Genomic DNA, 283321 nt, shown 5'->3' on the forward strand with positions numbered 1-283321 from the left:
GGTCTGGAGAAGCCCTCAGAATTTAGTGGATGGCGGGTATGCACCCTGGAAACAGTGCTCTGAGCTGGGGTTGCTAAGGGATCTCACTGTAAACGGCTGTAGGGTTAATGATGGCCTCGTAGCTGGGGGGAGGGAGTGCGCACCTCTGACCTCCCCACAGGTAAGCTCATGCGCATGGGCTGTTACCTGCCGCTTCTGCTCACCTGGGCAGAGCTCCGCTCGGCTGTTGATGGCAGTGAGAGGGTCGGGCACAGTGCACCTCTGGCTTGGCAGAACCTCAGCTCTGCAAAGATAGCATCCACGAATAATGACTCAGGTTGATTCATGAATGCTGGTAAGACTTTAAAAAAAATTTTTTTTAAGTTTATTTCTTTTTGAGAGAGAGAGACAGAGCATGAGCGGGAGAAGAACAAAGAGAGAGGGAGACACAGAATCAGAAGCAGGCTCCAGGCTCTGAGCTGTCAGCACAGAGCCCGACGCAGGGCTTGAACTCACCAACTGTGAGATCCTGATCATGATCTGAGCTGAAGTCGGATGCTTAACTGATTCAGCCACCCAGGCGCCTCTATTGGTGAGACTTTTAAGATGCTGGGAGCTCTTTTTTTTTTTTTTTTAATGTTTTAAAATTTATTTTTGAAGGAGAGAGAGAGACAGAGCATGAGTGGGGGAGGAGCAGAGACAGAGTGACACAGAATTTGAAGCAGGCTCCAGGTTCTATGATGTCAACACAGAGCCCGACGTGGGGCTCGAACTCACGAACCACGAGACCATGACCTGAGCTGAAGTTGGACGCTCATCCGACTGACCCACCCAGGTACCCCAAGATGCCGGAAGCTCTTTAAGAAAACTTGGCAAGGATCTGTAGGTGGAGCTTTGAGCTAGGGAAATTGATATTTAACTGCAATGTGGTAACATTTGTCCCCATGAACTGATGAAACTAAGGGACAGCCAGATGACACTCCCACAGTGAAAAAGAACCGTCCCCCACTTCAACTCCCGCAACCCAAACCTAGGGGTTATCATAGACTCTCTCTCCCTCATCTTTCCAAACTAATAGGTCACCAAACCGTGTTCAAGCTTTTGATACTTTGCTCGTCTGGAACTTCCTCTGCATCACTCTGGCCACTCTTCTTGTTCAAGCCACTGTCATTTCTCCCTTGTGTGATGGTTGATCTTATGTGTCAACTTGACTGAGCCACAGTGATGCCCAGATAGTTGGTCAAGCATTATCCTGAGCTGTCTGTAAGGATGTTTCAGGATGAGATTAACATTTGAATTATAGGGACGCCTGGGTGGTTCAGTCCGTTAACCATCCACGTCTTGATTTCGGTTCAGGTCATGATCCCACGGTTTGTGGGTTTGAGCCCCACATGGGTCTCTGCGCTGACAGCATGGAGCCTGTTTGGGATTCTCTCTCTCCCTCGCTCTCTCTGCCACTTCCTCTCTCTCTCTCTCTCTTTCTTTCTCTCAAAAATATATAAATAAACTTAAAAAAAATATTTGAATTGTAGACTGAGTAAAGCAGATTGCCTCCTGCATGTGGGTGGGCCTCATTCAATCAGTTGAAGGCTTGAAGAGACCAAAATGCTGACTCTTTTGCTAGTAAGGGGGTTCTCCTCCTGCCTGATTATTTCAGCTGGGACATAGTTTTTTTCTGGCCTTTGGATTCAAATGGAAACATCAGCTCTTGCTGGGTCTTGAGTCTGCTGGCTTTCTAACTAGAACTACACCTTGATTTTCTGGGGTCTCTAGCTGGGCAACTGCAGATCTTGGGAATTCTCAGCCTCCAGAATCCCACAAGCCAATTCTTTATAGTAAATCTCTTTATAGAAAGAGAGTTTACATAGCGAGAGTGTTCTCTGGAGAATCCGGATTAATGCACGTGATTACCGCAGTAACCTCCTGAATGTTCTCACTGTGTTACTAAGCCACCTTGACCTTCCACACTGGTTTCAGGGTGGTTTCCCCAAAACATCATCTGCATATTCCTTTTACCTATTTAACTTTCTCCAATGACCTCCCATTGCTTTCAGGATAAAATTAAAACTCTCTAGCGCTTGTACAAAATTCTTCACGAGTGGCCCCTTCCCTACCTCTCCGTACCCTTATCTCTGCCCACATGCATCTCCTCTAGCCTCCCCGAGGCACCAGCTGTCCTTCAAGAGGGCCTCACCACCTCGTCTCTTCCCCGGGTCTTTGCACCAGCTGTCCCTCCTGCAGCCACACACAGGGTATGCCCACGCCGGACAGGACCCGCAGCTGGTCTAAGGGCTTGACAGCCTGACTCAGCACCTGCCGGCTGTCTGACTCTCATTCCATTTCTACACACCGAGTTCAGGAATGCGCATGACCAGGCTGTGCTGCGGAGTCCGAATCAGGTTTTGATTCTGCCTTAATGTGCTACGGACACACTGTAGCAAGTGTGCTCTGAGACGGCCATGCACTTGGCCCAGGTGAGGGGGTCTCTGGCCAGAAGGCTGTAAAATTACATGCAGGATGCCCTAGCCTCGTGTCTGGATGTGAGTATGTGTTTGTGTGTATAAACCGAAGCGGACTTGCCAAAGACTAGGCTTCAGGACCCCTTATCTGGACAAGGTGCTAGAAAGATGAATGTTTGCTGCATTTATTAGCTTTTTGAAATGTGATTCACTCCCATTTCTTTTTTCACTTTAAATATTCACTTTGTACCTGTATGTTCCTAATTTTATTATTTTTCTTAGGGAGTGTCTTTTCAATTTGTTTAAGCTTCATGCTGACAACACGTTGGAATATGTTCTTGCCCAGAAGGAAACAGCTTCCAAAAAACCTAATGTGACCCTCATTTACTCAGAAGTCCTGGGGGAGATGGCCAACAGGCACATGAAAAGATGCTCAACGTCGCTCCTCATCAGGGAAATACAAATCAAAACCACACTCAGATATCACCTCACGCCAGTCAGAGTGGCCAAAATGAACAAATCAGGAGACTATAGATGCTGGAGAGGATGTGGAGAAATGGAAACCCTCTTGCACTGTTGGTGGGAATGCAAACTGGCGCAGCCGCTCTGGAAAACAGTGTGGAGGTTCCTCAAAAATTAAAAATAGACCTACCCTATGACCCAGCAATAGCACTGCTAGGAATTTACCCAAGGGATACAGGAGTACTGATGCATAGGGGCACTTGTACCCCAATGTTTATAGCAGCACTCTCAACAATAGCCAAATTGTGGAAAGAGCCTAAATGTCCATCAACTGATGAATGGATAAAGAAATTGTGGTTTATATACACAATGGAATACTACGTGGCAATGAGAAAGAACGAAATATGGCCCTTTGTAGCAACGTGGATGGAACTGGAGAGTGTGATGCTAAGTGAAATAAGCCATACAGAGAAAGACAGATACCATATGGTTTCACTCTTATATGGATCCTGAGAAACTAACAGAAACCCATGGGGGAGGGGAAGGGAAAAAAAAGAAAGAGGTTAGAGTGGAAGAGAGCCAAAGCGTAAGAGACCCTTAAAAACTGAGAACAAACTGAGGGTTGATGGGGGGTGGGAGGGAGGGGAGGGTGGGTGATGGGTATCGAGGAGGGCACCTTTTGGGATGAGCACTGGGTGTTGTATGGAAACCAATTTGACAATAAACTTCATATGTTGAAAAAAAAAATAAAAAATAAATAAAAAATAAAAAACCAAAAAAAAAAAAATATATATATATATAAAAAGAAGTCCTGGGGGAGGCTGGGGGTCCCATGTGTCCTGACGTGCCTCCCAGTCGGCAGGTAAGGAAACACAGTCTGATGCACACTGGTGTTTCCCTCAGTCCGGACCTGACACGGTCACACCACTGTCACCTGCTTCTTTCACTGGGCTGACGCCTTCTTATCCTTGAGAATTCAGTTCAGGGGCTGGTCTCCGGGAAGCCTTCCTTCCTTCCTGCCCCAGCCCAAGCTGGGCGCCCACATAGAGCAGACTTTCTGTAAAACTGTTGGCTGAATGAATGAAGCTGATCCATCAAACGAGTCCCCTCTGCTCCTGGAAAAATGCATCCTTTCTGGTTGGTTCCAGTGGACTCCTGAGTTCCATCTGAAGCAACACCCTTTCTCCCCTGCCTCCTAGGCTGTCCCTTCCACAGGATCCTGTATCTCCCACTTCTGATACCTTCAGACAAAAGTAGTTCCCTTTAAAATTTTCTTTCTTGGGGCGCCTGGGTGGCTCAGTGGGTTGGGCGTCTGACTTTGGCTCAGGTCATGATCTTGTGGTTGGTGGGTTCGAGCCCCGCCTCGGGCCCTATACTGACAGCTCAGAGCCTGGAGCCTGCTCCAGATTCTTTGTCTCTCTCTCTCTGTCTCTGGTCCTCCCCTGCTTGCACTCCCTCTCAAAAATAAGTAAATAAACATTAAAAAAAAGAATTAAAATGTCCTTCCCTGACCTTTGTGTGCCACCCACTGTGGGAAGAGCCTGCACCTACAGTCTATCACTCAGTCCCCCAGAATTTCTGTAGGGGACAGCATCCTAGGGCCGCCACAGCAAAGCATCACAGGCTTGGGGGCCCAGACAACCCAGATTTACTTCCTCATAGTCCCAGAGGCTAGAAACCCAAGACAAAGGTGTCAGGGGGCGGGGGGGGGGGGTGCATTTCTTCTGAGGCCTGTGTCCTTGGTTTGTGGATGGCTGTCTCGTCCGTGTCCTCACGTGTCTTCCCTCTGTGTTTGTCTGTGTCCTCGCCTCCTCGTCTCATAAGGACGCCAGCCATGTTGGACTAGGCCCCACTCAAATGACCTCATTTTGCTGTAATTACCTCTTTGAAGGCCCTGTCTCCAAACACGGTCACATTCAGAAGTACTGGGGTTAGAGCTTCAACATATGAATTTGGGGGGATGCAATTCAGCTCATAGCTTTATGTATGTATATATGTATACATATACGTATATGTATATGTGTGTATATATGCACGTATGTGTGCCGTCGTTTTATATATAAGGAAACTGATACCCAAAGGGGTTAAGCAGCTTGCTGTCTTCGTCTGTTGGGGCTGCTCTAACAATACTACCACAGATTGGAGGTCTTAAACAACAAACATTTATTTTTCACAGTTCTGGAGACTGCAAAGCCCAAGGTCAAGGTGCCAGGGGAGCTGGTGTCTGGTGAGAACCCACTTCCTGGCTTGTAGACAGCTGCTTCCTTGGTGGGATCCCCCATGGTGTCGAGAGAGACCGTGTCTCTCATGTCTCTGTCTATAGGGGCACTAATCCCATTCACGGGGGCTCTACCCTCATGACTTAATCAGCTCCTAGAGGCCCCACCTCTAGGTACCATCACGTGGGGAATTAGGTTTCAACATAGGAATCGGGGGAACAGTGGTGGAGGGACACAAGTCGGTCTAAAGCACTTGCCCACTTCACTCAGGTAGCCGGTTGGAGAGCCAGGCCTTCCGACTCCAAATCCTTGGGCTTTCGCTACATCCCACAGTGTCCAGGCCACCGCCCTGCTCCCTGCTCCCCGCCCCCCCAATAGCTCTCTGACCTTGCTGTCATCTTCCTGCCGTTTCATTCCCTGCAAAATAACATCTCTGCCTGCCATGTGAACGCTGGTGATCACAATCACGTAATTGGAAGGTATGGGGTTGGGAGTTTCTAGAACAGTCCAGGCAGCTGCAGTGGTAGGCAGGGGCTGGGGGTGGGCTGCAGTATAAAGGAGAGGTCAAGCGTGCATATTTTGAAACCAAAGCACCCAGGTTCAAACCCTAGCTCGCTCGTTTTCTAAGTTATTTCACCCCTCAGTGCCTCCATTTTCCCATCTGTAAAATGGAATTGATAACAGTACCCAAGTCGTGGTTTATAGAGACGATTAAACGGATCAGTATGTGCACAGTGGCCAGCGTTTAGTACGCCCTGAACGAGTGCCAATAGTAATTACTATAGTAATAGTGATACTATCAGATTCTAGGGATGGGACTCGTTCATTCCCGCATTCTCACTGTTCCTGTGAGTTAAAATTCTTTGAAGCAGGAGTAGTCTTGGATTCCTGGGTGGGGGGGCAGGGAGGGGGGGAGCAGGGGGCGGCGCTCATACGAGGGAAAGAACAGGCAACTGTGGGTGGATGGGCCTCTAAACAATCTCAAGGTCAATGATGATTGCCTCCACCTTTGGACCGGGAAGTTCAAGAAGATACAGCATCCTTGGGATTTCGGGCTAGCAGTGTCCTGGAGAGATCTCTGCGGATGTTCGTCTCCGGCCCTTCTGTATATCCTCTGCTAGTACGAGGCCCTGAAGAGTTGGGTGGCAGCATGCAGCTGACAAGAAGCTTTATGGTGCTTCCTGCTAGCTCTGACTTCTATTTCGGGACCCACAAAGGTCAAAGTCAGTCCCTGCCTGCAGGAACGGTGAGGTACGTGCCAGGAGCAGCTGGGTTCCCCAAGCCTCCCGGGTCCCACTAACCCGGAGGCGTGAACCTCGAACCCATCAAGCACAGGAGCTGACATAAACTCCAGCACTGAGCCCCGAGGGGCTGCTCTGTACACAATCCCCAGTGAGCCCAAAAGCGCAGAGAAATACACCTTCTCACGGCTCATTCTGGAGCCCGCCTCCTTTCCCTTCTCTCGTTCCCTCCACCAATGGAGTAGCTTGCTTCACGATTAAATACAGTAGCCGTTGAAAACTGGCCTGCGGTCTAGTCCCCACCAGCTGAATCTCTCCCTGCCTGCCCAGACTGCTGTTTATGTTGGCAAAGCTGAGGTCCTCACCCCGCCTGGGCGCTGGCACTGAAAACTTGCCCATAAAACACCCTGTAAAAGGAACTCTAGGGGCCAGTGAGCGAGCTTCGTGCCTGGGGCCTCCCATCCTCAGACCTTTTCTTCTTGCACTGACCAGGGTACACGGTGTCTTTTGCTTCACCCGCTTTCCCAGAGGCCTTGTATATTCACGGGTGACCGTAGCCCATCTTACGACTTCCAGGTGGAGGGATTTTGGGGCATTCATGCAGATCCCACCCAGGCACTCTGCTCGGGAAAAGGACAGACACTAGGATTTAGGGTGGAAGCCGTGGGTGCCAGTGCTAGCCGTGACCCCGGAAGGACCCCTAGGGTCCTCTGAGTCTGACCACCCTCCCCCCTCAGCAATGGCATCCACCTCATTCAGGAGCTCGCTGGGACGCCTCACCCCCCACCCACCGAATCAGGAAGCAAGCTGGAGCCCAGAAACCTGCATCCTAACAAGCCCTCCAGGTGATTCTGATACCTGCTAAGGCTCCAAACAACTCTTACATCACTTCCCTTGTGTCTGAGACTCACTTTCCTCTTCAGGAAAACGGAGAGGAAGAACTTGTTTCATGGGGTGTCTGCATGAAGAGACTCCATATAGGAAAGTGCCCGTCCCCACTGCTGTCCCACAAAAGCTGCCCCCCGCCCCCCGCATCGTTGCACCGGAGAGCTGAGGGGGCCCGACACTCTGGGCCCTGCCCCTGAGGGACTCTGAAGCCAGATCTCCTCTGACAGTCAGAGAGGCCGAGCGGGCAGGGGCCGCCAGCCCTCTGACTACGCTACAGGCTGGAGAACAAAAGGCAGAAGAGGAAACACAGGCAGCGGGTGAGCAACAGACACGGTCGTGGTGAGTGTGAAATGCCACCATCACTTGGTTGGCTCTGACGCCGATGGTCTCCTGCTCGGGAAAACACTTGTGGTCGTGGGGTTGTCCCGGGGAGAGAGGCCTCTCATCCGTGGTCCGTGTGGCTGGTTCCAGACACACAGTCCCCAATGCAACCAGCTGCAGATTCCCATCTTGCCTGCCCTTGGGGGAAACACCCTTGTCTTCACCCTCCTCAGCAGCAGCAAGGGTTCAGGGTGCCAGCTATATATGTGTGTGTATACCTTTTAATTGTTTTAACTGTTTTATTTATTTTTGAGAGAGAGAGCGGGAGCAGGAGAGGGACAAAGACAGAGGGGAGCAGAAGATCTGAAGCGGGCTCTGCGCTGTCAGCAGGGAGCCCGATGCGGGACTCGAACTCACAAACTTTAAGGTCGTGACCTGAGCTGATGTTGAGCGCTCATCCGACTGAGCCACACAGGCACCCCCATATACCTTATTAATTAATTAATTAATTAATTTTTTAATATATGAAATGTATTGTCAAATTGGTTTCCATACAACACCCAGTGCTCATCCCAACAGGTGCCCTCCTCAATACCCATCACCCACCCCTCCCACCCTCCCACCCCCCATCAACCCTCAGTTTATTCTCAGTTTTTAAGAGTCTCTTATGCTTTGGCTCTCTCCCACTCTAACCTCTTTTTTTTTTTTCCTTCCCCTCCCCCATGGGTTTCTGTTAAGTTTCTCAGGATCCACATAAGAGTGAAAACATATGGTATCTGTCTTTCTCTCCCCATATACCTTTTTTAAAGGGAGGGGACACATGCTTTGGCTGCTAAGTTATTACTGTCTGGGTACTTGGGAAGAAAAGTGTGTTTGGGCACCTGAGTCAGCCCATATCTCTTACTAGAAACCACGCTGGCTGCTGAGTGTCTGTTGATACGGGTGTGGTCCTGTGCGGTTCTCTTCACATGCTCGTGAGAGAGACAGTGAGAGAGAGGAAGAGAGAAGCAGGTGCAGACCCCACATCTAGAATTCTCTGCCAAGTGTGCTCATCTGACACTTGAGCACCCGGCTTCCGTAGGCATCAGGAAACAACCACACCTCACAGACAAAGGGGTCCAGAATCCTCGATCCCCAGGCTGGCTTGTGCCTTAAGTCTTCACCTTTCCCGCCTCCTGCCTCTGGGTAGGACTGTCCTCAAATAATCCTCCAAGTTAAACTGTCCATCTCCTTTGCTAATGTTCTCCACAACCTTCTGAGTCTGAGCAGTTCAAATTACTAAAAGCAATTGTAAAAGTGGCCACTATTTATCGTCTACTTCACACCAGGCACTGTGCTAGCCAGTGTCGAGCACTCATTGCTTTCCACCACAGCACTGGAGTAGAGCTGTTCATCTTTGTTTCTATTAGTGAGAAAACCCAAGGCTGAATGAGGTCCGGTGACTCGGTCATGGGCTCACGGAAGGAGCAGATCAAGAGTGTGAACCCAGTCCTAACTCTGGTGGTCCTTCCACAATATTACCCAGCTATTAAAGTTTCCTCTGGGGGCACCTGGGTAGCTCAGTAGATTGAACATCTGACTGTTGATTTCAGCTCAGGTCATGAAATGGAGTCTGCACTGGGCTCAGTGCTGAGCGTGGAGCCTGCTTAGGATTTTCTCTCTCCCTCTCTCTGTTTCTCTCCCCGACTCATGCACACACACACACACACACACACACACACACACTCTCTCTCTCTCTCTCTCTCTCTAAAATAAGAAAAAAAAATGAAGTTTTCTCCTGTATCTACTACTCACTCCTTCAGCTAACATTTTTTTTTGAGCACCTACTAAGTGCCAAGCACTGTGCTGGGCACAATAGCTAAATGGAGTTCCTTCTGTTTCCATATAAGTCAGCTCTTTCTCATCCTTATTATTAGGGGAAAAGAGGCAAGTTGATCAGTGTTTGATTATTTGGGGGGGGTTGAGTCAAACACAGGAACGTAAAATTTCTGAAAAAAGTTGCTTCCGTTCTTTAATTCTCTTTGGTTTGTTAATCCCTTGCATCTCTCTCCACCAGGTTGGGAAAGATCAGAGATGTTTGGGATCCAAGGGAAGGCCTTCAAGGGCTGGGGTGAGAGGGTATCATATAGGGCACACTCCTCGTGTTGGAAGATGTGTGAGATGAAAAAAAATTTTAATTTTTTTTCTTTTTTATTTTTGAGGGAGAGGGAGAGACAGCATGAATGGGGTAAGGGCAGAGAGAGGGACACAGAATCTGAATCAGGCTCTGAGTTGTCAGCACAGAGCCTGATGCGGGGCTTGAACTCACGGACTGTGAGATCATGACCTGAGCTGAAGTCAGATGCTCAACTGACTGAGCCCCCCAGGAGACCCATGTGAGATGAAATTTTACCTAAGTTTGTCTAAATATTCCTCAACTAGTGGGTGTTGCCTATCCCTTCCCTCCCTCTCTTCTGCACCAGAAAGAAAGAAAAGGAAAAGAAGAGAGAGAGAGAAAGGAATAAAGAAAGAATGTTCTGAGATGGCCTGGGGTTCCAACAAGGGCCATCAATATTGGCCTGGAAGTCCTAGTCCTTTGGTGCTGGGGACATGTGACAGTTTCATCCTGTTAGCTGCCATTAATCCAAGTTTTACAATCCTCTTCCTCTGGCACCGCCCCCTAAGGGCTGCCATTGGCCTTTAAGATCCTCTAAGGTCTTCCAGATCACTTGGGGTAAAAATACGGAAGTCAACAAGGAACAAAATGGCAGATCTGTCCCCCTCGATAAAACAAAGAACTATAAAAACAGGCCTTGTTAAAGAAGACTCCAAATGGGTCATTGTTATGGAAGCAGGCTGGCTTGCCATGGGGCTGTTCTACAGGCTATTGGAGTTGGCCTGAGAAGCGGGTACTATGAGCCCCAGTGCTTGCTGCCGGGGCTGGCTTCCCTCCATGCTACATGAGCCCAGGAGGGGAGAAGTTAATGACCCTTCTGGTGACCGGCAGTCCACCAACCCTAAGCTGCCTGCCTCCCAAGTTAAAGGGACAAATTTGCTCAGGACCCCAGTTATGGGTAAAAAGCCCTCTTTCCTTCCTGAAGATCAATAACAAACCTCCCCTAAACTTCTAGATTGTAAATTCAAAGGGGGCTGGGTCGAGATACTGCCTGCCGTGACTATGCCGGAAAGGGAAGCATTGAAGGAAAAACAGCATTACCAGAGGCATTAATAGAGGTCCCTCTCTCCGGAGGACGAAGGTCAGAACCTCACATTGGAAGAAGCCCTTGGTATTAGGCCCCTTTAAAATGTCTGTCGGTGTAAGTGGCAGATTCTGGACACCTTGGAAGCTGAGAAAAGATCAAAGACTGTGGTTGGTTGTATGCGGACACTGGTTGCAAGGACTTTGGTCTGTGCCCTGGGCACCGGAATCCATTCATTTATTAAATAATAGCCTCTTAGGAGGCACCTAATTCATGTCCCTAAAATAGTCCTTGCCTCAGGCTCTGACAGACACATGTAAACTTTCTCCAGGAAGAGGGACTTGGGCACCTCTGTCTAACCCCATTCTCCCTCTGGGTCTGCATGTTTATGCTGATCCCTCTCCAGATACCTAGGGAACTGGCGAGATTAGAATAAAATGTTGTTTGGTTAATAGCACCGTTCCAGGATGAACGTCCCAGTGTTGATAACTGTCATGGTTATGTAAACTGATAACTGTAGGGTGAGCAGTACGTGGGCATTCTCTGTCCTATTTTTTTCCCAGCTTTTCTGTAAGTCTAAAATTAGCTCAAAATAAGAAGTTACAAGAAAGGAAGTCTCACTAGGAGTTTCATTGACTCTCTGGCTGCTTTTCTGTCTCTTAGTCCCTATCATTCTGTGTCTTTCTATAATCCTTTTAACAGGGGCACCTGGGCGGCTCAGTCGGTTAAGTGAGCGTCCAACCTCGGCTCAGGTCACGATCTCACAGTTTGTGAGTTCAAGCCCCACATCGAGCGGTCTGCTATGAGCACAGAGCCTACTTCAGATCCTCTATCCCCCCCCACCCCGTCTCTCTCTGCCCCTCCCCTGCTTGTGCTCTCTCTCAAAAGTAAATAAAAAATTAAAAAACTCTTTAAACAGCTCCTTGTCCTCTCCATTCCCTGCCTATCCCCCTTTCTCAGTCTCCGTCCTTCATTTCTCCTTCCCATAGGCACCTGCTCTCCTCAGGGATGTTTCCTCCCCACCCCTCCCCCCCCCCCCCATCAGCCACCACATTCTGTTGATTGAACTTCCTGAATATCCATCAGCAATTCCCTCCTCTCCAGTGCCACTTTCAGAGCTCCTGGCTCGTCACCCAGGCTGTCCAATCAGCCCAGGACTCCAGAGACCCCCCTCGCTGGGCTCCGAGGCTGCAGCTCTGCCCAGGTCCGGCCCCCGGTTCACACCATCCCCATATCTGTGCTACCCACTGAGGAAAGCCTGGCCAAGCTTCCTCACGCTCTGTTCCCTACTTCCCCAGCTTGCACTCGTCACCAGTGGCGCGGCTGTCTCCACGGAGTCCCCAAGCAAAGTGTGTAACAGAACAGTGCTTCTTTCTTCTGAAAGGCAGTGAAGGTGGGGTTTTATAGGCAAAGTTGAGGTTCCCCGGCTGGGTGTGGAGGAGAGAGGAGGGGAGGCACAGAGGGAGGAGAGACAGGTTTTCATTTCAGTATTGGCAGGGGAGCCTAGAGAGAAGAAAAGAAAAGGGAGGAGTCTCAAGCCTTCTAACGCGGTGTCCGTGGGCTTGGGCACTGCTGTGCCAAAACACGACAAGAACCGCCAGGGTAGCCAGGTGGATGTGACAACGGAAGGGTCCAAGCAGAAACTGTGGCCCCATCCTGCCACACCTGTCCCCCGGCCCATCCAGCCTCCAGCTTTTAGCTGTGCCACCCCAGCCTGTCATTGGACTGAGCTCCATCAGGGGCACCTGGGGGGTTCAGTCGGTTAAGCGTCCAGCTTCGGCTCAGGTCATGATCTCACAGTTCCTGAGTTCGAGCCCCACCTTGGGCTCTGTGCTGACAGCTCAGAGCCTGGATCCTGCTTCGGATTCTGTGTCTCCCTCTTTCTCTGTCTCTCCCCTGCTCATGCTCTGTCTTTCTCTTTCTCTCTCAAGAATAAATAAACATTAAAAAAAATTAGGGGGCACCTGGGTGGCTCAGTTGGTTAAGCGGCCGACTTCAGCGCAGGTCATGACCTCACAGTGAGGTCATGTGAGTTTCAGCCCCACACCGGGCTCTACCCTGAGGGCGTGAAGCCTGCTTGGGATTCTCTCTAGGTCTCTCTGCCCCTGCTCCACTTATGCTCTCTCTCTCAAAATAAATAAATAAATAAATGAATAAATAAATAAATAAATAAATAAACAAACAAACTTAAAAAAAATTAATGCTAAACTTTAAAAAAATTAAAAAAAAAAAAAAGAAAAGAATAAACGAACGAATGAACTCAATCAGACCCTGGGCAATGCAGCAGGGTATATTCCCAGTTTTAGAACCACCTACCCCCTCCTCAATATTTTATGTTTCAGCAACACCAAAATATCACAGCGCAGTCGTAGCCCCTGGGGGCAAGGGAGCTGGAGTGTTTATAGGTTTGTATCCATCACTCAGTGGCTATGCCCCACCTCCCCGCCCCCTCCACACACACCGGGGAGGAGAGTGGGGCGATACCTTTGGCACATCCCCACCCCACGCCCCATAAAGGAGTCTCCTCCAGGCAGCTCGAAGGCAGGCCTCCTAAAACCAGACACGGTTGTTAGCTGCTGGGGATGGCCACACCCCGGGCAGCCGCGCACACCGACACCCTGAGGGATCTGAGAGGATACTGACGGAGCAGGACAGCATCTGCTACAGAAAGGGCGTTGCAGCGGTTTTAGATGGGGGCCACCGGGAGGGCCTCACTGAGAACACGACATCGGAATTAAAACGTGCAGGGAGTGCAAGCAGACTATGCGTGTCTCCCCGATGGCCACGCCAGTGCCCGGCAGGTGCAGCCGCCCCGTGTGGAGTCGTGACTGCGTGGCCGAACCATGAGCCGGGCCCTGCGAGCGCGCACGGGAGGGCCCTGGTCCCTGCACCCCCTACCCCCCACCCCACCCCACCCCACCCCAGCTCTGGGCCTGGCTCCCGCACCCAGCCGGCCCGGCCTCTCCTGCTGACCACCCGGAGCCACGAGAGTAGCGGGCACCCCCAGCCCCGCAGCATCCTGGCGAAGAAAATTCTCGGCGCGCGGGAGAGGCGCAAACTTGCCGGGTGCGTGCACGCCTGCCTCGGGAGCCACAAATGAGCCTGTGCAGATGGCGCGGAGATAAACGGCGCCGTCTTTCTACTGTAGCGGTACGGTCGTAATTCTCCGGAGACATTTACGAGGCGGCATCTCCCTTCTGCAGGATGGCGCTGTGGCTGGCGCCCGGGGCCGCTGCCGGCAAGGTGGGGTGCGGGACCCGGGGCGACGGCGAGGCGGCCGCCCGCGTCTCCCTCGTGCCTCTCCTCCCGTCCGCGCGTCTGACGATTTACAGGCTGGCCCGATGCTCCGAGAGCGGGGTCTCTGCAGTCTTATATATTCTCTGTAAGTGTTCCCTGCTGTGGCGGATTCTAAGAGAACTCCATCAAATAATTATCTTCCCTTGTATTTATCCTCCTTTTTTTCATTTGATCTGCATCGCTGTAAAATATTCGGTGGGTCTCCTTTGAGCAGAAAGCCTCCTCCGTGATTGCAGAGCGTATTTATGTACGGCGTTAAATTCACACCGGGTAGCCCTTCATCTCGGCACTTGCTGGACCTGACACGGCCGCAGAGCAGCACTGGGTTCCCACCACCTTCCCTGGGGAAGGAGAGGCGGCCTCTGGGAGGCCACTGGCTTAGCCCACAGGCCCCAGTGGCCTGGGGAAGCCAGCTCAAGAGCCCACGCCCAGCTGCACCTCAACAACCCCCACCTTGACCTCTCTGCTCAGGATCCCCAGGGAGCCCCCTTTGCCACAAGGAGTCTTGATCTGACTTGGTCAAACTTTCCCCACTTCTCAGAATCTAGAAAACGTGACGGATCACTGGGAACCCACAGCCCTGCGTGTCCGGGTCCCACAGCTGGGATGGGGGCCTGCTGGCTGTGGCATCCCCAGGCCTTTTCTGTGCATGTGGCTGCCTCCCCACCTCAACCGGAAGCTCCATTCAGACAGACACAATGTCTTTGACCTTCCTGGATGTTCCCAAAGCCTTTAGCACAGAGCTGGGTGATCAATTCATAGGGAATAGTGAGCACCTATCACTTTGATGCCCCTATCACTTTGATGCCCCTTCCAGGAAGCATGCCCTGGTTAGGTCCTTCATTCCATGACCCTTGTGCTCAGATTAACTTGTTTGCTTATTTGTTTGTTTGTTTATGAGTGCAAGCGGGGTAGGGGCAGAGAGAGAGGGAGAGAATCCCAAGCAGGCTCCATGCTCTCAGCACAGGGCCCAATGTGGGGCTCAGTTCCAAGACCCTGGGATCATGACCTGAGCTGAAATCAAGAGTTGGATGTTCAACCAACTGAGCCACCCAGGCGCCCCTAACTTGCATATTTAATATGTGGCTTTATACTTTTCTAAGAATCTCTCTAAATAGATGACCCCCTCCAGCAGCATCTTATATGCTCAGAACCAAAAACTTCCTCAGGGGTCCCTCCGTCTCTCTCCTATCTGATGCACAAATATGAATCCTGGATTTTCTTTTGTTCTTGTTCTTTCTTTCCAGTGGCTAGATCACACAACTGGAAGGAAGAAAAAGCTGACTGTTCTAGAAAGAGCACATACTTAGAATCAAGACCCCTGGATTCTGGTAAGTCCTAATATGCTGCCCATCTAAGGCTCATAAAATTTTCTGGACTCCACTTTCCTCATCTATAAAATATGGAAAATACAAGGTTACAGAAGCCGAAGATCTTTTTTTTTTTTAAGTTTACTTATTTTGAGAGAGACAGACACAGTGTGAGTGGGGGGATGGGCAGAGAGAGAGAATTCCAAGCAGGTCCCATGCTGCCTGCACAGAGCCTGACGCAGGGCTTGAACCCATGAAGCTGTGAGATCATGACCCGAGCTGAAACCAAGAGTCAGACGCTTAGCCAACTGAGCCACCCAGGCACCCCACAAAAGCCAAAGATCTAAAGGCCATTTGATTCATCCCTCTCCCTCCAGATGTGCATCTGTCTAATCTGGAAAGGCTGTCATAGGCGGAAATTCAAATTTTGCCTATGCCCTTGACCCAGGGGTTAACCAGCTAGAGCTGAAAATGCCTCCCTTTTGCCTCTTCATCTTGCTTGTAGAGTAACCAAGAATCTCAGTGTTCTCTCACCTGCTTACCAGGGAGACTGTAGGTATGTCTCCTTCCACAGTCTGGAACTGAGTGGGGAGGTTAGAGTTGGGGCCAGGATGGGGTATGCACCTCCCCAGGGAACTAGTTCTCTATCTTATTCCCCATCAGGATCACCTTTACAACTTTAAACAAACTGCATGACGGGGCACCTGGGTGGCTCGGTCAGTTAAGTGTCCAACTCCGACTCCGGTCACGATCTCACGGTTCATAGGTTTGAGCCCTGCGTCAGGCTCTGTGCTGACAGCTCAGAGCCTGGAGTCTGCTTTGGATTCTGTGGCTCCCTCTCTCTCTTTCTGCCCCTCCCCTGCTTGTGCTCTGTCCCTCTCTGTCTCTCACAACTAAATAAACATTAAAAAAATTAGAAATGAATCAATAAGTAAACTGCATGGACCACGGGGATGCCTTGGATCTGTTGGATCAGAGTTTCTGGGGTGTGGGCTTCTGCATCTGTGGTTTGCTGTTGATTCTCAGATTCATCAGAGTCCCAGAGGGCCTGTGGGGGTCCTGTGGCCCTTCCTCCTCTCCCAGGGGCTGGAAAAACCTTTGGGGTCTCAGCTTCTCCTGTCACTGAGCTGTGGAGGCAGGACTGACAGACAAGGTCTACTTCAGGACCACAGCCACATGTGAGCATCAGAGCCTGGAGACGAGTACGGGGCGGCAGGGACGGTCCCGCAGCAGGAATGGGGCCGGGCGGGAGACTGGCCCCTTCGTCCCCAGCAGACCATGGCGATCCCACCCTCTGCCTGGGGGAACCGTCACCCACACTGACTGCCTGCTGGCTTGGGTCGACCCAGGGGCTGACGTGCTTCCTCTCCTGGTCATCTGTGGAGTTGACTCTTCTGAGATCCACCTCATTCAAGTTCCTGAGTGCAAACAGGCTAGATCAGATCAGCGAGATAAGATCAGATAGGTTTCCTGCCTGTAAGAAGCTTCACACCTATAGGGGTGCCTCATCGTCCATCCTACCCCTGGCTTCAGAGTCTGCAATATGCCCAGAACTTGCCATGCCAGGCCTCATGATGCCTCTCTCCTGTAAACCCCATGGCTGGGACCTCAGAGTCTACCCCAAATCCCAGATGAGGCTGGGCTGGCCCCAGTGCACAGCAGCGAAAGGGCTGAAATCTCTGGAATTCGTCCTGAAATCTCTGGAAAGGAGCCATATGGCCGTACATGGTCACCCCTTGCAGGGTCTCCCATCTTGGGTCAGGGCCTCCCTCTATACCTTCCTCTGCTTCCTGCCTGCTCTCTGTTCTCTGCACATTTTTGACTTTGCTGGATTCTCAGGCCTGAGCTGCTTCCAGTGTCTCCCTGACTTATGGAAAGATTCCTTGTTTCCAATACCCACTCCCCACTCTCAACCTGCCCTACTCGCCTCTGAATGCAGGAGGGCTGAGCCCAGGGAGCCCCTCGTGAGGTTTTCCATCTCCTTCAGAGGGCTCTTCTGGAAAGGACATTTCTGAGCTCTCCAAGCCACAGCCTGGACTTCACCATGGGATGAGAGGCGCTCTGGGCGGGGGTCTGTGCCTCCTCGGAGAGTTCCCCAGCCCGGGAGCACTGCCTCCTCCCAGGAGACTCTTTCCACGGCCAGCCGTTCTCATCCGTCTTGGCCAGGGCTGAAGGGTAAGCGAAGCCACTGCAAGCTCCGAGAAGAGGTGGGCAGAAACACCTCCCCCCTGGCACCTCTCCCCCTGTTGCGGTGTGCTTCTCTTGCCCAGGGAAACTTCCAGACACCACTGATAGTTCAGAGGCAGCTGTTCAGCATTTACATTTTACACAGTGCAAGGTTATTTGACTGCCACGATCTGATCTTCTCTAGTTAATAACCTTGACTTATGGAGTAAGTTGCTCGGTTTCTTTTCCTGCCAGGGATGCCTGCTGCTTGGGTGAGCACAAATCCCTCTCTCCAACACCCTCTGTCTTCTTATCCCATAGCTCAGGGGACCCTGCAGGACGAGGGAAGGCCAACGGGCTAAGCCTGTGCTCAGAGCCTTCTCTCACTATGACCCCGACTTCTTCTCCTTGCAGAGCAGGACCCCTGGCTCCGGATCCCTTCTGGGCACCACCCCTCTACCTCCTCGGGTTGTCCTCTGCGGTCCACGGCCACAGGTAGGATGGCTTCAGTGTTGCTCCCTCTCCTCTCCCGGAGTCCTCCCTGGCAAGGGTTAACTGTGTGTATAAAATTGATTGCGATTTTAGTAATTCGGTATAATCACAGTCTACCAGCAGGTTGCTTTTCCAGCAGGAGGGTTTGGAATTATTTTCTGGAGTTTGCAATATAGAACTTAAATTAAGCCTCAGAAGTCAGGGGAGCTCCGCAGCATCCCTAATGTGGTGCTAAATTCTCAGCAGCACAGTCTCCGTATTAAAGCCTTTGCTGGCAATTAGGTTCATTAACTATCACAATACCTTATTTATTACTCGTCCTGCCATATGGTTTCCCAGCTAAAGAATGGCGCCCGTTCTCCTACAGACCATTTGGCATCATAAAAATGTTAACAAATAATATTATGGCTCTCGGGGGCACAGGGCCTTGCTGGGTTCTGGGTCTGAGCGGCGGGAGAGAATATGAAAACATTTTTCTTCTATGGCGAAATAAAAAATTCCTCAAGACAGAAGTATTCAAAGAATATAGCACTTGCATAACAGAAATGGGAGTTTTATTTACTCTCGTAATGGTTATGTCAATATTTGCATCAGCTAGGAGTTTCCACTCATCTTCCTCTCCGCTCTCTTTTGGGTTGTTTTCACGTTCATCCTTCCCCCTCTTACTTTCTACCTCTGTGATGAGAGGCACCACGCAAGGCCTGGGGCCGGCTGCTGCTGGGGTGGGGGCCACGCTTGGGCTCTCCCGCCTCCGTGCACCTGGCCACCTGCTCCCCTGCTCCAATCCCGCCCTGGGCGTTCAGGTCCCACTTCTATCTCCAGCCAGTGTTCTTTTTTTTTTTTTTTTTTTTTTTTTAATTTTTTTAACGTTTATTTTTGAGACAGAAAGAGACAGCGTGAACAGGGGAGGGGCAGAGAGAGAGGGAGACACAGAATCGGAAACAGGCTCCAGGCTCTGAGTGGTCAGCACAGAGCCCGACACGGGGCTCGAACTCATGGACCGTGAGATCATGACCTGAGCCGAAGTCGGACGCTTAACCGACCGAGCCACCCAGGCGCCCCCTCCAACCAGTGTTCTTAGCAGAAACTGGCAAGTGCCGCCTGTGCCCGTGCCCGGCGTCACCCTGTGATGAGCAGGCGTCGTGCTGCCCAGGCTTCACCAGGCCTCGCGCCGTGGAGCGTGGGCACGGGGTGGTGGGGGGGTTGGTCTGCAGGAGCCAGAGGTGACACCTCAGGAGGATGGGAGAGACTGCATTTCAAGGGCCCCGTTGGAGAAAGCCATCTCCTCCAAGGACAAAGCACCTCCCTGCTCCTTATCACCTGGATGCGGAGGTGCAACCCTAATGCCTGGGGACTGGGTGGGGGAGGGAGGGCTGCCAGCAGGTCTAAACTAGGGGAGAAGTTCTCTGCCAGGTCCCCAGCATCCAATAAGCAGCCCTTCCCGCCAGCTGTGAGGCCACCCCTGTCTGCCCCACCAGGGCCTTCCTCTGAAATGGAGGGGCTGCCTGGGCAGTGTTCCAGTGCGGGATCCACCCTTTCCCAAATGAGTCTCTAGACCTGGATGGGGACACTCCTTGGGAAACAATAGAATATAAAGGGGAGAACAGTGAACGTTGGAGCTAGACCTCCAGTTTCAAATGCTACTCTTGGCAGCTGCCAGCCGTGTGACCCGTTCATGGCTCAGTGTCTTCATCTGTAAAATGGGGATAATAGTAGCCACCCTGGGAGGGTTGTTTCAAGGCCTAAAAGAGCCTCTCTACGAGCCTCGGCCAGGCGCTGGCGCAAAGCACGTGCTATGCCAGGGGACAGCTGGGACTGGGCCAGTTCTCTGGCCGTGCCTCTTCTTCGCTCTGGCTTTTCCTCTTATCTTTGAGGCATTTGGGAGCATGGACCACTCCCCACGTCACAACCACACTGCCCCCGAATCCTGATTCTGACCCTGAAATAAAGCCACGTGCGCAGTGGCACAGCAGCCAGGACGACATTTGCCCTCATTCACCCATTTCCTCTGCCGTGACGACACACGGTCCCAGTGCAGTGACCATGGTGGGCCACAGCCGATAGAGACCAACCAGACTGAAACCGTCAGGCCGGATGAGACCTTAGAGATGACTGCAGGGGTGGTACCGTGGCCACAGTCATACAGCCAGGAAAGGGCAGACACAAGGCTCGGTCCCCACCTCCAGGTCCCCTCAGCAGATCAGGGAGGAGGAGAACTCAAAATTAAATTCCATTCAGCGTCGACTATGTACAAAGCATCACTGCCATCGTGGGCAGGTGAGGTTTTGGGATGAGTGGACCCCGGCGTGGAGAGTGGCCCCCCATGCTCCCAGGGAGGGGCCCCAGAGGCCCCAGAAAGAAACGGGCTCATCCAGGAGAGGGCAGTGTCATAGCAAACCTGTTCCCATTCCCATGAGCCTCTTCAAAACTCGAGGTGTCGGTGACCTACTGCCCCACCCTGTGGGCCCGGCTGCTTCCCTGGGAATCTCTCTCTTTGTCCAAAGGCACCCGGCTTGCCTTCCTGCTGGTTTTCGCTACTAGTTCGAGATTAGTTTGTTTCTCTTTTGCTTCTCTAAGAGGTGGCCCCTTTGGGAAAACTCTTCCAGGAGGGGACACGCGGGGCCTGGGACTGCACGGTGACAACGTGCAAAGATGTGCATATGTTCCCACATCACAGACGTTAAGCGAACACCATGCCTAAGTTAGTATGTGCTCAGCCCTGTGGTACATTCTCTGAGGACACGGCACCAGATTTCCAGAGATCACTTGTTTTTTTAAGTTTGTTTGTTTGTTTATTTATTTAGAGACAGAGCACATGCATGCGTTCGCAAGTGGGGGAGGAGCAGAGAGAGAGGTGGGGGGAGAGAGAGAGAGAGAGTCCCAAGCAGGCCCTGCACTGTCAGCACAGAGCCTGATGCAGGCTTGAACACATGAACCACAAGACCATGACCTGAGCCAAAGTTGGATGCTCAATTGACTGAGCCACCCAGGTGCCCCCAGAGCTCACTTTTTACTTTCCAGATGTCCTTGGACACGTCCCCTGATATCTGTCTACCTCATGTTCCCATTCGTAAGTGAGGACGATAAAAAGATTCTCCTCAGAGCATTGGCGTGATAATTATATAACAGGTGAAGGATGCTTAAAATGTCATCCTGTCCGTCATCCGGTAACGTGCACTCAGTCAGTGCTAGCTCTTACTGTCCTCGGTAACATTACGGATGATCACCTACCAAGGGGGAGGGTCTACCCATCATCTGTATGTTGTGGAGATATTTTTTCTGTATATCATCTCACCTAGTCTTCATGACAACCTGTATGGTAGACCACCTCTTCCCCATTTCACAGAAGGCAAGACTAAGGCTCGGGGAACAGACAAGCTGGCCACGGGAAGCACAGGCTTTGAGCCTGCATCCTCGCCCCCAAGTCTGGCTCTCACTGTAACTTACAGTATTGCCTTTCCTCTGCCCCCTGGGAGGGCCCGCATGGGGAGCGCAAGGCTCCAGGTCACCTGGGGACCCCGTGAGGGCTGAGGCACCCTGACAGCCCGTCCCACCGCTGAGGGCCGTGCTGCTCCCTGAGGTTGGCCCTGCCCAGCCCCCTCGGCAAGTCTGGCAGGGAGAGGGTCAGGCTGCTCAGACGTGGGGTCCGTCTCTCCAGGGCTGTGCTCTCCCCCAGCCAACGAGCTGAGGGCAAGGAAAGGCAGAGCAATCGGGAATAAATTTACCAAAAGCTGTGACCATGAGGGAAGAGAAACATGTAGAAGGAGAGGATCAGGAGATTGTTTTCAGGAACATTAGACAGAGACCGGGGAGAAGTGGGTAATTTTAATCCCACGCAGCTGCTGGAAATTAATTTAATTGTGCTGTCTCTGGCTCTTCTCCCTTCCAACCCATTCCATCGATGCCTGATGGAGTCCTGCACCTGAAGGAGACAGCCCAGCCCCTCCAGGCAGCCTTGGGGACTGCAGCCCCAGGCAGGCTGACCAATCCTACCTGCCACCAGAGCTGAGGGGCAGCCGGCACTCGTTCAGCCTAGACTCTTCTCGGGGCACCTGGATGGCTCGGTGGGAAGAGTGTCCCACTCTTGATCTTGAGGTCCTGGGTTTGAGCCCCATGATGGGTGTACAGATTCCTTAAATGAGTAAATAAAAGCTTTAAAAAAAATCTAGGCTCTTCTTGAGAGGGGCTCGAGTGAGAGACAACAGGAAGAACTTCCCAGGAACAAAGAATGTGACCAGTGGGAACAGGGGAAAGGGGCTGTAAAACCAGCTGCTTGGAGCCTTAAGGACACAAGATATTGACAGGACCCTTTACTTCTTGAGTCTGTGCCTAGGGCGTGAGTTCCACCGCAGCTCCCCCCCTCCCCCCATTCAGCCACCTGCTGAAGCTCAGGACCCCCTTACAGCCACACCTGAGGCAGACACAGCGTCAAACACATGCTGTTGGTGGGTCCAAAAGCCAAGACACTGGTGCCCAGACACTGGACTGGGGCCCACATGAGGACAGACATACTCAGCCGTATTCACACACTCACATCGCCTCCGCCAACTCTCCCACGAGCGCATCAGACGTGGGCAAACGCCTGCTTTGGACAGCAAGAGCTGTCAGTCGCGGCAGCTGCATGGTACAATTACCTGGGGGGCTTAACAAAATACCGATGCCAACGTCCCACCGTGGGAGCCTTTGACTTAACTTCCCTGCGGTGGGGCCTGGACAGGGGGCGGGGGGGGGGGGCGTTTTCAAAGCTCCAGGTGATTCTAATGTGCAAACAGGGCAGGCGAGGACCGTGCAGGTGAGACGGACCTTGCTTCCCACTCTGGCCCGGCGTCCTGTTCAGTTCCACCTGGTGACCACTAGAGGTCAGCAGGGCTTGGAGGAAGGGGCCGCGCGTGGCCCAGGGGTGCGCCGAGGCCTGGGGCGGCTGGAGGTCAAGCGCGGAGGAGCCCGGAGGGAGAGCGGACGCCGCGAGGGGGCGGAGGCGGCCCGCTAGCGGGACGAAGGCCTGTGAGCCGCACAAAGTCAACTTCACTTAACCAGACTTTTAAAAACTATCCCCTGTTAAAACATCCCAAAGTGATGCCCTACTCCCCCGCCGCTGCAGCCAGCACCTCCGTGCACCACGATGGTCCCACCGGGTCACTGCGCGGTCCTGTGCGCAGGTGGGCGGGCGCGCGCTGAACGTGCGCACACAGCCGTGTCCCGCATCCTGCGGGCCTCCATCAACACAGAGGAGAAATATTTTGCCTTTCCGGAGGGGGAGCCAGCGTTTGGATTCCAAAGGTTGTTTATTTTGACTCACTGCTGTTTTTGCTGGAGAAGAGTAAAGCAGAAAGTTCCTTTACTTTGGCCAACATGAGGCACGCATAGCCACACGGAGCCCAAGTTTCAGATGAGTAAATAGAAGCGAACCAGTTGTCCGTCTCCTTTCATCATCTCCAAGAAGGATAACGTCCAAGAGGCAGGGGAGGCTTCCCTGCATTGTGGTTTAAGAGAAATGAAAGCTAGGGCATAGTCTGTCTTCTATGGACAATCCTGCACCTTAAAAATGAAAAAATGCCTAGGCTTCCCTGTTCCACTTCAGGCTCCTCCTTCCTGGTTCCTCTTTCCTGGTTCCAGGTTCCAGCCCTTGGACACCTCTTTGGCACATTGCACATGCACGCTGCTAGCTCTTTACAAAGTAGCTTTCCCTCTAAACTGGGAGGCAGCTTGCTGGCTGAATGAGTTCCTAGCACAGCTAGGTATACAATACACATTTGTCAAACCAAAATGTTTTGTTGCCCATCTTGTCTTGAATCTAATTTGCATACGTTTAAAATCAACCGAGGTTTTTTTTCTAGATCCTTTTCTAAGACCCTTCCATTCTTAACCTTCAAACATTTCCAGGTTATCTGTTTAAAATACAGGTTCCTGGGGCACCTCGGTGGCTTAGTGGGTTAAGCCTTTTTGACTCTTGATTTCGGCTCAGGTCACGATCTCAAGGTTTGGGGGATCCAGCCCTGTGTCAGGCTCCACGCAGGCAGCGTGGAATCTGCTTGGGATTCTGCGTCTCCCTCCCTCTCTGCACTTCCCCTGTTCATGTTCTCCCTCTGTGTCTCTCAAAAATAATTAAAGAAATACAGGTTCCTGAGCCTCACACTCCTAAAAACAGTGATTGGGTAGCTTTTAGGTTGGAGATCAGGAACATGCATTTTCCACCAATGGCTCAGGTGATTCTAGAATAGGAATCTAGGATGAGATCTCCCCTCACCCCCACCCCACAATTCCCGGATGGGCTCTTTAACCAGCCTGGGCTTCAGCCTGATCTAGGGAGATAGGCCAGGGTGGTTTCTGATGATCCCCCAGGGCCTGCAGACTTTGCTGGCCTGTAAGAGTGCTGTGAATTGCTCTGTTGGCCCCCAGCAGGGAGGATTCAGGATTCTTTTCTAGGTTCTGCCTAGTCTGGTTCACTCCCCACCATGCAGCTTCTTTCTTTCCTCCTCCTGTGATGCTGCCCTTTTCCTTGGTTCCTCCTACCAATCCCAGCATCTGGGGCAGGAGGAACATAGCAGGCCCCCATCCCAGGAGGAGACGATTGCGAGGGGTCCTGAAATTACACTTGGGGGCTGAACTTGGGGGCCCTTGTGCATGTGGTTCTGGGTCTCAGCCTGGCCCTCAGTGGAATACCGGGATTTAAGGTAGCCGGAGGAGAGAGGGAGCTGAGGGCCTGGAGTTTAACCAGCAGCCCAGTCCTCTCCTGTTCACTGCTTGGACTTCCATCAAAACCCTCTTCATAGCCGCTCAAGAGACAGGATTATGATGAGTTCTACAGCCCATTCTTCCTTCTCGCAAAGACACTGTCAACAAGGCCACCCTGCAGGGAGCCATCTCTGTGAGTCCAACTAGGTTGGGGGTGGGGGGGAACTATGATAAAAAACAGCTACAATTATTGAGCACTTACTACATTGCAGACATGAACCAGGCACCTTACACGTTATATTACAACTCACACCGATTTTGAAATGTAGCCACGCATAAACATTACCCTCTCCATTTCACAGCTGAGACGAGGCTTACACAATTTGCCCCAGACACAGCTAGTAAGTGGCAGAGGCAGGATTTGAACTTTGATCTGTCTGGCCAAGGCTCTAAAACTCAACCGCAAAAACTGAAGAAAGAGTAAAGCCTCGCACATCCCGCCCAGGGCTGTTGTATATGGAGGCATTCAAGGCGAAGCGTATAGGACCAGCAAGGTCGGTGAAAACCAAGGCACCTGAAAACACACAGACTCTAAAATACAGAAAGGAAGTGACAAAATAGAAATGCTTAAACACATTTACATGACAACAAACTTTATGATGAGTAGTTAACCACAGCTCATATCTTTGCTAGATTTTTATGCCAATGATATGTAATTTGCACAATCTGATAAAACGGGGTAGCTCCTGAAGGAGGAGGGCTTGTGGCCTACCATCCCCACTCCCCACTGCCACTAAAACCTTATCCCCACTACCCATCCGTCGCCACTGTGCCCTGCCCCAGGCGCCTGTGACAGAATCTTGAAGGCCCAAATAAAACCCTCTTTTGACAAGCATGAAATCCCACAGTCTCTCCAAAGAGCCTGGATTGTGAAGGATGAGAATCTCTCAGAATAAAAGATACAGACAGGCTCCGGTCAAAACGGGGAACAGGAGCGCCTGGGTGGCTCCGTCAGTTAAGCATCCAGTTGCGAATCAGGTCATGATCTTGTGGTTCATGAGTTCCAGCCCCATGTCCGGCTCTGTGCCGACAGCTCAGAGCCTGGAACCTGCTTCAGATTCTGCGTCTCCTTCTCTCTCTGCCCCTCTCCCGCTCGCACTCTGTCTCTCTCTCTCACTCAAAAATAAACATTTAAAAAAATTTGTTTTAAATGAGGAACATATAAATCATTCCCAGTGTCTTGTGTTATTCTGTTCTCTCCCAGATCTCATGGGGTTTCAGATTCCATAAGCATGATTACTAACTTACATAACCCATCACCTTCTGTGTCCCATTCAGCCATGCTAACCATCTTGCAAAGCAGGCAGGACTAGATCTCCTCACTTCCCTGGCACAGATGCAATTTAACTGAGACACAGAGACGGAAAGGGACTTATTCGGGGTCTCCCAAACAGTTACGAGCTGAAGTCTGGAAGACCAATCTGGACAGGAGCCCTCTTCATTAGTGCTTTGCCCTTGGGCCTCTTTGGTAACTCCCTGAGCCTAAATTTTCTCATTTGGAAATGGGTAACAGAACCGTCTTCACAGGGGACATGTAGCAGTCATGACTAGAAGGTTAAATGAGAAAAAGTACGAAAAGTCACTCAGCACGGCTACTCCAGAGTGCCTAGCACTTAACTTACTTATCTTTTTTTTTTTTTTAATTTTTTTTTTTCAACGTTTATTTATTTTTGGGACAGAGAGAGACAGAGCATGAACGGGGGAGGGGCAGAGAGAGAGGGAGACACAGAATCGGAAACAGGCTCCAGGCTCTGAGCCATCAGCCCAGAGCCCGACGCGGGGCTCGAACTCACGGACCGCGAGATCGTGACCTGGCTGAAGTCGGACGCTTAACCGACTGCGCCACCCAGGCGCCCCTTAACTTACTTATCTATCTGTCTATCTATCGCTTTAGTTCTTCTCACAGCATGCTTCTCTAAGCCTCTCCCAAACCAGCGCATACACACATGCGTTAGCTTTCTTTCCAGGAATAAAGACTTCAGATCTGAGCTCCTTGGGGAGACCCGGCCAAAATGTCAGCCTGACTTTGGCTGGCTTCTCAAGATCGTGCAAAGACAGAAAAGTGAGACACAGAGGAGGAAGAAAAACAGATGGGTGAGAGCTGAGACCACAAACGGTGAAGAGGAGATCCAGGCAAAAGGCTAGGCTGTGCAGGGCCTGCATTGTAAAGCCACACATGCCTGACCTCGGCGGTTCTGGAAGTCTGATGCCGAAGTGCAAAGTCTGCAAATAGGCCCTGGGTGGGCAGAGAGGCCCCAGGATACTGGGGAACCTGATTCCATTTCATTACCAACAACTTGGATCCACACTAAAGAAGTCCGTTCAAAGGCTGGAGTCACTCAGCCCGGCTATAAAGTTAGCACCCCCCAGACTCTCCCCGCACGTACCGCATTAGTGAGAGAAGGGAGGGAGCCCTGGGAGCCCTCTACCTAGCACTAGCCTCCTAGATCTGGCTACCCCTCTGGCCGCCGGTGGTGAGCTGGTTCATAGCGGCTTTGCTGCAATTCTTGAGCCATCCTGACCATGGGTGACCTTGGAATTAGGCTTTGAAGGGTACGTGATTCTGGTCCAGACGGACAGAGAGGGCTACCTCGGACAGAAGGCACAGCCTGTCCAAAGCCATGGAAACATGACAAGGTTCATGAGGCAGCACAGTGCCAACTCATAAAGGTCTTAAAGGCCATGCCAAGGAGCTTAGGCCTTTTATTACTATTATTAAAAAAAAAAAATTAATGTTTGTTTCTGGGAGAGAGAAAGAAAGGGAGTACAGAAGCAGGGGAGAGGCAGAAAAAAAGAGGGAGACACAGAATCCGAAGCAGGCTCCAGGCCCCAAGCTGTCAGTACAGAGTCAGACGTGGGGCTCGAACCCACAAACCGCGAAATAATGATCTGAGCCGAAGCCAGCACTTAACCGACTGAGCCGCCCAGGAGCCCCCTTATTATGATTATTGTTTAACGTTTATTTATTTTTGAGAGAGAGAGGGCAGAGCGTGAGCAGGGGAGGGACAGAGAAAGAGGGAAACACAGAATCTGAGGCAGGCTCCAGGCTCTGGGCTGTCACCACAGAGCCCGAAGTGGGGCTCAAACCCACGAACCACCAGATCACGACCTGAGCTGAAGTGGGATGCTTCACCGACTGAGCCACCCAGGCGCCCCTATTATTTTTAAAAATACAGACCATGAGAAGAGTCTCTGAAGAATTTCCACTTAGAAGAGTGACAAATCTGTCCTTTTGAAAAAATAATTCCAGTTGCCTTTTGGAGGAGAGGTTGCCAAGAAGTGGAAGGAAGGAAGGGAGGGAGGTTGAAAGCTAAGTGAGACAAATCCTCCCCAAGATACAACTACCCTCTAATTATTTTGAAGGCATTTCTAGACAAAGACGTATCCTGTGACATGATAGAAAAGAACAGAAAACGTGCAGAAAGCTCCAACAAGCCGGGCCAGGACTAGCGGGGACAAGCACTGTACCTAGGGTGCAGAAGGTTGGAGGCTTCACTCAGAATCATGCAAACGCCCTGAGGGTGAGGCCTCCTCGAGCCCGGTGCCCTAAGTGCCTCCCTGCCTCAAGTCCCGCCCGCCAGCCCGGCTGGCAGTCAAATGTGACCTATCACAGGGGAGCCAGCACACCAGGCTTCATCTGTAGAATGTTTACATGCAAGGGCAGGTGCGCCAGCTGTGGGCGGACCTGGACCCAAGTCCCGATCTTGTCGAGCTCAGTCATCAAAGTCATTTTCGTTTATAAAACGGAGAAATGATGTGAAGGTACTGGGTTCAGGGCTATACAAGTTCCAGGCATTGTCACTCACCTGCCTTCTCCTTGGCTGACACACCCTTAGAGAGCAGGGTTATCACGCTGCAGGAGGACATTTCTTTCAGAAGCAGGATAAGTAAAAATAGCTGCAGAACGATCAGCATGGCTACCTTGGAGCTTGTGGAAGGACACAGACGCGCTCCTCTCGCTTCCTCCGCTGCTAATTATTTGGACCTGAAACCCTCCTTCTCAGGAACACGCTGGCCTGTTTGTTTCAAAAGTCTTCCTGGGGAGAGAGGGGGGAAAAAAGGCAGTAGAGTTCTTGTTTTGTTTTCAAGTCTTTGAACAAATATTTTTTAGGAGCCTACACAACCAAGCATTGTTCTGGTGCATTGGATACAACCACCTGAATGAAAGAGCCCAGCCCTCTCTGCCCTCAGGAAGCTTACATTAGCAAGGGGAGCTCTAGGGAGGCTCCAGGGAGGGGAGCCAGGAAATAAACAAGCAGTCCTGTATACAAAGGAAACAATTTCCAGTAGTAACAAGTGTCCTGAAAACAATAAAGCAGGGCAGAGGGCCTGAGGGCGCAGGAGGCTGCTCCAGATAATGCCCTAGTAGGGAGGATTTCTCTAGGGAAGTGCTTTTTGAGTGTGATGGAGGGAGAGATTTGCATAGGAGGATGGGGGGGGGGGAGAGGGGGTAGACATCAAGTGCAAAGGCCCTGTGGTGGGAAGTAGTAACCTTTAGTTATGCTATCTGCTTTGAGTTGGGTGTATAGAGTTTGGGCATGGTTTCTAAACTGGAGAGGAGCAAATGTGTTTCTGGCCCTGATTCAAAGTAGCATATCTGTATCTGTATCTATATCTAATTTTCCATCCCCCTCTCTGTACCAAGGACACCTTATTTAGGTCACAGCTAAACACTCCTGTAACGACAGCTGCCCGGCCCCCATCCCCCGCTCCTTCCTCTATGACCTGGCCATGGCTTCACCACTGATATTTCCTTTCCTTTCTAGAAACCACCAAGAGCCATCACTGACGGAGGCACCTTACCATTTCCTGCCCAGGGCAAAGCCTGGCTTGCGGTCTCCTCCTTTGCCCGTTCCTTTGTGGAGGTAGGAGACTCCCAACACCTTGCTTCCCTCGTCATGAGAATCAAAACTGTTAAGGAGGGACCTCTTCCTTTAGACACAGGCCCTTTATACCTTCTTTCAGTCAGAAGGTGCTGGCACCTAATTTCAGTGTATCTGACATAGTTTACAGAGTATCCTAGAATTTCATAACTAGAGTGGGCTTGGCAAGAAAACCGGTGTAATATTTTCATGCAATCCGCAAGGAACCTGGGGCCCCAAGGAGGGAAAGTAACTTGCTCACGAAGAGACAGTAAATTAGGAAGAGGTCTCACGGCTCTTCTCAAAGAACAGGACAAATGCTTTAAAACGGTCAAGGCATTTTCCATATAAGATCCCCATTTTTTGCAGGAGAGCCCATTGAAGCACAGAGAGGTTAAGTGACTTGCCCAGGGTTGCACAGAAGTGTTTGGCATAGCTGGCCTTGAATCCAAGCCTTCTGATTGGAATTCCAGTGTTCTTATAATTTCACCATGTTCTCTCCAATCTGCCTAACAAATAAACAAAAATCAATAAGTAAACATTCCAGAACATGCCGAAGAGATGTGGAGAAAAAAAAAGTTGTCATCCTCCATGATTCCTTTTTTTTTTTTTCCTTGTCACTGAAGGCACTCGATAGGCAGTAAACTCAATAGAAGGAAAAGTCTCTTTCTGAGAAAATGGGATATTATTAAGTCTTTGAAAAGAGCTTCCACACAGATATCGGTGCAGTTTATTTGCGGTCTTTCCCCTGAAAGAAAATCCCCTCAGATGACTGGGAGCTCCTATATATTGGGGCTTTAATAAACCAGAGAAATCCTAGTTTTGCAGTAGAGTCTGTAGTCAATTTATAGTCTTTCCTGATCTTCACCAAATTTCTCTTCCTGGCAATATTTTTGGCATTTTAATTTTAGACCTGGGTGAGGGAGTGGGAGAGAACTTTGTTTTAAAGCTTCAGTCTGACATACATAACCACTAGAATCATATCTGATTTAACCTATTTGCTCCTTGCACACACAGTAGAAGAGATGGCTTTAAAAAGAAAAGGTTGGGCAAGTTATGGGCCTCCCCTCCAATCTGGACGACCACCTTCCTCAGAGGGAAGAGTCCTCTGCTTCTGTAAGCATGGGGGACAGGCAGGGAGTGCCCGAAAGAGGGGTGGCTTGGGGAATCTGATAGACCCACGTTTATGTCCCAGCTCTGCCCCTAACAAACTGTGGGGTCGTGGCCAAGTTTATTAGCTTCTTTGAGGTAACAGACCTCAGGGCTCAAGTTAAGAAATCTGCCAAATTTTATATCGCTGTTAAATGACAGGTCTGGGTTTGACAACCACGTTAGTCTGATTCCAAAGCCCAGATGGTAAGGCACACTGCTTCTTTGTAGGATTATCACCATTGCTAACCCCCAAAAGAACACGCTCATGGATTTTGCCTGTGGGAATCATGAGTACGAAGTACCAGGATCAATTTTAAACTAGTATGTCAGAGTGTGTGTGTGTGTGTGTGTGTGTGTGTGTGTGTGTGTAAGTATTTATATGTATACCCATGCACATATATATAAAGAGATACAGATAGATAATATATCTCCAAATGTATATGACATGCTTCACACTGGCCACAAGGGGAAAGCTGATACACTTTTTACAACTCTATTGCTATTATTGCTAGGTTATGAGCCACAGGAGAATCTCAGCCTCCTGTTCTCCTGTCCCACCAGTTTTGACCTCAAATTTTATTATCCAGCTTCATCACCCCCTTGTGCTTGTTTTGAAAATCAAATCTTTCCTCTATGGGCAAGATATGCCACAGCTGGAGACTTGGCAAAGATTCATGCTATGTATGCATGTACTTCGCAGGTAGTTTCACAAGATTTCCAAGAATGACGGGCTGACTTCAGGGTCAGCCTCAGGATGGCTCCCAAAGGGCTCTGGTCCCAAGTCCTGGCTCGAAGTGGCCTATGGCTTGGGGAACACCGTACTGCCTCTCTGTTCTGCTTCCTCTCTGACCAAATGGGGAGATTGGGCTAGATGATGTTTTAAGTTCCTTTCGGTTTGGAATCTATCAAGCGTTTTGAAGAGGGCAACCCTTCTTGGTTGTCTAAGCTCTAGTGTGCTCATTGGAAAGTTAACTGCCTTGCTTTCCAGTCAATGCCTAATGTATATAAGGGGGCACAAGGGCCTGGGGGTCCTCGTTTGGCGATTAATGCAAGAGCTCTACCAGCCTATCCATTTTTCATATTAATCTCCTGCTTCGATTTTTTCCCTTCAACCTAGAGGCCCCAGGGTGTGAAAGACAGACATTGCAATGCCCCATCTTCTTGCAACCAACATATTCAGGGCCTTTACCTCTTTCCCAGACTGGGCTCCCTCTCACGATTCCTGACATGTTAAACTGGCACTGTGAATCTCTTTCCCTAAATTCTGTCACTACAAAGGATGTCCCTCGGTAAACCTTTTCCTCACCATTTCTTCTACTGCTTCCCCTAGTGGGTTAAGCTGAAAACTTAACTTTTCCCTCATCATTTGTAGGGAATTGTGAAGAAACTCAGGCCACAGGGGAATCCTGTTCCAGACTTACACTCTTGGCCCCCTAGCAATTGCTTTGGGGAGAGGGGGCAGTCCTCAGTGTTCAGTCCCCAGGAAACAGACCCCCACCCCCCCGCAACAGAGCCCAAATCCAAGGGCTTGGATTTGAGAGTGTGGGTGTTGGCTGCCCCTCTTCTCAGCTGTGTGGCTAAGGTTGCTTCATCTCTCTGCCTCAGTTTCTTCAGCTGTAGTAGGAATAAGGGCAGCGACCACTTCATGGAGTTGCCTGGAGGAGTAAATGGCCAGAGCCCTTGAGTAATTCCTCAATGTGTGTTAGTAAGCAGTAAGCAGTATTCAGTACGGGGCATGGCAGAAATAAGTTGGAAGCATGACTTAAATTTTTTAAGCCTATCAAATCAATATTCGTTCTACATAAACTACAGAGTTTATCAATCTGTGGGCAGGGGCCTCTCCAAGAGACTGGGAAGGAGCTTAACAAAATCAGAGGAAATGGAGAGGTCAGATTTGGGCTTCTTTGATTACTTTGTTATTTTTAATCCCAAACAGGTTCTTGTGGGGGGGGGGGAGGAGGCTGGGTACCTATGAGCCCAAGCACCTTCCCACCCCCCCCAACTTTTATTTTGGACAACAAGGAGGCAACAGTACAGCCCCCACATGCTCACCATCTGCACTTGGAGATTTCAGCTTTGCTTATGAGACAGTAACCTTCCAAGGGCCGAATTCCGTTTGCTTTGTCTGCATCCTGTGCTCAGTGTGCCACAACAGGTATACTTGGCTATTTAACAAAGAAGCAACAACAACATCCCTAAGCAATGGGGAGGGAGGGGCTGGGGGTGGGGGTGGGTCGTTCCTTCCCAGAGATTTTTGCAGACACCAAAACGTTGAGAAAAGCAAAACAAGCTGCCTGCATTCAGGGAATGCCACCTCTGATTTCTGATTAGTCAACAAGGAAGCACTTCTTGGGGGAAAGAAATAGGGAATGGAAGACAGAAAGCCAGGAGGGCTATGGATTTGGGATGGAGAGAGCTTGCTGAACACTCTATAGCAGCCCTGCGACCCTCTGACTCTTGGTCCCCAGCACAATTATGATCCGTGTGAACCAGCTAGCAACTAGGAGGTGGCCACTGTCCCTGCAAGTTTCAGATGGATAACTTCGCCTCTGGCTAATAAATATATGGCAAAAAGAAATAAATCACAGCCGGCAAATGACTTTTGAGTATCAAAGCACCCAGCTTTCTGCAACTTTCCCAGTTTTCCCAAAACCCCCCTTCCTGTCCCCAGCCACACAGAACAGAGGACGTCCAACACTGTGCCCTTCCCCAGCGCAAGGGGTCACTCACCCCAGGCGGGTGGGCTGGAGCCTCCCTGCAAGGCCAAAGTGAACACGTACGTGCCTGTGGACTGGGCAGAGGCTGGTGGGTAGGAGTCTGAGGTCTTCGGCCTCACCCTGGGCTTCTCCTCAGACCCCCTGGTCTTGTGAGCATAATCCTAGAGGTTAATAATAATCACAACAGGCAGCCCATCATTGCCTCCCTGTCTGGCTGAGAGGTTTACAACTTAAACTCATGGCAGAGGGAGAAATTGGCTCAATCACTTGGAGTAATGGTACATGGAGAGCCAGCTGGGCATGACTGCTATTTAACTCAGGGAAAACCAGCTGCTGCCTTTAACGTATGTACACACTAATAAACACGTCATGCTACGGGGTGGAAATCGACGTGCCACCCCCCTCCACTCCCCACCTCGCTCTCCATTTGCCTGTTGTGCCTCACCCAACCTAATCAACGGGACGAGACTGGGAGAATGGGGACGCAGACAGACGTGCGTGGCTATGGTGACATCAATGCTCCCGGGTCACCGCTCCCTCTTTAATGTGATTTACAGTTTATCTATCACACGCTTTACCCCAGATAGTTCTACGAAGGCATTTTGTAGGGGGAGGGTGGAAAGAGCGGTGACCTGACGTCATCGTCAGGAAGCGCGCACATTTTCAGATCTTCCTTTCACTGTGGGTCAAGCACCCCTTGGGTCTCCTTCCTAAGAGGCTCTGGCGAGGCGAGGATCATTGCTGTCCCAGTTTACAGCTAAGGACAACTGCAAGTCAGGGAGGTTAAATAATTGACCCGCGATCACCCAGGACCCAAGAGGTGGGAGGTGGTATTTGAACACAGGCTCGCGAGAGTAAATCAGAGCCCACGCTCCCAGGCTTTACGCTGCCCTGGGTATTTGCGGGACAGAGGAGGGAGTTGTGGAGGCCATCACTGACTCGAAGGTGTTCTGCACACTTCCGGTTGTATTCCTTAAGGTCCTAGGCAGGTCCATCCTAGGATGCCTTCCTATCTGCTCTTCCCCAGCGGCTATGCCACTTTCCCACCACAAACAGGAACCCAGCTTTCACCAGGTACCTAGTACAGCAGATACAGAAGGAAAACCCACGACCATCCTCGTTCCCATAGAGCTGGCACAGCAGAAGAGGCAGTTAAAGAAAAATAGGTTCATAGGGAAAAAGGATGAACTAACTATAAACTGTCACGGTCTTTCCCAGTTTTCCCCTTGGCCCTGTCCACACAAGATGCTCCAGTCTCCAGAAGGACCTGTCGTAGGGTCAGGAATTGTCAAGAGGACTTGGAGACAGCCCCTCCTCCCAGGCCAGAATCCCAGCTCAGGCGCTGTGGCCCTTCTGCTTCTGATAAACAAAACAAGGTATACTAATCAAGGTAATGCTAGCTACTGCAATAAACTCCCAAATAGGGAAAGGCTACGGTTGCCAGTTAAGAAGAAAAAGATCCTAATTTTTGAATTTCAGATACTTTTCTTAGTGTCACTATGTTCCGTACGATATTTGGGATATACGTATACTAAAAATTACTCATAGTTTGTCTGAAATTCAAATTTAATTGGGTGTATTTTATTTGGCAACCCTACTGAAGACATCAAAGGTTTATTTCTTGCTTATATAAGTTCCCAGCGGGTATTCTTAGGAGGCAGCTCCCCTGCAAGTTGTGATTCAGGGATCCAGGCTTCTTCCAGCTTGGCTCTGCCATTTTCCTTACTCACCGTCCAAGGTATCTATATTCATGGGGTCAGGCTGCAGAAAGGGACAGGGCGTGGGGGATGCCATGTGCGAGATTCGATGGGCCGATTCTGGAAGCGGCCCTTCTCACAATCCATCGGTTGGCCGGAACTCAATTCCATGGCTTGTACCGAACAGCAAGGTGAGATGAAAAATGTAAGCCAGTGTGTGCTCCGAAAGATATTTGGAGAACAGCTGGCTAGTCTTTGCTGGTACTTGTGCTGCACGCGTGTCTCACACTCTCCTGCTGGCTTCAGTAAGCAGCCGTCCACCCACTGGTGTCCCTAGAAGAAGATCAGATGCTCTCCTCTCAGCCCTGGACTTGGTTAAGTAACAGCTCTCCCAGACTGGGAATACGAGGCCATCGTGGGAGTAACGAGCAGTATGATTCAAATCAATTCATTTTAATCCAATGCCATTTAATAAATATTTATTAATGCTCCTAGGATATTGAGAAACGCTTGATTCTAGGCCCCTGAAGGAGACATAAATTGAAATAGAACCCAGTATGCCCTCAAGGAGCTGCATACAATTAAATTCAGCTATCCTCAACTCTTATCTGTATCCCATTGACTTTTTTCAAAGGTTGGTGAAAGACCTATAGCTGCAAAGAATTTGGCCCTAAATGCTGGGATACAGAATGCTCCCTGCCTCCCAAAGTCCTAAAACACTTGGTGTCTGTATCCATCCATCCATCCATCCATCCATCCATCCATCCATCCATCCATGCACAAACGTGTGCATGCATTCATTCAATTAGTTCATTCACCAAAATCCAACAAGCAAAGATCTGTTCTGTTTGACAGTGTGCTGGGCTCTGTGGGAGGGGAGTGGCAGCACCAAGTTGAACAAGACTGAGACCTTGCCTTCTAGGAACTCACAGCGGACGGGGGTAGTCCGAATACACAGAACTCAGATACCAGACAGATGGTGGTAAATGCTATGATAAATGTTCAAGCAGTGCTAAGAGACTTCGGGAGGAGGGAGAAATTAATTGACTCAGGGGTGGGGTGGAAAAGATTGCACCAAGGGCCAACAGTGACTTCCCAAAGAGACCCATGGATCTGCCCTGGCAAGGGGAGGCTGAGTCAAAGCATCTGGCTCTGAGCCCACAGGACACTGCCCCCCCCCCCAGGTCTCCCACCTACTCAGCCCTAAGAGAAAAGTCAGTGAGCTTTTCTCAAAGAAGAACTCCATGGCGCTCTTTCATTTTATCTTAAAAATTCGTACAAATTTTGAATTCCACTCCACAGGACACCAACGTTTGTTTTGCTATAACAATTTTAATATAATTGGCTCAAATTACCTGTCAGTGGGGAAAATCATTTCATCTGGTGGCTTGTGCACCCCTGACATACCACTTCTAATTTGCAGAGTACTTTTCCAGAAATTCAGCCTCTGACGCTGGAAGTTCAGGTATCACGAACTTCAGAACTTTTCTCCTTGGCGGGATGGACGAAATATTCTGCTTCTAGAACTCTGAGACTGGTCGTGTGCGTTGTGAGCAGTTAACACAGTGATCCTAGGTGAGGCCGGCCTAAGAGGAACACCGTACGTTTCACGCCCTTCTCTCACATCAGGGGACAAGTGGAATAATTCGCCTTGGACGTGAGTTGTGTTTCCAGACCATGGTGCCTCCCGTGGCCTCTCCTAGGAGCATGCGTGACCCTTTCTCTCTGCATGCCCTTGTAGGTTTTGAATGGAATGATAGTACTCATGGTGCATGACAGCTGTCTTAGATCGAAAGCTGTACCATTCAACACCTCAAAAATTAAACAGTTGGCTGTTTAAAGTTAAACAGCATAAGAAAATGGTCCATACTTCCCCCTCTCCCAGGCCTCCCCGCGACGAAATACCAAAGCGTTAAAAGAAGGCCCTGCTTGTGATGAGGACTTGGGGGTTAATTTTCAGCGTGGTGCCTGGGGATTTAGCTGTGGGACTCCCGTTACAAGGAATGGGAGTCATACTACTTCATTTTGCACACGCTGCATGTGCACCTCACCCTTCACCCTTGGACGGCTACAAAATTTTAGTTTTGAAATCGAGGCCCTTTTTCTCAGAGCAAAGCAGATTTCCAGAGACACCCAAATTACTCAGTGCTGGCCCCCAGGCCCGTGTGTTTGTGCTTATGTGTGTTTGAGAAAGAGAGAAAATGCCTCTCTCCTAAATGCAGGAGCCCCTTTCAAAGACAACATTAAAACATTATGCCCAATAGCCCAATAGCTGACAGCAATGGTCGCTATGTCTCATCCCAAAGCTTTGTCAGGAACCCCATAAAACTAGCACATGGTTTGTGACACCCAGTGAAACACCGTGCTGCTTCCATAATGACCTGAACCCTGCTGCCTGTCATTAAGGGACCTCTCTTATTAAACATCTCTTTTTTAAATGGCCGCCATCATCTGGTCCCAGTGTACATTAAATCCCATTATAATTATAAACACACTTCCCCATAACATCCGTTGCAGATTTCATCCACACTGCCTACCCCCTCAGGGCATCTTTGCACTAATAACAACTCAGATTTGCTATCTGAGTTGACAACATTAGGTCTCAACACCATTTGCAGTATGCTGGCGAGAGAGACAGAGAGAGAGAGAGAGAGAGAGAGAGAGAGAGAGAGAGAGAGAGAGAGAAGAAAAAGCTTTCTCTTTCGCAAGCAGGAAGATCTTGGGGTCAAGTGACCCAAGACCTTAGGAGCTAAGAGAAATAACCCTTCTTCTCCCTTTGAGAATCACTCTCTGCCCAGCAGACTAGAGGAAGGCCATACTTCGCACCTGGAGGAGAAGCCCAGCTTTGTAAACACCACTAGCCAGGACTCCACCAGGAAAAGAGATGGCAATTACTAATCAGAGGAGCTGTCTTATTTGGTTTTCTGCCTTCAACTAACCGGAATCTACAGGTCACCTTTTTATTTCCCTCTCTGTTTCTTGGAGGGGGCATCTAAAAAAGTGACATGGAAGGATTAAAAAAAAAAAAAAAGATGAGGGGCACCTGGGTGGCTCAATCGGTTAAGCGTCCAGACTTCGTTTGGGGTCGTGATCTCATGGTCAGTGAGTTCAAGCCCTGCATCCGTCTCTGTGATGACAGTGTGGAGCCTGCTTGGGATTCTCTCTCCCCCTCTCTCTTGCCCTTACCCTGCTCATGGGCTCTCAAAATAAATAAACTTCGGGGGGAAAAAAAAGACGAACCAAAGAGAACCATCAACATACGCACGGAAGATAAATTTGGTTTTGTATAGTTTTTGACATCATCTACATCTACCTGGTAGATATTTGCAATTATGACCTTGAAGCATTATAAGGTCCTTTGCTTCCAAGAAAGGACACAATAAGTCTACTGTATCTTCCCTCAAGAGTTCCCAGTGGGTCAAAGATCTAAGAGTGCATGTGACAGCTGGTGCATCTTCCATTGGCAACCTGGAGTTCTCAATTGCTCCGGAGACTTTTTCCTTTCAGGGGCTCCACGGCTGGTATCCCTCCTCAAAAAGGCTTTATTTCGCACTCGTCTCAAGGTTTTAGTATGCAAAGTGGCTGCTGCTCGCCCAGAGGTAGGAGTCCTTGATTTATTTATCATGATAGGAAAGTCTACCTTTAAATTTTACAACTATTTTCCAGCTGAGGTGTTGGAACGAAATGAATTGCAACATTTCATTAACACACAATCAGAATACAGAATAACACAGCCTTCTTCAGGGGCAATCTGTTCGGTTGAAGCTTTATTGTAATTCAAAACTCCCTCCTCAACTTTTGCCTGCGATTTTGGGGAAGGAGGGAAAGTGAGCTAAGTCTGTTTACCAGGTGGTCTGATTCAACGGGAAATGGTTTGGCCGTCAGCTTGCCTGGTGGCTGTGTAGCTCTTGGCCTCAGTGGAGTTAAGAGAAGGAAAATCAAAAGCTGTTTTCCTTTTTCTACCTTGCCAGAGGCTTATACAATCTAGAAGTTAAGATCAAGAGCTTTGCAGTCAGAATGGTCTGATTTGAAGCCTCAGCTCTGATGTTCACTAGCCCTACAGTCTTGGGTGAAATGCTTAACTGCTTCAAGCCTCAGTTTTCCCATCTGAAAAATGGGGCAAATAATGGCACCTGCCCGAATAGGGTTGTTACTAGGATTACATCATACAATATAGGTAATGTGTTAAGATTCATAGTCGGTGCTCACAACGAGTTATTCCCACGGTCTTCTCCCTATAAGATCCCTTAGACCTAATATATCCCCTTCTTCCACAAACTGACCTCTGAAAGGCTCATACCTGTGGGAGGTATGGGAATAAAGAAGGAGATGAGAGAAGGACAAGATTTAACATGGAATTGTATTCAAAGGTCAATCCATCTATTCCCCTGTCTCCAGCATGACCTCCCCACAAGACTGAGGTCTCTTCTATTTTTAGACCTGTCCCAGCTGATGTCCCAGCTTCCCTTACCATACCCTTCAAGAAAAGAAGTAAAAAAAAAAAAAAAAAAAAAAGAAAAGAAAGAAAGAAAATCACAACCAATACATGAACATCAGACAGAGAGAGAGAGACAGAGACAGAATGAGAGGGAGGGAGAGAGACAGAGAGGGAGAGAGTTTTCTCCTGTAATTTTCCATCCTGCTTGTTTTTAGGTGCCCCCCCATATGAGCTCTCTGAACTGGGGATTCTCATCAGCCTTCGGGGGACCCAAGGACACGGCTCTGGCTACCAATGGTGCCAGTTTTGGTGGGGAAGCTGCTACTTTATCTGGGCCCAATAAACCTTATCAAACCGCTGCGCAGCCTGCCTGCAGCACTAAGTGGAAATGCTTGGAGCCCAATGCTGGCTCTCAGCCCACAGCCTCGCCTTTTTGTTACCTCCTCCACCTCTTAAATTCAGGCATTAATCTCTCTTTAACACTTACTAACAAGGGCTGGGCTTTTTAATGGGCAGAGTTTATGAAGCAAGGGAGATTTTCACATAGAGTGAATGTGGCATGGAGTGGGTGGGGGGGGGGGAGTCCAGGGCCACGGAGGGATTGTTCTCACTCTCCCATTGTTTCCGGGGCTTCTCCCTTACTCTGATTTGAGGATTAATAGGAGATTAGGATCAAGGGTTAATTGCGGGCTTCTCCTGCTACTGCACTTAGGAGGGGCTGGTACGTGGGTGTGGACAGCAAGGCAGCAACCCTCAGCAGGCACTGTCTGGGCAGAGGCTCAAGAAGTTCAATGACTTTCTTCTCTTCTCCTGGTGAGGTTTTTCTTCTCTTAGGTCCCTCTCCCCGTGCTCTCCCTGCAGACCAGTTCTTTAAGTCTCTTTCCCCTCGCAGACAGTGCAGACCTTAGCTAGAGAAAACAGTTTGTAAACAGGAATTATTGCTCTTTATTGTTAATCAAAATGAACACCCAGGGACCAGGCTTTTCCAGGGTTGGGTTGGACGTTGCTCTATTCACTGCTATCAGGGGGTAACTGGCTGCCTCCCTTCACTCCCAAGGGTGCTTCTCTGCCTTCTTCTCTCCTGACTCCTGCAGGGCTGAGCACTTTCCTTGCTAGGAAGAGACAGGAGCATACTCGCGGAGATGGAATTGGCTCAGCACTCTAGCTAACACTGAGCACTTCCAATTCTGGCCTTCAGCTGCCCAGAAGCAGATTTTTGCTTCTAGTTGGTGTCTGCCACCTTCCATGACCCTACAGTCCTTTGGGCCTGACTTTAGGTCTGGGACAGTACCAGAGGCAAGCATAGGAATGCGATTATGTGTGAGTCCAGCTCAAACCTTTGACCCGCCGGCGCGTCGGGGACGGAGCGTGGGGACCGGTCTCTGGGACCGAAGCCCCGCGTTGCTAAGACTGTTTGACCTCCAAGGCTGACTGTCCGGAGACCCAAGGAGGGCGCTCTCCACCACCACCTTCTCTCCCAAGATCCCGGACTTTACTGGGCCTCAAAGGCCGGTGTCCAGAAGAGAGCTTCCCACCTCGTGCCCCCTACTTTCGCCAAGTCCAGAGAAACTGCGGGGGGGTGAGGGGGGGTGGGGGAGGGGAGAGGGGACTCTGCAGCGCCGGAGGAAAGACAGATTTCTTCTGGCTGCTCTACCCCTGGCTTAGTGATCTCAACGCCACCCTCTAAGTGGAGCGGCCAGCTGAGAGGAGGAGGCACTTGCGGGGGGGGGGGGGGGGGGAGGGGGGCTCTAAGCTTCTTCAAGCTTTCACTCGCCCCCTGAAGACTTTGCGCTGAGCGGGGAGCAGTTGTTGGGAACTGTTTCCAACCGATTCCCAGGAGGGCAAAGCCCAAGGGATGCTCAAGACTGGGAGGGGGCCTCAAGACCTCGGCCTCCAGGGATCGCGACAGCTAAAACGCGGGAGGGGTCTCCCTTCGACGACTGATCTCCGCGGATCCCCCTGGCACCAGGCTCACCAGGGCCTGGGAACTGCGCCTGGAGACTTCTCGCAAGCGGGCTGCTCAGTGCCTGGAGACACAGAAGGCCTGGGCTCGGGCTGAGAAAGGGCCCTTCTGCAACTGATGTCGGGGTACAGGGGATACAGCCCCGAGCCCGGAGAAAAGTGAAAGGCGAGATGACACACACTGAATCCGGGCAAACACCGGAGCCGGGGACGACACTCCGCGCCCGGGGCAGCAGGGAAGAACAAAACCCGCGTCCAAAGGAAATTAAAAACCTGGGGTCGAAGGTGGGGGCTGCTCCTCGCCCCTCACCTCCATTGCCCCCGCCAAGGATTCCGAGTCCCCGACACTGCTCTCTCCGCGAGCTCCTTCTTCCCTCTCCGCTGGGTCGGTGAGCGGCAGCCGCCGGCGCCCCAGCAGCAGCTAGATGTCAGGCGAAGCCCGGAGCGCGGCGCTCGGAGAAGGGAGGGGAGGAGAGGCGGCGGAACGGAGGGGAGGGGTGGGGCGGGGAGCGCGCGCGGGCTCGGCCAGTGCGGGGGGGGCGGGGTGGGCGGGCTGAGCCCGGGGACGGCGCGGGAGGGGGGAGGGAAGGGGGGGCAGCTGTGGGCAGCGAGCCGGGTTCGGCCGCCAGCACTAAAGATGGAGAGGCGCCGGGGCCTCGCAGGGGAGGGGGCTCGGCGTTGACGTGGGACGCGGCGGAGGCGCCGCAGCCGGTGGTGATTTGCTAACCTCGCAGCAGAGAGGAGTTGAGGGCGATGAGAGCGGGTACTGCGAACTGCCGGGCGATGCCGCCGCTGCCGCCGTGATACCGAGAGCAACAGTTCCCAGCAACACCCTTCCCCGACACAGGCACACCCCCCCCCCAAGAGGCACGCACACCCACCCCCAGCGCCCGGCTCGGCAGCGGTGAGTGAGGGGCCCGGGAGGGGCGCACCGCCCAGCCGTAGGCGCGCGCCGGGGCGCCCCGGGGCTGGAGAGGTCCGAGGGGCGCGCTCCCTTCGGCCACTCGGCCGCTGGGCTCGTGCCTTATTTTATTTGGTTTGTTCCTTTCCTGCGGCGGCAGCCGTCGCCACCGCCGGTTGGGGGTCGGCTAGAAGTGGAGCCCCGGCTGTCAGCTTGGGCGCAGCTGCCTCCCCGACCCTTCCGCCCTAGGGCAGGGTCGGGGCGAGAGGTGGGGGGCAGAGCGGTCTGCGGAGGCTGAGGGCGCGAGCGGAGGGTTGGGGAACCGGAGGCTTTGTACGACCAGCGGCCGGCGGAGGAGCGGGGAGCCGGTGGGTGCTCATATGTATGCGGACCGGTGCGCGGGCGCGATAGGGTTGTGGTTTATTTGTGTTTATTCGCCCGCCGGCTGGGAAGCTAGGATCCGAGGAGTGGATCTGGAGGAGGAGGGGAGCAGGACTCGGATTCACTTGGGTTTTCTTTCTCTTTGAAAAACGTGGTGGGCTTTTTTCTGGATTGGACTTGACTCCCCACCCGTTTTGGGGGGGGGGAGGGGCGGCCGTGGCGGAGTCCCAGAGGGTCTCCTGGGCTCCGGGCCCTCCTCGGCTCTCGGCAGGACCGGCCGTGGCACCGGAGCTCGCTGTGCGCCCAGCCGCGCTCGGTGGGTGCCTCGGCTCTGCACCTGATGCATTCGGGATGCGTTCCCCAACCTGGCGCGCCGGCGGCTCGCTCGCACAGCCTGTCGAACGCTCCCGCATGCGCTCGAAATGCGCACCGTCTCGCCCGCCCGCGGACCCACTGGAACGCACGGACGCGCGGTGCGGCGACTCACTGGCCCGCTCCCCGGGACGCTCGCAGCGTGCCGGGGTTGGGCGTCCTGCCTGTCGCTGCCGGGGGTCACGGCCCTGGGGCGGAGAGGGAGGGCGGGCAGATCCCTTCTCGCCTTTCCTTCCACCACAACTCGCTGTCGGGCTTTTGTGCTTCCCCTTCGCGGCGGGGCGGGTCCGCCTCCTCGCGCTCTCGCCCAGGCGTCCAGCCCGCCCGGACTCTCGCCTTTCGTCCGGCTCTCTTTTGCTTTTCCTCCTCTTTAACCCGGCTCCTTTTTTTTTTTTTTTTTTTTCTCCCCTGCCGTCCGGCTCCCCGGGAAAAGTTGCTTCCCCAACTTTGCAGAAGTCGCTTCCAAGTCTCCGTGGGGGTGGCTGGGACCGGGGGCGTGTGAGAGCGGGATCGATCCCCAGAGCTCCTGCGGGTTAGCGCCGGCGTTCCCTCGCGCCGCCGCGCTGGGCGCTGCAGCCAGCGCCCGCACAACCGCGGGCGCCGAGCCCTGGGTGGGGGTCGGCTGACCGAGAGCACCCCGATTGCTCGCAGAACTTAGGGCGCTTGCTTTGGGGAAGGAATTCGGGTAGCTCAGCTTCCATTCTTTCCATCGCCCGTCCTAGTCCTCCGAAGCCCTTAGGTCTGCAGGAAGGCGCACGGTGGCAAGGCGCCGGTGAGTGGCAGTTCCACTCTCGACGGCCTTACTCCCCACCCCATGGAGGGCAGCAAAAGCGTCTTTACTAGCCGTCTTGTTAACCCTTTCTGCGTGAGATTTCTGGCTCCGGAGCCAATAGGGCTCCTTTTGGGGGCGGAGGCAAACAGCATGTGAAGAGCCAGGGAGAGCCTGTGCTGTGCTTCCAGTTGGTTTCACTGCAGTGTTGGCCTTGGCGAGGCATAGACTGAGGGACACCTGGATCTGGGTGAGGTCTTCCTAACACTTTAAGCCGGTTAGGGAGTCCCAGAGCCCTGTTACTGACCCAAAAGGAGGCTTTGGGAGAGGCCTTTGTCTCCCAGCCTGCCCTCTTTTCATACCGGTAGTAACTCACGTAGTAGATGGTGGTGCCAGAATCACTTCTGGTGCCTTCATGCAGCGTCCAGCATCAATTGGTGTTCTGGGCACAGGACCTGGGAGTCTCTGGACACACTTGGAGTTCACGTACTTTGCACGTGCACTCCTGGCTATAGGGGTGCACATTTCCTATGATCTCTCTCTCTCTAGGTCTTTCGTGACCCATTTTCCCACGTTTTGTAGATCCTCTCGTCCACTCGGCACCTGTGGGCAGGAGGTAGGTGCGGCATCTCTTATGAGTATGTGCACAGGCACAGTGCAGGTTTCGGATTGCGTCTGCAGTAGCTCTGAGGCACCTACGGGTGGGAGTAAGCCAGGCTAGTGTGGGGTGTGCGTGTGTGTGTGTTCCTGTTGTTGCCTAAGGAGGGGGTCAGGGTGGAGGTGTGTCTATCCCTTGCAGCCCTGAGAAGAGAGGAAGGTCAGAGGCCTAGGAGGCATTGGCTGGCCGTGAGATGGGCCAGCAGAGAGCCCTTGCTTGCGGATTTGTGGGGGCCGGGACTATAGGCTGCCGGCTCCAGGTGGGCCTGTCCGTGTTCCTCCCGCTGCCACAGTGAGGCAGGATTTAGAAAAACTTTGTTTAGAAGATGAGGTTTACTGCACAGGGGGTTCAGAGTAAGATTGGTCACTTTAGTTGGCCGAAGGAAGGGGTCAATCTCTGCACTGGGCACTTCCTCCTAATGCACATTGCCCACGTGCAGGAGCCCCTCGCTCTCCCATGCAAAGCAAGCCCAGGACTCCTAGGACTTTGTCTCAGCTCATCTAACAGATGTCACAGAGCAGCGAATGAAGCAGATGCTGTGGCAGAACCTGGGCTTTACCCTCTTCGTACCCGGGCTTGTAAAGGCAGATGTGCAGAGTTCTAGGAAGCTTCCTCCCCTTCTTTCCGTTAAATTCACCAAGGCTGTCTCAAGGTGGGGGGGGGGTGCTTATGGGGGTTCTGTGTTGAGTTGTTAACTTTGAAGGACGCTAACTAATCTGTGTTTCGTTCTCTGGTTTCTTTTCTCATCCCTCCACCCGCCCCGTCCCCTCCAGCCCTCTCGGTTGGCCCAGGAAACCCACCCAGCCCCGTCACGCAGAGCCAGGAAGGAAAGAGAGCCTCATGCCTGAGCCGAGGGGAGCACCATGGATCTGACAAAGATGGGCATGATCCAGCTGCAGAACCCCAGCCACCCCACGGGGCTCCTGTGCAAGGCCAACCAGATGCGTCTGGCCGGGACGCTGTGCGATGTGGTCATCATGGTGGACAGCCAGGAGTTCCATGCCCACCGGACCGTGCTGGCCTGCACCAGCAAGATGTTTGAGATCCTCTTCCACCGCAACAGCCAGCACTATACTCTGGACTTCCTCTCGCCAAAGACCTTCCAGCAGATTCTGGAGTATGCGTACACGGCCACACTGCAAGCCAAGGCGGAGGACCTGGATGACCTACTGTATGCAGCCGAGATCCTAGAGATCGAGTACCTGGAGGAGCAGTGCCTGAAGATCCTGGAGACCATCCAGGCCTCAGACGACAATGACACGGAGGCCACCATGGCGGACGGCGCGGCCGAGGAGGAGGAGGACCGCAAAGCTCGGTACCTCAAGAACATCTTCATCTCGAAGCATTCCAGCGAGGGGAGTGGGTACGCCAGTGTGGCTGCTCAGAGCCTCCCTGGACCCATGGTGGACCAGAGCCCTTCCGTCTCCAGCTCATTTGGTCTCTCGGCCATGAGTCCCACCAAGGCTGCGGTGGACAGTTTGATGACCATAGGACAGTCTCTCCTGCAGGGAACTCTTCAGCCTCCCGCAGGGCCTGAGGAGCCAGCTCTGGCCGGGGGTGGCAGGCACGGTGGGGTGGCCGAGGTGAAGACGGAGATGATGCAGGTGGATGAGGTGCCCGGCCAGGACAGCCCTGGGGCCACCGAGTCCAGCATGGTGGGCGCGGTCGGGGACAAGGTTGAGGAGAGGAGCAAAGAAGGGCCCGGGACCCCAACTCGCAGCAGCGTCATCACCAGCGCTCGGGAGCTGCATTATGGGCGCGAGGAGAGCGCCGAGCAGCTGCCGCCCCCGGTCGAGGCTGCCCAGGGTCCCCCCGGCCGACCGGAGCACCCTGCGCCCCCGGCCGAGAAACATCTGGGCATCTATTCTGTGTTGCCCAACCACAAGGCCGACGCCGTGCTGAGCATGCCGTCTTCAGTGACTTCTGGCCTCCACGTGCAGCCTGCCCTGGCCGTGTCCATGGACTTCAGCACCTACGGGGGGCTGCTGCCCCAGGGCTTCATCCAGAGGGAGCTGTTCAGCAAGCTGGGGGAGCTGGCTGTGGGCATGAAGTCGGAGAGCCGGACCATCGGGGAGCAGTGCAGTGTGTGTGGGGTGGAGCTTCCTGACAACGAGGCCGTGGAACAGCACAGGTAGGGCCCTCTGTAGCCCCGCAGCCCGCAGCCCAGCCCCGGGCTTCTAGCTCCCGACACCCTGCTTTTGTGCCTTCATGCCCAGCTACTCCCTAGCCCTGGGGCCTGGCCCCTTGTCCTCCGTGCTCTTTGTGAAAAGACACTTAGTTTCTAAGTCCCAGGGGGTGGGGGGATGGAGGGAGGGAGGGGAGGGCACAGTCTCAAATGTGGTGAGAGGGGCCTTGGGTGTTTCCTAAGTGTTGGGGATCTCACGGGCCCAGACTCTTACCAGGCTCTTTCCTCTCCTTTTGCTTCCGGGCTCCTTTTTGATTTTTCTCCTGTTGGGTCTGGTCCCCTTTGCCTGGAGTGACTGATAAACTGGAGGAAGAGGAGAAGTGGGATTGGGGGAGAAGGTCTCCCATGGCCTGGATCTGGCCACGTTGTTGGGTTTCAGCCACATAGGTCCCCAGGTCCCCAGACTATGGTCCCCACAGCTCCGGAGTGTGGGGAGGGCACGGGGCGGGGGCTGGATGCTACGTAAACCATGTGAGCCATGCCTGGTGAACGTTTCTCACCAGGGATGTTGTTTCCTTTCCCTGCTCATTCTCTGCCCTTTGCCAGCACATTTAGAGGGAGTTGATTTAAATTCAAGAAGGAAGGATGGGTATGAGAGTCTTGGTTTTGCAGCCAGCCGTCTTACTCCTATCCCATCTCTGCTCACATTGAATGGAATGCGACTTCAGGCTGGCATTGGCTGCCCTCTGGCTCCTGTCACTTTCTCTATGAAATGACCATACGTTGAGCTTTTATGACCTGCCTGGTTCAATGCTAAATGCTTTACGTGGAGTCACATTTTTGTTACAGCAGTCCCCTGAGGTGGGGATGTTCTTCTTTCATGTAGGAGGATGCTAAGACCTTTTCCCAGAGTCACACAGAGTAAGAGACAGGGTTGGATTCGAATTCAGGTCTTAGCCTCCTTGTACTTTGCTGCCTCTTGGAGTCGCTCCGTGCTGAAGAGGGTGTTGTCTACAGAACACAGGGTTTTGAGAATTGCTCACGAGTAGAGTAAACATGGGCAGGATCAGTAGTGGGTTTGGTTTTCACTTGCACCTGCTGTGATGATATATCCATCATTTTATCCTCTGGTCCCTGGGTCAGGTGAATAGTGTCACGAAATCCAGTTTGGTGGTCATCCATGGTAACATTTCCTACACACCCTCTTGCCCGCTGTTGGGCTGATCTGGGGTGGGTTCTTGAGCAACCGTCTTCCCCCACCCATTCCTTGTTGCTCTGTTGCCCATTCAGGTACGGGAGGGCATATGAGTGAGAGGGTATGGGGGCCGGGCAGGCACCTGGGGGTCAGCGATTACCCGACACCAGCCGGAACCTGCTCCCACGCCTCTGCTTGATCCGTGGCTCTGAGACCTACCTTGTGGAAAGTGCCGCTGAACCAACCGTAGCCGAGTTTTTCCGGTGGGTGCGAAAAATAACCGCCGCTGAGTGTATCTTCTCGATGCTTGCACCACCCAGAAATAGACCGAGGATGTGTTAGTGTCTGCTCAAACTTTCCTAGAGAGGAAACCCCCCTCCCCAAACTTGACCAGATAGATTTCTCATCTTCTCCGGATGTCGATTATTTCAGATAGGTGTGATGAGAAACGGGGCCTGGTGGAAAGTTCTTTTGGGTCTGGCTCTCCTCTGGTCCTGATGGCGTCTTTTTCTGGGAGGGCCACAGGAAGATCCCACTCTCCCAGGAGGTCCGTCCAGGCTCCCATTCTGTGGGACCCTCTGTCCTCTTGGGGAGAGGCGGAGGCCTGGCTGTGGACCTAGCCGCATCTCGCCGGGAGAGCGTGGGATAGTTATGTAACCTTTCCGAGTTTTGTTTTATTCTTAAAAATGGAGATGGTCTGCACAGTGTGGGGCTGAATTGACGAAGGAACATCTAGAAATCCCCAGAGCAGTGAGTGACACTGTGTGCTGGTGACGGACCGACCTGCTGGTCCCCCATCTTGTTCAGGTCTCCACATTGCCTCCCTTGGCTTCTAGAATTCTAGAGTGTAGTATCCACAGCGCTGCCTTCCACTGGGGCTGTGCTGGCCGCAAGGCGGTGCAGAGAATGTCCCTGTCCCTGGGAACTTATGACGGCGAGGCACTGGTCAGGGATCCTCAGCTGTGGGCTGCTGACACGGCAAATGGGCTTTTGACTGAGGGTGGAAAGGAAGTTGGTGCAGCCTGAGAAACTAGAGCTGAGGACAGTGCCCCAGGTAGAAAGCTGTGAGGACTGAAGAAAGCGGGAAGGGGAGAAAATGTTCCTGCGGCTTCTAGGCCCTTGCTCCCCCTAGCCGCCCGTTGGCTCCTGATGAGATGTACTTTGGGGGAGGCTTTTCCTCTCTCCCTCCAAGCTCCTGGGTGCGGGTGCTACTTTCCTGTTTCTCACAACCACTAGTACAAACAAGAGAACGAGACAAAACAATGGGAGGGGGAGGTTTGGTTGGGAGGCTGTGCAATTGACTGGAAACATAGCAGTGATGAACGTGACAAAGTAGCAAGCGACAGGTTTTATTTTATTTTACTTCTAAGCCAAAGACTAAAGTGTTGCTGAAGGTTGAGTACCCAGCAGTTAACTGTTGCCTGTATGCTGCGGTGGTCGGTGGTCGTGAAGGGCATGGAGAGGCAGGAGGTGGGGTGGGCTGGGAAGTGGTGCAGGAGGGAGAGAGCCTGGTGTGAATCCTGCCACTAGGGTCCCTCCGTCCCAGGCTGATGAGAGAGAGCCTGTTGGCGCGACTCGCGCAGACAGAACAGCGAAGTCGTAGTCCCTGCAATGGGTCCCTGCGCAGGCAGTATCCTTTGTAGTCACAGGCTGATGGAGAGACTGGACAAAGACACTCCTTCCGTAAATTAAATGGGGCTTACTTACCTGGAGGATCCAGAAGGGCAGCACGCCCAAAGACCAGCAGCATTCTCTGGGCAGATGCAGGAGAAAGGTCTGGATACTACAACCTCCTCCACTGTGCTCACATCACAGGGGATGGTATCTGAGGGAGGCAGGGTCACAGCACGCTTCTGGAAGATTGGGATTGGCCTGCCCTCTATGTTCATCTCTCTCCTTTCTCTCTCTGTCTCTGAAGGGCTGGAGCTGTTCTGCGTGAAGGCTTATCTGGATCTGATGTAGGCATCAGCTCACCTGGGCCAGGTGCACCTACTCTTTCTCAGAGTTCTATACCCGTGTTGATAAGATTACAGGGGGCAGTGTGGTCGACTTAGGTGTGAACCCAGGCTTCATTCGTAGCCCTCAGCCTCCCCAGGCTCCCACAGCCTTCTCTGAATATGTTTCTGAATCGAGTGCTGCAGAATCAGAGTGCGGGGTCTGGTTTGCCAGGGGCCTCTGGACCTTCTACAGCAGACCCTTAGACCAGCTAGAGGGGATCTCTTGCACGTGCACAGAAGGAACTCCAGCCTGGGTCTCGAAGAGATGCTCAGGAAACACAAGAAGTGATCTCAGCCAGCTCCCTGGACTTGTGTGTGCAGCCCTTCCCGGAGGCTTCTTGGGGCCAGCTCTAGGGTGCATGAGCCACATAGTTGAGATGACAGATTTGGCCTGGCTCTTTGCCTCGGTCTGTCTCAGGTGACCAGTTGTTCTGTTTTCAGTGGTTGACCATGTGGAGGGCCAGCAGCTGTTGACCTTGGTTCCGGCCACTTTGGGGAGTTTAGCGGTTGCCTTTAACTCTTGGTCGCCTTTCATCCTTCTGCCGGTGCTTCAGGCACCTCTGAGGTCACACCAAACTCTGCTGGTGACGCAGCCATAATACTAACCGTGTCGTTTATCAGCTGTAGCACTTTCTTCTTTGCAAAGCACTTTTAATGATTTTCTCAGCCCCACAGCCTCCCCTAAGTGGGTACAGGTCCGTCATTCCATATCTGTGAATGTAAAGTCAGAGAAGCCCTCATTTAGTGGCAAAACCTGATCTGAACTGATGTGAGGCTATATTTATCCCACCTACTTTGAATATTCATATGTTTTGCTGCAAAAATATTAATGTGTTTGATTACAGAGTGCTTCCCTAGACTCCTCTGGGACTGGCGAATACCATAGGACCCGTAGTACCTTTCTGAAATCTGAACAGTTTGGATTTCTGAAGCACCCAAGGGTTTTGGGTAATCTAGTGGGACTGTGGACCATTTTCAGCCCCAACTTGCAGACGAGGAAACTGAGCTTTGGAGCCAGTAAGTGACTTGGCCAAGGTCACGAAGCTATAAATGGATAGAGTCAGGAGCCCAGCTGGCCTTCTGATTCCCAGTCCTGGGTACTTTGCGCCAGGCCATATAAGCACATGGGCATTGCCGTTCTGGGTCAGATCCATCTGACCTAGTCTCTGGGTGCCAACACCATCCCGAAGATACCAGTGTCGGAGGCTGTGGCCATCTTCCTTGACGTCGATCCTAAAGGTCAGGCAGAGCCCGACTTCTCTGAGTAGCTATTTATGGTTGTTCTGTCATTCACAGATTTGCCCCAATCCTTTCTGAATCCATTTCTATTTCCGGGAAGTGGCCTTTTGGGGGATGATGACTGACTTAGCGATTATAACCTCCTGTACTCCTGGAGGTCTTCCTTTGGAGAAGTTGTTAGCTGTGAAGTTCGGAGGATGGCAGGAGGCTTCGTGGCGTTGTGCGGGGCTGGGGCGTGGACCGGGCCTCTAGCCTCTGTTCCACGGGTTTTGGCCATGAGACCACTGTTGGTCTCTCTCTCATCTGGAGGCTCATCCCTTGGTTTGTAGAACTAGGTGCTTGGATGAGCTCTTTCTGGATTGTTGAGTTCTGCCCCTTCCGTGCGTACTCACTCACATTCTCGTGAAGTCCTTTTGGCTGATTGAATTTTGCTCTGTTTTGGAATCTGGGTTGGCAGTCAGCCAGCTGAAATAGGCGGGGGTCTCTTTGATTTGATTCTGTCCGCCCTTTGTTTTTTAAAACTTTTACTCGCGTAGGGTTGCGGAGTCGTCTGGGATCTAGATGGCACTCTGGGAAATTTTGAAGACGATTTCTTCTGTTTTATTTCCAGTGGAGGCAAGTGACTGCGTCTTTCGTCTCCGTGCGAAAAGTCCCATTTACGTTTGCTGTCACTGTTGGATGGAGCTGCTAATTGCTGGAGGGAGAGGAAGAGTGTTCAGCTCAGCCACACGTTTTCCTTCTGCTTGTTCTAGGAACTCTATTTATGAATCTTTAAAATAGTGATTATCCTAAACTGTTAAAATCAAACTCCATTCACAACTCTTTCCTTTCTTGCTAATTCAGGAGGCAAACGTTTCCAATCAGTTTTAATTTTTTTTTTTTAAATAAATGACTTTAAAACCAGTCTATCTGAAAGCCCAAGGGTGAGAGCTAAGAATCTTGATAAATGAATGCAGGTGTGCCTCAGTGTGCCTGTTGGAGGGTTCCAGAACATTCCTCAATAACAGAAGGTGTTCTCAGGTTCTGTTTCAGCGGCGTTAGGTGGAAGCCGTGACTCAATGGCAGTTATTTTGGTAGAAAGAAAAATTGACCATAGCAACCCCACTGCCTTACCCTCTGATGTTTTACTCACGGTGAATGTGCGTTTTGAGCAAATCAGACTTATCTGGGCCAGAATCCTGATTTTACCGCTCACCAGCTGTGTGACCGTGGTGATGTTACCTAACCTCTCTGTGCCTATTTGCTCCCTGGGAAGAGGGGAATAATGACAGAACCTGTCCACTGCGTTGTTACAAGGATTAATCAGCAAATACACGTCAAATGCAAGGAACAGTAGCACGAAGTGAGTGTTCCCTGCATGTTTGCTGTTGTGTTTTTATTGCTGTTGTTGTGAAACGGGGCACACAGGCAGTGCAGGGTAGGAACTGTGTTTGTGTTGGGCCAGGTCCTGTTTTCCCCCTGAGGCGTTTGATAAAAACTGCGGCTCAGACACCATGTGGGGCTGATGACCGCGAGCACGTGCATTCCCCCCCCCCCCCCCCCAGAAGCTGATCTCCTTGTACCCTGGTGGCCAGGGTACTCTTTGTCCCATTGACCTGAAGCCTGATGAGTCATTCCAGTTCTCATTTAAATTTAGCTGGGCAACACTCCACCGGCCTCAGTTCCAATTGCCAGGCAGGCTCACCCAGTACCCGAGAGCCCGTGCGTGTGGCCCGCCGAGCACATCGCTGTGGTCGAGGCACAGACAAGGAGCACAGGCCCCACTTTACTGAGGGAAGGCTGGGCTTGCGGTGGCCGGGCCTTCCAGAGCTCCTCCCTGACCCCACTGCCAGTGCAGGATGCTTCTGATGGTGGGTTTGGCAAACGGCGTTTTCGGGGCTTGGTACTTACCAGGTTCTGTGCTCAGAGCATTCAGAGGCAGACTCTCACATGCTCTGGCTGCCTTGTAAGGGGGACATTAGTTGTGAATTCCCTGATGGGCAGAGGGGAGCACGAGAGGTCAATGGATGTGTCCAGGGTGGGGCCAGGGCTTGTGCTCAGGGCTTTGAGCTTCACTGTTTTTCCTATAATGTCCTGCTTGGACCGGCAGCTCCTGATGGAATCAGAAGGGAAGGAGGGATCAGGAAGGACCGGCTCTGTGTTTCCTGCAGTCGGTGACCAGGGGGCTCATCGCTCGGTCCCCTCTGGTGGCTCGCGAGGAGGAAAGTAGCGAGGGGGCTGTTTGCTTCAGAGGGTTCAGGTCTTCGGGGGTCGGGGCCACACCAGTGCCGGGAGACCTTCATCCTGCATCATCTCTTACCGACCCGGAGAGACCAGCTTCTGGTGATGGGGGCCCTTTATGCTGACTCAAAAAACAGAAAATGGGAGAGAAAAAGAAACCCACTTACAAAAATAAAAATTCCATGCTGTTAATTTCATGTCAGCATAATCAGAAACTCCCCTTTCTACTGTTTCCCCTTAAAAGCCCCAGTGTCCTTATTATGCTGGCTCAGTCTGGAAAAACTATGGTTGGGTTTTGCCTACGTGAGGGTTATCTCTGCAGCTGCAGGCAGGGGACTCGGTACTTTATCGTCAGTATGGAAACTTCGGCTGGAAACTCGCCAGAACCGGCTCGATTCTAAATTTCTAGCTGGCTGTCGACTCCGACCTCAAGACTCCCGTTTCCTTCGGCAGGAATGGATTGTGTCCAGCTTTGCAGTAGGAGGAACCCAAGTTAGCTAGGAGGAAGGACTTCCCGAAAGAGTGGGGGCATCCCTGCTCACAGAAATTTTGATGAAGAGGAGAAATTGTGGGCCAGTTAGAATTGTTTCTTAGACTTCTCCCCACTTTGGGGCCATTTACTATTGTTAGTAATTAAAAGAAAATGTTTTAAATGTTTATTTATCTATTTTTGAGAGGGGGCGAGGGGGCAGAGAGAGAGGGAGAGAGAATCCCAAGCAGGCTTTGTGCTGTCTGTGCAGATCCTGACTTGAGGCTCGGTCTCGTGAACCCTGAGATCGTGGCCTGAGCTGAAATCCAGAGTTGGATGCTTAACCGGCTGAGCCACCCAGGTGCCTCTGGCCATTTTTTATTTTTAAGTTATTATTCCTTTATTCTAAGTCTATTTGTTTATTTAAGTAATCTCTGTACCCAACACGGGACTCAAACTCATGGCCCCGAGATCAAGAGTTGCACACTCGCTTTTCTGACTGAGCCAGCCAGGTGCCCCGTTTGGGCCGTTTCGATTCCCCAGAAATCATAAGTAAGGACTGGGTGTTACACGTACACAGGTCACCACCACCAGGCGAGTCAAGAGCAAGACAGACACACTGCCAGACCGCCGTGTTTGTAGGGGACAAGGTGTGACGTCAGGTAGACGTGGGTGTGAAGGTTGGTGCTCCCTTGTGAATTTGGACTGATGAATTCACCTGTCCAAATCATCAGGCTCTTCTCCTCTGAAGTGAGCTCAGTCCTCTACCTCCCAGTGCGGTTTTAAACATGTTAAACGAGGTACCAGGTAACATAAAGCACGCAGCAGGGACTCCCGTGTGGGGCCGCCTCCCTGCTTCCCGCTTCTTTTGTGACCCCAGCCTGACAAGGGGGCCGCGCTCTCGCTGAGCCCCCTGCCACCCTGGCCCAGTGTCTGCTTCTAAGTGGATTAGCTGAGGGTTGTGATCTTAATGCCATTAAACGTGTTGGCACGACTCTCTTTGCCACAGTGAGAAGCAGATGTGGCTGACCGTAACGGCCCTCGGTGATCCGTCAGGCCTGGAGTGCGGGGCGTGGGGAACATTATTAGTGTTAATTTGGGGGAGTCTTTTATGGTATTTGGGGGAAATGCGGAGGGATTGTTTGAAACGTATCTGTTTTAGCTGTCCAGCAGGTTAGATGCTGTCGGGGTCTACTGTGGCTCAACCCTCCCCTCTCCCCAACCCTTTCTTGAAATAAGGCCCCTCCCCAACCCCGAAGGCCGGGCCTGATTACTTCCAGAGTTGGAGAGACAACTTAGCAGGCTCTTGTTTCTTGCCGATGTACCTTATTAGTAGCACCTGGCATCATAACCCACTAATGGGAACCAGCGCTCTCCTCCTGCGTGGCCAGTGACAAGTAGCCCTGTCAGCCGGAGCTCGCCGTGCGAGGAAGTTCCTATTAGCTTTATGGTCAGGAGAACTTGTCCTGTTCAGGAAATGAATGTTGCCGCTAAAGGTCCGCGGCCCTGACCCTGGCTGCGTAACCTGTGCGGGCCGGGGAGACCCTGCTCAGGATGCTTGGGATTTCAGCCCCTCTCTGGTTCTTGTCATATGTAAAGAGGGAATCATTGTGGTATGTTGCAGCCTTGAACTTTTGATTTATTCAGTGAGGACGACTTAACCGTTTCCATGCCTGGATGGCTGTGCAGTGTCAGAGCTGAGCGTGTGCCTCTGTGGGTGTGTGGAGCCTGGGGGTGGGTGGAGGAGAGACCCCCAGGCACGGCTGTGCCCGGGAGGGGGGATTTCAGGGGACGATGCTTGGCTGGCTTTTGCACTGCTGTAGTGTCAGAAGTTTCTGGAACTGTTGGCTGCAGACTGGGCAGCTGGGAAGGAGGCGTTGGGTCTGCGGTTGAACCTGGGTTTGAATTTATCCTCTGCCTCTTAGAAGCTCTGTGGCTCCGGCGAGATACCTAACCACCCGCTTCCTCATATCTGAGAGGAAGTTCTAATGTGGACTTCATCGTGCTGTCCTGATCTTACCCATGGACGGTTCATTCGGGACATATACAGCCCAGGGGCGGCACGGTCTGTGGCCGGCGTTGAAAGGATGTGCCTCTTTCTTTCTCCCTCATTGTCATATTATTTAAAAAAATTTTTTTAATGTTTATTTTTGAGAGTGAGGGAGACAGAGCACGAGCAGGGGAGGGGCGGAGAGGGAGAGAGAGGGAGACACAGAGTCCGAAGCAGGCTCCAGACTCTGAGCTGTCTGCACAGAGCCCGACGCGGGGCTCAAACTCACAGACCGTGAGATCATGACCTGAGCTGAAGTCGGACGCTCAACCGACTGAGCCACCCACGTGCCCCTGTAATATTGTTTTTAAAAAAGTTGGAAAGGAGGGCCTGTCTCACCTACGGAGACTGCCTTCCTCATCACAGCCTTGGAATCAAAGAAAAATTACCTAGTTGTTTCTTCTTCTGCGTGAGAGTAACGTTTGTAAATGTGATGTTTGTGGAGAAGAGCAGGGTTTGACCTGGTTCCCGAGGGAAGTTTTGGCCTGCCTCTTTGAGAGGAGATGTTTGTGAGCCGTCTGGCAAATGGATGTGTTACTTCTGCCTTGGCCTCTGCTGCTGCTTTAGAGGACCCTGGTGACAGAGGAGTGAACCGGCCCAGGGATGATGGGCCTGTGGCGGGGAAGCGGTTGGAGATGATGCCTGCTTTTGGAAGTTTAAAGCAAATCTGTCCCATCTGTCTCTGGCATCATGGACAGTCGCTCCAGGGAAAATAAATTCTTCTCCAGTTGGCGGGCTGGGTGCAGAGAGAAAGGACGGGGAGTGGTCAGCGCATCGAGGCAGCTGATGCTGGGCGGGAGGGGGGCGGGGGGGCGGAGAGTTTGGAGATGGGGCGCTGGCCCATTTCGGGGTGTACGTGCCCACGGGAGGCAAGTTCACTCCTCCATCCTCTGCATGGAAAACCGTGCACGTCTCACGTCTCAAATAAATAGAGGCTCCTGCCCCTCCCGGAGCAGGTGAAGGCTGCTTGGAAGGTGTTTTCACGGAGTAGGGATGGGAAGTGCTCAATGCAGAAGTGAAATCGTGACAGTTGTCCCCTAAATGCTCTGCTAAATTAAGGATTTGCTAACATTTGCGAGTCTACCTCCCTGCATACCCCCACCCCCGGTCCCCTTGGCAGAAGGGATAAAGATGGGACCTAAAAACAATGTGAAACGCTGCTAAATTGAGCGCCTCTAAAAACATTTTCCTTCCCTTGAAGTTGAGTGTGGAGAGCCAGGGCTGGACTCGTGAGCGCTGCAGACCCATTTAGGGCCCGCGTGCCTGGCCTCTTTCCTCAATCTCCAGCACGATGGTTTTCACTCCCCCTCCCTCCCCTTCCTCCCTTCATAATTATCCACTCTTTTACTTTGTTGTGTCCTGACAGGTACAAGAGTGGGTTTTGTTTTTGTGAGCTGGGTCGCTGCTAAACACTCCCCAACAGCCACGTTCGACGGCTTGGGGGTAGCTGGTGTGGGCCAAACCTTGGCATCCCCTGTTGGAAAAGTGAAAAATATTTCTGTTTGCAGTTAATTTTAGTGGCAAGCAGATCATGTTAACTGGATGTAATTGCTTCCAGATATGGCCGAGGGTTTTGTGTGTTGAGATGAAGGGTCTGGTAAGTGCTCACTTCCTGTGTAAATTAGGCTGTTCCATTCAGTCTTTCATTCTGGCCAGCCCTGGATTCTGTCATTCTCCCGGTTCCCCCTCCCCAGCCTGCAGCCTGGTGTGAGAAGCAGATTGCCCTGTCCCTCTCAATGCGATTCTTTTGTCACTCGGAGCCACTCACCTCTGGGTTCTTGATGTGAGTTTGCCCTTAAAATAATGGGAAGGGTTTCAGAAGATGCCCCTTGGACCTGCTTGTTGCCAGGGAGAGACAGATCTGCAGAGCCACGGGGAGGGAGTGTCTCCTGATTGTGTGGATTATGTCTCAGAGCCCAGAACTCCCGGTTTTCCATGCATTTTTTCCCCCCTCCACCCTCTGACTCCACTCCCACCTTGGAGAATACGATTCTCTCCCTTTCTGAACAAAGCTTGTTCCAGGGGGTCTGAGGTCCCGGAGAAATGAAGTGTCTGGGGCAGGAAGGAGAAGCCTGCGGTCACAGACAGGAGATCTGTTAGACACGAAGTCGCTGCTCGTCTTTGCAGAGCAGGTTCGACCTACACACACGCACACCTGCCCCTCCCTGCCAGAAAGGGAGAGGAGAATCCATCCAGAAAACCTTCTCCAGGACCCTGCGGTTTCTAGCGTTGCACCCGGGGAGAAGTCATGTTCTCCTAAATTCCGATTTTTGTCCTGTGGCCAGTCCCCCATTCCCAGTGCTATTTGCATAAGAGGTTGCTGTTTATCTTCCTGTATCAACTCCACTGATAACCCCTGTGGTCTGTTTAACAATATATGAGGAGTAGATTACTCGATAAATGCCAGTTTTCCCAATAGGCAAAGATAAACTGTCGGGGTCAGGGTGAGGGGTGTGTGTGTTAGGAAGGAGGGACCGGGTGGGGAGCCAGGACCCTCTTTCAGATCGGGATGGAGATGTGTGAAAACACCTGACACGGGAAAACAGGTATCTTCTAAAATGCAGCCGCATGTGTCATGCGGCTTATCGGCTTCCTGCCCTCCCCTGCTTTCCTTCTCCTTCATGTGGACATGTGCAGAGTCTCTGAGAACATTCCAGTGAGTGGGTTGCCCATGCCCGTGTTAGTACAAGAGGGGAAAGGGGTAGGTGGTTTTTGCTTCTTCGGTTCCTACCCTTTCCTCCCTTAACCCTTTCTTGTTTCGGCAAGCTGTCAGCTGGTAAGCACGTTCTTCCTTGCTGACAGGGTAAATCTGAAATCTTTACCGGGTGGATTTTCCCCACCTGCCCTGCAGTTCCTTCTTCCAGCCAAGGACTCTGTTCTCGAAGAGCCTAGGTGGAAAGCAAACTTCTGACCCCATCACCTAGTCAATAAGCTGTCTGAGAGTCAGACAAAAGAGTTTGGACTGGCTGCTAAAGCCAGGAACCCAGCTGATAGCTTTGTTTTGATGTCCTTGTAATGTTTGCACATCACGGAGGGGGCTGCTTAGAGCAGGGGGTATCCGCTGGGACAGACATACCGGGAGGTTGAAAACAGCTGGCACAAAGTCCGTGCGATGCTGAAGATAGATAGAGCCCAGGAATTGCGAGGCACAGGGTGAGGTTTCCTTACTCAAGGAAGAGGCTGTCCAGGACGTGACTACGGGTGGTGTTTGTTAGGGACCGTGTGATGATGGGAGGAGCAGAGGCCTTAGGATGAGGTGTCCTGGGTGAGAACCCAGGCTCCAGAATTCACCCTGTGCCTTGAACAGGTGACTTAGCCTTTCTGAGCTCCCATTCCCTTGTTCTGTACCAAGTGAGATCAACACCTTTTAGGTGGTCGTCTGGATAGACCGTGTAAAGTGTGTAGCACAGTGGAGCTTCTTTGTAAATGGGCGCTGTTGTGCTATGAACTAGGCCCTTGAGCAGCCTGCTGTTTTGGGCCAGAGGAGAAACTATGGAGGGAATCCGTGCAATCTTTTGTTTTGGGCACTGCCGAATTGCTGAGAGTCCTAACCCTGTGCCGGCAGCCCGCAGACCAGATAATAAGCTAATGACCTAAGTGAGGTTCTGCTGCTGTTCTAAAGAAGCCTGCAGATCCAGTAAGTGATCACATAATCCTGGGATGTCGCCACAGCCCTAAACACTTTGGAAATCTTCCTTCGGAATCCTTTCCAAGGTCTGTGCCACGTTCTTTTTGCCTTGCCCTTTGGGAGAGCAGATGTGACTTTTGGAAATGGTCAAAATAATTCGATGACAGATCTGGTGAATATTGTGAGTGATGACATTGGATGACTGTGTCTGACTCTGAAGGTAGGTTCTGGAAAGAGTGTGCAGAGGGTGCTTGTCCGCTCCGCCCCAGGGTGAACGTCAGCCTCGCTTCTTAAGTGGGAGGTGAACAAGGCCAAGGGGCTAGTGATTTCCAACGGCCGTCACCGTTTGCCTGGGCCTGGGGCGGATTCCTCTTATTGCTGTGGTGTTTCTGCTTTTGTGGTTTGACCTCCTGTGAGTTTGGGGTCCCAAGAGGCACTTCTGTCATTAGAAAATGTACCACCGTCAGGATATGTAGCTTGGGGTTAGAAAGAATGCATTGGGTTTTGACACTCTAAGGGAGTAGGCCTTGGAGGCTGGTGGCCTGCATTTGCACCCAATCTCTGTTTCTTGGGAAGGCTCTAGAAGGTTAAAGGGGCTTGTGTATTAAATCCCAGCTTGGCACCTGGCCCATCCTCAGCACGCATGAGTCCCCTTCTCGAACGGTCTTATGTGCCCTGAATACCTGGAGAGTGGAGAGAGGCGTTTTCCTTTCCTCTGCCTGAGGGCCACCCCTGGGATTGTCTGTGGGACGTGGGTCTTCAGTGATCTGGCTGTGCAGAGGCCTGGTGTTCAATCCCTCAGCCTCTCTCTCTCTGCATTATTTATAGTAAACCATATTAGAACAGAGTGTTAAAGAGGAAGGATGAGTCATCCCCATTGAAACCATTGACGACATAAATGAAAGCAAAATGCTTACTATGTGTTTTGCACAGTATTTAAGGCCAGGTTGTGCTAATTTGAACACTCCCCAACTGGATCTGCGAAAAGATACATATGTGGGAAAAAATTCAGGTTTCACTGGAAGTTATTTATTGACAATCCATTTCCGTAGCTGCTTTTCCCGTTTGTTTACTTCAGGTCCATATGCAAATCACGGCCGTCATCCATCCTGATGAGGGAGACTGACTGGCTGATTCACTAGCTGAGGTTTCTTTTTTTCTTCTTGAGGGCTGAGGAATAATAGCGCGAGGGGGAATCTTGAGGGTCCCCGTTCATCCTTCTTGCCACCTGTTGAGGAAGGTACTCTTAGCACTCTACCGGCCGTACAGGTGTGGGTGGTCACAGAACGTTAGAGCTAGAAGGGCTCGTAAAATCATGTATTATCAACATGCGCATTTAGGGCAGAATAAATGGAGGTCCAGAGAGGCTCTGTGATTTGCCCAAGGCCACACAGCAAGCTAGTGGCCAAACCAGGTCTGGAAGCCATGTCTTTCATTCCCCGCCTGCTTTCACTTTGCCTTCGCAAATTTGCCTACCACTTTCCACATCTGCTCCCTGCTTCCCCCAGGGATGAGGTGAGGAGAGAATCTGACTTGAGAGCAGTTTCAAATCTTTGGATGGGCAGGGTGCTGGGTGGATTTCGGCACGGTGACTTGTCTTTTACTCATAACCTCTTTGCTGCTCAGCCTGAGTAGATTACTGTACGTGAGTCCTTTAGATTGACAGGGGATGCACTGTGTGAGGGTTTTTTAATTAATTAATTAATTTATTACAAAAAAATTTTTTTTTAATTTACATCCAAATTAGCATACAGTGCAACAGTGATTTCAGGAGTAGATTCCTTAATGCCCCTTACCCATTTAGCACATCCCCCCTCCCACAAGCCCTCCGGTAACCCTCTGTTTGTTCTCCATATTTATGAGTCTCTTCTGTTTTGTCCCCCTCCCAGTTTTTATATTATTTTTGCTTCCCTTCCCTTATGTTCCATCTGTTTTGTCTCAAAATCCTCATAGGAGTGAGGTCATATGACTTTTGTCTTTCTCTGACTAATTTCGCTTAGCATAATACCCTCCAGTTCCATCCACGTAGTTGCAGATGGCAAGATTTCATTCTTTTGATTGCCGAGTAATACTCCATTGTGTATATATACCACATCTTCTGTCTCCATTCATCCATCGATGGACATTTGGGCTCTTTCCATACTTTGGCTACCGTTGATGGTGCTGCTATAAACATGGGGGTGCATGTGTCCCTTCGAAACAGCACACCTGTAACCCCTGGATAAATACCTAGTAGTGCAATTGCTGAGTTGTAGGGTAGTTCTATTTTTCATTTTTTGAGGAACCTCCATACCGTTTTCCAGAGTGGCTGCACCAGCTTGCATTCCCACCAACAATGCAAAAGAGATCCTCTTTCTCCGCATCCTCACCAACATCTGTTATTGCCTGACTTGTTCATGTTAGCCATTCTGACAGGTGTGAGGTGGTATCTCATTGTGGGTTTGATTTGTATTTCCCTGATGATGAGTGATGTGGAGCATGTTTTCATGTGTCGGTTGGCCATCTGGATGTCTTCTTTGGAGAAGCGTCTATCCGTGTCTTTTGCCCATTTCTTCACTGGATTATTTGTTTTTTGGGTGTGGAGTTTGATAACTTCTTTATAGATTTTGGATACTAACCCTTTATCTGACAGGTCGTTTGCAAATATCTTCCTGTGTGAGGGGTTTTAAGATACAAAGATTAATAAGACATGGGACTTGCCCTTGAGAAGCAAGGCAATTATAAAATTGGAGCAGAGGCATTAAAATACTTCATTTGTTTAATTTTTTAAGTTTATTTATTTTGAGAGAGAGAGAGAGAGAGAGAGAGAGAGAGAGAGAGAGAGAGAGAGAGAGAGACAAGAGCCAGGGAGGGGCAGAAAGAGAAAGAGAGAGAGAATCCCAAGTATGCCTCACCGCCTGCGCAGAGCCTGATGCGGGGCTCAAACCCACAAACTGTGAGGCCATAACCTGAGCAGAAACCAAGGGTCAGATGCCACCCAGGCGCCCCTGAGGCATAAAATACTTTAAACATGTATGTGTGTGTTGATAACTATGATAGAAGGTAGGAAGTGGGAAGATTATATAGATCTATAGAAAAAGCAGAGGAAATTTAGAGATGAAATACCTTCTACCTGGAGGGATTCCCTTTAAAAAAATTTTTTTTTAAGTTTATCTTGAGAGAGAGAGAGGGAGATGGAGGGGCAGAGAGAGAGGGAGAGAGAGAATCCCAAGCATGCTCTGTGCTGTCAGCGCAGAGCCACATGCAGGCCTCAAGCCCATGAACCGTGAGGTCATGACCTGAGCCAAAATCAAGAGCCGGAAGCTCCACCAACTGAGCCACCTAAGTGCCCCGGGATTCACTTGTAATTGAGAAAGTCGGTTGAACACTTACTGTGTGCTGGGCACTGGGCAGGGCCCTGGGAGTTCAGTGATGAGCAGGACAGGACCTCTGCCCTTGGGGGCCTTCCTAATGAGGGAGAGATCCTCAGTCCTGTGAGAAGCTATGAAGTTAAAATTGCGAGAAGCGCTCCGATTCCCCGTAAAGTAACTTCCTTTGGCTGGAACGAGGGCGGTGGTGCTGGAAGAGGAGGTTGGGGTCAGGGGCGGGGGACTGCTCTCGCCGCCAGGCCAGGGAGGGGCAAAGGCAGCACAGCACAGAGAAGCTCAAAGAACACAGGCCGACCTGGGTGCGGACCCTCAGGCTGCCAGTTGCAAACCGTGTGATCGTGGCCACGCGCCCGAGGCTCTGTGACCCGGGGTGTTCTCACCCCTCGAGTGGGGCTGATGTGCGGGATATCGAGTGGGGTGGCCTGAGGATTGCAGATAATGCACTTAACACATCCTGCGTGGTGCCTGGGACCAGGTAGTTGCTTAGTGAATGTGACTGCCGTTTGGTTTTGGACTTCATGCTGGGGCAGTTGGGAGCCTTTGAAGGTGTTTGAGGAGGAGTGTGACACGGTGAGAGGTCTCTTCGTGGTACCTTCCACCAAAACTGTATTCTGCTGCCCCTGCTCCCTTCCTGCCCTCCGCTATGGGCCAGGAAAGCAGTTCAGGGAGTGATCCACTTGTCCTGTGGCGTCTCACACCTGGCACTCCCCCAGGATTTGATGAAACGACATGAAATGGACCTTTCCCACTACTTCTCGCTGGCTGGAGGGCCTGGGAGAGGGAGGTGGACGGAGGGGGGCCTTCAGCTGTCACGGTCAGAGGAAGTGACACCGTGAAGCTGGCCGGCCGGACTGTTATCCGTCTCTCTGGCTCTCTTTTAATAGCAACCCGAATGTGTGAAGTCAGGCTAACCGTCCCGGACCCCTCTTGCCTCCCTGATAGCAAGCGGGGAGACAGCTATCTCTCACGGGCCAGTCTCGGCTGTGGTCGTAGCACTACGCAAGGTCTGCAAACCGACGGTGGCACGGGGAGATAAGGGCTGGCGTTGTGTAACGAGGGGCACGGTCTGTTTGCCCGAGCGGCTCCTGGCCCCTGGTTAACTGCTAACCTCAACGGAGCAGCAGGCCCTTGCTTGGAAGGGCCGTTCCAGGGCCCCTCGCTGGTTCCAGTGATGCCTTTTTGTGGTTGGATAAAGGAAGCTCATGTAGGCCGCCCACAGTGCAGACACGGGCTTGGGCTACGGGTGTTTGGTTGTTTTGTTTTTCTCTTTGTCTTTCTTAAAAAAAAGAGGAGCTGAAAGGGGGGGGGCCAGTCTAGCTTGGCGCCTGCCCCGTAACCCAAAACAACATAAAACAAACAGTTCCTAAACCGAAGTTAAAATTCAACAGGCGGTAGAGATGTCCTCCTTCCTTGCTCGACAGCCACCCGCCCCCCCCCCCCCAGTCCCCCTTGAGGCCAGCTTTAAGAAATTGGGTCTTGGGGACTCTTCGGTCTTGCCTGGAAATTCCTGTCCTGGAACCTTAACACCGCAGCAGCTTTGCTAATATCTCAGCCGGTGGCTGGGTGTAGGAAACAGTGGTGGAAAGAGACTCTGTTTACCTTCTTCCTTCCACCGCCCCCAGACGCTCACTCCCCCTTCAGGACGAATAGGTAAGCCACAGTGCATAGACCCTGCCCTTTAGGGGTGGCAGAAAGCAGTGCCCTGACTCCTGGTGTTGCCCTGTCCTGATGGGGGATGGGCCAGAAGGGATTGTTGAGGCCAGCCCCCGTTCTGAGGCCGGCAGGTGCTTCCAGCCACCTCGCCTTCTCCTCAGACCCCCAGGAGAGGGATACCACTGTTTGCCGAACGGCTAATTCCATTTCCAGAGTGTGCTTAGCATCCCCTGCTAATCCTGCTCCCTAGAGTCACCGAGACTCCGAGCCATAGCCCTCGAGATAGTTGTGAGGTAGCTACAGGTGTTCCCTATTTTTACACCCTGGTTTTCCCTATACCTTGATGTCCGTCCCTCCTACCATTCTCACAGCCCTCTTTCAGATACTTCCAGATTTGTAAGTTTTACATCACTGTTGGATCTGATCACATCAGGGTGATTATATGCCGTGAAAAAACCAGATGGGTCTGACCACTCTGGAGAAGAACCAGACTTTCACCTCCATTGTTCGAGATGCTATGCCTCTATTCATATGTCCTCATTCTCCCTTCTGTGTTTCCCTGGTGTACTCTTGAAGTCATTTCCCTTGTTCTTGGCTGGCTGCTCCCAGAGATTGCAGGGATTTTTTTTTTTTTTGGTCGGGGAGGGAATGGGGGGGGTGTCAGGAATCTGGGATTGGATGGGAGATGATATCTCTTTGAATATTAGCTTGAATGAATGGTCCTTTGCAGGTTGCAGGTTGCTCCATGCCTACTGCAGGGGTCTGGCTCAGGGGTGGTCAGGGGAGGTTAGGGGAGGGAAGGTGGTGATTTAAGAGATTCAGAGGTGGTGGCTTATATTGATTAAACTTATCTGACCTGTTAGTCAGAGGCTGCCCTTCCATCCAAGTACCTAACTAACTTAAAGCAACAGAGAAATGTATAGCATTTCTTTCTTTGCATCAATTATGACTGGCAAATTCATCATTTAGAGGAGGGAAGCTTTGGAACAGAGGTCTGTGGCCAGACTTCATGCTTCCCGGGGTGGCGGGTGTTGGTGTTGGGGGGGGAGGGTTGCTGGTAGGTGAGTGATGCCAGGGTCAGGAAGGTGGCCGGGAAGCATCACCCCAGAGCCCTGTGCAGCCACACCAGGTCAGATGCCCTTGTCCCAGAGGAGCCCAAGTTAGCAATCCTAGGAACAGGCTTCATCATTCTGGATCTTCCGGGAACGTTGCTTTCTGGGTTTAAAATGTTTAGACACTGGGTTAGACACTAGGTTAAAGTATTTAGACTGCTGCTCGGGCACAGTGGCCGGTTAACGAAGGGTTAAACTCTCCATTCCCCTTCCTCCTAAAGCTAGTTACAGATCTGCCCAGGGACAGCCTGCTCTGCCTTCCTGCCTTGGTAAGCAGAGTCTGGAGGGCCTGCTGGAATGATCCATGAGTGAGGATGCTTGTCTGAATGCCAAACCCCTACCATGATGATTCTGTTCTGAAACTGTGCAGGTGTTGGAAGGTGAACAGCGTGTAATGACCCCCCCAAACCCCCCCCACCCCAGGAATTCTTCAGAATTTCCGTTTAGGGCAAAACCTCTGATAACTTGCTTTTTTATTTGCTGGTTGATCCTAGAGTGGAGGCTGTGGCCCACAGGGAACAGTACCTTTTTTATCCTGGCCCAGGGCACATACCTCAAACTGAAGGATCAGTGAACTTTGATTTTAGCTTTATGTTATGGACTCTGATATTTTTTTTCCTGTTCTATGTCTATTTCACTTAGAAATGTGAATCAAGGGGCGCCTGGTGGCTCAGTCGGTTGAGCGCCTGACTTCGGCTCAGGTCATGATCTCGTGGTTCACGGGTTTGAGCCCCGTGTTGGGCTCTGTGCTCACAGCTCAGAGCCTGGAGCCTGCTTCAGATTCTGTGCCTCCCTGTCTCTGACCCTCCCCAATTCATGCTTTGTCTCTCTCTCTTTCTCCTCAAAAATAAATAAACATTAAAACAAAATTAAAAAAAAATGTTAATCAAGACCCACTACTGGTTTGCCATCCCTAGTTTGCAGAACACCCTGATACAGTGAGGATTTAGCCATGGGTATTCAATTGAAAGAACATTTAGTGAGCACCTACTGTGTGCTAGGTGCTTTGCTAAGTGCTATTGTGGGGTGGTGCAGAGATATTAATAAATCCCTTTAAGAGTTGATATTGAAACAGAAATGACAAGCTTACGTGCATTTTGGCTGTGTGTGTGTGTGTGTGTGTGTGCGCGCGCGTGCATGTTGGTCCTTGTTCTCAATTATTATGTGAGTGGTGTGCTGGGGGAGCACAGGAGGGGAATTGAATGATTCTGATGGAAGCTTCAGGAGGGCTTCATGGAGGAGGTAGCATTTGGCCAGTCCCTGGAGGATGGCTAGGCTTTAGCCAAGTGGAGACAGGAACTCTCTTTTCTAGCTAGGAGGTGAGCCAACTGTGGCCCTGTCTGAGCGGGGGCAGGGAGCCCACACACAGGGTGGTGTGCCTAAGTGGGGGGATGGGCGTGGGAAGGGCTGGGAGACCAGGCAGGAAAAGACCATGGCATCAAAACCAGGTCATGGAGTGCTTCAAATGCCACGCTAGCAATTCTGGGCATTTGTAAAGCTTTTAGTTGGTTGGAGGTTGGAGAACTGAGATTTTAGTAGAAGACAAACGGGGGAGAGTGTGGAGAGGCAGGGGGCGGTGAGGCTGTGCAGTTACCCAGAATGCCAGGCTTCTCTGTTGTCATCCGGCCTCTGAAAATTGGGGGATGGGGGAGTGGGGTAGTCAAGAGCTTTGCAGGCATCTTGGATCGGGTGCTTGCTCTTTTCCTGAAGTTCTTTCCCATGGAATCCTGCTCACAGTCCACACCCCCACTTTGGGGGGAGAGAACGTCCTGCAGAACCCACTGTCCGCGGCATTGGATGGGAACACGTGAGACTTGGTGCACACCTGTCCTGTTTCACATTCGTGCTCTCCCTTTGCAAACATTAAGGGGCAGTGCAAACTCTGAGGAGCCAGGTGGTTTCCAGGGGAGCCCGATTTGCAATGCAGGTGTTTTCCGTTGTTGGTTTTTGCCACAACCCCCACCCCACCCCACCGCCAACCTGGGCTGTCCCTCCCTCTCTCCTGGTCTTCCTGTCCCTGCCAGCCTTCAAGACCTCCTCAAGCGAGGCTCCTCTGGGAAGTGTGGTCTTGATCTGGGCACCCCGGTGTCGCCTGTCTTGTCTCCTGTGCACCGTTTGATCATGGCTCTGCTGCCTCGTGACTGACCTGTTTGACCGTATGTTTTGTCTCCCCACCTAAACCAGCAGCACAGGTTCTGTGAGGACGGCGATGGTGGTACATCCACCCTCTCTCCCTGTACTTGCTGGCGCCGTGCCAAGCACATAATAGGTGCTCAGGAAACCGCAGCTAAGTGAGCATTGACCGCGTGCTGAGCACTAGGCTCGCCTCGACACATTGCATCCTCGGGATGCACCCTGGAGGAGGTGGGCACTAGTAAAAGGAGTACTCGGGTGCTTGCAAAATCTCCTCTCCCCAGCTTTGGACTTTAGGTTCATTTGCCCTGAGGAGCTCCTTACCCCTTCCCTTGCAGCCCTGCAGGGTAACTGCATTGATGCGCTTCTTTCAACGGTCTCTTGTGGTCTCCTGGTTCTCAAAAGCATTGTACCCTCCTGGACTCACGCACTGATCCCCTTGCCCTCCCCTCCCTGTATTTCCTGAAACTCTTTCCCTAGAGGCAGCATGGTCCCTGGAGCCCTGCAGGATCCACGTTTGAATGCTGACGTCTCCTCTTGCTGAGCGGCAAACGCTTCCGTCCTCGTGGTCTGTTTCCTCACCTGTAAAATGCTGGTAGTTTCTCTTTCTCGCTGACAGATTGTCAGGGTGTTAGTTGATGCTGAACGCGATCCTCTCATCCCATAATGTAGGTGTTTGCTAAGAAGATGTCCTTGCCGTGCCTCCTCTCTCCAGTCTCTTCCTCGGCAGTCTCGTTTCTGGGATCGCCTCTCTTGGGGTGACTTCCAGTCTTCCACCTCTGTTTTTTTGCTTGTTTTTTGGTCTTTTTTGCGTCACACGCCTTCCTTTCTAGCTGCCTCTGTGGACATCAGTTCTGACAGAAATTAGACCTTGGTGTCCTCTGTGGCTCCCACCTTTCCTGTGCCTCTCCGGCCCCATCTCCTCACTCTCACTTAACCAGATGGCTATCTGTCTCCTAAGCAGCCTTCCTGCAGAGTCCCCGCCTCTGGCCTCTGAAGCAGGACTCTGATGATGTTGCTGCCATGCTCAAAGACCTGCAGTGGCTCTCTAGTACCTCTTCTAGAGAATAGGCTAGAGCGTTCCTAGCTTGGTGTTCAGAGCCGTCACAGATCCTGGGTTCCAGCCACAACTCCGCCCCTCCGCCCTTCTGAGGATGGACCCCCCCCCCCCCCCCCCCCCCCCCCCCCCCCCCGCCGTCAAGGGCAGGGACCATCTTTTATGTCTGTGTTAGCACCTTTTAGTCCATTATCCGTGCATGGCCGCTCCGTACCTTTTGCTTCTTTCTTTTCTTCTCTTGCCCTTTCCCTCTCCACGCGTCGCGGCAAGCCCAGAGCTTTTAAGCTGCAGTGTGGATGCTCTCTCCTTCCTTGATACATTCCGCCGGTTGGAAAGACCGTGTCCTCCGTCCTCGGAACTCCCATGCCTGAAGAGGTGTAGATAAAACCTGATCTTTCGTCAGTGCTGCTCCTTTTGACTTCTCCCCCAAGACGCTCTTGAGCGTTTGTGGGCGGGATCTGAGTCCTGTCCGGTAACACGACCATCTGCTTTGTACTCCTTCCTCCCCAGGGTCCTTCGTGGTGCCCAGCACGTGGTAGCTGTTCCGTACATCCCGTTGGCTTCGTGAACTGGAGGTCGTGTGGTGAACAGCGGTGCTTCCGGGATGCAGGGGTGGGCTGAACTTTCTGTCTCTGCGGTGTGGCGCTCAAGGGTTAACCACCTGAGCGAAGCTCGTAGCGAGGGGGGAGCAGGACGGCAGGCCCAGGCTCAGGTGTCATCAAAGCAGAACTATCTTTCTTTTGGAGCTTTTCTTTTTCAGTCCTTCTTTCTTTTTTTCTTTCTTTCTTTTTTTTTTTTGATCAGTGGAAAATTTGTCCTAATTGGCATCTTTATTACGGCAGGAATAGGCCAGGCAGGCGTGAAGGGCTGGGAGAGTGTGAACACTGTGTGAAGGGAGGTGGCCGGGGGCTGCACACACAATGCCTGATTGTGCAGGCACAGGCATTAATGTCCCGCGCCTGTGTTTACCCACCAGGTGACAACGAGCAGGCCAGCCAGGGCCGAGGACCGTGAGCCCCGGCAGCTGGATCCTCTTTCCCCTTCCCTCGCCCTCCGGCGCTGCTGTCTAGGACCCACCCGACTGGGCCACATCCCAGCGGGAAGCAGTCTTTGAGGAAAAGCTGGGGGGCGCTGTGCTGGGCAGAAGGCACGCCTCAGGGGGTGAACACTTCTGATTCCGCAGAGGGGCTCTCTGGTGGCCTCACGGAAGCTGCGAGGAGCGAGTCCTGAGGGCAGGGGCCCAGCCAGGGACTCCTCATTGGCCCCTGCTCGCTGGTTAGTGCAGTGATCCCACCACCGTATTTACTTCCACGCCGTGCCTTCAGTAGGATCAAGAGCCCTTTGAGGGCAGAGGCTGTGTCTTTTTCTTTTCTTCACCGCAGTGCCCAACCTGGCAGGTAGCTCAGGCCATGATCTGTGAGGTATTCAGTGTGGAACTGTAGAGGGCTTGGTGGATTCCTAAGACCCAGGGAGGGGATCCGCCCTTTGCAGACTCCTAGAAATAGTCCCCTCTCCTACTTGGGCTTGGGTGGGAGGCAGGAGGCTGCTGGGTTAGCTTGGTGGGAGGCAGAGGGGATGATGATCTGGCTAACAGTCCTGAAGTCCTGTGTTCTGTGCAGGGTTTGTGACCCTGGCAGAGGTAGGAGCTGCGTCTGGAGATGAGTGGGGCAGGACAGCTCCTCCTCTTTTCCTTCCTCAGCACTTTGCAAGGTGCAAATCGCAAGGTATTTGCAATGTAAAGGTGCAGGAGTTCCACAGGCAGCCGGAGGGCAGGTGTGGGTCTGTAGCTCCCACTCGGGGCCTCCCTGGGGCAGCCGGCCAGGCTCGGGGCAGGAAGTGGCTGATTCTGGGTCACTTGGCTGCTCTGGTTTGCTGCTGAGATTGTTCCTGTGATCAAGATCTTAGATCTGGAAGGGGTATTGGGAGGTGATCTCGTTTATCTTGCCCTTTCAGGCAGGAAAGGTGGCATGATTTCTCTCAAGCCCATCTCTTGGACAGGTAACTGAGGCCTGTCAGGGTGACAAGTGGCTCTTGCAAGTCATTCCGTGTGGCTCCTTATGCTCTTGTCCTCTGTTCCTCGGCAGCTCGTGTTGTGGACGGCTGTGGGAGAGATCCCGTCTTCTGTGGGGTGAGGCCGTTCTCATCCCTGAGGTGCCTGAGGCCTGAGAGGGGCAGGAAGACTGTCCGTTATTCCTAGACGCCTTAATGCAGGGGGCCGCTGGGAAGGCAGGGTGGCCTCTTGGATTCTGGGTTTCTCTGAGTTGAGGCCTTGGCCTGGTAGGCTTTTGGCACTTGGGGAAGCAAAGTAGGGATGCCTGGCCTAGCCAGAGAGCTGGTCTCCTCTGCGCCAACCCCACATCACAGAAATGCCTGGACTTCTTGGTGGTGACAAGATAGTGCCTGTGTGGTTGAGGGCTCGTCTGGGGCTCGTCCGACATGTGGGTCAGAACTTCCCAATCTGTGGCTTCCGGGCCCGGGCCTTTTGTCCCTCAATCCTGAGAAACTGATTTTAAAATGTAAGGAAGGACTTGGTTTTCTCGGAGGCCGTGTGGGCCGGCCCTGGGCAGCCACGGAGAGAGTTTCTGCTTTCCCGGTGGGGCCGGGCGTGTGTGTGCCCTGGGGCTGCCCGCCCTTGCTCCTGCGATAGTAACATCTCCAGCACTTTCTCAGGTCCTTTCTGCCCTTCCCTGCAGCCCTTTTGTCTCTGTGGGAAGTTCAAGAAAACTGTATGCGGCCTTGTTTGTTTCTGCTTCCCGTTTTCTTCTCCCAAGTTGCAGAGTTTGTCCTCCCAACCCCTGCCCTGCCCAGGGTGGTGGTAGTGAAGTCACAGCGGGTGTGATGGTTACAGCTCCTACCTGGCTGCAGAGGCTGAGGCAATGAACTTTTTTTTTTTTTTTTAGTTTTTTAAAAATGTTTGTTTATTTTTGAGAGAGTGTGAGTGGGGGAGGGGCAGAGAGAGGACGGGAGAGAGGATCTGAAGGGGGCTCTGAGCTGTCAGCACAGAGCCCGACGTGGGGCTCAAACTCACCAACCGTGAGATTGTGACCTGGGCCGGTCGGACGCTTAACCGACTGAAAAACCCAGGCGCCCCGGCAATGAATTTTTGATAAAGAATCTTTCACCGTATTGTCACGACATCCCCTGCCACCCCCTCAATGTGTTCGGATCGCGAATATATGTGCACGTCAGGGCTGCGCGTGCCGGCTTCTGTGAATGCTGGTGCCGGTGGCTGCGGAGGGTGGCTGAGCCGACCTGGGGGGGACGGTATCCGGGGCCTGTGGTCAAGGGTGGACGCCAGCCTCTGGGCCTTCCCCACGCGCCCCTTCTCCTTGCTTTTGTCCAGTTGGCCGGACAAAGAGAACGGCCCCGAACGGCCTCCCTCCCCCCCGCAAACCAGTCAGGCAGTGGCGTCCGAGATGAGTTTCCTCCGGCCATTTCTCCCAAGTGCTTGAGTGATCCAAAGTCACCGGGACCGGCCAGGCCCCTCCACCTCCTCCTCATGGGCACCCTCAAACCAGCTGGGGCCGCCTCCTTTTGTCTTCCTGCCCCGGGGTGGCCGGTGGGTGCGGGCAGCGGGGCTGAGCAGAGCCTCTGGGGCTCTGTGGACCAGCATCTCGCTACAGTAGAGTAGGAGGAGGTCTGGGGGCCGGAGGGGCAGGTCAGACAGGCCTCTTTTATTTACAGTACTCTCTTTCACGGCCCCAGTGAAACAGGAGCCCCGAGAGGCTGTCGTGAAAGGGGACTGTGTTTGTGCATTCAGGCCTTCCAAGGCTTGCTACAAAAGGTGGGGGCGCCCGGAGCACTGAAGGGGCTTTTTGTCATTGACAGTTTGGCTTGGGGTGGAAGAGGGGCCAGAGAGTGGGGGCCGCTGCCAGGACCGCGAACGTGTGCGGGTTTCTGCGGCTCTCAGCTGCTCCTTAAAACTGAGTTTGTGTCTGGGGTCGACGGGGGGGGGGGGGCAGTTGGTCTTGACCGTCTTCTTTTGTTGGAGCAAAGGATTCCTTTCTCCCGCATATGTCTCCCGATGGTCCAGTGGTCCTCATGTGAGCTATGGTTGGAGGTAGAATAGAGGGGACCCCATCTGCTCCCTCCCTCTCCTCTCTCCCAAGAGCAATTCCATAGGCAGAGACTGGCTTCCTTTGATCTTTATAGCGGCCTTTTCCTGATTCCTCCTCTCCCTGTATAATCTCTCTGAGACTTAGTTTGGCCATCTCTAAAATGGGGGGAGTGATAGCACCTGCCCAATGTATAGGGTTGTTGTAAGGATCAGGTCAGATAACACGTGGGATTGTCTTGCACAGAGTTCTTCCCTTGTAAACTGACCAGGTCGTGGTCCCTCTATGAGTCTGAGGAGCCAAACTGGGGACCCCACTTTGTAGTCCTCCAGTCTTCCTTTTACCCTCCTCTGGCTCTTGGGAATCTTCATATCTGGCACCTTCTCGTCTGCATTACATGATAAAGGGAAAGGAAGTTTTCCAGAAGAACATTCAAAGGATTAAGGTTTCAAGCTGTAGAATACATGAAAACACATACATACCACAGACCACACTCAAAAATTGCCCTTTAAAAGCAGATCAGAGGGGCGCCTGGGTGGCTCAGTCGGTTAAGCATCCGACTTCAGCTCAGGTCATGATCTCATGGTTCATGAGTTCAAGCCCCACATCGGGCTGTGTGCTGACAGCTCAGAGCCTAGAGCCTGCTTCAGATTCTATGTCTCCCTCTCTCTCTGCCCCTCCCCTGCTCGCACTTGATCTCTCTTTCTCTCTCAAAAATAAAAATAAACATAAAAAAAAAAAAAAAAGCAGATCAGAAACCACCAGTGCCTGCCCCGCCTTGGTAAATTCTGATCAGCCCCGGCAGTACATTCTTTGTGGACCCACTCTGAGTGCAGATAGGTGTCCCAAGTGTTTTTGCCTCTGCCTTTTAATTTTAGTTTCGAGATTTTATTTTCAGAACCAAAAATCAGGGCCACAGATTAGCACTAGCACAAAATGGTTTTGTTCAAGCCCATCCTAGAGAACCTTGGGGCCACTAGACGCCCTGGGTATTTTGCGCTGTGGAGAAGTGAACAGCTCACGGGTGGGGTTGCCGCCTTCAGCGACCGAGGGGCCGTCTTCCTGTCTGACTTTTGTTCTCTGGCTCCCCCCCACCCCCGCTTCCTCCCTCACACTTAATCACTGCTGCTCCCAAAGGGGATCCCCTCTGTCTTCCTTGTTCGTGTTCCAGAGAGGTGGTTGATCAGCAGCAGGACAAGAGGGAGGGAAAGGACACCTGGAAGGAGGTGAATGAAAGGCCTAATGGTAGAGTGTTAGCGGTGGAGTGTTGGTGGTGGGGCATTGATGGCAGAGCGTTGATGGGAGACCATGGGCTTGAAATGTAGAATTAGAACCTCAGAAAAACCTCTTTACCATGTACTCAGGCCATTTCTGTGTCCTGTCCCACCAGCAGGAGGGATCTTATTTCTACCACTTAACTCATGTCCATTTTCTAGATGGTTTATTGAAAAGGCATCACACTAGCACTTTGGAATGATACATCATATGCTAGGATTGACTGGTTCTGGATGGTTCTTGTGTCGTCAAGAGGCACATTTCCTTTCTGCATTTGTTTGTTTGGAGTAGTGATGACATCATTGGTTCAGATTGTTAGCCCCTCTCTGGTTCAGCTCTTCAATGTAGTACCTTAATGGTATTTTATTTTTGGACTTGTCACTAGAAGAAAACCAAACCTGTTGGTCCACTAACAGTCTGAGATGTTGGTTCATTTATGCATCAGGATATTGAAAGAAGCTCTGTGGAAAGGTTTCCTCTCCCGCTTAGTGAGAGTGTGGCCTACCCCGTGGATTGCAGTGCTGTGGCTGCTGGTCACCCAGCTTCTGGGGGTCAGTGGGAAACTTGGGCATGTGGACAATAGGAAGGAGGTGTGGTCGCCTCAAGAGAGAGCCATTGCTGCTCAGCAAGTTTCTGTGTGGGCCCCAGCCTGACTGCTAGGAGTCTGTGTGGTGCTTTTGTGTGGATTAGAAAAGGCGCCCCATTCTCGCAGGAGGGTGCAGCTCCTACCAGGACCCATGACTGGGTGAAGTGGATGGGCGCTGGATTTCAAACCTGCTTCCCCTCAGTCGGTGCACAAGGTCCCTGGCGCCAGGGGGCTTCAGTGGTTGGAGGGGTCCTAGAGCGCAGGCTGTTTGGACGAACTGCTTTGGGCCATCACCTCACTGAGCATCTGTGGGGGAGAGCAAGAGTTGCCAAAGGCCAAGGCCTCCAGGGATCTGTTTCACTGATCCCTTGACCAGCCTGTGTGCCCCCTTAGCCAAGAGCTTCCCGGGCGCTGCACCCACAGCACCAGGCTCAATTCTGTAGAAGTGGGTGAGGGCGCCTGTCTGCATGTCTCCCGGCATCCCTAAAGCTGCCGGAAGTGTGAGGTGGGGTTTATGGGATCCTTCTAGCATGAGTGTCTCTTGGGATCAGGGCCAAGGGAAACAGCATGAAAGGGTAGGAGTGGCAGAGAAGGTGGGCGCACCTGTACACGCTCCACGCTCAGTGTCCCTGCATTGTGGGGTTCGGCTTGGGAAAACACAACCTCTCGCCAGCCAGTTTCTTCCACGTAGAGAGGGAGTAGGGAGAGAGACCAGTTAACAAGGCAGCATTTAGCCCTCTGCAAGAAGATCGGATTCTTTCGCCCCTTTCCTTGGAGCTCAGTTCCCCGTGCTCGGCTGTTTAAAAGCAACCACTAGGCATAGGCCTGCGGGAGACAATATGCCTGAGGTCACTTTAGCCCCAGAACACTTGGGCACTGTGTTGACAAGACTCTAAAGTGCCCACGGTAAGTAGACCAGGGCCTGAGAATAATTTCCATTTAACTAATTATTATTCTTACCGCAACAGATTTGAAATCTATTTAACTTTTCAGGGTCCCATAGCCTTTTAAATGTTTCGAGTGTATTCTCTCTGATAGGTTACCTTTTCTCTCCCTGTAGGCTATAATTAGTGTCCTTTACACCAAATTGGCTTAGAATTGGATGTAGAGAAGATAAGAATCAAATTACCAGTATTTATCTTGTAAATTCCAAAAGATCGACTGAAGACACTGTATTTAAAAAAAAAAAAAAAGGGAGTTGGAAAGAAAAGTTTATTCTATGAAAAAGTAAATTTCTCATGGTCTGAGCATCCCAGGGCCATTTTAATATTAAAGCTGCAAGCTTCTCTTGAAGGAACCTAAAATTGCCTTTTCCTTGTCTCAGTTTTTATTTCCAGAGGAGCTTCTGAAATACGTGCCAGGCTTTGGATGGTGGAGGGCTGATGTGGTCCAGAGTTTCCATTAAAATTTGGAGGTTTTCGGATTATCTGTGATTTCTGATTTTGTGGTAGGACATAAACCTCTAAATATGCCTATCTGAAAGATACACATGCAATTTTTTATCTTGGCATTTTAAGTTATTAAGCTTTTGAGGAGATGGGAGAACAGATCTCCATGACTCCTGCATGCTTGCATGTCTCAAAATATCAGCGTGCTAGTTTCCACGGGCTGTCTGGTCCAGTAAATGCCCAGCAGGTTTAAATAAGGTCTGCTCGAAAAATATGCTTGTGTTTTTAACACTGTTGGCTCGTAAAGGTGCCAGGAGGTAATGACATGTTAAGATCGTTCATTAAGCTGTTCACCCGCATTGCCTGTACCTGACAACTCCTTCGTTTTCTTTTTTTTTTTTTAAGTTTATTTTATTTATTTTGAGGGAGAGAGAGAGAGTGAGTGAGTGCAAGCCAGGCAGAGAATCCCAAGCAGGCTCCATGCTGTCAGCGCAGAGCCTGAGACGGTGCTTCGATCCCATGAACTGTGAGATCATGACCTGAGCTGAAATCAAGAGTTGGACCCTCAACCGACTGTGTCACTCAGGCGCCTCCTGAGTCCTTCTTTTCTAAGGCACACTTCTGGTCCAGACTCTTACCTGAATCAGGTGAGGAAGTGGGGGGTTTTGGCTGTAGCCCCGGCTAGAGGCAGGGTAGGGGATGCTTGGCACTTCACAGGCACTTTGGTGACCACATATATATATATATATTCTCCATGCACCTTTCTGCTTCAGCAACATTGTTGACTAGTTTCCCAGTTCTCATTCGCTCTTTTTTTCTCTTGTGGTTCTGATGAAGGTGTTGGATGCCAAAGCACAAGTGATGGATTTATTTCAAAAACAAAAATGTATTTTGTGGAGTGCCTGGATGGCTCAGTTGCAAGAACGTGTGACTCTTGATCTCAGGGTCATGAGTTTGAGCCCCGTGTTGGGTGTAGAGGTTACTAAAAACAAAACAAAACAAAACTTAAAAAAAAAAAGTATTTTGTGAGACTTTCCCTTTCTTTTTAAATTATTAGCGTTTGTTTATTTTTTGAGAGAGAGCGAGAGTGAGGCTCCTGAGTGGGGGAGGGGCAGAGAGAGAGAGAGAGAGAGAGAGAGAGAGAGAGAGAGAGAGACACAGAATTTGAAGTGGTCTCCAGGCTCTGAGCTGTCAGCACAGATCCCGACGAGGGACTCAAGCCCACAAGCGGTGAGATCATGACCTGAGCCGAAGTCGGATGCTTAACCGACTGAGCCACCGGGGCACCCCAAGCCATTCCCCTTCTGACTGTGTATCCAAGAGAATTGAAAGCAGGGATTTAACCAGGTAACTTGCACATCCATGTTCATAGCAGCATTCCTCACAACAGAAAGGTGGAAAACAACCCAGATGCCCATAGGTAGGTGAATGGATCGATAAAAATGTGGTGGATACACAGAATGGAGTATTACTCAGCCTCAAAAAGGAACGAAGTTCTGACAGACTCATGCTACAACGTGGATGAACCTTGAGGACATCATGCTGAGTGAAATAAGTTAGACATTAGCGGATAGGTAGTGTCCTGCTTCTGAGAAGCCGGTTCATAGAGACACAGTAGAACAGAGGTAACCAAGGAGCTGAGGGGAGGGAAACGGAGTCCATGTTTTTAAAATTTTTTTTTTTTAATGCTTATTTATTTTTGAGACAGAGAGAGACAGAGCATGAATGGGAGAGGGTCAGAGAGAGAGGGAGACACAGAATCCGAAGCAGGCTCCAGGCTCTGACCTGTCAGCACAGAGCCCGACGCGGGGCTCGAACTCACGGACCGTGAGATCATGACCTGAGCCGAAGTCGGACGCTTAACCCACTGAGCCACCCAGGCGCCCCGACGGAGTCCATGTTTTAAGGGCGTTTGGGAGGAGGAAATGGTCCTGTGGGTGGATGGATGGATGCACGATGATGCTGTGAATGTGCTTATTGCCGCTGAACTACACACTTAAATAGGGCTAAAATCGTGCATTTTATGTTCTTTTTTTACCACAGTAAGAAAATGTATTTGATGTTAATTGCCATACCTGGCATTGGAGACAAAATTTCTGGGAAAATACTTAGACCATTATACTATTAAAAATCCTTTGCAGGGGCTCAGCTGGTTGAGCATCCAACTCTTGACTTTGGCTCAGACCACGGTCTCATGGTTTCGTAGGTTTGAGTTCTGTGTTGGGCTCTGTGTTGAGTGTGGAGCCTGCTTGGGATTCTCTCTCCCTCTCTCTCTCTCTGTGCCCTTCCCCTGCTCGCACCTTGTCTCTCTCAAAAGAAAATAAGAAACTAAAAACAAAAATCCTTTGCTGAGTAAAAACAACCACGTGTTAGCCTGTATGCAGTCTTGAGTATCAGCGGTCAACCTAGCCTTCCCGTTCAATCATCATCATGGTTATTTGCTAGGTGAGGTTATTTCTATCAGATGCCTCCTGTAAGGTGATAGGATTACTGATTGGGGTCCTGTGTTTTTATTACTCCTGTGATTCTAAGTCTCCTCCTTTCTGGCTCTGGAACTTTTTTCTCTAGTTGACCACTTTCCATGGGTGATCCTGAGGAAAATCTTCCACTCTTGATTTTTTTTTCTAACTAAATAATTTTTTAAAAATGTCTGTGGCTTTCCAACACAGGGAGGTTTCAGTGAGGAAGGAAATTCATTCCCAGTTTTCAGAATTCCTGAAACTCCCGGAAGAGGAGTTTTGTGTTTTCCGACTTGGTGCCCATGTGTTTGTCCTCTGGGGCCCTGTGACAGGTGCGCCTGCAGCCACAGATTCTGTGAGCTTCTGAAGAGCAACTTTTCTGGCCCTTCTTCCCTTCCTCTTAGTTTGGTTTTAATTAATTAAAAATTATTTTGTTATTTTATTTCTTTTTGAGAAAGAGAGAGAGAGACAGACAAAGCGCAAGTAGGGGAAGGACAGAGAGAGAGGGAGACACAGAATCCGAAGCAAGCTCCAGATTGACATGGGGCTCGAACTCTCACGGACCATGAGATCATGCGTGGCCTGGGCTGAAGTCGGATGCTTAACTGACTGAGCCACCCAGGCGCCCCAGTTTGGTTTTAATTTAAATGAAAATTTAAAAACTCCTAAGGAAATTGAAAGGGGAACTCGGTGCCCAAGTCCGTCGGAATTTCAAGAAAAGCACAGAAGTTCTGGAAATGGAAGTTTCCTCTACCCGGTGGTGTCATTGCTGCCAGCAGCCTCGCTCTGTGCTTCTGAGGGTTTGATGGCCAGCATCTGAAGGTACGGGCCATATATATAGTGCCGGGCGTGTGGGCACGTTGGCGCTGATCTGAAAAAGCTTAACTTTGGCATTTCTAGGTTTATTTTAAACCTACAACCTTTAACGCCAGACACAGAGCTGCCTTCCCACTTAATGTAGCCATACATTGATTGCTTTTAATTAGTGTTGGATCTTTTTTGGTGTTTTGCAGCTTGGGATATATAAAAAGTCTGATTTAAATATAAAAAAAAAAAAAAAAGAAAAGAAAAAAAAGAAAACTTGAGACATTGTCACGGGTGCCGCAGAAACCAGCACGGGAGCTTTTGAAATCCTAACCTCCCCGTCCTCTTTATTTTCATCTTGGGTTGGGTGGGCCGAGGACCAAGGGAAAAAAAGTCCCGTTTGACCCATGTCCCGGACGGAGGTAATTTTCTTGCAGTGTTTTGGCAGAAGGGAAACGTCTGTATTTAAAATAACGAGGGTGGCGAGCTGGGTTTCCATCGCGTAAACGATAGTTGCTGCAGATCAGCAGTACCAGCAGAGTAACGGGCTCTGGGCTCAGGCCGAGAGGGCTGGGGTCGGGCTCTGGGGTTCAGCAGTGAGGCAATGCCAGTGCCCGCTTGTGGTTTCCAGCCCAGAATGCCTCCTGCTTTGCTTGCGCGTCGCCACCCCTGGTGGGAGGCCTCCACGCCACTGTCGAGTTCTACAGTAAATATTTCAGACATCCTGGGCCCTGCTCCCCTTTGCCTGCAGTAAATTACATATTAAAGTAGCCTGGTAACTGAGCACCGGTTGCCGTGAGATAAGGGCTAGGAAATCAATATGTTTGCCATGTGGCTGCTTGTTTATGACACCTGCTTCTGGAACAGTTGAGCAATGTTCTGTTTGTTAAGGCTGCATTTCAGAAGCTTGTATCCTCCTAAAACAACTGCGATCTTACTGGGGAGAGAGTAGTGCTACAGCAGATATTGATTGGACTTCTCTAAGTATGGAATTGCACTCTAAACAGTGGTCTCACAGCCTGTGAGCCCCCTCCCGCCACTGTTGGAAAGAGGGAGGAGGAGGAGGTAGATACTCTGAACATATGTATCATAAATCTATTTTATAACGCCTCCTATGTGGTCAGTTAAAAGGAGGAGTGCGGCTTATAATAAGGAAGTGTAGGTGGTGTTCAGATTTATCTGTTCTTTGTCTACCTGGCTCATACCAGTTTTGTTCTCTCCCAACTCCAGGTCCTCCCCGATAGGTGCTTTTCCAAGAGCAGCAAAGGCAATGAGAAACATAGCTATAGCTGTTGGTAAATAAACATTTTAACCTAAGTCTCCAGGGTGGTTTTATTTTAACTAATGGGTGATAACTGTTGTCTTATGATCCTGCCTGCTGGTGAGTCAATGGGCCTTAGGGGCTGTGCGGTGTCAACTCAGGCCAGTGAAAGAGTGTGTGTGTGTGTGTGTGTGTGTGTGTGTGTGTGTTGGAGGGTGAGGGGGCGTATGGGGGAGTCATCTTTGGAGACAGCAGGGAGACCACCTGCTTCATTTGGCCTCCCATTTTGGAAAAGAGCATCCGCGATGCAACTTCTTTCCTTGCCTTCGGGATGCAGTAGAATGAATAAATTTTCAAATGAATTTGGTGTTGTGTTGGTGTCCTTGGGGGTACCAGGAGCACACGCCCTCCCAGTGTTTTTGCACCTTTCTAGGAATTACTCTGCTGCCTCCACCCCGTCAGTGTTCGTGACTTGCAGTGGACGCACACAGAAACAGTTCTTCTTGCCAAAAAGTGAGTTAAGGGTTTAGGAAGAAACACGAGCCCCCTCGTCGAGCACTCCAGAGGCCGCCGTGTCTGGGATCCTGCCATGTTGCCCTGTACTGGGGAGACGATCTCTTAATGATGCTAATATATTCGGAGATCTGATTTTCGTTTGTGTGTTTCTAAACCCAGATTGTCAGGTTCCCCTTAATTGCTAGTGGCAAAATGTTACTTTGCTTTCTGTTTTCCATGTGATAGTAAGTGGCTTATCCAGTCATCTCTCCCTGTGCATGTTCATGTTCAGCCCAGGCAGATGTAAAACTGGCTGGAAGTGGCTGGAAGGAGGGCTTGGTGAGCTGAGTTGTACCAATCCCAGTCCAGGGCAGCCGAAGCTGTGTCTGCATGGCTGATGGAGAGAGTAGTGATAACAGGCATTCAGGGCAAAAATCTGTTTCCTGCCATCCCCCACATCCTATTCTTCAGTAATGCAGTTGACCCTCTGAACAGTACAGAAGTGAGGGGTGCCAACCGCCCCCCCCCCCCCCCCCGCCGTGGGCAAAAATCCATGTGGACTTTTGGCTTCCCAACAACTTAACTCATAGCGATTGTTGACCGGAAGCCCACATAAACAGCTGATGAACCCATGTTCTGTATGTTACATGTATTACATACTGTGTTCTTATAATCAAGTCAGCTAGAGAAGAGAAAATAGTAAGGAAATCTTAGGGAAGAGAAAATACCTGGGCCATACTGTAAAAAAAAAAAAAAATCTGTGGTGTTCAAGGGTCAGCACACAGTAGACATGACAGGTGACGTATTTTGAGGAGGCTAGTCTGTATGTATTTGATGTATATTCAGTTTTTGTGGTCCTGGTCTGGCTGGATGTCAAAAATGTGTGAGGGGTGCCTCGGTGGCTTAGTAGGTTGAGCGTCTGACTTCGGCTCAGGTCATGATCTTGCAGTCGTGAGTTTGAGCCCCGTGTCGGGCTCTGTGCTGACAGCTCAGAGCCTGGAGCCTGCTTCGGATTCTGTGTCTCCCTCTCTCTCTGCCTCTCCCCTGCTTCCTCTCCCTCTGTTTCTCTCTCTTTCAAAAATAAAAAAAAAAAAAAATAAAATAAAAAAAGGTCTTAAGTTGAGACCGGTTCAAGTATTTCATCCTTCTCGTTGGGAGAGTATGGTCATACAGCAGGGTACGAATTCCAGGGTGTGGGTGAGCTGGCCTCTCTCCTCTTGAGTTTACTCAGCCACAGATGGAAAAGGGTGAAATGGAATTCGGACCTTTCCAGTTATTTTAGTTTTCTGGGAGATTTTTAATCCTCACACAGTGCTGAGAACTGCAGTGACTCTGACCTTTCTGACAGACTTTTGTGAGATAGGGCGAATCTACCTTTACGAAATGATTAACCTTTTATAAGACTGGGATAATTATAAACTTAGGCCAGACAGCGGCTGTCAGATTCCTGGCTTTGAAAGTTCAGGTATTTATTGCTTTCACAAAACTGAAGGCTGGCTTGGGAATCCAGAAGGCCCCCTGGGTTGGCGGGAGCCCCTAGAGGAGTTGTTAATGAGGAGGTGGTCTTGTGAGCTGGCATCTTGGGTCTAGAGGCGCCCTTAGGGCCAGAACATTGCAAGCTGGTTTGCTTTTTGTTTGTTTTGTACAGTTACCTCCTCCTGTAAAGGGATTTGGGATATTCATTCATTTATGACCCATCCCTTTCTATATTCTCCAGTTCAGCATTGGCGGTCTTTGGGGCCATACCGGCACGTTTTCCTCCCCTGCTTCATTTGTTTCACTGGTTTTACTTGAGGGATTCGTTGGAAACTCGAGGGCAACCTGCTATGGTATGGTGGAAAGAACCCAAGTTCTGGAGTCAAGACAGACCTAGATTGAGAGCTTGGGCACTTTTTATATTTATTTTTTTAATGTTTATTTATTGGGAGAGACAGAGAGGAGGGGGGAAGGAGCAGAGAGAGAGGGGGAGAGAAAGAATCCCAAGTAGGCTCTGTGCCAACAGTACATAGCCGGATACGGGGCTCAAACTCACAAACCGTGGTATCCTGAGGACTTGAGCTGAAATCAGGGGTTGGTTGCTCAACTGACTGAGCCACCCAGGTGTCCCTTGGGCACTTTTTATATTATATGTCCTTAGACCGATCATTTACTGTGCAGATCAGAGGAGAAAAACATACGTAGATGTCTTTCCTACTACTGTTGTGCCCAATGAATGCCAGTTCCTGTGTGCTCCTTTCTCTTAGGCCAGAGGACCTGCTTTCATTTCTTCGTATTTTTCATGTCCCTGCACACAGTGGAGATGCATTCAAATATCTGTGGCTCAGTTTTTAGAAAGTTGATTTATTGTTGAGAGACAGAATGTGTGTGGGGAAGTGGGGGAGGGGCAGAGAGAGAGGGAGAGAATCCCAAGCAGTCTCCACACTGTCACTTTGGATCCTGACATGGGGCTGGAACTCACGAACCTCGAGATCATTACCTGAGCCGAAATCAAGAGCCAGTTGCTTAACGGACTGAGCCACGCAGGTGCCCCTGTGGCACATTTTTATGTACATCAGGGTGGTGATAAAGGAACTGGTGGCATCCCAGCTGGGTAAGATTTTTAACAATGGTTTTTTGTTTCTCTTCCTTATTTATTAAAAAAAATTTTTTTTTCATGTCTATTTATTTTCGAGAGAGAGAGAGAGACAAGAGTGTGAGCAGGGGAGGGGCAGAGAGAGAGGGAGACAGAATCCGAAGCAGGCTCCAGGCTTTGAGCTGTCAGCACAGAGCCGGTCGTGGGGCTCAAACTCATGAACCACAAGATCATGACCTGAGCCGAAGTCAGTGATTAACCGACTGAGCCACCCAGGCGCCCTGGTTTCTCTTCCTTATGCAATCAGGGGCTGCTATAGGGGATAGAAGTCCTCGATAGAGTTACATTTTCCCTTGCCTTTTGGCCTCAGCATCAGGGACCTCCTTTTTTTTCTTTTTTGGTTGGGTGGTCTGTGTCCAGCTCTGTTGTGAGTCTTGCCTGGCATGTTGGGGTTGGCATTGCATACCATCAATGGTGGCTGGGATGTCCTCCTTCACAGACCTCGGAGGCGCAAGCCTCAGCTGCTTCTCTCTGCAGACTCTCTCTCTGTTGCAATTTCCCTTTCCAGGAAAAAAAAAAAATTCCTTAAAAAGTGCTTTGGGAAAGCTTTCTCATTGTGGCTGTAAGGCCATGGTGAGCCGTGGGCAGCCAAGTTTGGGTTTGAATCTCCCTGGGGTTTGAGGCTGCTGAACTGCTATTCCTAACGTGCTCTTGCCTTTTTATGCACGGACCGTCCTTGGGATCCTTGGTGAATTTTTCACTCTGGGGTTTTTAGGAGAAAGGTTTGTCATTCGTCATCACGCTCCTCATCCATCACAGTTGCAGTACGAGTGGTGAGAAGGAAAAGGTGGAATCAGTTGTTCAAATTTTTCTTTCTTCCAGGTAAGTAAGTCTCCCCCCCACCCAGCCCCCATCTTTCTGGAAATGAAACCGTTGGGAAACGTTTGGACTGGTGCCTCTGGGATGATCTTGGCATACATAGGAAGAGGGATGCTTTTTGTTGATAGCCCTGGGGTTGGTCCTGTACCCCTGAGGTGTGGTTTAGCCAGAGGTGAACAGGCATTTAATTATTTATGGGGTGCCTGGAGAATTCTATGGGCAGGAGAGCCTAGGGCAATTCCAGAAAAAAAAAAGGCCAATCCTGGAGCTTTTCTAGCTGCTTCCTTCTTGGGCTTGAAGGCTTTGCTTCCTGCCATGGATCGTAGCCCCCAGTGCCATCCGAGTGTCAGGTGGGGACAGAAGTGTTAGCTGACGTCCTTCCTTGGCATGTGCCGTGTTAACCGATCCGCTCAAATGTGGCTGCCTTTCAGACCATTCTGTCTTGCTCCTCTCAGCTGCTGGGAACATTAAAGGGCCTTATTTGAAGGCAAGCATTACAGTGTCAATGATGCTGAAACAGGAGGCACTGCTTTACTGATGTAAAACGGCGCTTGGTTGCATTGATAATTATTCCTGCTTCGGCCACAGCACCATGATTATTGAGGTTAAAATGTAGGGGCGAGAGAGCCTTGAGGTCATCAGGAGCATTGTCCTGCCTTTAGGCCAGGCCCTGTGTGGAAGGAAGGAGGGAGTGGACTGGATTGTGTGGGGAGGGAAATTAAATAATGGTTGGAATGCAGGAGGCAGACCCTCACCCCCAGCCTGAGACAGACCAAAGCACCATTAACTCGGTGATGGGCACAGAGGGTGGGGACTGCCTAGGGGCTGCGGGTTGGCTGAGTATTCTGCTTAAACACACTTCCACCCCACGCCGCCCCCCCCCCCCCGTCTGTTTTTTAACGTGTGTACCGTCTGGTAGGAACCGAAGAGGTTTGGCTTTTTTTTTTTTTTTTTTTTTTTAACTTTGGAACATAAAAGTCTCTGCTTGCATTTGTGTTTTGGTAACCACATGTAACAGCGGTGGAATCTTTCTTCCCTTTGCTTTCTCTGAACTTTCCAGAGAGTGGGCCCCTATCTCTCGGGGGATTAACTCCTTGTGGCCCCCATGTCGTTGGTGCACCCCCACCCTGCGTCAGCATCTAACTCTCTGTACACAGGATGTTTTCTGTAGCCCTTATCAGATGGTTTCGGAGATGCAGGGTGGAGATAGAGGTAACGTTTAACCCATCCTGAATTCCTTTCATGAGCTGGGGCCCAAGGTGAGCTCAGCTGCAGAACAGAGGGAGGGCTTGGCTAGAGCCCCTGATGCTGGGCTTCCTATATCAAAGGGAGGCGTGGAGGCCTGCGGTAGGGTGCACAAAGGAGCTTCATTTCGGTGGCTTATTTAACACCCCTCCCTGACACCAGTGTGTGGGTTTAGAGCCCGAGGAATCAAAGAGAAATTGAACAAACGATTCTTTCTTGTGTGTGGGCTCAGTAATCGAATTTGTGGGATATCCACACCAGTTCTCTCCTCCTTCCTTCCCCAGCATTTTGGTCGAGGTGCCGGGTTTGAACACTTGCCGAGTGTGGGTTCTGGAAGGGAGCTGAGGCCAGCTCAGGCGTCTCTGCGGCAGCCCTTTTCCGTAGTGATGCATTTGGATTATGTAGAGGTTTAAACGATTGCGTTTATCCCCGGTTGAACGGGCATGGACAGCTGGGAACTGACCAGGTTCTACTCTTCATTCGGCCCTACTGGAGTTCCTGCTTTCAAGGCAGAAAAGATGGAAACAGAATAGGGAGTGGCTTAACACAGCTTTGTGAGTAACTAGCAACCATGTGCCAGCCTGTATGTGGCGCCTGCTACCTGGGCAAGGACATCCAGCACCCCAGATTTGGGCATTTCTCTTTCGGAGGGCCGCCCATCTCTCCTTAGCCTTTTCTTCCCTTCTACCCCCTTTTCTGCAGCAGGAAGGGAAAGGAAAATACCCCAGAACAGCCATGGTCAGCTGTGTCCCCAGGAGGCTCTGTGTTACCAGGGCAGAGGGCGAGCGGGGACAGAAGAGTGGATTGGTGCTGTGTTGTTGTGGTTTGCTGAGAATTCTCCAGATTTCTCTGGCTATGACTGTCAAATTCAGTGAAGGGATGGGCCTTCTGGAAGCCAAGAGGTAGGAGGTCTTGTGGCCTGGAAACCACCAGGCCCGGGCCCTGGGAGCAACTCACCGTGGCATTGGTCCCACCTGCTTCCGAAAGAGAGAACGTCTTTCTAGAGTCTGCATCACGTGTCCGCTGGAGAACCACCCTGCTGAACAGACATTGACTAATTTTTGCTCTCCTTCCGGCTGACATCAAGGAGAAAGGTCGTGCCTCTTATCATTGGGACATTCTCGTAGGGCACAGAGTAATCTCAACCACTTTGAGTAACGGGACTGAGTCCATCTGGGCATCACAAGGGGACTTTGTCATTAGGGTTTTCTCTGAGATCACGGTTGGTTATCATACCGCCAATCATCCTTGCTTTTTTTCTGACCCGTTTTGCCAGGGGAGCTACCGGCTTGACCCACAGCCGTCCTCCCACCTGGGGAAGACCCGTTTGTAAAAACTTAGACCATCGGTGTTTTGGTGTTTTGGCACCTGCTAGGTGGATACAGCAGTAGGTTTAGGAAGTTCCTTCTGACATCTGATCTTTCTCTTGTTGTAATCTGAATATGCCCCTCTGATTCTTGCAACAAGCCTGTGAGCTGGGGCTGGCTGGACAGCCCAAAACTCAGAATTAATTCTCTTGGGTGGAACCGTGGGTGTGGCTGTTTTTAGGTGGAGGTGACAAAAAAAGAGGTGTGGTATATGTTTTGGTTTCAGGCTAGCCAGAGAGCTGGCCTCTCAGAGTTCTCTTGTTTGTTTATAAAGTGTGCTTGAATGAGGTTCTTTCCTTCTCCCAGCCTGACAGTCTCCTAGGTAAACTTAGAAGGAAGACAGATACTTCTCAAACTGTCACCGTGGGTGCCATAAAAGAGACATTTGGACAGTGGTGCCGGGAAGATCCTTGTCTTTGCTCCGTGTTAATACGAAGGGATTGGGGTAGCCCTGATCACCAGGGGAAGGTGGTTTTTCTTCATTTAGCTTTTAATTGCTTTCTTTCACTTTTATGTATAAAAGATTGTCCATTTAATTAACTCAAGAATGCAATTTCAAAAACACTAATGCTTTACACATGATGGCTTTTAAAATAAAAGTAGCATTCTAATATTGCATAATGTTTTCCTATTCCCCCACTCCTCTCCGCCCCCGCCCACCACCCCTCCAGTCTGTATTAACCTTTAGCAGCCAAGCGTTGTTTGGAGGAAAATGCTGGTCTTGATGGTGAGTCTGCCTTGCCTTCTCTTTCCACTCTCCACAGTGATAGGGCAGCCACTCCTTTCTGAAATGTCACTTCCGTGAAGAGGAGGTGGCTTTATTTACCCTCTTTAGGGGTCACGGGGCCTCTGGTCTTGTTCCCTTAAATATAATTATGGTGGAGGGGCACCTAGGTGACTCAGTCGATTGAACATCCGACTCTTGATTTTAGCTGAGGTCATGATCTCGCGGTTCTGGGATTGAGTCCCGAGTCAGGCTCCGTGCTGATAGCGAGGATCCTGCTTGCGCTCCTCTCTCTCTCTCTCTCTCTCTCTCTCTCTCTCTCTCTCTCTCTACCTGTCTATGTCTCTACCTCTCTCTCTCTCTCTCTCTCAAAAATAAATAAACAAGCTTAAAAAAAACCCAATTATGGTGGGTTGGATGGGAAAATGGGAAAGAAAATAAAACCCTGGTGCTTAACTCTGGTTTTGTTTGGACATTCGCTAGGAGAAGCCTCCTTGAATTGGCCCCAGGGTTGATGATTTCACCACCTTCCCCTTTTTGACTGAAAAGGAATGCAGCCTACCTTATCGCTACCCACGATGTTGCAAACTCCCCACCTTAGGGGTGTCTGCTTTTCTGCTGGAGGTTCCTCCGATCCCAGAAGTTGGCACTTAACACCAGGCTTCATAGCCCAGTACCCACCGGATGGGTTTTGAAAGTACAGTCCTGTTGACTAGTCTTATCTTCACCAGTTGGGTTTGGGGGGAGGGGCAGGAGTCCACACAGAGGTCCATGCACATCCATCCACTTGCTGCTCGGTCAGACAGCTGTTACCTGGTATAGTGATCCCAGCCAACAGGTGGAAGGAGTCCTGAGGGTCTCTTTGATTTTGTAGCTAGGGGGTGGAGCCCTGGAGGGGACAGTGAATTGCCAATAGTTTCTCTGCTTGAATGAGACCCACTTACCTGTTCTCCTCGTGCCTTCTTGGATTTTCTCTGCTGGATAATGACCTGGGCCCTGGAAGGGACCTCAGGAGTCACGTGACTCACTCACTTGCCTCAAAGTCTGCTTGTGTCATCTTCGTTGTCTGGCTCTGGTGACGTCCAGAGAAGAGCTTTATGGACCTTGTAACACGTGCTGTAAAACACTTTGCGTTTAGATCTAATTTCACTCTCAGATGAACCCTGTTTCCTCCTGCTCTGGCCTCCTTGGCGACGAAACGCTTGGTTGTTTGGAGTGAACAGACCCAGTAGCTGTGCCAAGGGCTTCTCTGTGTGGTGGTGCAGGTCACTTTTCAAAGGGCTCCTCACTCCCCAGGCGTTTCTTCTTCAAAGGACATGAGTTTTCAGCCTCTCACAGTGATGGTGAAAATTTTCCGCCCTGAAAAACAATTGTGTTCTTTTTAAAAAAATTTTTTGATGTTTATTTATTTTTTGAGAGAGAGAGAGAGAGAGTGAGCGAGCAGGGGAGGGGCACAGAGAGAGAAAGAGAGGGAGGTACAGAATCCGAAGCAGGCTTCAGTCTCTGAGCTGTCCGCACAGATCCCAGATGTGGGGCTTGAACCAACAAACTGCAAGATCATGACTTGAGCTGAAATTGGACACCTAACCGACTGAGCCAGCCAGATGCCCCAACAATTGTGTTCTTTATTAGAAGTGACCAAAAAAATCATTTCTCTCCCTGCTCCTGGGTGTGGAACCCTTTCTCTCAACCCCGTGATGTGGACGTATGCACGTGCATCGTGGGGCAATTCTATACTCTTGATTCCATAATATGTTGGTAAAAATGACCTTGGGGATAGATGTTTGTCCAGGAGGAGCAGAGCTAGGTGGAGAGAGCCGGAGACCGTGTGCAGTACAACAGGGTTTTTGTTTTTGTTTTTTGTTTTTGTTTTCTGTCCTGTTTGGGGAGATTTTCAAATTAACCTGGTGTGACTAGAGAACATAGTGGAAGATTTGGGACTAGGTTTTGTTCTGTTGTGTAAGTCTGCCTTGTAATGGGATCCCTTTCTCCCCCTCCCACTTTCATTATTATTACTGTTGGCTTGTACTTAGGAAGCATTCATTGTAGAAGACTCTGGGAGGGTTTGCTGCCGGGGACCATACGGCTTTATCATTCATTAATTCCTAGGTTCATTCATCGCGCTACTTAAACTTCTGTGTGTAAGACAGCAGTCCAGATGGCCTTTTGGTGCCAGAGTTAGCGCAGAGACCCCAGGCCCTGACAAAAGAGGGCACAGAGAACAGCTGAGTGTACAAAATATTTGCAGCCATTAGAAAGTGGCTCGCGAGCTAGAACACCTACCATCTCCAGGATCTTAGGAACCTTTTTTCTGGTCCTTTTCCTTTTTAGAAGAAGCCCAGTGTGAATCAGCGAGCCAACTTCTGTTTGCAGGAGCAGTCACGGTATCTTAGTTTTAGAGTGGGATTGGTTTCCACGTGCTTCTTTGTGGGTCTCCTCAGTCATAGCTGTCTGCTTCCTCGTTCTGGAAGGAGTTCTCTTTAACATCACAGTGAAACTTTGAGCTGGTCTCCCTCCTTCTTTCTGCCTCTCCTTCCCTCTCCTTCCCTCTCTCCCTTCCCCACTCAACTCTCTATAAGACACCCAAGCTATTGGGAAATTGCCCATAGGGGTTGAGTAGGGTAGATGGTGGTGGTAACTGATGTCCTTAGGTGTCAGGGAGCTCCTGTGGGTTGACCACCTGTGGTGGGGCAGGCTCAGCATTGTTACATATTACCTCGTTCAGTCCCCACAGTGGGTCTTTGGCATCCTGGTGTTACAGATGAGAAACCTCATTTGTACACCAGAGAAATTCAAAGAGGTTGTGTAGTTAGCCCATGCTTTTAAGTTGGGTAACTGGGAAATCAAACCCAAGTTTAGCCTGTATTCTTGCCTTTGTGGATTTTCTCTGTTGGTATTGGGATAGACTGGTTTTAATGTTGGTGGGTAGACAAGGGCACCTGACCAGAGTAGCTTCACCAAACTATAATTAGCTTCTTCAGTGGGCCAGTCTCGTTTTGGGGCTGGGGCTTGGACACATTTGTTGTCCTGACCCAAGGCTTCATGGAGGGGAGGCTGTGGGAGGGAGTCAGAAGAGGAAGGGGAGAGTGTGGGGCATGTCCCCATTATTGGGATGTCTGTTTCTTCTTCCAGTGGAACTCACTTTGGCCTTTCAGTAGCTCTCCATTTAAATGTGGCAGTGTCTAAGGAACTTTGTCTCAGTGCTGAACTGGCCTTTTGGAAAGTCCTGGTTCCCCAGAAGTACTAACTGGTCTGTGCGGAGTAAGATCGGTTCTTTGTACTTTGAGGTATGACATCTTTGGCTTAGCCTGAAAATATTTGCAGCTTTCCCTGGCATCCTCGACCCTTGCAACCACTCCCTGTCCCTCAAACCCTGGTGCTGCACACTCTTGCAGAGACCTGGAGGTTGCTGGAGTTCCCCAAGGCCAGAGTTGGGAGCACAGAGAGGCCCAGATGTTTTGCATAGTTTTTTCCATTGCCCTGATCAGGAATGTGTTCCCTCAGGATGGGTTATGGCCTGGAAGTGAGCCTAATGTAAACATCCTAGCAGCAGCCAGTCCCCTTAATCGAATAGAAATGGTTTGGGGATAAGCAGACTGGGGGGTGGGGGGAGGGAAGGGAGGAAAGCGGGGGAGGGGAGAGATCAAGCCTTTGAATTTGGAGAGAAGACTGTCCTGGGGGTGCTCTTCCAGTGGGTTCCCTGGCAGATGCGGGGCAGGAGCTGGCTACGCGGAGTTAGTGAAGTACAGACAGGGCTGGCTCTCTCTGGGGGCTTGGTTCTGGAAGGCAGCACGATATGTGGAAGGAAAGCATAGGCTTTGTGGTTCAGTGGAACAGCTGGGCAGAGCAGTGAGGGAAAAGGAGGTGTGCTAGAAGAGCCCGAACTGGGAGGAGGGAGCGGGAGGGGGCCACGTGAGGACTTCTGGAGGGAGCCTAGCCATTAGGTACTTTAAAGACCTCCAACATCATCTGAAAAATCACACTACTCTGAAATGCTATGTTTTGAGGGCACCCGACTCCCAGAGAAAGGGGAACGAAGAGTGCGGGAGAGCGATGTGTGCACATGTGAGCTGCAGGGTGCGTAGGGCTCTTGGGGGGCACCTTCGGTGTGTACCCCCTCCCCATTTTCCTCTCCTTTGAGGGGCTCAGGCTTTTTGGGAGATTTGGGGTACTTTACCTAGATGCAAAGCTGGGCGAATGGGGACAGAGCAGTCTTCTGTAGCACAGACTCCCCCAAAGTGGTAATCTGGGGTTACCCGGAGAGGTTGGTGTTGCCGACCTGACCTCCGCGTAGGGGGGTCTGGGCACACTCTAGGTAAGACCACAGCAGCTGCCCTTGCCCGGCTCGTAACCCTTGAGGCCCTTTGTGTGAGCTCTCTTGAAAGAGCTGGTAGAGATGCCCAGGCTGGAAAGCTGGTTTGGCTGGTCCAGGGTCTAGGAGTGAGGGTCCTGCATTGGGGGAGAGCCCGGGAACAGGGACGCGGCAGAAACCTTCCTCTTAACTCTCACACCTTTGGAGTCTCGGTGCTCGAGTGTGCCAAGGAGAGGGAGGATGTAAACAATTTAGTTTGCCTTCAGGATGCAGGATCTAATCTAAACATGATTAAGCTGATTTGATTTTATAGATTGGAATTTCTAAGTGATAGAAACTGATGAGGTTAATGTGAAATATTTACTTAATAAAAAGCCTCATTACCTGATGCTAAAGGGGAAGGGGAAGGAAAGATTCTCGGTAACGGGTCTGATCTTTTGGAAATGAAGTTGGGTTAAAGTTTTCTTGGTAAAAACTGAATTCTGTGATCTTGTTTTTACACATGCTGTGCTTAAATATTAACACCAATTGAGCAAATTGCCTTTTAACTGCCTTTATTTGCTTTCATTAACAGTATAATTTAAAAGCTCAAGAATTTGCATGGAACCTGTTGTGCATTTGGGGGGGGGCTATTCAATAAATTAATTAATCGTGAGAACATTATCTTTAAGGAAGGTCATGAAACACGAACGTGGTTTCTGAAGAGCAGTGACATGTTTTTGCTATTTCTTAGGGACTTGATGTACTTTTGGCTTAGAGATCTGAGCGTGTGTGTGTGTGTGTGTGTGTGTGTGTGTGTGTGTGTGCCTGTATGTGTAATAACTTGGCCGGATCAAGAAAAATTTTAATGACTGGACATGTTTTAAGTTAAGTTGAGTGAACCTAATTACACTGTAGTTTCCAGAGAGCTGAAGGCAATACCATTGGTATTTAAGCATTAGTTTCAAAATTAAAACCAACCTGTATAATTGGCTGTGCTCCTGAAATTGTTTCTGTCTCTTGCCCTCCGTCTCTGAACACCCCCTCCCTTTCTCTCCCTCTTGCACTTGCACATGGACAGGGAGAGGGCGCGACCGGCCAGCGCTGCTGACCGCGAGATTGCCCTTCCCGTGCGTAACATTAACTGCCTTGTCCTTTCATGAGATTACTCTGAATGTGTGAGAAATTTCCAGAATGATTTCACTGAAATCAGTTGCTTCCTTTTCTACAGATGTTTTTGTGGTTTAGGACCTCAGCCAAGGCAAACATTATGAATGAGATACAGAGACCACCGCGTCCCGCGAAGGGCTGAAAATTCCTTTGGGAGTTATTTTATGCGAGCTTTTCTGACACTTCTATTTTGACAGAGCTTCATCTTTGCATTCTCCTTCTTCTGTCTCCCTCGTCTGGTGCTGTTGGTTTGTGATGGGAGGTTCTCCTCATTCATTTAATCTGTAGTCTAGTGTTTCAGGGTCCACAGATGCCAGAACGCTGAATTTATTGATCTCTGGTGTTTCGTTGGCTACTGTTGGGACACGTTTTGCCTCTTCCTTTTTCACCCTAACTCTGTTCTTTTTTGAGACTCTTAGACCCACTTCAGGAAAGAAAGAGCTTCTTTCTTGCGAGCACTTGTCAGATGTGTTTTCTTGGGTGCATGTATGTGGAAATACACATTTTGAATAATACATGATTTTGAAAAGTTATATACAAAACCCCAAAGTATATAAAAGAAAAGATGGAAAAAAACTTGGCTGCTTCAAATATTTGGAACATTTTGCATGTTTTTCTACTGGGTCGTAGTCTTTTCCTGATACATGTATTAATTCTCTTTTTATCCTCGTCAGAAATCTTAATCTTTGCTCTGTTGAAGAAATAACAGATGTTGTCAAGGATGTGGAGAAAAGGGAACCCTCTTGCACTGTTGGTGGGAATGCAAACTGGTGCAGCCGCTCTCGAAAACAGTGTGAAGGTGCCTCACATTTCCAAATAGAATTACCCTACCAGTCAGTAATTCCACTACTGGGTATTTACCCAAAGAAAATGGAAACACTGATTGGGAAAGACTTAGGGAGCCCTGTGTTTATTGCAGCAATATTGACAGTAGCCAAGAGAGGGAAGTAGTCCATGGGTCCATCCACGGATGAATGGGTAAAGAAGATGTGGTGTGTATACACACACACACACACACACACACACACACACACACACACCCCACTGGAATATTACTCAGCCATAAAAGAGAATGAACTCTTGCCATTTACCACAACATGATGGGTCTAGGGAGTATAATGCTAGGTGAAAGAAGTCAGAGAAAGATACCATATGATTTCACTCATATGTGGAATTTAAGAAGCAAAATAAATGAGCAAAGAAAAAGACAAACCAGATTATTATTTTTTTAAATGTTTATTTATTGTGAGACAGGGAGCAAGCAGGAGTGGGAGGAGAGAGAAAGAGAGAGAGAGAGAGAGAGAGAGAGAGAGAGAGAGAGAGAAAATCTCAAGCAGGCTCTGCACTATCAGTACAGAGCCCCACGCAGAGCTCTATCCCACAAACTGTGAGATCATGACCCAAGCCAAAATTAAGAATCTTAACTGACTGAGCCACCCAGGCTCCTCAAAAACAAGATTCTTAAAAAAAAAAATTTTTTTTTAAATGTATGTTTATTCTTAAGAGAGAGAGACAGATAGAAAGAGCGGAAGCCGAGGAGGGGCAGAGAGAGAGGGAGAGAGAGAATCCAAAGCAGGCTCCAGGCTCTGAGCTGTCAGCACAGAGCCCGATGTGGGGCTCGAACTCACAAACTGTGAGATCATGACCTGAGCCAAAGTCGGACGCTTAACCGCTTGAGCCATTCAGGTGTCCCCCCCAAAAACTGGATTCTTAAGTATAGAGAACAAACTGGTGGCTGCCAGAGGGGAGGTGAGGGGGTGTGTGTGGTTGAAATAGGTAAATGGGATGAAAAGTACATTCACTGTGGTGAGCACTGAGTAGTGTATAGAATTGTTGAGGGGCGCCTGGGTGGCTCAGTCAGTTAAGCGCCTGCCTTTGGCTCAGGACATGATCTCACAGTTCGTGGGTTCGAGCCCCACGTTGGGCCCTGTGCTGACAGCTGGAAGCCTGGAGCCTGCTTCAGATTCTGTGTCTCCCTCTCTCTCTGCCCCTCCCCCACGTGCATGCTTTCTGTCTCTATCAAAAATAAACATTAGTAAAATTCTTACATAGTATTGTTGGATCATTATAGTGTACAATTGTATAATTAACAATTATACAATTATAATTAACAATTACAAGTAATAATTACAATTATAATTATACAAATATAATTAACATTATACTTGAATTAAAAAATAAGTTAAAAAGTTTCAAGAAAAAAATGCAAAAAAAAATCCGTTATCTATTGAACGCACAGCAGATACTTTTCCTGGTGGATAATTTGTGCTGTAGTTCTGACGGTGGTTCCTTTTAGTGTACAACATCTTAATAGTTTATTTCACTTAAAGATGTCACAATGACGTCTGTAGAATGGATAGTATAAAGCCTTTGATGGTCACATTTCGGAATGTGCATTTGAGGAGAATATGCAGATACTGAGAAAGAGAGGCGGTCTGATGGAGGGAAATGGGGAGGGGAGAGGAAGAGAAGAGAGAATGAACTGTGTTAAAAGGTTGATTTTTCTCTGTCGAGAAGTCCACTCAGGACCCCCTTCTGTCTATGGCGAACACTGTTGTGGTACTTTTAGCACAAACTTGCGGCGCAAAGGTTTCCCTATTCTGAAGACACTCTTCCTAAGAGCTGACTCTCCAAAGAAGGCAGCCTTACCCCATCGTTTCTACTAGTCTTACCCAGTCTTTAAGCCTTACTTGAAATGAAAACTCTGTAAAACCATCTGTTTCCATATACTCCGTCTTTACCTCTCAGAGTCCCTACTGCTTCCTGACGTGGCAGAAATACTTCTGTATATCTCCTCTTCCTTCTTAGAGTTTCACTGGAGAGTAGAGACCCTGTCATTCTGTTTCACTTACTTGAATTCTGCACTGTCTTAGCAGTTTGTGAATAATAATGATTTATGAATCAGTGATTTACCAAACAGATCAACTCTCATCCATTCCTTTTTCCTATACACCCTCTTAGACTGGTCCATCCTTCAGAAGAGGTGTTGGGGGGCCTCAAGGTCCAACATTGCGTGTTTTTTACATAAATATGGTTGAGGTATCGACTCAGATGGTGACTAGGGTTTTGGGAAGAAGAGAGGGGAGAGAACTAAGGAAGAAGGAATTCCAGAGCTCCTAGCATTGATCTCTGGATATTCCCAATTGAAATGCATCCAATCATGTGCTTTTCCCAGGCAGAGGTGAGTTTGTGGTAGCTTATCCAACAGATATTTATCGAGTATCTGACAAGTAAGTGTTTTGCTTTGAGTGAGATGGTGTAGGACAAATAGTCATGATCTTTGCCCTTGTGACGTAGTTCTTAGTTTGGGATTTGCTCAGGAAAGCAGGTTAAAACAATACAGACCTTCTGTAAATGACCCTTCCGTGTTATCCCTCCTTCTATTTTGATCAGCTGTTCTCTGTTTCCTTTACTTAAATGCAGCTGGCTGGGGTTATCTTTTTTTTTTAAATGTTTGTTTATTCTGTGTGTGTGTGTGTGTGAGAGAGAGGGCATGTGCACTTGTGCATACACAAGCAGGGGAGGGGCAGAGAGAGAGGGAGAGAGAGAATCCCAGGCAGGCTCTGTGCTGTCAGCCTAAAGCCTGACTCAGGGCTCAGTCCCACACACTGAAATCATGACCTGAGCAGAAATCAAGAGTCAGACACTCAACCAACCTAGCCACCCAGGCACCTGGGTTTGTCTTTTTCAAAATCAAATCTGTTGATTAGGACAGCCATAAATTAGCTGTCTAGTCATCCAGTGGGTCTTTCACTGAAACCTGGCTCTCATTCTTGTATTTGCACGTTCATTTATTCATTCAACAAAAAGTTGTTAAATCAATGTTGACTAGATTAGTCAACTTTTAACTACATGAAGCAACTAAGCTTCCGCTCTTTTTCTGTTAGAAAACTGATCTATTAGTAGATGTAATGGAGGGTGGGGATAAAGTTGTTACTGGAAGTCTCATCCCATGGGCTCTTCTAACCTCCAGGTGGTGGGGTGATTCAGTAGAAACAGTGCTATTTCTGTCTCCATGACATATTTTTAGGGAATAAGTGGAGATACTACGGTTCTTCTCTTAAGTGTCTAGAAGAACCTGGTAGTCTAATTGGAGGTGATGTCTGGAGAATATATCTGTCCCTCATACTTGGTGCAATGTCTGCCAGAAAGTAGGGGACCAGTAAATGTTTGTTGGAAAGCAGAATAACGATGAAGACTTGAAGTAGGAAATCAAAGAGATAAGTGACTTTGGGACGAGGGATGGGAGGGAAATCGGACCAGGGAGGGACACACAGGGGGCTTTAGTGTATATGGTTGGTTTTTATGCCAAGCTCTAGACCTTTGCATGTCCGAAATATTAAAAAATTTCTCACAGGGGCACCTGGGTGGCTCAGTCGGTTAAGTGTCCTGACTGTTGATTTCGGCTCAGGTCGCGATCTCACAGTTCGCGAGTTTAAGCCCTGCATCGGGTCTGGGCTGATGGCACGGAGCCTGCTTAGGATGCTGTCTCTCCTTTGCTTTGCCCCTCCCTCACTCCCTCCCTTTCGCTCTCAAAATAAATAAATAATTTAAAAAGACATAACAAATTTCTCACTGCTCTTGGAACTGCTTGGTCTGTGTCCTTGCTGCTGAGCTCCAGCCTTAGTGCTGTTAGAGGGACCATAGTTAAGCTGTAGTGTCTGTTAAAAAAAAAAAAAAAAGGTTGCTTCTGTTCTTACTAGAGTTCTTTTCCAGGAACAGAACATACATTATTTTTCAGCACATGGGATGGAAACCCCGGGGGGAAGTTAAGGTGTTCTCTGAATGTTCTGGTCCTGAGCTGATTTTCACAGGAGTCCTATGGAGCAACCCATGTTGTCGGGACTACATGGGCCCAGTAATGAAGATCTCAGGGGCAGAGATTTCTCCCTCCCCTTCCCCCTCCTCCCTGCTCTCTCCCTTCCTCACTCCTTTTCCTTCTTTTGTTGTGGGGGAGGTAGGAGCAGGTTGTGTGAGGATAGAATATTGCTGCAAACCCGCAGATCCCTTTAATTGGTCTACCCTCACCTGAGGAGCCGAAGCCTTCTTTGTATTACTGTCTCCGGGAAATACCTTGTAGAGAAAGGAACCATAGCTTTTGTATGTGAATGTGACCTGAGCGGGGAGAGTGTGTGTCCTTTAGCACAGTTTAACGTGATGGGGGGGGGGGTGTCTGTCTCCTCTCCAGGGGTCAAAGGTGAGACAGACCTTTGTTGGTGTTGTTTTCTTCCTCCTCTTTTTCTTCTTTTTTTAAAACTCCCTTGTTATCTCAACTTCCAAACATCAAGCTTTGATGTCCATTGTTGGGACTTCAAGAGGACTCTTAGCACATCGGCAGGTGTTGGTTTTAGTGAGAAGGCGAGAGTCTGCATTCTTCTCGGGGAGAGCCGGGGGTCCCACGCATTCCTTCCTGGGAGCGGGGGCTCCTCCTGGGAGGTAGGAGCAGGAGGGCACCCGGCCCCGGCCTGCCAGGCCCCGGCGCCTCTTGCGACGGGGCAGCGGGTGCGCGGCAGGACTTTCTCCCCTTCCTTTTAAAGCCTGTCTGAGGGGATCTGTCTTCCTTCAGAGGGCTGAAGAGAGGCTGTCTAACAGGCGAGTATTAAGCTTTCATTAATCAAAGACACTTCCACTGCCCCTTTACAGAAACACGACTGCTTTGGCTGTCCTCTGCTGACAGCCCGCTAATTTATCTTTCCTGGGGAGCGGGAGGGGGGAAGGACCGAGAGGCGGGGTGTCCGCGGAAGGGACCGCCACGCCGGCCCCTCACGGGCACACGTGTGTTGACGTGCTGCTCCCACGTTTTTGTTCAGAGCCATGGGCTGCAGGCCGCTTCTGCCGCCCTCCCTGCCGGCTCCTCAGGGGGTCAGAACCACCGGAAGCAGACGCTGGAGATGGGTTTCCATGGTCCTTTTTTTTTTTTTTTTTGGCCAAGAAAACGTCCACTTCCGGCTCCCAGCCCCCAGGTTTGCTACAATTGGTGGCAGAAAGTGTTGGAAGAAAGAAGTAGTGTGCTTAAGTGTGCTTCATGGACGCTGTAGGTGAAGTGGGGGGTGATGAACATCTGGGAGCCGCTGACCTGAAATGGTCTAGTCTCCTTTTCAGCTTGGTGGAACTTCTCCTCATTCTCAGGTTGGAATCTGACCTTCTGTAACCCTCTGCTCAGAAGATAGATATTTGGGCATTTGGAAGCCTCTCAGGCCTCCTAAGTAGGTGATTGAGCATTGTGTGTGTGTGTGTGTGTGTGTGTGTGTGTGTGTGTGTGTGTGTTTTAATGGTAGGTCTCCACTGTGGAGTAGCTTTGAACTCACTTTATTCAATTCATCAAATATTTACTGAATACCTACTAGATGTGTTTGGCTCTGTTGGAGAAGTAATGGCGAAGCACACTCCTTTTCCTAGCCCTTAATTTGGGGTTCGAACTAGTACTCAAAAGGCTGTAATAAAAGGTAGAGTAAAACCCGTTCCCTACAACTGTTAATTAGAAAATGCATCAGAGGCTCCAGGAAAGGCATGAACACATCTGATTCCCTCATTCAACAAGCATTTATTGAGTCCCACTGTATACCAGGCAAGGGGGGTACAGAAATCCGAAGACGTGGTCCTCGTCCCCAGGCATCTTATCTTGTCTGCTAGTGGGGGACAGATAGGCAACACATTATTGTTTTGGCACAAGGCGTAGAAGGAAGGATGCAGACAGGACCGCGGGAAGGTGACGTCTCAGCAGGGTTTGGAAAGATGAGAGCGGAAGATCCCCGATGAGACCAGCGAAAGGCATTCCAGGTAGAAGAAACGGCATGTACGAAGGCCCAGGGAGGAAGGAGCAGAGGGCGGCCATTTGGTTTCACCGGAGCTTGAGATGTGTAAGAAAGTAGGCAGAGGTGTTGGTTGGAGGTGATGTTGAGCCTGTTATGAAGGTCTTGCTTGCTCAGCAGAAGGGCCTACATTTCATTTTGTGAGATGTTGAAAGATGTTATCAGGGGAGTGAAATAACAGGAAGTGTGTTTTAGAGAGAGCATTCTGAGGGGCACCTGGCTGGTTCAGTTGGAGGAGCGTGGGACTCTTGCTCTCAGGGTCATGAGTTCGAGCCCCACATTGGGTGTAGAGATTACTTAAAACTAAAAAAAAAAAAAAAAGTCCCTGAGTGTGGCACTGAGGTCAAAGAGGTCGAGTTAGCCTGGAATGAGGGCCCCGCTTCTGGAACCTATCCCGTGGTTGAGGGGAGAGAGAATGCAGGCTGAATCATGGCGGCAGAAAAGGAGGTGGAGCGGGAAGGGTAGGGTAGGGTGAGTGGGTGGGTCTCATTGATTGGAAGGGAGGGTCACAAAGAGGGAGAGTTGAGAGAGTCCTGGGTTTTTGCTTGAGGAAATGGTCGATAGTGGGAATATAAAAGAACTTCTGGGTGGAAGAATGGTTGTTTGTATTTTGGACGTGCTGTTTGAGGAGGTCTCATAAAAATTCTGTCACAGGTAGTCTATGTTTGCAATGGATCTTGAAGGAAAAAAACTTTGATAAGCAGAAGTCTGTGTACTAATTCAGTTGTGTTCTTTGACTTTTGATGATAGAGTGTATAAGTGTCAGAAGTATCTTAATTCCGTGACAGGAAACAGTATTTTTGGAGTCCCCTGAATAACGAGAAGTGTTTTCATCAAAGACCTTTATTCGTGTGTGTGCTGACATCTGGAGAGTAGAGATAGAGATTTTCCTTAGGTCTGGGTTCCCAAGCCATGAGCTTTTTGCTCGCTCCTAATTAATCCTTTGTAGTTGGTGACTGATGAAATCACGCTCTATGAAATTTTCATCCTTGGTTGCATAGACACAACTGACTTTATCACAGGACCCCAGGTGTGTGTCTGGAATTAGTGTGTTGAATCAAATGCATACTTGATTGCTTTATAAAATCTCCAGGATCTGGGGGAAAGAGGCTAGGGTTTGGTGGGGAGAATTTTTATGTTTATTTTTGTAGTCTTGACTCATTCTCAAATGTGTCTCATGGTGCCTTAGAATTTGGAGAGCATGCGGTTATTGTCCCTGAGGAAACCTAGGCTCTAAGAGATGAGGTGGACAGAACCTTGGCTTCCTGCTTCATGGCCCTTGCGGAACAAGGAGAACAGAATCAGTCTCGAGTGAGGGGTAAGGGAGAGAATAATATTTCTAGTATGAGGAGGTGGGGCATGTGTCTGTGATGAGACAGTGTCCTAGCTTTCATGTTTTACTTCTCTCGAGGTAATGGACCCTGGAGCAGAGCAGCAAAGGGTTAGGGTATATACCCATCGCTCAGACAGTTACTTGGACTTCAGGTGACATTCCGGGTTGACCTTTTTTTTTAATAGATAATTTTTTTAATGTTTATTTATTCATTTTGAGAAAGAGAGAGGGAGGGGGAAAGGTGGAGAGAGAGTCCCGAGCAGGCTTTGTGCTGTCAATGAGCCACACTCATTGTGTGTGTCAGAGCCACACTTGGGGCTCGAACCCATAAACCGTGAGCTCGTGACCTGAGCTGAAATCAAGAGTTGAAGCTTAACCTACTGAGCCACCCAGGCACCCCCCAGGTTGACCTTTGTGATGAAGAATTCAGGGGATGGTGTATGTAAGTGAGAGAGAGAGAGACAGACAGAATGATCGTTCTCCACAACTCCATCTTCCCCTTTGGGAACCCTGGACTCACCTATAGGATTTCCTATGAAAGATCCCTACTTAGGACCCGCTAATTCTGCATCCACTGCCTTTTTGTAATGAGTTCTATTTCCATTTCTTTTTGTATTTTTTAAAGTTTATTTATTTATTTTGAGAGACAGAGATTCCCCCGGACTTCAGCTGGGCTCCCTCCAGCCTCCTCCCATCTTCCTTCCCTCTGCCATTTTCTCTTCCTTGGTCTGCTCAGCATCCCACCCTTTAAAACCGAATTCTCTGTCTGTAATTGCTCTGATATGGGAGAGAGTTTCTCTTTGGATTGGCCCATTTATCTCAGCTCCTCTCCCTCTTGCTGCCAGCTCCATACTCCCCCAACCCCCTCCTGGGAACCCTGAGTTTGAGTTCCCCCATGCCCCTTCTCTGCAGCACTCTGGATGCCTTGCTTGTTTGGTGGCTTTGGTGTGTGAGGGGCCAAGCCAGGGCCTTCCCTGGGACCTGAGGGCCTTTGCCAGGGTCTGTGCTTACGGTGGTGGTGGTTGGCCTGGAGTAGAGGTGAAGTGGTAGGAGGTGAGCGAGAAGAATGAGAATGGGAAGGGCCAGGTGGGCCTTCTGCTCTCTGTCTCCTCCCTCACCTCCCAGTCTCTGCTCTCCAGATCTTCAGGACTCTTCTTTCCCTCTTTTCTCCAAGGTGGCACCTGCTATGACAGGGCCTTGTTGGCGAGCCAGTCTCCGTAGTTTCACGGCTAGAAAAGAAAGCGCAGGGCCAGTCAGGGATGCTCAGTTGCGTTCCTGGGTCTTGTCAAGTCCTGCTGACCCATGTTCAGAGAAACCTTAGGCTCGTCCCGACTCTTAGGTACAGAATGGATTTCTGATCCCCCTTCCCTGGTAAGAAGCTCTCACACTGAGGGCTGAGTGCTGGGAATTGTTCAAGCAGTTCTCCCAGATAAAAGGCACCTGATTTGTAGCGTTTACTGATTTGCATGATGTAAATGCTCCCGCCACGGCTGACTTGGGGCTGCCAATGTGAAGCCACTGAAGGCGGAGTTTGGTTGCGAGCTGGCCGGGGAGCACCCTAGCTCCTGAGTGGGAGCACTGAAGTCCCGGCACCCCTCATCAGGCTCCAGAACAGAAGTCTGACCCGTGGTTGGGCTTCCTGTGAGATGAGAAGGTTATTTCCTCACCAAATCGAAACACGAAATCCATGGCTCTGTTCTTCGTCTTTGCTGTCCCCGAGTCTGGTTCTTGATTCTGGCTAGCGCCATGGGCATTTCATAAAAATACTGTGGACGTTGCTGCCATTAGTTGAATACTTTTGTATATTATTTCATTTAATAATTGCAGTAGTCCCATGAAATAAGGACTATTGCTGTCTCCATTTTATAGATGAGGAAGGAGACACAGAATGGGTAATAACCACAATTTGAAACCACGGCCATCTGATCCCAGATACCAAAGCTTCACCCCCTCTATTACTCTGCCAGTTTTATAGCATTTCACAGATGTCTCCACATTGCGACTCTGCTCCCAAGGGAGGGACCTCTAGCATAACTTGCGCTCAGGTTGGCAACTCTTCACTTTGGATTGTCAAGATAGATTCTCTGAGATGCGAGGTGTCATGACCTCGTCTTAGGTCAGTTTAGTTGCAAGGTCCTGGCTGTCCTCTAAGACACTCCCTGAGCCCCAGGCCCACAGATTTCACAGAGAACTGAGATGGCTGCATTCTTCCTAGACACTGGGTTTGCCTGTTCCAAAAATGGTGATTTCTATAGCAACCATTTATTCTAGCAGATGTGTGCCTGGTATGGTTGGCAGAGGGTGGGATCAGAAATGGAAACGGCCTTTTATTCTTCACTTGCTGAACGCATCCCCGCTATGCGAGGCACATAAGAGAGAAAAAACATGGTGTCCTTAGAATCTGTGCAGAATCTATGGCCTGGCATAGAGGTAACTGTTACTTAAGAGTGATTTTTGTCTGGAGCTCGATTTGGGCTGTATTCTGTTTCTGGTTCTTGGAGGAGGATAATTCGGCATGTACTGGTTGGTTCAGTGTGGTGGATGGTTGTCCTTTTGGTTTCTGTAGAATGTGAACACTTAACCATTGGGGTAGGGCAGCTAAATAAACACGGAGAAGGACACTGTGTTGACTTCTAAGGGTCTCAAAGTCCCCATTCACATATATCACTTAGGGTTCTTTTGATTGTAGGTAAAACAAAACAAAACCCGCAGAAACCCCCCAATTTGTGCTGGCTTAAGCCAAACAAGAGGACTTGTTGTCGTGATCTGGGAGTGTTCGGTGGAGCCCAAGGGCACAGATATGGCCCCACGTTTGAAGGCAGGTGAACGGAACTAAAAGCGAGTTGTCAGAAACTCGGGCAGTGTTCTCTTTCTTTTAGTCATCCTTGCTTTAGTCGGTACATCTAGTTTCATTTTTATCTCTCTGCAGACCAGAGCAGGTCTAAAAATGACAGTCCCAGGACACTCCCAGGGTTACGGGTGACAAGGCCTAATTGAATTTTCCCTGTCTGTATCCCAGATTGTAGAAGAGAGGGAACCTGTCTGATGTAGTTTGGGTGGGTGTCTGCCTTTGGCTAGTCACTCGCTGAAGGCTCTGTGGGGAGGGCTGTTTGCTTGGGGTGCCATAGCCAACACCACAGGCTGGTGGCTTCAGCAATCAGATTTCTTTTTCTCACAGCTCGGGGGGTTGGAAAGGCCAAGAGCAGGGTCCAGCATGGTCGGAATGTGGTGAGGGCTCTCTTCCTTTCTTGCAAATGGCTGCCTTCTCACTGTGTCCTCATGTGGCAGAGAGTGGGGAGAGAGAGGGAGTGAGAGAGAAACGTAGAAAATGAGAGTAGGCAACCTGTATGGTGTTTGTTCTCATAAAGACACTAATCTTTTCCAGTCAGGGTCCTATCCTTATGACCTCATTGAACCTTAATTATCTCTTGATAGGTCCTATCTCTAAATAAAGTCACATGGGCAGTCAGAGCTTTGACCTGCGAATTTGGGGGATACACGGTACAGTCACACACAAGAGCAGTTATGTAGTACCACACGGCTGCCGGGATCTTCCGCTGGGCCTGTGGATTGGAAGGAGGCTTATTGGGTCCCCCAGAAGGAGACTGCTGTAGATGGGAAGGCCGAACACAATGCCAAGACGATGCTGATGCCAGATGAGACTCTGAACCTCATTGTCAGTGTACTACATTGGGGGAATGGCTTCATACATCTATAAATGTGTGTGTGTGTGTGTGTGTGTGTGTGTGTGTGTGTGTGTGTGTAAAACTAGAGAGGACTTTTTTGGAGAAGGAATGAAGGAATGTGTGAGGGTGGCCTTGGGTCCTGTTGGCTGTTAAACACACATTGGTGTGAGCTGCTCTCCACACTGCTGCACGTGTGGATTTGAAATGAAGCATGAATTCCATTTCTTATGCTCATGGGTTCTCTGTCCTGAGGAATCGTCAAGAGTGAGCTAGATGTGCAGTTGGCCCGTCTCTTAGCTCTTCCGTCCAGAGGAAATAAGGCTCTTGTTGACGGTGGCCTTAAAATAGGGTTTTTAATCATATAAAAAGAGGCGGCATGAGGCCAGGCGCTCCCATGATCTGTGGCTACATGACTGTCGGGCACCGGGCCGGTGTAGAGAGTCTTTCGTGGCGTGTGTCCGCGAGCCGGTGGGATATATGCTACTACAGAGACCGGATGATGAATATATTTTTAAACTTGGAACCGATGAACCACTTATTATTTCTGAATTAAGAATCAAAACATGTGAATAATCTCAACAGGGTTTCAGCAGATGTATTCTGCTCTTAAGGTCACTTTGCTTTGGGGAGATGGTTGGGGGTGACGGGGAGCAAAGTCCAGTTTGATTCTGTGACTTGTAGGACATCCGTGTCATGTTTGCTCAATTTACCAGCCACCGTGGGTGTTATGCGAGGCACATCGCCGCGGGGTCAGGGTAGCTCGTGGAAGCAAACAGCCTTCTTTATTTTTTAATACATCAGTGTCACCCGTGCTTTACAGCAGAGGCTGTGAGAGGAAGATGGGCTCTGGTGGCCACGTCTTCATGACGGTGGTGACAGAAAAGGCAGCGCCGGCCGCAGACTTCTCAGGTCTGTCCCGAATGCCTCTCCTACCCTCCCCTGCCCCTCTGTGTCTCCTCCTCCATCTCGGCCCCCCAGCCTTCTACTAAACAAGGTCCGGAACTGAGGTGTTCTGGAATGCCACCTTTGCTAAGCTGTGGGATTAGGGCCGGTCATTTGGAAAGGGGACTGTGGGCCAGGAAAAAAATACCCAAACGTTAACCCTTTGGTCCCATAGCCCCGAGAGGCCTCAGCATTCCGGCCATTGGCAGATTGGCGTCTCCTGGCCGCATCCCTGAAACCTGAGCTTCGTGCACCAGAAGGAGACAGTTAAGCCAAGCCAGGCTGATGAAAATCTCCGTCCTTAATGACTCTGCCCGCACACCTGTTCCAACCTCTCACTCACTCATTGTGGGTCTTGGACACAGGTGTTGAATGACTACTGAGTGTGGACTGCGGTTTGGGGCGGTGGAGGAAGAGGGTTCAAGGGCAAGACGGAGTCGGCCTGTTGCCCTCAGGGAGCTTGCATGTGACCAGGATGTGGCCATCCACATGCTCGCCCAGCCCTCAGGGAGCAGCCATGCGGGCGAGGGCAGGAGGCCACTACCCCTGACTCATTTCTCTGTGTCAGGCACAGATCTCCATCTTCTCGTTTTCCTTTAAAACCTCTTTGCAGTTAAAAATGCTCACACACACACACACACACACACACACACACACCAGCAACATATACCCTCATTTTAAGAAGTGAAGCAATAAAGGGGCACCTGGGTGGCTCAGTCACTTAAGCGTCTGACTTCAGCTCAGGTCATGATCTCCTATTTCCTGGGTTCGAGCCCCGCGTCAGGCTCTGTGCTGACAGCTCGGAGCCTGGAGCCTGCTTCAGATTCTGTGTCTCCCTCTCTCTGTGCCCCTCCCCTTCTTGTGCTCGCTCTCTTTCTCAAAAATAAATAAACATTTTTTAAAAATGAAGCAATACAAAGATATATAAAGAGTTAATGTTACTCACCCCCCCATTTCAAACCCCTCTAAGGAAATTAATATGGGTTTTGTTTTTATGAATTAATTTCATCTTCTAGAAAAGCTTCAAGAATATTCTGGAGAAATCTCACATCACCTTTACCAATTTAGGGTTTACCAATTTTTAACATTTTTCCCACTGGGTGTCTTTCCTGATTTAATATAACCACACAGCAGCGTTTTGTTGTAGGAGGTAGGTAGTATTATCCATTTCTGTTTTTAAAGTTTATGTATTGTTTATTTTGAGAGAGAGACAGAGAGAGAGGGAGAGAGAGAGAAAGAGACTGGGGACAGAGAGAGGGGGATAGAATCCCAAACTCACAGTGTAGAGCCTGAGGTGGGGCTCAAACCTATGAACCATGAGATCATGACCTGAGCCGAAATCAAGAGCTGGATGCTCAACTGACTGAGCCACCCAGGCGCCCCTGTCCACTCGATTTTATTTTATTTTATTTATGTAATTTTTTTAATGTTTGTTTTTTGAGAGAGAGAGGGAGGGAGAGAATGAGCACGGAAGGGGCAGAGAGAGAAAGAGAGACACACAGAATCTAAGGCAGGCCCTACATGGGGCTTGAACTCTGGAACTGTGAGATCATGGCCTGAGCCGAAGTCGGAGGCTTAACCGTCTGAGCCACCCAGGCACCGCTGTCCATTTCCATTTAGATGTGAGGATCCCTGGCCCAAAGTTGTTGAGCAATGTGCCCAAGGCCGCATAACTCTGAAAAGGCACTGCCAGGGTTCCCACACGATTCCCCTATGACTTCACTCTTATTTTCATTTTTGTTTTCCTCCCAGGACTTCCTTTTCAGTCAAGACTGCAGAAGGCTCGTCCTTTTCCTTCACAAGGAGGAGATGGGGACAAGGAGGAAAGTGGAAGATGGAAATCCTCCTCCCCTTGTCCTTCCAGACCAGTGACCTCTCCCCTCCCCCACCTTGCTTTTTCCTTGGGGGCAGGCGGGCTGGCAGGTGGGGCGCCAGGGTGTGGCTTGTCGTAGGAGTGGCACTTCCTTTAGACCCATTTTGCTTTGGATAGCACAATGAGGTCTCGTGGGGTCGGACACAACCCCCATCAAGGAAGTTCGGTCCTCAAATGCACCTGTTTTTCCACGAAGAGGCCACAGAGAACACCCACCCACCCCAGGGGCCCCTCTCATGGAGAGGGGGAGTTACCATGGCCTTTGGCCAGATTTGGGTTTGTACATTCCTGCTCTTGGAGCTGCTGTGTCCAGCTTGCAAAAGGAGAGGCCTGGAGTGTGTGGGTGTCCTGCCCTTGGTTATGCTCACGGCCTCTGCCCCTGCTGAATGTGTGCTCCTGGATGGAAGGGCTGGAGCAAGCCATGCTCAGAGGTTCTGCCGTTCGAAGGATCTTTCTGGCTCTGAACCTTTCCCTTCTGTGCTCTGTCACTGGAATCCATCCCTTCTGCCCAGGCACGGACAGTGCTTTCATCTAATGCCAGCTCTGCCCCATCTGCTCTTTAAACGAGGTGAATCTGCTGCCTGTACCGAAATACCTAGACGGGAACCACAAAACAGGAGCCCCGTGATCCCCTTCTCCCTGTTTCATTATCTGTGCGGAGTTTTCCTGGCTCTACCTTCTGGCCTCGTTTCTCCCTCCGGGAACATGACCACTTACTTGGGTGGTAGGGGCCCTTGGTGTGACACGAGCCTGGGCTTGGTCCCATCCCCTTAGAGACCTAGGCTGCAGGGACAGCAGTGATGTGAGAGCTGGGGCAGTGCTCAGGCATACTACCTCTTGAGGAAGGTTCTGAAAGCTGATAACCCAGACTGGCATAAACCAGAGTCAGACCCTGTGTGTGTTCCTGACCGGAGCCAGAGAGCTCGGTCTTGGGAGGGGCTGACCTGAGTATCTGCTCTACAGAGTCACACGTACTTGGGGACTAGCTGTGGCATTCCCTCATTGCTCCTGTGTCATAGCCTCATTTCCCCCTGCAGATCAGAAGCATCCTGAAGGCCAAGGCCTGTCCTTTCTTTTCCGTTGAACAGAGGCAGGGAATGCTGGCTCCTGGATCCCGCTTTGGGCGTGCTCTCTGGCTCCTGGCTCAGGGCTGCACTGCCTTTTCTTACCTGCTCCCCTCCCTGTCCCTCCCCTGTCCAAGGACTTCAGGCCACACCCTTGGCTCACAGAGCCTGGTGATAGAAGTGTCCTGAGGGACAGTTTCTATCTCAGGATGAAGGTGGGAGGGGAAATATGTGCATATTTTAAAAGCCCCTTCTTGTGTAAAATGCCTTCTTGTTGTATCCTCTCTTGAAGGCCCCTGCCCTTGATGGTTCTCTTACACAGCAGCCCGTAGATCGAGGGGTTCTCAAAGTGTCCTGTGATCCACCTGTACCGGACTCCCACAGGGTACAGGTGAAAATCCCTCGGCCCGCGAGTGTGGCTGCAATCAGAATCTTGGAGCGGGAACAGAAATTTGTATTAAACAAGCTCCCAGGTCATTCTGATGCGCACTGAAATGAGAGAACCACTGTAATGCTGTGAACCCCCTTGGTCCTGCTCCCACGTGCGGGCGCGCGCGTACACACACACATACACACACACACACACACACCCCTTGTGAAAAGGCTGCTTCTGCTGTGAGAAGGCTCTGCCTCACAGGTGTGGCAGGCAGATCCTGAGTATGGGGGTGCGCGGGCTCCCTATTAGGACTGGTGTCGGAGGCCAGTGTGGGGAAGGATAGCAGGGGCATCTCAGAACGGGGTTCCCGTGGGACTGCTGGGGAGGCAGAGGGGCTCGGGGTGGGGCCTGCTCCATCGCTGGCAAAGCCTAAAGCTGCCGCCCGCGTGGCTAGCCTGTGGCCGTGCACATCTCCGACTCTCTCATCAGATGGCACTTCTGCTCCCTTGGCTTCGGGAGGGGTTATGTGATTTATCGTGTGCCCTGGAGGGCTCAGCTCAGCACGTGGCTTCAGACAGGGCTGCAGAATCTCCATACGTCCCCTCTCAGAGGTCTGGAGGATGGCGCTGTGTGCAGGGTAGGCCTCGAGACTGCATCCCTGGGACATGAGGCCAGTTAATCAGGATCTGGTGGGAGGGAACAGGCCTCGGAGTCAGGCCTGCCCTGGTCTAGGCCTTCTAGGTTAGTTTGATAGGACTTTAGGAAATCTCTCTCCCACTCTGGGAGCTCAGTCTTCCTGGCCACTGGCTTTAGTGCAGCGTCTACAACCGCAAGGAAGAGTGAGAAGCCATTAGAGCCACGTGACCTCCTTAGGAAGGCCTGGGGGGATCCCAAGGTGTTAGTGATTCGGGGACGGAATGCACCTGAGTGACCCAGTGTCCACTCACCTGCATGCCTGCCCCACGCTGACATTGACACCCAGAAGCACCTCTGGGTGGGGGGACCCCTCCCCAGCTGTGGAGGGGCAGTCAGCAACGTGGGCCGTTCTTACTTTATCCGGGGAAGCTCCCCAGGCGTTTCTGAGGAGGGTGAGCCACGGTTCCGGAGAAGAGGGATGCCCTCCACACGGGCACGGGGTGGGGGGGGTGAAGATCTCAGCCTCAGGAATCAGTCGGTTCCAGGTTTGAATCCTGACTCCAGCACTTTTCAGCTGTAGAGTCTTGGGCAAATAGCTTAAACATCTGGCCCTTAGTTTTCTCAACTGCAAAACGGGCAGTGAGAGTAGCCCCCAGGATGTGTTTTGAGGATTTGGTGCCTTTTATTAAACCTTTCCTAGCGCCTGGCCCACAGTGAGCACTACATGAGGTCTGGAAGTGGTGGTCATCCTGCGTGTGTTAGGAAAGGCTCTTGCTTGTGCAGAGTGGAGCTCAGGCCCGCAACGGTAGAGCAGCATCTGGTTTGGGGTTCTGGCCGGTGCACCGCTTGGCTGATTTGTAAGGGGCCCAAGTTGGTGCAGTCAGTTCACCTTCCCTGGAAGTGGACACATGTGCCTGGCATCTGCCCCCTCATTGCCATGTGTCCTACCCAAGTTCCCTTCTTTCAGGCGCTGGAGCAGCCCAAGGGAGGCTGACGCCCAACACCGGGGTGAAATAGTCTTCAGGCACCTGGAGCCCTGGAGCAGGAAGGGAAGGGACAGGGTGGCAGGCCCCGGAGTGGGGACCGGGTGGGCGAGGTGGAGAGCCGGGTCCCAGCCTGCATCCAGGTGCCTTGAAGCTTGGTTTTGGCCTCGGGTCTGGATGGGAGGGGGCGCGGTGTGGCGCGGGGGCCCATTTGGACCGGCTCCATACAGTTCGCTCTTCAGCTCCAGGGGCTACTTCTCTCTTCTTTGCTTTGAAAAGAGTCAGCAAAATCCTTATTTCCATAAGCATTTTTTTCTGGCTGTAAAAAGCTGAATCCCAAACCTGTTATTATAGCTGTTCATGCTATTTTAATCTGCTCTGTTTAGAGGTAAGAGGGTAGCAATGACTCTGCAATTACGGAGTACATTTGATCCAAGGCATAGCTACCCGAGCCGGTGGAGGGCCCTCAGAGTGGGATGGTGTCGTGTGTGGCAAATCACTTTCGAATTTACTAAAAATATGCCCCTTTGCAGCCATGCAGATATCATAATTTTCCTCCCTGAGGCTTGTTGCAGTTCCCGTCTGCTTCCTGCCGTAGGCTGGCTCCCAGCACGCGCCCTCTGGTCCCCCTGCCCGTGTCCCTTTCCTTCTTTTGTCCTGGTCCTCCTCGTAGCCAGATTCTCTCCGGTTTCTCTCACCCTCGGCCCCACCCACCTTTATCTCCTCCCCCCCCCCGCCCCCCACACCCCTCTTCATTTTCTTGCTCAAATGTTTTCTATTCTCCTGACCGGCATGCCAGTGAAGCCGTTTTTCATTTGCCACGGTCAGAAGAAAAATACTTCGAATTCTGAATCTACCAACTATCTCACATTTAAACAAGCTGGCAAGCTGGACGGATGCTGTGCCTCCCCCCCACAGTAATTGTCACATCCCCAGGCTCCCTTCTCTATCTCTGCTCCTGTTTCATTCACTTTTCTATTTGCAGCCAGCACAGAACCCGGGCTTCTCCCCCTCCCGCCCTCCTGCAGACTGCTTTCTATCTAGTGACCTTGGCTTCCCCGAGTACCGCACTGTAAATGAAATGTGGCATTGCCACATGTATCTTGATAAAATATATCAGTGGATGAATTGATTTTCATATTGATTTCCTTGGACGAGCAGGGTGTGTGTGGAAATCCAGAGCCTCTTAATGATAGTCCTAGAGAGGCAGGATGCCTGGGGAAGAGTGGGCTTTGTTTTTCTTTCACTTAGGAAAAGTTTCTGCTTGTTAGCTTGAGAGAGAGGCCTCTTGGCTTTGTCGGTTCACCCGCCTTCGGGGAGGAAAGAGCAAATGTCACCCGGGGTGTAACCTGACCCCAGACAGGGCTGTGCTGTCCCAGTGACTGCGTGGGTCTTTGGGGGGAGCCTGCATCTGGATACCCCCAGCTACTTTGTCCTTGGAGAGAGCAGAGGAAATCTCAAGCCCTATTGGAGGCCCAGCAGCATGGGGGCGGTGGGGGTGGGGGTGGGGTCCTGGATGGGGAGATGTGTCTGCATGTGACCTTCATACCATCCACCTGGCCATTTTCCACGTTTGTTTGTCAGGTCAGCTGAGATGTGGTGCTTGTGAATCCAGGACTTGTGCCGTGACCCAGGGGAGCCACAGGGATGTGCTTGACCAGGTGTAATTCGTAGGCGTCCACATCAGCGGACGGGCGTGTGTCTGTCTGCACGTGTGCTTGCAAGCACAGGCGTGTGAGGATCCGTATGGGCCGTGGGCGTGGGTTGAGTGTGGACGCGGGTGGACGGTAATCTCCAGGCTGGCCGTGGCTTTTATCAGCGAGCTCCGGGCAAGCGAAAGGACAGTATCCAGTGAGGTGATCAAAACTTCATTTTCTCTCCTCTGCAATTGCTTTCCCAATTCCCCTCTCCCAACTGCTCCTAAATAAAATAGATGCTTTCAGCATCTATTCGATCCAAGAAGCGAGCTGATAGTTGCATCTTTTTATGAGGCTAAAGAAGCATGGCTTAAGGTGATACCGTGGGTGTATGTGTATGCTCACGTAATAAAACACGGTTAACTGGAATACTGGGGATGGAGCGATGGTAATTCATCACATCTTCTGGCTAACTAAGGCTTAACTGGAAAATCCTTTTGGTTAGGAGCTCTGCGACAATGCCTTGAAAAACAGAACGGTACATTTTCCTGCTTTTGTGACTACCACACGGTGAAGTCACTGAATCCTTTGACATTTTGTGATCTTCCGGCGCACGACAGCTGGTATTTTGGTTATCCCTTATGATTGTGCGGGTCACGTGGAAGGTGTAGAGCTAGCATGAATTAATGTGTACCCTAAAAAGGGGGGTTGTTAACCGGGGCCAGTTTTGTCCCCCAGAGCACGCTTGGCAATCTATGGAGACATTTTTGGTTGTCACACCTGGGGGAGACCTCGGACAATTTGCTTGACCCTCCGCGATGAGCCTTGTAGTGACAACAGCCCCCACCCTGACCCCCTGGGCAGGCTTGTAGTGAGTGGAGGCCACGGATGCTTCTACAGCTTCCTACAACGATCAGGGCGGGCCCCCTCCACCCTGCCCCCACGACAAAATAATTACTTGGTCTAAAATGACACAAGGGCCAAGATTGAGAAACCCTAATTTAGGACATATCGTGAAAAATTTTCGGAAAAAAAATTGTTACTAAATTCTTGCACACAGAATATTTTGTTTTCGCTGATCTGGTTTTCCATAAGAGTCAGGTGCTGGAAATGTTCTGAATAATTGAAGCTTCTAATTCATTGACATTTATTGTTCCAGAGAACAAATAGGGAAACCTGCCAGTTTGCAGATAGGCAGGCCTGTCCCCAGATGTCTCGCCAGTGAATGCCCAGATTCATTGAATCATTTAGGACCATTAAAAACCATTAGGGCCACACTAGCTTTAAATGGAACTAAGCAGAATAAAGAATCCCGGAGGGGCCATAATTTACCCTTTTCTCTTTGTAACCCAGACTGAATTCTCAGAGACTTCCAGCAGAACTTTCTGGTGATACAAGGTTTATTCCACTGACTGCGGTGCGGGTCAGAGACAATCTGGCACTGACATACTTAAAATATGTAGACATGTTCATTGGTTTTTGAATGGCCCCAAGTGAACCTTTGGCGGAATCCATCTGGTTTTGGTGTGATGGGTATACCCAAGGGCAGAGGGGGGTGGATTTTGCACACGTTGCTACATCTTTGACTCACTTTCTTTGGAGACATTGTTGGAAGTGAATGAATTCACATACTATGACAGTCTTTTAAGGAGAATCTAACTGGTTTTGGAGAGTTGGGAAGACGGAAGAGCCCCTTTTGTTAGAGTGAAGAAAAAGCCTTTACTGTGAACTTAACCTCAGCTGAGACTTCAGCGTCAAATATTCTGGGAGGCCTATGTGTCTATGTGTCTGGTGAGTGCGTGTGAGTAGTTAGAGAACATTCAACGCTTGGTTTAATGTGCAATTTACCAATCCATGGTCACCTCTGGCAGGGGTTCATTATTTCATATCAACCGAAAAGGAAAAAGCTGTCCCTGCAAGGCTGACTGATGTTCCACATCAGTCACAGAGGGTGGAGCCAGGCAGCCAAAGCATGGCTCACCTCTCAAGTCGCCTTGCAGTGTGTATCCGTAGGGGCGGCCGCAGAGAGAGCCCTGGAGGTGGACTCAGACGGCCTAGGTTCTCTGGTTGTGCTGCCTTCTAGCTGTGTGACCTTGAACAAGTTGCTTAACGTCCCTGACCCTTGTAGTGACCACAGCCCCCCCCTCCCCCCCCCCTGTTGTGCAGGCCCTTTTTTGGGACCAACGATGGGAAAATGTTCTGTAAACTGCACAGAGTGGAGTACGGATCTGGCGCACTGGACGTGGTTCCATCGTTAAGGGCAATACCATTTGTAAATCAGGTTTCGAGCGCATCCCGAGCATTGTTTGTGAGAGGAACCCGAGCTTCTCCGCGTGCACTTTTTTGAGAACTGGTGTCACGATCACTCCATCTGCTGTTTTGTAGCTGAAATGCTGAGTGGAGTCGTGGGTGTACCTGGGGTCTTTCTCCTTACAGTGCAGACTCTGAGGTGGGGGCTAGATGTATCTCCCCTCCTTTGACTTAGATGGAAGTGTATTTATAGCCTGGTATAAATACAATCAGAAGGTTCCTCTAAAACTCTGTTATTACTGCAGTACAAAGTTAGAAATGCTTGAGGTTTTGGCTTCTTGGCTCTGCCGTGCAGCAATGAATATTTTATGGGAAAGGAAATACTTCGTGTCTGACTCTTTTTATAGTGCAGCTACTCACAGGGCTGGTAACCTTCCAGATCTCTCCCAAATCAAAACCATTGCCTGTCCATCTCTCTGCTCCCTTCTTCGCAAATCCATTGGTCCTCTGCCTTGCTGAGGTGTCCGTGTTCTCTTGGTGAATGGAGCCGTTTATGAGACGTGTGGGGTACGCTTTCCAGTCCTAATTAAGGCCTTAAAACAGGGGAGCTGGCCGCCTACCAGGTTCCCACCCCTCCTGGCACCTCATGGTGCTGGTCAGCCCTGGTCTGACAGGCATGCTGGCAGGATGCCCTCTAGGTTCTCCACTTGAGGGTCTCCACCTGCGTTTTCTGCCATGCTTACTTTGCTGGGTGCCCACTATCCTTGGAATTAAAAAGGAATAGGTGACTTTGAGGTCCCATGGAGCCCAAGGCACTTTTCCCTCTGAGGGCCTAACCCTGAGTGGCCATATTGACGAGATCTCCCTGTCAGGCCCTCTTACTGTGGTTCCTTCAGTGACCCCACAAGTAAGGCCGAAGGTGGGTCCTCAGTGGTCTTGGCCTTGGCTTGCTGCTAGATACAGGATCTTACGTAGAGAAAATGGGTCTCGTGCCGGGTTGTCGTCTGTGGAAATGGCTCCTCAGGCAGCATGAGGCCCTCCTGGCACGGTGTTCAGCAAGGTTGGCCTGACGGTCGTCAGAAACCTGTGAGGACTATGGCAGTAGGACACATTGGGTTTATGGCAAGATGATGCTATCAAAGAACACTGGACTTCACGTACCTAGCTCACGTGGCTCTTCGGAGGCCCTCACAGGCTGCCCACATACTTCAGACTCCTGTGGATGTGGGCTCAGTGGCCTGGGACTGTTGGGGACAGGCTGGTAGGCGAGAAATGTGGCTTCTCTGAGACACACAGGAACAAGCTGGTTGTGCCTTGGCGCTGGCTCAGGCCAGTTTTTTTCTTAGCAAGGACGGAAAATGCTTTGTGTCCTCTGAATATGGGCTCCGCACTTACTTCGTGGGACTCTGGGAGCTCAACAGTTTCACTCTATTTGCCCTCTGCTGTTTTCTGCCCTTGCCGTTGCTCTCAGTGCCAGAATGGTACAGGGACAAAGTGATTTGCAAGCCGCGGGTGGCTTTGGTTTGATCTCCTAACTCTGGTTGTGTTACCGCCAAAGAGACCTGTGTTTCCTCGCTACGGCTTTGTACTGAGTCTTGGCTCAGTCTCTTTCCTTCTTCTTTTCCCACTTTTTGGTCTTCAGATCTGTGGTGGCACAAGGCGGAGTGGGGAGTAGAAGACTTTGGGTCTTGTAGGCCTGTGGGCTCAGTGGTGTCTACAGTGGTGAAGGTGAGGAAAGAGTGTTTATTGTTTTTATTTTTATTTTTTTTAAAGTTTATTTATTTTGAGAGAGAGAACGAGCGCACACACGCAAGCTGGGGAGGGGCAGAGAGCAGGAGAGACAGAACCCCAAGCAGCCTCCATGTCGTCCGCATAGAGCCCAACGTGGGGCTCAAACCCACAAACTACAAGATCATGACCCGAGGCAAGATTGAGAGCCAGATGCTTAACCAGCTGAGCCGCCCAGGTGCCCCGACGTATTATTTGTAATAAATAAATGGGAATGGGATCAGCCCCTGGCCTTCTGGAGAAATCGAGTACAGCCTTTGATATCCAGAACTCACTCTACAGTTAGAGTTGACAGTTGACATTTAGGGTTCCTGTGACCACCAAGTTGATGGGTGGGGTATAGGCAAGGCTTAAAGGATTGACAATCCTCAACGTGTTGTAAAAGCTCCACTCGTATGTTAACTCATCTTCCTCATCTGTGAAGTCAACAATGAACATTGATAAAAGAAATGTAACCAGAGAGAGAAGAAAGAGGGAAGATTTTTATTTATTCATTTATTTTTAAATAAAAAAATTAAAAAAAATCTTTTTAATGTTTATTTATTTTTGAGACAGAGAGAGACAGAGCATGAACGGGGAGGGTCAGAGAGAGAGAGGGAGACACGGAATCTGAAGCAGGCTCCAGGCTCTGAGCTGTCAGCACAGAGTCTGACGTGGGCTTGAACTCACGGACTATGAGATCGTGACCTGAGGTGAAGTCAGATGCTTAACCGACTGAGCCACCTAGGCGCCCCTAAATAAAAAAATTAAAAAAAAATTTTTTTAAGTTTATTTATTTATTTTGAGAGAGAAACAGAGCACAAGCATGTGCATGGTCAGAGAGAGAATTCCAAGCAGGCTCTGCACCATCAACACAGAGCCTGATGCGGGGCTCGAACCTACAAACCATGAGATCGTGACCTGAGCCAAAACCGAGAGTCAGATGCTTAACTGACTGAGCCACTTGGGTGCTCCAAGAGGGAAGATTTTTATTAAGTGTCTGTGATCTAATAGACACTGGCATGTGCTTTAAATAAATACCTTTCAATTGAATTCCAAAGCCAAGATTCAGCAATTCAGTTGTTTTGGGACCTGGATAATCCATAGATGGGATTATTGGTCCCAGGAGTAGATAAGCCACCAGTATTGTCTCCTTCAGTGTCTAGAGCTATGCCAGATCCCATGCAAGATCCAAGGACATAGGTGCTATAATTTCTTCTCTTAGGGATTGAGAGCACATACCTTCCACACATGTGCCTGTGCACACACGTGTGTATACACAGAGGTGGATACAGCCAGCGGGTCATGCGCGCTGTGTATTCTAGTGCTCCAGAAATTCACAGAGCACTGTCACTGGGATATCAAGACGGTGATGGGAGACCCTGCCTCCTTAGCGAAGCCTTGTGAGCTGCCATGATGGAAAGTGTGGACAGCCTCAGGGCATCAGGCAGAAGATGAGAATAAAAACCTGCTCCTAAAGATGTATGGTTAGTGAGTATGGTAGACAGGATAGTGCCCTCCCCCCACCAAGATGTGCATATGCTAATCCCTGGAACCCGTGAATGTGTTAGTTTATTGGCACAAAGGAAGTAAGGTTGCCAGTGAGCTGGCTTGAAAGTAGAGGAATCATCCTTGATTATCCCAGGTGGGTCCAGAGTAGTCACTGTACCCACAAAGGCTTTTAAATGCAGAAGAGGGGGGCCGGAGAGTCAGCGTCAGAATCCAAGAAGCTGGGAGGACAGAAGCTGAGAACCAGAGACGGCAGCCTGGGAGAAACTCAGCCCGAGGTCCGTGGCTTTGAGGATGGATGAATGAAGGCCAAGAATGAGAGCAACTTCTGGAAGCTCTCCTAGACCCTCCCTCGGGCACGTGGGTGTGCCGGCACCTTGACTTTAGCCCGGGGAGACCGATTTTAAACTTCTTGCCTACCGGAACTGTGAGCTTACACGTTTGTGTTGTCCTAAGCTGCAAAATTTATGGTAATTTGTTACAGCAGCCACGAGAAACTAATACGGCAAGGGTGGGAGAAGACTGAAGGGCTGGTCCTCGGGGCCAGTGGGCGCCAGCGCACTTCCCTCTGCTGTTCTCAGCAGCTCCAGCAGCAGGAAGCGACCTTTCTCCCCTCTCCCAGGGAAGCTAAGTGGGAGTGACTCTTATCCTGCCCAGCTTCTTGTGCAGCTCAGAGGAAAGCACCCCTCCCTACCCTGTACCTCGGGTCCTTCTTCTGGGATGACTCCCCTCTGCAGAGCTGTGAATCCGCTTTGTGGGTTTGGAACGTCATGGTGGGGCTCTGGCTAAATAAGGGAGGTAGGTTGCATGGAATGCACTTGAAATCTTTTGCCTTGGGGGACAGCCATAGGATTGGAGCCTGACGGGAGTGATGTCTGGGGTTCTGATGTCGTTCCCTGCCTTCCTTTGCTCAGGTCCTTCTTTTAATGAACTGGTCTTCCTTGTATGAACAACCTGGTGGAAGTTTTAAAAATAAGTAGATTCTCCCAGGAAGGGCTAAAAATAGCATTATCCTTCTGTCTTGGTGTTTTGTGGAAGTTATTTACCACTGTTTGGAGGGTAAGGGTGCTCCGTGTAGGGCCACCCAAGAACAGCTGTAGAAATGGGGTCTCTTGTCCCCATAAAGGGGAAGGGCTCATGAGCTCATAGATCACAGATCTTTGGTCATCAGAGTCAGAAAGACCATCCTCATTTGACAGATGGGGAAACAGACTTTGGGAACTCATGTGGCCTGTGGAAGATCTCACGAGTTCATGACTGTCTGAGAGCTTTTCTCCCTACTGGCTTTGGAATGTTCTAAGATTCTTGTCTTTCTCATATTGTCAGCTTGGGGGCTGTGGGTGAATTGTGTGGTAGTTACAGAGCTCAGCTTCCCACTGTTAGAGATGAATGAAGCGAATCATCAGGTAGAATATTGCCCATTGAAAGGTTTGGTTTGGGGGGTTTTTCTCCCCTTCACGGAACCTGGGAAAAGCGTCTCCTGAGGTTGACTTTGTCTTGGGTGTCTTAGTTTTATTTTTAACATTCCAGTGTAGATTTAACTGAAGGGCATCAGTCTCCTCGGAGGTCGGGCCAGTGTGTCTCTGGGCTTTCGGACAGCTCTTAACTGTCCTCTTCCTCCTCCCCAGATCTCCACAATTGCCCCATGTCCCGTGTGGCATTTCTTCTCTGGAAGTCTTTACAAGTATTCTAGGTGGTCTGTCTGTAATGCTTGAATACGTTTATTCCTGGATGCATAGAAGGCCCAGGGACCTCCCCGACCTTCTGCTTCTTAGAAGGTTAAACTATTATGGAGACAGACACTGTATCTGTATCTTTTCTTATTTCTTATGTGCAGGGGTGACCTTTGGGGTACATTGTTCAGGAGACCAACCATTATCTACCATTTGAAGTCTGCTGCTCTCATCTCGCTACCGAAAGAGAAATGAAACCTCATTGTCACGATGAAGGTCACAGCCACCAGCCTGTTAAAGAAGCCCTTGGGTCCCACTCCCTGCTCCCTTCCTCCCCTGTTGTCCCGTCTTCTTCTAGATGCAGGTGTCTTGGGAAGGAAAGGGAGTGCGAGTAAGTGAGAAAAGTGAGCAGGCTGCCCATAGAACTTTCCATGTCTTGGCCTCACTGGAGACAGAATTTGGCCACATGGGTATACCCAAGTTACATGATATGGATGTTTATATGGCAAATAAGTATTTACACGACTAGATCTGAGGATTTCCAGGCCATGACACATCTAGATCCTTCTAGCCCGGTAGAAAGAGACTTGGAGGCTTCTGGCAAGACAGTTAACACTTGAGTTAGATTGTGTCTTCTGGAAGGGCTACAAAGTACTCTGTCCACTCTGTTATAGTTCATCTCATTAAGGTTGGCCAGGTTCTTGTCTTTGGGCAGAGAGGAGAAGGATGGGGTCTGTGGAGGAAACAGTGTATGAGTGCTTATGGAGAACTAGTCCATTGGAAGTAGGGGGCTTTCTGAGACCATGATGGCGGGTCCCTCCTCCTCCACTGAATGGTGCAGAGTTGGGGGAAGGTCCTGCCTGGCTGCTCTCAGCACATTCTGCTGTTCTGGTGATGAGTGTGGCCAGTCCCACGCTCTGCATTGGTGAGAGGTAGGCAGGAGATGGCTTGGGTGAGCACTGCTCTCCTGGGCAGCTGGTGGCTCAGTATGTTAAACATCCGAAGCTTGGTTTGGGCTCAGGTCATGATCTCACAGCTTGTGAGATTGAGCCCCACGTTGGGCTCTGCACTGAGAGCGCAGAGCCTGCTTGGGATTCTCTCTTTCCCTCTCTCTCTGGCCCTTCCCTGCTCATTCTCTCTCTCTCTCTCTCTCTCTCTCTCTCTCTCTCTCTCTCTCTCTCTCTCTCTTAAATAAACTGAAAAAAAAAAAAAGAAAAGAAAAGGCAGCGAGCGAGGAAGTGGCCTCTGGGTGGCTTGGGGAGTGGCCTGTCAGGACTGGGAGGTATTGATAGGCCCACCTTTTTTCCTCTCTTTCCCAGATGAAATGAAAAGCAGGTGGCATGGAGAGCAGGGGACAACTCTTAGGGCCATTGGAGTTTAACCGGGGGGTAGGGGGGAGGTTCCATTTTAGAGGAAAGCCAGCCATGTGATTGAAGAGTGTATAGGCTTAGTGTTTCTAGCTTGATGGGCTTAGGGTTTTGTGATGGAGCAGGAGAGGTCGTCAGAGCTGCAGGAGGGATACATGGGAGTTTGCTGTCCCAGACAGCAACAAGCCTCGGACGGAGAAGGGGCTATTTTCTGCTTTGTTGCTAGGAGCCCACATTAGAAACTTCTAGCATCTTCATCTGACGTTTAGCCCTGCGTCTCCCCCGTTCCCCTCGTCTGTTATTGGCTGGCACTGGTTTTTCATCTTTTACATGCATACGTGTTGGGTTTCCTCCTAAGTTTTAAGGTCCTTGAGGGTACAGCCTATGTATTACATTTCTTTGCACCTTTCCGCGGTGGCTAACACCACGCCTTGCATTTAGTAGGCAATAAATATTTGTCAGCTCGAATGAATGGAACTGTGGCTCCCTGTTTCCTTCCTCTTAGGGTAGCTCCTTGCTCATATCCCCACCGTCTTCTTCCTTACCTGTCTCCTCTGCCCAGTTTTCTGTCTCAAATAGAGGTGGAGCCAACCTCCTCCTCCTCCAGAGGCGTTTCTGTGAGGACTTATAAGATGAAAAGCCTGGGGTGCAAGCGGACATGTGAGAATGAAGGGTCCCTAGAACATGCAGGCCGCACGTCCGCGGCCGCAGGACCCTTCTTCCAGGCTGTTCCTTTGATCTGTGGACCTTCCAGTACTCGTCAAGCTGGTCCTCTGAGAGGAAGGGTGAAGGGGCCTCCCTGTGACCCCCCGGCACCCCACAATTTTTTTTTATCGCCCTTCCTGGCCCTCTCCGAGGCTCCTCCATGAGCCGGCTCTGCCTCCTTGGTCGGTCTGACTGCTTCAGCTTTGTTTGGAAATCGGAAGCCTCGTGTTACTATAGCGGTTCCTGAAAGATTTTCTAAGTGAAACTTGCACATTTCGTCTGCTCCCCGACTTTTCAGATATTAAACAAATCTCTCTAAGAGATTTCCCCCGTTTTTCCTCCCCCCTGCGTCTTTTTCCTCAGAGACCAGCCGTTCGCTCAGCCAGATGGTGAGAGAAGGGGTGTGTGGTGGCCACATGGCCTGCTCGTCCGCGTGTGTGAAGTAGGGGATTCTCAGAGAGGGTGCCGCTTTCTGGCCGGCGCTTTCTTGCTTTGTTGGCATTCAGCGACGGAGCAAGACAGAGCACCCTGGCAAGTGACCAGACACAGAGTGGGTGGCAGGAAGGCTCCGTCACCCTGCCATCCCTGCGTGGAATCCACTTGTCTGTGAATGGGAGGCTGTGGGGGAAGTCAGGGAGTGTCTGGCCGGCGTCCCAGGCCAGATGTTCTTCAGTGCCATATGTCATGACCGGAAGGGTGGGCCTCGCGGGCTTCTGGAGCACGCCTGACCTCTGCTCTGGAACCACCGCCGTCCTTACGGCCCCCCTCCGCCCTCTGTCAGGGACCTGGGATGGCTCTCTCTGTGCCTGCTCTGCACCCGACCTGCTCCCATCCTAGCGCTAACTCCTAACTGGGCTAAACTCCTTTCACGGACTCCTCAACATCCAGCTCGCCTCCCGCTCACCTGTCCCTGGCTTGCCCCCTCCTCCCCCACCTTGTACAGGAACGATGCTTTTCTAGTGCCCGTTTCACCCTCATCTGAAGTGTCTTCTCTTCTCTGCCTGCATGATCCTTGGTGTCTCCTTTTTTTTTTTTTTTTTTTTAGTTTTTATTAAAATGCTTTATTTATTTTTTTAGAAAGAGAGGGAGAGAGCGGGAAAGGGGCAGAGAGAGAAGGAGAGAGAGAGAATCCCAAGCAGACTCCACGCCGTGAGCGCAGAGCCCGACACGGGCCTCGAACCCACGAGCCGTGAGATCGTGCATGACCTGAGCCGAAATCACGAGTCGGACGCGTGACCGACTGAGCCACCCAGGTGCCCTGATCGTTGGTGTCTTCTGAGCCCAGCCTAGAGCCCACCTGCTCAGGGAGGCCTCTGGGATGTCGATTCCCATGGACTCCGCATGTGGCGACTGTAGTCAGGACCTACCACTTGGTGCGCGGGCTCAGAACGGGTTTGTGTTCTGTCGTGTATCGTCTTCTCTCTTTAGGCGGTAAGTTTTCGGGGGCAGATTATGGTCTCGTGCTGCTGTGGTATCACGCACCATGCCAAGCGAACACCGAACTGATTTCTCAGCCTGTCCAGGCTCATGAGAGAGAAAGGGGACCTGCATGTTCTTGTCCCCCTCCAGCCGTGTTGCATGGGTGACCAGCTCAGGGCGACAGAGGGAAAGAAGTAACACCGCGGCTCCCCTCCCCACGCATCCCTTTTTCCATCTGCATCCTGATGAGTAGATGTTGGCCTCTTGAATCGGGTGGACGTTGCGGCCGGGTTTCAGACAGAGGCAGCAGCTCGTTTGAGTTCCTTCCGTGGTAACTTGTACTCCACGGAGCCAGGCACGGGTGCCGGTCAGGTGATGCAGGCAGTTTGTTCCGATTTCTCTTCCTGGACCTTCTGGGGGGGGGGGGGAGGGCGGGGCACAGAGGTATCTTACAGGTGCATGGCAGGGATGTTGGCATTTTGCTTTCGAAGGCTGACCCGGCTACTATCTTTGGATGTCTCCTCATTCTCGATGTGGAATTTGTACGCTTTCCTCGGTCCCTCCTTTTCCACAGTCCTTGCCCATCGGGGCCTTCCTTTCCCAGCCGGCCCCTCCGTTCCAAGGAGCGTGTTTTGGCAGCTGCTTGAGGACTGCGATGAAGTCTGCCTGTGTCTTAGGACTCTGCATAACCAGACCGCTGTGTGGTCCCTGCAGGCTCATCCCTGCGCGCTTCTCCACCTGACCGCTGTGGATGACCGGGCCGGGCTCCCACGGGCTGGTCCAGCACGACTGGTTCATATTGGCAGGGCTTGGCTCCTGTGGTGCACCCATCACATGGAGATCTCCCTCATCCAAGGCCTTTCCATTTTCACTATTCCCTGACATGGGTAGATAGAGCCCTTCAGAGCCCACAAAGCCCCCTACCCCCCCACTGCAAGGGACCCGCCCAGTCTCACCATGTCCTCAGGCCGCCTCCAGCCACACCACCCGCTGCTGATTTGCTCTTTTGTGTGCACTCACGCTTGCCCGCTTGGTGACGTTTTGGCACATGCCTACATTCTGCTTTCAAGATTCTTTCTTTGTCTCTTTCTCACCAGCCTGGTTGTGAACTGGCCAGGCAGCGACAGGGTTTATCTTTCTTCTTCAGCCTTATACTAGCTAACATTTGTTTAAAACACTATGTTCTTAAGGCTGTGCTCACTCTTTTGTGTGCACAATGTCATTTTTCTGCCCTCTGAGGTAACAATGTATTACCCCCCCCACCCCTTGACAGATGAGAAAACTGAGGCTTATAGAGCCCCAGTGTCTTCAAGCTACTCTGTTGGTAGACCTGGAATTTGTAGTCAGGATCGGCATCAGAATCCGAGTTGTTAAACTTCTGTGCTCTGTGAACTTGGTTTATGTTAGGCTCTGCCTCTTACAAGTTCTATGACCCCTGGCAGCCTATTTATTTCTTTGTGCCTCAGTTTCTTCTTTTTCTAATTTTTTTTAACGTTTATTTTATTTTTGAGAGAGAGAGAGAGAGAGAGAGAGAGAGACAGAGACAGAGACAGTGTGAGGAGAGGAGGGGCAGAGAGAGAAGGAGACACAGAATCTGAAACAGGCTCCAGGGTCTGAGCTGTCAGCACAGAGCCCGACATGGCGCTTGAACTCATGAACCGTGAGATCATGACCTGAGCCAAAGTTGGATGCTTAACTGACTGAGCCACCCAGGTGCCCCAATTTCTTCTTTTTTTAAAAAAAATATTTTTATTCTGAATGGCCCAATTAGCTTAGAGGAATATATTCCTTCCTTCCTTCCTTCCTTCCTTCCTTCCTTCCTTCCTTCCTTCCTTCCTTCCCTTCTTTCTTTTTTAGAGAGAGAGTGTGTGTGGGCCAGGGAGAGGGGCAGAGAGAAAGAGAGAGAGAATCTCAAGCAGACTCCACGCTCAGCACAGAGCCCAACATGGGGCTTGATCCCTCGACTCTGGGATCATAACCTGAGCTGAAATCAAGAGTTGCATGCTTAGCCAACTGAGCCACCCAGGGTGCCGATGCCTCAGTTTCTAGCTCAACAAAACAAAATAAAAACAAAGGCCTCCTAGGGTTGTTCTGAGGATTGGATGAAATGATGCATAAAAATGCACAGAATAGTGCTTCAGCTAGGTCTAGGATTCTTCTAATTCTTTTGCATTGATCAGTGTCATTGTAATATTGTCATTGGCATTACTGTTATCACTTCTCGTGTCTCTGGCATCATGTTAGCACCTAAGACAATGCTACGCACGTGGCTTGTGTCCAGGAAGTGCTCAGTTAATGAACGAGAAGGCGCTCGGGCATCCAGAGCCGACTTGGTGACAGCCCTCGGTGCGATGCTGTCTTTGTGGCAGCTCTCGTTGTGAGGTTGCCTCGGCCAGGGTTCCGTGTTGGCAGGTTCTCACGGTGGCGGCTGGGGGATGAGGCGATGTGGGGTGTGGTGTGTCAGTAGTCGAGAACCTTCCTGTGGCCTAAAAACTTTTTTCCTTCCTGCCCCTTCCCCGGTAGCTCTGAGCCCTGCCAAGCCTGTGCACAAGCCTTGAAATGACAAAGTACCCTTTAGTTAATTGCACAACGGATTGCCTAGAGTTAAAAGTTCTGATTTATATGACTATAGCTCTAACTGCTCAATAACACAGGCCTGTAATCTACTTTCATTTCAAACAGAACGGTGATTTATAGGGCAGCATGCCGCTTTAGCTCAGAAATGAGGTGTTCAACATATGCTCTGTTGACATAAATTTGGAATTTATCGCTGTTGTCAAAACTGCCTGTTGGACAAAGGTGGGTATTAAGGCAATAAATGACTCAGAATAGTTTTCTGTCACATTTCCTAACCATTGTATTCAGTCTATTTGAGGGAAAAATATATACTTAAAAGTAATCAAATGTCCAGAATCCATGCATCTTGTTTTGAATGGTGAGAGTGGAAGATGCGGGAGGGATGGAAGGGCATGAGGGCGTGGGGGTGGGGTGGCGTGGATGGCGGGGGGGGGGGGGGTGTTGGCGAGGAGAAAGCTTTTCATGAAGTTACGGCCCATTTTAAAAAGATTCCACTTTGCTTCCTCTCCCCCATCCCCATTAGGAGGTGGGCTTTCCTTTCTCATTTACGAAGAGGGGGAGGAAAATGAAAGCTCATTAAATAAAAATAGTAAAGGACATTTTTATGTGTGGGCTTAAAGCCAGTGATGTCGGGGAGGAGTTAGTGAGTGGCGCTGTGAGGGAGGCAGAGCAGGACTTGGTTTATGGGGAAATAAAGCCCCTGGCTGGTGTTGGTTCTGTGCTGCCTCGGTGAGCCTGGGCTCGCCTTCACCTTCCCTCCGCGGGCTCCTGTGGCCACGTGCACTCCTGGCTGGCCGAGGAAGGTGAGGAACAGTGGGGTGCCGGGCTGCACGCAGGATGCTGTCTGCACAGGTCCTGACTGATTCATGGCCCACACTGTGGCCAGGATGCACGTCCCCACCCACTCACCCAAAACATGGCGTGAGCACCCACCGATGCTGTGCCTTTGCTGGGCTTGACGATGTAGAGGGATGAGGCAAAGCTCTGCCTTCGGGTGCTTTTGCATCTAGTCCAAGAGACAGACACGCAAGCAGGTGCAGCCCGAGTGCCATTGGTGTGGCAGTAGACACGCGTCAAAGGTTAGGGGTAACACGGACCAGCTTTGGGGGCGGAGGGACCACGGGGGCTCCCTCAGGATGACACTGGCTCCCCTGCCTGGCGAAATGTCTCTTTGTGGTGATCAGGGCTCTGCAGGGAAAATACAGGCAAAAAAAAAAAAAATGCACTAGCGACAAGCCTTTAAAGAAAGATGTACAGTGTCGTGGTCAGGTGATTACCGACAAGCATGTCAGGCTGGATTTTCTGTGTGAGGAGAGCGAGACCAGAGTCCCTGTGCATGGAGCTTGCCACCCGTATGCTGAGTGTGCATCAGTCCCACGCCGTGGGCTGGCCGTAGCATCCTCTGAGCCCGGGACACCAGGCGGGCAGTATGGAAGATCCGGCAAGTGTGATCAGGGTCAGATTCGGGAACCTCTCTTCTGCATCCTGTTGTAAGACAACGTAGCATGCGGAGTGCTGATGGAAAGGACACAGTCGCATCCAGAGAGCCGACCGCACCTTGGCCGTCGTCGGGCCCGGGGTGCTTGGTGTTCAGCATTTCCAGCACCCTGGGCTCAGCTCTGCAGGCTCTCAAGGCAGGAGCCCGAGGAGCCTCCTGCTACACCCCGTGACAACAAGGCCCAGCAGGGGAGAGGATGCGTATCTGTTGCTTTTATTTTATTTTGCCTTTTATCTCCATGCCCACACGCTTGGAGCGTCTCGGCATTGATAAATGTGTGCTCTCACACATACACATGCACACCGTCCCCCTTTCTCTTGCCTGCGTGCATGCCACACACACACACACACACACACACACACACACACACACACACACACACAGTCCCTCCCTCACACACTGGGTCCGGACACCAATTGTAAGCCTCCTCTGTGTGGCTCGCCCTCCCTTTGCCACCAAACCCTGTCCTTTTCACACAAAGCTCCCTGTTGGGAAAACTCATAATTTTTACACCACACAGTCTTGACTGGCCATTGCTGGAATTACTGTCTCTTTGAAGTGCTTTCTGCTGGGGCATTTACAGGCCGTTTTAATTACCTGCAGCTTGCCAGGGGCCTTGCTCTGTCCCAGGCTTTGTTTGTTTGTTCTTTGCAAGGAGTCTGTGCAGAAAGGAATACGGCTGCCTTCTCTTGACAAAGAAAGGCAAGGGGGAAAGAGAAGTTTGGGGAGCCCTCAGCAGAACTTGTCCCTGAAGCCCTCTCCAGGACACCCTGCCCCCCTCCAGCAAGCTCAGGAAGAGAAGCCAGCCCTTGCTCTTGGCTTGCCCGTGTTCTCAGTCGTTTCCAGCACTGTGGGTCTCCCTCCTGGATTTGCCTGCGATATATTTGTTTGTGTGTGTGTTTTGGTTTTAAGTATTATTAAATACATTTCCAAGCTTCCTGTCACAGACAACAGGGCTGTCAAATAAAGCTCCCCTCACTGCCGACCAAATCAAAGTCAGCTGCCGTGGAGCTGGGATCCTGCTCCTGTTTTTTTCATCTAAATGTGTTTAAGGAGCGTGTGTTATTAAATTTTTGAGCCTGGACATGGGGTGTGGAGGGTCGGGGTTGAAATCACATGCGAAGGCAGAAGGTAGTACCCGCTTTGGGCTGTCTGGTGTTTTCCTTTCCTTGTCTTAATTTTTCATTCGATTCTCTCTCTGGAATGAGCTAAATATAAATAGCCTTCTTTGGGATTTCTGTTAAACACAAGTGTGGCATGTCACGTCTGCAGACGAAGATGCTAGTTTACCAGAGGAGCCTTGGAAGTTTATCCGCTTCCCGGCTGGCTTCTACAGCAGAAGGAATCCTCATTCATTTATTCATTTAGTCCAAAAATGCACTGAGAAATCGGAACCCTGGTACACTGCCGAGGGGAATGTAAAATCGTGCAGCCGCCTTAGAAAAGGTCTGGCAGTTAAAAGGTTAAAAACATAGCGGTACCGGATGACCCAACAGTTCCACTCCTAGGCATATACCCACGAGAAGTGAAAGTGAAAGCCCATGTCCAAAGATAAAACTTGTAAGCCAATATTCTTGGCCACGTTATTCATAGCAGCCAAAAGGCAGGAACAACCCAGTGTCTGCTGACTGACGAATGGGTCAGTGACATGTGGTATGTCTATACAATGGAGTATTATCTTGCCATAAAGAGGAAGGAAGCACTGATAAATGTTACTACATGGATGAATCTTGAAAACATCACGCTAAGTGAATTCTTGCAGACGTAAAAGGCCAGCCGCACGCTGTATGCTTCCATTTGTATGAAATGTTCATAATAAGCAAATCCATGGAGTAAGATAGTAGATTAGGGGTTGCCGGAGACTGGGGGGTTAGTGAGGGGAAATGGGGAGTGACTGCTAATAGGTACAGGGTTTCTTTTGGGGGTGATGAGATCTTCCGGAAGTAGACAGAGGTGATGGTCGCACGGCTCAGTGAATGGCCTAAAACCCCCCAAATGGTATATTTTAAAAGAGTGGATCTTACGGCACGTGGATGGTGTCTCAGCAAAGCCGTTTCTTTAAAACAAATGCATTGAATGCCTGCTCTGTACCAAAGCAGCCTGGCACTGTGCCAGACGGTGAGGTCGCAGCGGACAGTGGTCTCTGTCCAGGTGGCGTGCGGTCCAGGAGAGGCGAGGAACCCTCGTAGGAAACCCACTATGTTAACTGTAAGTTGTGCCAAGTGCTGGAAAGGGAACCAGTCAAGCGCAGTAATGCCGAGTAGTGTTGATGTATAACCCACCTTCCTTGACGGAGCACCGTTCAAGTGCAGTCTTACTTTTCCAGAGCGGGGCACACACAGTAGGCTATTAACAGACGGAGGGTAAAATAGCAAGCATGAAGGGATGAGGGCGGTGTACCTTCCCTGAGGTCTTCTCTGTAGGAGGTTGTAAAGTTGCCCCGAGACTCAGCCCGTCTGTGGACCCTGGGTGTCATCATTTGGCTTCTGTTTTCCTAGCGGCTTCTTTCTTCTTGCTTTCCTCTGATTAGGGTCCTGTGAATCCTGGGTGTGCTCTTAGTGCCTCCTTTCCTGCTGATGGTTTTCCTGTGCCTTTTGCCGGGGGGCTCTGGGAGAACGTTCCGGGTGGGATGGATAGACCCTCTGCAGGCGGGCAAATGTGAATGTAGATCCTGAGGTGAGAAGTCTAGAGACTTCCACCTGCTCCCATGGGAGAGGAGAGTGAGTCACTTGGCCTCCGTTTCCTCATCCACAAAATGGGGGTGGCACTTTCTTCCCCAGTAACAGGTGGTTGAGATGACCCTCAGCATCCCTTTCGAAGTCAGATGCGATCTATAAATGCATTAGCATTATTCTTAGAAAACCTCAGTTAACTAGATTTCTTTTTTACATTTTTCTGGAAGAAAAAAATAATCAGCAAAAGAGGTGGATATCTATTTTTTTTTTTTTACCTTTTCCTTCATTAAAATGACAGTAATTTCCACAATGTGCCTTGGTGTCCCTACAGGTTCATCTGCCCAATCTCTTATCTTGTGTTCATAACTGATGTTGAGAAAGATGGCTCTAACGGCTTAGAATCCTCATAGAGAAGTAATTTAATTTTCAGTGTACTAAAGCAGAAAGAATGAGGCAATATACATTAAGGAGGTTTTCAGAGGGCTTTAATTCGAAGGGAACTTTCTTAGGCCCTTAATAAACCTCAGTTAATTTCCACAGTCTCTGAGGATCTGTGGCTGCTGTGTGGGATTTGAAGGTAGCATCTTGGCTTCGTGGCCGAAGTGAGAGTGTGTAAAAATGAGCCTCGATTACCAGGAAACAACGCTGCCTCCCCACACCCAGGAAACACAGGAAGATAAAGGAGGAATTTGTAGCTTTTCAAAAACAGTTTTCCGAGAAATTGTCTCTTCGTGCTGGTTAAGATGGAAGCCTCTTATGGGTGTGAGGGGGAAAAAACCAAAACGCCTGCTCATCTGTAACCATAGTTCAGTTCCCTTATAGGGCCTTTTAGGGTCTGGAGAGAATATTTGGGATTTATTTTTGTTTTCTTTGGGCTGACGTCACCAAGCATGCATCCTGGTGCTCTGTTTTGGGTTTGGAAAAAGCTCTAAGAAGCTATAAATCTTAAGGCATTTTACTATTTTTCCTCTTCCCTTTTCAAAAAGCACAACTTTCCTGGTTTCTTTAAAAAAAAAAAAAAAAAGGAGAAAGAAAGAAAACTACAAAAGTGTGTATTGATTCCTTTCCCTCAGATCTTAACTGCCCAAGCTGTAATACCTTGCTTACACGTGCCAGGTTTTTGTGCAGTTTTGCAACATCTCCTTAATCCAGTGAGCATAAATAGAACATTTCAATCATATTTGGCTACTAGGAACTTCACAGATAAGCGCGCTAAGACCTTGTTGAAAGAGACTGTATGAGATTGTGTGTGATAAGATCATCCTGTAGCCCGGCGCCCAAATGAAAAACTTTTGTTCTTGGTGAAATTTGTTGATGGAGATATTTCAAATAAATGACTTACAAGAACTCGGTCTTCTAAAACAAAGGCCCCGTTGCGTAACAGCCTGAAGCCCAGGCCTCCCGGTGCTCAGTGGCCACGAAGACCCTTCAAGGAGCATTTGCTGCAGGGAGATTAGCGTGCCCCTTTGTCATTTCTGACATGGTATTTTAACACCCACACGGGCAGCCTTATCGGAGAGCCCTGTACTTGGTGTGGTTGTGGCCGCGGGGAATGCCATTGTCCTTTCCCCTGTTTTCAAGGCTCGGGACCGCTCCTTCCACTTTTTAGTCAGCTCCATGCGTGATGCATGGTCTTCTTCTAAGAACCCCATGGAGGCCTCCTCTTTCAGACAATAGAGACAGCTGTTCTTGTACGGATATGTGTGTATGTTGGAAGTGTTTTGTGTCTCTCTCTCTTTTTTTAACCTCTATGTTTTTCTTTTTGCATTCCCCTTCATGTTGGTTTGTTCATTCATTTGGCAAAAATGCACTGAGTCCTTCCTCTGTTCTGGGCTCAATGATGGAGGCTGAGGGGATGAATCAGGGATGGAACCTTCATGAAGGTGGTTATAATTTGGTGAGCATAGGCCCCTGTCGGCCCCACAGCCTTTCAGTGTCGTCAGCCCGATTGGAAAGGACCTAAGAAATCATCTAACTCAACCCTTGTATTATTGCAGAGGGCGTAGGGTGGAACCTCCAGAGGGTAAGTGGTTCGACCAAGGTCATTTGATGGTTACCAGCAGAGCTGGAGTGAACACTGGGTCTCCTGCCCACCCCCTCCCCCAGAACAGCGTTTTAGCCAATGTGTTACACTTTTATTCTAGATCCTTGAGAAGACGTGCCTTCTTTGCTATTCTCTCCCTCTCCCTTTAAAAGGCCCCAAAGCAACCAAATGGCCACCATTTTCCAGAGCTCCCCTGATCCGGGTTCCCAGGAGAGGGGTGTGCTCTGTGGGTCCTGTCAGCCCTTATCTTGTGGCGCGGAAGGCGTTAACTAACCCTCTGTTAGTTCTTGGTTGTTTTTTTTTTTTAATCTGTTGTTTGAAATCCTTGCCTTTTATTGGTATATTTACTTTATGGCATACATAAAGAGCTATATTAAAAAATAAATTGTGTTGTAAAAGCATTCGGTAATGTTTATTAATATTGACTAGTCAGGGAGCAAGGAACTCTATCGCTACAAGGATAATTTGTGGTAATACCAGCTCCCCATTCACAGCTTGTCAAATGACTGTCTAATCTCAACATTAAAAAAAAAAAAGTGGGTAAAAGGATAATTTCCTTTATGCCTTGAGAAAATGAAAGTGACCCACTCCCCCACCAAGATTAGAACTAATCTTTCTCCTCCACCCCCACCCTGGGCAATCCAAGCCCCTTCTGTGATCCCAGGCAGTCCCAGGGCTGGGTTTCAGTGGCCAGGTATCCTTTTGTCTCAGGCTGGTCGGCGACTGCTTACCTAGCAGTAGCTTCTCTCATAGCTCCGGTTGTCTGCACCTGTGCTGAGGGTTTAGGCACAGATACAGACACCTATTCCTTGTCCTCAAAGAGCTTCTAGCTTTGAAGAACTTCTACATGGCTTGTTCCTAAGGAGAATGATACTGGATGTGACTAATGACCCGTTCGGACTAGAATGTGTCACTGATGGTAGCCATAAGAGACCTTCCCTTGGGACAAGATGATGTCACCCTTAGAAGGTAGGGAACATTCCTTGAGTATTCCAGTTGTCCTGGTTTAGGGTGGATGCCTTCAGTAGAGCAAGCTCTTTTCAGAGTGCCCCTTCCCCACAGAAAGGCATGTGTAGAAAGTTCAGGAGATTGAACTGAATATGGAAACACCTTGAAATCTCCCTGGAAGTTGCCCTGGGGAGTAAATTCCTGATAGTCTGATAAGTTTTCATTCATGCCTTCTAAAAATTGGAGCCCAGAACCCAAGAATGGTCTTCCTCTCGCCATTTGAATTAAAGGTTAGTGGACATTGGAGGTGTGTTTCGAACTTATGACTCTTAGAGAAAGGAATAAGCCCATTGCTGAAGTATATAAGCTCTTTCCTCTGTCCTCTCTTGGTTCTGTTTCTTGTTGGAGAGGTGAGCAAGGCCAGGGTGGAGTTCTCTGGCCATGGGGCTTGGGAATCATTTGTTGCTTTTGAGACTGAGAGTCTTGGCAGAGCTCTGTGAAGGGACCTGCCTTGTCTCATGGCCACATGGGGCACAAGGCAGCATGCCATTGCCAGCTGGTCAGGTCCTGCTCAGCGAGAGGAAGAAGAAGGCGGTTTGGTGGTAGCTAGGTTCCCATGGCAAGAAGAGAACCTTGGAGAATATTGGTTTCCATGTGGGCAGCAGGCTTTGAGAGAAGAGCGTCATTTGGGATCCGACTCTCAGAATCTCCTGTCTTGTCCTTGCCTGTTTTGAGTACCCCTTAGAAGCACTGCATAGGTCAAGTTGATGGTCATGGGATCAGAAAGCAAAAGCCCCAGGCTTTAGGGTGGCTTCTGCATGTGGAACAGCTCAGACCAAGAAGGGGGTGAATTGTTGGAAGGACCATGAAGGCCGCACTGGCCGGAGCCACATGTTGTTCAGGGTATGGGATCACTTAAGCTGAGAACAAGAAAAACGTGACCTTAATAAAGTCCTTATAAGATGGATTCCCCACTTTATTTTTCAAAGATGGGCAGTTCCCTCCCACTCACTTTCCCCATGGACAGACTCAAGTTCTCACTGCTGGTCCACCTCGCAAAACTCACAGTTCAGGCACTTTCAGATCCCCAGGAGGAGAGGGAGGGAGAGAGGGAGTATAGCTCTTGGGTTATTGGGACTGAATTCCCTCTCTAAACCTTCCTGTTGGCCTGCTTTGACTGCTTCTGTCTCTGGCCAAAGGAACTTGGGAAGAAATGGAATGTGGGCATTGCTGGGCCTGGAGCCCCCCTTCAGGCCCTTCTCCTAGCATTTTTCCTGTGTCCCTTGGCTCTGTGGCATAGAGACGGGCTGAAATCTTCCTGCAGAGAGTAGACACAGAAGGTGCTCTTAGGGAGCACTGTTACAGTCAGCTGGGTCTGGAGGGGAGGATGGAGTACGGCATGGGTCTCTCTTTGCTGCCACTCATTCTGCTCTTACGTTCTAGGTACACTGGGGAGATGAAGGCTCATCTTGAGAATGATGGGTTGGTCTGAAGCTCAGGCTTTGTGTGGCTGTGAAATAGCATTGGCCTTCCTTGTGCAGACTTCAGGAGCCACAGGACAAGAGTTCAGCACTGGGTTGGAGGTGTCCATGAAGTTCTTGTGCTTGGAACGCTGTTAAAGATGAGAGGAGGGATGCCTCGAGCCTACCCTAGATGGAGGAGCTTCTTTAGCAGCAATGAGCAAATCCCTTCGAAAACTAGGCCCTATGTGGGGCGCCTGGGTGGCTCAGCCGGTTGAGCGTCCAACTTTAGCTCATGATCTCACCGAGATGATGACTTTAGGTCATGATCTCACTGCTCGTAAGTCCAAGCCCCACGTTGGGTTCTGTGCTGAAGCTCAGAGCCTGGAGCCTGCTTCAGATTCTGTCTCCATCTCTCTATACCTCCCTGCTTGCTGTCTCTGTCTCTCTCTCTCTCAAATATGAAATAAAAAACATCAAGAAAATTAAAAAAAATAAAACTAGACCCCTTGAAGAAGAGGGAAAATCAACATGGCGTCTGCTGTTATGTAGTTCATAGCCCAGAGCAGACAAAATCTATGACTTGTCAGACTTCCAGTAGCACAGAGACGGCTCAATGTATGTTGCTAGCTTGACTTGACTGGCGAGGGTTGTGTGGTTGAGAATCAGTGAGAAGGAATGAGTCTTTCTCTCTAGTTACTTGTTAAAAGGTTCAGATTTGCTTAGCTCTAATTTCTCATAATGATTCAGCTCTCTTGAGAAAATAGCTAGAAACCTGCCAAAGGTTAATTTTTTCTTTGTCTTTTTGGACATAATTGAAAATCTGTTCCATTCAAGATGGTTTGCCCAGTGGGCCAATTGTGGGCCGTGCTGGGACAGCGCTACCGCTTGGCGGGAGGAGGTGGGGAGGGCGTGGCGGGGACTTGAAGCATGAGTGGGGATGGATCCTCCAGCAAGCATGGAACAGAAGTGTTGGGGCCATGCTGAACCTGGGTTACTCTGAAAATGGCGCTCAGCAATGGGACTGCTCTCAAAGAAGGGAGCGTGAAACCGAGGGACTTATGCAGACAGGCACAAAGATGTCCCCACCTGTCCTTCCTTCCTGTGCTGTAGTGGAGGCTGGTGACCTCAGATGGCCATGAGCAGTTAGACCTTGCGAAAAGACAAGACCAGACTGGGAAAACATGCGTGTGTGGTGAGGAAGAGGGAGGTGGACAGAATTTCCATTTCATCAAAACCACTTGCCTAGTATAGTGGTAGTGGCGGGGGGCGGGGCAGGGGTTGTGGTCTGCAGAGTGAGAGACCATGGGTTCGTACAAATTGCACTTTTGCTCAGAAGCCAGCTGGAATCCTGTTTCCTCCTTGGTCATTCTGCAGGCTGTACAGAGAGTCTGCTGGTAGCCAAGTCTCTTGAAGGCACTCAGATTCTTCTCTGCCATTTCCTTTTTCTATGGGTTGGAAGGGTTCACCTTTCCATTCCACATCCTTCCCTTGGGGCTCTGAACAGTAATGAAAGATAGGAGCAAACCAGTGCTGGGCTTCACTCAACTCCTAGGGCTATAAAGTGCTTCCTTGTTCTCTTCTGAACTTAGTGTGCTTTGCCCTTGTCTCTCTGGCAGTGGGGCAGGACTTTTGTCCTTGTACTTCGTGTGGATCACATGGATGCCACGCTTACCTCTGGTAACCTGTGTGGGACGCTGAGTTAGTGGGTCAGGTACAGGGCAGTGTCCTTACCCCAAGGATCAGACAAGATAGGACATCTGTGTCTCTGAAGGCTGAGAAATGCGTGGCAGCAGAATGGTTGCAAAGAAAGGCTGCTGATGGGTTCCAGAAGTTTCTTTCACTGAAAAATAGACCACAAGTGAGTAAAGGAAGAAACTCAGGTTGTCTGGATTAGAAGGTTTTAAAATGATTATCGATTTTAGGGTTGGGTGTAGATTTTTGTTTAGGCTATCCTAGCCTGGCTGCCTAGGTGTCATGGGACATCACACAGTGGAATGTGGTTCAGAGAGAATAATAATAATAATGCCCTTTAGGGAAATTCCTTGGAAACTAGGCAAAATGATAGGAAGAAGATCTTTTTAATAATGTTTGTTTATTTTGAGAGAGAGTGCGTGCGCATGTGAGCACTCTCTTGCCTGCAAGCAAGAGAGGGGCAGAGAGAGAGAGAGAGAGAGAGAGACCGACCCAAGCAGGCTCCCTGCTGTCAGCGCAGAGCCTGACATGGGGCTTGATCTCATGAACCATGAGATCGTGACCTGAGCCAAAATCAAGAGTCAGACTCTTAACTGACTGAGCCATCCAGGCACCCCATGAGTAAGAGTTTTGACTGTTAAAATTTAGGTTCCATAAGGGATCAAAGCCTTAGAAGTCCCCCATATCACTTCCCAGGTGAAAAAGATGCAGAGAGGTTGATACAGCATGATTTGTCCAAGGTTATAAAGCAAGTTAATGGCCGAGTAAGGCTGAGGAGCCAGGTCTTCTGGCTGCTGGCCCCGCAGCCTTCCCTGTACCTCGCTATCTCTCCAGCAAAGGGCAAGAGTCTACCGCCTTTCACACCAGGCTAGTCCAGTGGCCCAAGAAAGCCACTTTCACTGATTGCCAGGCAAATCCATTCACATCCAGAAAAAAGGCAGTGGGGTTACCCAGAAAGTATTCATCGGGGTCCGAGATTTGGTCTGGAGCCTGCAGGGAGAAGAGGTGGGTTGGGATGCTTACCCTGGTTGATGGCTGCTGATACTGGAAGACTGGTCGCTCCAGGGTCCTTTTGGGAAACCTGTCTAAATAGGTGCTGGTCCTCCGCTTAGCTGCTCCCTGAGAGGTGGGCACTCCTGGAAGGTAAGAAATCGCGAGTGAAGAAAAAGATGGAAATAGATGGGATGGAAACCCATGCCCTGCCCTCCACCACACATGACCGTGGATGCGTGCAAGGGGTTCACCGGCCGAACCATTTGTGAATTGAGTTTTTGCTGCTCCACAGAACATGTCTTAGGAAAACAAACATTTGCCATGCCTGGGTGAGTGGCAGGAATACTGTCTATCATGTGTTTACACGCACACATACACACTCAGTTGCCTGGGCATGTGTTTAAAAACATGGTTTGCCCAGAACGCTATTAGGACATGTCCCAGTGTCCAGCATTGTGAAATCTATTTGGAGTTAAGAATGTTCAGTTAAAATGTTCTGTACGGTTACTATTTCCCAATTGGGTTGGATCAGCCATGGCCAGGAGTAAGATAATATGGGGGTGGGGCGCACTACAGTATCAGGGATGAGGGTGTGTGTGTGTGTGTGTGTGTGTGTGTGTGTGTGTGTGTGTGATTGAGAAATTATTTGTTGCTTTTGGCAAGGAAGTAAAGGGAAAGCGAGCAAACAGAACAGCCTGATTGAGAAAGAGTTCTGTGAAGGGGGCTGGGCGTGGACATGGCGTGCCATCCTCAAGCCACTGTGGCCCACAGACTGTGGCACTCAGGAGGCTCACCTGGGGGCCTGCGTGGTTTTGACTTACCACTGAGTTCTCGTTACGGGGTTGGAAGGTGGTGGGGGCGGGTGGCTCGGTGTAGTGGTCGTGATCTGGGCTCCGAGGCTCAGATCCGGGTGCTGCTGACTTGGGCGTGTAACACTTCCCCTCCACACCCGCGGTCTTGTGTGTACCGGCAGCTCTCCAGCCTTTTACCGTGATCCTAGCCCGTCACCGTCTGATTGCAATGGGTTGTCGACTCCAAGGGGACTTTGTATGCTCTACTCTCTGCCCTACTGCCATCAGCTCGTGCCTCTGGCTGCCGTTCCCTGCTCTGTTCCGTGGGGCAAGAAGGCACCGAGATGGGGGCGGAGGTGGATCCCGGATCTGGCAGTGGCAAGTAAGGGCCTGAGAACAGGAGTGTGGGTGGGAAGAAAGTCAGTGTTCAGGCCAGATGGCCCACACGCCAGCCAGCAGCTCAGATCCTTGCCGGCCTACAGCACATAGACCTTCTTCCCACCGCTCAGCTCTTTGCTACCCGCCTGCTCCCCTGCGTCTTACCCGACTCGGCTGCCGGCCTCTGACAGAGCAGAGGGGCTTGGGGCGAAAGGTCCAGCTCGGGATCGGAGCTCTGTTGCAGGCTGGGCCTCTGGCCAGTTGTTACCGGGACCGCTGTCTTCTTGGGGTGGTCCTGTGTGTCAGGCCCGACTCACAGAATTGCAGTGTTGGTAAAATGAGATGAAGTGTGTGAAAGCACCTGGAAAACCAAATGACCGTTACCATCCGCACCATTCTGCATTTGTAGGGTGATGTTGCCCAGTTTCTTGAAATCTTCCTGTCAGGGCTCAACCTCTGGTCAAAACAGAAGGAAGACATCTTCTAAGCTGGGCCTTAGGGGAAGGGCATGCGTGTTAGAGACACATACGTGCGACTCTGAGAACATCTGGATGCCCCAAGAGAGAAGCGGCTTTATTGTGTCCATAAAGGCACCGATTCATTAATAAGCTTATTCGGAGCCTACTATGTGTCAGTCACTGTCGTGGGAGCTGGGGATGGGAGAGAGAAAGGGCACACGTGCTACCCCTTCGGAGTCTGACGGTGTCGTGGGGGAGCTCGGCACGTGCCCAACTGCAGCGCAGTGGGGGACATGACCTGACCGAGGGGAGCAGAGGCCCGGTGGCCTCCGAGGACGCCCAGTGCTAGTTCGACAGTGAGCGTTATGTCTGACTGACTGTCCCGTGCTTCTTCCTTCTCACCCTGAAATCGGATCTGATTTCTTTCCCCCCTTGGTCTGTGTGCCAGTGGGTAAAGCAGTAGGAAGTACCCTGTTCTCTAGCTCTTGGACAAGAACAGGAATAGATTCTTCCTTGGCAGCGGTCCCTGGGAAGAGGGGCGCGTTCGGCCATCTGAGCATGTGGGGATGTCTCCGTCAGTGCCCATCTGTAGCCCCCATGCCTTCCACCTCCCCTCCCTCCTGCCCACCTACTGGAGGGATGTCCGCAGAGCCCCCAGGTGAGGGTGGGCTTGCCTCCTGTCCAGCCAGAGCAGCCGCAACCTATTTTTTCCTCTCCCTACAGGAAGCTGCACAGTGGGATGAAGACGTACGGGTGTGAACTCTGCGGAAAGCGGTTCCTGGATAGTTTGCGACTAAGAATGCACTTACTGGCTCATTCAGGTAGGCGATGCTGCCCTGACTGGCCCATTTGAGCCCAGGCAACTGCCCCTGCCCTCACTCAGAGCCCGGACGTCCCCATTGCCAGCCGGGGCTTGTGGTCCACCGTGTTTTGTGGATGCTCTCTCCAGGTTCATGGAGCAGAGAGTTCGTCCCAACAGTATAACCGTCTACACAAACCCGTCCTCGTGCTCTCTTGGGTTTCCTAGGGCTTTGTTAGTCCCCAGTCCCCTGTGTGTGATCTCCCTTCCAAAGCAGACGACAGTTGCATTAGCACAACAGTTGTGGCATTCGGTTCTCAGTGTCTCATGAATCTGACTGTTGGGGTCATGTTAATACGGGAGCCTTTAATTGGACAGGTTAGGAACACAGAGCTAGTTACCTCGTGCTGTCTTTTGCAAGGTAGTTTTACCCAGTTCCAGGGGGGTTGGCTGCGTGGCTGTGGGGGGTTTTGCCCCTGTTTGGGGCAAAGCTGCTCTGTTCCCCGAAGCACGGGAAACGGAGTGGTACCTGACATGCAGCGTGCCCAGCTCTCCTTGGCGGAGGGAAGGATACACCGGGTCTGATGGTGCTGCTCTGAGGCCAGCGGGGTGTCCGGGTTCAGTTGCAGAGGCCTTCAGACTTCCCTGTCAGGGCCAGTGCTCTCTTCTTCTGATTCCCATGCCTTTCAACCTTAGGGTCACATTTTGGGGGAGAGGTGAGGCCATCTTCTTACTGTCACGTGTGGATGTCTTTGTCCCACACTGCGCCCAGCACTAGCCCTCCAGCATTTGTGAAGTGAGCACGGGCTTTGGGATTAGGCACACGTTCAAACCTCATCTGTAATACGTGCTTTGTGACCTGGGGTGGATCTGTCTTCTGAACCCCGTTTTGTGCATCTGTAAAGGGCAGGTGTTGCCTAACCTGTGTCCTTTTTTTAAAGAAACTGTGGGACAGAATGTAGGTTAAAAGCATTTGCTGTTCATGCCCTGGCGTGTATGTGATGTGTCGTAAATGGCGATTTTCCATTTCACCTTCCTTTTCCCCCACATTGCCCCTGGAGCATGTTCCCATCACCTTACCCCAGAAGCTTCTGGTCTGGCTGGCTGTTTGCAGTCTGTCTTCCCGTGGCTCGCACGGTCACGTCAATGCTGTTTGGTGCTTTTTATGCTTCAGTCACCACAGTCTGGCTGCAGAGCCCGTGTGGCTCGGTGCTGCATGGGATGCTCTCTCCCTGGCCCTCACGGCCTCTCCTCAAGTGCCCCAACCCCTTCCAGATCCAGGCACTGTGCCACGCCAGGTGGCTGTCTGTCTCAGCACGTGCTCTCTGTCCGTACATCTTCGTGTGTTCCGTTCTTCTCCCGGAGGGGTCGCCCACCCTCACCCCTTGTTCCAGTGAACCGTCCTCGTCCTGCCCACCCATCCCACATTGGCCTGGAGTCCTGAGTCCATATACCCTTGTGTCCAGCAGCTGCTCGGGACTCACGGACTCCTTTTGTCCTGTTTTTATAAATTGCACCCTGTATCTTTTCGCTTCCCTTCAGTTTGGTAGGTTGTTTAGGGTTCAGTGTGGGGTTTCAAAGCTGTCTGCCAACCGGCTTGGCCACCCCCCAAGTGCCAAGAGTGTGGGTCTTCTGTTTTATGTGCTTCCTGGTGCGGGCCCCTGTGTGGTCTCCAACAGTGAGGTGTTGGACACTTCCACGCGGGTAACACACTTTTCAGCCTGTGGTTAAAGCTTCCTCGCCCACTCCGGAACTTGGCCCAGTGAGCATCCTTCCTCCTTGCCCCTTCCTTGAGTCCAGCACGCTAGCCAGACCCGTCTGTTGGTTTGCTCCCTGTGCATACTGACACAGCTTGCTTTCTGGGCTCCGTGGCTTTGTTCACCCCCTTCCCTCTGCTTGAATAACCCTTCCCCGGCCTTGCCGGATCTTCTGAGGTCCCTTAGCAATGCCATCCTCCACACTTCCCCACCTTCAGCCAGGAGCAGTCCTGCCTGCTTCTGGGTGTCCGCATTTCTTTATCTGAAACTCTCCGGGCACAGTCTTTCTTCTTTGTGCTGTGGTTGTTTAGGGACCTGCCGTATCTCCCCTCCTTGGGAGTCCGGGGTAGAAATTTGGAAACCTACCTCCTGCCCACGTTATCGTGGGCAAAAAACGTAAGCTTTCGGAGCCTCTGTATCCTCATCTGTAAGATGAGAGCGCTTGACTCTACCTTGGAGAAATTGTGAGGCTCACCTCAGACCCTGAGCACTAGGCCTGACCCGTGATAGGCTCTCTGTAAATGTAGTTTCCCTCTCCCTTTGTTCTTCTGCTGGGCTGTAAGCTACTGGGGATGGGGTGTCCCCGTTATGTACAGCACATTGCTAGGCACGTTAGTGGAGTCAGTAGATGGTGGTCAGATGAGTGAGTGTGGCCTGGGAGGGCTAAGACTGTGTCAGGGGAGCTCCAGTCTCCTGCCGGCTCCCTCCTACAAGACGAACGGTTTAGACTGTGACCCAGAGGTTCACTGGGGGGCAGCCGGGAGCCCGCCGACCCGTATCGGCTGAATGTGAGCGAGCGAGTCTCTGCAGCGTTGGTGGCTCCAGTGGGAGTGGCAGAGAAGAGAGGCACTGCTTATGCGCTTGCTGGTGGGCCCAGAGCCCCCCCAGTTCAGACAAGATGAGTGACTTTGCACCACCCCCTCCGGAGCCAGCCACCGCCTAGGGATGTGCTCTCCTGTCCTGCCTGAGATGCCACTTTGGGCTCCCATGGTCTCCTCTGGATGTCCTGGCAGCTTTGGGAGCTGGGTCCTGTCTCCCTAGGCTTTCTCCTCCATTCATATCTTACTCGACACAGAGTCTGATTGTGCAAAATGACTCGTCTGTCTGAAACCCACTTGCCAGTGTCCTTGGAAGAGAGGCTTTGGCCGGAGGAGGGGGGGGTCATAGTGCTTTCATTCACCTTTGCAGACAGCTCCTTGCCTGCTTAGATACTTCTGTTCTCTGCTGCTCCTTTCCGTGCCGTTCTCCCGCGTACCTGTCGCCCCTGCGTTGGGATGTCTTGAAAATAAAATAGCAACACGAGCTGAGAGGGAGGCTGGACCACTTCCTGAATCATTCACGCCCCCTGTGAAGCAGTGAAGGCCCCAGAGGAGGGGTGTGGAGGGCCGGGCAGCAGTGCCGGGTCTCCTGTCGGATTCTAGGGGCCGAGGGAGGTGGGGTTTTACACGTTCTGACTCCTCTCTCCGTCGCGCGATCACAGAACTCTGTTGATGGTTTAGAAGACTCGAGATGTTTCTTGCTGCCGGGCTTTGCAGGCTCCCTGCTGGGAGCCGTCGGCAGGCTCGGGCCCCTGAGCGTGTGCCGTGCAGACCCACTTTACAGACCGTCCCCGAGGGTTGGGGCCGCACTGCAGAGCCTAGCAGAACAATAGATGCTCCAGGACCTCGGGGACCATTCCAAGGGGCCGGCCGTGGAGAAGCGAGTCTGGGATCTGGGTGCGGGTCCCGGTGCCCCCGCCTTCCCCTGAATGTGGTTGCTGCCCTCGGACCAGGCACATTCCTGCTGTTTTCTTGTGCTCGGCCGAGCTTGAACGGTGCTCCTCCTGGCTCACTTCCTTGCTGGGCGCGCTGGCTGCCCCCACCCCCTCTTGGCTAGCGTGGCCTGTGTTTGTTATTGTAGTTCTGGCACCCGGCCAGGCCTGGCTGCGAGCCAGCCTTGTGGGTACAGTGGGTACAGTGAGTGCTGAGCCAAGTTTGTCATCATATGCGATTAATTTTTTTTTTTTTTTCTAATCTGGTAGGGGTGGGGTGAAGGAGGACGCAAGACAGGAGCTGCTCCGATGCTTGAGAACAGGCCGCGCGGATTTCTGCGGAGATGTTATTTATGAAAGAACGAAACGCTCTGGCTTGCTCTTCCTTCTCGGCTCTTGCCCCTTCTCACGTTGTCTTCCTCTCCTCTGCATTTCCCTATCTGAGGAAATCAGCCTGTAGGAGACCGACAACATGAGGTTTTATTTTCAGTGACTGGAATACTAAATTTACACTCCTAAATCAGTTTTCATTGTGTTGAAATCGACAATTTGTTTAATTAGAAGTTTGCCCTGTAGGAGGCCCTTCTTGGAGACACTTCTTTCTTTCTCTTCCCCCCTCTCTCTCTTTCTCTCTCTCTCTCTCTCTCTCTCTCTTTTTTTTCTTCCTTTTTTAAGACCCTAAATGGTAGTAGTGAATGTTCAGTTTAATTGAAGTTTTTATTTCTATTTGAGTGCGTTAACTAATCAAGTGTTTATGAGATATACCTGATGATAACGATAAGTTTAAATTAACAAATAACCTAACTCATTAACTAATGAGGATGGATCTGGCCACACCCTGTGTTCCCAGAGGTGCGTTTGGGATGGGGACGGTTTGGGGAAAAAAACAAGGCCTGGTGGGAGGAGTGACCACCTTGGATGCTTTGCAAAGCCGCTCCTCCTGGGCTCGCTCTGACAGCTCCCTTCCCACCCTTTGCTGTGGGGATCGGCGACCTGCTGTCTCCTTGCCACTCCTTGCTGTCACTGAAGAGGTGATTCCTGGCTCTGAGATGTGCACGCAGAGACCGCAGACCCAGGAGGTGGCTCGGGTTGGTTCTGGGATTTGCTGGTGTAAGGTTTCCCATTAGGTAGGATTTCCCACGGCTTGGCTGCAGTACTGGTGGATTGTAAGTGAGCACACCCAGAACTCCTTGCTCCTGTTTTTGACTTGACTGCAGGCTGTTGAGGGGTTTGCAGGTTTCTGTGGCCTGCCCCTGTCCTGGGAGCCTCATTCGTTTTTGCAGCCAGTGGACATTGACTAAGCACCACTGGAGAGAGCTTTACAGCATCCCTGCCCTCAAGGAGCTTACGCCCAGTAGGAGAGATGTTTGACTGAAATGACCAAAGAAGGTGTTGGACACAAAGAGTCAGGGAGAATTCTAGGAGGAACTTGCAGGAGGAGAGTGTCCTTTCCAGAGGGTGGTAGAACTTAAAATGACTGGTGGGAATAATGGAATTTTGAAAGGAACTGGTAGGGGAGACCCAAGCCACCACGATGACATGCAGCGTAGCCGGGATGTACAGGCTGTGTCGGGGTCGGGGGCGGGGTGGGGGGGGGGAGAAGGCAGGCTTTGGAAGGGAGGGATGAGGTGAGATTGTGGGGGCCTTGAGTAGCAAAACAATGTGCACTTTACCTGCAGCACTGGAGAGCCACTGGAAGGTTGAATAAGGGAGTGACACTTTTTTTTTTTCCTGGAAAGAAAGGACTGTGGGCTTTTTGATGTAGACTAGCCTGGAGTATAGGATTTATAAGACCCCTTGGAGAAATGGCAGGCCTGACAATCTTGGGGTGTGGTTGGAAGGTGGATAGGCCCGTGCCTCTAGTCCCGATTGAGGGTGGCCTTTCTTTGGGAGTCCGGTCCTGCCAGGGATCAGTAGGTCCCCTGTTCTCCATCCTCCTGCCCTTTTCTGGGCACCATGAGCCATGGCTGTTGAGAAATCTCCCCTGATACCAGTCTCTTCCCCATTGTCGGAGCCACTGGGAAGGAATATGGTGTTTGGCTGATGGATTTTCTGATTCCAGCAGCAGCATGGGGGTGGCCAGGGCATATCATCAGGGGCCTGGGTCATCCGTCTGGCAGAAAAAGGGCTGGAAGGGTTGGGACCAGAAACCAGATTGGTTCTCTCATGCTTTCCCATGTCCTGGTCCAATGGAAGGGGGAAAAAAATTACAGATGTCAAAGACCTGTGGATTGTACTTGTTCCTTTTTTTTTTTCTTTTCGGAACACTGAGCTTTGGGGTTTAGGGTCTTCCCAGAGACAGGGCAAGTGGGGAGGGGGGAGCCTGGCGGCTGGATGGTTCCCTGTGGTGGCAACGTATGGTCCCCAGGCCAAGGATTGGAGAGGGTTTAAAGGTGGCCTCTCAGGACTTGCTGTCTCTGTCACCTCTCTCTTGCCAGATAGGTATCTGCTAAGAGCAAGAGATTGGGTGTTATCCAGGCAGGTCTGAGCTGTGGTCCTCTCATCCCCTCTCTGCCTGCTCTCAAGTGAATGTCGCGGTCTGTTCGTCAGAGTAGCTTTCTGCCACCGGGGTAAACCAGAAACTTCCTCAGGTCCTGTATCGCCCTCGGCACGCCTTCAGAAGCAGGCACCATGGAGGTTGGGGTTAAGAGCACAGAGAGGGTCAGACAGAAGAGGCTCAGAAGCCCACTGTCTTCCTTTCGGTGGGTGGTGGTGACGGGGTCAGAATGAGGAGAAGAGGGAAGAAAGCAGCCACTCTCCCCGGCTCTGTCTTGAACACACTGCGCTCCCTCTCTCTCTCTCTCTCTCTCCCCCCCCTCCTCCCTGCTCTGAATTTGGCCTGCTTCCCGAACTTTTTCCCAGAGTGGTGTCGTCACTGGCCTGCCGGCAGGTCTGGATGTTCTGCCAGCATTCCAGAGAGTTTATGATCGCTTGCAGATGTGCCTCCAAGAACACACTGTACCCAAAGCAGAAATTAATGCAGGCTTGACTGCTGTCCAAGCCCATACACGGGAGAGAGGAAAAAGAAAACAAAAACTGTTTAATGCTGTTTATAAATTATACACTGGCTGATGAAAAATACATTTCTTCCCCCCCTCTGCCCCCTTCCTCACCGCCCCCCCCACCCCCGCCCCTTCTCCCTCTTTGCCTCAAGAGCCTTAAACTGAGACCAGAAGAATATGGTTTTGCTTTTTAGCTCCTGTTTTGGCTAGGATCCGAAACCCAGCTGCTGATTCACAGCCAGAGTATTTTTCCCCTTTACCTGATGAAATATACTGATTTTTCCAGCCCAGATGGGGTGCTTTTGGATTTGTTGCCTCTGTTTTTTTTTTTTTTTTTTTTCTGGCTAGGAATTTTGTTTACAGCAAGTGACAGGTCCTGTAACAGCACTGGGTATGATGCTGGCCCCCGGGGCAGGTAAAGCCCCAGGTCTGTCCACCCTGGTGCTGCGGGGTATGTGTGCTCTGAAGATTGTACGTCAGGCCGGCCGAGCAGAGGAAGTTCGCCAAGTTCAATGCAGGTCATTGTATTAAACAGCGTTCCTCCACTTCTCTTGCCCCCGTGCACCTACAGCCCCTGGGTGAAGAAGGGTTCACATGTTCCTCCCCCCAAATACACACGTCTCTCTCTCCATATGGTGCCTTAGCAGGGGTTTGGGAAGCTCGTTGCCTCTACCCCTCTGGATCCCAGCCTCTCTCCCCCTACGCTCTGGTCCCCCGTCCCAATTTATTCTATAAATTCGCTTCCACATTATGCCTATCCATTTACATGGCTTTTGTGTTTTTTTAATACTGCTAATGTTTATCATTTGCCCAACAGGCTCGACAGATTTTGCTTCCTGTCGAGCACTGAGGCTTTAGAGCCCCCTCGTTGCTAAGTAGCAGTCTCCCTGTACTGTAATGGGCTGATTTTGTATTCCGTTCAGCGCGGTATCTTATTTTTGTATGCAAGACAAAGTGTTTTGATGGGGGACGATTGCGGCAGTGTCTGGAGGCTGTTTGGAGTTTTATGGGCTGTACAGTACACTGTGTGCTCTCCGAACAGAACACAGGCTGTTGAATTTTGGATTGGATTTGTCATTTTTCCCCCCTCAGAGAGGAGCTTGTCAGATAGAACATTACTTTAAGGGTGGAGGAAAGAAAGTAGAAATTATGTAATAACCTTCTCTCTCTTTCTCTGCGTCCCTCCCTCCCTCTCTCTCTCTCTCTCTCTCTGTGTTTATTTCTGATTTTTTCAACCCCGAAGTAGGGTGGTTTCTCCCCCCACGCACCCCCTCCCAACACCGTAAGATTTTGTAGAGCTGGGTGATGATATTCTTATGGGGAAATAAATGCCCCCAGAGACATGGATGCCAGGACATCTGTCTGTCTGCTGTTTATTCTTACATTCTCTCCTTTTCTCTCCCTGGCTCCTTCTGTCCTCCCTAAGTTCTGGGCTGTTTGGCTGGCCCTTGCTTGGGTATGAGGATGAGTAGATCATGGGGTTGTAGGTAGGGTAGAATGCTGGTGTAGGCTCCATCCCAAGGCAATGCCATTTTCCTAGTTCCAGGGCCCTCTCACCTGCCTTTTGCTTCCCAGACGCACCCCCCGCCAGGATTCTGGGGCGGTCGGTCATCCAGGGCTCTCCTCCGTGGCCCTCACATCCCGCCCCCCCAGCTCCTATGCCTGGGCCCAGTTTGCGGGGTGGGGGATGTCCTTCTTAGCGCCCTCTTCTGGGCTCTCTGTGGTGGCAGGAGGCTATTTTTCAGGGTGGCTCTTCTCTCCTTCTATTATTTCCCCCGTCTCCTCTCACACCATCTCTTTGTCTCTCTCCTGGCATCTGCATCGACCTCAGCCCTGTCCTGATGCTCTTCTGTATGTTCTTTCTCCTTTCTTAGATCTTCATCTGTCTTTGTCTCCGTCCATCTTGGTTGATCTTCTGTCTCTCTCTCCTACTCCTCAAAGCTTTTTAGCTTGGAAGTTGGACGAGGTTAGGGTGGGGGACCAGAATGGCCCTCTGGCCCAGAAGGCCTGGGGAGGACTCCTGAGTGAGTGCCCGGAGAGTGCTCCCAGAGCCTGGACCCTTGTGTGCTCCTGCCCTTGCCTCTCGGGGACCAGCATGGATCTTCTCTGGCTTTGCTTCTGCTTTTCCTGGGTCCCTGGATGTGTCTTCAACCTGAGCCGAGCACGGACGCATGGATGCACGGGGTTAGGTTTTGCAAGGTCCGTATTGGACTTTGCTGCAGAAAAAGCCCATCTTGCTGCCGCTGTGCTCACCGAGGTCTGTACCAGCCACCTGAGTGCAGTGCCCGCTGGGCGCCATGTGGTTTCTGCATCCTCACGTGCCCATGACCTGGCATAGTGCCTGGCATATAGAAGCATTTTGATAAGGAATCGTGGAGTCAGTGAATCCCCAGTTACTACGGCGATCGTGTTCCTGGGGCAGACCTAGGTTTGCTGGGGCCTGAGGCTTACACAATTTGGGGAGCCATCTCTCGGGAGAAGATTATGAATTTTAAGTGTTAGAACACTTGTCCGGAATGGGCTGGGGCAAGGGAGGGGCCTGTGACTTTGCAGCTTTATTTGAATGTATGTGCTGCTGTAAAGTGAGCACCCAGCTTTATTCACTTCAGGGAGAACTGGCTTCTTTGATCTGCTGTGAGGAGCTGCTGGTGGAGGGTCCCACCATGGGAGTGAGTGAGTAGCGAGATTCAAAGCTAAGGACAGGATCTGCTCAGTTCTGGGGTCCCCCGAAATGTGGCAGCTGTGGTCACAGGCCTCAGGTTTGCGTTTCACAAGGATGAGACAGCTCCTCCTGCCTTTGGTAAACTGCCTCTGGTCACAGTGGACCTAGAAGCTTCTTTGTATTTCACGCTCTCTTCTCCCTGAGGCTGGTTGGTGGGGACAGACACTGTGTCCCACTCACCCAGTGCCACCAGGGAGATCAGTATGCATGGTAGCATCCTGGCCTCCAAGCCAACCTTCAGTGACTGTCCGTGAAATGACATGACAACAGCCCTTTTCCTCGGTGCCCGGTCTGCTTCAGTGTCTGCCTTTGGTTCTCCTGCCAGGCAGAGCACTGGTTCTCTTATGGGTGTGTGTGTGTGTGTGTGTGTGTGTGTGTGTGTGTGTGTGTGTGTGTTGTTTGTCTTGGAAGGGGTCATGAGGGTGATGGGCCCTGGAGGTGATGGCAAGTGTACATAAAGGTCTGGGAGTCCATTCGTTGGAACTTCCAGACACCCCAGTTAATTATGGCCCTGGAGAAAGCATAGTTGGTCGGTTCTTTGGGAAGAACACTATTTACTCCATGGAGGCTATGCAAAAGCTACAGTTAGGTTCCCAGAAATGAGGGGCAGCTGTGTGTGTGTGTGTGTGTGTGTGTGTGTGTGTGCCCGCGCACGTGTGCGTGCATGCATCCATGTGCATGTATGAGAAAAAAAGAGATGGAGAAGAAACGTTTACATGAAATACTCAAAATTGTTCCTTTGCTGTAATGGCCCCGCACAGACCATTACCTTGCAGATTTAAAAACTAAATGAGCTCATCATATCTAGTGACTTCCACCGACATTCATGCTTGATTGCAAAGCGTGCGTTACCTTTGAATTTCAACTTCATTGTTTGTTATGAATTCCTGAATGTGGGCGGTGTGTTTCCCCCTCTTGGATTCAACCAGGAGCATGATTTGATTTTGTGTGGTGGACGCGGGAATGTTTCTCAACAGGACCCCACTGAAGAACCTTTTCATTAAAAAAAAAAAAAGCCTCGTGACCTCTAGGGCTGAATCTGGAGTTTCTGAGGAATCCAGTGTGCTGAGGCGGGACGTGGGTTGACTTTGGAGGGGGCTGACGTTTTGCATTTTTTAATCTAATAATTTGAGTTTCATGTGAATGATTCTGCGTGCCGTGCGATACTCTGCATTTTCTTAACTGTCTCTTCCACTTTGGGTAAAGGAAAGGAGGGAAGAAGTACCAGCAGCAGCATTCTGTGGGCAGAGGAAGAAAACAAGAGAATGGGGCAGAGAACGGGCTAAATTTAAAATTGTAATTGGCTGACTTCCACTGGCTTGCGGGTGTTTTAATGACTCATAATAACTTCATTTAAAACCAGCTGAGCAGAAAATAGATTGGAGAGGAGCCTCGGGCCATTATGGATTTGTTTTTTTTGACAAGCTCGGTTTTGAGCAGCCAGGAAGGCTCTCAGAGAGGGCTTGGCTGTGTTCTCTCTCTCTCTCTCTCTCTCTCTCTCTCTCTCTCTCTCTCTCTCTCTCTCTCTCTCTCTCTCTCCCTCTCTCTCCCTCTCTCTCCCTCTCTCTCCCTCTCTCTGGGCTGGTGGTCTGCCCAGGAGAGATTGTATAGAAACCAGGGCTGTTTTTTTTTCACCCCCCACTTTTTTTTTAAACTGATTAAAAATAGATGCCTTGAGGTATTATTTTAGCATCAGTAGGATTTTTTTTTTTTACTTTTGATGTGGTAAATGGAACATAAATAAAATTGTTTTTGAAATTACTGAATTAATTAGGTAGTAAAGCAACTACAATGCATAAATTTCTTTGCTGGTCTCCCTGATCCATATTTGGGGGGGGGCGTCCCCCTCTTTTCCCCCATCCCCTCCTTCCCCCCCCCCCCCCCATCCAGCCCCACCTCCCACCGGCCCGGTGTGGACCCTCCCTTTGAGTGGCAAGCTGCTTTTAGCATCCTGGCAACAGCTAAGTGATTTTTTTTAAAAAAGATCTGTAGGATTTTGACACGGTTAGTTCTGTCCAGCTACTCAGTCAGCTCGAGGAAGCACGAGTTTTGGGAATTGCCAGAAAAGGCGCTAACCTGCCTCTAGTCCTTTTAAATAGATCCTGCCGGTTTCCCGTGCTAGGAATGGTGCCAGCCGGCGAATGCTCCATTTCTCTTCTATTTTCAAAGTCAGCCGGCTCAGCCATAGGATGTGTCTGTCTGGGCAGGACAAGAGGCACCCCCCCCCCATCTGATTGCTCATAGCCATTTATCTACCCCCTCTTATGGCACCTGTCACCTTCTTTGTGTCAGGGCTATTTATTTGCTTGTCCTTTTTTGCCTGCTAGACTCTGAGCTTCTCACAACATGTGATTTATTTCCATGTCCCCCGTACTACCTAGCAGAGTAACCTGCATTGTGGTTATAACTCAGCCGTTTTTTGAATAAACTAACGGGTGAGTGGGTGAGTGGGTGGATAGGCGTCTGGTAGGGAATGGCCCGGAAAGCCCCTCCTTCTTCCCTCCAGGCCTGGGACTCAGCAGTCTGGATGACAAGACCAGGAATGGAAGACCTTTTTGGTAGCCTGCTCCGTTGCATCCCCACGGTCAAACACCGTAATGGGCTCTCAGTAAATATCTGTTCGATAAATGAATGGCTCAGGGCGGTAGGGACGAGGGCAGGGGAGAACAGGCACTTTGTATGTATTGAATGTCTGCTGTGTTCCAGGCACGGTGCTTGGCAGTCTGTATGTCTGAATCCAGGTATCCCACGTGGACTTTGGAGGGTAGATATGCGATTCCATTTTGCAGGTGAGGACGTGAAGGCTTACAAAGAGCCGAAGTCACTTGCGGCAGGTCCGACGGCCGGGAGGTGGCAGAACTGGGTTGGGAGCCAGGGCCGTCTGCCCCCGACACTCCTGCTTTTCTTGTATATCATTCTGCTGTACCTGTTCCAGCTTTCTGTCCTGTTTGTGGGGACAGCCATATCTCAAGAGACTGTGGAGCTGAGCTGGGGAGAACCTGGAAGGCCCTGTCCCTAGGGATTCCTCCCCCTCCCCCAACTGCCTCATAGGGCTGGGGGCAGGGTCGTGCCGTGAGCACTGCTACAGGCCCCGTGGATCGGTGTTCGGCCCTCCCACCCAGGCGAGAGCTTGCTCCTGTCATTTTCCCAACACTGCCCCACGCAGAGAAGAGGGACAGGACCAAAGAGCTGCCCGTGGCTCCTCTGCTGAGAGCTGTGCTCCTGGGAGAGGCCCTCTGGGATGATGAGTCAGGAGTGAAAGGGTCAGCTGACCGGTGCCGCATCCCAGAAATGTCAGAGCTGTGACTACTTGGGCTGCCCTTAGCCCCCACAGACTTCCAGTGTCTTGCACTGGGCCCGGTCAGGGAGACTGTGGCCTCCCTCACCTTTCGGATTCTGTCTTGTGTAACTGGACCACTTGGCATGAAGCTCCTTGTATCTTTTCTCCAACACCCTCATCTTCCCTAGCACGACTGTGGATGCCGGAGCCTTCTCCGGGGACCACAGGGTCAACCAAATGGGAGCCAGGTGCTGATGAAGGCTGGGCAGCAGAGAAGCCCCTGCGACGATTCTGGGTTCTTTTGGGTGGAAGTCATTCATGAATGGGTTCATTACGTAGCAGTTAGCCGCTGAAGGCCCGTGGCACGCGGACCACGTCGGAAGAGGCAGAGGGGCTGAAGCCAGGGTTCCTGCAGGGGCTGTCAGTCTGGCTGAGGGGACGAGGTGAGCCCTTGGCAGGCCTGGGTGTGCTCATCGTCCCCACAAGGGGACAGACAAGAGGGAGAAACTCCCAAAGACCAGGGTGATGAGGAATGGCTTCAGGAGGGAGGGCTGTGGGATTTCGAGCACTTGCTGGAATTGTCCAGATGGCGCTTCATGGTGGGTGAGGGGCCTGTGTTTCTGGGCAAGACAAAGCAAGAACTTCTGTGAGTCACAGTCAGCCAGGCAGGGGTGCCTCTCCCACCAGCCAGGCAGGGGTGCCTCTCCCTCCTCCTTGTCCTCCTCCTCCTCTTCTTCCTCCCCTTCTTCCTCCTCTGTCCACATGGTCTTGAGGAGGTTTAGAGTTTCTAGTACTTGAGAATCCTCAGAGTTCTAAGGATGTTATGACTGTCCTTGGCCTGCAGGTTGAGAAATCTTGCATTGAAAATGATAGGCTGGCACATCAGGTGTTCCTGCCGTGTTGAGGTATCCACAAAACAAACACGAACGTGCAAATGAGGTTCAGATCGGACACAGATCCACAGTATTCTGTATTTCTCACCAGGTCTAGCGGAACCCCAAACGAGGCTGTGAGTGTCTGGGGCTCCACCAAGCCCAGGTTGAGAACACATAGCAGCCCAGAAGGGCTGTGCTTTCATCAGAAGCTTGCCTGCCCTGGAGGGAAGTGGAGGAACATGGAGGGCCAGGGCCCCAGCCCTCTGTACCTTGTGTGAAGGTGGAGGGGGTTCTCCCCATAGATGGGAAACCAGTGGGAGAGAGAGAGAGGTGGGTGCTCTGTATTTAGGTTCTCCTTTCTTTGGAACCTCTCCAGGATTCAACCTGGCAGAGAGGTTTCTTCTAGGCCTTTCCCCTGTAGTTAACATGTTCCCTCCTCCTTCCCCTCCCCCCACCCCAAACCATGCCATTATGATTGAAAGTCTTTCACTTGCTAGGAAAAGGAGGGGGCGGGGAAGTAAGTTCTAAACTTTCCATTAAGTAGTCGGGATAAGATGTCTTCTGGGGTAGTTGGATTAAACCCCGGCAGTTCACTCACTGACTATTAGAAGCTAATTGAGCACCAGGAGCTCATTGGCGGCTGCAATGACCATTTTGTTGGGGTAATTATGCAAGGCCACAGTCGTTCTCCGTAACAAGGTAACTCCAGGTAAGGAGAGAACTCCCTGAAACTTCAGATTTGCTGGAGTCTTCCTCATTTGCCTTCACTAACATAAGCCAAGGACAGACAAAGGCCCAAAGACCAGATCTTTGAGGAGGCTGCTATCCATTCGGGATTTCTGCCTGCATGGCCTGGATCTCATGGTCCCTTTGTCATGGCCTGATGGGAACAAGCCAGTACATGGGGGACAGCCCTGCTGGGCCAGTTTTGCATCGATTGAGATATTGGGGGTCTAGAGTCAGACGCTCTGAAATATAGTAAGGGACAGATGGCAGGCTTTGGAAGTCTGGGAACAGCTGACCAGATGCAAGAGAGTCACAGGCCAGTGTCTTTATCAGTGACCTGTGTTCTGAGAACAAGGCCTGACTGCAAGTAAGAATCCCTGAATCTCTCTCTCTTTCTCTCTTTCTCTTTCTCTCTCTCTCTCTCTCTCTCTCTGTGTCATGGGTGGGTGAGGTGTGGGCCTGCATAAATGGGGCCAATACAGCAACTCCTGGGGGTCTTTCTTATTCCAGAGGATTCTTTATGATGGAATACTCCTACATATGCTGCCTTCCCAGCACCCAGAACCTTCATCAGGAGGTAGGAGCCCGAAGCTGCCATCCAGAAGTCCTGGGCTAAGTGGGTCGGGAGTGGGACCTCTCAGTGCCCTTTGACAGGGGTGCTGGGGCCTGGCCAAGCTGAATGTGTCCTCTGGGTGGCCCTGCTGAGCCTCTGGCCTGCTGCTTCCATTAGCACGGAATCATGCCCCTCAGAGGACAGCGTGTAACCATGCTTCCTGGGGCGGGGGGACAGGAAGAGTTGCTGTCACCAGAGTACTCCATCGTTCTGACACACAGGCCCCGTATGGCTTTCTTCCCTCACTCCTGAGCCCCAGACAGCCTAGAAATCTACTCTGGAACATCCTCAGGACTGGTTTTTGAAAACTGTATGTATATAAATATATACTTAATTTTAAAAAATCTATAGATATTCTGTTTTCTTCTATTCTCCATCTCCTCTGTTAGTTTTCAAAGGGTCTCTGGCCCAGATCACCTTCTTCCTCTATTTCACAGCTATAAAAGCTGGTCACAGGCAGCGGCTGGCTGCAGCAGGGCAGGAATGTGGTATTTGGTTAAATTGTAAAATTAGCTAGGGAAGTTAATGAGGCATCCCGCCTCTGCCTTCTGAAGAGCAAGAAGTTTATAAAGGGGCTCTGAGCACCTTGCCTATATGAAGGGGAGAGAGGGAGGAAGGGAGGAAGGAGGGGCTGGCTGGGAAGGCGGAAGAGCCTCCTCAGGTGAGTTTGCAGGCCTAGGACCCAGCTGGAGGGTCCCGAGAGGTCGTGTGGCCCCTCAGAGCTTCTGCTTTTGAGACGGCTTCCGTCAGCCAGTTTGAGTCCACGGAGTTCTTACCACGCCTTGTCCACGGACCTCCCGAGGTCGCACACAACCGGCTGTGACTATCCTTTCTGGCGTCAAATTCCCTTTTTGTCGTGTGCAAGGCTGCAGAGACCAGGACTGAACCCTTTGACTCAGGAGATGCCCATAGCAGAATGGAGACGATCAGAGACCGTGACAGTGGCATCTAACATTTACTCAGGGCCGACAGGGGCCAAGCATTTCACCTCATGATCTCACTCCCTCCCTACCAACCCCTCTGAGGTTGGTACCGTTAGGATTCCATTTGATGAGGAGGACACGGAGTTGACTTGCTCAAGAGCACCCCTCGATTAAGAGGCCGAGTTGGGCTGTAAACACAGGCTGGCCTGCCCCCATAGCCACACATCTTAACCTCTGAGGCCAAGGTGTTGGCGTTCCTTTTCCAGGCAGTCCACCTCCCCCCAGCCCCTACTTCACAAGGGACAGATTGTGCGCTGGCGAGCGTCACCCCAAAGCTTTGGAAATCACGGTCTCAAAGGTGTGTGCGGAAGGTTGCCAACAGTCTATTTTCTGCGCGCACCGAATTCTCAGGTCCTCTAATTACACCAAACAGACCTGCCTGTTTTCCGGCAGCAGTCCGAGGTCAACTTAGTGGTCCGATTCGCCTTAATAACGCTCGACACGGGAAGCAGCCAGCCCACCTGCATCTTTTGTGTGAGGTCAGCCAGAAGAGGCGAGCGTTTTGTTGTTTGGGGTCAGGCGGGGGTGGGGTGGGGTGGTGGTTCATGCTAAGAATGGGCACGAAAGTGTGACAGGCCATATTTCTGTTTGGAAAAGTGTGGAGTCTGAAGGCTTCTGAATTTTGAGCCTGCAGACGTCAGTGCCGGAATTGTAATGTAACACCTCAATTATGGTGCAGGGGGTAAGAAAGAAAGACTCGGAAACCTGCAAGCTTCTTTAGATCCACAGCCTGGGCCTCAATTACGGGTTCAGAAACACCAAAGGCAAGCCAATGAGTGTCATTTTTAACCAGTTTGAACATTTTACTACTTCCTAACATCAGAAGCACCCGGGCTGGAGAGCCAGCTTCTTGTCCTCAATAAAGTGATTAAGCCGAATGGGTGTTGGGGGGTATTATTAGGCTGAGAAGGGCTAAAAATAGAAATGCTCTGTTTTCTGAAAGCCACAGCAGGCCCTGGAGAGCCTGGCAGCCACGACGTGCCACCGAGGGGCCTGCAGAAGGGGGAGGGAGGGGGGCAGTCCCCTGGGCTCGGCCTGAGATGGGGCGGTGGGTGTTGTGACGGTCGAGCCAGGTGACGGGCCTCCTTCCCAGCTGTCATCAGGAAGAGAGTAACAGTGGGAGCTGTGCATTGGTTGTTTCTGCCTTGGTCTTTGCTGGTGTGTGTGTGTGTGTGTGTGTGTGTGTGTGCGTGCGTGTGTGTGACTGTGAATGAATTTATAGCAACTGATAACTCTGGAGTCTAGAATGGACACCTCAGCCTAAAATTTACATATTTAGCCCCAAATGAATTGGATTTATTTGCTGTTCTTGGGGGAAGGGGTCCCCTTTGGGCAGTGAATAAAGGGCAGGTTATAAGGGGCACTTGCAAAGAGGGTGGGGAAAGGGGGAGACCCTTGGATCCAAGAGTGAGCATCTGTTCTGTAAAGCCTTGCCTAGCTGGCTAGGCTGCCCAGGAAGGGGGGGGTGGGGGATGGAAAGACTTTTTGGTTAAGTGAAGGTCAACCAAGAAAAACTTGGTCTATTTCAGTCTCTGTAGTTTACTGTCATTCATCAGTGTGAGAGTCCATTTTTCTACTTGGAAGACAATTGATTTTTTTGTTTTGTTTTTTAAAGTTCATTTATTTTGAGAGAGAAAGAGTGTGCAAGCAGGGGAGGGGCAGAGAGAGGGAGAGAGAGAATCCCAAGCCTGTCGTGGGGCTTGATCTCACAGACTGTGAGATCAGGAACTGAGCTGAGATCAAGAGTTGGACACTTAACTGACTGAGCCCCCCAGGTGCCCCTGCTGTTTTTTTTTTATGATAGACTATCTTGTTTGCTTAGAAATCAAATGGAGAATGCCAACGAACATCAGTCTGGAAGGATATTTCTAATCGGGGTTTTATTGTGAGTCATTCCTGAGGGTCAGTTGTACCTTTTCTCCTGTAGAGCCCTACAAGTTTTCATGGCCTTGACCTTGTCTCTCTCCATACCAGCATCAGGTGGCAGGGTGGGGCTGTTTTACAGATGGAGAAATGGTGGGCAGATAATCAGGCTTCTAAAATATACCCACGTGCTCACCAGAGCCAGATCTAGACCCTGGTGCTTCTGGCTCCCCGTCCGATGGGCCGTAATGCCACATCTCTGCACCAAGAAGGAGTTGTTAGCAGGGCAAATGCTCAGTGGAGAGCATTGGACTGCAGGAGGATGGCCTCAGAGCTTGTGGGAAAGACCCCGCCAGCCCCAGGGTGTGGAGGATGACAGAGGACTGGAGCTCCTTCCTTTGGGATCTTTTTCTCCTGCCCTTAATATGAACACTTTATTCTTTTAAATTTTTTTTTTCAACGTTTATTTATTTTTGGGACAGAGAGAGACAGAGCATGAACGGGGGAGGGGCAGAGAGAGAGGGAGACACAGAATCGGAAACAGGCTCTGAGCCATCAGCCCAGAGCCTGACGCGGGGCTCAAACTCCCGGACCGCAAGATCGTGACCTGGCTGAAGTCGGACGCTTAACCGACTGCGCCACCCAGGCGCCCCAGAACACTTTATTCTTTAACCCTTGATATTGTCAAAGCCCTCTATTTAGGTGGGCTGTCCGTGCTGCCACCCCGATTTTGTTTCTTTTTCTTTGATGCTCGCTGGCTGTGAGACCTTGGCTAAGCAAACTAAGCTTTTCTTTTCTTTTTTTTTTTTAAGTTTATTTCTTTATTTTGAGAAAGAGAACATGGCGGGGGGCAGAGAGAGAGAGAATTCCAAGCAGGCTTTGCACTGCCAGAGCAGAGCCTGACCCAGGGGTTGAACCCACGAACCTGCAAGATCATGACCTGAGCCAAAACCAAGAGTGGATGCTCAACTGACTGAGCCCTGCAGGTGCCCTCTGAACTAAGTTTTTCATACTTCAGTTTTCACGTCTATAAAACAGGGATAAATCTTAGAACTGATGGGAGACTTGAATAGTATGTGGCACGTTAAACAGTTAGGATGGTGCTTATTCCACAATGTTCGATTGATGTCAGTTCCTTGTATTCTTGTTGTTCCCGTCAGTGCTACAGCATTATTACTCCTCACTGCAGGGCGACCCTTGTGGGACCCCTAGGGCCCCGGGAGGGGAAGGGTTGGGGTGCTGTCGCCCAGAGCCAGTTCTGTTGCTAGGCGCCTTCATGTGCATCTCGCCTCACTTAAACCTCCTGACTCCCTCTGGTCCTATTGCCGAGTGAGTGGTGCCCTCTGGAGTTGTGTGGCCTCGAGGTCCTGCTTACAGGGTGGGAGGGGTACATCAGTGCCTCCCTGGCAGGTGAGGACACCGCGGCTCCCACAGGTTAGTGGGAGGACCAGAATGCAGTTGGGGCCAGGGGAGGCTGCCTTGGCTTCCCTCTGAAGGTAACTCAAGTGAGCGTTTAATCAGAGTGAGTGTCTGGGAATGTTGGGAGCCCGGGTGATGGCAGACCTCCACTTGAAATTTTGTGGGCAGACCGGGCTTTGATCTTGGCCATTGCCCTTGGAGTGGCCTGGTTTTGCTTTTCTCCATTGTCCAGACAGTCCTCCTGACTCTTTCCCCAGGAGGCGTAGCGGGGGAGGGGCCCCATGCCAGATTTTGGGTGAAGGCCTGTGACAAGGGACTCTGAAGGTGCTTCAGCAGAAAGGAGCACGGTAATTGAGGTTGAGAGGAGGAGGCCAGAGGGTCAGGCAACCGACAGAGCTTTGAAGCTGCTGGATGCCGGTAGAAACCCGTCTTTACATTCTGAACCTCTCACCTGAGAACACCCAAGTTAGGTCTGGTGGGGGGAAGGCAGTTGTTGGTATCCAAAGGTTGAGGGAATATCCCATAAAATCATGGCAGAAATCCCCACTGACCTTTTTACCTAGTTTCTCACAAATGCCAAGACTGTGGTGTTATCTTTCTTAAACAAAAAGCCGAGCACCTGAAAGCCTTGGTGTTCCCTGGGACCCAGGGGTCAGCCTTCCCCTTGGCCTCATTGGCTCGGCCCGGCTCTGTCTGGCTAATGATTCTCCCGGTGTCTGGACTGTCTGTTCCACTCTGCCTCCCTGATAGAGCAAGGTATTTCCTTGACAAGGAATCCCCTGACTGAACCGGAGAATGCAGCCCCAGCTCAGTTTAGCCAGCACCTCCCCATTGCGAAGGGTTATAAGCATAGGAGCTTGCTTTTACAGCCACCGCGGGCTCTCTTTGCCATGTGCTTCCAGATTCTTCTCCCACCACAGCCGTTCATCTTTTCTTTACCCTTAGAGGTGTCCCAGTTTAAAACTTGTCATTTACAGATGGAGAGATTAAGTGGCTCCCCCAGGGCTATACATCTCAGGCAGGGGGAAGTTGGGGCTCTGAATCCATTTCTCATTGTGGCGCTTCAAGAGAGCTGGGGTGCTCTTGGCCAGCAGCGCCCCCCTTGAGCCTGTTATCCACCTGCCTCATCCAAGGATGCCCCTCTGTCGTCCCAAACATGGGAGTACCATGTGTGGGAGATCCCCAGGGAATGCAAGGTGTCCTCTCTCCTAGGGCATTCATTATAGGCAGACCTTCCCCCAGGAACTGTGGGGCTGGAATATTATGGGCTGAAGTTCTAGAAGGCTCGGGCCAGAGGCTGGCCTTCTAGAGCTCCACAACTTGATAAAGTGGAACTTTATCCATAACTATTCAGGCACCTGCTGCGTACCACTTGTTTCATAGGGCTAATAGCCCCATTTTATTTTATTTATTTATTTTTTAATGTTGATTTTTGAGAGAGACCGAGAGACAGAGAGACAGAGCATGAGCAGCGGAGGGACGGAGAGAGAGGGAGAGACAGAATCCAAAGCAGGCTCCAGGCTCAGAGGTGTCAGCACAGAGCCTGATGTGGGACTTGAACCCACAAACCATGGGATTATGACTTGAGCTGAAGTCAGATGCTTAACCAACTGAGCCACCCAGATGCCCCAATAATCCCATCTTAAAGAGGGAAGCGAGGGTACAGAGTTGGTCCCGGGACCCTATCGCCAGCGAGGAGAACTCCATAGCAGGTCTGGCCACTCGCTGCCGGAGGCTTCATCTCGGGGAGCTGTCTGGTTGGCATAGCATGTCTGGAAGAAGTCCATTCTGTCAGAGTGGGGGCTGACATTCTCATAACGAGAGAGGCTTTTGTGTCATTGCATTGATCACCACCATACCTTGATTAGCCAGTCATGGAAGTTGCCTGGGGAAGAAATGGGTTAAAGGCAGCGCTAAGGGGAACCCCCAAATCAATACTCCTACTTAGACTTCAGGAGAGTTGCGTGTTGTTTTCACAGTGACAGGTTTATCCTCCCACTTGTATTTTATTTAAAATAATTCACCTCAGATAGGTTTGCACTCATTCCAGTAGGAGGATGAGAGTCAAAACTTGGCCGTGAGTATCGAGGGCTGACTGGAAAGGTGCCATTTCTTTGACCTTCTCCCAGGGAGGTGTGGTTGGGCCCTGCCTTTATTTCCACATTGTTGGTTTGTAGAGGGGATTGTTGGACATGCACAATCGACAGTGCCCACTGCCTTCTTTTATCTTCCTCTTCCCAGAGAAGGTCTGATTAAGACTTGTCCAGAGTAGGAGCTTTTTCTCCCTTTGTTAAGGTAATTTTTTAAAATTCAAAAACATGTTTTTTGAGAGAGAAAGCAAGTGCATGAGCAAGAGAGGAGCAGGGGGAGAGGGAGAGAGAAGGACACCCAGCGTGGAGCCCACCGGAGGCTCAGTCTCACAACCATGAAATCGTGACCTGAGCTGAAGTCAAGAGTCGGACACTTAACCTACTGAGCCACCCATCTGCCCCCTCCCTTTTTTTGTTCTTTGTATTTTGGCTCAGGGGCCTAAGAATACTTTGAATGTTATGATATGTTTAGTGCATACATCGGATGTGTGCGTGGAGCCCACACGTTGACAGTGGGGGAGAAAGTAATGGCAGTAGTGAGGATGTTAATGACAGCTCACATTGAGTGAGCAGCTCCTGTGGGTCAGGCATGGTGTTGCAGACTTTACATATACTGTTTAAATTAATTGTCACTCAACCCTGTGAGGCGGCTGATCTGTGCCTGTTTTATAGGTGAAGAAATAGGCACAGAGAGGAGAATCAGCTTGCCCAGGGTGGTGGCTAGAAGTGATAGAACCAGGACTTGCTCCTGGTTTGCTTGACCCCCAAGCAAGGGTTCTTAACTTGTCTGGGGCACAGCTGTATACTGAGCATACGTGCTTGTACTGGCTAGGGGCTGTGTTACTAAGCCTGTTGGGTTCCTGTTGGTGCTGAAAGTGGTGACAGAGAAGCAAGGCCCTCTGAGAACTGAGTCGCAGGGATAAGGGACAAGGTGGACCTATTCTCTGTGTGGGACATGAGCTCAGGACCAACCGTAGGATCCTGGTGACAGCCAAGGGCACCAGCGTACCATGGGGACCTCCTGATAGCATGAGGTTTATGGGGTAGGGTAAGAAATGCTCTCTCAGACTAGAGAGGCCTCATCATTTCCTTTTGACCCGTTCCACGGTCTCCTCTGAGTGGACATTTAGTCACATGTGGGGGGTCCAGCCATGGAGCATGTTATTGATGGGAAATTGACTTCTAGGGATCTGAACACCTGCCCGTTGTGGGCCCCGATTATTCTCCATCTCTGTTGCACAGCTTGCACACTGCCTGGTGGCTTCCTCAGTCCTGCCTTTGATTGGGGCCCGCACTCGTAGTCCATTCACCCCGCTGTCCTGTAGCGGATGCCCTTCTCCCACCTCCTTGTCGGGTAGACCAGCCCTCGGACCATATCCCGAGCCAGTCGGTAGGGGCTGGACGTCTTCTGATCGGTCCACATCTGCCCCCCAACTGCTTCCCCTTTCCCCTCTTGCCCGAATGAGTGCCCCTTACAGAGATTCTGGTTCTGGATCAGTTTTTGTTTTGTTGATAAAGGAGAAATGGTGAGCGAGAAAGAGAGCAGGCAAGCTCGCCTTCCAGCTCCTCTCGGGGAGAGAACTCATCTCCCTGAGCAAAGGAACACGCAGTGCTGGCCTTTGGAATTGGCAGCCAGAGTACTGTTCTCTGTCTGATAAGAGGTACTGTAAATAAAACTGTCCACCATGGCCCGCTGTAAAATGCCCCGTGTCTGTACTCATTGTTCTGACAGCTTATGCTTTTTTTGGGTCTGCTGTTTTGGTACACTCTGTACTTCCTTATGTAAGCAGGCATGCATATCTCATCAGAACATTCAAGATGTTTATTTTAAAATCTCAAGGAATTAAAAGAAAAAGGACACACTACTCAGCGTTAGATGCTGGCAAATGTTAAGTGTTTTTTCAGCGGTTTCCCCCACCCCCTCCCCGCCTTCTTATTAGCATGGAGGGGTGGAGGGGGGGGGAGAGGGAGGGATTTTGAATTTTTTTTTCTTCTTTCATTGGCTTCTGCTGTATTGACTTCAGAGAGACACCAGCCCACATCTGACTGTGCTCAGCATTGTTTGTCTACCCTCCTTCCTGGATGCTTGGGACCCCCAACCCTGTTTCTGGTTGGGAAGGGGGGGTGGCGTCCAAGGTGGTGGTGGGGGGAGGACAGCTGTGGGGAGCCTGTCGAGCGAGCTTCTGCGGGATTTCTGCGCTGTTGTCATTGGAATGCTAGGCGTTTATAGAAAGCTTTGTGGTTTTCAAAGTGCTTTCCTGGCCGTGTCTCCTTCGATTCCTTCGAGTCGGGATGATCCGTAGCACTGAGTGAAAGTGGCCCCGACACAGGGACGCCTTAGACCATCTCCAGCCTCCTTGAGGGCCGTGGTGACTGCCTCCTTTCTTTTCACCCAGCCTGAACCTGCTTTGAACCCTCCTCCTTCCAATAGCCCCGGTCTGACCTCCTGGAGGTGTCGAGAAGTCAGGGAGAGATGGGACAGGGCAGGAGTCTGGGATATTCTGAGTGGTCAGGTACTCTTGCTCCCCCAGTATAACACATAAGGCACCCTTGAGCCCTCACCTGCAGGATCCCTGGGAGACTGGCAGGGCAAGGATGTCTATCTGTCTGTCTGTCTGTCTCTCTTTACCACTGAATCTCAGATAAGCGCTCTGCCTGGGCTGTGGGTGGGGGCCACACAAATTTCTGCCAGCTGGCCATCAGAGGCCTCCTCAGACGGGAGACTCTGAGCATCCTGGGGGAGGGGTTGCTTCTCTTCTTGCGGGGGTCTGAGTCCTGGGCAGCCAGTGGGTAACAAAGGGCTGATGGGGAGGAGATCGTGATCCAGGGCAAGCAGAGAGCCCACTCCCAACCTTTCCTTTCTCCGCTCCCAACTGCCTGAGTGCCAGCCAAGACCATGTCCTTGAGTTTTAAAAAGGGGCAGTAGAGAACCTAGAGTGTGTGGAATAAGGACTCTGCCACCCCCTAGGGGACAGCCTGGCGGTGCCCTGAATGGCCACTGCCCTCTTCCCGGGCCAGTTCTGTGCCTGGAAGCCGCGGGAGAGTTTCTGCATTTATCAAGCCTTTAGGACCGCAGCTGCAGGGCAGGTAAAGAGCAGGGGACTGGGATCGCGCAGGGAAGAGACATACTGCAGCCCTGCTCGCACGGAGCTTACGGTCTGCCGGGGAGGAACGAGAAGAGCTGGGCAGCACAGGACGCTTGAATCGGGCTCCTGGGGCTCACGCGGGGAGGATTTAAGAGCCAGGTTGGTGAATAGCTGCACGTGCTGACATGTTGGTCCTTTGACAGATTTTCCTGGTCCCCTCAACAAGACAACCACTCACCTTTAAATTAGAGGGATGAGGTGTGTGTGTGTGTGTGTGTGTGTGTGTGTGTGTGTGAGAGAGAGAGAGAGAGAGAGAGAGAGAGAGAGAGAGAGAGAGAAAGCGAGCGAGAGGTCAGAGTGAAATATGTCTTTATAAATGTGAGACTCACTTTACACAAGATAAATGGCCTCCAAATAACTGTACATTGAACTTCAGTAAAATCAATCATATTTTGCACAGAGGAGTTCTTTAAAGGAATCGTAACCCTGGGCTGACTGGTGGTGATGATGGCTACTCCTTGCTGGGTGTGTGGATCCCCTGGATAGAGGTCCAAGCCCTTCTCCCACCTTGCCAATTCCTCTGAGGGACTTATTCTTCCCATTTTACAGAGGAGGTGACAGACCCACTGAGACCTGGCAACTTTCTGGGGTCAGGGTCGCAGCTCATGACTGGCCTGGCTGGGATTTGAACTCTGATCCGTCTGACCAGAATCCTGAGCTCTTAAGCATACTCTCCTGCCCGCTGAGGTATAAATAACATCAGTGAGCTCCTGTGTCCCGCAGACTGCTTGGTGATTGACAAAGGAGTGTATGTTCACTAATGTCCATCTTCCCCTTTGACCCTCGCAGCAGCAGGTACGGCCATCTTTGTTTCACAGCTCGGAAGGAGGGCCACTCTGGTGGCTGGGCTGGCCTGGGACCCAGTTCTCCCCACTCCAAGTGGTGCTGTTCACTCAGCTCTGTAATCGCTAGGGAGGATGGCGATGGTCCAGCCCACTGTATCTTCTGGCTGTTCCCTCTCTGCTGTAAATTCCCGTCCCAGCGGTCCACCCCCTTGCTCCCCAGCTCCCCCTCTATCTGCACTGACTCCATTCCAACCCGCTGGCCTCCTCACTCCTCCTCTGTCTGGAATGGGCTTCCATAGACAGGGCTGTTTCTTCTTTCCCCTTTCAGCTTTGCGCTCAGAGGCCAGCTCATCAGAGAGCTCTTCCCTGCCTACCCCATATAAAACGGTGGCCCCTGGCCCTCTGGGTCCCAATTCACTTCATTTGTGTCTCTTTTTAATACTACCTAGTTTGTATTTACTGGGTTTTTAAAAATGTGCCTTTCCTTCTAGAATGTAAGCTCTCTGAGGACAGGGGTGTTGTCTCTTTTGTTCATTTGCTGTAATCCACTTTGGGGCATGTTCTTACTGGACACGCAAAAAGCATCCCTGTGCATAGGAAAGATACGACGAGGTGTGGTCGTCCCTGAGCTGTGACGTGCTGTTCTTCCCACTCCAGGAGGAGCCCCAGGAAATTCTGTGGGGGATAAATGCTGATCTATCCACGTGTACCCATTGTGTTCAACTGGCATGACCTCCTTCCTTCCCCCCCATCCCTCCCTCGCATTGATGCTTTATAAATGTATTAGGGGCTGAATGATGTCACCGTAATGCGTTTTGGGAATAGCCATGTGGTTTATACACACTTGAATTGCTTTGAATGCAAACCTGACATCATACTGAAGGCAGCAACGAACAACATATGCACAGTAAACAGGCAGAGACTGTCTTATTGATTAACAGATGAGGCCTCTATTATTGATCAAAGCTTGGCGAGGAAATTTATCACTTTTAATTTCAGGGCTGCCAAATATTTCTGCCTCTGAGCCAGCCATTACAGAGACAATTTAAAGGCACATGCCTCCTTGGGAAGAGGGGGGTTCTGCCTCTCTCTGCTGGGCTCCTGTGCCCTGGAACTGCCTATCTTTGCCGCGGGGCTCGCCCTGGGGAGTTGGGGAGAGTCTCAGTGGGGGAGGGGGAGTACTAGGGCTTATATGAATGGGGCCTGACGTGGGAGCCAACCTTTGTGGTGTCCATGTGTGCTGAGGGTTCTGACCAGTCTGGGTGGGTCAGACTCTGCACTGACGAGGCCAGGGGACTTTCACCTACTCGGCTCGACTTTGTGACTTCAGCAAGGCAGGGGTGGAGAGGGGAAGCTCTGAGGGCAACCAGATGTGGTCAGGCTTGGGCCAAGCCGGCAACCTTGACTAGATCACATGTGCTAATCTGTTTTTATCTTCATCTTGAACTTGTCTGATGGCACACATCCGGCCCTTTATTTCCTACCTGGCCTGCTTCCTTTCTCTCTGCTTCTCAGTCATTAAAACAGATGCTGCGATGGCCTTATTGATGGCTGTTTTCTAAGAACCCTCCGTACCACATCCCTTCAAGGTGGCGGCATAGAGGTTCCTCACCTGGTTGCAGGGCTCCTGCACGAGGCTGAACTCCCAGGGCTTTCCAGCCCCTGCTTTCCTCCTTGGGCCTCCCCATCATCTTTCTTCTTTAGGGAGTCGTGAGAACTGTTTAGAACCAAAGGAAGAAATGCAGTTACAGTCCGATCCCTTACAAATCACAGAAAATCATTGCTGGCTAATGATTCAGGACTGGAGAGAGTTCCTCATTTCTAGAAGGCTGTGGCTTCCTCTACCCCCCTCTGGTCCACTGTGCTCTTTGAGGTCCTGGCTGCATTTCCAGAATAAATGGATGAAAAGTGGTCCTGGCTGCCACCTGAGTGATCACACATTGTGAGTGTCTTTCCACTGAGTTTCTTCGAAAGCTCTTTCTTAAAGCTTTAGAAGCCACGTGCAGGTCCTTGGCCCAAGGATACCCAGCACCTTGAAGAGATACCTGGAAGTGATCAAGACCTCCCGGTCTCCAGGAAAAACTCAACTCGAGACACCTAATACAAATGGCAGTATTTGTATTGAAAGCTCTTTTTAAAAAAAAAAAAACAAAACATTTTTTAAATGTTTTTATTTATTTTTGAGACAAAGAGAGAGCATGAGCAGGGGAGGGGCAGAGAGAGAGGGAGACACAGAATCTGAGGCAGGCTCCAGGCCAGGAGCTGTCAGCACAGAGCCTGGTGTGGGGCTCGAACTCACCGCAAGATCATGACCTGTGCTGAAGCCAGATGCTTAACTGACTGAGCCACCCAGGTGCCCCTGGCTTGAGGGCTGTTAAGGAAAAGTGACTCCATATCTTCCCTAAGGGCATTTTATAATTCATTTACTCAGTCAACTCATATTTATTGAGCACCTAGTAGAGGGTAAATTTTGCTCATCAGTAGACAAGGTCAGTGTCCTCACAGGGTTTGCTTCCTTCTACCCTTCACTGGCAAGAACTGTTTATTGCTGTTTAATTTAAGCCTATACTGGTACAAATTGTATTCTTATAGTACGTGCTATTACTCTAAGGCGGAGGTTTTTAAAACTTGTTAAAAAGTAGTGGAACCATTTTTCCAGCTAGAATTTTATGCAAAACTTTGATGTATAAACGGGATGTATTGGAATTTTATTGTTTTCAGTTGGGGGGAGGAAGCCCATACCTCCCCTTCTTATCCATGAAGCATCTTTTCAGAGGGAGCCCTAGAGTACAGAGATTAAGAGCAGAGGGTCTGAAGTCAAGCTGCCTGGGTTTGAATCCCCTTCTGGTGCCCACTGAGCGACACTGGTCAAGCTACTTAACCTCTTGGAGGTTCGCTTTTCTCATCTGCTGAACGGAGTAATAACAGTATGATCTTTTTTTTTTTTTTTAATTTATTTTGAGATAGGGAGAGCACGAGTAGGGGAAGGGCTGAGAGAGAGGGAGAAAGAGAGAATCCCAAGCAGGCTCTGCACTGTCCGTGCAGAGCCCGCTGCGGGCCTTGAACTCACGAACCGTGAGATCACGACCTGAGCCAAAGTCGGAAGCGTGACCCACTGAGTCACCCAGGTGCTCCAGCAGTTTGGACTTTTAAAAGCCGGCAGGATCAAAGGAGATGATACAGCATGCATCGTGCCTGCTGCATGGTAAAGCCTCAGGAAATCTGAGATGGTTGGAAAGCAGCACTAGTTTTCTACTACGAATATGTGTAAGAAGTTCTGCCTCTTACAAGACTCTGATATAAAAGTAACACACAGGCACACTCAAGGCAGTGCTCAGATGCGTAGAAAGGAGCACGGTGTGGGGCCTCTTGGAGAGGGCAGGGCAGAGCCCGTGTGCTCTGTGCGTGCACAACCTGTCTTGAGAATGGAACGGGGCAGCAACGGACAGAACTGGGACCCAGCTGTGCTCAAACTCAGGGAGGGACGAGCGGCTCCCGTCAGGGCCGGTGAAGACGATGTCCGTGGAGCTGGGTGGCTGACCGCTCGGGCCTCGAAGCGACGTGGAGGAATTCAGAATCAGTGTAAATTTTGAGCCCTGTAGAACTTCTCGGGCAACGAGTATGAAGGAAACAAGTAGCCTTTTAAGGCACGGGTATCTGTGGGGTGAATCAGAGGACATCTGGTGGTGGGGCAGCCATCCTTGGGTGTGCCAGTGTTCTGGGCACCACCTGGCAAGGGCCTGGGTAGGGGCAGTGACAATCAGTATGCATCGGAAGAGATGCACCTGGAAGGTATTTTTAAGGGGGGATAGATACATGTCCCCCCTTTTTAATATTTATTTATTTTTGAGAGACAGAGGGAGAGCATGAGCAGGGGAGGGGCAGAGAGAGAGGGAGATACAGAATCCCAAGCAGGCTCTAGGCTCCGAGCTGTCAGCACAGAGCTCGACACGGAGCTCGCACTCATGAACCGCGAGGTCACGGCCGGAGCCGAAGTCAGACGCTTAACTGACCGAGCCACCCAGGCGCCCCTCGAAGACACTTTGAATGAAAGCTGCCTAGGCTTGTGGCAGGTGCCCTGTGGCTGAATAACATGTTAGAGCCTTGAAGACCGTGAGCGACTGGGAAAAAATCCCGTTTGTCTTGATCCTGTGGCCTTGTCTCTCTGAGCCTCGTAAAAATAATAGTTCTACAGAAGTGGATCAATTTGAATCGCACTGAATTGATTTTGTTTATTCCACAAATATGTCCAGTAATAGGGTCCCCCCCCCGGGTGTCAGGAAGATACGGCTGTGTGTGGAGTGACACAGTCCCTCCGTTGGGAAGCTTAGAGTGTGGCAGGAGACAGGGACGGGTCCACGGGCATTTAGAAGAGCGCATGGTGAGCCGTCGATCTGGAACATACAGGGTGCTGCCGGAGCGTAAGGAGGGGCTACGTCATCAGGACGCGGGGGAAGAGGTTATGGACGCTGGTGCATATACTTGGTGCTAAACTGGGGTGGGAGTGAGCGACCAGAAGGTCAGACACAGGAGGAGCGGGAGGATGGGTGAGGCCTGTCAGTGAGGGAGAGCCTGGCTCCTCCAGGAACGAGACTGGCCGAGTGGACCGGAGACCAGGGAGCGAGAGTGAGGGAGGGGGAGAGAGATGAAGCAGGGAAGATGAGCGCATCAGGAAGTGCTTTGTGTGTCTTGGTGAGGAGGTTAGATTTTATCCTGAAGACACAGGGGAGTCGTTCAGGGATTTTGGGGTGGTCAGGTGCAGGGGTGGTTGGGACAGACAATCTAGTTTGGGACATACTGAGTTAGGGGCTATCCAAGTAGAGGTACGTCAGCATTTCCTACCTTCCCATAAGGTGTAACCTAAGCAAGGGGGCCCATTTCCCCTCGTATTCTTTTTTTTAATGTTTGTTTATTTCTGAAATGGGGGAGGGGCAGAGAGAGAGAGAGAGAGAGAGAGAGAGAGAGAGAGGGAGAGGGAGAGAATGTCAAGCAGGGTCTGTCCTGTTTAGCTCAGCGCCCCACGCGGGGCTCGAACTCACAAACTATGAGCTCATGAGCTGAGCCGAAATCAAGAGTCAGACGCTTAACTGACTAAGCCACCCAGGCGCCCCCCCTTGTATTCTTTAGCCCTCTCTGTTCCTCACTTGGAGTCAGCCCCCGCCAGAATCTGCCTGCTTCTTGGGGCATGTCATCTGGACCCCATCTCTGCTTGTGTTGGTTATTCTGATTTTGTTCCCTCTTCTCTCTGGGAGACCCCTGGATGGAGACATCTGGAGCTCAGTTGGGGGTTTGGTCACAACCTGGAGGAGGGGCTGGGCTGGCTGCCAGGGCCAAGGACTGGCCCTGCCTTGGTCTCCACAGGTGTCCAGCCACCTTCCCTAGTGTCTTTCTGCACGGTTCTGGCCCAGGACCCCTTCCCCACAAGTGGAATATCACTCTCATGGTAACGTCTCCCCTTTGTTCCAGCGGGTGCCAAAGCCTTTGTCTGTGACCAGTGCGGAGCCCAGTTTTCGAAGGAGGATGCCCTGGAGACCCACAGGCAGACCCATACTGGTGAGTTGACAGCTTCCCACCCTGCAGCTCCTCCAATGTGTCAGCACACGGACACCAAGGGACTTGGCGACACCCTCTTTCAGCAAATGTGACCTCCATTCCTGTCCTGGGGAGCTGTGGGTGGGGACGGCTTGTGCCACAGTCAGCTACTCCCGTGTGTGGGGCCGGTTGGCAGGAATGTCCAAGTGTGACCTTGCCCTGTAAGAACAGCAGCCCTGGATGAGGCCCACAGTCTCTGCGTCTAACAGGCCACTGACGTCCCGTCTTCACAGAGCCCTCTAGCACATTCTTGTTGAAGTCTTAGAAGGTCCGTGATGTTACCTAGCATCCGCTTCCCTTGGTGAATGTTCGGGAAACCTCTCGCACTCCATCTGTATACCTCTGAAACCCTCAGTGGCCACAGGGGGCTGGTCTGCCATCTGTGGGTCGAGTCATTGTCTAAAAGAAAGCAGTGTGTACATATGACGCATCCGAACCATTTAGCCGACGATGTCACTGTATTTGTTGTCAGAGCACTGATTGCATGGCATCAGTGCCCCTCACCACCGCCGTACTCCGTCTTCTTTGCTGTAGCTCAGTGCTGTACTTGACCTCACCTGGCCCGTCTTTCAGTAACTCTGTAAAGCGGGAGGCTACTCCCGTGTCATGGATGAGGACCCTGCGGCTCAAAGGAGGGTCAGTGACTTGCCCAAGTTAATAGTGGGGCCAGGAGTGTTGCAGCTTGGACAGCCTGGGTTTCTCCTTGGCTCTGACCTTCCTGTCTGTGAGATCATGGGTCCGTTATTTGAGGTTTTTTTTCATGCATGTTTATTTTGCACAGAGAGAGAGGGAGAGACAGACTGTGCATGAGCAGGGCAGGGGCAGAGAGAGAGAGGGAGACACAGAACTTGAAGCAGGCTCCAGGCTCCATGCTGTCAGCACAGACCCCACTATGAGGCTCGAACTCACAAACTGTGAGATCATGACCTGAGCCTGAAGTCAGACGCTCAACCAACTGAGCCACCCAGGTGCCCTGATGAGTCCATTATTTAAACTCTCTTACTGTGGTCATCTCATCTGTTAAAAAAGTGGAGTCATGATAGTACCTACCTCCACAGCAGAGTATTGTCGTGGGGATGAAGTAAAATACTTTATTTGAAGTGCTTTGCAGAGTGTTTGGCTCATAGTAAGCATTTACTAAATAGGGGTAAATAAATGTATTTAAAATGTAGTAAATATTTATTGATTTCCCACCAGGTGCCTGGCATGCTTGTTGCATTTAAGGTATAGTGACATCCAAGACAGATAGCATTCCTGTCCCCTCGTGGCACTGAGATTCTAATAGGGAGACAGTTTAGGCAAATAAGTGTATAATATAATGTCAGATGATAGTAAGTGTTAGTAAGAAAATAAAGCAGGATAAGGGGAACGAGTGTGATGGGAGAAAAGTGGTATTTTATATTAAATAGCTTGTCTTCTCTGAGAAGGTGACATCTGAGCAGAGTCCTGATGTGAGGGAGTGAGCCACTCAGAGGGAACAGGTGCTTGCCGAAGCCCTGAGGCTGGGCCAAACCTGACCAGCTCGAGGACCAGCATGAGGAGCAGGAGGCAGGGGAGAGGTGGCGGGGGTGAGGTGCAGAGAGGGTCGGCACAGGAGGTCATAAATCAGGTGGGTCTCTCAACCCTAGTAAGGAATTTAGATTTTATTCTGCACATGCTAAAAGTCCACTGGAGGGAGATAAAACATTTGCAAATCACATACCTCATGAGGGACTTACAGTTAGAAAATATAAAGTCTACTTACAACTCAATAATAAAAATACAAATAACGGGCCGAAGATCAGCATGGACATTTCTCCAAAAACAGACAAACAGTCCACGAGCGCACGAAAAGATGCTCGGTGCCATTAGGCCATTGTAAGGGAAATACAAATCGAAGTGACAACGAAGTAGTTTTTTATACTTAGCAGATGTGGCTGCGGTACAAAATGTAGGCAGTAGGAAGTGTTGGCGAGGACGTGGCGAAATCAGAACCCTTATACAGTACTGGTCAGCAGGTGAAATGATGCAGCCGCACTGGACAGCCGTCTGGCACTTCCTCCAAAGGTTAAATACAGAGTTACCATTTACGTAGCAGTTCTACTCCGAGGTGTCTTATCAAGACACCTGAAAACCTATGTCCTCACAAAAACTTGCACGTGACTTTATAGATGCATTATTCGTAATAGCCAAAAGGTAGAGATAACCCAGTGTCCACGGATGGATGGATAGACAAAATGTCGTTTATGTGCAGAATGGAGTATTATTCGGCTCTAAAAAGGGATGGGGTACTGATCACACTCTGCAACGTAGATGAACCTCACAAACGTGATGCTCAGTGACAGGAGCCAGTCACAGAAGGCTGCGTGTTGTGTGGTTTCATTGATAGGAAACAGCTAGAATGGGCAAATCTATAGGCAGAAAATAAATTAGCAGGTGCCAGAGGCTGGGCGAGTTGAGGAGACCTGGGGAATGACTGCTAATGGGTATGGGGTTTCCTTTTGGAGTGATGTCATTGTTCTAAAATTGATGGTGATGGTGGTGGCACAATTTGTAATGTATTAAAAAGTATCGAAGTGCACAGTTTATTTTTATATTTATTTGAAGATTTTTATTTTTAAGTAATTTCTGTACCCAACGTGGAGCTTGAACTTACAACCCCAAGCTCAAGAGTTGCTCTACCGACTGAGCCAGAGGGCTCCCCGAACTGTATAGTTGAAATGCGTGAATTATGCGTTATATGAAATATATAAATGATACCTCAGTAAATCATGGCACCCTACATGCACCACACACAAATGCATGTGCATAGACATTTGTAGAAAAAAGGAAATAATGGTCCCTTGGAGGGTTTTGAGTGGGAGAGTGGCATGACTTGATTTATGTGTTTAAAAGTGCACTCTGGCTCCTGTGTTGGGAATTGACCACGGTAGTTGCTGTAGTGAACTACTCCAACACTAGATTAAAGCAACAAAGTGTTATGATCTCTGACGGCTCTGTGAGTTGACTGGGCTCAGCTGGGTGGTTTTCACTTGGGGTCTCTCACGAGATTGCAGTCAGGCGCTGTCTGCGTCTGCGGTCATCTGAAGGCTCAACGGGGCTGGACGTCCGGGATGGCTTCCTCACTCACGTGTGACTCTCAGTGCTCTGCCATGTGGCCTTCCTCTACGGCGGAGTGGCCTGAACTTCTCACATGACAGCTCAGGGCCTCAGGAGTCTGGAAACATAAGCTGTCAGCTCTGTTAAAAGCCGGGCTAGAGACGTCTAGCATCGCTTCTGCCATGTTTTATTGGTCAAAGCAGCCCCAGACTGAAGGGGTGGGAGATTCGACTCCCCTTCTCTAGGGGTAGTGACAAACACATACTGAGTGTTGTATGGCAGTCTTCTTGGGAGACTGACTGCCAAGCTACCGCAGGGGACTAGCATGGAAGAAAGAAGTCTTTCCTGGTCTGCTGCTGGTACCATTACTTTCAGCAATATATCCTCGTCCTGTGATCTCACAAAATCTGCCTTTCCTGGGTGGAAAACATGGTCTCGGTCTGTTCCGCCTTGGCCCGTGACGACTAGAAGAGTGCTTTCTAGGTGAGCATCTCCCTGGCTTGGTTATGGAGAAGGTGACTTGGCCAGGTGACTTTGACCAGGGTTCCAGACCTGGTTATCTTGAAAGCCAGGGGAAGACCCAGGTGTCCCCAGGTCCCAGCCAGCTTCTTAATGCTGGACCACATGAAGTGGAGAATCTCGCTCTGAGAATTCTGTTCTGGGGCCTGTGGAGACTGAGTGGTGAGCCAGCTTTCCCAAACAGCTTAATCTGTCCACACAGATTAAATCAGCAGCAGGGAGCAAGCCACCTCTCAGCTGGGATCAGAGGAGGTGGCTGAGTCCCTGAGGGGTGAGCAGATGGGGGAGGTTATTTGCAAACAGGCCTCATGCACTTACTGAGCACCTTGTGTGTGCCTGGCACCCACTGCGGATACAGCAGTGATCATTACAGACATGATTTCTATTTTTTTTAACCCATTTTATGGAGATATAATTCACATACCATATAGCTCACCTGTTACAAGTATACAGTTTAATGATATTTGGTATATTACACCATTTTTAGAATCGTGGCAAAATATCTATCACATAGAACATGCCATTTAATAATCATTTTTAAGCATACAATTCAGTGGCGTGAATGCCATTTCAACCTATTTTTTTAGAATCTGGGTTGATGCGGCTTTGAAAGTTGGGAGCCGTCTTAGGTCCAATGCTTTTCTAGGATTTATTAAATTAAGTGAGCAAGGGTTTGAAAGTGGCCAACACCTTCCAGAAAAGGATATTTGTTTCAGTGGTTGGAAAGAGCCTGGAGTTTGAGTCTGAAGCCTGGGACGGGGCTCTGACTCCGCTCTCTGGGAGGTGGTTGACCTTGATTTGTTCCTCATCCTTTCTTCCCTAGAGGTCACCTCCCCCGCAAAAGGAAAATAGTGTGATCCTTCCTATGGCATAGGCGGGCCCGGCCCATCCAGCCTCACTTGCACTTTTTCTCCAGGTTGAGTCAGTGGAGCTCTTGAAAGGGGTTGAGAAATGGGAAAATGAATCCAAATGAGGGATGACAGGTGAAGGTGGGTGCTTCCGGAAAGGCTCCCCGCCCCCGCCCCGGCCTGGGCGTGAGCTGTGGGCCAGCTTCCCCAGTTGGCTAGGGGCACTGGGACACTTGCTGGTGCAGGCTGGCGGGCTGGGCTGCCTTATCCTTTGGCAAGGAGGTGACTCTTCTGACACCTGGTGGAGCTCATTTATAGTTGTGTTGCCTGCGGAACCCAGGTAGCTCCCTGGCCTCCCCTCAGAATCCCTGAAGGAACACAGCTTGAAATCTGTCTTCCGTTTCTGTTGTAAGAAAGGGGGCCCACGAAGTAGAGAGAGGCCTAAGTATAAGGAACAATGACAGTAACCCTGAAGTTGCTGGATTGAGAGCTGCTGACTGTGGTGCCAGGTGCCATTGGAGAGCCACCAGGAGAGCAGAGAGAGTTCTGAAGAGGGAGAGGAGCCGCAGAGACCCTGGGGAGAAGGAAAACCATGGCATTGCTGCTTTGTGTTTCTGATACCTTAGTTGATAAAATCCGTTTCTGTCTCATACCCAGTTGATAGATGAGAAAGTGGAGGCCTAGGAGCCACCTGCTAGGAAGTGGAGAGCTGGCACTTGACCCAACTCCAACTCCACTGCTCTTTCTACTGCCCCCCAGCTGCCTCCACAGTGACTTAACTGTTGTCTACGAGTGGGTGGCTGCACAGTTAGGGGGTGCCTGTTCAGAGAGCATTTTGCTCAGGGCCCTGTCTGGGCAGAGCTCTTTTGGATCCCTGTGACCCATTTAACTAAGAATCCTCAACACCCTGATTCCCCCTCTGTCCCTCCTGGGATGGGATAGAACTTCCCTGAAACGAATCGCTTCTAGGAGTGCCATGCCCAGGGCCGCCATGTTGGGGACTGACAGCTAACCTGTAGTAATGCATCAGATGGGTGATCATGGTGTCTTTGTGGGGTGGGGTGGGGGCTTGAATCTGAAAAATGAATTTTGTAGAAAGTAGTTTTCATTCCATTTTAGCCAAATGAATGGCATTTTCCCATTCCACCCTTTTGACCCCACTTACCCTGGCTTCTCTCCTGGGTGTGTGTGACTTCTCCTACATCCCTTGCCCTGACATCTTGGTGGGCTCAAGCTGGTGCTCTGGGAGGCCTGCTTACGGTTGGGCTGGGCTCGGGCTTTGTTGTCAGACTTTGGTTTTCTGTTTTGGTACAGCGAAGACTTTGAGGAGATAAACAGAGATCACTTTACACCTTTTATATTATGACAAATACATATTGCAAAACACTGCTGCTTCCAAAATGTTTGGGTTGCAGAACGGCGAGGAATTAACAGCTACGCGCCTCCCCGAGATGCCTGTTCTTCATTTACACGTCAGATTTTTTCTTTTTTTAACTGTTCGGTAAAATAAAAAGTGAGGAAACACGCACACACACATGCATGTACACACGTCCGTGCGCACGCAGCGCACCGCATAGCTTCTATATCGGGAATGTCTTAAATTAGTAAGGAGTTCTTTAAGTCCAGATAAACTGATAAATACCATTAATGGCTTAATTTATACTCTGGGTTTGAAATTTGACACACGGACACTATCTTGGCTCAGGAAACACAAGTGGTTTTGTGCCAGAGGTTTTAATGACCGATCAGTAATATAAATTGCTGCATCACTGAACAGAAATAGCTTCTCCGTGTCATTTGATCTGGAAACTTCTCCGGCCAGGCAGCAGTTAATAAATTTAAAAATAATTACCCTCTTTATTCAAAGTCAAACTAATTAGGAGTGGGTTTTACAAATCATAATGTTGTTCAAGCCACTGTACATCCCCATTTGGGACCTGAACAGGCCTGGGGGCAACAGACGGGATCGGGTAGCATTAATTAGAGGGCAGGGGAGGTACCTTGGCTGCTGAGCTGAAGGCGAGGGGGTTGAGATGGTCGGAGCATGCCCTGCGTGGGAAGGAAGTGGTCTCGGTGAAAGGCCTTGGGGGTGACCTATAGGAACTTTCAGCCTTTTCATTCGTATGTGGGGAACTCAGGGCAGCCGCCTGGCTATGCCCTGAGCAAGACGGGGCCAGGGCCTATCTGTGGAGGTCAGGCCAGAGAGACTGTGAGAACCCAAGGAACAGGAAAGGTGGACTGGATGTCCATGGCTGCTTGGGGAAGTGGAAAGGATGATCTCTTCGAGGACTTTTACTCATGAGGCAAGTTTGGGCGCTGATAGCGTGACTTGGGTTTGTCTTACAGACTTTAGGGAAGAAGGTGCCCCTTTAGGGCCTGAAGCCAAGAGTCTGAAGTTCAGAGTATTCTATGCACAGTGACCCCCAGAACTTGGGATCTGGTGTCTAGATTCCAATCCTCGCGCCGTCCATCACTGCCCAGTTTTATGATCTTGGACAAGTTGCTTAACTTCTGTAAGCTTCAGTTTCTTCCTTCATAACACAAGGGCAATGATGGTGTCTGTCGTGTACAGGGTATGGTGGGGATTTGATAATCCGTGCAAAGCACTCAGCACAGGCCTTGCATAGAGACGGTCTCAGGAAATGGTGGTACTGGTTACGTCACCGCATCATCAGGATCTTCATCAGAGGCCTCGGAGGGCACCTGTTCCCCACACTGGGTAGGTGAGAAGGGAGGGGCCGTGTTGGTGGCAGTGGCGGTGGAGGAATAGCAGCAGCATATAGCTGCCTTCCAGGGGTGGAGGTGGGATCTTCCGGGCTCGTGCAGGCTTGTCTTCTGGCCAGGAGGACACTTCCAGTGTACCCAGAGAGCCAACAGCCACTGGAACTAAGAGCAGTTGGGAGAGGCGAGGGCAGAATGGAGTTCTCTATGTTGAACAGTCCCACAGAGCAGATTTGGTAGGCCTTAGTTACGGCCGTGGTACCAGGTGAATGCTCAAAGCTGCCCAGGGGAACCACTGCTTACCAGTATCTAAACAGATGACACTGAAGTCTAGGCCAGACAAGTGCCGAGCTGGGGATAGCACCAAGCAGATACTTGACCCTCCAGGAGCACCAGGAGCATGCCCTGCCACGTTTTGGAGGAGGCCTCCTTGGTTGGCACCCTTGAAGGCTCAAGAACCTTGAGTCTCCTGCTAGTCTCCTGGCCTATGTCTGTTACCATCACGAGCCTGGGAATTCCGGATCCTTGCCTTCTTCAAGTAAGACTTTCTGTGTCATCCCACCTTAGGCCCTCCCAGTTCCTTGGTGAGGAAACGAGACAGATACAAGATGGCTAAAGTCATTGCCAAGATGGGGAATTCTGGGGCTAGGAAGTTTAAGGGATGCCTTGGAGGCCCAGGACATTGGGTTGAACTAGACCTCTACACTTGCCCCAAACACATGCAGCTCTCTCATCAGCCCCCAACGTGCCCCACCAGGTCTGCTTGGTTAGTGACTTGAGTTTGCTGCAAACCAGAGGAGACTATGAAGCTGGTTGGTCTCATCATTCCTTCATTGACTTATTCCTTAAGTTGTAAAGTACCTACTATGTGCAGGCGGCTCTATGGACCCAATGCCTGATGGTGAACAAAACTTGGTCCCTGTTTTCCCTGAAGATTACAGTGTCGTGAAGTACATGAACCAATAAAATCCATTTGCTTTGTGTGCAGATAATACAATAGCTCTACTCTATTGGATATTTTGGAGTTCTACTTTTATTAAGTGTTCACAGCAGTCCCGATACCTACGCTTTTTTCTTACCTATTGTTCGCTAGAGAAAACTTAGACCCAGAAAGATTAAGGAAGACCAGTCCAGGGTGCAGCTAGAATGTGGGCCTGGGCTTCTGCACCTTGAAGCCCATGTTTCAGGGCTGTCTTTCCCTCTCCCAACGGGACTGGACATCGAACCTCATGTACAGACCAGCGGTCAACTCTGCCTGTTCAGCAGCCTATGAAATCAGGGTTCAGAAGCCCATATTTGTAAAAGAGGGCCAGTTACGAACAAAGAAGCCCACCTAGAATTAGAACCCACGAGTTCTTCCACTCCAAACTTCTCTTTACTCTGACTACAAAATAAGGGCTTTCTTTTGCTGGCCTAGAAAAAGTTGCTCCTTTTCCACATTCCTGGGTCACTGAGGAAGCCACTGGGGCAGATGCAAATGTTGACATGCTGGTTCTCATTGTCTTGGCATTGGCTGCAAGAGGGTCCTGCGGTCTAGAAACCGCTAACCTACCTGGTAGCCGAGAGCAGCCATGCCAAGGGATCTGCTGTCCCCTGAAAGTAGAGAGAGCAGGTGCTGGAGAGAGAGCCCTGCCCCAGAGTCCTGTCCTTGTCATTGTGAAGGAGTTAGGAGGCGTCTTGCGGTAGCTCTGGAGGGAGGAGGCAGTGAGGACACACGCACGCACACTCCAGCTGGGTGACCGTCCGCTCCCCTTCGAAGGACCGTCCGCTCCCCTTCGAGCTGCACCCCCACCTCCGTGTTGTAAGCTACCTGCTTACACTGGCCCCTTTCTGATTCCTCATATGTTAATGGTGCTTGGAAAAAGGTACAGGGACAGTGTCTGGCTCTGAACTTCAGAGCAGAAAATGAAGTCCTTATCTGGAGGACATTCTGCAGTGAGTGAGCATGCAGGGGACGGCCGGGGTAGCAGGCGGGGCAGAGGATTTAAAAGGGCGAGCAGCCACATTCCGTCCCTCAGGATGGCTGCCCGCCTTGCCCCTCTCCTGCCCCAGGTCTGGCACCGGGGCAGCGCTGGGCACTGAGGAGCCGCGTCAGGGGTGCTGGCTCCTGTCCCACAGCAGTCGGAAAACCAGCAACGGATCTGGCTCCTCCTCCTAAGGGCAGCCGGCACGCCAGGTGCCGGCCTTGGTAGGGGAGGGGGCGGCGGGAGAAGGGCCCCGTGAGGGCAAACAACTTCATCTACCTAAAACTTTACGTGCACGAAAAGGCAGAGTGAGCCTCAAACCCCTGCCTGAGCTGGAGGGCAACGGGGAAGGACAGGGCAGGAGGTCATCGGAGGAACACGTGGATTCCATGCAAGTTGGCCCGACCTCCCCATTGAAAGCATAATAGCATTTGACTTTTATAAATATCAGGGGTGATCTGTATAGCATTTCACGTGGTGTGCCAAGGAATTGAACATGAGAAAGCCCAGGCTCGGGAACGGCCACGGAACGTCACAGGCACTTTGAGAGGGAGAGTCATATGCTGCTGTTTGTACAGTCGGTGCACCAGCATAGACTTACTCTTGACCTCATTTCATGCTGTTACTATAAAGGCATGTTTGATGCCTAATATAGTTTTATTTTCCAAGCACAGGGCTCTCGGCTTTGTTGGAGTTTCTTGCTGTGGAGTATAGGGAAGGAGAACTCAGCTTTCGCCTGCTGGTCCAGATAAGCCATCCTTTACCCTAGTGGTTCTTGGGCCCCTCTGGCCACTTTCTGGCGGGGCCCCGATGCTTTATAAGAAAATTAATAAATATAAGTTATATTTTTTATTTATTAATTTTAGAAGTATATTTTTAATAATATATTAAAGATGAATATACATATTAAGGTTTATTTATTTTGAGAGAGAAAGAGCAAGCAGGGGAGGGACAGAGAAAGAAGGAGACAGAATCCCAAGCCGGCTCCACGCTGTCAGCACAGAGACCGACATGGGTCTTGAACCCACAAACTGTGAGGTCATGATCTCGGCTGAAGCCAAGAGTCGGACACAACCTGAGCCACCCAGGCGCCCTAATAAACTTTATATTTTAGAGCAATTTTAGGTTTCCAGCAAAACTCAGTGGAAAGTACCGAGAGTTCCCATATGCCTTCTGCCCCCACATATGTACAGCCTCCCCCATTATCAGCGTTCCCTGCCAGAGTGAGACCTTTGTTAGAACCCGTGACCCTTACACTGACATGCTGTGAGCACCCAAGGCCTACAGTTTACATCAGAGTTCATTCTAGCTGTTGCGTGACCCATGGGTTTGGACAAATGTATGGCAACGTGAACCTACCAGGGTTGCATCGTACGGAATAATTTCACCCCCCTTGGAATCCTCCACACTCTGCCCATCCGTGAACAGTACTTGAAGGGGGTTGGTGGTATTTGGTTGTCTCAAGGTTGGGGAGGAAAGTTCACCCAGAGCAGATCTGGGTTGGAAAAGGTTGAAGCTCATGCATTCAGTAGATACACATCTTGAGTGTGTGCTTTGTGCCAGACATTTATGCTGGCCCCTGGCACAGGGATACAGCAGCCAGTGGGACTCATAGGGTCCCTTCACCTACCTCCCACTGTCACAGAATGATGGTGACTGTCATTGTCATGTTGAGGGTAGTAGCGTACTATATGGAAGTGACTATGAGTTACAAGATGGGAACTGAGTTCCTGTCCTGACTCTGTCACAGACTTGCTTTGTGACACGGGACACATTGGTTTGTTTCTCTTCCTCTCTCAAATATTGGGTGTGTGAATTGGGCAAGAAAAATTGCTGTTTGGGGGATCCTGTGGTTCCAAGCACAGCCTAAGACGTTGCCCTTGATAGCCATTTTTCTCAACCTTAGTTTTTACGTTTGTAAGCTATGAGTAAGTAATACATGGTTGTTGTAAGGACTGAGTAAAATGCTACATGTAACGGGTTGAGCCTGCTGCCTGGAAAGTTGCACACGCCTTCAGTCGTGGCTTCTCACTATGATGAGTTTTAGATGTCTACGGGTTCTGTCCCTCACCAGAAGACATGGATTTCTTTCATTTTTTTAGAATCTTACTCAATAAAAATTTAAGTGTATGCTGTGTCTGAAAAAGGGATTAAAGATGAGGCTCTTTTGCCTTTTACTGGTTTTTATTCATTTTTAAATTTTATTTTTACTTAAGAGAGCAAGCGAGAGAGCATGAGTGGGAGAGGGGCAGAGAGCGGGGGAGAGAGGGAATCCCAAGCAGGCTGAGTTTGGGTCTTGAACCCACAGACTGTGAGATCGTGACCTGAGCCGAAACCAGGAGTCGGATGCTCACCCGACTGAGCCACCTAGGTCCCCCAAAGCTCTTTTGCCTTTTAAAAATGATTCCAGAAATTTAAAGGGGGATGAGAGAATTTGGTATTTGAGGACCGCTGCTTAGAGCTTGGACTGCGCCCAGCACCTCTGCTTGTTGTTGTAGACGGTCTAACCTAGTGTATCATCATCACAGCAGGACCAGCAGGCAGGCTCACTGCCTGCATCACAGATGAGGAGCCCAGGCTCAGGAGGTTGAAATAGTATGTCCCGTGCAGCAGAAGGGGTAGGATTGAAGTCAAGGGGCCCTGGAGGTGAGTCTGATGGGCTTCTGGGACTCCTGTAGTCCCACCGTTCAGAGCAGCTCCGTCCCACTCCGTGTTGAGTCCCCACGTTCAGCCTCAGCCCCCCACTCCGACTCCGGTCCCCCTCCCCTGTCTGCGTTCCCATTCTTGGTCCCTCATGTTTCTCCTTGATCCCTTGGGACTCCTCTCCCGGGCCCCACCCTTTCCTCTGTGACTGCTCTCCTGTCTCCTGACACCACCGCTGCCCGATGACCGAAAGGAGTTAATAAAAACCAATGTGTAACTGAAACTTGAAAAGCCATAAATCGCCTTGTTTTTTCTAGGATGTTGGTAGCATTTTGATTTAATAGTTGGACAAACACAAGGGCCTATTTTATTCAGAGTTTACAGGCCTCAAGGCTGTTATTCCTCCAAATTTAATAGCATTGAAATTGCAGGGTTTGCTATAATTTGCCTATCGCTTTCTGCTCCACCATTGATGTTTATTGTCAGCGGGATGGAATCTCAATCCGACTCACTTAGATAACATGTCTGTTAAACATTTAGATAATTGTACCATCATTAACTTGTCACATTATTTTAGAGATTCAAAACAGAAGCAGGGTAAGTAGAGGTAGTGGAGGTGGGGGAGGAGGAGGAGGAGGAGAGGAAGGGGAAAGCTCTCCTGAGTTAAACGATCAGGAGACGAGAGTTGATTTTACACCCTTGACATTTCACCGGGGGTGTGTAAGTGAAGGAGGGGTGTCCTGCTGAGCCAGGTTGCCTCTCGCCTGGGCCAGCCAAGCCCTGGGACTGTGCAGCACATGCTCAGAGACCCACAGCATTTGTTTCATCCCCAGCTTTGGCCTCCAACGTACTAAAGATCAATTTTTGAGCTTCCCTTAGGGATGCTGATTACAACATCATATGTAATTACAGAGCATTGAGAATAACCTAAATGTCCAAAGGTAAGGAGTCTCTTAATTATGGGACCTGACGTGGAAGGATGCCTGTGATGTTTTGTGTGATAGAAGCTGGATAGAGAAAACAGGTTGTGTAGTGTGATGCCATTTACTACCGAGCGTAGCGGCCATCCTGGAAGACTGTGTAAGGCTCTATCTATTTAGCAATGTCTTTAGAGAACTGGGTTACAGAGCAAAGAAGGTTTTACTTCCTGCTTCATCTGTTTCTGAATAATAATTATTATTTATAGGCATGTATCATTTATAAACATCTAAAAACTAAGATCCAGGGGCGCCTGGGTGGCTCAGTCGGTTAAGTGTCCGACTCTTGGTCTCAGTTCAGGTCATGATCTCATGATGGTTCGTGAGATTGAGCCCTGCGTAGGGCTCCATGCTGACAGCGCAGAACCTGCTTGGGTTTCTGTCTCCCTCTCTCTATCTCTCCCCTTCCCCCCCTCGTGCGCTCTCTCTCTCAAAGAAATAAATAAATTTGAAAACAAACAAAAAACCCAACTCAGGTCACATTGTAAGTAAGAAAAAAGCACCTTTAAAAAGGAGGACTTCTTAAAAGGCTGTGTGTCTGAGTAAATGGAATTTAAGAGAGAAGCAGGACATGAACGTCTCAGCCACACTGGCAGGTGCCTCGGTTTCCCATCTCAGTTCACAACTGCTGTCTTCTTCACCAAGGGCCTTGACAGAGGAAGTAGGTAGCAAGAGAGATTCTCATTACGCCTAAGTGACAACTGTCATCACATCCAGAGGGGTGACTGAGGCCGGGGATAAATGGGAGATTCTGGGAGCAGCGAGATGCCAACAGTAATGGGGCACGAGCTTGGCATCTAAAACCACCCCCCTAGAAATTCTGAGGTGCATGCCTCCTGATCCTGCACGGGTGACAGGTGGGACTGTGGTTCTAACTGTCTGGTTTTGGACCCGTTATGTCCCACACCCCCAGGGCCTGCTCCATGACTTGGGCAGGAAGACTCACTCTTGCCTCTCGTGACTGCACACATCTGGTGACACAGTGGAATGGGGGAAATGTGCGGATCAGAAAACAAGGGCTAGTGTTTTCCTGATTGTACTGTAAATAATGCAGCTATTTGGGGGTGGGAGGGACAAACAATGTAAATATTTTATAGACTGTAGGGTAAATAATATATATATTTAGAAAACAGCTTAAATATTTTATATGCTCTAGCACAGATTTCTCCTGAGGGGATGGACTGGGCTGGAGAAGCCCGTGGGTGAGGAAGGGACTCTGGTGGCTGGGGGTGGACACACAGAGGACTTGCAGTATGAGTGAGACTGGGCAGCGACAAGGACAGGCTGCTATCAGATAATTGCAACCCGAGTCGCTGGAAATCTCAGATTTTTTAAAAAACCATGCTTTAAAGGGGCACCTGGTGGCTCAGTCGGTTAAACATCCGACTTTGGCTCAGGTCATGATCTCATGGATCAGGAGTTTGAGCTCTGCGTCGGGCTCTGTGCTGACAGTGCAGGGCCCAGTTCAGATCCTCTGTCCCTCTCGCTCTCTGCCCCTTCCCCCCTTGTGCACACACTTTCTCTCTCTCTCTCTCTCTCTCTCTCTCTCTCTCTCTCTCTCTCTCAAATAAATAAATAAACCATCCTTTAAATATCCTGTATGTTCTGTCTTTTCTTCCTCGTCTCTTTAATGTGAGGCAGAGACCTCATAACAAATTTATTTTTAAGAAGCAGCTTCCAGCCCAAGACACTTGAAAACATACATGCACGCAAAAACGTGTACATGAATGTTCACAGCAGCATTATTCACAGTGACCAAAAAACAGCGACGACCCAGAGGTCCCTCAACCGATAGCCATACACAGTGCAGTGTAGCCTTGCCGTGGAGTATCATTCAGCCATGAAAAGGAATGGAGTGCCAGTAACATGCTCTATGTAACGTGCATGAGTGTGGAAACCAACGTGAAAGAAGCCAGGCACAGAGGCTGTATGTTGTATGACTCCATTTATGCAAAGGGTTCGAAAGATGCAAATCAGTACCAATCTGTAGAGACAGAGCAGATTAGTAGCTGCCCACGGTTGCCATGGTTGGGAATGCCATCTCATGGCTATGGAGTTTCTTTTTGGGTGATGAAGATGTTGTGGAATTGATAGTGTTGGAGATGGTTGTATAGCTTTGCAAATACATTCAGAACCACTGAAGTTTTTATTTTAAAAGGTAGTACTTTAGGGTTTGTGAGCTTTGTGTCAACTAAAACAAAAAGGGACTCTTCAGGTGTGTTGTGGGTTTGCGCAGACTCAGCCCGGTCCCTTCTACCTGCTGCATCACAGGGCTTTCTAGATCGGTAGCAGTGTGCATCGCAGTGACCATTCAGACAGTCCCTGTGTTAACAGAAGGTGCCAAGGGGCCCCAGCCCTCCTGGCCTCAGAGGAACCTCCTCCCCTCCCCATTCTTCCATCTTCAGAATTGGGAAGGTAGGAGGAGATAATCTGGTCCAGACCCTCCCTGGAAGAAGGATGTGAATCTGACATCGGCCGTCTGGGACACCAGGGAGCTGCCTTCTGGGTAGATTTCTAGAACAGCTAGTCTTTACCTTACCAGGGAGGAGGTACTCTTGCCCAGGGCAGGTCATGATTGATGTGGACCCAGGAAGCCTGTTTTAAGAAAAGAATCATGTAAGTAATATGTGCTCAGTGTGGGGAAATTAGACAATACATGTAAACAAAAACACCCCCATCTTTTTGTTTTAAACAAAAACAGGGCGATAGGATGCACGGCAGGGTGCTTTTTAATCTATTACTTGCCTGCCAACAGACCTGTGTTGTGGTGATCATTTTAGCGGTCTCCTAGTACTCTCCCCTACGCCCATTCATTTTTCCCGTAAGTCGCGATGGGCCTTGCTTGTGCACCAGGACACCCCTTTTGCCTTCCATGCTTTGGTTGGGGCCAGGCCCCACATCTGAAGGACCTTCCAGGGACCACAGGCAGTAGTGACTAACAGAGAAGCAGAGAATTGTCACCTCTTACCTATCGCTCCTTCTGTCAGCAAGATAAACTGGGCTGGCCAGGCACGTTTGCAGCAGCTGTGTGCCTGACCATTCCAGGCCACAGCTTGAGATGCTGGGAACATAGCCAGTCCTCACATTTGTTCTTCTTAAAAGCTGTGTTTCCCTTTGGTTTTCTCCAGCCTTGCAAATGGCCACTCGCCCTGGGCAGGATCTGGGCAGGTAATTTACCTCCTCTGCTCACTTAATGAATGGCACCGCCCACGGCCTGGGCAGACCAAGGAAAATAGAGGCATCGATTTATTTGCCAAGTTAAAACCCAGAGTCAAGTAGCAAGTTAAGCATCTCCATATGTTAAGTGTCCCAGGGCCAACTAGGGAAGATGTCCTACAGGAGCAGGGCCCCAGACAGGTATTAGGAAAAAGGCTATTCTGTTGGAATTTCCTCCTGTGAACATTAGGAAAAGTTACTTAGCAGCGGGATTGCAGGTTTGGGTCAGACAAAATGTTCCCTGCCCCCACTAGGAGAAGATCCATTACAGATTGGAAATGACTTTGTCTCTAAGTGCTCATTGTCAGAGGGGATACACATTCCCCTCAACCAAACAAATATAAAATGCTTCCAGCCTCTGCCTTGGATTTTCTATTACTGTTTCACAGGACTCCAGAGAGTTTTAAGATAGCAATTTGATTAAGCTTATGGGGAAGATCCCATCAGATAACATTCTTTTTCTGCAGGTAGAGATAATGTGTTCAAGTATTAAGTATGTTTTAAAGGTAATTATCTTTTCCATATTCATTTTAGTTACAGGAATTGAAAAGGGGGAGACTTTGCATCTGAAAGCTGCCCCCTTGGGCCCTGGAGTCGCTCTGACTTCTCTCCTCTGGGAAACACACTTGAGTTTTTTGACAAATGAATGAGCACCAGGTGTTTTTCTATTCCGAATTGACTTGGGATCCCTATCTCCAGAGAGGTGGTCCAGAAGGCGGGGTGTTGGCCCCTGCCCTCGTCAACCTGCCTAGCTTGGATTCTCCTTCTAGAATGCTTCTGGGCTCCCCATCTTAGGTTCCTGGATGCCAGGAAGAGGCAGGTCTGGCTTCTACTCAGAGAGAGGACTTGGTCCCGTCCAGCGGTGCATCCTGGTGCCCCAACCCCCACCTTGCAGGAGCAGAGCATTTCCATGTACTAGGCCCTGTGTTGGGATGTGTTCATTTTGGGAGAGGCCATTTTGAGGTCTAGGATTCAAACATCTGTAGACTCCTAGACCTCAGCACTAGAGCGAGGGGCCTTGCGGAGGTCGGTCCTGAGCCTCAGAGAGCTTCAGTGATTTGCCTAGTATCACACAGCAAGTGAGAGACATTGGGGGGCAGAACCCCGGAATCCTGGTCTTGGTCCAGTCCTCCTGTCCCCCAGGATACTCACAACTCTGCCATCTCCGAAAAATAATACTCTCCGCCCTTCTCTGGAAATCTCCAAAATAGGAGATTCTGTCCCATACGGCCTTGCTTGGCAATCTGATGCTCTGCAGTCCCTCAGATCTCCTTCTGCCTACCAGCTGTGCTGTTCCAAGCACTCTGTAAATTTTGGCACATTAAAAAATCAGGCCCGAGTCCTGCCTTCAGAAAGCTAACCGCCAGGGAGGGACCTACAACTGTCGAAAGAGGCACTAACAATAGGAGGTGATTGAACATGACACGCGCTGTGTGGTGTTAGGTGGTGATTGTAGCATCTTGGATTCCTTTGATCGCTGTGGCCCCAAACCCATAGTTTTACACACAGCGTTTCCTCCAGTTACGGCTCAGCCTCAAAGTTGCGTGGGCCGCAGCTTGTTGGTCTGCAGGCAGCTGACTCCGGGAAAGGACCCCCGGTGACAGGTTTGTCATTTGAGACCCCAGGTTGCTGGCATGCCGTACCCCGTTGTCTCAGGCCCAGGTGACAGTGGAGGGGTAGGTGCCATGTTGAAGGATCAGGCCGGGTTGGGTACTCGGCCTCGTACGCTGCATCCTAAGTGAGGATGCTCTGGCATCTAAAATGCATACCCAGGGTGCCTGGGTTAAAGCATCCAACCCTTGATTTCGGCTCAGGTCATGATCTCAGGGTTCGTAAGATTGAGCCCCATGTTGGTCTCTGCACTGACAGTGTGGAGCCTGCTTGGGATTCTCTCTCTGCCCCCACCTCCCTCATGCACAGTCTCCCCCCCTTCCACCAAATAAATAAATAAAAGCATTAAAAAGAAGCACTATTAAAAAAGCAACAACAAAATAAAATGCATACCCGATGTTGCCTCTCAGCCTTTTCCTCAAAAGATCCTTACCGGCTTACCCCAGCTACGCATGACAATCGTTTGGAGAAGCGTTTTGGGAAATATATACCAAGCGAGGACTCATACCCCAAATCTGTTGAATCAGAAGCTTCAGCATGGGGCCCAAACACGGATGTGTCTTCCAGCCTTCAGGAGATTAACATGTATAGCCAGGGCTGAGAACTTCTGGATGGGGTAAGGTCAGACTGCATTTTGTGGCGTAGAAAGTGCCTCCCGATGAGAGCGCTGGGCCTCCCGTTCCGCCACCCCCTGCGGTGAGCCACACTCTCCTGCTGTTTTTCTCTTCCAGATACCTCACTCTCACTCCCACATGCTCATGTACCTTGTCCTCCTGGCGTATTTCTTGTCAGCCCAGTCGTGTCTGGTACGGACTGGATATTTCCAAGTCATGGTTTGAAGCCCTGATCTCCAGTGCGATGGTATTTGGAGGTGGGGCCTTTGGAAGAGACTGGGGCCCCCTGTCTTTCCACCGTGAGAGGACACAGCCGGAGAAGGTGGCCGTCTGTAAGCCAGGAAGAGGAGGGCCTCACCAAGCACCCAGCCACAATGCTACCGTGATCTCAGACTTTCAGCCTCCAGGACTGTGAGGATAAATTTCTGTCGTTGAAGCCCCCCATCATGGCAGAGCAGACTAAGACTGTGTCCTTCTCTGCCACACCCTTGCCCCATCTAAGCAGGGGAAAGAGTTTTCCTCCTTTTGGTCATCTGTACGTGGACTTGGTCCTTTTGCTGCTCTGCGTGTTAGAGGTGACGTCTGAGGCATCCTGAGTCCCCGCCCGTGTGCTGTGTCAGAACAGGCACTCACGCTTTTATTTGTTGTGTGGTCAGCTTGGTAAGGGAGCTTCCTGGTGAGAAGTAGGAGAGGGGAATCTATCCTTGTCTGAATTCAAATTTTTTTGACTTTTCATTTCCCGGCTCTCTGTCCTTAGAGAAGTCAACTTTTGCAAGGCTCAGGTTCCTTTTCTGAAAAACGAGAGCCCTGTATACTTGCCCTGTGTACCTCAGAGGTGGATGTGAAGACCAGAATGATCTTTTTGGAAGATACTGGTGAGAAGCGCAATTTATATTTCAGGCATTGTTATAATTGTGACATCTCTCGATGCCCTCGGGGTCTCTGGCTTTGGGGTGCCCCTCAGGTGCCCCAGTTTGTGCCTTCCACACCACCGCCCATCCCGGCTCATCCACACACTTTCCTTCCCTTGGCTTCTTCTGTTGCACCTGCCATGCCCTCCCCTGCACGAACAGGGAGTGCTGTGTGGAATCAAGCCCCCTACTATTCTAATACAGCCAGCCTTGGATTGCGGGTGACTTGTTCTGTGAGTATGTTCCACAGGAGGAGCAAACATTTCTAATAAATTTTAATTTGATAAACGAGGGGTGCCTTGCAGTACAAGTAGTACGTGAGGCTGAACGTCACATGATCACAACTGAGCCAGTGGTTCTTGAAATTCCCTTTGATATACGAGTGCTTTGGATTACAAGCATGTTTCCGGAATGAATTATGCTCACAGACCAAGGTTTCACTGGTACATTTTGACTTATGGAGAAAATAATGAGGGAGGCAGCTTTGGTCCATTCAGTAATTAAGGATTCAGTGTCACATGGTGGGTAGAAACCAGGAGGCGCAGTCCCGTAGGTTTTTGATGGAACATGATCCAACTGGGTCAGTGAGAAAGATCCCACATACAAGCCATCCCTGATCCATAACCTCTAATGTGGGGAGAGTCTGAGAAGGAGGAGACTCCCTGGACTCTGTCGTCCCTTCCTCATTCATTAGCTGTGGTTTGAACACCAACCAGGGACATCGGTGCCAGCATCCAAAGGTAGCGTGCCTCGCCTGCCTGCTGGGAGCTTGCAGACAAGAGCAGGGCTGCGACAGAGGCGACAGAGGCGCGCCCTCACAGCGTGCAAGAACAGCAGGTGCCGGCCATACCCTGACGGGGGCAGTGGGCGGGGAAGGCTTGGAGGCAGGAAGAGATACTCACACTGAATATTCTTCTCACCCTTGTCTCTCCTGCTTTAGGGTAAACTTGTTTTGTGGGGGATGACGAGTGATTTGCTCACCAGGCCTAGTAGAATAAACCTTTGTGCGTATGCATGGGTATGGAGGCCGTTCCTAATCCCCTTCCTTTCTTGGTCTCCTGTTTCTAAGGCTAGTGGTGTCTGGGATTTGCAGAGGGAGGAAGGATATAAAAGGGCAAGACAGGAGACCCCAGTGCCTGGATTCAGAGCCTCTGCATTCCGGAGACCCCCCAGAGGCCCCTCTCCCTGGACCCTTCAGCTCGAGAAAGCCATTGTGCTCTGTCCTGGCCTCTGACCCCGAGGCTCTGGGAAGCAGCAGGTTGTTGACACTTGGACAATCATTTCTTGCAAGGCGACTGCCTCCCTTGGGAGCTCCCCTCTCTGCCTTGGGGTGGTGACTGTTCCCCCAACCAGGGAGGGGGGCGGTGAAGGAGGAGGGAAGTTAGCTCTCCGTCAGACTGGGAGGCAAGGAGGGGGCTCCTGAATTTGAGCCCCCTCCCACCGCTTCCCCCCTCCACTTCCCGGTCAGCTCCACAGTTCTCTCCTCTCTCACCTGCCAGCTCACAGGTGCCCACCCCCTCCCCAGGGCTGAGCTTCAGGAAAATCAATCCAGGAGATCTGTTTCTGGCCTTCTGCCCTTTTATTGGGGGTCTCCTGTTTGTCGAGGAGACTCTGTGTCTTCATGAAGGGTGCCTGTTTGTCCGTCTCCCGCGGTCTCAGGAACAAAGAATATTCCTAGTCCTGGGCTGCCACTTAACCAGGAGTGAGGCTTTGGGCACGTCACTTGCCCTTTTCGAAGTTAATTTTCCTCATTGGTAGAATGGGTTCCAAAACCCCCCACGTAACCTGCTAGGGCTTCTGTGTAGCTCACATAAAAGCACACGTTTGCACGCACTTTGGATTCCGTGAAGCAGATGTTGTACGGTTTGGTAATTACGGTTTCCGTTAAAGCCAAGGCTGGCGTTGTGTTGGTGTGATTCTTCCAGTTTCTGAGTGTGAGGCTCCCAAGCATTTTCTCCTCCTTTTTCCTTTCTAGAGCATTTCGGTGGAGTGGGGCCATTTTTAAGTGCCACTTTGCAGCCTTTTTACCTCAGTTTCCACCAACAGTAACTCCACGCGTGCAGCCAGGAGCTGAGATGCTCTGGCCAGGGGAGAGCAAGGACGTGTCTCCAGCAGCCAGCCATCCCCATTCACTGGGCTTGGACGGTACCATTTCTCCAACAAGGAGAAAAAGCCCTCTTGCTAAGCTGCAGAAAAATCTCCCTTGTGCTTGAATTCTGGAAGAAACGGATTAGTGTGGCCATATTTAACCTTTGACCCTGACACAAAAGCATTATCAAAATTAGTTACCGAGAGGCTCCGTCGTCGTCGCCCTCCTCCCTGCCCCCATGTCCCTGTTTGCAGGGGCTGGTTTAGGAGCTTGGTGTAAATTCCTTCCAAGCGAGAGCAACCGTTCAAAATGTTGTTGCCGTAGAGACGCTGGGCCTGGCGCTCTCTGCTAGAGCGCTCGGGGTCCAAGGTGGCATGAAGGCCAGAGATGGGAGTCTTGCACTACGGTGGGGGTCAGAATTTGTGAGCTGGGTTTAAACTTCTTTCTCCTCTGAAACCAGCCTGGTTCTTGGCCACCTGGGAAATTTGACTCTGTTCAGGTGATCCGTTGATATTTAGACCCACATCCATCAGAACTTTCTTGAATGCCTCTTCTACGCGGCCACTATGTGCCCTAAAGATACCGGTTGATCTGAAGGATTAATTTCCTCTTCATCTTCCTCTTCAAGACGGAAATCCATAGACTCGGGGAACACGGTGGGGGTATATCTGGACCAGAGTCATTTCACCGAGCTTTACGTCCCGTGCTCTGGACCATTTAGTCATCGTTGCCTCGGGCAAATTGTTTGAACGCTGAGCCCCTTCATCTGTAAAATGGGCATAGCAATAATAGCGCTGACCTCCTAGCGCTATTTTTTTTGAGGATAGGTAGGATACTCGTGAAGTGCTCAGAATGGTTTGTGGCCCTCGGGAAGCGTTCAGCAACTACCTGCTGCCGTTAACCCCTGTCATCGGCATCATCCTTACTGATCCTTCACCCCCTCCCCGGGTCCTGGCCGGCTCCTGCCACCACACCCCCTCGCTAGTCCCCGGCACATCGGGGCTTTCCGGGCGCCCTGCCCCACTTGCTCCCCTTCAGCTCTCTAACTTTCCTCTGCAGTCATGTTAGAGTCCCCTCTTGGGTCAGCGTGGGGGCGGGGGAGGATTGGCCTCGTGTCATACCAGAAGTCCAGCTTGCAGCGGGGGCGTAGCGGGGAAAAGCTCTTTATAAGCTCGCAATGAAAGCTGTGGAGCGAGATGGTCAAAGATCTGGCCGGGCCTGGCTCAGGATTATGGCCGGCCCCATGGAATGCCGAGGGGGCCTCTTTTAAGAAGCCAGTGTCTATTTACAGTGTATCTCTCATAAACCCCAACGCTGGGGCGAGGGCAGGGGGACTCGCCCTCCTGGCATGTGATTGATTATCTGGTATTTATGCCATTGAGGACTTGTCAGCGGTTCGGGGTCAAAGGGTCATCTCATGTGTCTTGCAGCCCATCCACCTCCTTTTGTACAGTGTGGACCGGGCGAGCTGTGCACAAAACGGCTTTTTCTTTACCTTGGGAAAAGGGGGAGGGGGTGTGGGGGGGGAGTGTCAATGAAATTTTTTTTTTCCAGCCTTTTCTGAATAGTGTCCTTTTAATTCTAAAGAACTTTTAATTAAAAGTAGCAGGAAAATTCATCTTGAGAAGGTTTAACTTACCTTAACAGATACTTTTGTGTCCCGAGAAGCTGGGAGTGACTTTCAAAAAAAAAAAAAGAAAGTAAGGGAGGGTTTTTGTTGAGTCTCTCCCCCTCCCCAGCATCTTCAAAGTCCCCTGGAGCGTTCCCCTGCACTCACCGAGTGTGGCCCCCCCCTTGGGAAGCAGGAAGAAGATGTTAACGTGGCCAAGAAATTGAGAAAGGGTCCGCACTCCCTCTGGTCCAGTTTTGTCCTGTTCTGGGCGAAGAAACTGAGTCCCTACAGATAGAAAGCCTTGCCCAGAGTCACGCAGCTAGCCGGTTCCAGAGTCCGGTACAGGGATCCGTTCTTCTGACCTCCCCCCCGCCCCCCGGCCCCCCACAGCTGTTCTTTTTTAGCACAGCCCATCATTCCCCAAAGTTTAGGACACCAAGCGAGCACAGGCATGGTATTGCTGTTGTTGCTTTTAAATCCTGCATATCTGAGACTTAAGAGTCACTCGTGAAGGACCTCCCTGCCTGGAAACAGGCAGTCTGTGCTCTCGCGTCCTATGGGAATTGCTCTGTGTCCCATTCCTAAAAACGTGCAGGGAAAGAGGCTCCGTGTCCTCTGCTTGATAGAAAATCAAGGCATTCTTCCTCCAAATCCTTGTCACTGTGGCCATCTGGATGTCCTTCAGAACAGGTGACTCAGTTTCGTCCTGCCATAGCTCAGGAGTGGCTTGAGTGGGAGCTGTGCCTCTGTCCCCCCACACGCCCCCAGGGGACCTTGCAGAGCTGGGACAGGAGGGCACCTCACTCTGTTCTACGCTGTGACCTCGCTGCTTCAGGGAATCCTTCACCCTCTGAAATCTCACCCAGGCCCCTCGCCTGGTCACCGCCCAGGATACTCCAGTGAGACCTTGGTGGGACACTGCCCATGGCTGTCGGCTCATCGAACAATGGTGGAAACCCAGGCAGAGAGATTATTTGCCTAGAGTTAGTTATTTGTGGGAGTCATGGGAAACTCCCATTCCCCATATTCCTCGTTTTGTCTTGCTCGCCCCCCCCCCTTAAAAAATGCAATACAAAGAATCGTCTTTCCAAAGAATAGCTTTAGAAATCCTAATTCCTTTCTATTCCCTCCATTCCCATTCAAGTTAAATTAGTGAATGCTAATTTGGACTGATGGGGCACCACTGCGAGGAAGGTACTAAAATGGTATAAGATCTGATTCTTGCTCACAAGAAGAGAATCCAGCATTAGCGGGGTTCTGGAGAATTCGCTGAGTGCCGTGTGCCATGTGTACAACTTTTTAAGGTGAACATTCTTTTTTTCCAGGATGAGGAAGATGAGAACAGCTTTTCCTGGGGATATATATCTGATAGCCATTATAGCTGATATTTACTGAACATTTGCTTTGTGCTACGTAGTATTAATCTCGAGTCCACATAAAATCTCTGTGAGGTACATATTGTTACTACTCTGGTTTCACAAAGGACAAAATAGGCACGGAGGAGTTAGGTAACTTGCCTGAGGTCACACAACCGTAGTAAGTGGCTGAAGTTCACGGTTAACCTGCTTTATCACTCTGCCTCTGTAGGTTTCAGAGCTAGGTTGGAACTCAGAACTTGCTTGCTTGCTTGCTTGCTTGCTTTTTTTCTTTCATTCAGTTTAGTTATTTATTTTGAGAGACAGAGAGGTAGAGCAAGCAGGGGAGGGACAGAGAGAGAGAGAGAGAGAGAGAGAGACAGAATCCCAAGCAGTCTCTGCGCTTTTAGCACAGAGCCCGATGTGGGAGTTGAACCCACAAACTGCAAGATCACGACCCATGCCGAGATTAAGAGCCCGATGCTTAACCGGCTGAGCCACCCAGGTGCCCCTGGAACTCAGAGCTTTCTGATGCCAGTGCTCATGTGGTCTTTTCCCACTATCCTAATGTGAATTTGCTGGGAGACATTAGATCTGGACATATATAAATCAGCCAGAGACCAGCAGAAGGTCACTGTGTGATCAGATGACAGCCTCGGTGGTGCATGGAGAGGAATTCAGAGGACAGACATGCTAATGAGGACACTACTGAGTCCTATCTCTGGAATCCCATAGTAAAGGCACAGTGCTTTATTCTCTCTATCCTTAGTACATGACCCAGAGCCTGAGACACATTAGCATTCCATAAAAGCTGGTTCAACTCCTAGGAAAGATTTAATGGGGGAGGTGGGACTAAACCGAATTTACCTTTTATGACAGTGACGTTGAGACCTTGCTTTTATTGTGTGCTGACCAGGTGCCAAAGTACTGTGCTAGGTGTATTATTTATGTTGCACTTAACCCTTTACAACAGTACTATGGCCGTTATTATCTGTAGAGTAAACCGACGCCCAAAAGACACTCTGTGTCTTGCCCAGGGACTTGAAGCCTTTTTTTTTCTAACTGATTTCAAAATCCATTTCCTTTCCTTCTTAAAAAAACACAAAACAACAAAAATGTTTTGGAGTTCATGTTTGAGAGGCAGAAGGAGGGAGAGGGGGAGGGAGAGAGAGAAAGAAAGCAAAAGCATGAGCTGGGGAGGAGCAGAGAACAGGAGGGAGATACAGAATCCAAAGCAGGCTGTAGGCTCCGGACTGTCAGCACAGAGCCTGACGTGGGGCTTGACCACACAAACCGTAAGATCTTGACCTGAGCCAAAGTCAGAAGCTCAACCAACAGAGCCACCCAGGCGTCCCTCCATTTCCTTCCCTAACCCAGAGGCAAAGTCACAAGCGAAGGGGAGAAGGCAGAAGTTAGGACTGTAGACGCCCAGTCGGCCCAGGGACCTGGAATACCAACGGGGAGGAGCAAATCCACTTTTTTTTTTTTGCTTGTGGTTGGGAGTTATCTCTTTGATATAAGGATTTCTGGATCTGTGAACTTAACTGTGTCCAGTTAATTGAATTTATAATTCAGCACCAAAATGCTGAAAAGAATGGTCTTTTATGTCCCTTAATGAGTGCTATAAAAACAAGTGGTGAATCTAATTTTATGAATGACCCTTTATGACTTACCTGATAACTAGTAGTTGTTCAACACAAAGGACTCATAACTCAGCATGGACCGAAGCTGGCTGCCTGCAGTAAAAGGACTTGTTTTAAAGTTGCCATCTTGCTCTTGGTGAGTGGCCCTGGGATTCAGTTTTTCCCTTCTCCACTCGCCCCTTCTGGTAGAGGACCAGACTCATTCTGGGGGACTGTGGAGAAGGGTCACCTGGCCCATCCGCTCACGGTGATCAAAAACTCACACCTCTTGGAGTCGAGTCTTACCAAGAAGAGGAATGGAAAAAATACGGTTTATTCTAACCTCTCTCGGGTGTAGGATATCAACTCCACCCAGGCATTGCCAGCTGTGCTAGGGAAGAGAATAGAAACAGAGACAGAAAGATGCACAAGGGATGTAAGAAAGAATTCCTTTTATCTTTACCCTACACCAAGAGGCAGTGGGCTTTAAAAAAGGTCAAAAATGGTGGAAGGTGAAGAGAAGCCTAGGTCAGATGTTAGAAAGAACTTCTCGAGTTGAAAAGGCATTTTCAAGAAAGACCGGGGAACCTCCATCTCTAGAGCTGCTTCTGTTGAGTATGTGCACATACGTGTGCCTTTAGCTTTTTACAGTTTTTTGGTCATTTTTATATTTAAAAGGTGATTACAGATCCTATTAATAATAGATGTTGGCCATGCAGTCCAAGCATCATCCATGAATATGGTTTAAGAAAGGTCGGTTACTTCCATCTGGGAAGCCAGAGGCAGGGGCCTAGACTCAGTGGCCAATACCTGCCCATGGTGCCAACCCAGAAGTGGAACACCCTTTGGCATAGGGAAGCCCTTGAACGTAGCAGCCAGGATGGGGGTGTGGGAGTATAGATGAAGGATGGCCAAGATGATGCTGTGGTTTCCACTTGTTATTACTTTTCCTGCTTTATCTCAGGCCCTGGGGCCCTGAGCAAACCTTTCCAGGGGGCTGCTAAGCTGTGAAGAGAACACTCCCCTACCTTTCCCTCATATGCATTGCACCTGTAAAGCCTGAAGCCTTGGTATCTTGGGTGGGTAGGGAGCACTGCAGAAATGTCTCTGATCTGGGTGCTAAGTACTTTCTAACAGAGGTGGTGGGCTGGAACATTTATTGCCCGTGATTTGAGTCTTGCCTCAGCTGGCCTTGTGCCCAGACTGGCCGGTGGACCTTCCTCTCCCTTGTCCCACCCTCACCAAGCTGATGAATTGCTGTTAGGGCCTCTGACGTGGCTGTGATCTCTGGTCAGAAGGAAGCTGGGTGACAAGGACAGGGAGAAGCACTGCTGATGACCTTTTGCAGGGAAATGCCCACCCATCTGGTCTGGAGAAACCTGCATGGGCCCCCACAGAAGCCTGACAAAACTTGATTCTGTCAGCCCGCACACGTCTACACTGAAGGACAGCCTATAGTACGCATGCGTTCTTGGACTTAGGAAGGGCTGGTGACATAGGGAAGTAGGAAGCACCCCCTTCCCCTCCCCCACCAACTCTGGATTCTCCCTGAGCTGGCCCATCACTAAATGACCCCCACTCGTGTTATTTTCAGAGGAAATAACTGGCCGTTCATTCATTCATTCATTCATTCATTCAACATTCATTGCCTGACTACCGTGTTCTTAAACACTGGGGACACCAGGGTGAATAAATCCTGCTGTCTCGATGGGGGAACACGGGCGGGAAGGGAGACGCATAAGCGGGTAATTATAATGTACAGTGCTGGGTGCAGTGGTGGAGATGTCTGCACACGAGGAAGGTACTGTGGGGACTTCTAGGGGGAGGACATAGTGGATTCCCGGGGGACGGGTAAGACTTCCTAGAGAAGAAGACCTCATAAGGTGTTAAGGAAGTAGGAATCTGCCAGAGAGGCCGAACCGTGTGTGTTTGGACACAGTGGTGGTATGGCTTAAGCATCCTGTCCGAGATGGGGCAGAGGGTGTTGGAGGTTGGCAAGCAAGCCCGGACCACAGAGGTCTTGCTGGGCTGTCTTATGGAGCCTGGGTTTTATCCATCAATGACAGGGAGTCTTGGGAAGCCTTTACAAGGAATTTGGGTCACCAGGTCCGATCAGTTTATGGTGGGCCAGTGTGGTGGTTGTGTGGGGAGCAGATGTGAGGCAGATGAGCCACATCTAGGAGCCCCCTGTAGGATCCCGCTGAGGGACACTGGTGGCTTGGGTGAGGCGGTGCCTTTCTGGGATGAGAAGGAAGGGACACGCATAGGAAGTACGCAGGTAACAAAAAGTTAGCTGGATCGGGACATGTGGGGAAGGAAGATAAGAGGCCTTGGGATCACAGCCAACCATCTAGCGTGGGTGACAGAGTGGATGTTAGTGGGGACACCTGAGACAGAGCTCCAGGAAGGGGAGCTGGTTTGGGAGCAGAAGCGGTGGGTTTTAGGTTTGGACACGTTGAGGGTGTCTGTGGAACGTCAAGGAATGCGTGGAGTTACGGGGTTTGCATTCAGAAGGGAAGTCCGGGGGCGTCTGGGTGGCTTGGTTGGCTAAGCGCTCGACTTCGGCTCAGGTCATGATCTCAACGGTCCGTGGGTTCGAGCTCCGCGTCAGGCTCTGTGCTGACGGCTCAGAGCCTGGAGCCTGTTTCAGATTCTGTGTCTCCCTCTCTCTGTGACCTTCCCTCCTTCATGCTCTGTCTCTCTCTGTCTCAAAAATAAATAAACGTTAAAAAAAAAAAAAAAAAAGAAGGGAAGTCCGGGCTACAGGTGTGGTGATTAGCCTCGGAGTGGTTACTGACACCACGAGACTAGAGTTCACCTGGGACTGATGGGGTGGGCTGGAAGCACCGTGGGCAGAACACTGGGGGCGAAAGGCCCTGTTCTGCGGAGAAGGGCCTCAGCCCCGGCCACCTCCTCAGGCTCCACAGACAGGAGCACAGGGCCTTGGGTGTGGAAGGCTTTCCCTCTGGAGGGACCTGCAGACGTGCAGACGTGGCCTGGGGCCGGGATTCCCACAGACAGAGGCTGCTCTGTGGGCCGGGAGTCACTGTGCTGGCCCAGCTCCTGGCCCGGTGTGGGAGGCAAGAGGCTGGGGGGCCGAGTGGGCAATCTCAGAACCGTTGGGCATTACGGGGTCAGGGTCCACCCTCCTGCTTCTGAGGGGGTGGCAATCAGTCCTCCGTGCGGTTCTGGGTAAGTTCTTCGAGAAGGACCTGCACTGCTGCACAGACCTCCCCGGAAACCCGGTGCAGGTGCATCGTTTCTGCTGGCCCGTCGCCCCGCACTCCACCCCTTTGCTCGTGTACCTCTTTTCTGAGGCTTACTATGCTTGGTTTGGTCTCGTTTTCCAGAGGGAACGTCAGTGCCCTGATTGCTTCCAAAGGAAGCAGAGAGCATTTGGGTTTTACTTCCCCTAAAGCCCCTTTTCCCGCTTGCCCTCTCCCACACACACCCCCAGTGACAGTTCATTCGGGATGTGTGTCCCACTCTTCTCTACGCCCTCCTCCCCTGGCTTGGCACTTTGGGACCAGCTGCCAGAGTGATTGACATAAAGCCAATCTATAAATAAAGTCTTTTTCTTTTCTTATAAAGACTTTGTGGTGGAGTTTGCCTTCAAGGTCAAGGCCAGACCTTTCTAAATAAACACATATCAAAGGATCATTAGCAAAGCAGCACTGTTAAATTGAGATATTAACTTCTGTCAACTGCTTGTTTCTTTTTTGTTCTGTAACTCATGACTGCAGTAGGTTTTTATTATTTTGTCCTTAGGCAGTAGCATCTGGCTTCTGTAGAGACTGTAAAAATTAAAAAGCAACACAAATCATTGCGAGAGAAAAGCAGTAAATTCAATGATAAGAATTTAAAATTAAAATGTTTCAGCGCTTTTATATTCTGCAGAACATGAAATGAATGAGTTTGCTGCCTGTTGCCATAAACCTAACCCAGCTAATCGTCCGCTTGACTTTTTTTTTTTTACCCCTGTCTCCTTCGCTCATCACCATCAATTCTGTCTTGGCACCAGGCGAGGCGGAAAGTGAAAGCCATGTGCACGTGCGTGTGTGTGCGCGCATTGTGCACGTGTGAGTGTGTGCTGGTGAGTGTGGAGTGGGGTTCGGGCAGGATGGCACATGCTTGGAGACCCACCTTATTTGCTTGGAGAAGACCGCAACATGGGGGTCATCCGGTGAGAGCCAGGGTGGGGGAGGGACGGGGAGGGAGCAGCACATCCCCGTGGATCTGTATTCTCTTTTCTCTTGATTCTTCCTAGTTAAGCACCAGAAACCAAAACACAACAACCCAACGGCCACAAAACCCACGGGTCACACACATACACAGCAACTTGTAGCATCCAAGTGAAATGATAAAAAGCAATTTCCCGGGCGCAGGTGTAAGATGATGGATTAGTGTCTGAGCTGGTCCTGGCTCCTTCCCATCCCAGACGGACCCAGTCTTTGGGCAGAGCGCTGGGGATGAAGCAGCATCTTAAACCCGTTACTCGGGCCAGAAGAGTCAGGGCTTCGGTATTGGGGTCATCCGGGGCTGGTTGGAGCTAGCTGTGTGCTAGGCTGTGAGGGAGAAAAAGTACACGATCCTTCTCCCCTGCTCCTGGGGGGACTGAGAAAGTAGTCCTGGGTGAAGCAGCTATGGACAGCTGGAGGAGGCGGTCGTGTGTCACAGACAGCAGCACCGGGCAGCGCGTGGTTATTAGAGTGCCATGGGGCCCGTTCACGGACAGCTTTTAGGACGTGAGTTGCCTTGAGCTAATTTTTGAGTCCATCTGGCTTGGATCCTGGATGCCTTGGGCAGCCCGGGGAAGCGTTGTTGGGGGAGTTTATCTTCCTGTCCAAACGGGGCAGTGGGGGGCAGGGGAGTGCTGGAGGGGGTGCAGGTCCCTTCTCGTACAGCCTGTCCCGGTCTGACTGCTGGACCCACAGGCGTGAAGGCAGAGCTCTTTGTCCCAGACGAACTTCTCCAGCCTCAGGAGAGGTGAGAAAAGAGAGCCAGTCCTTGGCCTCCGTCAAAGGAAGTGAAGGAGAGTGAAGATTAGGGACGGAGGGGTCGAGTTAAGAGGGTATGACTAATACGGCCGGTCATTCACATAGGAGAGCACATTGTTCTCTGCGCCCAGATGGTCCTTGGAATAAATCAGCTCAGGCAGAAGCAGACTTCCAGTACAAGCAAGTTTGGGCAGCGGCTTGCCTGCTCTTCTGAAATGACATAACCCAGGTCCTGGCCCTGAATGGCAGCCATTCACATCTCTGCCATGGGTGCCGGAGTGGGAGCGTGCGTGCGCACACACTCGTGTCCGTGTGCATGTGTGAATTCGTCCTTTCAGAGCCTCTGACAGAAGAGCGTATGGCTTTCTGTTGTGAGAGGCAGATGCAGGGAGACTTCTAACTCGAAGCCTGAACCATTCTCACCTTCAGATTCCAGCCTTGAGAGTTTCATAAACTGAGCCTTAAGTTTGTCTCCTTCATTAGAGGGGACGCTCTTTGAGGCCAGGGACTACGTCTGTCTGAGGCGTCAGCGCATCCCAGGCCCCGTGTAGCACAGCGGCCAGTTCACTCGGCTGGTGCCGAGTCCTATAAGTGGGAGGAAAGAAAGCTCTAGCAGCATTCTTACCTTGCTCTGTTGCCTCGTCATAACCACCTGTTAATTAATCAAGCTAACAATTAATTAGTACATCAGTAAATCACTCCATAATCCTGCTCTTTGTCACATGGCTCCCATCTAGGGACGGGTGTGAGGCCTGAGATGGGATAGGGATACCCGCCACAGCAATCACTGAGAAAGTTCTAGAAGGTGCAGGACCTTGTCATACACATTGTCCAGGTAGACGTCTTCCCAGTTTGCATGGCTGAAGATTTGCAGGGGGTGCGTAGGACACAGAGTGTATGTGAGCACCACTGTGCCTTGGGACAGCTTTTTTAGCACCGATGCCCACACGAAACAGAAGGACCGATTCCCTCACCTTGCTTGTTCTGGAGTCTCCGTCCCAAGGCTGCACTGTTTCCTCCTCCTCCAGAGAATCCATTTAGGCTCCTTAGGAGTGAGGGGAGGCAATAAGCACACAGCAGCATCACTGAGTAAATAACAATAATCAAACAGATACTCCCTGGAGAGAGTTTCCTTTCTATGAAGATGTTAATTAATACGAGCGCCCTGGCCGCGCGTTCAGAGTCAGCTTTTCTGTGCCGACCGCGCACCACTGCTCACCCAGCCCCGACTGAATTGTAACTTTGGGGTCTTTGTCCTTTGGGGAGTGAGCCTCTTTGGGGGAATCCTGCTGGTTGAGAGTTACGTAAGTTGCTTTGTCTGAAATTTAGCTCCGATTAAATGGCAGCAGAGGTAAGTGCAGGTGCCTTATGCCTGGATGCGCGGAAGTAGAGACCTTGCAGGGACCACTCTGCCTTCCTCTAAGGCCATCCTGATTTCCACCACCCTCACTGCGTTTTAGAAGAGCCGCAGCCCACAGGCTGCCAGGGTCGTCGTTGGGAGATGTTGCGGTTTGCTGTGGGGAGATGGTGGTGGTTTTCTCCCATCCATTTCCCAAGTGCTTTATTCTCCCGGCCCCTCAGATGAAGAGGTGGCCTTTAGTATTCTCCTACTGTGTGCTGTTACTAGGAAACTACAGTCGTCTCCCAATAGGCCACTGTTTTAGAAAAAACACCTGCATCTGAGTGCCACAGGGAGGAGGAAGGGAGGGGAAGGCGGGTTGGGGTGGGTGGCCCGGGAAGTGTTCGGAGAACGGAGGGGCCAAGGACGGATAGGGGGTTGGTAAGGGCCCAGGAAAGTGGCTTTGACCATGAGACGTTCCCTGCATGGAGAGAACGCTCGTGAAACAAGCCAGGCCCGGGTGAGGGCTGGTGGGGAAACGTTCTTGACATAGACGTCTTTGGCAGGATAGGGTCTATTTTTCTTGCTTTCACCATTGATTCCGGAGGCTTAGAGAATTCCACAGTGCTTCCATCTGAGGTCAAAGGGGAACATTTTAAAGATTGCTCACTCCTTTCAGTGAGTTTGGCCAAAATCTTCGAAACCCACAGTGACTGACCTGAATGAGAAGAAAGTGCCATCAATGAAATACTGAGGAAAGACGCATAGACGGTTGAGTAAACACTGCTCATCTCTCTCATTTTTCGGGGTTCTTTGAACTCGAGAGGTGGGGAATCAGGAAGTACGAGTGAGCACGATGTCTGGACAAAAGGAGGGGCCTGATCCGGGCAGGGCCAAGGCACTTTTGCCCGGGAGCTAGTGAGTCCTGGGGCCACCTGTGCCATCCCATTTGTTCACAAGGACACCTGCACTCACCACTGACAAGTTATCCCTCCCTAGAGCCACAAGGACTGGGGTTTCGGGCCAGAGCCGAGAGTAACGGTGAACCCAAGTCTGAAATATTAATGGCTTGGGCTCAAGAAATCATAATCTACCAAGGACAGTGGGCCAAGCCCACAGAGGTATTCATAGGTGATGTTTGTTTTTTGAAGTTTATTTATTTACTTTGAGACAGAGAAGAGAAAGAGAGCAGGGAAGGGACTGAGAGAGAGAGAAGGAGAAAGAGTCCCAAGCAAGCTCCATGCTGTCGGTGAAGAACCCGATGTGGGGCTCAAACTCACGAACCATGAGATCATGACCTGAGTCGAAATCAAGAGTCGGACGCCTAACCAACAGAGCCACCCACGCGCCCCCATAGGTGACATTTTAATGTATTCATTTATTTGCTTATTTATCTATTCAGTAAATAGTTATCAAGCACCCATTATGTATCTAATAGTATATTATGTCCTGAGAACACAGTGATGAGCAAAACAGAATCCCTGTGCCCATGAAGCTCATGCCTTATACGCGGACATATGAGTAAGTACACAAGTCATAGACAGGATAAATACTGTTATGGTGGAGGTGTAAGATGTCATAAGGGCACACATGAAGGCCCCCAACCAGGGAGGTGTCATCAAAGTTCTTAAGTAAAGGAGATCAAGCAAATGGGGGAGAAAGGGAAGAATGCCAGGCTGGGGTCAGCGTGGGTTAATGTCCAGAGCTGGGAGAGAATCCGCCAAGTTCACGGAACTGAAAACAGGGTGGGGGAAAAGGGCAAAGACCAGAAACTGTAGAGGTGAGTGGGCGTGAAACGGGAGGGTCCCCGAAAACCACTTTAAGTAGCTCTGCCTTTTTCCTGAGGGCAGTAGGGAGCCATTAAAAGATCTTAGAGGAGTAACCTCAGATTATGTTTCAGAAAAACGATTGACACTACACGGTTGTGAATAGGTGGGAGGCAGGAGATTAGTTAGGACGCCATTGCCGTAATCTAGCCAAGAAAGTATGGTAGCTTCAGCCTGTGTCGTTGCATTGGGGTGGATAAGAAGTGGGAAAATCAAGACATTTAGAAGGCGGAGGAAATACGGTAATTGGTTTGTTGTGAGAGGTGAGGGAGAAAAAAAAAAACAAAGATGGTGGCCCCTTTTCTTGCTCCGGTGGTTGGGTGATGGTGGTTGAGCTCTTTACTGAAACGGAGAATGGAAGAGGACAGCAGAACATTTTTGTTGTCGCTGTCATTCAGATAATGAACAGTTTTAATATTGCAGCAGTGACATGTCCAGTGGGAAACTTTCTGGGAGGTATTTGGATATATAGTTATGTTGGGAACTCAGAAGACAGAGACTCTCTGGACATGTATATTTGGGAGTCATCGGCATGTAAAAGGATCTTTGAAGAGAGGTTATAAAGCCAGAGTGTACAGGAAGAGAAGAAAGCTTAAAACACAATCCGGAGGAATCCCCAGGTTCTGCCTCTCCAGAACAATTGAAACCCACATAGAGATTGAAAAGGGATCGCTGGAAGGAATAGGAAGGAGCCCAGGAGAGTGTGGCGTTAAGGAAGAGGTTTCAGAGAGGACAAAGTGGTCATCAATCTTAATGCTGCTGAGAAGTCCCCTGAGGGGAAGACGAGAAAACGTCTGTTGAATTTAGTGACACATGGGGGTCACTGGTTATGAGAAGCGAACGGTTTTGGTCTTGGTGGGACAGTGGAAACGGACATCATGATGGGTGGAGGGGTTAGTGAGCCTTGGGAAGTAGAGGCAGTCCATGTAGGCAGCCCTAGGAGTGGAGAAGGGAGGAGGTAACCAAGCCAAGGTTGGGTTTGACAGGGTGGGAACGATGCAGGGATAACGGGCAGGGGAGTTCAGGAATTGGCAAAGAGGCAGCTGGTACTTGAACCACGGGCATGGAAGGTTGGACTGAATGGCGACAGAAGTGAGGACAGGAAGGGCTGCCAGGGATGTACGGAGATCAAGTGGACGGGAGAACTTGGAGGGTGGGAAGGAGGTTTAAAATGAACGCTTTTGAGGAAAAGCTCTGGTTGGTGATGGAAGGCCTGGAATGTTCTTTGTAAGCTCCTCCAGCTGTGATTAGGTTCATGGTACCTAGGCTACAACACCACCGTCCACTTTCTCACGTATCTCTCTCTCCATGACCCTCACCCCGTCCCCTGGGTCAACGTTCTCAGCAGCGCCCATGTCTCGGTTCCACCTGGCACTGTGGTGGGCACCTGTCGTGTATTATCCTCAGTCCTCCTAGCATCCTTGAACTTGGGTATTAGCACTCTAATACAGATGAAGGAACCAAGACCCAGAGCTAGCAGGACATGCATATGACTGTATGGCTGGTCAATAAATGGCAGAGACAGGATTTGAACCCAGGTTTCACCTGACTCCAAAGTCCGGGCTTTTTGCAGAGCGCCTCTTAGACTGTAAGCATCTTGGTGGCAAGCAGTATCTCAGGATTACAGCCTCGGGATTTGACACCTGCATAGAATGGGAACTCAAAACAGGCCAGGTGCAGGCGCGAGTGAGAAAATGCCTGAGGGGTGTCCAAAGTGGCTTTCCATACTGTGTCCCGAGGGGAGTAAAAGTAACACCACCTGAAGAGAGAGGTGAGGACTTGCAGAAAGCCGGAGAACAGGATGGGAGGATTTGGTGACCCAGCAGTGCTAGTGTTCGAGAGAGGAGTCTCTTCGGGCCACTTTGTTTACGACCGGCGTGCTGGACACCTGGCCGTGGCATGAGCGTCAGCCGTAAAGTTTCCCGTGTGTCCTGGGGCCCTCCTCAGGCCCCAGTCATGCCAGGGAGTGGCCCAGAAACTCCGGAGGAGGAACTGAAAGGGGAGGTACCTAGGAAACAAAATTTACACGGAGGAAAGAAGAACCCCAAACCACTGACATTGAACTTTGCGTTTCCTTTTTAGAATCCGAGCTGGAGTGTCTCTCTAGACCTTTCTTCAGACGCCACCGGTGCGCGTACGGGCACGTGTGTGGTGTGGGGGAGGACTAGGTTGCCCACCCGTTGTCCGAGGAACACACACACCATCTAACAGGGCCTTGAGGCCCAGGCACGCGCCTGCTGGACGCTCCGCCTCCTCTCCCTGGGATAGATGTAGTGAGTCAGGAACACAGCCTACTTACAGGGAGGCTGGTTCCAGATTTGGGGGAAGTGGGAAAGTCTGGTGGACGGTGTTTTGTTTTTCCTTATGACCATAATCAAATTCCTCCCCCTCCCTCCCTGAATGGCCAAAAGGAGCATCTCCTCCCCCCTGGCTTTCAGAGCCACTGCGGCTGGCCGCCTGATGCCACGTAGGAGCCTCCTCCTCAGGCCTCCGTGGCTCCTTCTCGTTGTGTGTTCAGCCAGCCTATAAATTCACCTTGCTCGTTTCCTCCTTGGGTGGCAGGCCGCGAGGCCTAGTGGGCCAGTGTGGGGTCATCCCTGAGGACCGCATGCAAGTCTTGGGGCCTGAGGGCGGTGCCCTGTCACGTCAGACATGCTACTGCCACGGTCCATCCCCAACCTGTGCACGTGCGCCACCCGCTGTCTGTCTCGGAGGGCTGCGCACTGGAGGATGTGTGTGAGCAGTAGCTAGAGGAGAGCAGATGGAACCCCCTCCGACTGTAGGAGCTTTAAAGGATCACAGAGCCTATCCTCTTTATATCAGGGATGAGATTGAGGTCCAGAGAGACCAAATTCATTTGTTTAATCCCACATCCACCCATTCGTTCTTCCCTCTATCCAGTAAATACTCATGAAACACTTGTCAGGCCCAAGAGGTAACAGCAGTGTGTGAGAGAAAGGAGGCCCCTGCTCTCAGGTGGCTTTCATTCTGATGGGGAGAGGGAGACCGTAACCCTTGAACTTGAAGCCACTCGCCCAAGGCTGGTTGGTGTCAGAGCTGAGAAGTCTGGACCTCCGGCGGGGTCCTTTCCAAGGAACCACACGTGGCCACTCCCTGCTTCCCAGGAGCCATTCTGGCCTATTCTTCACTACAGATGGAGATGTGGAGGAGGTGAAGGAGGGGCGAAACTGAGTTTTTGTCTGGATACATCTGAGCAGCAGAGGGCTGTACTCCTGTACAAGAAACTTTTGACTGGTCGAGACCAAGGATTCTTTTATTTTGGCAAAATACGCATATAACACAGGCTTTGCCATTTTAAGTGTTTTTAAGCCTACGGTTCAGCGGCGTTAAGTACGTTCCCAGCGCTGTGCAACCTTCACCGCCATCCATCCACAGAGCTGTTTCATCCTCCCAAACTGAAGCTCTGTGCTATGGGGCCCCAGGGAAGTCTGGTGAAATCCATGCATCAAGTAAAATACCTGAGATTATAAATGGAAACTTCAAACACAGATATAAAAAATATTTTTAAAAAATCATTTGTAATACGTATGTGTGGTTCTTTGTTATCCTGTTAAGCTCAGGCACTGGTTGAACGTCCACTGTATTTTTGCAGGAGCGGTTTGCATGAATGTTTGGCTGCAAATGAAACACTTCTCACGTGGTGTGGGTACGCAAATATCTGCCCTGTCCACGACCAAGCCGCACGTACGGCTAATGCAACCGGGGTTGTCTTGCTTTTATTCCCCGTTGGAGGAGCTGCCGAATTTCAGGTAGAGGTTGGTGAAAATAGAGATACAATTTTTTTTTCTTCTCCAAGTTCACCAGCCTCCTGAATTCTGTCCCTGGACAGCTTGGGGGCTTTGTGGGCTCTAGGTTAGGGAGCCCTGCCAAGACAGAGTTTGTCTAGTCTTCTCTGCCTATAAGGGCAGCGCACCAGGCCAGGGGCATGCTGATGGGCTAGGACATGGTGACAGAAACCCTCCCTGTGCATGTGCCTTGGAGGGAGAGAAGGCAGGAGCGTCACAGGAACCCGGCCAACGGGGAAAAGGTGCCCCTGTTCTCCCAGAGCCGCCAGCCTGCTGTCTGAGGTGGGCGGGGCCGGTGCCCCCTGGAAGTGTGCCTTCTGGCAGCTTCCCCGCCCCCCCTTCCACCCCCTTGTCCAAAGGCTCAATGCAGAAGGGAGCCATATGGTCCTTTGTGGACACATTTTCCCTAGTACAGTATCGTCCTGGTGTGAATGCAGGGCCTGGCTCTCCAGTGTCAGCTGTCCCTCCCCTGTGGCCCCCTCCCCCTCCCCCCGCAGCCAGCCCCAAGAGTAGGAGGTTGTGGGGGACAAGCTCACCGAGTCGGGGAGCTCTGCAGAGTCGGGGTGAGTGAGGCGTCTTTCGGTAACACCCACACACACACTCACACAGAAAACTGTTGAAGTGAAGTCAAATGTCTCAAAGTCAGATCCCTTTTTAGTATGAATTTGCTGTGTCTCATTCTGAGCACTAATTCCAATTTAATTGCAAGTGGCCTGAAGCCTCTTCAATAGGAGTAACAAATGGTTTGATTTTGTAAACTTCATCAGACTGCATTTTAAATGCGACACAGTAGCCCAACTCGAATGCCAATGAAGCACTGGAGTAGCTCTCTGTTTACTAATTATCCGTTTTTACTCCAAGCCACGCTGGCTGGCTTGTCTGATTAAATCGGATTTGTGGGATAGAGAACAGCTAGCAGAGTTTTCTCTATAGTAAACGAGATTGAAACTATGGGCCGCCTGGCTGCACACTGTAAATTATATTTCCTTTTAAAGGGGACGTGTCTCTTTTATTTCTCTGTCGCCCCTCCTGCATATTAAACTTTACGGTACAGAAACGGACCCGGCTCATCCTCTGGAGCCAGCTCGCTTCTGTGACTTTCCACGTTGCTCTCCGAAGAACCGGAAAGGAAACGGGTAGCGACATTCCCTGCTTCTCCACCCGACTCCGTTTCCTTCTTTCAGTCCTTTCTTTTCTCCCTTTTATCCAGGGGGCGAGTTTTCATTATCCCATTATTCTAAAAGGTACCTGAGATGATGTGGATTCTTAGAATACATTTTTGAGTAGCCTAAACAAGGGTTCTAGCGAGAGAAAATTTACTGGGACCCAACCCAGAGGGTTTTTAGCGTTTTGGAAAGGCGTGAGTGTTGGGTAGTATCATGCTCGGGTGGGCAGGGGTGGGAGTGAATCGGTGGGGACGGAAGGGAGGTCAGTTTCTGACCAGTTGCCTCTGTTCATTTGGTTCACTCCGGAATGAAACCCTTTCCTCTGAGCAGAATGAAATGAAGATCACCTGGTTCCTCTCTGTGATGCAACAGAGAAAGCCATGGCACAGGTGAGAAAGGGCTAGATGTCAGTGGACCAGTGCCCATGGGTGAAGTGCAGGTTGAGGGAGCTGGTGGGTCCGCCCTTCACTCCCTGGGACCTGGGGTCTGGCCTGGAGTTGCTGGGTCCTTTTAATTGTTGATTCCTCTCTGTCTAGGAAAGCCACCTCCACCCTCCATCCTTCCTGGGAAATTCTCTCTGTGTCTCTGTCTCCATAAAACGAAGGCAGGGCAGCCTTGAATAAGGTGTAATCAGGCTGTGCTTAAACTCTGCCGTTGCTAAGACTTTAATTCCAAGAGCTTGACCTGTCCTGCCCTCACTCTTGGTATCTACCTTTGTGCGGGAGCTTTTTATATTTTAATTTGCTTCTGAATGTCCTGCAAAATTAACGGTGTACGCACTCTTCCCTTTTTGGCCATTGTGTGCGGTACAGTATGGGAAGCCTGGCGGTGCCTCTGATAGCCTGGTTACCGTGGGAATGAATGGCTACCACAGTCTCAGGCTCCCAGCCCTCCTTTTAATTGTTGACAGTAAAAAGCGTTTAAATGCTGCTTAATTTGTAATCATCTTCTGGGGGGGAAAGGAGAAGAACCATTAAAATGTCAGTAAAATGAATACGTCCTTCTCTCTCTCTCTTTCTCTTTTTTTTTTTTTTCGGTTGGGTTTTGTTTATTTATATGCGGTTGCTTTTTCTTTTCATTGCCTGATGTTTGTCAGATATTGAAATGGCCCTGAAACAATCAACATTTCACTTTATTTTGAATATCTGTCCCCCCTCCAACCCCTGCTCTCCTCCCCAACCCCTCCTGTCTCTCTGGGTCTTTGTCTGGCCTCTGACTGTCTCTCCTTGTCTGTCCCTCCCTGCCTTTCTCTCTGGACCTCCTCCTACATCCACCTCACTGTCTGTGAGATACATCGGGGTTTACAGGTCTTTAAATAAGACCCAAGCTGAGTTGCTTTTTCCCAGAGACCCCTCTTCTGGGCCCTGGCTCCTCCCCTGGGGGCCTCAAGATGACTTGGGGGATGCTCGGAACCAGAGAGATTGAGTCTCTATAGAAAATGTCTTGTCCACTTGATGAACAGAAGAGATAAACAAGACCTGGTAAAAACTTACTACACAAATAAGGACATCGGGTCTCATCTTCAGGCAGAACCGCCGTACCCCCTCCTGAAGCTCTGGACCCGACCCACTGCTCGGAATTGCAGTGCCTGGGGCCCCCGGGTGGCTCAGTCGGTTAAGCGTCCTACTCTTGATTTCCGCTCAGGTCGTGATCTCGGGGTCCATGAGTTTGAGGTCTGCATCGGGCTCCGCACTCTCAGTGCTTGGGATTCTCTCTCTTTCCCTCTCTCTCTGCCCCTAATCGCCCCTCACCTGTCTCTCTCTGAAAGTAAATAAATAAACTTAAAAAGAAACTGCAGTACCTGCCATGTGGGGGCACAGGGCCCTAGGGAGATGAGACCACTGGCTTCAGAGAGTCTGGTTCTTGCTCACCCTCTCCGAGGGTCACTCTTTGGCTTTTTTATCACAGCGGTGTGGGGGGCCTGGGAGAGAAAGCTTTGCTCCCCTCTCTCTCATCTCACCGGCCAAACCATCACCTAGTACAGAGGCTTGGAGGTATCTTCAGACCCAGCAACTCCAGAATTGCCCTTCTGATCGTATGGCCAGTTCTGGAAGGAACTAAGCAGGTAATTGCTGGTCACTTGAGAGAAAGGACCTAGCACGTTCTTTCAAGTCTTGCTTTCCTCATCTTCCTAAAATCCCCTAAAATCCCCTCTCTCACAGGGCTTGAGAAGGACTTAGGGGTGATAGACCTGGGTTGGCCCCTAGTGATCCACGTGGGTCTTTTCTTTGCCTCACCTGGTGACTGTCCCTCTGTGAGCCTAAGACGGTGGTTTCCAGTGAAGCCTCGAGAATCTCTTTAACTAAAAGAAGGCTTTCTAACCAGACTCTGAGGGAGAAATGCCTTCACCACATCTCAGTGGAAGAAGGATCTTTCAGTCTTCCAGCATGCTCTCCCATAGGCCTAGAATAATTGACTGTTGCAGTAGGAGGGAAAGTTTTCAAGGGTCATTTATTATCACCTTCATTTTTCTAGTGAGGAAATGGAGACCCAGAGATGTCTAGTAACCTCCCCAGGAGTGCACAGTGACTTAGTCACTGAGCCAGGATTGGAGGACAGGCCTTCTGGCCGAAGACCTCAGTGCTTTCCATTCTTCACCCTCTTCAGTTGGTGAAAAGTCCTAGGAGAGGGTAGGGCAGGAGGACAGTGGCAGGATAATTAGCCTGGCCTGTCCTTTCCCACATCACACGCTTCAGGGGCTCTTCCCACAAGCCACCAGGACCAGCGGAGTTAGAGACTGGTGATCCTAGCTTCTTACAGTCCAGCTCATGCCGTCTACGGAGAGCTGAGGGCACAGAGCGGAATGCATGCCAGATGGATTGCAGGAGGAACCCACTGGAGCTTTCTGTGTGCTACCCACCTACCCCAGGGGTGCCAAGTCCGGAGCCTTTGGGAACCCCGAGGGTAGACCACTGCCTGTCTATCCTGTAGAAGGGCACTGTAGAGGAATCGAGGAAGGCAGCTCTCTGTATCTCGGGAGGAGAGGCTGCACCCGGGTCCCTCAAGGCAGCACTCTGTTCACCTGCTCGGTCCGTCTCCCCTGTCCGTCTCCTCTCAGACTGGCCCCGTCTCAGAGGCAGCTCTCCTCTCCCAGATGGGCAGGACCTGGGAGAAGCTTCTGATCCCCGGGGCTGGGCGACTGCAGGCTGCCCCTTCCCTCTCAGGGCTGTTGAAGTTGGTCCAATTTTTCAATCGTGGGCCAATTAGTTTCACAAATGGGGGCCCCCGTGGTGCCAGGGCACATTTGTTCCGGGCCTGCGCACTGGCCGGGCCCCATTGTCCTGCCTCCCGCCCCCGTGTGGGCCCATTGTCCTCGCCCCCAGCAGGGGCTGCTTACCGCTGATTTATACGGGCAGGCGTCCTGCGGGCTCCAGGCTGCACCGCCACAGCTGGCGGAGGTGCTTAAGGCCGCGGACCCTGCGACCTTTGCCCCAGTCCTGCTGTCATTTTGAAAGTTACAGACCGGAGGGCTGCATACCTCTCCGGATTTACTTCCCACCCCAAGCCCACCCCCTATTCTCTCTCTCTGTCTCTCTGTCTCTCTCTCTCTCTCTCTCTCTCTTCCTTTCCTTCTTCCTCTTCTTCTTGCTCTTGTGGTGGAAATTTGGATTCACTCTGGAATGTCTGAAAGGGTTCAGGTACATGACTAGGAAGTGGCTGCAGGTATAGGTGGGAAGAGGAGAGAGGTGCCTGGTGTGGAGGTCGCTGCTGCTTCCCCTGGTGTGGCTTTTAATCCTGGGTTCTGTTCCCTACTTCCGCATCAGATGCTGGGGTGGGGGGAATGAAGGAGGGGGTTCCCATCAGTTTGACGTAGTGCAGTTGAGTTTGCCCTTGGCGCCTTTCCTGCTAGGGGCCATACACCCTGGGAAGCCTAGCCCGCCATGAGGGCGAGCCAGTGGGGAGGTGGTCATGTAACCGGGCAGCACAGCCCAGCCCAGCCCAGCACAGACCGGATCTCATTGTAACCTGTTGACTCTGTTGCAAACCAAACTCCCACTTTTCCTCCTCCGTTTTGCTTCCTTTCCTTCCTCTTCCACCCCTTTTTCTCGTCCCCCTCCTCCAGTTTCTCCTCCTCTCCGGCTCGTTTGTTGGAGTGATTGACAAAATTAGTAAATCCATTCATGTTACTTTTATTGTGCAGGTCTCAATAAATCCCCTGTGTCCGGGGTGCACCTTAATGAGCTAGTGAGCTGACAAATTTGTTTACTGTAGCTGGAGGTGCCGAGTAATGAAATGCACTTGTGTCTGCAGCTCACTGCTAAACAAATACACGGCTTTCTGGGAGCCAGCATTGCTAGCTGCTGCCTCAGGACGCGGCCACATTCCCCCAGAGACCGCAAGGGTGTGCGCGCGCACGTGTGCAGGGGTGTGTGCTTTGAGAAATGTAATCGCTCACCCGTCCCTGGCTCAGTTTTAAAACAAATTTGAATCAGCTGTTCTGGCTCCTCCCCTTTCTGGTTATTCATTGAGAACTCTCTGTTCCTTGGACTGATGCTATGAAGCCATAACTGTCCCCCTTTCCCTTGTGGAAATGGAAGGTTATAGAGACAGCTTTCCAGGATTCAGGAAAGGGAAAAGGGGTGGGGAGGGCTGGATAAAGAGACTGGAATTGACCAGAAGACTAGATGCTAAGGTTTTTAGCTCTTGGCTTGGTTTGAGAAGATGTCACTGAACAGATGATCAAAGGTGTCCCAGCGGCAGGTGACTCTATATGTCGGAGACAAGCACCCGTGCACAGACTTGCGGCTCATCTGGTTTGAGGTGGGCCTTCCAAGATGTTTTCTTAGCCTCCTCTACCTGTTGTGGCGGGGAGACCAACAGCAGTGAAGGAAACAGTGGGGCTGGTCTCCCACACTCGGAAGCTGTCTTTCTTGGAGTCATTGGTCTGACACTGTCTCGGGCTGGGCAGACCGCGCCCTCACTGTGCTCACAGCTAGCCTCCTGAAGAAGCCTGGGAATTCCGGAGCTCCACGCACATGATCCTGCAACACGTGCCTGAGAGAAGAGATAGCAAGGGAGCTCTTGACCCTTTCTCCAGTAGATCCCTTGAAAAGGAGCCAAACCCTAAATGATGGTACAGGCGGAGCCAAAAGGGAGGCGCTCCTGCCGATGTCATGGCTGGACATTTATTTCCTTTCCGTGTGCTCTGTGTCCCTGGCCCCTCCACACCTGGAGCCTTCTCCATCCTCTTGAGATGCAGACAGAGTCTCCCCGCCTTCGGTGTGAGTCAGCCTGGGACCGCTCGTCTCCGTCTTTTTCTTGCGCACAGTGGATGATGCAGTTCTGCTTTACCAACGAAGGGGGTGGGGGGAGGAGGGAGAAAGCTGAGGAGCAGGGAGAGGCGGCAGTCTCATCAATAGCTTTGATGTGTGGCTACTGGGGCTGCCCGTGACTGGCAATGGCATCCGGGAGGTCAGAGGAAGTATAGAAAGACATGTCTGATGGATTTGGGGGTCAGACGGGGGGGTCGGGGAGGGGCGGGGGGGGAGGGTAGGAGACGGTTTCAGTTTAAACCAAGGTTTTCACAGCCCCCGAAAGTTGACACTTTCTTCCTCTGGGGACAAAAAAAAAAACCTGTTGGCGGTTGCAGGGGAAGCATCTCTTCCTTGGCTTGCTTAGGTGGGGTTGGACATGACAAGCCCATCCGTGGTGCGTGTGCACGCACATACGCACACAGAGTGCACACAGTCCAGCACATGCACACGTGGCAGTCATAGCTAGCTTACCAAAAAAAGCCAGAGTATATTTAGATCCCTTTGCTCTTTTGATTAAGAAACTGCTTATGCTGGAGATAATAAGAGCCTTGTTCCAAGAAGGTGTCGCACCTGAACATCTCCTCCAGCTGTGTACCCCTCTGATCCTGTTCCTTCCTTTCTATTAAAGAGCTAATTGGTATGTAAATGGCACAGGTGTAAACATGAGGGTTTTTGTGGCTCATAATTTCAGACCCAGTCATCACCTGGGTGAAATAAATATCCTGGGTCTATGTCACCCCTCCTGCCTCCTGTTCCACCCTGGCCTTGGCTTTCTCCCATTTTTTGGCTATAATTAAACTGGTTTTAAATTGAGAGTCTGTGAGTCGTACGTGCCCTGCAGCCGAAACGGGCTGTGCTACCCTTGGGGGTGGAGGATGGCTGAGGTGTGGGTCACCGTCTCCAGAGACAGAAGTGAGGCAAAAGGAAGCCCAGATGTTTGCACAGGCTCTGCCCACATTACCCGGAACCATGCTTTTCATTCAGGAGGTTATTTCGTTCCATACCCTCCTCTTATCTCCAGTTATAAGCCGTTTCAGGCAGACATCCTTGGAACACAGCCCAAGACTGAGCTCCAGTCAGTCTTCAGAAGAGCAGAGGAGGTACTGTCCTTTGACCTGATAAATTATTTCCTTGGACCAAGGCTAATTTATGTATCCGATTTACATCGAAATTTACAGATTGATAGGAAACAATACATTTTGTAGAATTTACATACTCAGAAAGATTTGTCGTTTGCCTCATCACAGCCCTGGGACGTGGGTGTTGGAAAAGGCAGGTGAGTTAGGAATGCCGTTTCCTAGAGGGAGAAATGAGGCCAAGGGCAGCGGCTGCTTGGCCCAGGGTCACAAAGCCAGGAAGGCGGTGCCTCTGGGCCAGAACGGAGGTCTCTTTCACTGCACTGGTGGTCTCAGTCTTTGCTTCTGAGCCACAGAGTTCAGACACAGAGTGAGAACTGGGGAGTCCTGTCCGGCCCACCAGACAGACACGAGAGGCCCCAACAAGATCAGATGGCTGTGGGTCACTCAGTATCACTAATTGCCAAGGAGAGTCTCCCTGGAAGTGCTCAGGAATGGCTTCATTTGGTCTGAGCTTTCTTCAGCTCTCGGGTCTGGCTGTCTGCACCGGGACTGCCCCTACCCCCCGCCCCCTCTGCCCTTTGCGATTTGTCTCCCAGCTCCTTACTTATTCTTTTAAGCGCCATGCAGTTACTGAGTGCCTGCTCTGTGCTGGGCCCGGCGCTCTGTGTCGGGGAACACAGAGATGAAGCGAACAGCTCCTGCTTTAGAGGGTTTACAATCTCTTAGGCAGAACTGAGTGTCAAAAGTAAATGCATCAGAGGCTTTTATGTGCTGTAGTCATGAAGGCTTAGAGGAAGAAGATGTTCTTGGCCCTGAGTCCTAAATGGTGTAACTCATCCAGGATGCCTTCTCTAGAGTGCACTCCTGGAAGCAGCCGCCCTGAGTCGACGGAACAATGTAGGCTCGTATGTTGTGTGGGGCTGCGGTGATCCCTAAGCAGCTCACTTGCTGCAGGAGGATACCCAGGCTAAGGGCGGGACGTGGAGGCTGGAATCCAGCCTCTTTGCTCGTGAGAGCTGTGTACCCAGGTGACCGTCTGTGCCTGCCCAGAGGAAGGGGCGTGACTTTCTAAGTCAGACAGGGGCGTCGTCCGGGCCGGTAGTGGCTCTGGCTACCACTTTATCGTTCTGCAACTCTCACGGGTATCTCATTCGTCACCATCTCAGCAACTACAGGCGGTGTGGCAAAGGATGAGCACAGCCCGGTCCAGAGAAGTTCAGTGACATGCTCAGGATCACAGAGCAAGTGAGTGGCAGACCAAGACCTCTGTGCTGCCTTTGTCTTCCTTCAGTATGATTACTGAAGATTTTCTGCCAACAGTGGAGCCTCCTCCCGTCTCCCCAGTGTGGTCTCGGGCACGAAGTCTCTCTATAGCGTCAGAAAGAGCACCGAGTATGTCTGGAGCTCAGGCGTTGAAAGGAGCCGAGTGTTTTAACACTGCCCGGCCCTCTTGCCCGGCTGCACACCTCACTGCAGCTAATGAATTTGCTAATACAATTTTCTAGATAATTTTATTTCCATAGTCCCACGTTTTAATGTGTTTCCAAAAGCTAGCATTTATTTGCTTAATCTCCCAGTGTAATAGAATCTGCCTTGACTCATCATACATGCGAACAATCAGCTAGGCAGAAACTACAGCAAATTGTTTAATAACTCAAATCTAGTCTCTAGATTTTTAGCTTGCATGCACCACTGGCTTCTCTTGTGTCTCCTCCACTTCTCCCCCCGCCACCTTTTCCTTTTTGCTTTTTAAACATTTTTCCATCTCCTCAGCTGTTGGTCTCCAAACAGAAGGAAGGGGAGAGTGGATATGGGGCCTCTGAGGCCCCTTCTCTTCATCTCTGCACCGAGGCCGGTGTGTCAGTGGCCAAGGGAGACCCCTGAGGCTCGTGAGATGTCCCAGGAAGGGGAGTGGGACCTTTGCAGGGACATTGCAGCCTTTCCTTCCCGCATGGGGATTATGTAACTTGAAACCTGGCACAGAGCTGACCATCCGGGACTGTAGGTGTACCATGCTTCCCACCTCCAGCCCGGGGCCTCAGTTCTCCCCCCCTCCTCCGGTCCTCACAGCCCGTACCTGAGTCTCGTCCCCACCCACCTCCAGTGCTGTCAAAAAAGCCATCCGCTCTCTGCCTGCTTCCGGTCACTTGCTGCTGCTCTTGGTCCCCATGCGACCCTGGGGGCGTTGTCCTCGCATGCAGGTTGGGTCACGCCGGCACCCCTGTCCTTTCCTGGCATCGCATAGCCTGTAGCATGAAGTGTGATCTGTCCCACCTGGCGATGTGGCCCCGGTGGTCTGATCCTCCACTAACGTCCCCTGCTTGTGTCCATCCTCAGGGTCTGTCCTGTGTCTGCCTGCTCCGAGATTTTCTTGAGGTGTTTCCTTGCTTATCCCAGCCCCTGGACCTCTCCTCCGGCTCCTTGGCTGCTTAATGCTCTTGATTTCTCAAAGCCAAAGTTTTCATGGGGTCACCCTGTCTTGTCCCCTGGTGGGTCATTGACCTGCCTGGGAACTAGTCTGGGTCCCTATGTGTGTGCTTGAACTCAGCATCCCCCTGGTCACTTAGCACAGTGCCTACACTTAGTGACATTCATGGAGTGTGCCGGCCGGACACGAAGAGGGTCCAGGCCATCCTGAGAAGTATGGATGGCCTAGTGGGGGCAGCTTTGAGAAACCTGCAGAAGACCAAGAGGGCAGAGAGCTGCGGTATCTCCAGTCAGTCCTGCTGGGTGTACCAGCCCTTGGAACTCCTCTGGGCTTGGCTTTTTAGGCTTGGGGTATCCTACTGGGACTGTCACAGTCCCTCTGACCCAGGCACCTTCCACAGCCAGGGATTTCAGGGGATGCTGAAGGAGCACTGTGGCCCGCTGAAGGGCTTAGCTGGCCCAGGAGGCCTGCCCCAGCTGACCAGTTTAAGGCAGCTGTTTGACATCTGGCTTAATCGGGGCCGGTGCTCAGGGCCCTCGGGATGAATCAGCCAGGGCAGCTGTCTCACTGCACACATTGCAGATGGACTGCCCCATGGGCGTGTTCACCTGCTGGACGGACACCGGCCGCTCACTGTCCCACAGACCACCCCCTCAGGCAGGTGGAGCCGAGCACCCCGGCACCTCCTGGGGTTCTCGCTGGCCCTCGGAGGTTGGGAGTCTTCAGAGGGCTGTACCTTGTGACTCTGCTTGCGGTCAACCTCCCACTGGCCACGGCGGTCTCACTGTTGCCAGAGTGGGTCCTGCAGGCCCGGGGGCCCCCGGACCAAGCTGGGTTAGTGCTGGTGTGCTGGCGTCATCACTGTGCCCCTTCCAGGAGAGGCCTGGACAGATTGCACACCCAGAAGAAGATAGGGGCCTGGCCCTGTGCTTTCTAAAGTCAGACAGACCTTGGGCATTTTCAAATCCCAGCTCTGCCTCTTCGGACTGTGTGACCTTAGGCAGGTTATTTAACCGCTCTGTTTTTCCATTCGTAAAAAAGAGGGAGGAGGATGCCTGCCTAGCGGGGTTGGTTGCAAGTTTTCAATGAGATGGCGGCACAGGTAAGCAGCGGCACAACACCTGTATTCTTCCTTTCCCTCGTGCGCGCTGAGGCCGGGAGCGAAACCGCGCTCCCGCTTTGTGCCCGGCCTTCCCTGGACCTGGATGCAGGCAGCGACTGCTGGCAGGATGGAGCATGGCTCCAGCTGCCCAGGCCTCTGAGCATCTGCGGGGTGGCTGTGAAGGGAGGGGGAGGGTCTGGCCTTCCCACTAGTTCATCTTAAACCCAGCCACGAATGGGACTGAGGCAGCGAGAGCGGACCACCGCTTTGCTGTCTCCGTTGGGCGACCCGGGAGGCAGCAAGGTCCTCATGCTGTCCTTCTCTTCACCCCACTACCTATGTGAAGCTCCTTGATTCCACACAGAATAGGCAGAACTCCGCCCTTCCTTCCCCTCTGGGCTGGGTTGACAGATGCTAGGCCTGTCTGCCCTTCCCACTTACTTGCATCTTTCACACAGGGCAGGGCGATGCAGGGCTGAGCACGGGTTATATCACCCAGATGCCACCAAGAGGGGAGAGATGAGCTTCCCAGGGGAGCTGACACGCTGAGGGAAACAGGATCCAAAACGGCGGGCAGTGAGCCACCAGTTAGGACTCAGATGGTGGGTGTAGATGCTTCCTCATGGGCTGCTGTACCCAGAATGGCTGTGGTTCCGGAACAGGTTGATCAGAAAGCGGGCTGATAATAGAAAATGGCAGCCTGTTTGTGTAGGGTACCATAATTCACCTGTGCTTCTGATGAGTGCAGGGAATGACCAGACAGAGTGAAATGGAAATCTCATGGCGCTCATTAGCTTAAAGCCCTTTGACAATTGCCCATTGGTCTTGGGACGCAGCCTAAACATCTTCACGTGGTTTTCGAGACCCCACATGACCTGGCCCTGCCTGCTGGTTTGGCCTTCCCCTCCACTGTCTCCCCGTCTCTCCAGCTGTGTTGTTCTTCTCTCTGATCCTCCGATCAACTACGTTTCTTTCCAGAGTGTTCAGGGATGCTGTCTCCCGGGTGCGGGGTGACATCTACAATGGCAGCAGAGACTTTGTCCAGTTTTCCATGGTTCTATCCCCAGTGCCCAAAAGAGAGTGCCCCTTATAGAAGGTACTAGAATACTATTTGTTGAATGAATGGACTCTTAAGTGAAAGGAAGAGAGAGCTGGTTAAAAGAATAGGGTCTGTTGGGGTGCCTGGGTGGCTCAGTCAGTTAAGCTCAGCTTCAGCTCAGGTCGTGATCTCGCGGTTCGTGGGTTCCAGCCCCACATTGGGCTCTGTGCTGACAGCTCAGAGCCTGGAGCCTGCTTCGGATTCTGTGTCTACCTATTTCTCTGACCCTCCCCTGCTCACACTCTGTTTCTATCTCTCTCTCAAAAATAAATAAACATTAAAAAAAATTAAAAGAAAAGAATAGAGTCTGTGGCTAGCCTCCGGAGAGGATTCAGACCCAGGCAGCCGGCGTTCGAACGGCGTGTCTGCAGCTTCCGAACTCTGGGGGAGCTTTGGACAAGTTGCTCAGTCTGTCTGTGTGCCTCATTTGCCTTATCTGAAAGGTGAGGTGGTAGAGATGGGATTTTAAAGCAGTTATGTTCGAGCAATGGCTTGGGTGCATACCGTCTTCGTTACCGTGATTCCTCACAGAGGCCACCCTGACTTCCCAGTACCCTGCCTTTGACACAGCACTACACGCGGCCGCTGACGCACATCTATTGTTGCGAAGCATCCGATCCTCTCTCTCTCCTCTCTCTTTAGGTTCCGTGAGGGTGAGCGGTAAGTTGATGTTGTCCACCATTGCAGTGGCACACTGGGTGCTCCATCGACGCTGGGTGTGCCTTTGGGTTTGCCCCTGAACTTGGGGGATTGGAGGCACTGGTCCTGGCCCTGGCTCTTGCTCTCTCGTCTGGACCTGGACGAGTAAAGAATGGCCTTGCGCTCCGCCCCCCTGAGGCTCTCCCCGCTCCTCTTTCTCACAGGCACGGACATGGCTGTCTTCTGTCTGCTGTGCGGGAAGCGTTTCCAGGCTCAGAGCGCGCTCCAGCAGCACATGGAGGTCCACGCGGGCGTGCGCAGCTACACCTGCAGCGAGTGCAACCGCACCTTCCCCAGCCACACCGCCCTCAAACGTCACCTGCGCTCGCACACAGGTAGGCCCGTGCAGGTGGCGGGTGGATGGTCGGGCTCCCCGGGAACCCGTGTCTGGATTTACCTCCAAAAACGTGGAGTGGAGATGTGAGGTCGAGTCGGCCCTCCGCCCTTCTTGGTTCGAGGTGGGCGTGCGGGGGCTTCCGCGGTGCAGGTACGTGTTCGTGGTTCTCCCCATCCCACCCTGGGGGTCTGTGGGTCCCAGTCTCTGTGTGTTCCACACAGCAGGTGCTCGTTAGAGATGCAGGCTCTTGGGTCCCACCTTCGGAAACTTTGACTTAGCGGATGTGGGTGGGATCCGAGACTCCGTGTCCTTGATACATATTCTCAAAAGACTCTGAGGCAGGTGGACCCAAAACCTATTTCGGGAAAAAAAACTACCTGTTTGGTCTCAACCATCTGCCACAGCCTCCACCCCACGACCATTCGCTCCTGAAGTCCCCCTCGGGCTCCTAAGGGAATGTTGCAGAAGTGGTCCTGCTGGCTCTACAACAACATTTTAAAATAAGGAATTTTCTATCCTTAGCCCTTAACCTTGCTTAGGGGAGATGATGAGGTTTATGAACAATGAGCCAGAGGACGGGAGAGGAAGGTGGTTGTGAGTCAGGGGGCTGGGCCCTGTGCCCCACCCTCTAGATGGACCCTGAGGGCCGAGGGGCAGATCGATCCCCTAGCAAGGTAATGGGTGACTTAAATTCATTCCTTTCTCTGTGACAAAATTGGGTCTTTACTGACTGTACCTGGAGAAAGGAGTGTCCCTCTCTGAGTCTGCATGTGTCTCTGCTTGTGCGTGCTCTGTCCTGGGTTTGGAGTGGGAGTGGGGGACAGGGTGGACCCGGGAGACAGAGAGGCACACTCCATATCGGGGTGTATAACGGGGTGTTTGCTCATGTCTGTTGGAGGGGGCAGAAAAAGTTGTGTGCCTCAAGACAGGAAGTGGTAGGACCCTCTCTCTCCTCATTCTTGGGTCTTGTCACAGCTCTGGGATTAAGTACACAGGCCAGGCCTCTCGTGGGTGGCGGGCTTTGTGGAATGAGGAAGGGGCTTTACTTATCCTGGACCGAGCAGGCCTGTCCTGCCAGTGGTGTGCATCTTCATCAAGGAGCCCCCCCCCCCCCCCGCAACCCTGCTCATGCTTTTTGATGCCATTCACTTCAGGGGAGCATATTGCCTTCACATCACTTGATTTGCTTAGAACTATTCAGGCTCGCTGGCATAGGACAAGGAGAGGTCCCATAAGGTAGGTTCCCAACAAGAAGGGCTCAGGAGAAGGGAATATCAATGAGGACTTTCTCTAGTGACTGTATAAGCATCCCCTGTGGTATAGGCACCAGCCTGTCCACACCTCCCCCACTGGGTCCCCAAGTTCAACCTTAATGAACAAAGTGGCCAGTTACCTTTCAACCACTTTGAAGCATGCTGCCGGGTCGAACCAGTGTGGGCTTCATGGGACTTGAATGGTCCCAGCCCTGTGAAGTCCACCCAGGATGTGCCCTGCTCTTCCCTTCTGGGAGTGCAGACGTCAGAATATCACCTGCCCCTGTGTCAGTCATGCACAGATCTGTGGGGAGGGGCTATTCCAGACATAGTTTGGGAGAAGCAACTTGCTTGATCTAGGAAATAGAGCACGTGTGCTACCCACGCACACATATACACACCCATCGATTTTCACCCCGGCGAGGCCCTGTGCACACAAGCCGTATGTATACAGGCCGAGCACACCCCCACACACAATGCCTCATTAATATTCCGTTGTTCTTGGCCCCGTTGCTGCTGGGGCCGGGTGTTTAGCATCGGCAGCTGTGTTTTGTAGGTTAGTCCAGCCGCGCTCTTGGCATTGATGGATCCCTGATTCACACGGCTCATCATATAATAAACTCTCAGCTGTGCTAAAGGGAGGGGCCAGAGGAGGCGCTGGGATGGGGCTGGGCCGGTGCCAGGGAAACCACCAGGTGAGGACAGGCCGCTGGGGTCACAGATGCACTGGGCAGGCCAGAGGGGCTCTAATTAGTCTCGTTTGTCCTGCACTTAATGTCAAGCTCATTAAAGAGGGTACAGAGTTAATCAACGTGCCACAAATTGGATTTTGAGTTCTGCAGCCAGTTTTGTGTACATTTTGGCCACAGTGACACCATTAAGTCTCAGGGTGAGGGTTTTAGGCCAGGTGCTTGCCATGCTTCAAAGTGCATGTGTGTGCGTGTGTCTTTTTTTTTTTTCTCCCTCCGAGTTCCTCTTTACTCCTTTCCCTGGGCTGACTCTGGAGATTTCCTATTCAAACTCATTTAACATGTGATCCACTTCATAATTAAATTCATAAAAATCTGATCAAACAAACCTCTCTGCCTTAACCCTTTGTTTTTTGAACTCTCAGGGCCCCCCTCTGGAGGGGAAGGGCACAGGCGGTGGCTCTCCACCCCCCCCCCCCCCCCCCCCCGCCTCCCCCGGCCGGGTGGCTGCCGATGTACGTTTTAATTACCGGGCTCTCGCTGAAGTCTCACGTGGCCCTTGCTTTATTTATTTATTTATATCTTAATGAGGATACTGAATCCTTGATTAAAGTCGTTATCGTTGCCAATTCGGCAAGGAGGGGAAGTCGGATGTCAGACGGTGGGGGGTGGCTGTGCGTGCAGGCGTCTGCACGGGGAGAGGGGCACACGGGCACAGGCCCGCACAGACTGACCCTCAGCCCCACAGACACGCGGCTAATTAGGACCAGCGTGTGCAGGGACCTCCGCTCCCTTTGGGTTTGGTGGGGCTGGCGGTCAGGGCCCGGGGGGTCTGCACAAGCCTGGCAGCCAGAGGGCAGGCAGGTGCCGAGAACCCCAGGATTCAGTCCGGCCCCGGATCTGCACGTACCTCTGAGCCAGGGCTGGGCCCCGTAGGTCGGGAGGAATTCGTGTCGAGGGACGGCTCTGCTCTTGCGCCTTCTCCTGTCCGACGCCTCGTGGGAGCGCTCCCACCCTACCCCTCCGTGACTTCTTGTGGGGAGAGAGCCTGCAGCGAGCAGACCCCAGCATCCACTCCCCACAGAGCCCTAAAAACCCTTCAGAACCATCAGAAGAGATGAGAATTTATGTGGGCACAGGGGCCTGCGTTGGAGAGGGGGGAGGTTGGGTTGGCGGCCTGAGGAGGAGAGAGACAAGAGAGTAAAATATCATTTTAAAGAGGAAGTGAAGGCACAGGCATGCGAGTCTATAACGAGGAGGACAATTTATGCCCAGGCACGAGTGCGGTTTGACATGGGGATAATGAAAAAACGTAGGTCATTGTGGATGACTTAAACCTTCAGCAGCTGAAGAAAATGTATGAAATGCAGAGGACATTACACGGTTGGCAGGCTCGCGCATCTGCAGAGGGACAAGTGAAATACAGTGGGCCATTCTTTACCATAAACTGTGGTTGTTGGAGATGCAGCCCAGAGAAATTGTAATTACAGTGACAAGACGAATCAGCGATATTTAAATATTCATGAACAAAGTCTGGGGTGATCAATCTATCTTTATTGTCTGTGCCTTCACTCCTGTAATAAATAAGTAGCTGAAGTCCTCACCTTTCAGCCCCCGAAGCCCCCGCGTTGGGTGGTTCAAAGAAAGTGATGGTGGATCCCCACACCCCGGCTTCTCACCCTCCGGAGGACCGAGGAGTGGGAAGCGCAGGAAGGGAGGCTGATTGGGCACTGATTCCAGGCCGTGGACGACAGCTCTCCCCGCTGGGTGGAGGGAGCCGGTAACAACTTCATCTACCCCCCAGTTCCCGAGCGCCTGCTCTGGGCGTCCCAGTGCTACGTACCGAGGCAACGGGGATGCGTGAGACCCCCTGCTTACCCTGGAGGGGCTTCCACTCTAGAGGCACCGAGGGCATGACAGGAGACACACGGTACAGCTTGTCACTTAGCGGTCTGATGAGTATTGCGTGTCCACACTCTGGGAACGAGATCTGAATCCCGACTCAGCTGCTTACAAGCTGTTTGACCTTAGAGACCATCTATCTCTCAGCCTCTCGTTCTTCTCCCCTGTACAGTGAGAATCCTGTGTTTCTTGCTAAAATAACAAAATGCTAGACATTTCTTCTCTTTTGGGACAGAAGAAAGAGAGTGACTCAATTTGCCTGGAGGGTGGGGGGTGGCTCCAGGGAATCTTCCACACCATGGTGATGTGTGAGCCGGGCTTTGAAGGATGACTAGGAGTTTGCTGGGCAGAAAAGAAGTCAAGCAGAGAGCATAGCTGCTGAAACTAAGGAGGAGGGAGAGAGCAGAAAGCATTTGGACGGGGTGGGGGGTGGGCAGTGTGATCTAGTTGTTTCTCAGATTGGAGGGTTTTTTTTGAGGAGGGGGGAGTCAGTCAGGCTAACATGGCTTTTGCCCCTGACCTACAGGAAAGGAAGAGAAGGGAGCCTGAGGAGCTGGGGGACAAGGTTTCAAAGCCCACAGGTCTGCTTTCCCTTTGTGGGGGCCTGCTTTCTGGGGATTGCTGTTCATCCCTGAACCAAATGGGCTCTCTCTTCCTGAGACTGGCCCTTGACCCATGGGCAACCGAGGGGCCACAGTAAAGTACGGACCTGTGTGAACACACTGTTCACATTGGGAGCTGGAGGGGGGGGCCCGGGTCTTTCCATGGTCTTTGGAGAATGGGGGTGAATGCAGGCAGTCTCCTCTTCCTGGCGTACTGAATGTGACCTGTCTCCTAAAGAGGGGGAGAGGCAAGGCCTTGATCCAGCCCCTTGTCCCCACAGGCGACCATCCCTACGAGTGTGAGTTCTGTGGCAGCTGCTTCCGGGACGAGAGCACGCTCAAGAGCCACAAACGCATCCACACGGGCGAGAAACCCTATGAGTGCAATGGCTGTGGCAAGAAGTTCAGCCTCAAGCACCAGCTGGAGACGCACTATAGGGTGCATACAGGTACTGAAGACCGGTGAGGGCACCTGAGCTGGGGCAGGGACCTGGGTGAGGGGTAAGGGGCAGGTGGCTCTCCAGGGCAGCCCGGGCGAGGATGGTCCAAGACTTACCCCAAGACTGGAACGTGACTCTGGTGAAGGTTAGCACGATGGCCCAGGTGCCACCGCCCGGGGTCAAGGCCGAGGCAGACATTGCTAATTGATCATGGCGCGCTTTCCAGGGGCCCACACTGGCCTTCCAGACAGCCATGCCAACGGCTTGCAGTTTGTGCGTCCTGATTTGGGGTCAAGTTGGCCTGCTTACTGAAAAGTAGAAGCTGGGATGGTTTCTTGTTACTGGGGGTTAGAGTTAAGAACTGGGGGGTGGGCACTGAGTCTGGTTAGGATGAGAGCTGAGACACTGTTGGGTTGAGTTCTCAGAGATCAGAGGGGCAGGTGTATTTACTAACCCCTCTTCATGTATAACGTTGTAGCATTTCACAGGGCTTTCACATTCCTTTTTATGCAAGAGAAATGTGATCAGAGGGTGGGGTCTGAGGACAGAACCAGTAGACATGGCCATGGTGTCCAGAATTGCCAGATTCGGGGGCAGTGGAAGGCTGGAGCTGGCCTGCAGTGGCCCGTGAAAGCCCATCTTGCCCGTCTCTTCCCAAGTGCAGTGACACCACCTCAGTCGCTTAAAAGCAGCCGGGGTCAGAGTAGTCCCAACATGGCCATGGGCAACTGCTACAGAATCGGGCCTTTTTGGAGAGCCAGTTGTTAACTGCTTCCCAGCAGCACGTTGCAGGTTGGGGGGACGGTGGGTATTCAGAAGGACCTCCCATGAGGATACGAGGCGCAGTGGAAGCTAGTGGAATCTGGTAAACTTGAAGCCTCCTCTGATCAGGGGAAGCAGCCGTCCTGACCAGAAGATGGTGGGGAGAGGTGACTGAGGGGTGACTGAGGACAGGTTGTGCCGGCCGAGGGGAGAGTATGCTTCCATAGGAGGTGGGGGGATAAAGGAGGCAAGAAGGAGAGGGTGTGTGCTGTCATAGCTGTGTGTTCTCGCCTCCAGCCTGGGCCATAAGGAAAGCCTCGGGTGGGGTGCTTGCTGCTGACAGCTAGAGTCCCTCCCGGTATTTTCCAGAGCCCTGGGGCTTCCTTAGCCCCCTGCTGGGGATGTGACCTGGCGAGCCGATCATTAAATGCATTGGTGGTGACTATTGTAAATAGCAGGTCGATAGTTAGATCACTTTGGCTGTTCATTACTTCATTATTTGCTGGGGCCTCTGCACAGAGGAGTATTGATAGCGAGATGGCTGGCCAGTTAATTACTGTATCGAAACAAGGTTCCCTCACACCCTCTGCTCAGCTCCAGGGGACTCTAACTGGGAGGAGGCTGGGCAGCAGCTAGGGTGTGGCAGGGCACTCCCAGGCTCTCTGTCCCTCACTGCTCTCTAGCCCCCGGGGAAGGCAGGGTCCAGGGCACCTGCTTGTAGCCTTAGAGGAGTAGGCATCCCAAATGGAACACATTTGAAGGAAAGGATTCCCTCATTTTCATCCCCCTCCTCCCCACCAGCTGTAGCCTCAAAACGACTCTATCCCCCTGTTCCCCTAGAAGGAATATCCCGAAGGACTTTCAGGGCCTCACTGTCCCTTCTCTAGACCCCCATATCCTTTCTTCGGAAGGTAAGATTCTGGGCCTTTGGGAGGGTTAAATAGAATGAGGCAGGGCTAAGGGTGTGCTTGGCAACAGGGCAGCCCCTTGCTACGTGTGGCTGCTGAAATGAGGAACCATGGGGTCCCTCTGAGCCACTGAGCATGTAGTTCCAGAGGCACTAGCCACGCTTCAGGTGCTCAGTAGCTCTTTGTGGCCAGTGGCTACCATATTGGATGGTGCATCTGTCGTCGCGGAAAGTTCTAGTGGGAGGTGCTGAACTAGAGGGGCCCATGTCTCCAGCAAGCCTGGGGGTGGAGCGAGGGCCCAGAGCAGCCCTGGCGAGACCCTCACGGCCCTCTCCCTGTGTCCTGGCTCTCTCCTGCCCTCCCCCCACAGGTGAGAAGCCCTTTGAGTGTAAGCTGTGCCACCAGCGCTCCCGGGACTACTCGGCCATGATTAAGCACCTGCGCACGCACAACGGCGCCTCCCCCTACCAGTGCACCATCTGCACGGAATACTGCCCCAGCCTCTCCTCTATGCAGAAGCACATGAAGGGCCACAAGCCCGAGGAGATCCCGCCCGACTGGAGGATAGAGAAGACTTACCTCTACCTGTGCTACGTGTGAGGCAAGACGGCGGCAGTGGCAGGGGAGCGGGCAGCCGGGAGAGAAGTTAGGGCAGGATGAAGTCGAGGAAGGACTGTGGAAAAAAAAGAAAGAAAAAGACAAAAAAAAGGAAATAGAAAAAAAGGAAAAAAAAAGAGAGAGAAGAAAAAGGAAACCTGATAGCTGTCTGGCCTCGGACTCTCTCTGGGGCTCCAAGGGACCTGGATGCCCCGCCACCACCCCTCCCCGGCGGCCTCTGTCCCTCCTCCCTGGCTGGAGGTTGGCTTCATTTTCTTGGGTTGGGGTGAGCATGGTTTGTTGAGCTCACTTGGTGGTATATGTTTCTCTTCCCTCCACCCAGACCCTCCTTTTGCATCCAGAAGTGGAGGCTAGGGAGGGGGTGAGGGGTGCTGTGGTCAGAGCCAAACAATCTTTGCCTGTCGCCCTCAGAGGGAGGGGGCCCGCGGGTGGTGGGGCTGGGTTGGGTCACAGTCACTAGTCGATGGTCACATGGCAGCTCTGGGGGCAGAGTGGAGTGGGAGGGCCTCTCCTGCCGTCCCACCACTCAGTTCATCTGTTGCCCCCCACCCCCCAGCTCTGCCGCTTGGGGTGTCCCCTCAAGGTGTTCAGCAGCCTCATGGCTCTTGCCCGTCCCCCAGCTCCTTGCTCCCTGCCTCCAAGAGGCCCCTCCCAAGTGCAGGGGTGCCCAGCCCCTCATGCATCAGGCAGCGCCTTCCCTCCTGGCTTAGCTCCCTAGCTGGGAAGCTGCATTGGACTCCACAGCCCCCTCACCCCACCCTCCGCTTTCTGAGAACACAAAATAAATGGAGTACCCCACCCTAGTCAAGCCCTGTCATGAGCGAGGTTCCTGCTGAGCTGCTTTCGCTTCCAAAATGGGAAAACATAACTAACCCTATACCGTCCCACCAAGCAAACCAACACCAATCCCTACCACCCCTATTTCAGGCCCTAGGAGAAGGCGTCCGTGAAAGGGCTCATTGTCCGAGGGAAGGATGTGCCCAGATGTGTCCTACACCTGGAGAAGGGGACGCCCTGCCCGGGGATTGGGCTAGCTGGTTGGGGGTGGGGACCCCAGCCCTGGTCCAGAGAGCAGCACAGAGTTCCTGGCTCTCAGGGCACCCCCCCCCCCCCGCCCCCCGCAAGTTCCCAGGGAGGAGGAAGGAGAGGAGGAAGAGGAGTAGAAAGCGCTTTGGCCCTTATGTAAATGTTTTGCTTCTTTTCTGTGTCCCCTGTTCCCCTGTTAGCACATTGTACTTGAATTACCTCAGTTTTTTGTGACCTCATGAGCTTTTTTAACCCCTGTATCTCTTTTTTGGTTGGGGGTTGGAGGAATGGGGAGGACGTTCTTTTCTGTTTCTTGTATAAATTAATAGTTGGTTTAGTAGACTTCAGCTGGCCACGGCCCTTTGCCATCCCAGCTGGACAGGGCTGGACGGAAGGAGTGGAGTACTCAGGATCAGGACGTGAGAGCCGGGGTCAGCAGAAGGTGGGCGAAAGGGAGGGTGTGTCAGGGGCACTCTGGAGTCACCGTTGGCTCTGCCCAGGGCCTCCCAGAGTCCTCTGTACCCAGCAAGGGTTCAGCCTAAAACACTCTGGAGAAGATCCTACCTTTCTTAGAATTTGCTGGGTCCTTTGGGCCTGGGGGCCTGTATTATTCAGATCCCTGCAACCGTGTGGCCCCGCCTCTGTGTGCGTTATCATTGCCAAAATGGGTCTCTCTTGCAGGGCTGGCGTGGGGATGAGCCGGCCTCTGTTTTGTTGCGTTAGGGTGGGGGTGTTGTTTTTCTAAAAGCTACCTCTTATGTTCCTCCAGTTCTTTTGTTCCCTTGCTGCCTCCCTTTCTGCTGCTCTGTTTCCCTCCTTCCCCCCAACCTCCCCCCCCTGAATTTTGGAAAGCACGTTTGCAATATTTGGTTCGCTTTGGGATGGGCCCTCCGTTTCATCTCATGCTTTATTTGTAAGAGTTGTGTTTGTTTGTTTGTTTTCTTTTTTTTTCTTTCCTTTCTCTCTCTGAGAAAGTTGTGGCTGCGTTTTTATCTTAGGGTTTTAAAAGTGGTTTTGGGGAAGTGGTTTTGGGGAGAAGGGTTGTGAGGGCTCTAGGGAAGTCGGAGGGATGGGTGCTGCTGTGACCACCCCCCTGTCCCTCGGCCCCGTCCCTCCTGCCCTCCCCTGCAATCCTGCCCACCAAATTTGAAGGCCTTAAAAATTGTGTGTGGGGGGGGGATCGGAACTTGGGGGGACCGTGTCACTAGACTGTCGGTCGGGGATGGTCAGGTAGGGAGGATGCTCTTTTGCAGTTGTAATAATGACTTAGTGCTTTGGAAAGGACAAAAAAAGTTGAACTATGTGACTAGAGCAGTTGTCGTGTTGATAATGTGAAAAGAGGCAAATCATCTGGGGGAGGGGCGGTCTGTAAGAAATGTTTATGCACTATGCTTCCTCCCCCAGCCTGGGAAGAAGGGGGTCTGTAAACCCCCGAAAACAATATTTTAACAGCAAGATCTCTTGCAACTTCGGTGGGGAAGGAAAAAAAAAAAAAAAAAGAAACTATTCCATAGACGTAGCTGACACCTCTCACTCGCCCCCACCCTTCCCACGCAGCCTGGGTCTCCTGCCCTGTTCATAAAAGCTGAGAGGGTTGAGCTAATATTTACAAATTGTAATATTTTTGTAATGTTTGTTAGTTCCTTCGTCAGTTCTACAGGACCTTGCCCTTTTTTCCTTTTGTAATGTGAATAGGAAAGAAAAAAGACAAAAAAAAAAAAAAAATCCACCACCGCCACCACCAAAATACCCCTCTGTGTGTGCGTGTGTGCGCGCGTGTGCTTTTTGTGTGTGGTTGTGTGTTCAGTCACGCAGTATTGTTGTACTCTGGTGTTGCAGCATCGGATGGTACTAAGTGAGCACCTGTCTGCCCCCCACCGTCCCTGAGGGACCCTAGCAGGGAAATGAGGACAGAGGGTCAGGGTGGGTGGTTTCTGAAGGATACTGAATGGGAGACGCCCGTGTTGGCTTTGCTCTCCCCTCCTCCCCGACGAAGCCTCGACACCCGGAGAGAGTCCAACATGCCTCTTTGCTAGGTTCCTACTCACAAAGATGAAGTAATTCTGACCTTGCCAAGGCCTTCTTTGCCAGGCCTAAGGGCCAAGGCGAAGGTCAAAAATTATCTGGAGTCTTCAGATGTGTCTGAAAAGGGGGCTGGGGAGACTAGGAGGGCAGAGGGTGCTGTCTCCCCAGGTGAGAGCTGAGTGTTACTTCCCTCTCCATTCTGCCATCTGGCCCCTTGGCCACCTGCTGCCTTTAGCTGTGTTACCGCTGACGACCCTCCCTGCTACTGCCTTACCCAGCATTAGCGAAACTTCTCCAGCCGGGAAAGTCCGGGCTGCTTAATGGTCCCTTTCTAGTGTTCAGCTCCTACAGGCGTGTCCCTTAATGCTTTTGGTGACATTTACCCATCATGTGCTCTTTCCCTATTCACTCCTTCACTCATTCAAAGCATTAAAATCCTATGTGTATATAGGATAGACAAATATATAGATATATATATATATAGCAAGAGAGAGATATAAAATAGTAAATATCATTGCTGCTTTGGGCTGCTTTGGAGGAGGCCACGGATATGGGGAAGGTAGATCTGGGGTGCAGGGGTGGGTAGGGAGGCTGGGGGCCCCAGTGATTCAGTACAATCCAGGGATGCAATGCGGGCTTGTTTAGTCTTTGTGCCTGAACGTTTCTCCATGTGTAGAAAAAAAACACAATATTTGCTGCAATTTTTCACAAGTGTATGGTACCCTTCTGGATGCTGTTGGTACGGCCGGCTGCAGGGGTGAGCAGTGGTGGGGCAGCCTTTGGACTGTCCAGTGAGGGTGGCGGGCAGGACGAGATTTGTGGAGAGTCCCCTGCAAGTCCAGTAAGAGTGAAAGCTGGGGCACCACGTGTTAGAACAGCAGAGAAAGATCAGACTCTGTTCATTTTTCCTGGGCCTCTGTCCTGTCTTTTTCCCTCTTCCCTCTGGTTTCCTCCTTCCTGGAGCTTCATGGCAGCACTTCCTTGGACGTTTCAGTAGGAGGGAAGAAAGCCAGGCTGACCCTGCTCCGTGGCGCTCATGGGTGGAGGAGAAGGCAGAGCCAGCCGGGAGAGGGTGCAAGAGAGACCAGGGAGGTTGGGTCAGGGGAAGAGGGTGGGGAGAGAGGGGTGCGGGCCTCGCAGGCCTGTCGGCTGCCGGCCCTGCCTTCCTGGGTCCTTGATGGCCCACTTTGCAGACAGGGTACCAGCCTCCTGGTGTGTGTCATAGAATTTGTTCACGTAGTGTTATGCATGATCTTTGTGAGGTTACAAAGCCGTGGTGGTGCACCATGACATCCAACCCATATATATAAAGATAAATATATATATATATGTATGTAAATTATAGCACTGGGGGCCCCCGCTGCCCTGCTGGACCAAGCAAAACTAAGCCTTTTGGTTTGGGTATTATGTTTCGTTTTGTTACTTGTTTGTTTTTGTGGCTTGTCTTCTGTGGTGACAGCACAAGTGCCAGTCCTATCGCTCTGTATTACAGAATTCGTGTTTTTAATTAATTGACGTTCTAGTTCATGTCTACCTCAGCACCTCCTCTTAGCCTAATTTTAGGAGGCTGCCCAATTTTGTTTCTTCAATTTTACCGGTTACTTTTTTTTTTTTTTTTTGTACAAATCTCTCTCTCCCCGCCCTCCCTCCCCCCCTTCCCCCCTCCCCCCTTGCCCCTGCCCAGCCCCAGCCCTGCTTGCCAGTCCCTCTGTGGTCTAGTCCCCTTGTCACCCAATGTCAGTGCGGTCCTGGTCGCAGCTTTCCGCATCTGCCTTCGTTCCGTGTAGATTGATGCGTTTCTTTGTAATTTCAGTGTTTCTGACAAGATTTAAAAAGGAAAAAAAAAAAAAAAAAAAGAAAAAAAATGAATTTACTGCTGCAGGTTTTTTTTCTCTCTCCATGTGTCACTAAGTGAAGTTTGTGCCTTCTATAGCAAAGAGAATATTTTTTACATCCTACTAACAGTAGATTTTTTTGTAGTGAACATTTTTTGTATTTTTATTTATAAGTCTCATAAGAAAAATAGCAATGTTCAGTTGTATACCTTGAATCTGCAGTTAGAAGAGAATAAAGTTAATTCAGTTGTCTCTGGCTTGAAGTGTCCCCTTTTTTAAAAAAAAAAAAAAAAAGAAAAGAAAAAAGCTGCTTTGTTTTTTCTGACGTTTCTGGGGTGGGTAACACTGGAGGAACTGAGATTTCTGGCTGGGGATGGGGGAAGAGAAAGTTCTGGTGTAGTTCTGTGGCCTTTTATGCCATATTTTCCAAGGCACGTGCCCACTTTGCAATGTATTTTTCTAACACTTTTTCTTTTAAAGATAGCATTAAATACACTATCGTTTGATCCTGGGAACAATGTCTGGAGTCAACACCATAGACGTTCACGCAGTAGCTCAGATCAGTTACTGCTGTGAGCTCTGGGAATTCAGTGGGGACAGGACGGAACCCCTGTCCTCGAGGAGCAGACATCCCAGTGAGCCACAGAGCCGGAACCTTCTTGCTTGTGTTAACCGGCTCGGGATCACGCAGCTGCTGAGGAGCCAAGCTGGAACCCGCATCCGGATCTCCTGATGCCGAATCAAGGTTTGCTTTTTCCCAGGACTCCACAGGCAGGGCCCCCTCCTGTCTGGTCTTCGTTAGAGACGTTGTCAACTTCTCCCTGTCATTTCTCAAGAAGCTTCCACGCAGTTTAAGTTTCCTGGGTGTGTGGCAGCCATGCGGCATGGAGAAAGGAGATGGGAACAGGGGAGCAGGTGGGAGCTGGGGTGCGGACCCAACATCCCCACTGACAGAATAAGGCATTCGCACAAAACTCCCATGGGGACAACTGCCTCTTGGGTCCTCTCCCTATCCTCGGGCCCAGGTTTCTCCTCCGGGTTTTTCTTCCTTCCTCTGCCTGGGGACGGCAGCATTGCCCCGGTTGTCCAGAGTGGTTAGACCAGCCTCACCAAATCCTAGGTGTCCTGGTTCAGCACCTCTGCTGGAGGCGGTCCTACCTGTCTGGCTCCATCCAAAATGATCTGTTCCTACTGGGGGGACACCAAGAGTCCCCACATGGGGTATGAAACTAGGGCCAAGCCTCGGCCACCTGACCCCCTCCGCACACCGCACCCTGCCCGGAAGGCTTGGCTCTTTGCCCCACCTGCCTGCTCTGGGCCTGGACTGGGAGGGGCGCCTTTCAACTCTGCGAGGCCCAAGGGCTGCGTTACCCGGTTGCCAGCAGAGAACCACCTGGAAGCACACTTACCTGGGACGACCCGATGACCCCGGAGGAGGAAGGGACCCCGCAGGGCAAGCTGCGCCCCTTTACCACTTGGCTCTCTGCTTCTCTCCTTGTTCCTCTGCTCTGCCCTTCCGTCGTTCTCTCCCATCGTCTCTCTATATTCCTCTAAGCTTGTCTTCTCGCATTATTTATTTTTTTTTGAGGTTTCTCCTGGCTTTTTGTCTCTCTGTCCCAAATTCTTTTTCCTCTCCCCACATTGCTCATCTTGGAAAACAGCCCTTGGCCAAAAATATATTTGGTTTGATTTTGAGCGTCTGTGGGCCGCCCCCCCCCCCCGACCCCGTTCCTCCGCGTGCGTCCCTTTCTTCTCTGGGTCCCCTCTCTGAGGTCCCCCAGGCCTCCCGCCCCTCCCCCACGTCCCTCCCCCTCGGGCCTCAGCTTTCTCTTGACAGATGGGAGGGCAGCGAGCACTCCCTCTTTAAAACAACATTTAATGCCGTTTTCTGTTCTTGGACATCAAAGCTGGGGCTTAGGCGCTGCGCTGGGGTCGCTGTGGTGTGGGCTCTGGGGGAGAGGAGGTAAGTGAATAGGGCTGGGCTGAATGGGCTTTGTGTGGCCGCTGGGGTCTGCCTGCTTTACATGCTCTTTGACCCAGATATGATCTCATGGAGAGAAAGGGGCCCTGGCCCGGCCAGCCTGAGAACGCTCTGGGGCCTGACTCAGTCCCCACCCTCCCGCCCCTGCCAGCCTGGCCCCGCTGCCCTCTGCCCTGGCCTGCAGCAGCGGGCCGCCTCCTCCAGGACGGCGCTGGCCACGGGGGCGCTCTGCTGGGGTCAGGAGAGGGGCCAGGCAGCCGAGGGAGGGGCTGCGTCCCTCCCGAATGTGTTTCCAAGTCCACGAGGTGGGAGCCCCCGACGCACAGGCAGCGTCCCTGCCCGGCTGAGGCCGCTCCTGTTCGGGTGGGCACTTGGGTCACATCATCGCCGCCTTTAACAGCTGTCTTTGCAGCTCTGAGGGGCTGTTCTCCCCCCCCCCCCCCAAAGGTGGGAGAGCAGAGGCCCAGAGCCGGGGAGGCTTGCTGAAGACTCAGGCACGTTGTGGCGGGTGAGAAGAGGCAGATGGCAGGCCAAGTGCGAAGCCGTCTGTGTCCAGCTCTCCCCACCCGGCTGCCTGGGGAGCCCCTGGCTCCGCCCACCAGGAAGGGGAGAGGGCAGAGGAGGACAGACCCCAGGTGCTCTGCCTCCCCCTGCTCCTTCCTCCGTGCTGATGTGTGGCAGCCCGGAGGGATTTTCCAAAAATGCAGAGAGCATCCTGTCACTCCTGTGATTAAAGTCCCTGGTGGGGACTCTTAAGGTGGAATTCAGACTCCTTAACAAGGCTTAACAGACCCTCAGTGAGCCCCTGTGCTCACCACCCCAGCCCTGTCTCCGGATGACCCCCACATTCTGCGGCTGCCCTCTACTCTCTGCTCCAGACGCCTGGACCACAGGTGGTTCCTGGAAGACCCTAAGCTGCGTTCCCCTCTGGGCCTTTGCACATGCTGTTTCCTCTTCGGGAACTGTACTGCCACACGTCCCCCTCCCTTCAGTCTGGCTGTCTCATTGTCTCATTGTCAACGTCTCCGCTCAAACCCTACCAATTCAGGAAGCCTTCCCTGGTCCCACTCTATGGGACCATTTGTCATAGCACACTTGAATCACCTGCTTGCTTTTTTTTTTTTTTTTTTTAGTGTTATTTTGAGAGCGAGCGAGCAGGGGAGGGACAGAAAGAGGGCCAGAGAGAGAATCCCAAGCAGGCTCCGTGTTGTCAGCACAGAGTGCTGGGCTCGAACTCACGTACTGTGACATCGTGACCTAAGCTGAAACCGAGAGTCGGAGGCTTAATTGAGCCACCCAGGTACCCCTATAATCACCCACTTGATTTACTGTCACCGTGAACCCAATGTTAAGTTCCTTGCAGGTCGGAATTGTGTGTCGTGTGTGTATGTCTTCATATTCCTGGAGCCCGACACTGGCTGGCACGCAGTAGGCATCTGTTTGGAGAAACCGATGAAAGAAGGAAGGGAGGAGAGAGGCAATTAGCATCTGGGGCTGAGGTTGCAGCTGCCAGGGTCCGGTGAAACCGGACAAGTACGTGCACAGCGTGTGCCCATGCGGGCACCTCCATGTACGTGCCCGCCTGCCATGGGCCGCATAGACGCTTCAGCAGAGACGCTCCTGCTTCCTTTCACAGCCGCCCATGCCTGTTCGTGGAGACGCCTGAACTGTTTGCCGTGTGCCGTGTGCATGTCCCCGGCACAGGACAGCGGCACCTCACAGGCAGAGAGCTGCCTGGGCATCGCTGGGTGTGTGTGCACGGAGACACCTGTTCCCTGGCCAAGATGGGGGGGCGGTGGGCATCCCCCGGGTCTTTCTTGCCGTGGTGCTGGGTCCAGCCCCACTATCTGCACTCCCAGCCCCTGCCCGCTGTGGGCTGGAGGGAGGGCGGGCTCCTCTCTGGGCTGTGTTCTCTGCTCTCCGGGGGGGTGCCTCCGTGAAAGTGAACTCACTCATTTAAACCTGACTCTGCCGCCCTGCCGCCCCCTGCAGTGCTAATTACCCTGTAGTTCTAAACTGATGGCTCTACACTAAGCTTAAGCCCTCCTTTATTTATTTACTGACTACATTAATAGCAAAGCCGCTGCTTTTGGCCGCTCCCGACTGTATGCCGGCTGGCTGCACCCTGTTGCCCTGCGTCCCCTCGGGGAGGCGGGGTGCAGAGACGCAGCCTGGCACGGAGCCCCCAAATCTGCCACCCTCACGGCGTCCCCGGGGGCCAGACGACAGCAAGAACAGCTGTCTTTGTCCAGACGCACTCCCAGGCCCAAGGGAGGGGGCTCCTTCTCTGGTTCTGACTCCTGTATAGGGACCAGGACACATGACAGCCCAGCTCTCCCTGCAGAGGGATCTTCCATTTATGGGCCTCTCAGGAGCTTCCCTCGGGCTTTCACAACTCCCACGAGGCGCTGAGCCCTGGCTGCATTGAGCAAATGGGTAAACTGAGGCTGTGACTACCGCTGTGGGTGGTGAAGGTGGGGCTTGAAGCCAAGATTTGTCATTCCAGCAGCCTTGCTCTTACCCCTCCAGCATGCTGCCTGTCCAGATGCCCCCCCCCCAACTCCTAGCCCCCTCCTCGGGTCTGACGTTTCCCTTTTACGTGATGTTCTCCTGGCTTCCCCTGCTTGCCACGCGGAAGGCCCATTGAATCAAAACTGCTGTCTCCCAGCCTTTTCTGCCTCATTCACCTGCTTGCCCAGAATTTGTTGGAAACATGGGCACTAGAGCCTTTCTTTCATTCTTAGCAGCCTCTCCCAGGGGCAGACCTAAGCCACACCCCCCCCCCAGCTCCCTCCAGGACTCACACGAGGCAATTCTGGGGGGGGGGGGTGGGCACAGACCAGCGGTGGGCTTCCACGGGTAACGTCTGCCTGTTCTCTTGTTCTGGGGACAGCCGTGCCCGGGGCCGAGCTGGCTAGCACAGCCCGTGGCTCTGCGTGCCCTCCAGTCCCATGAGGCAGATCCGAGCCCTGGCCTTGGGGCATGGCAGTGTTCTGAAGACCAGATGGGCCCCATCAGGGTGCAGCATATGGACCCGTGGAATTGAGCACCCAGGTTCGACTTTGTCTTGAAATAGCAAGGTGGCTGCTGTGCTGGACCCCCCCCCCTAAGGAAGAGGGCAGTGGGGGTCTGGCAGAAAGAACATGGGGTTCGGCGTCAAGAGGCCCTGGGTCTGAGGCCAGCTCTGCCATTCACTGTTTGACCTTGACTGCAATTCATCACGGCTCTAAGGTCCATTTTGTCACCTGTAAAGCGGGGTACAGTAATGTGTGCCCCTGCTACCCTCAGGACAGTCGTCAGCTGGAAGAAGCCACGTGAATGAGCTTTCTAAAAACCACGGTGCTATAAAAATGAAAGTTATAACTGGAGGTGGGGGCCGACTCAGGGCTGGAATGGGAGGGAGCGGTTGGCCTAGATAGTCTTTTCCAGGGCAGGAGCCCCCATAGCCAGGACTCAGGAGCCAGGGCGCCTGGAGCGGAGGCAGCCTCTCCTGGCATTGCTGGGACTCTGTCGCCCCCTAGTGGGTACTGGCTGCAGGCACTTGTGACGCTTCAGAGGGTTTGGAAAGGGGCTGGGAAGGGGTGTCCTAAGGGGCTTTGGGTCTTCGGGCCCCCTGCTATACCAAGTTGGGCTGGATAAAGGGAGAATGTGGCCCAGACTCACATCAGAGAAAGAACGTTTTAACTACTTGGGAGGAAGTTCAAGTGGACTTTCCAGAAGTTCTCCTGAGTCCATTTTTTTTTTTTTTTAATTTTTTTTTCAACGTTTATTTATTTTGGGGACAGAGAGAGACAAAGCATGAACAGGGGAGGGGCAGAGAGAGAGGGAGACACAGAATCAGAAACAGGCTCCAGGCTCTGAGCCATCAGCCCAGAGCCTGACGCGGGGCTCGAACTCACGGACCGCAAGATCGTGACCTGGCTGAAGTCGGACGCTTAACCGACTGCGCCACCCAGGCGCCCCCTGAGTCCATTTTTCAATCCTGACCCTTTTTCTCCTACCTTTCCCCCCACTGACCAATTGGTCACGCCCATTCCTACTCCTCCCATCCCCAAGAGGCTGGATTGGAAGGTGCCGTCAGCTCGTCCAAACCCCCGGCATCCATGGAACCTCATCTTACACTGAGGGAAGGTCAGTCTCCGTTGGAAACCAGCTCCTCCAAGGCTTTGCTACTGGGAGAAGCAGGCGGGCCAAGGAAGGATTGCACCAGAGCTGAGTGCCCAGATCTGGGTCACCGAGGGCCTGAGAGGTGACAGCAGGAAGCTGTCTCTTGGCACCTCTGGCGATCAAACGGATGCAACTAAATGTTTTGTAAGACCTTTCCCAGCAGTAGATTTCTGACTCTATGACTTTACAACTGTAAAAACCCTCAGAGCAAAGGACACATCTGGCTCCACATCACAGCTTAGCACTTCTTTGAAAAGCAGCATTTTCACTAGGCGTTTCTCCCTCCACCTAGCTATGGTTTTGGCTTAAGTGAGCTTCTAGTGACACTAGGTGGTGACCACAGGGAAATGCATGCATGAAGGTTAGTCTGATCAAGGTAAGGATTTTCCCTAATAAATCCCTATTTGGGAAGGGAGGGAGTCACAGAACGGCGGGAGTGGGTAGAAGGTGTGTGTGTGGGGGGGGGGGGAGGGGGTTGGACTTCACTGGTTGGCCTGATTAATATTCACCTTATTCTCAGAAATCTCTTGCCAATTAGCATTCCTCCTTAACACTCTATCCCAACCAAGCAGCAGTACTTGACCTTTCCCTTAATTCCCCACAGCACAACCAGCACAGCCGAGACCAGGCTGGAATATTTAAATTAGATTTCTTCGAAGTCTCAAAGACGACAAAAGAAAATAAGCACCAAGAGTAACGTAACATTAGCCCAGGTTTCTGCCTGCCTGCCTTCAGGACACTGGGACCATCTTTAATCCCTGCCACGGAGAAGCCCAGCAAAGACAGACCCAGAGAGGGGAAGAGTCCTATCGAAGGTCAACTCCTCCCCTTGGGCTCTGGGTCTCATCCTGTCAGTCTGTCCAAGTCTGCACCCTCTTTCCCCTTCTCTCTGCTGCACCCATTTCTCCCTCTCAACCAGATTATTCCCATCAGCTTACAAGCATCTCCCAGTTTAACAAGCCCTTCCCCTTTGGTCGCCATCCAAACCCCGTCCTTCAAACAGCAACATTCTAGACAGAGCTGTATACAGACACCCTCTTCATTTTTCTTACAGTTTTTGATCTGAGTTTTTCTCTGTTACTCCATGGACATTGTCTTCTTAAGCTCATCAGTGGCTCTGTCTTACGAAATACGATGACTCCTTGTCTGTCTTTATCCTACTTGCTCTCTCAGCTTTCTACGTAACTGGCTTCTTTTGGAAACACTCTCCTGGGTTTCCCTCTGCCCCACCAGCTGCTGTTTCTCAGTCTCATTGGCTAGCTCCTTCCTCTTGTCCTGCTGGAACTCAGGATATCCTATTCGGCTATCTCTGAAGGCTTCCTCGAGCCCCTTACCTGGTCTATCTACTTCCATCGCTTTTGGAATGTGCTAATGACTCCCCAATGTTTATCTCCAGCCTTGAGTTTTCCACTGAGTTCTCTACATCTTGTGGCTCTGTTTTCCCTGGAGGCCTTGTCATCTTACTCATCTATCCTGTAGGAGAGAAGAGAGAGTTTGAAGAGGGCTTGCTGGCTTTTTAAAAGCCTTTTCCCAGAAACGTGTACGTATATGGATCTTTCCTGCTCTCACCCCACTGGATTGCACGCGATCGTGTGGCCACACCCAGCTCAAGGGAGACTGGAAAACGTGGCCCAGTTCTGTCCAGAGGACAGACAGATTGATTTTCAGGGAAGAGGAAGCACTTTCTGCCATAATCTAGCCGCCACCAAATAGCTGTTTACTTCCTCTTCCCACTCAGAGAACATACTCATCCCCAAAGAGAAACAGTGGAAAATCCCATCCTGTCATTTGCATCTGTTTCAAAATTCCGGATCTCTGCCTTCTTACCGTCAGCTCTGTGAACTCAGAGCTGTATAGTCTTATGTCTATCTGTATAGGTTTATGGCTAAAATCAATGACAACAGTCCATCCTGTGTGATGTCAAACAACTCAGTGAACTGTGCTTTCTGTGGCCATAGGTTTTCTCTCCTTCCCCTGGTATAAAGACTGTATTTCCCTTGCCATTTGGGGTGGCCAGGTGCCTGAGGTCCAGAAATCCTGTGTGAACAGGAGTCGTCTGTGCCGTTGTTAGACAGAGGCTTTTGTTTTTTTAAGTTTGTTTATTTTGAGAGAGACCATGTGGGGGGAGGGGCCAGAGAGGGAGAGAGAGAAAGAGGATCCCAAGCAGGCTCCCCACAGTCAGTACAGTGCAGAGTCTGATGCGGGACTCAAACCCATGAAACGTTGATATCATGACCTGAGCTGAAATCGAGAGTCGGACGCTAAGCTGACTGAGCCACCCAGATGCCCCTGGACAGAGTCTCTTAAGGGGCAGGACACCTTGCATTAGATTCCTGAGGCTGGCATGAGACATTACTGCAACTTGGTGGCTTAAGCCAACAGAAGTTTATCCTCCCACAGTTGTGGAAACCAGAAGCCTGAAACCAAGATGGCGGTAGGGACTCATTCTCTCTGAAGACTCTAGGGGAGAATTTTTTCTGGCCTCTTCCAGCTCCCGGTGGTCCCTGTATTCTCTGGCTTGTTTGGCACCTCTGCCTCTGTCTGCAAATGGCCTTCCTTCCTGGGGGTGTCTCTGAGTGGTTTACTGTCTCAGTGGATTTAGGGCCCACCCTCAGCTTCGTCCTCACTTTCGTCACACATGCAAAGACCTCCTTTCCATGTAAGGTCATGTTCTTTTTTGTTGTTTTTTGAAGTGTATTGATTTATTGTGAGAGAGAGAGTATGTTAGCAGGGGAGGGGCAGAGAGAGCGGGAGAGAGAGAATCCCAAGCAGGCTCTGCACTATCAGCACAGAGCCGGGTGCGTGGCTCTGTCCCATGAACCGTGAGATCGTGACCTGAGCTGCAATTGAGCTGGACGCTTGACCAACTGAGCCACCCAGGCGCCCCTAAGTAAGGTCACATTTTGAGTTTAGAGTGGACATGAACTTTTGGGAGACAGTGTCCAGTCCCCTTGCCCCCCTTTACAGCAAAAAGCCCTTTGGCAATGGGAAGAATGGAGCCCACACAAGTCCCTGGTCCAGAGCTGTTGGAGCCCTGGTACCCCGGCACCTGTAAAGATCTGTTGCCCTGGTAATGGAAAAAGTTCTTTACTTAGACCTTGGATCTCCTGTCTTGGAAAAGTGCCCTTGTCACTGGCTGAAGTTCCTGGCTCCAGCCTGTGGGAGAGCATTTCTTGACAGTTATCTGCCCTGTCCACATCCAATTTGTCCTTGAACTTGGGGGCCCCCTTGGGACTACAGTTTCACCACCAGCCTGATTCCCACTTGTATAAATTTTGGGGACTGAGTATGGTTTTAAGCTCCCACAGTTCACGGCTTTATTAGGCTGAGATCATGGATATTTGGCAACTCAGTTTCTTTAAGAACAGGCTTCAGACCTTCACTTCCAGTCCATTCCTCAAGCTGGTAACCACACCTAAAGTTCTTCCTTAGACATAGCTGTCAAACATGCTTTTATTATTGCTATTCTTATTATTAATTATTTTCTCCCTCAAATCTGAGCCTCCTTGTCAGCTTCCTGTTGGCTACCTTGGGGCCATCTTTTTCTTTAAGTGTTTATTTATTTATTTATTTGAGAGAGAGAAAGGGAGGGAGAGAGCACATGAGCAGGGGAGGGACAGAGAGAGAGGGAGAGAGAGAAAATCCCAAGCAGGCTCTGTGCTGCCAGCAGAGAGCCCGATGTGGGGCTTGAACCCATAAACTTGTGAGATCATGACCTGAGCCGAGATCACGAGTCAGAAGGTTAACCGACTGAGCCACCCAGGCGCCCCTGAAAAGGCAATACTCTTATTTAAAAAGAAGAAAATTGTTTTTAATATTTATTTATTTTTGAGAGAGAGACAGAGTGAAAGTGGGGGAGGAGCAGAGAGAGAGGGATACACAGAATCCAAAGCAGGTTCCAGGCCGTGAGCTGTCAGCACAGAGCCCGACGCGGGGCTCGAACTCACGAACAGTGAGATCACGACCTGAGCTGAAGTCCGATGCTTAACTGACTGAGCCACATAGGCGCCCCAAGGCAACACTCTTAATTTGGTGTTTGCCACAGAACCAAATCCCTTTGTAAGAGAATTTTAAATAATGAGGCTTTATTGCCTAAAGCCTCGTCCAGCCTTATTTCCTGTAATTTAGTGCGCAGAAGCAGTGAGCTTGCTTCTATCCAAGAAAACACAGATTTCTGGATTTCCCCTACTATCCTTCATTTCTTCTTGGAAACTTGCTATTTTTTTCCGGAACTCATCCCTTGACGAGAATATCCTGCTACAAAGCTGGACAGCAACCAACATACACTAACCTCTGCTTCTTCCTCACTCCATGCTTGGAACACACTTGGTCTGCCTTCCAGGCTATTGCAGGCAAGAATTTCCCCAAATGTCTTCTGCTTGCCTAGCAAGGGGCCTCCACTTTCTCTCGCCAAGCTCTCCCTACTGCTGGTGAAGGTCCCGAATGATCTATGTCTGCTTGACTGATCTGCTTTGGCTTTCCTTCTATCACTACCCAGCCTCACCGTCTTCCATCTTCCCTCAGACAGGACAGACCTTTGCAGGTGATACTCCCTCTGCTGAGAGCCCCTCTGTTCCTCGTGTAATGCAGGTCTCAGCTCAGATGTTGCCTGTTAATGGGGTCTTCCCTGACCATTCCATCTCAAGGTTGATTTTCGTCACATTTATCACCATCTGACATTCTCTTCTTTTATTTGTTTACTCATCCTGGTCCGTGTCCCTGTTTTTCCTCCATGGAACCTCTGTCCAGGGTCCCGTTGGTCTCTGCCACCGCACCTGTGCTGTTCAGGAAGGCGCTTGCCACACTGTTGTTATGAGAACAAATGCCAGTGCTTCCATAACACCATGTGCCAGACACAATTTTCGTTCTTTGTTGAAAACTTGTTTTACTGAGAAGTTTCAAAGATACACAAAAGTAGGGTAATACTGAACCTCTCATAAAAACTGTCTCCCAGATCCAACACTATCAGGCTTTTACCACGCTCGCGTCGTCTGTTCTTCTTGATTTCCTTTGTTTTTCTCTTCTTTGTTTCTGCTCAAGTATTTTAAAGAAAATCCCAGTCATCATGCCATTCCCCCCACTACTTACTTCAATGTATGCATTCTTTTTGAAGTTTGTTTATTTTGAGATAGAGCTCGAGCAGGGGAGGGGCAGAGAGACAGGAAGCCACACTGCCAGGCAGAGCCACATGGGGGGCTTGAACTCACGAAGCACGAGATCATGACCTGAGCCGAAATTAAGAGTCGGACACTTAACTGACTGAGCCTCCCAGGCGCCCCCAATGTCTACATTTTTTAAATGAATTTTTCTTGTATTAGTTTCATGGCATTCATATACCTTCAAAAATTAGCAGTGATTCCTTAGTATCATCACTCGGTCCATATTCAGATTTCCCTGATTGCCTCAAAAATAACTTTTTAGAGTTGATCTGTTTGTCTTAGGAGCCGAGCTAGGCCCACATACTGCATCTGTTTGTTTTTCCTCTCAGCTGCAACCCCGCCCATGTTGTTGACTTGTTGCGAAAAGGAGTAATTACAGTTGACCCTGGTACAACACGGGTTTGAACTTCACGGGTCCACTTATACATGACTGTTTTCAATAGCTACAGAACAGTGCTGTAAATATATTTTCCCTTCCTTCTGATTCTCTTCATAACATTTTTTTCTCCAGCTTGCTTCATTGTAAGAACACGGTATATTATACGCATAACGTATAAAATATGGGATATGAACGGACTGTTTACATTAACAGTAAGGCTTCTGGTCAACAGTAGGCTGTATCAGTAGGTAAGTTTTGGGGGGAGTCAAAGGTTATACACGGATTTTATGGCTCTGTCTTCGTTTACGGGCTCTGACTTCTGCCAGTCTCCAATTTGCTGTTAAAGCCACCAGTGATTTCCTCACTTCAGAAATGGTATTTTCAGTCTAGAATTTCTTTACAAAACAGAAGTTTCACTTCTCTGTTGAGATTCCCTGTTTGCTGTTCATTAAGACTGTTTTTTTTTTTTTAACTCCTTGAACACATTCTTTATAACCACCTTAAAGTCCTGGTCTGCTAATTTCATCATGCAGATGATCTCAGAGTCTGTTTCCATGGATACCTTTTATTTTTATGGGTAACATTTTCCTGGTTCTCGGAACATCTGGGAAGTTTTTATTGTAGGCTAAATATTGTGGGTGATCTATTGGAAAGAGTCTGGATTATGTTGTTTTCCTTTAAAGAGTGTTGTGTGTGGTTTTGGCAGGCAATTAATCTATTGGAGGTATTCCTTGCTCCAGTCAAGGGGTTTGTTAGGGTAAATCAAAAGTAGCCTTTATTCTAGGGCACGATCCTTCTTCCCGAAGCAAAACATTTCTGGTATGGCAGCTGAATGGGGCAACAAGAGAATCTCTCTACTCTGCTGAAATGATGGCTCCCAGCACTCTGTGACCGATAGTGTTTCCATTCTGTACTCAAGTCCTCGGCAGCCAGTCTCTTGCGAAGTCTCCATCTGTGCCTGTGCAGCCCAGTTCTTGACATAAACTGACAGGGAGCCTCTGGTATGGGTTAAATTGTGTTTCTCCCCACCCCCCCCCCCGAAAGATACATTGAAGTTCAATCCCCCAATACTCTAGGATGTGACTTTGTTTGGAAATGGGGTTTTCACAGAAGTAGTTAAATTAAAATGAAGTCATTAGGGTGGGTCTTAATCCAGTATAACCAGTGTCCTTCTAAAAAGGGGAAATTGGACCCAGAGAGAAAGCCACATGAAGGTGAAGGGAGAGATCAAGGTGATATACCTACAAGCCAAGGGATGTCAAAGATTGACGGTGACCACCAACCCCCAGGGGAGAGGCATGGAACAGATTCTCATTCACAGCCCTCAAAACAGACTAACGCTGCTGGACGCCTTGATCTCAGACTTCCAGCCTCCAGAACTATGAGAGAGTAAGTTTCTGTTGTTTAAGCCGCCCAGTTTGTGGTATTTTGTTATAGCAACCCTAGCAAAAGAATGCACATGGACTTTGGGCCCCCCACGCACGTGACTCCCTCCTCCCTGGCTCCAGCCCTCCTCACTGGCGCCAGCCCCACACATTCCACAGGCTCTAGAAGCTCCAGATCTTGGCCTTCTCAGCTCAGCAGGACTGCTGGACTCTTTTTGGATTCTACTGTCTCAGGAGAGTGTCCCCAGGCAGAGAGCTGGTAAAGCTCTGGCTCACTTCCTGTGATAGCAGTTCTGTGCTGCCTGTTGTCCCATCCCTGAAAACAGCAGGGTCACACATTTGGTCCAGTTTGGTAGTTTTTATGGTGAAAGGCAATTCCAGTATTTGTTACTCTGGCATGGCCAGAAGTGAAATTGCTGTTCTAAATTCTTGGAGTTATTTACTTTGAGTAAGTTATGTATTTGAACTCATTTACTCCTCTCAACACCGCTGCGAGCTAGGTCATTAATGTCATGAATTCCAGATTTAAAAAGGGGGGGGGCAAAAAAAGGTTAAATCACTCGTCCAAGGATATATCCTATAAATGGTGGAGTTAGATTTTGAAACTAGGCAGTTTAGCTGCAGAGTCCGTGCTCTTCAATATTAACCTGTTATCTTACGTAACAGGTGCACGATGAATGTGTTTTGAATGAGTGAATAGAGAGATGGCTGTCTCTTCTACTTTGTTGCCCGTTCACCTTACATATTTCACCTGCCCTGGAGGTGCCCTCCCAACATTACATCAGCCTTGTGTCTTCATTTCTCCCCTACCCAGACTTTTGAGATTTTCTGGAGAAAAATCACACTGAACTCCTACCAAGACCAAACTCCTACCAAGTTATCTGGGCCTTTGAAAATACCTAATACTTCTGTCTTGCCATCATCTTTGCCTTCCGTGGACTGTGGGTTCTGCCTCGAATCTCACCCGTGTGTACTTCCCTTCTCATTTTCAGGAAAAACACAATTTCCAGCTGTGAACTCTCAGATTCCCACTCATTTCTCTAAATTCGACTTGCATTGGCACCTATCCTTGCCTTTTGCTCGGCTGTCAAAATATTTAGTGTTGCTCTCTCTCTCTCTCTGGCTGAGGCATATCCACGTGTGGCTGCTGCCTGGTGTCCTCCCTTCCCCAGTCAAGCATTTGGAAGTGTCGCTTACTACCCTGTGTTCCTACCTGCCCTCTCACCTCCAACTCCCTCCCTCCCTCCAGTCTGGCTTCTGTACTCCTTACCAGTCCATTTATTCATGTTGGCTTTTCTTTTTATTCATTTTATCCTTATGCTTTCTTTAAATGTATTTGTTATCCTTTTAACTCCTGGATGTGGATCCCTAATTTATTAATTTTTTTTCCATTCATTAATCTAACTACTGAAGATCATGAATTTCCCCCTGCTGTGTGTCTTACAGCTTTTCATTTGTGGGACTGTTTTCTATATATATTTATTTGTTTTCCTTTTCTCATTGATCCAAGGGTGTTTAAGAGAAAATTAAAAAATTTCTGTGTGGTAGAGGGGTGCCTGAGGGGCTCAATGAATTAAGTGTTCGACTCTTGATTTCAGTTCAGGTCATGATATCACAGTTCGTGGGTTTGAGCCCTGTATCGAGCTCCACACTGGCAGTGAAGGGCCTGCTTGAGATTCTGTCTCCCTCCCTCCCCTCCTCCACTCACACTGTCTCTCTAAACAAACAAACAAACAAACCTAAAAAAATTTCTGGGGTTGTCTAGGTGGCTCAGTTGGTTGAGCGTCCAACTCTTGGTTTCGGTTCAGGTCATGATCTTAATGGTTTCATGGGTTTGTGTCTCACATCAGGCTCTGCCCTGACAGTGTGGACCCTGCTTGGGATTCTCTGTCTCCCTCTCTCTCTGTCTCTCTCAAAATAAATAAATAAACTTAAAAACAAAATAAAAAAATAGGTGTTCCTTGGTGGCTCAGTTGAATGAGTGGCCAACTCTTGGTTTAAGCTCAGGTCATGGTTTTGCAGTTCATGAGTTTGAGCCCCACATGAGGCTCTTCCCTGACAGTGTGGAGCCTGCAGGGAATTCTCTCTCTCTCTCTCTCTGCCCCTCCCATGCTCATGCTCTCTCTGTCAAAATAAATAAACTAAAAAAAATGTTGTAAATAATAAATAAATTATTTTTGTGTGTGGTAGAGTATCTTTTTTTCTTCTTCTGGTTTTGTAATGAATATCTGTTTTGTTGCATTTTGATCAGAGTATTTTATTGTATATTATTTCTACTTTGGGGAAGTTTTCTAATTACTCTGTTGTTTTATATACAGTAAATTCCTGAATATTCCATGGACAGCTTTAACAAAAGGTATTTACTTTCTGTTTTCAGACTACAGAGCTCAACATATAAATCAACCAAATTTGTGTTATTGATTCCATTTTAATATCTCCTCTATCCTTCTTTGTTGAAGAAAATGTGAACATACGAAGCCTGTGGCCCTTTCCCTGAGTATGGGCTAGGAAGGGTCAAAACCCCAGACTCTCAATATGGTACCAGAGCAGAAGAAATGTTACTGTGGTTGCTTCACAGCCCAGAGCATCCTGCGGGAGTGGGAGAGTGATTTCCCTTGTTTCCGAGTGGGAAATGGAAATAGGGCATGGGGAGAGACAGAGGCCTGGAGGTTACCGAAAGGGGATGTTGCAACCCTTGTTAATCAGTAATCTAAGACGGGGTTATGCAATGGAATCTTAGTAGATGCCAACAGTGTGGACAAATGCCAGCTTCCCCTGCCTGGCGCCACATAAATTCCCCGCTTCCTGGCCTGGTGAAGGAAGACTCTGAGTGATTGAGATGTAACGTCTGCCACGATCTGAATGGGACTCAAAGAAGAAATTCAGTTCAGCTATAGAATAAGTAATTTTCGCACATTCATTCCACATCGGCAGCTCCAGCTCAGATCTCTCTGTGCAGTCCAGACTTGGATCTGGGTCAGCTTAGGTTTTTCAGCCTCAAGCTGAAACTAAACCCATCTCTGTTCATCATCTTGTCCTCTTCACCCCTCAACTAAAACCTGCTCTTCTTGTCTTCTCTACTTTCTAAATATTGTCCGCATCCAACAAGTTGTCTGGGGCAGAAACCGGGTGTTGTGGGAGTGGGTGTAATTCAGAAAACGCTAAAGATTGGGACACCTGGGTGGCTCAGTCGGTTAAGCATCAGGTCATGATCTCCAGGTCCATGAGTTCGAGCCCCACGTCGGGCTCTGTGCTGACAGCTCAGCGCCTGGAGCCTGCTTCGGATCCTGTGTCTCCCTTTCTCTCTGCCCCTCCCCTCCTCATGCTCTGTCTCTCACTCACTCTCTCAAAAATCAATATTTTAAAACATTAAAAAATAAAAGAAAACGCTGAAGATCAAAAACCAACTAAGATGTATCCATCCTGTTAACAGCCAGAGACACTGGCGGTTCACAGGGGAGTAGTTTAAAAACTGGACATGTGGGGCGCCTGGGTGGCGCAGTCGGTTAAGCGTCCGACTTCAGCCAGGTCACGATCTCGCGGTCCGTGGGTTCGAGCCCCGCGTCAGGCTCTGGGCTGATGGCTCAGAGCCTGGAGCCTGTTTCCGATTCTGTGTCTCCCTCTCTCTCTGCCCCTCCCCCGTTCATGCTCTGTCTCTCTCTGTCCCAAAAAATAAATAAACGTTGAAAAAAATTAAAAACTGGACATGCTTTTAAAATCGTTTGCAAAGCCGCTGTAGAAGAGGATCCGATACAGTGGAGCAGGAGAGCCTAGAAATCCTGCTCCACCAGCCAAATCCACTGAAAAGCCTGGGGACCGGGGTGGGGCAAAGGGCAGGTCCACTCCTTGCAGAGGGAGCTGGAGAACAGGAGGGGAGTTGCCAAGTGTGGCAAAGGCAAATGGCTGAAGGGAGGAGAGCTCGGGGAGCGCTTTTCATTGGCTGTTCTGGTCTTTCCCCGAGTATTTGAGGACTGGCAGAGTGACTGTCTGAACTCCATTAAGAAGACCCCAGAGCATCAGGCTGCCTGCTCCTTCCTGGACAAAACTCAGGATTCTCCATGGCTCTTCAGGAATCCACAGCGCTGGATTTCTACCAGACGTATTTTGAACCCATGGTCTACCTGGACTACTTCAAGATGGGCCAGAGCCCTGTGGGTGATGATTGCCTCTACTTCCTGCTAAAACACTACCACGCCATTTTTAAATCAGGTGCTAGTTTCCTTGAACCCTGGAGGAGGTTTGTGGGGGGAAGGGTGGCGATGCAAATTTTAAATCAGATGCTCGTCTTCTTCAACCCTAGGGCAAGTTTCAGGATGGGGGTAGAGGTGGGAGGGGGGGGGAAGGGTGGCCAGACAATTGACTGGAACTTTCGACCTGGGTGGAGAGTTTGTAGAACTGCTCTATGGGACCAGGTTAGATGTACTTGATGTGTGGTACATGGTGGGATGCCCTAAACATTTCTGGGGTCGCTGGGACAAGATTTCCTCCTCCCATGAAGTTGAGGAGCTGCGATCTTTCATGGTCCCGCGTGGTCCTATCTTCTAGCAAAAGGAGTCCCTGGCAAAGGAAGCTGCACGGGGCATCAGAAAGTGTAGGAAGCCTCTTTCCAAGTTCAGTGTAGGAAGCGTTCGCTCTTTTGTGTGATTACCGCTGTGCCTCGTGAAAACATCGTGGGTGGGTGGCTCTCAGATTTGCCCCTAGGGGAAGAAAGGTGCTCGGCAGCCCGAACTATTAAAATCAAATCCTGGGCATCTTTTCATGATTCACATGAGAAGGAAACATAACCCAATAGATAGAATTTCCCCAATTAACAATCACCTGCTCTCACATTTTCTGAAACCTTTGATGCTTGCTCAATTTACCTGCCACTATAGCCTCCAGGTAACACAAATGAAGGGGAAACAAACAAGATGTAGCAGCAGAATCCAGGAGCAAAGGGGGCAGGCTCAGTTCAGTGGCAGGTCAGGATCCGTCAGTCCAGCTGGGTTTCTGTCCTTGCTGCCTTGTTGTTTATCTCGGAAGCCCCTTGCCATATTCCAAATGCTGCTGCCATTTTGTGTTAACCCAGTCTCTCCCTGGCTGGAGAGAAGGGGAGGCCGAGGACTCTGCCGGCAGGTCTGTATTCCCCTTTTAGTCCTCACACTGCTAAGAGAGTGTCTGGGAATGCAGGCGGTGCTCAATGAATGTTTGCTGATTGATCTTTGGAATGTTGTAGATGGTCTCGGGGTCATAGGACGCTTCAGCGAAGAGTGCTTGGAATGTGGAAGCCAGTGTCCTCGGAAATGTGACCAGATTTCTTCTCTGAACACTTATTTACAGCGCTAAATTGGCCGTGGAAATGACAAAGCTGCTTCTCTAGTAATTGTCCCCCCTACACACCCCAAACAGGCTCTCCTGCTGCTCACTCTCCCCTCCTCCCACGCTCCCCATGCTCAGTGCTGGCACTGTGTGACGTAGCGCCTAAGGCTGTCCGGGCAGGCGAAATCCCTAACGCTGGAGTTTACGGTCCCCGATGGTCGACTCCCCGCAGCCTCTCCAAGTGGGAAAGAGAGCGGAGCCTTTGGGAAGGCCCTCAGAGCTGTGGTTTGGTGCTGACGGCTTAGAATGCGTCTGTTCTAAAACAGGTGGGCTGAAAGGAAAGCTCCTGATTGACATTGGCTCCGGGCCCAGCATTTACCAGCTCCTCTCCGCCTGCGAGTCTTTTGAGGAGATAATCGCCACTGACTACACGGACAAGAACCGCCTGGAGCTGGAAAAGTGGCTGAAGAAGATTCCAGGGGCGTTCGACTGGTCCCCAGTGGTGAAATATGTGTGTGAGCTTGAGGGGGACAGGTAAGGGGTTTGTTGTTTGCTTTGGGGTTGCCACGATGCGAGCTGCACTTAGCTCTCCGAATCAAGAATTTATCATGGGCCTCGTGTGGAAATGGCGAGGCAGGTGGAGACTAAGAAGGAAGGAAGTTAGTGGGGTTCCAAGACGAAGAAAGGAGGAAGAGTGTGACATGAATCCAATAAAGACCAAAAAGGGGGAACAGAAACAGATGGCTATAGACAGACCCAGAGCCAAAAGGGAATTGTCACGAGCGCCTACCCAGAATGCCAAGGCATGACCCCAGGCCGATGTGGATGGGGCAGGGTGGCAGCCAGCTGGTGTTTGAGGGCAGACAGCCGTTCTGATTGGCAGGTGGCCCTGCTGTTCCAATTACAACCTCCAGGTGGCTCCAGACTTGGGGAATCTTTCTGTAGATCGCAGGGGCCGGGCCTAGAATTAAGACCCATTTTGCACAAGTGAACAGAATCTACTTACCTTGGATCACTTCAGGGCACCAGGAAGGTCCACCGTGGCACCTCCACTCCCCAAATACCACTCTCCCCAGTTAGGTAGGACGGTTGCAGATGTACATTGGATTCTTAATCCTTTTATTTAAGACTGCGACTTTTTAAAAATACAGAACTGGAAAGGGTAAACCTTTAAGTGCTTGTCCCCGTGCATACCTCAGTATGAATGAGCCCCGTGTGCTGAGAACAGGTGTAGGTAAGAAGAGAACGTATGAGGCGATGAGGAGGTCGAGTGGGGTGGCCAAGAGACACCGGGAGACCCTGGGGGACCCAGCAAAGTCGGCCAAGCTCGCATTGTAGCTTTGCTCAGCTGATTTCAGGCTGGCTTTCCATTTCTGGTTGTACTTACCCGGGTCGTGTTAAACACGGACCGAGTGGAGACAGACTAGGCCAAGCACCAGGCATACGTTGCTCAGAGAGGGCCCACGGGTGGAAAGAGCAGCGACCTCGGGGTCAGGGTTTGCAGGTCCTCGGCTTTGACTTTATGCACAGCTGGCTTCACAACCGTGCCCCTCTCTGGGACTCGGTTTCTTGGTCTGTAAGACTGGTGACTTGATATTCCGGGAGTCTGTGTGGAAGGCAGAGAATGGCGGGAGTGACGTACGCCTCTCACACCATGAGCCTGACCCAGCTGGCCGCTCTTCCCTCTTCCCTCCGCTCAGAGACAAGTGGGCTGACAAGGAGGAGCGGCTAAGGAGAACCGTGACCCAGGTGCTCAAGTGCGACGTGAATAAAGAACAGCCCCTGGAGCCTGCAGTCCTGCCCCTGGCGGACTGCGTCCTTTCCTCCCTGTGCCTTGAGGCTGCCTGCCTCACCCAGGAGGCCTTCCGGGCTGCCCTGCGCCACATCAGGACCCTGCTCCGGCCCAAGGGCCATCTGGTGCTGGGCGGGGGCTTTGACACCACCTTCTACATGGTGGGGGCGAAGAAGTTCCCCTGCCTTCCCCTGAAGGAGAAATTCGTGTGTGAGGCTCTGCAGAAGTCCGGCTTCACCATCCAGAAGCTGGAGACGGCTCCGCGGGCAGCTGAGACCATGTCGGATGAGCAGTCAGACTACACCGCGATGTTCGTCGTCGTGGCCCAGAGAAACGACTGACGTATTGGACTTGGAAGGGGGGTGAGCATGCAGGGGTCATTCGGCCACCCCATTTCCTTCCCTCTGCGCTCAGTTGGCTTTATTTAGAACTCTTCCTTGCCAGCAAATGCTTTTAGAGTCTTATTATACGTGATTACCAGATAATTAGGGATGTTCCTCTCAAACAGAGAGGTTCATAGTATACTCCACTAACGTCCCGGGGTTGGGGAAGAATTGGGCCAGAAAATAAAGCTTGGCCTCCCCTAGTTTTGAGGGCACCTTGGGGTTGCATGGGAGCGAAGAGGGTAGAGTCCCCCGTGCCCTCCTCCTTGAGGCATCTGGGGACGGCTCGCCTTCTGAGCTCGTTCATCATTTGCATCTTCACCCCTGCTGATGACACCACCGCCCCGTCCCACAAAATGAAAGGAACGCGGGCTTTGGCACAAGAACACGTGGGTTTTGGTACTTGGCTCTTGTGATGATAGGTAGGTCATTCGTATCTCACAGCCTCAGTTTCCCCATCTCTGAAATGCAAATAATAAGACCCCTCCCCAGGCTTCCTGTGACACCCCAAATATATAACATGAACACACCTGCTGAACAGCTACGTGTGCGATGGCGTATGTGTTTTCACTGACCTTGCATGTGCAGGTAGTAAGTAGTTCTTTTTTTTTTTTTAACGTTTATTTATTTTTGAGACAGAGAGAGACAGAGCATGAACAGGGGAGGGTCAGAGAGAGGGAGACACAGAATCTGAAACAGGGTCCAGGCTCTGAGCTATCAGCACAGAGCCCGACGCAGGGCTCGAACTCACGGACCGCGAGATCATGACCTGAGCCGAAGTCGGCCGCTTAACCGACCGAGCCACCCAGGCGCCCCGGTAATAAGCAGTTCTAAAGGGAGCTGGAGGCGTTGTTCTCTTTTGTCCGGTGCGACCCACCTAAGCCAGTTGCGGACGGGCACGGGGCCCTTGGGGAAGACTCTTGAAGGAAGTAGCAGCAGATCCGGGAGATGGGAGGGGTGAGCGGGAGGAAGCCAGGAGAAAGAACGGGGCGGGAATAGTCTGTGGAGAGCAGGAATTGTCAGTAGCAGTAGCATGTGCCGAGACCCAGAGGGGAAAGAACATGCTGTGTTTGCTGAACTTCAGCAGGAAAAACTGACACCTGGGTACAAAATTTGGGGCCCTGCCCCTGGAGATCTCTGATGAAACACCTTGGGCACTGGCATGGTAGAGCAGACCAGCGTTTCAAGTGGGCAGAGAATTTGCCAAAGCAGTGACGGTTGGCGGGGGTTGGGAGATGGGTAAGCAAGTGATTTGTTCATCCAACAAATATTTGTTGAGTGCCTACGAAACACCGGGCACCGTGCTAGGTGTGTCAGAAACTTTGTCCAGGGCTGGTCCTCGCAGTAAACACAGTTTTGCCATGTGTAAGCCCTTGATCACATTCTACCCCATGTCTGTGTATCTGTGTATATTCTTGTGTGTATATGTAGGTACGGGTGTGTGTGTGTGTGTGTGTGTGTGTGTGTGTGTGTGTGTGTGTGCGTGTGTGCTGATGATGGTCGTAGCGGGTGGGTCAGATCCATTCCATGGTGTCACCATATGAGGCTAGGGTCAGATCAGGTGTTAGCTACTAAAAGCTGGCAGTAGATGCACCCAGAGGCTGAGTGTTCGCACCTCCTCCAAGGAGAGCTCCAAGGGCACACTGGAGCGTGCAGCCAGAAAGCTGGGCTGGGCTGGAAAACATAAAGCAAAGAGCAAGGTGGGTGGGCATATGGGGAGGGTGTCCAGGCACAGGTGGTCTCAGTGGGACCGACTTGCCCAATGCTCTACCTCACTGCATCAATGTGGGCACGCATCCCAGGGTGTGATCCCCTGGGGTCCTGGGGTCCTGGTGTCAGTTACACGGGCAGTCACCTCAGGGAGCTATTGACTCCCTTACGTGATATTCAAGTTACCCCTTAAACTTTGTGGGCTGTGAGTGAGCATTGTGTTTGGCTTCCTGGGAGGTAGAGAGATACCAATATGTGCAAGACGTGGCTCGTGGCCTGGAAAGTACGGAAAGGGTTTACGATTCACTGGAGTAACAAGAGACACGCTTTTGTTACGTTGACACTGAGTAGGCCTGGGACTCTACTGCAAGGCAGGCTTTGTTTGGGAGAGGGATGGTGATGGGAACCATGCCACCGGACAGGATTCATTCTTGCTCAGGGACTGAGGAAGGTGTCACGGAGTAAGTGGTAGCCAAGACGAGTTTTAAGAGAGGGTGCTGGTTGGAAAAGTGCTCCCACTGGAAGAAATGCTACTGCTAAAAAACATGGCCTTGGGAAGATACCAGGTAAATGATGTGATGTTTTCTTTGCCTGGAGGGCGGGATCCCTATGAGAGAACGCTGGGGGACAAGGAAGGATAGGAAGGTAGCTCAGGGCATTGGACTCTCCAGGGGGTAATCAGAGTTCATCAATAAATACTCATTTAGAACCTGCCATTTGTCAGGCCCTAAGAAAACAAATATGTTTTATATGTGAAAACAAATATGACACAATTCTTGCCCTTGTTGGGCTCATTCACAGATGGTATGACAGCAGTGTTAAGAGGGGAGGGCACACAGAAGGTCATTCTTAATCGGGGGGGAGATAAGGGAGGCATCACAAAGAGGCAATATTTCTTCTTAAAGTTTTATTTATTTATTTTGAGTGAGAGTACAAGTGGGAGAGGGGCAGAGAGAGAGGGACAGAGAATCCCAAGCAGGCTCCACGCTGTGAGTGCAGAGCCCGATGTGGGGCTCAGTCCCACAAATCGTGAGGTCATGACGTCAACCGAAATCAGGAGTCGGATGCTCAACCGACTGAGCCACCCAGGCACACCACAAAGAGGTAATGTTTATTTTTATTTAGTTAGTTTTTAATTTTATTTTTTTCAATTTGCATCCAAATTAGTTAGCATCTAGTGCAACAATGATTTCAGGAGTAGATTCCTTAGTGCCTCTCACTCATTTAGCCCATCCTCCCTCCCACACCCCCTCCAGTAACCAAGAGGTAATGTTTAAAGCGAGTCTTGAACTCACAGTGAGTACCCGATCGCCAGGCAAACAGAAGGCGGGGTGGAGGTAGGCCGGGGTGTTGAAAGCATTTCTGATGGAAGAAGCAGCCTGGCCAAGGTGGGAACCTTGGGGGGCGGGGACATCAGTCATGTTTGGGGAACCTCAGGAAACACAGAATAAGTGGCCATTATATTCCTGTCCCTGTTTTGTCTTCTGAGGATATGGTGAATGAGTCCAGCAAGGCCCTGCCCTCATCCGACTTTGGAGAAGGGAAGGCAGACAATAAAGGAATAGACAAAAAAAAAAAAAAGTGAGCCCTAAGAAGGAAATCAGCAGGGAGGTACTGTGGAGAGTAACCGGGGCAGAGGGGGTGGGAGAAAGGCTCAGACAGTTGCTGGGATGGACAGACCTAGACTGAGGTCTGGCACAGCTGGACAGGGGCACCTAGGGGAGGTGCCAAGCCCAGCAGTGTCCCTCTCTCTACAACAGAGCTCCCCAAAGCTGCAGGGGAGGACGCCTCTGGACGCAGAATCTACAGGCAGAAGGGAGCTGCCCCCCTACCTGTTCCCATCCTGTCTGCAAGCCTCCCCTGGAGAAACCCCCTTTACAATGTTCAAGCCCCCCCACCCTTACTTTGCCTTCCAGAGGAGGATCCCAGGCACTCAGACCTCCAGGGGAAAGAGCAGGCAGTGAGGGGGATGGCTGGCACACCCCTGGAAGACGAGGCAGGCCGTCCACCTGACCATGTGTCTCTGTATGTGAGTGTGTCCTTCAGGGGAAGGAGGCAGGACAGCAAGATGGCTCCCTGGGGACCAGTCCTAAACCTGTTTTGATTATTTCCCTTGTCCTTCACTCTCCGGACACAAGGGGGCAGTGGAGCCTTGAGCTTGGCGGACTGCAAGGTCCATGGGGCAGAGGACAGTCTTCCCTCAACCTTGTTTGCCTGAGGCCTGCTCTCCTGTTCAACCTGACCTCTGAATGTGGGAATCAGGAAGAGGAGGGCCACGGCCCGGCCAGAGGACCCTGATTTTCACTGACCTTCACTCAACCATATATAGGATGAATGCCCCCCTCCCCTTCCACAACAGAAACTAAAGCCCAGGTCCTTGTGCTGAAGGATCAGCCTATTAGTAGCTTGGACAAAGAGCAAGGGAGAGGCGCCCTAGCTGGCTGCTGGAGTGGAATTCTTCTGGGCCCTCTCTATTGTAGTGAAAATCTCCCCAAATTTCATGAGGCAGGGGCAGGACGGTCAAGTGCAGTGGATAGGGCCCAGCAAGTCCATCAGATCCACTCGGCAGCTATTAATGCCAATGCATGTGTCAGGTCTCATCCTGGTGCTAAGGAAACAAAGGAGAATTGGCTTCAGCTCTGCCAAAAAGTTCACAGTTAGGTGGGCAGATGACCACTGCCACGCGGAGTGGTTTGTTCCGCACAAGAGTAGGACAGGTACTGGGGAACACAGAGGAGGTGCGTTAACCTAGATGTGGGGTGGGGCGAGGGAGGTCACAGAAGGCTTCCTGGAAGCAATGCCCAGGTTGAGTCTTAAGGATAGGAGGGGTTAGCCAAGCAAAGGGCTTTTTTAGGCAAGGGGGAAACATGAGCAAGAGATCAAAGTCAAGAAACAACACGGGAGGGAGATTAAAAGACATGCCAGTGTGTCTGAAAAATTTCCAACGCAACACCCTTTAAGGTTGCAACCATTTTAATGGCACACGCTCTGTGGTCTGGCTGTCGCCCAACTCTCCAGCCAGTGGAAAGGGCTTTCTGAACAGTTTTGTACATTCAGACAGAAGCTTCAGAGAATTGAGTTTTTCCAGGCTAGGACCTATAGGATTGTGAGAAACTGTATGCTGGGGGAAAGACTTGATAGCAGGACAATTAGTTTTGGGGTGGGCTTTTTCCTTTGGGACTTTCTACTACATGTTGCCTTAACAAGTGACGAGGTGCATTTAAGAGGAATTCAGAGGTTAAGCCTGTAAGCAAATAACAAACGCAGTTTCAAAAACAAAAACCATAAGGCTACGTACTGCTTAACTAGGTTACGTAAAAATTAGATTGCTGATTGATGATAGACCCGTAGCCAAAGTGATCAGGCAGACAGACTGGAAGAAATCTTTGCAATGGATAAAACCAACACCTTCTAGAATATACAAAAAACAGCCAAGTCAAAATATACAAATTTGGACTAGGAGGAAGTCCAAAGAAAAAAAGGAGTGAGGGTGTGATTAGGAAATTTGTAGAAGAGGAATCTCCAAAGTTAGCAAACATTTTGTGGCAGATTGTGTAACTCTTCACTGATTTCTCTGTCTTCTCTGGCACATGGCAAGCCTCCATTTCTTGGGTCCTTTGCCTCAGGCTGTGGCATTGGGTTCTGGCCCTAGGAATGTGAACGCATCTCATGCCTACTCCAAGGGCTGGATGCAGAGAATCCAGTGGAGACCTCTGCCCCCTAGGAAATGAGACAACTGCACTGTAGAAGTCTGACCGCCTGGAGCTGTATCCCTCCCCGGACTCCCTCCACACCGGACTGTGAAGCGAACAGAGATGTATCAGCATTTACTTTGTGAAGCCACTGAGATGTGTGGGTTGTTACATCAATGAACTTACCTCACCGATGTGCACACTTAGATGAGCTCCAATTGGTTAGAGAAAGGTGAAATTTAAAAAATTATGAGGGCACCTGCCTGGCTCAGCGGTAGAGCATGTGACTCGATCTCAGGGTGGTGCGTTCAAGCCCCACATTAGGCATGGAGCCTACTTAAAAAAAATTGTGTAACTTCATGTATTTTCATTGGATTTGCAAAAACTGGTAAGGTAGATCATTCCAAGAATTTTGGTAGGGGTTAGAGGTGTGTATGGGTGTGTTGGTGATTACAGGAACTCCCATGTACTGCTGCTGGGGATGTAGACTGGTATAGGCTTGGGGGGGGGGAACCCTGGTGGTTCTCACTAAAATTAAATATTTAATTGGCTTGTGACTCAGCATTTCTACTCCCGGGAATATACCCTGTGGAAATTCCCACACAGGTCTGCACAGAGGAGACCTGGGCATCTACAGGAACGTTGTGTGGGGGAGTTAGAGGCAATCTGGGTGTCCATCCCTGGGGGAGTAGATACGTAAATGGGGGGATTCAAGTCACGGAGTGGCAAGAAGGTATGGCCCACATGTCCACATAGCCACGTGCACGGGCCTTAAGGGTGTAGTGAAAACGATGTAAATGAAGATATATACATACAAAACAACAGTACCTATTTCACGGAAATACACATAACGAAAAGAACACGCACTAAACCTCTTAGAAAATCCTCGGGAGGGTGGGAGATGCGTGGGGAGCAAGAAGATAGGATCGAACGGAGGGATCCCCTCCCCCTACACACGTTCTTTTCCGAAGCTTTCTAACAAGAGACCGAAGACTGACAGTCACAGCTTTTTACTTCCTAGACTGGGTTTCCTTTACTGAGTCGGATTCCCATGAGGCTGTGACATCTCTCCTCAACCTCTTTTGAAAACCTCACGGTCAGCCATCTCTGCTAATTTTCCAGTTTCCTAAGCATTCCCTTTTAATCGCCTGACCTCATGGTTTCTCAAAAACAAAACAGGAGACAGGTACAAGAACAGCAGAATTACAACATCAAGTCTTAGTCTAGCTTTTTGACACAAGAACTAAGACTAGCTGCTTTTTCACATCCGTATTAAACACAGAGGAAAAGAATGACATACATTGACCTGGCAGGACAGGTGTTTCAAATATATGCATTATACCGCGAATGGTAATTAGCAGGAAACAAGGGGGAAAAAAATCAGTGGAAACGGAGAAGATAGACCTAAATCAGATGGTAGCAATTATGGTGAGTGCATGACAAAGGGACATCACACCACAGGGAAGCAAAGCAGAATCATCTGTATAGCCCAGAAGCCACCCCAGTTCTCAGCTTTTGCCAGGTGGGTGTTGTAGAAGCCCCGCCACGATTTTCAGCCTCATGAACTTGGTCATTACTGACGGCCACCTGCTGCGGCCAAGCCGCTGGTCCCCGGCTTTGCCAAAGGCCCCCAAATGCCATCTCGCTGCAGTTCACAAACCATGCCATGGGGGTGAGTTGGGGCTGGGCACGTCTTTGCTGGATTACAGAACTGGGCCCAGCTGAGGCTCAGGAATTTCCTTCTCTTCCCTCAACCACCCCCACCCCGGCTCTCTCTTTTCTCCTCCAAGAAGAGCTCGCATCCTGTGTCCTTCCTCTCTTTCCCTGCTCTGGCATCCTTCTCAAAGCTTCCTGCAACCCTGGCAATGGATTCAGTGACCAGTTTAAAATCTGGAGACTCGGGGCACCTGGGTGGCTCAGTCAAGCGTCTGATGGCAGCTCATGATCTCACTGTTCATGGGTTCAAGCCCTGCGTCATTCTCTGTGCTGACAGCTCAGAGCCTTGAAACCTGCTTCGGATTCTGTGTCTCCCCCTCTCTCTGTCCCTCTCCCACTTGTACTCTGTCTCTGAAAAATAAATAAGCATAAAAAAGAAATCTGGAAATCGTGGGTATAGATAAGTAGAGAACTAAACTTTTTGGCCGAACCAGTAGCTGTGTGGCTTTCGGTTGAAAACCCAAAGCTCCGTGAGAGGATGCGCTGTTAGAACCCTAAGAAACGCACACACAGGACGCCCTCGCGTTCTGATGGGACAGCCTCCTTTCTTGCCCACGGGGAGCTATGACTCTAAGAAGAGAGGGGAACAGAGAGGTGATAGACTCAAGGAAAGGGCTCCCCGCCTCCCTGCAATTAAGGCTCAGATGAATCATCCCTGGACTCACCATCCGTATTCATTAAAACCTGAAGCAGACCCTGTGGGGCCGCATCAAATTTGATGTGTTATCATTTTGCTTGTAATTTTGTTTATTATTAATTACCAAGCACATGAAAGGCTCCAAATTGCTGGTTCCTCTGACTCTGGGAGTTGCTCAATTTGGCTCTGCCTTGGATTCCAATCTCAGGCCTCACACCTGGCCTCAGGTCTGGTCTGAGCAGAGACCGAGGAAGAGGCTCAGCGCAGGCCCGTCTCTACAGCAGGAGCAAACCCTTGCCCTGCGCTGGCAGCAGAAGCAGGCTCCTAATTGCTGCGGTGTACCTGGGCGTGCGGCTCGCTCTTGGAGATAAGCAGAAGCCAGGGAGAGTAAAAGGCGAGATCACTGCCTATGGGAGTCTGAATCATTTCTGGAGCATCCCGGGCCTCTGATCTAAAGTAGGCCTTGATGTCTGGAGCACAGACTTTTTCCGGTGTTGGAGAAGGGAAGCTTGAGTGGTAGTTTCTGTTATGTTCCCCACCATTCTTGCCCCGTTTTTGTTGAACCAGTCATTTATCCTTCGGTGCCCTTGAATGCTGTAACCCCATTGGGTGAAATTGAATAAAAGGAGCCTCTCTGGGCACGCCTCAGAGAGGAAGCCTGGGGCCACCCAAATGACCAAGGATTCTTCATCTCTACATCTCAAAAGCAGTCCTGCATCTAGACATGCAGGATGGTTTTTTGTTGGTTTTTTTTTTTATCATGAGCTTGATCATATATAGAAATGCTCATAAAACATTTGCATATAGTCTGAAGATTAATATAAAATGAACACCAGGTAACTGCCCCCCAAGTTGAGAAATAGAACAGTGAAGGGTCTTAGTAGCACCCCCTTCTTCCCCTCCAGAGCCAACCAGCGTCCTGACGTCTAAGGTAATGATTGTTTTTCTTTATAGCCTGCCATTCCTTTATGCATCACTAGATAAGCTTGTTTACTTTTGCCTGTTTTGAGCTTTATATCATTGGAATAAGAATGTGTATCTTCTTGTTTCTCTCCCTCTCCGTCTTTGGAGAACCATCCGTGTTGATACCTGTAGCTATAATTGGTGCAGTTCCATCGCTGTATACTCTGATTTATTTATTCTACTGTTGCTGGACATTTAGGTTGTTTCTAGCTGGGGACTACTTCAAACAATGCTGCTAAGAACAGTCACGTGCCTGTGCCAGGTTTGCTCTAGGTATGACCCTGGGTGTGCAATTGCTGGAGATGGGGTATGCCCAACTAAAGTCTCCTAGTTCGTGCCAGCCTGTTTTCCAGAATGGTGCACCGGTTTATTTGCCCACTAGAAATACATGAGAATATCTGTGCTCAAGGTCCTTGGTGCTGGCAGACGTTATTTTTGCCAATCTGATGGCTCTGTAGTAGTATCTCATTGTGACTTCACTTGCATTTCGTTGATGAGATTAAGCATCTTTTCATAGGGTTCTTATAAAGGGTCTGTTCATGTTTTCTGGGTTGTTCTTTATTTTCATTCTGATTCACAGAAGTTCTTTATAAATTCTGGATCCTGGTCCTTTATCAGTTTTATGAGTTGTGAGAGCTTTTCCTGCTCTGTGGTATGTCTCTTTACTCTCTTAATGTGTCTTTGGTTGAACAGATGGTCTCAATTGTAATATACTCAAACTTAAAAAATCTCAAATTTCTGATGGATGGTTTTTTTGTATCCGGTTTGAGAAATCCTTCTCTACCCCTAAGGTCATGAAGATATTCTTCTACATTACCTTCTAAATCCTCAGAGACTATCCCTTCGTCTATGGTTTTTAATCCACCTGAATTGATTTTTGTGTCTAGTGTGCAAAGAAGGTCCTATTCTATCTTCTCCCCTATGGATACTCAATTACCCTGGCACTATTTACTGAAGAGTCTATCTTTTCCCCCACTGATCTGGGATATCACCTCCGCTGTATATCAAGGGTTGATAAAGTTATGGGTCTGTTTATGGGCTCTCTACTATTTCATTAGTCTATTTGTCAGTCCTTACACCGATACCATACGGTCTTCATTACTTTAGCTTTATAATAAGTATTATGTCTGGTAAAGCCAGCCCTCCTACCTTATTTTTCTTCTTCAGGAGTAGCTACTCTTGGCCCTTGCCACTGTCATATAAATTTTAGAGCTGGCTTGTCAAGTTCCAACAAAAACCTATTGGGATTTTAATTGAGATTTTACCGAGTCCATAAATCAATTTGGAGAGAAATGACATCTTTACAATGTTGAGTCCTTCAATCCATGAAGTGGTCTATTTCTCCATTTATTTAGGTCTTCTTTAATGTCTTTTCATAAAATTTTATAATTTTCTCCATTAATGTCTTGTACATATTTTGTTGGATTTATTCCTAGGTACTTCTCATTTTTTAATGCCATTGTGCACGAAGTCTGTTTTAAATTTCATTTTATAACTCTTGCTGGTTAAAAATGAATTTAATTTTTTATATTCACTTCGTATCCAGAAATTTTGCTAGACTTTTATATTCTAGTAGTTTCTTTGTAGATTATTTAAATTTTTCTCTATATATTATCTTATCTGTTTTTAATAATAATTTTAACTTTTTCATTTCCAATGCTTCTACCTTTTATTTATCTTTCTTACCTCCGGTGCTGTCCAAGACCCCTTGTAGAATGTTGAATAACATTGGTAATCGTTAAGATAGAAGAAATAAAACTTGGCAATTGTTAGCGTTCTCACCTCGGTCCTCAGGTCAGAGGGAAAGCTTTTAAAAGTGTCATCATGAAGTACGATGTTTGTTGAAGTTTTTGTAGGTAATCCTTTTCACATGAAGGAAGTTCCATCCTACTCTCCATTTGCCAAGTGGTTTTTATTGTTACTGTTGTGAATGAATGTGGATTTTGAGCTCCCCCCACCTCCATATATCTATTGAATGATCAGAAGGCCTTTCTCCTTAAATATGTAAATATGATGATTTACATTAACTGATTTTATTAAATTTATTTATTTATCTTGAGAGAAAGTCTGAGTGGGGGAGGGGCAAAAAGTTGAGGGAGAGACAGAATTTCAAGCAGCCTCCACCCAATCAGCACAGAGCCTACTGTGGGGCTGGATCTCACAAACTGTGAGATCATGACCTGAGTCGAAACCAAGAGTTTGACATTTAACCAACTGAGCCACCTAGGCGCCCTTACATTAATTGATTTTTGAATGTTAAATTGCCTTGTACTCCAGCAATTAACCCGCTTGGTCATAGTGTAACGACTAAATGAATAGGCTGTCCCGTCAGACTGTTGTAGGTCTGAACCCCAGCTATACAGCTACCTAGCAGTGTGGCCTGGGCAGGGTACTTAACCTCTCTGTGCCTTATACGCTGAAATGGGGATAATAGTACCTAACTCACAGAACTATTGTAAGGTTTAGTAACACGTCCAAAATGCTTAAACCGGTGTCTATGCCTAGTAAGCACCATGTAAGTGTTTGCTATTTTATGGTCTAGACAATAATTTGTTTAGGATTTTTGTATTTGTGTTCATGAGTGATTTTTAGCTTGTAATTTTTCTTTCTCATAAATAACCTTGGCATTATGGTTTTGCTCAACTTATAAAATTAGTTGAGGGGTGTTTTCTCATTTTCTATCCTCTGAAAGAGTTTGGGTAAAAATAAAATGACCGATTCCTTGAATATATGCTAGAACTCGCTTGTGAAGCCATCTGCCTGGAGGGTTTCATGCAGGAACAATGTTCGACTTAAGTTCTTTGATGGTTACAGGTCAGTTCAGGCTTTGCATGTGTTGTACGTTTACTTGGGAACGTCTCCATTAAATATTCGGTATATTGGCATAAAGGTATTCACGGTAACTAATAGCCGTCTTTGCAAAGTCTGTACCATATGCCATGAAGTTTCCATTTTCACTCTTGACATTGGGTGTATGTGCCTTTTCCTTTGTTTTTTTTTCCCCCCTTGATCATTAAAAACAGAAATTTGCTAATTATATTTGTCTTTTCAGAGAGCCGATTTTTGAGCCTTGCTGATCTTCCCAATTGTATTTTAGCTTTTTATTTCATTAGTTTCTTCTCTATGATATTATTTTCTTTCCACACCCCCATTTACGCTACTGGTATGTACATTTGAGGGTTAGAGTTCCCCCTTAAATACTCTTTTGGCTTCAACCCACGAATTTTGGTATGTGGTACTTCCATTACTACTGAGTTCAAACTATTTTATAATTTTCACTCTGATTGCTTTTTGGGGGCCACAGGTTCTTTATTGGTACGTTTCTTAACTTCCACACAAATCAGGGTATTCTAGTTGTCTTTTTGGTTTTTTGACTTTTAACTTAAACACGTTGGTCAAAAATATACTCCGTTTCATTTCAGTCCTTTGAAATATGTGGAGGCTTGCTTTGTAAGCTAGTGTAGGGTAATTTCTAATGTGCTTTGTATTGTTAAAACACGTGTGTAGGTGTTGGGTGAAATATTTTATATGCATCCATTAAGTCTAGTCGAGGAATCCTGCTACTCACGTATTACATATTTTTACTGATGTTTTTATCTATCTTTAATTCTCCATCGATTGCCTTCTTATTTTATGCTTTATATTTGTCCTGACAAGTCTATGTTGTTGTTGTTGTTGTTGTTTTTCCCTCTCTCTCTTAGTTCTTGCCTCCTTCTGAATTTTTTTTTTTTGTCATTCCATTTCCCCTCCTCTACTAATCTGATTGTGTTATTTTTGTGGTGCCTAAGATTGCAGTGTAGGTATTTTACTTTGGATCCCCCAAAGCACTGGTGAGGGCATGGGAAAGTGAGACAAAGAAAGAAAGGAAGGCAGTCAGGCCCCATTCATGAACCAGTTCCTGCTGTGGGCACCTGGGCCTCACTTTCGCTGTGGACCTCTGCAAGAGTTCATAGAACCTGTTTGGGCATTCTCAACCCAGGACCGAGGAAGCCGGTATAATCATTCAGCAACTGTCCTTTGTCACTGGGTGAGGGCCTGAGGGCTGCTGCCCAGCTTTTCTCACCTGCTTTATGTAGGGACCAAACATACTCCTACAACCGGAGACAATTCTCAGGCTCGGGAAGTATGGGCAGTGTATAATCATCTGCCTGGAATTACAATATGCATAATCTACTTAGCAAAGCCTAACGTCTTACCCTCAGCAAGGTCTTACCCTTCCTGGACAACTCAAAGATCCAGAATACTTCAACCCCATGTATTTACCCTCCCCTGAAATTTATAGGCTATTGATATTGTGTATTTTAGTTCCATCTTGCTTGTTTTTAACCACATATGACATTATTTTTTATACATCCATTAGAATTACCCACAAGTTAGTGTCCTTACTTGTTCTTCATTCTTTTTTTCATCTCAGACCTTGATTGTTTGCACACTAGTATTGCAGAACTATTTTCTCATGAGGTCATGACCTGAGGTAATGAAGCAAATGTTTTATCAACTGACCTCATGGGAAGAGCAGCTACCAGTAGACCAAATTCCCAGGCTAGATGGCAGTGATGTGCTTTCTTGAGTCCTTTCATCTCTCCTTCCTTCCTTCCTTCCTTCCTTCCATCCTTCCTTCCTTCCTTCCATCCTTCCTTCCTTCCTTTTTTCCTTCCTTCCTTCCTTCCTTTCCACTCTCCCTGCCTCTCTTCCTCCCTTTCTATTTCCTTCGTGCTCTTTGTTCCTTCCAGAGGCTATTGATTTTGGAACTTTGTCTTCACTACATTTTGCCCCCATGAGAGGATTGCCTTTCCGAGCCAATACCCAAGGCATTTTAAATTTCTTTGCTCACTGAAGCCTTTTAGAATCACCGTGGAATCTAGTTCCAGTGGGAAGGCCAGTGGACCAGCAGATGTGCCCTTCGATGCCCATGAGGGTACTGTTGCAACTCTACTCAAGGACTGGTCCCATTTCACCATTGGGATGTTGAATTGCTCCTGAATTCATATCCAAAAGGAAACTAAGACTTCCGGAGATTCCAAATAATCAGGATAAAGAAGGAAGCATTTCATTTATGCATCTTTCTTAGACACGGGATACGGGGTTCTAGTTTTTTTCATAGCAACTACTAAGGAAAGGATTTGGAGGTTTTAGTTTAATTGCTTCTACGAAAAATTCCATAGTGGGCCATTTAGAAGGAAAAAGGAAAAATTCAGTTTGGGATAATGAAATAAACCACACACTTAAACTTTTGTTTGAACTGTTCAGTATCTGATTTAAAAATCTGGCCTTTGTTTTATATGATTACACAGTTTGTTTTCATAGAGTATATGTTAATCCTAAAAAAGAAAAGCAGATTTTCCTTCCAGAAAAGCTTCCAGAGGCTGTTGATTTTGGAACGACATCTTCACCACGTGTGTATTTGTATATTCGTACGTTCATAATTGTAACAGACATTCATGGAACAGTGGGCAGCAGGCCAACACGGAGGCGGGTTTCTATCTGTAGTAAAATTTGATTCTGACCATCCATCTTGGCAGCTTCTGAAAAGGGTAGGAAAAAAATTAATGACGGGACGAGGGGGCGAGGGGTACTACCGTATCAAGGCCACATATAAGCTACATAACCACTATTTTTAAATTTCCCTGTTAAACAGACTCATGGGTGGAAAAAGGGACATTTCCCAAGGTAAGGACTCAGTGTAAGGGAAACTATGAATTATGTTTCTTAAAACCTTGAACAGGGAACACTGAACAGAATAGATACTATTGAAGAAAACCCCAAAACATGTCACTTTGGCATTTGATTATTTTGAATTAAAGGCGTTTAAAAAACAGTAGGTATAGGAAGGTTGCTCTGATCCTCCTTTTTCTTCCTGTAAGCAGGAGATGAAAGTCCCATATGAAAGGTACCCTCTCTCTACCAGGAGGAAGGAAGACATTCTTATCACCAGAGACAGGAAATTTGGGTCTGAGAAATCTGTACAAACCTTGTTAAGCCAATCTTTACTTTCTTAGTTACTTATTTATCACTTACTACCCCTAGGCCAAACCCCTTTGTCTTGTCAATTCTTCACAAATTGATTGTTTCCTTGTCAAATGATATATAAAAGCTTCTCACTCTGGCCACATCTTGAGGTCTTCATTCTCTTGTGAAGTCTCCCATCTAAAATATTGCTAAGATTCACATTCATTTCTCCTATTAATCTGTCTCATGTCAGTTTAATTCTTAGGCCCAGCCAGAGATCCCAAGATGGGAAAAGAGAATTTTTCTCTTCTCCTAGATTATTATCCCTATTGAAACTGAGGCTTCAGAATCTCAAAACTTAGTTTTTCTAACTGCCATTGTCATACAAACCGTTGTTGGCAAATCAGGATGGCAATTTGTGTCTTTTGACTTTGAGTTCTGGATGCTCCCTGGTGGTTGTACTCCACTACCAGGGTGGTTGGGGGAAGCAGGAAATGATCAGCATTGCAGCAGCCGTGCCTCCGAGCCATTCACAAGGATACCTCGTGTTGATTCTATGTCCTTCCAGTCTGTGATCTGACTTTTGAAGGTCCAACAGTTACATAATCTGAGACAACTTGTCTGTTCCATCTAAGTCTTTATAATGGGCAGTCTTAATATCACACATACCTCTTTTGCTACCCCAACACTTACTGAGAAGCATTGATGACTGACCCATACTGGACCAGACAGGTTCCCTTTCTAAGGTCTGTGGATTTGGACCATGCAGACCTAGTTAGCCAGCTGTGAGGAGATGGGTTAGAAGATTCTGTAAGGTCAGGCGCAGAGACCACCATTTGGAACAGTCAGAATGGAGCAGTGTGTAGTAGATGAGCAAAAGAAGCCAGTTTGTGGAGAATCAAGACCCTATACCTCCAACGAGGACAAAAAGAAAGAGAGAAGGAGGGAGAGAAAGACAGAGAAGGAGATAGAAATTAGCTGCCTAATGATTCTTACGGTTGGTGAGACCCAGTGAGATACCCCGCAATGTGTTTCCATTATTTTTTTTAATGTTTATTTTTGAGAGAGAGTGAGAGAGACAGAGTGCAAGCAAGGGAGGGGCAGGGAGAGATGGGGACACAGAACCTGAAGCAGGCTCCAGGTTCTCAGCTGTCAGCACAGAGCCTGAAGTGGGGCTCGAACTCATGAAGAGTTGACTTGAGATTGCTACTTGAGTCGCGACTTGAGTCAGACGCTTAACTGACTGAGCCACACAGGTGCCCCAGTGTGTTTCCATTATATTCTATTAATAATTCCTTTCTTCCTTGAGCTTCTTTGAGTGAGTTTCTCTGCTTTGTAGCCAGATGGTCCCTTACTAAGTCATCACTCATGGAATATAGGGCACTCATTGAGATTGCATTTGCTGCAACATGATAAGAGTCAACTCATCAACCAGTGTTTTGAAACCTACTATGTAGATGTGATAGGCAGGGGACCACAAAGAGAACTGAACCATAGTCCTTGATCTAAAGGAGCTGGTAGCTTAGTGTATCATTCATGTAAAAAATTAGTTTTGGGAGAAGGATTGACAAGGACAAAACCAGGAACAAATACATGACATGACAAAATCAAGGTCTTGGCTGGGTGAGAGAATTCTAATGGCAATGCGAGCTTCAGAAAAGGAAATATAAGGCATTCTTATACATTTCATTTCACTTTGAAAGAACCATCAGGATTTCAATGGATTGAAATGAGTGGGGAGGCTTAGGGAGGAAGTAGTTGCCAGCTGCTGAAAACTGGTAGCTTTGGGACTCTGCAGATGTACAGGGAGGGGAGGGAGGGATGTGAGAGCATGAGGAGAGGATCACAGGATTGTGGCTTGCCTAGACATTGGAGGAAGCCTCATTCCATTTTTAAAATTACTTTTACCCTCTTTCCAAATTTGCTCTGAGATTCCTTCTTTAGACAACATTTCTTAGCCCTTAAAGACATTTCCTAATCCTCCTCTTTCCCCTCTTTGCTTTCTTTAAGACTGTTTAATTCAAACCATTCTTTGTGGCTCTTTTTTGGGAAAATCATTACAAGAAGAACTGATGGTGCTCTGGGGACATGACACACCTCTCTAGCCTTAGTGGTTCTTCTCTGAGTCAAATGATTTCCCCGATGAGCCCAGATGCTTTCTCCTGCAGTTGAACTTCACCCCTTGGCCGAGAATTGCATACAGCTCATGGCCCTCCCCTTCCCACACCCACTTCTCCTAGGTTCCCTTACCCAAAAATTTCATCACTTCCCAGAACAGCCAGAACATTCTTGGATGTTTCTGCCAGTTAGTGTTTAACCAAATAACAGTCTCTAAGGGGTAGGTTGGACTAACAGAAGGATTGAAGCCTGAGACTTAAAAAGACAACTTCTGCAGGGTGAGTCCCTGAGTCCTGGAGGAGAGGGAGAAAGAGAGAGCCAGAGTGGACACAGGAGCAAAACACAATGGAATCGACCTTCACCTCCAAGGACACTTATCTGAGACATTTTAACCCTCGGGATTACCTAGAAAAATATTACAACTTTGGGTCAAGACACTCTGCAGAAAATGAGATTCTTAGGCATCTTCTGAAAAATCTTTTCAAGATATTCTGCCTCGGTAAGTGTGTGTGTTATTCCTATGTCTCCCCACCGAAACGTCAGTCATATAAATAGAATCTCAGGGCACTGCTGGGTTGGTATCTAGACATTGCAATGTGACAGCCCTTTTGGCATCACTCATTTATTTAACAAGGACGAAAACGAATGTTGATAGGGATAGCTTACCATTTACAAAGTGCTTTTTTATGTGTTGTCTCATTTGGTTGTGCCAAATGGAAACCAAAAGACAGGCGTTCTGTCCTTGATTCTACATCAATTCTCTAGGTGACCAGAGCCAGCCATTGAACCATGATGGGCCACTTAAGAAACGGAGATTCTAATACTTATTCTGTTCCTAACTCAGAGGAATGCTGCACATGTGCATGAGATAAAGACCTCCCAATACGTGAAGAATTGGATGCTTTTTAGAGAGAGACATGAAAAGTCAATTTTATTTTAATTGAACATTCAACTCCCTTCTCCCCAAAACCAAAGTCAAAACCAAAAACAAAATTTTAACTTTCCCCAAGTATTTCTTAATAGTTTTTATATTCTCTGTGTAGCAGTCTATCTGGATTAAAGGTCTGTACATCAGATGTCAATCTTTTCTTCTCCTACACCTAAAAATATTCCAGCGACATGCTTCCAGCTTGGATTGGATAATGGAAAAATGCAATCATGTAAAAAAAAAAAAAAACCTTTGAGGGAAGAGGACTGAGTAGAGAGATGGTCTGTCTTTGCGACTTTCTAGCACAGTCCCAGTGAAAACAGTGCATACCAGCTCTGTCCACTGTCATATGAAGCCTCATCCCCTTTCCTTGTTCCCTTCTCTAAACCAGATGGTGTGAAGGGGGACCTCCTGATCGACATTGGCTCTGGCCCTACCATCTACCAGCTCCTCTCTGCTTGTGAATCCTTCAAGGAGATCATTGTCACTGACTACACTGAGCAGAACCTGCAGGAGCTGCAGAAATGGCTAAAGAAGGAACCAGGGGCCTTTGACTGGTCCCCAGTGGTAACCTACGTGTGTGAGCTCGAAGGGAACAGGTAGAGAAACCAGAGTCTGCCTCCGGGCTTTCTGACGGTCCTTGAGTAACAGTTCAGTTTTCTGAACCAAGAATTATCTTTAGAGCCCAAGTTAAAAAGCAAAGGGAACAGGGAGAGGCCAAAGAGAAATCCAGATGGAGAAGAAGAGGTAGAGAGAGAGAACGAGATAGAGGGACGTGTGCGTGTGCACGCGTGCCCACCAGAACAGCAGAAGGCACAGAAGAGAATTGAAGAAATGGCCACTGAGCCAAGAGGAGACAAAATCTTCCCAGACCAGTGTGGGGGCACAGCATGCAGGTCAGGTACCATGAGACAACGACATTTATCCAAGTTCAACAAAGAGGGGAAACTGTCTCCTCAACCAGCAGCTTTTGGGTGTTCCCCAGTGCCATCCTGCTGCTAACTACCCAAGTGCTTAGGGATCTGCTGTGAGGGTGGCTAATGCTGACACCACCAGAGACAACTAAAAGCTGCCTCGGTTTTTAAACTGGGATTAGCAGCATAAAGGAAGTATCTGAAAAGAATGTGTTCCTCTCTATCCACAAAAATCAGAGCTTTACATACTCACGACTAATGATCAACCTCTTAGCTGACTCTGTCTACAAGTCAGTTTATGTGGACAAGTCTTATTTAAATGATTAATTTCTCTCCACATGAGAAATTGTCAATGGCTTACTAGCCAGAAGGGTGAGGTCTGCATTTCATTTTGTCTTTCCCTTGTCCTGATGTACCTCCGTCCTCTGGCAATGGTCCTGCAGTGGCTCAGCCCAGTTCCGCTGTCCTGCCCACCTGACTGTTTGCTGTTATAAGCATGTTGCTGAAGCCTCACAGGCTTCTTCGCAAACTGTCTAAAAAGACCACTTCAGTATTCCTCCCAGGATCCTACTAGACCTGTCCACTACTTCTTATATGCTCAGTTATCTTTACATTTCTTTTTTTCCTCCTGCTCTTACTGTATGTTTTTGTGCATTTCCCCTTGTCTTTCCACACCTTCTTGCCCATGATTTAATTTTTACATAACTCCCTTCCTTCCCCAATCCACTTCTTCCTGTATTTGCACCCCCACCCTTGCTCATGTACTGCACACTTTGTGTGTTGCACAGCACATCATCCTCTGTCCTTCCTGTTCTTGGCTTTTCATTCACAATGGGAAAGCACACGTATTTTTAATTAACATATCCCATTCTTTGGTCAGGGAAGGGCTCTGATTTCCCAGCAAGACAATCTCCCTCAAGAAACAGGTGCTAACACTTTTTGGTTCTTGGTTAAAGGAACTAGTGTTTGTTCATTCAGTGAACCCATATTGGGCATGTAGGATGTGCCACACAGTTCTAGCTACTGGGATAGACTGGTGGGCAAGATGGAGGAAGTCCTGTGTCTCCTAGACCTTATATCAGAGAAGGCAGGCACGTGTCAGATCACTTAGGGCTTTGAGGGCAGGCTAAAGATCCTGTACTTCAAGTGTGATGAGAAGGCATTAGAGGTGTAATCCGGAACGTGATGTGACCCCATTTACATTTACAAAGATCTCTGGCTGTTGTGTGGAGAATGGCTGTGTTTAGAGGAGAATGAGAGATTCAGAAAGGAGACACTTTAATCCAGGTAAGAGATGATGATGACTTGGACTAATGGATTGGTTGGTGATGGAGAGAGGAAGATGATTTTAAGATGAATTTTTGAGACAGAATGGATAAGAGTTGGTAATGATTGGTCATGGGGAATGATGAGAGGTAAGTATCAGGTATGACTCCGATGCTTCTGAACTTGAGAAACAGGAGTGAGGTAATATTCTGGAATTCCAGGGATAAATTTAAAATCATGTGGTCTTAACATGTCCCCAGGGGTATGCCTACCTGCATACTCTTCCTCTGGAGTTATGGTCAACTCATGTTTCTATATGTGCGCTTAAATTTTCTTCCTCTTCACTCTACCAAATTTATTTATTCCTGAATCAGGTTCTCTTCTGAAACTAACTCTATAGTCTGCTTCTACTTCTTTAATCCTTTCATTTTTTTAATGCTGTACTGAATTCAAGCTTAGTAGGAATATTCTATACTTTGTTTTCTTACATATTGTTACTACACTAACTGATAGTGTGGATTGTCGGATATAAGTTATCAAGGTGATTCACTGATTATACAATTCCTTAGACTAGAGTGATATAAATGAACTGGGAGTTTTCTATTGTGTTTCCCAGTTAATGTTTTTGCTGCATGTAGAGTCACTAAACTTCCACTGGGTCTTTTGTCCTTTTTACCAGGGAAAGTAAGTATTGAAATCAGAGGGTATAAATCCTCTAACTCTGTTATTTTTCAAAATTATTTTGGCAATTTTTGTATATATTTGTATAATATATATATTTAATTGAAGTATAATTAACATACAGTCTTATGTTAATTTCAGGTGCACAATATAGTGATTCAGTTACTTGGTGCTCATCATGATAAGTGTACTCTTAATCCCCCTCACCTTTTTCCCCTACCCCTCTCCCGCCACTGTCCTGACAACCGCTAGTTTGTTCTCTGTATTTAAGAGTCTATTTCTTTTATTTGTCTTCTTTTTTCTTTGTTTTGTTTCTTAAATTCCACATATGGTGGAATTTTAAAAATATGGAATTCTTATGGTATTTGTCTTTCTCTGTCTGACTTATTTCACCTAGCATTATACCTTCTGGGTCCATCCATGTTGTTGGAAATGGCAAGGTGATCTCATTTTTTATGGCTGAGTGATATTCTATTGGATACACACACACACACACACACACACACACACACACACCACATATCACATATCATTACCTGTTCATCTATGGATGGATACTTGGGTTGCTTCTATTTCTTGGCTATTGTAAATAATGCTGCAATAAACATGGGGATGTGTACATCTTTTCAAATTAGTGTTTTTGTTTTCTTTGGATAAATACTCAGTAGTAGAATTAATGGATCCTATGGTGATTCTATTTGTAATTTTTTAGAGGTACCTCCATACTGTTTTCCACAGTGGCTGCATCAACAATGCATGAGGGTTCCTTTTCTCCACATTCTCACCAACGCTTATTATTTCTTATATTTTTTATTTTAGCTGTTCTGACAGGTGTGAGGTGATATCTCGTTGTGGTTTTGATTTGCATTTCCCTGAGGATGAGTGATGTTGAGCATCTTTTCATGTGTCTGTTGGCCATTTGTATATCTGCTTAGGAAAAATATCTTTTCAGGTCCTCTGCCCATTTTAACTGGATTATTTGTTTCTTTGGTGTCAGGTTGTATAAGTTCTTTATAAATTTTGGATATTAACCCCTTAACAGATATATCATTTGCAAATAACTTCTCCCATTCAGTAGTCTGCCTTGTTGTCTGGTTGAGGATTTCCTTCACTGTGCAAAAGCATTTTTAGTGCCATTACATTTTGATATAAATTTTAGAATAAACTTGTCAATCTCTTCCAAAAAGGCTGCTGAGATTTTGATTGTGATCTTTGAACTTACATTTCACTTTAGGAGAATGCACATAAGGAATCTGCAGTCCATAAACATGGTTTATCACTTTATTTATTTATTTATTTATTTATTTATTTATTTATTTAAAAAAATTTTTTTAACATCTATTTTTGAGAGACAGAGTGAGACAGAGCACGAGTGGGGGAGGGGCAGCGGTGGGGGGAACACAGAATCTGAAGCAGGCTCCAGGCTCTGTAGGCTCTGAGCTGTCAGCACAGAGCCTGACACGGGGCTCAAACTCACAGACCATAAGATCATGACTTGAGCCGAAGTCGGCCGCCCAACCGAATGAGCCACACAGGCGCCCCTATTTATTAGGACTTCTTTAGTTTCAGTAATGTTTTGTAGTTCTCATATTCTATATATTTTTTGTTAAAAATTTCCTGTGTTTTGGGCACCTGTATGGCTCAGTCATTTGAGTGCCCAACTCTTAATTTCAGCTCAGGTCAAGATCTCATTGTTCCTGGGTTCCAGCCCCACATTGGGTTCTGTGTTGACAGCGTGGAGCCCTCTTGGTTCTCTCTCTCTGCACCTCCCCAGCTTGCATGCACATGCTCTCTCCTCTCTCTCTTTCAAAATAAATAACTAAGCATTAAAAAAATCTTGTTTTCTGTTTTTTTAATGTTATTGTTAATTTGCTAGTATATACTTTGCTTAATTGAACACTATTGTGTCTTAAATACTTGCACTAAAAAGTGCACTGCAAGGCCAGAGAATTTTACAATCATTTTTTCTTTACAATACATTCTGTAGTATGTTTGCCTTCTTTATGAAGTGAATTATCAATTCACTGATTAATGTCCCCTTATGCATTTCTGTAGATGCAAAAATTACAATTTTGTGATTACAGTAATTAAATGATATTCCTTGTGAAAAATATAAAATATAAAAATTTCCTAGTATATTGAAGTACAATTGCATTTTATATACTGACCTTGTGTCCTGCAGTCCTGCTGACTTCACTAATTAAGTTTAGTCTTTTCTGTGTATACTCTTATATCATCTGCAAATAAAAATAGTTTGACTTCTTTTCCAGCTCTATGCCTTTTACTTATTTTTCTGGTCTACTACACTGGCTAGAACTTCCAAAACAATATTGAATAGAAAGGTTGGAAGTCGACCTATGTACCTTTTTGCATATCATAAGGAAAAATGTCCAATTTTAGTGTCCACATTAAGTATAATATTAGTTAGATTTTTCAGATATTCTTTATCTGACTAAATTTCTTTACATTTTAATTTCTTGGGGGTTTTAACTCAAATGTTGAACTTTGTCAATTTTTTTCGGAATTCATTGAGATGGCCATATGACTTTTCTTCTTTATTCCGAAAATGTGAATTATACTGGAAGATTTTTGACTGTTTAAATCTAACTGGAATACACCCATTGGTCATGAGGTAGTATCTTTTTTAGGTATGACTGGATGTGATTTGCTAATATTTTGGTAGGGATTTTTGCATCTACAAATATGATCGATATTGAGCCGTAATATTCTTTTCTAGAAATATGCCTGGCAGATTTTGATATCAGCATGATGCTGGATTCATGTAAGTTGAGGGTATTTCTTCCTCCTCTATTTTTTGAAGGAGTTTGTGTATAATTAGTATTATTTCTTCCTTAAATGATTGATAGAATTGACTAGCAAAGCTACCTGTACCTGAAGGGTTGTTTCATGTGTATGATGTTTTTAAAATTAAGAATAATGTTTTTCACTGGCTATTTGGATTTTCCATTTCTTCTTTGTCTGTTTTGATAAATAGTATCTTTCAAGGAATTTATCCTATTCATCTTGGTTGTCAATTTTATTGTCATAAGTTTTTTAACAATATGTCTTTATTACTCTTAAAATTTTCTTGATGTTTATTTTTGAGAGAGAGAGAGAGAGAGATGTTTTTGAGACACACACACACACACACACACACACACACATACACACACAGAGTGCAAGTGGGGGAGGGGCACAGAGAGAGGGAGACACAAAATGTGAAGCAGGCTCCAGGCTCTGAGCTATCAGCACAAAGCCCAACACAAGGCTTGAAGTCACCAACCAGTGAGATCATGACCTGAGCCTAAATTGAGATGTTAAACCAGCCAAGTGCCCGTCTTTATTACTCTTTTAATGTCTGTAGGATCTACCATGATCTTCCTTCTTTCATTCTTGATATTGGCAATTTGTCTTTTAAAAAATACCTTGATCAATCTTGCTAGAGATTGATTGATGTTATTAATCTTTTCAAAGAACCAACTTTTGGTTTTGTTGATTTTTTTCTATTGTCCTTCCATTTTCAGTCGTGTTGATTTCTGCTCTTTTTTTCCCTTATTTTCTCTCTTCCATTTACTTTAGTTTTTATATACTCCTCTTTTTCCTGCTTCTTAAGATAGAAGCTTAGATCACTGATTTCACATATTTCTTTCTTCTAACGTAGCCATTTAAAGCTCTAAATTTCCTTCAGGATTGTTCTAGTTGCTGCTCATGATTTGTGATATGTCATATTTTTATTATTATCCACTTTGGCATATTTTCTGATTTCCTTTGTGATTTCTTCTTTGACCATGAGTTATTTAGAATTGTGTTGCTTAATTTCCAAAAATTTCAAGATTTTCTAGATATTGTTATTGGCTTCTACTTAAATTTTGTTGTAGTCAGGGATTTATTTTATGGTCAGCATGGGGTCTATTTTGGTGAATAATCTATGTGCTTTCTACACTAAAAAGAATGTATATCATCCTGTTGTAAGTTACAGTTTCATAAATATCAATGAGGTCAGGTAGATCGATAGTATTTTTCAGATTTTTCTACAGGATTTTTTGTTTATCAATTACTGAGGGAAAGGTATTAAAAATCTCAAACTATGATTGTGGGTTTATCTCTTGTTCCCCATCATTATGTCAACATTTGCTTCACATAGCTTGAAGTCTTGTACTCTATCTGCATGTATTTTTAGGATTGTTATGTCTTCTTGATTTGTTGATCATTTTGTCATTAAGAAATATCTCCCTTTACTGTCAGTAATACACTTTGTCTTGAAGTCTACTCTGATATTAATATGACCACATTAGCCTTCTTATGCTTGGTGTTTGCATGGAGTGTTAGCCTCTAAGAGGGTCCCCAGTAATCTTCACCTCAAATATTCATCTCTTCTTTAATTGCTTTCCCTTGGGTGTCCATCGGATTTAGTGACTAGATGCTTACAAGTATAATCTAACAGAGTATTGGCATATCAATTCTGAGAGATTAAGTTACCAAAAGACCATGACTTCCTTATTGGGTGTTCCCTCTCACTCGCTTGTCTGGAGGGAGTTGGAAGCAAATTTTCCCCCAGTCAAACCTTCAGGTGAGACTGAAGACATAGCCAACACTCTGCCTCATGAGGTACTCAGCTAATTGGTACCGAGATATCCGACCCACAGAAACTGTGAGATAAATGTTTGTCTGTTTTAAATTGCTATGTTTTGGGGTAATTTATAATGCAGCAATAGATAACTAATAGACATGGTATATCTTTTCCACCCTTTTGTTTTCAGTCTGCCTGTGTTTTTATACTTAAAATGTTTTTCTTGCCAGTAGTATGTAGTAGGCCCTGCTTTTCAACCCAGTGTGATGATTTCTGTCCTTTAGCTGGATTCTTTATTTCACTTACATTTAAGGTAATTACTGGTATTGTATGGTTGAGTCTCAGTCAAACATCCTGGTATGTATTTTTTATTTGTCCCATCTGTTTTGTTATTCATTTGTGCCTTTGTTCCTGCTTCTCCTTGGTGAATGGAATAATGTTTGGTATTCCAGTTAGTATAAATATGAACATTTTTAGTATTCCTTTTTATCTTCTATTATTGGCTTTTTTTCTGTTGACCTATTTTGTGTTTTGTGTGAGTGTATGCATGTGTGTGCATGTGTAATTTTTCCAGAAATTACAGTACATATTTTTTAATTTTTTAAAAAACTTTTTAATGTTTGTTTATTTTTTTTTAAATTTTTTTTTCAACGTTTATTTATTTTTGGGACAGAGAGAGACAGAGCACAAGCAGCGGAGGGGCAGAGAGAGAGGGAGACACAGAATCGGAAGCAGGCTCCAGGCTCTGAGCTGTCATCACAGAGTCCCACACGGGGCTCGAACTCACTAACCAGTGAGATCATGACCTGAGCTGAAACTAGACGCTTAATCGACTGAGCCACCCAGGCGCCCCTATATTTTTAACATTTTACCTCACGAGCCATGTAAGACATTACCACAGTGTAATTCCTACATCCACTCTTGCTCCTGCACTAGTCCTAGATTTTATTTCTAGGATAATACTATGATACTTTGTTACTATTTTTGCTTTAAAAAGTCAGTAGTGCTTTTATTTATTTTATTTTATTTTACTTTTTATTGTGGTTAAAGAAACACATACCATAAAATTTAGCATCTGAACTATTTTTTAAATGTTTATTTATTATTTTTGACAGAGAGAGAGAGAGAGGGAGAGACAGAGAGATAACACAGGCTTGTGAGCAGAGGAGAGGTAGAGAGAGAGGGAGACAGAGGATCCAAAGTGGGCCCTGCACTGACAACAGAGAGCCCTGTGCGGGGCTCAAACTCACGAACCACAAGATCATGACCTGAGCCAAAGTCGGATGCTTAGCTGACTAAGTCACCCAGGCACCCCTGAACTATTTTTAAGTAGACAGTTCAGTAGTTTAAGTATATGCACACTAGTCAGTAGTATTTTAAACAAACGTATATAAAGTCTTTGATGTTTATCCACGTATCTGTCTGCATAGTCTTCCTCATTTCTTTCTACAGATCTAGGCTTCTATCTGGCATCATTTCCCTTCACCTGAAGAACTTTTTTTTAGTATCTCTTAAAATGCAGGTCTTCTGGAAACAAATTCAGCTTGTTAAGGCCAGATAAGAATCAGTAATTTTTTTTTTGTTCCTCATTATATGAGGAATTTAACATTTTTTGATACCCAAAGTCCTTCTGGCATCTATCTCCCCAGTGTTTGTTGTTAAAATTGGCGATTTTAAATCCAAATATAGTAATTTAAAGCATCATTTTATTTTTAAAAAAATTTTTTAATGTTTATTTTTGAGAGAGAGAAAGCGAGAGAGAGCGAGAGAGAGCAGGGGAGGGGCAGAGCGAGAGGGAGACACAGAATCCAAAGCAGGCTCCAGGCTCCGAGCTGTCGGCACAGAGCAATGTAGGGATTGAACCCATGAGCCATGAGATCAGGACATCCGCCAACGTCAGATGCTTAACCAACTGAGCCACCCAGGCGCCCCTAAAGTCTTATTTTCATATTTCCTTCAAGGATCAATTTGGATATTTGCTATCAGTCTGTAATCATATTTGCAGTTATATGAACATTTAGTTTTATTTTATGTTCATTTAATGTGATTTTTCTAGTTTTTAAGTTTTTAATTCTGATGCATCTTTTAGTCTGTAGAATAGGTCTTCAAATAGTGTTTTCAAGAAGAACACGTAAGTGACATTTTCTAAGTCTGTGTGTGTCGGGAATATTTTTGTGTAGCCTTTATAAGTGAACAACAACGCAAAACTGTTTAATGTTGCTAAATATTTCCCTATTTTTTCCTGGCAAGAAGCTGAGAGAGACTACTTTCAAATGCCATTTTAATCCTAGAAACTCCTTACTTAGAATTTTATGCTAGCGATAGTCTTCAAACTAAAGATGCATTCTTCAAAATAAATGTAATTTCCAGTTTCTTTTTTTTTCCTATCGACTTTGTGATTCCACAGAATGAACTGGTACTGACTAGAAAAAAAAAAAAAAAACTAACCCATAGCTCTGAAGATTCGGACAATATTTCCAAACTATTCAATAAATACGGAATTTCCCAGGATTTATAGAATTTCAGGGAAAGTTTATAAAAGAGTTTTCAGTCAGTCAGACAATACACCTTTCCGAAGTCCAAATCATATGTCAAGAAGGCTTTTAAAACTTTCTTCTCAATTTCCCTAGCTATCATAAGCCTTTCCATCTCCTTCAGAAGTGAACCCTTAAAATCTAGCAGGATGCTAAAAGCTTTGCTTATCTCCTGCCAGAATCGTCAGCTCCTAACAATTGGCTCTTGAGAAAGTGTCCCTTCCCAGTCGCTGTTAGAGGAAGGAACTATATTTTTGGCAGGAAAATTCTGCATTCTTGCTCTTATCCTTGTGCCGGATCCTGTGGCTTCAACTATTTTGAGAATGATAGCGATCCCATTCAACGTATGTCTTTCTTGCATCTTCAAGTACCTCTATCGGCTCACAACCTATTTCCTTTGAGATGATTTCTTCTTTATCTGAAGCTATTTCTTGCGCTGAGTGCTGCCGAAGACAATTTGAGCTGTCTCCTGGTCCTCTGCCTTTGGAGTGTGACTCATACTTTTAGAATACCACTCCTCTTTAAAACCTTCGGAAAAGTTGTAAGCCATCGGTACCAAATTCTGGCTTCGCATTATTTATTTATCAGGTCAGAGAGTCAAATGCTAAGGTAGAAATGACTACTCAAGCCTGTTTCACCTTAAAAGATCTTAAAAAAAACGGCATGGATTAGCCCCTGGCCCCTACAGCTTGGAGCACATTGCCTGCCTTGTGGTCCTCAGGCTAAGCAGTTTCCATAGCGCCTGGGAGCCTAGTAGGAATGCAGGCTCTCAGGCCCGGCTCCCTCCCTACAGAACCAGAATCTGCCTTTTAATAAGATCTGCAGGGGGTTGTATGCATTTTACAGTTTGAGAAATACTGGCGTCTGTATTTTCATGTCTTGTAAAAGATTGATGTTCCTTCTCAGAATCGGCATCTCCACGGTCATGGTGATCGTTTCAGCGATCCCTAGGAAAAGTTTCTCCCTTTTAAAAGCATCCCTTTCTCTTAGACGTTCTCCCTGCATTCTTCCCCTGGGAAAATGAACAGGGCAGACTGAGGAAATGTCACCTGGCCATTTCCTTCAAACTGTAAACATTTCTACTCATGTGTCTGAAAGTGCCCAAAATAGAGCTACAGTCTACCCAGGTTTGCTCCGCTTCTGCATGCTTCCCGCCCTGGGTGTTGCCATCATATGATTAATTAAAGAAGCCAGGAGCCTGGAAGCCATTCTTGCCTTCTTCCTCTCAGTCATGGTCTATGATCAGCACCAAGTTCTGTCCATTTTGTTTTTTTCAGTAGGTCTCACGCCCAGTGCGGGGCCCAGCAAGGCTTGAACTCAGACCCTGAGATTAAGACCTGAGTTGAGATCAAGATTTGGACGCTCAACCGACTGAGCCACCCCAGTGCCCCAAATTCTGTCCATTTTACTTCTGAGTTTCTCTCAAACCAGTGTATATTTTCCAATATTTTCTCTCCAGGCTATTTTCCTGGCCCAAGACACCATCCTCTCCCTCCTAAGTGGCCTTCCACCTCCACTCTCGTCCCAAAGCGATCACCTTCAAGTGTAGATCTGGTGGCACCATTTCGTAACTTCCCACAGCTTTTAGGGTAAAAAGCAAAGTTCTTAACCTGGTCCCCAAAACCTCGTCTCGTCTGGCACCTGCTAAACCCCGTTGCCTCGCTTCCTACCACGCTGTGCTTTGTTTTCTGAGGCCAGCCT

The 283321-nt window shown here is 50.0% G+C and overlaps 3 protein-coding genes and 2 long non-coding RNA genes across 8 annotated transcripts in view; 3 read left to right on the forward strand and 2 right to left on the reverse strand.

Annotated features, from left to right (window-relative positions):
• Nucleotides 1-15581: 15581 nt before the first annotated feature.
• Nucleotides 15582-28891, reverse strand: LOC123380334. The gene is made up of 3 exons (XR_006585937.1): nt 28555-28891; nt 17982-18076; nt 15582-16773 (listed from the first exon to the last, which is right to left on the reverse strand). It is a non-coding gene; the product is annotated as an uncharacterized LOC123380334 (long non-coding RNA).
• A 10035-nt stretch (nt 28892-38926) lies between these two features.
• On the reverse strand, nt 38927-42076 carry LOC123380335. The gene is made up of 2 exons (XR_006585938.1): nt 41887-42076; nt 38927-40522 (listed from the first exon to the last, which is right to left on the reverse strand). It is a non-coding gene; the product is annotated as an uncharacterized LOC123380335 (long non-coding RNA).
• Nucleotides 41339-233655, forward strand: ZBTB16 (zinc finger and BTB domain containing 16). Of its 4 annotated transcripts, XM_011286357.4 has the most exons (8): nt 42154-42480; nt 44549-44615; nt 45431-46788; nt 139747-139844; nt 170300-170386; nt 221166-221336; nt 226066-226233; nt 228265-233655. In XM_011286357.4, the coding sequence occupies exons 3-8, from the start codon at nt 45521-45523 to the stop codon at nt 228492-228494; spliced, it is 2022 nt and encodes a 673-aa protein (XP_011284659.1). In that variant the 5' UTR covers nt 42154-42480; nt 44549-44615; nt 45431-45520; the 3' UTR covers nt 228495-233655. The 4 variants fall into 4 exon arrangements, with proteins under 4 accessions (XP_011284662.1, XP_011284659.1, XP_011284658.1 ...); XM_011286360.4 differs by lacking the exons at nt 42154-42480; nt 44549-44615 and adding an exon at nt 41339-41861; XM_011286356.3 differs by lacking the exon at nt 44549-44615.
• A 16786-nt stretch (nt 233656-250441) lies between these two features.
• Nucleotides 250442-254482, forward strand: LOC101094108 (nicotinamide N-methyltransferase-like). The gene is made up of 3 exons (XM_003987756.5): nt 250442-250678; nt 252094-252301; nt 253468-254482. Exons 1-3 carry the CDS (start codon nt 250528-250530, stop codon nt 253898-253900), a joined length of 792 nt encoding a protein of 263 aa, XP_003987805.1. The 5' UTR covers nt 250442-250527; the 3' UTR covers nt 253901-254482.
• A 15994-nt stretch (nt 254483-270476) lies between these two features.
• LOC101083433 (nicotinamide N-methyltransferase) overlaps nt 270477-283321 on the forward strand; it is a 17780-nt gene continuing 4935 nt past the window's right edge. The window contains exons 1-2 of the mRNA XM_003987715.6: nt 270477-271226; nt 272047-272254. Of these exons, the coding sequence (XP_003987764.2) occupies nt 271073-271226; nt 272047-272254 (362 nt within the window). The 5' untranslated portion in view covers nt 270477-271072. The remainder of the gene's footprint in view (nt 271227-272046; nt 272255-283321) is intronic.

Source organism: Felis catus, chromosome D1 (genome assembly GCF_018350175.1).
Source record: "Felis catus isolate Fca126 chromosome D1, F.catus_Fca126_mat1.0, whole genome shotgun sequence".
Classification (NCBI taxonomy): domain Eukaryota; kingdom Metazoa; phylum Chordata; class Mammalia; order Carnivora; family Felidae; genus Felis; species Felis catus.

What these genes read in the sequence shown, in the direction of transcription:
- ZBTB16 (XM_011286360.4), top strand. Translation starts at nt 45,521, where the DNA reads ATGGATCTGACAAAGATGGGCATGATCCAGCTGCAGAACCCCAGCCAC. An exon ending in GCACTTACTGGCTCATTCAG is followed by an intron (nt 139,845 to 170,299) that starts GTAGGCGATGCT and finishes CCTTTGTTCCAG; the next exon opens with CGGGTGCCAAAGCCTTTGTC. An exon ending in GCACTATAGGGTGCATACAG is followed by an intron (nt 226,234 to 228,264) that starts GTACTGAAGACC and finishes CTCCCCCCACAG; the next exon opens with GTGAGAAGCCCTTTGAGTGT.
- LOC101094108 (XM_003987756.5), top strand. Translation starts at nt 250,528, where the DNA reads ATGGCTCTTCAGGAATCCACAGCGCTGGATTTCTACCAGACGTATTTT. An exon ending in CCACGCCATTTTTAAATCAG is followed by an intron (nt 250,679 to 252,093) that starts GTGCTAGTTTCC and finishes GTTCTAAAACAG; the next exon opens with GTGGGCTGAAAGGAAAGCTC. An exon ending in TGTGAGCTTGAGGGGGACAG is followed by an intron (nt 252,302 to 253,467) that starts GTAAGGGGTTTG and finishes CCCTCCGCTCAG; the next exon opens with AGACAAGTGGGCTGACAAGG.